The 288,358-nt window shown below is 39.5% G+C and overlaps 5 protein-coding genes, 1 non-coding gene and 1 pseudogene across 16 annotated transcripts; 5 read left to right on the top strand and 2 right to left on the bottom strand.

Moving 5' to 3' along the window:
- Positions 1–1,316: 1,316 nt before the first annotated feature.
- Positions 1,317–94,052, bottom strand: UPF2 (UPF2 regulator of nonsense mediated mRNA decay). Of its 2 annotated transcripts, XM_061179425.1 has the most exons (22): positions 93,993–94,052; positions 88,722–89,098; positions 85,472–86,251; positions 74,503–74,663; positions 71,420–71,617; positions 70,782–70,931; positions 69,414–69,517; positions 64,511–64,596; positions 52,911–53,019; positions 44,355–44,468; positions 42,129–42,245; positions 37,525–37,710; positions 35,206–35,409; positions 34,206–34,481; positions 31,688–31,871; positions 26,290–26,429; positions 20,478–20,582; positions 20,072–20,170; positions 14,223–14,390; positions 9,710–9,851; positions 8,261–8,381; positions 1,317–2,595 (listed from the first exon to the last, which is right to left on the bottom strand). In XM_061179425.1, the coding sequence occupies exons 2-22, from the start codon at positions 89,078–89,080 to the stop codon at positions 2,586–2,588; spliced, it is 3,813 nt and encodes a 1,270-aa protein (XP_061035408.1). In that variant the 5' UTR covers positions 89,081–89,098; positions 93,993–94,052; the 3' UTR covers positions 1,317–2,585. The 2 variants fall into 2 exon arrangements, with proteins under 2 accessions (XP_061035408.1, XP_061035416.1); XM_061179433.1 differs by lacking the exon at positions 1,317–2,595 and having other exon boundaries at positions 8,257–8,381.
- A 25,337-nt stretch (positions 94,053–119,389) lies between these two features.
- DHTKD1 (dehydrogenase E1 and transketolase domain containing 1) lies at positions 119,390–170,649 on the top strand. 3 transcript variants are annotated; one of them, XM_061179404.1, is made up of 17 exons: positions 119,390–119,641; positions 134,410–134,565; positions 135,948–136,159; positions 136,925–137,119; positions 141,094–141,348; positions 145,734–145,905; positions 147,105–147,303; positions 149,725–150,037; positions 150,949–151,033; positions 151,515–151,654; positions 157,148–157,298; positions 157,678–157,784; positions 162,704–162,868; positions 165,963–166,045; positions 166,391–166,560; positions 168,217–168,302; positions 169,137–170,649. In XM_061179404.1, the coding sequence occupies exons 1-17, from the start codon at positions 119,485–119,487 to the stop codon at positions 169,239–169,241; spliced, it is 2,751 nt and encodes a 916-aa protein (XP_061035387.1). In that variant the 5' UTR covers positions 119,390–119,484; the 3' UTR covers positions 169,242–170,649. The 3 variants fall into 3 exon arrangements, with proteins under 3 accessions (XP_061035387.1, XP_061035377.1, XP_061035395.1); XM_061179394.1 differs by having other exon boundaries at positions 141,094–141,363; XM_061179412.1 differs by lacking the exon at positions 134,410–134,565 and having other exon boundaries at positions 141,094–141,363.
- A 1,916-nt stretch (positions 170,650–172,565) lies between these two features.
- LOC133084854 (large ribosomal subunit protein uL22-like) lies at positions 172,566–173,119 on the top strand (annotated as a pseudogene).
- Positions 173,120–175,562: 2,443 nt separating this feature from the next.
- SEC61A2 (SEC61 translocon subunit alpha 2) lies at positions 175,563–202,368 on the top strand. Of its 5 annotated transcripts, none has more exons than XM_061179380.1 (12): positions 175,563–175,686; positions 177,828–177,895; positions 178,986–179,051; positions 185,545–185,623; positions 189,529–189,660; positions 189,786–189,895; positions 194,061–194,214; positions 195,204–195,364; positions 195,684–195,881; positions 198,306–198,497; positions 198,998–199,074; positions 201,568–202,363. In XM_061179380.1, exons 1-12 carry the CDS (start codon positions 175,680–175,682, stop codon positions 201,890–201,892), a joined length of 1,569 nt encoding a protein of 522 aa, XP_061035363.1. In that variant the 5' UTR covers positions 175,563–175,679; the 3' UTR covers positions 201,893–202,363. The 5 variants fall into 5 exon arrangements, with proteins under 5 accessions (XP_061035363.1, XP_061035334.1, XP_061035348.1 ...); XM_061179351.1 differs by having other exon boundaries at positions 201,285–201,655; XM_061179373.1 differs by lacking the exon at positions 175,563–175,686 and adding an exon at positions 175,830–175,922 and having other exon boundaries at positions 201,568–202,362.
- A 2,349-nt stretch (positions 202,369–204,717) lies between these two features.
- NUDT5 (nudix hydrolase 5) lies at positions 204,718–228,376 on the bottom strand. Of its 4 annotated transcripts, XM_061181634.1 has the most exons (10): positions 227,477–227,917; positions 218,071–218,154; positions 216,564–216,631; positions 212,315–212,364; positions 210,931–211,038; positions 209,404–209,499; positions 208,703–208,804; positions 207,244–207,252; positions 207,060–207,113; positions 204,718–204,947 (listed from the first exon to the last, which is right to left on the bottom strand). In XM_061181634.1, exons 1-10 carry the CDS (start codon positions 227,498–227,500, stop codon positions 204,838–204,840), a joined length of 705 nt encoding a protein of 234 aa, XP_061037617.1. In that variant the 5' UTR covers positions 227,501–227,917; the 3' UTR covers positions 204,718–204,837. The 4 variants fall into 4 exon arrangements, with proteins under 4 accessions (XP_061037617.1, XP_061037616.1, XP_061037615.1 ...); XM_061181633.1 differs by lacking the exon at positions 227,477–227,917 and adding an exon at positions 228,184–228,376 and having other exon boundaries at positions 204,858–204,947; positions 207,060–207,252; XM_061181632.1 differs by lacking the exon at positions 227,477–227,917 and adding an exon at positions 227,976–228,131 and having other exon boundaries at positions 204,858–204,947; positions 207,060–207,252.
- Positions 228,377–228,465: 89 nt separating this feature from the next.
- CDC123 (cell division cycle 123) lies at positions 228,466–284,435 on the top strand. The gene is made up of 13 exons (XM_061181630.1): positions 228,466–228,586; positions 233,239–233,310; positions 240,213–240,270; positions 240,526–240,558; positions 246,798–246,893; positions 249,837–249,943; positions 263,384–263,432; positions 266,415–266,490; positions 267,914–268,036; positions 268,923–268,951; positions 279,845–279,970; positions 283,196–283,333; positions 284,129–284,435. The coding sequence occupies exons 1-13, from the start codon at positions 228,513–228,515 to the stop codon at positions 284,153–284,155; spliced, it is 1,008 nt and encodes a 335-aa protein (XP_061037613.1). The 5' UTR covers positions 228,466–228,512; the 3' UTR covers positions 284,156–284,435.
- Positions 284,436–287,764: 3,329 nt separating this feature from the next.
- TRNAR-UCU (transfer RNA arginine (anticodon UCU)) lies at positions 287,765–287,837 on the top strand. The gene has a single exon. It is a non-coding gene; the product is annotated as a tRNA-Arg (tRNA).
- Positions 287,838–288,358: the final 521 nt, after the last annotated feature.

The raw sequence follows: 288,358 nt of genomic DNA, 5'->3' as shown, positions 1-288,358 counted from the left end.
GTCCTGTGCCATGCTCTCCCCTTTGGTATTGCCGTGTGGTTTGCCTTTTCTAGTCTGGCTCCTTGTTGGGCTCTTCCAGCTGCTGTGTGCTATCTGTCCAGCCCCCGGGTCTCACACGGGTCAGGTACTGTATAGGGTATGAGCTCACAGGGCCTGGGCGGCTCTCATAGGCAAGTGCAGAGACTCACCGGGAGAGTGACCCTTGGGCTGCCCAGAGGCCTTCTCAGCTTATTTGTTCCCCAAAAGGCATCAAAGGATCAAAGGGAGAAGTCTGACAGCAAACATCAGGTTTGTTCACATCTTTGCTTACCTTTGGTGGATCACAAGGTAGGGGAAAGAGGCCAAAAGACTGACCACGTATGAGAATCAGTCTTCTCCAAAATCCAGCAGGCTTTCCCCCTTATTTATGTTTTTAAATATAAGCAAGCTCCTTGGTGGTTAAAACAGAACCCATCTTACGTGTCACTAATCTTTTGGTCACCAGTAACCTCTCTCTGCTACAGAAATCTAATGGAATAAAGCACAGTGCTGCACACCATCTTATTTGGTCTACTTTCTTTATGGTTACACCTGCTAGTGACCTTGTTTCTTCTAGATGAAAGATGAAAAGTGAATGAAGGTGAATTATCACAGCTGATTTTCAGATATTCTCTGCCTTGTGCATGATACACAACAGAATTACCCCTGGTTCCCTCTAACAATTTAAACTTGGAAACAATATAAACATGACAAAACTTGTAAACCATTCTCCTCAACACCGAATAGCAAGGAATAGTACACAGGTCAGCAAGGAAGATGGCGATGAGGGTTGGAAAATAGGGTTAAGAGAATTAAGTCGAGTTTTGAAACTTCCTTCACGCCTTCTGGATTGTCTCAGCCAGCCTTGGAATAAACACCTGGAAAGAAGTTGAAAACGATGGTTCTCGCAATTCCCTTCTGAACCGCCTGCCTTACAGAGGGGTTTATCAGCCCTGCGGCACACACGTGGGTAAGATCATAAACACCACCCCAGGCTAGACTGTGCTGTGCCAGCATTTTCCATCATAACCAGCTTCAAGCCTGCTCTAAAAATGTTTATTCTATTGGACTCCACTGGCTACTTTTTTTACTGACCCCAAAGGTAAGCTAACTCAGGAACCCAGGAAAACAATGCAAATAACAGATGCTAAAGGGAGAGCAACAATACCAGTGAAATGCTAAAGAAATCGTCTCTGAGACTATTTTATAAAGAACAGTGATGACCGTGGAAGATACTGATTTACCCATTTAATAGGTTTCCAAAACCCAAACCAAATAAAACACAACCACACCAAATCTAAATTACAACACTTTATTGCAGCATCGGCAAAGGTCAGATTTCTGAAGCTGGTGAAGATCGGGCAGCATTTCCATGTGAAATGTTACAACTTTACAAGTTTTGTTTCTTATTTAATTCTACATGCAGAAACTGAAACATTGTAAAAGAAAAAATGCAAAATAGCTAGAAAAAAAGATGTAATCAAGTTGTAGCATACAGATGTGCTCTTCAACTAAATTTACTATGCCTATTGGAAAGCAAACGAAAGACAACTATCCTAATAAATTAACAGATTGCCAGAAACAGACTAAGAATGCTCATTTCTACTTAGTGGGGGGAAAACAAAACAAAATAAAAGAAAAACAAAAGCAAAATAAAAGCTCTACTGTTTCCATACTTTGTTTAGAGACAGAGGCTGTAAACCCATGAAGGTCAACAAAATCTCCGGATCCCCTTCTCGCTGTCCTTCGTCCATCTTCTGTGACATCTGCCTGGCACGCTGTCTGTTTTCAATGATACTTACAATGGGCTCAACTATCCCTGTTCTTAGGCTGGTGTCAGACTCCCCTAAGCCATCTGGGTACATGCTTTGTACACTAATCGTCTTCACATTTTCTTTTTACCCTAATAGGCAATGTTACATTACTGACTCTGATGGATAAAACTGATTTTTCTCCCTCATCCCTTGTTCCTCTTGAAACAAATTCCTAAACAAAAGCCTTCCTGGTGGATTATCTGGTATTTGGATATCTTTCATCATTTTGTTGTCCTGCATGTAAGTTTTCACTAGAAGATTTTACTGCTTGCTCTATACTTTGCTACTATAGTCCTGGAGCCCCCAAATGTATCTTCTTCCAACTTGGGATGTTCAATTCAGAGACACTGTAACTCAAATCAAGTTTAAACTCAAGTTCATTTCCCCCATACCATTACCATTACAACCGTTTCTTCTTTGGCTCAGTCATCTCACTGACGCTCTTCTTGGTGTAACTGCTCAGGAATCAAGTCAACCATCTCATTTCTTGACTGCATTCTCAAGAGAAGATGAACCCTCACGTGATTTCCATTACAAAAGGCCTTTTCTGCCTTATCTGGAAGCGTCGGCTTGTTCCGGTGTTGGCAGAGGCTGCTGTTTCTGCCTCATGGCCCCAGCCTGTCCCAGGTTTAGATTCGCAACTCTCTAGACCGACATGCTGAGATGTGTCCACTGCTCTCATTCAATTGCTGGAGGACTCCACTATCCACAACATCAGATACAGGACCTAATGAAATGACACGTGCTGCTGGATCAACGTCTCCTAGAGGCACAAACAGGGCAATGTTAAAGAACCAGGACTGAGGACGACCCTCCAGCAAGAAAAGGCCCCTAAAAAAGGCCCCAGCCACTATTCATTGACATCTGCAGACAAGTCAGTGCTTTCTAAAGAGCACACAAATTCCTACTGGACTAAGATACAACAGGGGGCGGAGGGGCACTAAAAAGAGCAATTCTGATGCTGATCAGAAGGGGGTGGTCCCAGTAGCTCTCCTGTAACTACTTTCTAAGATGCTGAAAATTCATGGTTTGTGTCATGGTTGAACGGTGTACCCTCCAAATTCACATGTTGAAGTCTAACCGCAGTACCTCAGAATGTGACCATATTTGAAGATAGGGTCACTGCAGGTGTAATTTGTTAAGACGAGGCCAGACTGGAGTAGGATGGGCCCCTGATCCAGTGTGGCTGTGTCCTCGTAACAGGAGGAAACCTGGACACAGACACACACCCTGGGAGAACGCCATGTAAAGATGAAGGCACGGGTCAGATGGTGCTGTGGAAGCCAGGGGAGGCCAAAGATTGCTGGCAAAGCACCAGAAGCCAGGAGGGAGCCTGGAGCGGATTCTCCTCTCAGCCTCAGAAGGAACCAACCCGGCCCTGACCTTGGATTTCGGCCTCCAGAAGTGTGAGGCAAACCATTCTGTTGTTTAAGTCACAAAGTTTATCATGCTTTCTTTTGGCAGCTCTAGCAAACTCATACAGGTTGTCTCTCACAAGGCAAGTTGCATTAGCAAGAAACTTTCAAAGAATAAAATGCAAATACGGAGAAGTCTATTTTCAGCTAGATACATCCGCAAGTCGTGCAGAACTGAACTGAATGGGAAAAGGTCAGTAAAAGAAGTATTCTCTGAGAGAAAGAAACAGTTTCTCCCCTGATGTCAAGACAAAGCAACGGTCTAAAACAGAATACTTTAGATAAACGCAATGAATGACAGGAAAAGCATTCACAGTCTTTGATAAATAAGACACACTTATTATAACCCCTTGCTACTCAGAGTGTGGTCCACACTCCAGCAGCTTTGACATCACCTGGGAGCTTGTTAGAAACTAATCAGAACCAGCAGTTTAACAAGAGTCAGGATGGTTAAAATAGGTATTTTAAAGTTTGAGGAGCGCTGGTATAATCCACACAAATTTATAGCATATAAACCGTATTAGTATTAACACTTGCCAAAGATGCTGAGTTTCACAGTTTATTCAACACTCAGAGGGTAGAAAGCAACCCTGTCCTGCACTACAGAACACCTTGGTAATTGTGTTACTTAAGAGTGCTACTGCCATTTTAACTTATTATAAGCAAATGCTTATTCCTTGTTAGAGCATTCCTGCCCAGGGAGAAGGACTGAAATTTTAACTTACAGCCCTATTTCAATCCTGATTAGAAAATATAAAAATCATTATAATTAATGTCTGGGAGCCTTATCAAAATCTACAGGTAATAAAAACTTAAAACTGCTTTAATAACAGTTTCCAAGTAAATTTCCCTTTATCTGACATATAATGTCAACAATTTAATAACTTTTAAAAAAAAGTACTAGCCAAGTTAAGAGTCAAACTGAAAACAGTTTCTCAGACCTCACTCACAGAACCTCCGTCTGCCTCTTTCTACAGGACTTCAGCACGCAGACACCCGAGGACCACGGCTCTAGATGCACAGGTTCCTACGGAGTCTGGCCCAGCGTTAAAAATAGAAGAAAATAAAGAGGAGCCAAACTACCAAAAGACACCACCCCATCATCTAACATTCTTCCACATGACTACATTTCTTCACTTAAGTTTAAAAAATAGCAAAGAACATTTGGTGCTTGAAAGGCTCAAAAACTCACTTTTACATATTTGCTTTTTCCTCTACAATGTTCATCCGAACCTGCATTTTAAGAGCACTGGCTTTGAGAAGACTATAAAACCATAAGACTTTACAGAGGGCCATTTTCAAGAGTGTTGGACAAGTTAGGATTTTTTTTTGCCAAGTCATTATTTTAGGAAGAGATTTAAAATAGGTAAAGCAAGTAGCTCAAGAGTTCAGAGTCTCACAAAATCAGGAAAACAAAAGGGAATGAGGGTGCTAGGGAGCATAACACAGGAAGAAAGTTTATTAAATGACTAAGCATAGATTCTTTTGAAGTCCCTCTGTCCATTCAACAAATATTTACTGGGCATCTACTATGTAACAGGCACCAAGACCTATGGAGGAGATAAAACGGAAAGCAAGATAAGGCTTCATGTCTGCCCTGAGTCTTCAATCTCCTGGGGGATGGAGACAAGCTAGCAGGTGACGAAGCACAACAAGGTCTGGGGCAACACAGTGAGCCAGGGCAGCAAGGTCAGGCTCCCGAGTTTCAAGGGGAGACCTGACGGAGGAGCAGGAGTTATCCGGGGAAGAGCCCGAAAGGGTTCCAAACAGAGGGAGGCAAAAAAGGGCATAACTAGAAGAGCTAAAAGGCCAGCTGGGTGGAAGTAGGGGAAAAAACAGCAAGAGGTAAAGCCAGTAAGGGGAGTGCACCCCCATCACGCAGGGTCGTGTTAACCAAGTGAGGAGTTGGGACTTGATCCCACAAGCCATGAGGAGCCACTGAAGGGTTTAAGCACAAGAGCTCACTGCTGGTCAAACGGCAGGTTTGCACTTGAGAAAGAACACTGTGGGGAGAGCAGAGAAGATGCATTGGAAGGGGTTGAAATTGGAGACTGAGAAGCATATCTGGAGGCTGCAGGCAGTAATCCAGATGAGAGGTGACAGTAGCTTGATCTAGGACCTCCGTGGCGGAGGTGGAATAAACAGGGCCAGTGTGAGAAAGCCATTTACCAGTAGAATCAGAGTATTTGTTAATTAACTACACAGAGAGACTGATGCAGAGGGAAGAGTCAAAAACAAAACCTCCTTTTCTAGTTTGGACAACTGCGAGGGCAGAGCTTCCGTTCACTGGGCTAGAGAACAGAGGAGGGGAGAGGATGGGGAGGGGACACGCTGAAGTCGAAGTTTCCGGGAGACGTCTAGGTGGTTGTTCAGAAGACAGCAGGTGCACGGTCAGAAACCAGAGTGGAGGCTTGGGCTGGAGACCCGGCTGGTAACGGAGCCACGGGAGGGGACACCTCCTGCGAGAGTGCTCGGCGTAAGCGAGGAGGGCCAAGGACCAGCCTGAGGGGCACGGGTATTTCCAAGAGGAGGCAAGGCCACCCTGGAGTCAGGAGACAAGCAGAGGAGGCAGGGAGGGAAGAAAAAGACCAGAAAGGACAGCAGAGCCGCAGAGGTCACGGGAAGACAGTGTGCCGACAGAAGAGGGGGGCCCACGTGCAGAGCGCTCCGAGACAGCCACCCAGATGGCTGAACGGAGCACTGAGGCGGCCCGGGCCAAGGCCAAGGTGTCAGGGAAGGGGCGGGGAGGCAGATGCGCAGTGAGTGCGAGGTGAGAGACAGCCAGCGTGGCCAGTTCCAAGTCTGGCTGACCGCAGGGCTGGACGGAGGGAAGGAAATCAGAAAGGTAACAAAGAACTTTGAAAAACGACCGAGTAACTGGTAGCAAACTAAGAAAGGCACATCTCTGTGTTCATATACACAACTATAGCAGCATGTTTAAGTTGATATATCTGCTTTCCCATATTTTGATTCCATACTCCTTGAGAAATGCTTGGTGCTTAGACTCTCCATCAATGATTTTTAAAATAAATACATGACTAGGGCAAAATTAGCTGTCAAGTACCTGGACCTGGTTTCTCAACTGGACTATAAGTCTGAGAGTAAAGTCTCTGTCTTCTACTTCTGAATTTTCCACAGTGCAGCACTGAACCCATGGAAGGTGCTGGATGAAATGTAAGCTGAGGGGAGCAAATCCTACTGCAAATAGTAATTATGTAGCAAATGTCATATTTATTGATTCTGTAAAGTCACCCAAACATTGAAAAATTAGGAAACAATGCTACAGTTACAATATCTAAACTGAGAAAGGATTAGGGATTAATAGAAACAATGCTGCTCAGAGATGTTAGGCTGCAATACGGCCAGTGAAGTTGATGAAAAATGTCAAGATAAGAAAGAGGGGGCTTCCCTGGTGGCGCAGTGGTTGAGAATCTGCCTGCTAATGCAGGGGACACGGGTTCGAGCCCTGGTCTGGGAGGATCCCACATGGCGCGGAGCAACTAGGCCCGTGAGCCACAATTACTGAGCCTGCGCATCTGGACCCTGTGCTCCGCAACAAGAGAGGCCGCGACAGTGAGAGGCCCGCGCACCGCGATGAAGAGTGGCCCCCGCTTGCCGCAACTAGAGAAAGCCCTCGCACAGAAATGAAGACCCAACACAGCGAAAAATAAAATATAAATAAATAAATAAATAAGACCCGGCACAACCAAATAAATAAATAAATATTAAAACTCCTGAAAAAAAAAAAAAAAAAAAAAGAAAGAGGGAGCAGACATTACCAAGAACACAATGGTATATATTTAAAGCTACTCTAAGAAAATGTAAAAGGAGAAAACTAAAATTTCCATGGCCTCTTTCTTAACCTAGCCAGTTCCACATCTTAGCACAATAAAAGGTATTATTAAAGGACTTTAATGAAGGTCGGGTAATTTAAAATAACCTAGTATCTTATGCCTATTGTACATCATTTGTAACGTGGATTTCTAAAAAAAAAAAATTACACTCAATAGCTGTTAAAAAACAGATCCCTAAACTGTCAATGACAAACCAATTTCCTAAATTGCAATTTGATTAGAGTTGTCTGAGCATATAGTTCAAAGAAAAATGTTACCGGGAACACAAATATACTCAGTGAGTAAAGACACAGGCTGGAACATCTGCGTTTTCTCCAATGCTACTACTCTCCGCAGTGGACCATTTCTCTACCCCAGCACCTCTTTTCTACACCTACTCGCCTGTCTCCAACAACAAGGTGACAACATTTGAGGGCTGCTGTAGAGCCTCAGTCTAAATACTAATACCCCAAGGAAGACCAGTAAGAGCACAAAGCCTATGTCACTTTTGATAATAACCCAAACACAAGACAGAAAACAAAGTTGATAGGTACGGGTCTTTAGATCAGATCCCAGCAAAACTTTCAACAACTTTAAAAAAAAGATGAGTGAGGTCTTAGGCAATATCTAAGAAGATATTAGGCAATATCTTCTATATGAAATACCTTACAGAGTTTTAATTATTTCACATTAAGCAACTCAGTTTAAGAAGAACTGGCATAGATCCCAGTAGGATATTTTATAATTTAAAAACAAACAAACAAAATACCTCAAAACAAACTCAATCTGCATGACTGAAAGTCTAGTAACAGGTTTTGAGTTTTTGTAAACATTATGATTACATAACACTGGCTTGAGAGATTCTAACAAAAAGCCTGTGACTTCTCTCAAACTAATCTATAACTAGTCCTCAAAAGAGAAAACTAAAAAATCCAAAGAAGTCCACTCAGAAAAAGTGAAAGCCAAGATTGGTGTGGCTGAAATTAAGATTTAAAACACAAATAAACAAACAAACTATTTCATAAATAGGTTTTCTTTACTCAAATATCTACAACTCAAAGACTTTTCTATTTTGCTCATCATTGGGCTTTGATCATTAGGTATAATCCAGAACTATCTAATTTGCTCACATGGACACCATGAAAAATAGCTAAGGCAGAAATAAGAGAGACCGTCCTACCTCCCACCAGTCTTAAAGATTAGATCTGCATTAGGCGCTCCCTTTGGATGTTGGTAACGAGGCCGCCGCTCCCGATTGGTGTTTGCTGGAGCCGGGCGCTGGGCAAGAGACTGCAGCATTTCTGGAATTAGGAGCAAAACAGAAAAGGCATTTAACGTTGGTAAATGTACTCCCAAGAAGCAAATTAAAACCCTGTGGAGATCAAGTTTATTAGTCCTGTCAGGTAGCTGACTAAAGAAAAATAACCATTATATGGACTAAAATGATTAAGAAGTACAAGAAGAGCAATCAAGAGAGGAGACATGCTCTTGAGTATCATTTAACATCCAACGGTCCCTTTACAGTCAATGTGGCCACAACGTTAAGTGTCGTGAGGCAGTGAAACAGCGTAAGCAGTTTAGTACAACAGCTATCGGCACGGCGTTTGGAGCCAGATAATATTAGCTCAAATCCCAGCTCTGCCACATACTAGCTATGCGACTTTTGGTTCAGTTTCCCTAAATGTAAAATGGGAATAATAATAAGTACTTATCTCATAGAATTGTTGTGAGGATTAAGTGATTTGATAAAGTACATAAGTGTCCGGCCATAGTAAGCACTTACACTGAGTGTTACCTACCATTATTTATTATTAAGAACATTGGGTATCAACTGAACTGGAAGAGAAGATTCTAGAAGTGGGATTTAAAGATAGAAACCTGGGACTTCCCTGGCAGTCCAGTGGTTAAGACTCCACGCTTCCACTGTAGGAGGCACGGGTTCGATCCCTGGTTGGGGAACTAAGACCCCACATGCCACAAAGCGTGGTCAAAAAAAAAAAAAAAAATTAATTAACAAAAAAAAGATAGAAAACCAACTATTTATTTATACAACAATCTCTTGCACAAAAAGCAGTCTGTGAGTATAGCACTATACAGACAGCCATGTTATGGCTCTAAAATCTGGATGCCAGGGGAATGACAAAAGGCTGACTTATGAAGTGTCAGTGGACTCTATATGTAAAGTTCCAGTTAATCCAAGTGTGCTGGGTATGTCTGCATAAAACTGGAATCCTAACTTGATGCCCGCAAATCTGAAGGAACAGAGGGTCCTCGAGACCAGGATTCTCAAGTAGACAAAAGAAATGACATTTGTTGAATAATAATTTGCTCACAGTTGACTGGCAGCATGAGGCAATTAAAACTTGGTATTATATCACTTGCAAACATAGCTCTAACAGTATAGAACCTAACTGAATTATGGGGGAAGCAAAATATGACAAAAATTACATTAGTGTTACTTTACAAAATAAGTGAGAGAAAAATGAAGACAGAATGGAATATAAAAAATAATCAACTTCTCAGGCTAAATATATACAAACATGACATGAAAAGGTGCAGAATAAAAGCTTTGATGTTCTGTACTTTAAAAGCCCGAATTTCCACTTCCATCCTGAAAAAGATTTGATACCTTGATAATCTTCTTGTTCTTGCCGTTCATTGATATCTAGTGTGAGCTTTTTCATTCTCATCCTCTCTTCCTGTTCTGCCTGTTGCTGGTTCCAATGATTTGCAGCAAGTTGGGAAGACATGGGTACATTAAGGATCTTAAACTGAGAAAAAAAAATAATAAAGAAATCACAAATGGCTTGACAAAATCAGAGAAAAAAAAGATTTCAAATAAATCAGTAAGTAGAATGAGTTTAGAAAAATAATAATCTTTCCTTCCCTAATAAGTCAATAAAGACAGCATCATCTAAGAATGTAAACAGACAACAGTGTTACTCTACTAGAGACAAACCCATTAGGGCTGGATGGGAAGTGGAAGGCCATCAAGTTCAACCTCCAGGAAAAGCAGACGTTCCTCTTTTCTGCACCCTGTTTGGGAGCACACATCTAAGCAACAGGAGATCATTTTCCACTGTACAGACCCTATTACATATGGCTAACTATCAGAAAGGGTTTTATACAGCAAGCTGTAATCTGCAGCCTTTTCATTTCTACCCTCTGGAATCAGTTCTGCCGTCCTGAACTATACAGTCTAGTCCGCCTTCAGGCTTCACAGACCTTCATACTCCAAAGATAGCTGTGACACTGGAAAAGAGAAAGAGTTAAGCAACTGACTGATGAGATCTATTTCTCTATTATGGGGGAGAGTTCTTATCTATAGAATGGTTTGTTTTTAGCAGGATGTCCCTGTTTCAGGACTGTTAACAAGTATTAAACTATAATAAATATATTGTGCTTTTGTTTAAAACAATCAAAAAGTTCTTTAAAACATTACATAATGGCTCTATTACATGAAAACTTTTGCTGTAATGATCAAAACATTTTATTTCAATTCATTATTCTAATTCACAGACATTTAAAAATAGAAAGAAACTATCAACAATATTATCCTTTCTTTTCAACTACTTACTTCATTGGTGCAAATTTTTCTTTTCCTACTGACTACAGAAGAAAGTTATTTCTGGGCACAAATCTGGTGCACAAAGAGATCTTTCATTTAAAATCTAAAGATTCCTATAAGGCTACACATTTCATATTTCTAAAAAAACCATTGCACCAGAAGGGCCAACGCCCAAAAGTCAAATAAAAATCAGAACAAAATATACTTTCTTCTTCAGACCACAAAATAACAGTGATGTTTCTTCAAATAATGTTCCTAAAATTGAACATTTTCCAAAATTCCAAATAATGTTTATGAGTTGAAAATTTACTTAATAACCAAGTACTCTGAGCTCTCATTTCATGTTTGCTAACATTTTAAAAATAAAGTTCAATAAAAATGTTTCCTTAAACAAAATTTCACATTTTAAGAAATAAGGACTCACTCCTCATTCTCAAGCTATATAGGTTACACACTATATAATCTATCCACTTTGAACCAAAAATATTTCTCCTAAAACACAGACATATGGTCCTATGTTGACCCATACAATTTAGAATTCAGGACAGCTGAAATGAATTTACTTTTCAAAGCATCAAAGTTTCTGAAGGTAGGTTTTAATTTTATGCCTATACGTTCTGAAAAGATCAAATGGGGTGTGCAAATTCACAGGTATAGTGAATTTTCATGTGTGCCTCAGAAAAGGGAGGGATGAATGAAGAAAACTGATTATTTACTGTTGTGTAATTTGATCTTCACAGAAAGATATTCCTAAGGCTCCTTTTAAATAAGAAAAATCAAGGCTCAAGAAGTGTGCCAATGTAGTACAAATGTTCAGGAGCTGTACGGGAATAGGAACCAAGGCCTACTGAACTGACGTTGCCACGTACTGCCCTTCACAATTTAAAAAAAAACAACCTTCCTTTTTGTGCCAAGAAATCTGGTGATGAGGGGAGAGCGAGGGAGTGGAAAGGGGAAGCTGAGAGCTTTTAAAGAAAAAGAAAATGAATCAGACCTACAACGTGATGACTGAAATAGAAAAGTCTACTCAGAGTACTAAGTCATCCCTAGAAAAGAAAAGAAAAGCAAAAACTCTGGGCTTTGAGAATCCTGGTAACCATGGTGAACTAGCAGTTCCAAGTGCTGAGAAGAGCAGTTTTACAAAGATCTCACTCCAACACCAAGTTTAGGGTCTTGATCAAAAACAAACCCTTATTTTTCTAGGGACTGGGTGGAGGATGAGGGAGAGGGGAAATGTGAGGGCTCATCTCTGGCCTGAGGGTGAGAAAGGGGGGGAACTTTCCTAAAAACCTGATAACCCTAGAACCTGCGACAGAGGAAAGTCCTATTGACTAGAAAGGAATTAGGAAGACAGTGTCTGAAAAAGATACAGCAGTGCTCAGAGTCGAAGTCAAAGTTAACTATTTAAACATGACTCATGATGGAAACCCTGTTCCCAGCCCTCCATTCCGTGATCCTAACTGGTATTCAGTTTTCATATCTCAAGATTTATTTGCACTACAGCAAAATAATGGTATACTGTACAACTTTGATCTTTTGAGTAACAAGAAATTACCTGACCAAAGCAGAGATAAAAAATTAAGGTAGGCATCATCTCCTGGAGGCTGTGCTGGGAGGGAGGAAACAGAGCATCCCTGCCCTCACAGAGAACACCTCATTCCCGGTCTTCTCCGGTCACCCCCGCAGCAGCTGTCTCCCTCTCATCGCCTCCTCCCCACCCGGTCTCTTCTATCCTCTTATCTTGCTTTATTTTCCAACACAGCACTGTCTCCATCCTGACATTATTTTTTTATTGTTGCCTCTCAATACTAGAATGAAAGCTCCCAAGAAAGGAGGGACTTGGTTGACTCCTGCATTTCTGCACATGGAACAGTGCCTGGTATGTGGCAAGTCAACAATAAGTATCTGTTAAATGACTATTTAAATGAATGGGGGAGCCAGGTGCTGAACCTGTCTGTGATAAGCTGTGGTAGCCACTGTATTTCATTGACACTTCCATTAATTATAAGATGCAGCATTATTTTACATACCACTAAAACAGAAAAAAATGCTGTCAATTATCCCAAGAGTCCACCAACTCTAAGAGGCGGCTTAATTTCAGAAATATTAAAGTGTGGAATTTTTTTTACAGAACTGGTAATATATGATGTATCCTAGAGTTGTATCTGAGAGCCAGGCTCTATTTTCTTCAGGGCACTTTTCACTATCTGCAAATATATTATGCTGTCTCTCCCTCAGCTGGGTTGTGCATTCATGAGGCCGGGGGCTGCATCTTGTTCATCACTGTAGCCTCACGCTTAGGATGGTATTTGGCACATAGTAGACAATTAATATTTGATGAGTGAATGTATGAACCAAAGTGATAGCTTAGTAGTCGGGGAAATGATTTTGAGGGCCATCTGTGAGATAAGGGAAAGAAGGAAGAGGTAATTTAAGGAGAATGGAGGAGAAGGATCAGGGGTCAGAAAACAATGATTTTTGGTTTTTTCCCAAGAGAAATCTCGGCAAGTGAGCATTTTCTTGAGATTATCTGCCCTCACTCTCCTTTCCTTTCCCACCCTGAGCTTACACATGAAACCCTTCTACTGAAAGTCAAGGTATTTATATCTTCTAACAAATACATATGATTTAAATTTTATTTTAATTTATTTATTTATCTGGCTGCATCGGGTCTTCATTGCGGCACACAGGATCTTCGGTGAGGCATGAGGGATCTTTCGTTGTGGCACACGGGCTTCTCTCTAGTCGTGGCATGTGGATTTTTTCTCTTCTCTAGTTGTGGCACACAGGCTCCAGGGCTCGTGGGCTCTGTAGTTGTGGCGTGCGGGCTCCAGAGCACATGGGCTCTGTAGTTTGCGGCATGCAGGCTCTCTAGTTGAGGCGCTCGGGCTTAGTTGCTCCGCAGCATGTGGGATCTTAGTTTCCTGACCAGGGATTGAACCCGCATCCCCTGTACTGCAAGGCAGATTCTTTACCTCTGGACCACCAGGGAAGTCCCTGATTTAAATTTTAAATGTCCTTTCCATTAAAAAATATCCATTCCATAGAAGTCAGATATGTCATTTGTACACATAATAGATAAAATTATTTCTACCACTGAATATTTATTTATTTATTGGCTGTGTTGGGTCTTCGCTGTTGCACGCAGGCTTTCTCTAGTTGTGGCGAGCAGGGGCTACTCTTCGTTGCGGTGCGCGGGCTTCTCATTGAGGTGGCTTCTCTTGTTGCAGAGCATGGGCTCTAGGTATGTGGGCTTCAGTAGTTGTAGCACACAGGCTCAGTAGTTGTGGCTTGCGGGCTGTAGAGCGCAGGCTCAGTAGTTGTGGCACATGGGCTTAGTTGCTCTGCGGCATGTGGGATCTTCCTGGACCAGGGCTCGAACCCGTGTCCCCTGCATTGGCAGGCGGATTCTTAACCACTGGACCACCAGGGAAGTCCCTATCACTGAATACTTTAAATGTTTCCAGTCTTTCCCCTTGTAAGCAAAAGATAATTTAGAACCTATAAAACAAAGTTACTGCTTACACTTGATAACTAACAACCAACTGTGAATACACGGCAGACAGATTCTTACCTGCTGTTTATTGCCTTTTCTGGTTAACATGACAAACGGCATCGTATCTGCAGACTCTGCCTCTCCCTCCCCACCACCGAGTGGGGGCCCTTTCCTCAGCTGGCTTTTGAGATGCAAGGGAATGGCAACATCAAGTTGGTGCACTTTAACAGATTCGCCACTTCGTTGCTTAAAGACAGAAATGAAAAAATGTAAATAGCCCAATACATTGCAAACAATTCCTTCAGTGCTATATTTCTTAGAGCAAACGCTAGAAACAAGTCGTCCTTCTGAAACCACAGAGTCATCCCCCACCTCCAAACCCTTACACACGCCTTGGAAGAACCATATGATTTGGCTCCTATTGATGGCTCCAGCCTCTCCCAAGCTCAAACAAACAATGCTGTAGGTTCTACTGTTTCCCTGTTCCTTGAGTGCACTTGTCCTCTCATTCACATTCACAGCACACATCTTCCTTTGTAGTTATCATAGGCCATAACTGCCTGCTTATCCATGAGACGTCCCACCTGACTGATGGGGTTCATCACTGAACCCTTTCCCTGGCATTCTATGGTGGTGCTTTACACACAGCAGGTGCCCAATTAATATTTAAGAGTGAATGGAGGGCTTCCCTGGTGGCGCAGTGGTTGAGAATCTGCCTGCCAATGCAGGGGACACGGGTTTGAGCCCTGGTCTGGGAAGATCCCACATGCCGCGGAGCATGAGCCGTGAGCCACAATTACTGAGCCTGCGCGTCTGGAGCCCGTGCTCCGCAACAAGAGAGGCCGCGATAGTAAGAGGCCCGCACACCGCGATGAAGAGTGGCCCCCACTCCCCATAACTGGAAGAAAGCCCTCGCACAGAAACGAAGACCCAACACAGCCATAAATAAATAAATAAATAAATTTAATAATAAAAAAAAAAGAGTGAATGGAATCTATTAATGTTCAGATTAACTTCCTGCTTATTAATATCAATTATTTTTAGCATTCACACTGCATTTATCAACCAATTATTTAAACAAACCTTCACCAATGACTTACTACATGTTAGGCTTGGAGATACTAATATTAAAAAGACAGTCTCTACCCTCAAAGAGCTCATAAACTTGTTAAGTAAGAGAGAGAAATAAATTAATTACGATTCATCTGGGTTGTGTATAACGTGTGTTGGGGATGGAGTGACCACATAGGCCTAGCTGAGAGTGGGTGGGTGCTGAGATTTCACAAAAGGTTGAATGAAAATGGGACATTTGAGAACATTAAGACTTCACATGACTTCTTCCAAGCAGATGGTAAAAGAGCAGTTTGAGGGATATGGAGGGAATTTAGGCAGGGGAGGAATAGGTGCAAAAGCAAGGATGTGAAACAGCAGTTGCATTTAGGGAACTGCAAATAATTTTCTAAGTCTGATGAATGGAGCACGAATGAGAAAAGAGCGGAACATGACTCTTCAAAGCTAAGAAGGTAATGCTGAAAGGCCATGAAGGTGTTAAAACTGCTTAACGCTATTTAAATAGTCTTTTGATATAGGTGCCATATATGCAAGAGACTTGCAAATCAAGCAAAATGGTAATAAAGGTGTAAGGTTTTATTGTTTTGATTTCTAAGTTCCAATTTCTTAGAATTTGCTTAAAGTTCTCCCAGGTTCATAAGATCTATAAAGACTTTTTATCAATACTTAAAATTTGAAAGAATCATGTTAGATGAATCTTGATTTGTAAATTATCTTTCTTTTCTGATTACAAAATTAACATACTCTCTTCGTAAACTATTTCAATACAAAAATATATTACCGGGCTTCCCTGGTGGTGCAGTGGTTAAGAATCCGCCTGCCAGGCAGGGGAAAATGGGTTCGAGCCCTGGTCTGGGAAGATCGCACATGCCGCAGAGCAACTAAGCCTGTGCACCACAACTACTGAGCCTGCGCTCTAGAGCCCGCAAGCCACAGCTACTGAGCCCACGTGCCGAAACTACTGAAGCCCGTGCGCCTACAGCCAGTGCTCCACAACAAGAGAAGCCACCGCAATGAGAAGCCCACGCACTGCAAAGAAGAGTAGCCCCCGCTCGCTGCAACTAAAGAAAGCCTGCGCACAGCAAAGACCCAACGCAGCCAAAAATAAAATTAATTAATTTATATATATATATACACACACACACACACACACACACACACACACATATTACCAAGTGCGTCCATACCAATCCCTCCAGCTACCTCCCTCAGCCCGACTCCAAGATGCAACAACTATTAACAATGGGTCATGTCCTTCCAGATTTTTTTCTTGCATATATATACATATATAAACATATACTATATACACATATAAACAGGAGCAACCATGATGCATATTATTCTATACTAAACATACATGTTTTTCTTCTTTTTGATTCAATATCTTGGGCATCTAGTTGAATATATACAGAGCTAATTATAGGGGTGTGTATTTATTTTATTGGTCCTCTATTGATAGACAGCTTAGACTTTTTTTCTATTACAATGTCACATCTTTGACATTATATTTAACTTCATGCACTTGAGAGACTATTATTAAGGGTACTTTTTTAGATCAAATGGCATGCCCATCTGACAGGTTTACCAAATTTTCTCTAAAAAACACTGGACTCATTTACACTTACCAAATATAGATGTTTGCCCACACTTAACCACAATAGATACTATCACTTTTTAAATCTTAATATCTGATGATCTGATAAAAAGGTTCTTCTTAGTTTGCTTATCTTTTGATTGTCAGTGAGCTTTAGCACGATTTTGCATATTCTTTCCAACAACAACAAAATGAGTCATTCATCTTTTCTCATTAGTTTGTACGATCTCTTTGGTATAGTAGAGATACTGACTCGTGTTGTGTCCGCTATAGACTTTCCCCCCCCCTGGTTTGTTATTTCTTAAAGGTTTTTATGGCATTCTGTGCTGGAAAGTAATATAACAAATGGTTGATAAGAGACTACACCACTCACTACCCTTTCACCTTAAGCAAGTTTTTTTGTCTTTCCAAGCCTATTTCTTTAAGTGAAACATGGGAATATGAACAGCATCCAACAGCACTGTATGAAGAATAAATGTAAAGTCTTAATGCAGTGCTCAACAGTTTTCACAATTATTAAGATTTTTTGAGAGATTTGCAATTAATTCTGGTGTGGAAATAAAACAGAAATCCAGCTTTATTTTTATTGACCATTTGTTGAATACACCATTTTCCCTCAACTGATCTGAAATGTTAACTTCATCATGATTAAACTGCCATGTTCTGAGGTCTATTCTGGACTCTCCTCTGTTTGATTAATCTATCTATTCCTGCAACAACCTACTACTGTATGTTTAAAGTGTTTTAATATCTTGTATCTTGACTCACTCTTCATTTTCTACAAGTCTCCTAGCTATTCTGTTTGTTCTTACAGATGCTTTTAGGAATAATTTTGTTAAGTTCACTCTGCATTCATGTCCCTGTTCTTCTCTCCCCCCACCCCCACCCCATCCCTAAATGCCCCCCATGGGACAGAATTAGGACTGCATGAAATTTAAGGACCTGATTCATGAAGAGTCAATGTCTTCACGATACTGCATCTTCCTATGATTTTTAGCAAAAGGAAGACGTCTGTACAACTGTTCGTTTGGGGTATTTGATAATGATTTAAAATCAGTGCCTAACAGAGGATGAAGTTTTCTCCAGTACATAAAAACAAATGCAAAAATGTGAATTCAAAGTTTCCTCCTCTCTGATCACATCCTCCCATCCTTCCAGATCACTTCTTCAAGAGTGCTCAATAAGCAACGATCACTGGACCACATCAAAAGCTCCCATTCCTCTGACTTCCTCAGCTGTTCTACCTCATTTCTAAATGCTGGGTTCCTCAGGGCTCAACCCAGAACCTGCTCCTCTTCTGTCTCCACACTCTACATCTGGGTGAGTCAGTTATTGCCATGGCTTTAAATATGCTCTAACAACTGCTCCGTTTATGTTTCTCTTCTGATCTCCAGACATTTCCACTGACACCTCACAGGCTCCTCAAACTTAACAAGTGGAACTCGGGCTCACTCTCCTGTTCCCTGTCAGAGACCAGCCAGTGGCCCAAAAGCTAAAAGACTTGAGTGTCGTCTTTGACTCCTTGGGCCCCACACACCGCTATCTAATCAAGCACCAAATAAATCCAGTTCATTCTACCTCCTTAACAGCTTTCAAATCCAGACTTCTGTCCATGTGCTCTGCCACTCTCCTAGACAGATGACCATCATCTCTCACCTGGGTTACCACCACAGCCTTCTAACCACCCCCCTGGTTAGTCTCCCTGCTTTTAGTCCTATCCCAGTCTGAACCAGCTCCTTAAAGGACCGGGCCACTCCCAATTACCTGTTCTCATGCTGTGACCCACCCACAGACCGTGTTCTATTAATACTGGCCTTTTTTAAGTTTTTCAAACACAAGTTCTTTTCTGCTTCAGGACCTCTGACACACTGTTTTCACATTACCCTAATTTTTCACCCAGATGACTCCTCTGTACCTGTCTTGTCTAAAAGTCATGCTCTCAGAGATGCCTTCTCTGATTATCTTATCTAAAGGAGTCCCTTCCTTTACTCTACCAAAGCATTCTTTTAGTTCCTTAGCACTTATAATTTGAAATTACATATTTGTGGTTAAATATCTACCTCCCCCAAAAAGTACATTCTCTGAGAGCAGGAACCAGGTCTGTTTTTATTTACTACTTTATACTAAGCTGAACAGTGCTAGTCACACAGTAGGCCCAATAAATACTTGCTAGACAAATGAATGAATGAGTAAATCGCTACTGACTCATGTAAGATAGGAAAAACTTCTTTAAGGAGTAAACTGTTTATTACCTTGTCAAAGGGATTATAATGATTATGTTTTATTTGATGATGTGTGCTCCTAAATGACATGAATATAAGGTTTGTTTCATAAAGTAAGAGTTTTCTAGATGTATGAAGAAGCAAATTGGCCTGTACCGCTAATTTATACATTATCATAGCTTCTGACCTTATCAGCATCAATGAAAGTAAAATCCAGTGTTTCTTCTCTAAAGGATTATTCCATCGGCATCTACTCCATAACATCCTCTATCTTAAAAATAACCCTCCTCTTTTAACTCTGACCTTCTCTAGCTACATCCCCATTTCTCTTCCCTTTCTAGAAAACGTCTCAAGTCAGCTCTACCTGTATCCAGTATTTTCACTTCCTCCTTTTCCGTTTCCCACTGAGCCCACACTCCATCAGGCTTTCACCTACCATTCCAACAAAAGCCCTCTTCTCAAGTCACCAAAGGTTAAAACAATAGCTATATATAGGGCTGAAGTAAACAGTCCATGGGATTTTCCCTCTAACTACAGAAAAACATAATTACCTAAATCACTGGGAAGATGGAGCTTTTTATAAAATCTAGTATCTTAATATCATGAATACATTAAACAATTAACATTTCTTTAAATATCAAATGACCAATTTCCTCTAGATATTTATATACAAGTTATTCAAATTACAAATCAAACTTAAGAATTTACTAAATTAAATTTCCCCAAATATTTATCTTCTGCAGTTTGACTCCTCAACAAACTGCAAGTGAGGGGTTTTAGAAATAGAGATATGACTTCAGAGAGAAAAGGCAGAGGGTGATACAATGAAGTCACTCTGTTCCAAGTCTTATTACATTTTTTCCATTCTATTTTCAAAGAAATGTGGCAAATCAGGATGTGGGATGCCTGAAGTATTGGCAGCTTCAAACTGTCTAACTTAGAAAAAGCTGCTGCAGAGGTAAATGTTTAGGTAGGAAACACAATCAAATGTGCTGCAGTATTTTGTATTGAATACTTTGGATTAGAGCAACAGTTAATACCTGAAGATTTTCTAGCATCATTTTATCCAGAGCTTGAATGAAGTCTTCATCTTCTACACAAGGTACATGTTTGAGTCCACCTCCTTTAATCATTACCTCCTTATAAAAACAGAAGAGAAACAAGAATTCAGACCAGAAATTCTAACTGTAATGTTTTGTATGGCAGAACCTTTTGTACTGATAACTTTTCAACATAACTCAAGGAATGAGTGAGCAATGTAACATTATTATATATTCAAAGAACTTGTTAATAAAGAAAAGTATTTAGATAGGAAAACAAATTAAAAATGAATCTCCAAAGAAACATTATTTCAATTATCACAAAAACTAAAACTTCAGTGGCTAAAATTGAAATACTATGAAAATAATGCACAATTTCAAAAAGCGAATTTTCAGCCATACGTACAGTATTTTCTTCATCAGTTTCATTCTCCTTATTTGAATCCGTGAGGTAATCTGTATTCTCTTCCTCTTCTTCCTCCCCTTCATCGTCATCATTATCAGAACCCTCCTGAAATTGTTTAACATTTGTAGAAGATTAAAACATTTTGAAAAACATTACTAATTTTACATGCCTTAAAATGATGTTAAAATTTCTGTATAATTGTTTATTATTCTCCGATTTCAGCCTTTTATGCAGTCTGCCTAGAATGGTAGGGCGAAGTCAGCTGGCAACATGTACTACATACCAGTAGCTGAAAACCCATTTCACATTTTCCACTGATCTAGTAATACAAAGATCCTTTGTAGAAACTCTTCCTTGCATTCCACGAGGAAAGAGTTTCCTGAACCTTTTGTTATTTTTCTCCTCCCTAACTTGAGACTGATTTTCTCATAGTAGTTCTTTAATACCCATCTAACTCTGCAATGAAAACTGACAATTCAAATTTAACATCGTTACCATTTGAAAGCAATGACACTACATTTTATAAAGCACCTCACTGTATAAAGCACCTCAGTTTAGAAAGTGCTCTCACAGCATTTTGTTTGCTCTACCTAATTCTGAAGAAGGGTGGATAAGCCTTATGGTCCTCATTTTTATATGTGAAAAAACTAAGGCTCAGAAAAGTTAAGTGACTTGCCCAAGGACACGTGCTTTATTAAGCAGAAGAGATAGACATTCTGACTCCCCTTGCTGGTGGCTTTCAAGTACTACATCTCTCCATCCTCTCCTGTCAGTACCCCCAGCCTCCTCTTCTCTCAGCCAAAATTCCTTTTCAAACAGAAGATTGGGCAGAACTCCAGTGAATTTTCAAAGAGGCACAAAAAACCCAAAACTATAACCATAACCAAAACCAAAAAAAAACAACCACACAGGGGCAGCATTCCATCTGAGTATCCTTCCAACACAATTCACTCCCACTCTGTTCCATAAAAGTTTTTTTTAAAAAGACTACACTAAACCCAGCTGCTTCTCATTGTGCCAAGAGAAATAAAGTGAATGAGAAATAATTCCTAAGAGAAAACAAATGATTTAAATTTGTTATAACACTTCTAGTATACACAGCAATTGATTTTAAAAATCCAAACAGTGCATTATTACTTACTATAGAAACATTTGAAAACTTTTAGAATTTCTGAAGTGGAAATAGTTGAGGAAAATACAGAAAGGCATTAACTTTTTTTTTCAAATGCATTAACCTTTTCTGACATAATTCTATAATTCAAATTTAAATTTGCAATAGAAATGCTCTTAAATTGGCCCTTGGAAAAAATTAGTCATTTCTTAACACTTGAAAGATGCTTCCTATTCAAAAACTAAGCTAAAACGCATTAACTCTTTTCTTTCACCGTTTTTTATATTGCTCAGGCAAAATAAAACGGATTAACTTTTGAAATTAAGACGCTGAACAAGAATCTCCCTGTCCTAATCCCATGGTCATAATAACCTGTGAGGTGAGGAAGTCAACAGACCACATGAGCTGGTAAGGAAAGCAGGTGGTCAGCACAGCAGAAGTCAAACTGTCCAAGTTCAAATGCTGGCTTGCTAGGACCTGGGCCAAATTATTAACGTATCTGTGCCTTATTTATCACCTAACTCATAGGGTGCCAAGAGAAATGGTAATATGAACACAGTGACCATGCTCAATAAATATTATTGCTATTACAATAATAAATCCTGTACTTTCTCTAAAATGCTGCAGAAAATTAGAATTTTAGCAGAAGAACATTTACTTCATCTTTAAAGTTACTTTTAATTTACCCAGCTGATACTGAGAAGAAAATATTCTAGTTGTTATGTGCTAAGAATAATTTCAAAAGGCCATATGGAGCTTGGAAGAGTTGTGGACCAAGATGGAAAAGAAGAGTACAACTTTTCTGAAGAGTTCCACTCCAGCCCTGTTCTTTCTCAGTCAAGGCAAATATTTATAGAATATCCTACATTGTTCTTACTACTTTATAATCGACCCATCTTCTCTCTTTAAAAATGTTCTCCTCCCTATGTTCGGAGGGTACTGGTGGGAAAGGATGGTCTCGGGTGGGAGAGCAAACAATTCCAACTCCATTTCCTTAAAGTAAACCAACCATTCCTTTCAATTCTCCTCCCAGACAAGGCTCATGAGTCATCCTATTGAACATTTTGTTTTTCCACTTAGCAAACACACATATTTTATGTTTAATATCCACTTCTCAACCGGAAAAGAAATAGTTAAAAATGATACAATTTTAAAAATTATAAAGTTCACTTTTGAAAAGGAGAAAATGCGTTTAGAGGAGAAAATATAATACATTACAACTATTCAAATGAGAAATTTATAGGAAAATGAGTCACTCTTTAATGTCACATTTACTGAGGATGTTTAATTTATTAGATTCTTTACCTAATTAGTGTGGTAGCAAAATCCAAAGACAGCCATAAGATTACTCTAAAAATACAAAATGGAAATACTCTCTCATTTCCTTTTGTTGTTATAAAGTACTTAATAAGCCAATTTAAATTATGCAATTGAATGTTTCTATGACAAACTCATTTTTTAAAAAAGCAATATAGGGACTTCCCTGGTGGCACAGTGGTTAAGAATCTGCCTGCCAGTGCAGGGACACGGGTTCGAGCCCTGGTCCGGGAAGATCCCGCGTGCCGCAGAGCAACTAAGCCCATGTGCCACAACTACTGAGCCCGTGTGCCACAACTACTGAAGCCCACGCGCCTACAGCCCATGCTCTGCAACAAGAGAAGCCACTGTAATGAGAAGCCCACACACCGCAACAAAGAGTAGCCCCCGCTCGCCACAACTAGAGAAAGGCCGCGTGCAGCAACGAAGACGCAACAAGGCCAAGAATTAATTAATTAATTTTCTTTTTTTAAAAAAGCAATATAGCAATGTCCATCTCTTACATAGAAATCAATTATAGAAACATATTCCAGTTCTAAATTTTTATCAATTTATTTATATCTACTTTAGGGGAGTGGTCAGGTTGGAAAGAGAAAGTGCTGGCAATACTGTATTGTATATTTGAAATTTGCTAAGAGCAAATCTTAAAAGTTCTCATCACACACAAAAAAACACATTTATAACTATGTGAGGTGATGCATGTTAACTAAACTTATTATGGTAATCATTTCTCTCTCTCTCTCTCTCTCTCTCTTTATATATATATATATATATATCAAATCATTATGTTATATGTACACCTTAAACTAATACAATGTTATATCAATTATATCTCAATAAAACTGGGGGAAAAAAGTGGTAGCAAAATAACAACACAAAGGTGCATTTCTACTGCCTATAAATGCTAACCAATTATAAAAACCATACATTATTTATGCTGCCCTTTTATACAATAATTCATTTTTAACTAACAGCAAAGCTATTTGCTATGTAGTCAAATCATACGAAATGTTCATTAATAGCTACAGACCTTCAGGGCTAAAAAAAAAAGACTTAGGGATTTCTACTTCTAACTGTAGAAAATCTTAATTACCTTAAATTATTGGTCATTTTTAAAAATTAATTAATTAATTAATATTTATTTTTGGCTGTGTTGGGTCTTCGTTGCTGCGCGTGGGCTTTCTCTAGTTGCAGTGAGCGTTGTGGTGCACAGGCTTCTCATTGCAGTGGCATCTCTTGTTGCAGAGCACGGGCTCTAGGCACATGGGCTTCAGTTGTTGTGGCACGCAGGCTCAGCAGTTCTGGCTCGCGGGCTCTAGAGCACAGGCTCAGTAGTTGGGGCACATGGGCTTAGTTGCTCCGCGGCATGTGGGATCTTCCCGGACCAGGGCTCGAACCCATGTGCCCTGCACTGGCAGGCAGATTCTTAACCACTGCGCCACTAGGGAAGTCCCTATGGGTCATTTTTCTTTTGTGCTAAATGAAGCTTTTTAAAAATCCAGTTTATGAATCTCTCTTATGAATGCCTTAAATAATTTACATTCCTTTATACATTAAACAACCCATATCCTCTAAACATTTGTATTCTATTTACTCAAGTAAATCAAAACTTAAAAATTTAATAAATTCAATTTCCACAAAACATTTAAATATTGATTATAAATTTAAACTTTTTCAATATTTAATTAAAATCACACTTCTAAATTATCACACTCTCCTAAATGCTTTTAGCACCCAAGGGACACAAAGAAACCATACACATGATATAATTATAAGCTTACAAAGTGAAAAAGTGCTAATTCCACGGTTTAAATTTTATATTCATCAGTATTTTATTGTTATTCTTATTCATCCTGCTTTTCATTTTCTTAACTTTCTAACTTAAATATATATTAATGTAGACAGCATAGCATAAGGAACCCTTACCCATTACACAACAATTATTAGCTAATGGTCAGGTTATAGTTTCTTGTATATCCCTAACTCAATGCCCAGTCTACTTCCAGGTTATGAAGCAATCCCCAGATACTCTATTGTTTTAGGTAGAATTTTTAAAACTTAAGCAGCTTTAGAAGAAAAAAGGAACGAATTAAAACTATTAGGTTGAATCATATGTGAAAATGACATTTTGGTAGGTCCGAAACGGTAGAACAGTCATTTCACATGGTTTGGCCTAACAGAGTCGTAAAAACAAAAGGGCACGCTGATGATTATGGTACATGATGATTTTCAGATTTCCTATACTATCAGATCTGGGAAAAAGCAAAGTTATTAACATCTAGTCCGTAATTTTCTCATAAAATCTACAGGTTAAAAAGTCCACACTCAAAAGTGAGATTAAGGGGACTTCCTGGTGACCCAGTGGTTAAGACTCTGTGCTCCCACCGCAGGGGGCACAGGTTCAATCCCTGGTTGGGGAACTTAGATCTCACATGCCACACGGTATGGCCAAAAAAACAAAAGTGAGATTAAGATGCATAGCAGATCGGGACTTTCCCAGTGGCGCAGTGGTTAAGAATCTGCCTGCCAATGCAGGGGACACGGGTTCGAGCCCTGGTCCAGGAAGATCCCACATGCCGCGGAGCAACTAAGCCCGTGCGCCACAACTACTGGGCCTGTGCCCTAGAGTCCGCAAGCCACAACTACTGAAGCCCGCGTGCCTAGAGCCCGTGCTCCACAACAAGAGAAGCCACTGCAATGAGAAGCCCGCGCACCGCAACAAAGAGTAGCCCCCGCTCGCTGCAACTAGAGAAAGCCTGCGCGCAGCAACGAAGACCCAATGCAGCCATAATTAAATAAACAAAATTTAAAAAAAAGAAAAAAGATACATAGCAGATCAAACAATTTTTTGTCTTCAAATTGCTTATTAAATAAAAATCCTAACCATAATGATGGATACATGTCATTATACTTTTACCTAAACCCATACAAAGTACAACACCAAGAGTCAACTGTAATGTAAATGATGGACTTAGGGTGATTATGATGTGTTGCTATAGGTTCATCAGTTGTAACAAATGTACCACTTTGGTGGGGGATGTTGATAATGGGGGGAGGTTGTGTGAGTAGGTACGAGCAGGTGACATATGGGAAATCTCTGTATCTTCCCCTTAATTTTGCTGTGAACCTAAAACTGCTCTAAAAAAATGGTCTTCATAACAGTAATTTTAAAAAATCCTATGATCAGTATTTTCTTACTTGTAAAAAAAAAAAAACCTCTTAATTAATCCAGCAGTTTTATAATAGATATATACTACTAGTTACATGTACTCTAATAAAACTAAAGAGGAAATCTTATTTTATACATTAAAGAAAGTCTTGGCTCATATAATCAAAATACTCTTTTACAAATGTACCTATTTTGCTATAAATAAAAGTCATCACCTCTTCCTCTGGCTCATTCACTTCACTTTCATTTCCAGATTGTTCCTCTGTTTCAGCTCCTCCTTCTTCTTCTTCTTCATCCTCTTCAAGATTTTCTCCTTCTGTCATAGACTCTTTTGAGTCTTTGTCATTTACTAGGCCTTGAAGTGAGGAGAAAGTAGAAAAAGACATTAAAAAAAAGATAAAGGCAAGTTTTCGACAGTGAGTATTACACCACTTAAAGTATGTATTAAGATAATTCAACAGCCATTTGCTCAGAATAAAATATGAACAGAATTTAAAACTATTTTGAGAACCATTTAAAAAACTTAACTAGATCTTTATTTCAACAAAGGAGCACTGATACATTTCTTGACCACTAGCCAAAAAAAGAAAAAATTTTTTTCCCTTTCTCAGAGCTTCAAACTGTTTATCTCAGTCTCAGATGAACAAAGGCAAACAGTAGCAGCACATAAGGTGCAGCTTCAGCCACATACAATGCAACCTTGGTCACACTTTTTATCAAACGATATTTCAAGAATCTCTAAAAATTCAAGGATATAATAAAATTATATCGCTTTAATGGAGAAGTCACATTTGACTATCAATTTGAATGTCTGCAAATTAAGACTGAGGGAATGAGGCAAAGCTATATGGTGACAGATCTAACAGCTGTGTCACCAAAGAGCTTGTTTTTTTCTTCAGTAACAGCGTGTTCCTCCAAAGGGAATTCCCTGGCTTGAATCTCTTTCCTCCTCCTCATGTTCATCCACATTTTGCTGCCTAGTCAACTCTTCTTTATTATCATTTGAGTTCCAAACTACTCTCTACTTTCAAGATGCACATACTATGGCCTCATCTGATCCGACTTTTCCCCACGCTCCCTAGTCCTAATCAAGCCTTTTCCTGTAGTTGGGGTAGACTCTTCTGTGTCACAAAGTACACTACCTTGCGTTCGTGATCATCAAATTGCTTCTCCATATAGAATATCGTTCAATATGCACTTTCAAATCCTATACATTCTTCAAATTCAGTCTAAGTTTCACTTCCTGCATAAACTCACTGAGTACTACTTTTCCTCCTACTTACTCTAAAGCACTTGGAGAATTGATCACAGCACTTTACATTTAAAGATACACCATGTAATGGTTTTTCTAATGATTTCAATACATGTTACATCAGATTATAAGATCCTTGAGAACAAAAAACTTTTTTTATATATTCAAAACTCATTAGAGGCCATATATTGATAAATACACAGTAGGTGTTTAGTAAATACTTGTTTATTCACAGAATCTTAGACAATTAGAGCAGACAGAAACTTTAGTGACAATGTGATTTAACCCTTTCATTTTATGAGGTATACTGAAGCCCAGAAAGTTTGAATAACTAACACAACCAACAAAAACAAAAAATTACTCCAGTGTCTTAAGTCTAACCAATTAAGAACTGACAAAACCACAGATGTACAGAGTGATGAAAGTAGGTACATTCAAGTTTGGAAATTAAAAAAAAAAAAAAAAAAATTGAGAAAAGATGGATAAAGCTCAGAGAGGTCTGTTTTAAAAGAAAAATAATACTGAGGGAAAAAATTGCTATCTCAGATTGAGATACCATTAACTTACTATTTTATTTATTTATTTATTTGGAATTTCAGAAGCAATATATTGGGCTTTTATGTTATCAAAGGCAAAAAATTAAAAGTCAGGACTATGTAAATCTAAGCACTCTCAATAAAAATATCACAGTGCTGATAAACTCACATGGCCTAATATACCATTATACCTTTTTTATTGCCACTTTAAAAAAAGTGTCATGGGAAGAACTCTAATGGATAAGTAGCTTTGTTTTGATAGCCGTACATCTAATTTGTAAGGAAAATACTACTATTTCTAACACATTTTCATTTGCATTGCAAGTTAGTTTCAAAAGCAGTTTATAAATATATTTTGCATTTGCTAAGCTGTAAAATAAACTGTTCAGTTGCTGACCTCTAGGACACTGTCAATCTAAAATAAACAATGCAGATAAAAATGTACAAAGGACATATGGTTAATAAAACGTAAAATCTAGACAGTAAAATATTTAAAATGTGGGTCAGAATTAAGTGTACTTGGGGACCAAAATCAAATACTGTTCTCTTGAATTTGAGCTGCTTGGTGCCTCAGTTTTCCTGCTCATAACAGACAGAGTAATAATTGTAATACTCCCTTTCAAATTATTTCTCTGCTCACTAGACATGCTGAGCATTTTCCCCACATACTTAATATGTCAGAAAGAGCACAGTCTTTGAATTCTGGCTCGATTGTTAACCTAGTATTTTGATTTGGGCTTTACGTAACTCACTTGTCAAATATGAACAACATTACCTTCCACTTTAATTTTGGCAAACTGGAAGTACTCAATAAAAATACCAACTCTTCCCTGCCCTCCCTCATTTGATTATGTTATGTTCATCTAACTATTGTGTATCAATTTGCCTGTGCTCTTTATGTAAGTGATAATAACCTGACACAGAAATTATCTTCACTTCAATCTTAGTTCTTTCTTTCATCGTACAAAAGTTTTAAACACCCAAATCTGCCAACACATGTGTGCTTTCTTGCATCATTTTAAAATTTAGAAAAATTACCACCTCTCCGAATATCTGATGATCAGATCTATTTTTAACTTTTAAAAAATAAATATTTAACTCCTCAACCCATCTGCAGTTTGATGACATAAGATGTGGCTCTATATCAATTTTCCCCCCAAATGCTCACCTGTTGTTCTTATCCTATTTTTAAGATTCCTATTTCGTCATACACTAAATTGTTTTGTATTTAATTGGGGCAACTTCTGGGCTTTTATTTTATTCTACTGATTTTATTTTTAATTTATGAAATACACTCTTCTGTTTTATAAGTAATTTATTCACATGACTTTTCTTTTTTCACTTTTATTCTTCCCATTTCTGTTCCTTTTATAATATTTTAATATAATCTAGAACTTCCAAACCAGAATTAAATTACATTGCCTATTACCATTTTGGTTTTGTTCTTAAAGTGTGTCTTACTAGAGAATGGACTTGAGGACACGGGGAGGGGGAAGGGTAAGCTCTGACAAGGTGAGAGAGTGGCATGGACATATATACACTACCAAACGTAAAATAGATAGCTAGTGGGAAGCAGCCGCATAGCACAGGGAGATGAACTCGGTGCTTTGTGACCACCTAGAGGGGTGGGATAGGGAGGGTGTGAGGGAGGGAGATGCAAGAGGGAAGAGATATGGGAACATATATATATGTATAACTGATTCACTTTGTTATAAAGCAGAAACTAACACACCATTGTAAAGCAATTATACTCCAATAAAGATGTTATTAAAAAAAAAATAGTGTGTCTTAGAGCCAATAATTCTCTCTATCCTGAGAAAACCAAGATACACACAAAAGTAACATAATAATGTTATTTATAGGGGTGCAAAATTAGAAATAACGTGTCAAACAACAGAATTAACACATTCATACAAAGGAAAACAGCCAGTTTTGTAAAAAATTAAATATTTAGAAAAGTATTTCATGTCAGGAAGAAATTTCATAATATATTAGGTAGAAGAAAAAATCCAGTTACAAAACTGCAAACACGTGAAGAAATTTTTTTTAAATAGAAGAACATATATCAAAATGTTAACACATGACTCTCCGTGCATATGAAATATCAGTGATTTCTGTCTTCTTGGCATTTTTCAAAATTTCTGCCATGAACACTTCATTACTTTTAATAATATTAAAATGGTTTTAAAAATATAAGAAAACGCTAACTATTAAGTTAGCATTGGGTAGCTATAAGATTGAAATGATAATGAATTTGCAAGTGCTTGAAAACAAAAAACTACCAAAAGCAAGATGCTATATTACCTTATGGTTTATCAACAGGAAACAGATTTAATATAGATTTATTCATGTATATCTTCTCTATGATATTTAGACTCTAAAACAGAAGGAAAATGGGACGACTTGGGAGCATATTGATTCTAGCTGCCACCATCCTTAGAGTGGCATTGGCAAATGGTGACCTATTTTTTTCCTTTCCATATTCTAAACAAGGACAGACTCCTCAAAAGAAGCCCTAAGTCCTTTAATTTAACTCGTTGCTAGATAAAGGACAAAGCATACTGCTCTCTTTACTGCTACCAAACTGGGTATCCAACTAGTATTTCCTCATGCCCACTATACAGAGAGAGCCATTCATAAAAGTCTTTGGGAAACAAGGCTAACACTATTTCAAAGCATATAAAGTAAATGAAATAAGTACGTAGATAAATAAACACTCTACTTGAAACGATCATTTTATACAATTCGAAATCTGAAAAGGAAAAGAAAGTAGAAAACTTGGGACAAAGTTCAAAGAACAAAAAGAATCACATATGCCTTTATGGGTTGAGAATTAGGAAAAGTGAATAGTTGCATAATCAGTAGCACCTTTCAAATAATGCTCAAATAGATAACAGCAATCGAATTCTCCAAAAGAGGATTTACCTTGGAGAAAGAAACCCTATTAATATGCTGGATGTAATATGAAAAAATAGTTTTAGAGGAAAAGGATCACCAATGCCTTTGCCATGAAAAGTGGTTTTTCAGATATGCAACATAGTAAATTTATACAATCAGTATAACTGGTCAAGGTAAGGGTCTCCTAATAAATAATCTCCTAATAAAATACTAGCTTCATAGGCTAAAACCATATGTCACTTTGAAATGACTATAATACAACATGCTAAGAACTATCAGCAAGCAAACCAGACTGGTAAGGCCCCACCCTGTTCCAGTTATTTCCACTGGCAAGGCTAGTCGGCTCCTACAGTCCTTTAGGGGAGCCATTCAAATGCTACCTCTTCTTCCAGAACAATCTCAGAAGGATACTGAGAAAGTAAAGTGACCAATCCTCCTGTAGCACGTTTCTCACATGTTCTCTAGTCTTTAGAAACAGACACAACTCCCCCAGTGACTAGGATCTAAAATTTGGTGGGATAGTTTCAAACTTCTAACTGGCATTGCCCTTATATAGTGTCAAGCCTGCACTGTCTTAGGAAATAGTGTTATTGAAAATATATACTGTATATGAGATGCTTTAATCAAAAGTAGGTCTTAAATTAGCAACCAAAAATTCTAAAATTAAGAGAGGCTGACAGGATTATATTTTTTCCATCATTATCATTTGCTTCAAGTTTTACATGACTGTTTTCCTCCAATTTGGGATTATTTAATGAAATCAAGAAGTAAGTCACCCAGGTCTTACCTAACACTATTATGTAACACTCAACATCGAAAAACAGAAAGTATACAAAAGTAAATGCTAACTGAAAACATTATAAAGCAAATTCTAGAAACGATCTGCCAAATACCATCTTTATTTTCTCTCTGTAATTAATTGCTTACCTAGTTTTATTAAGAATTCTCGTTCCAAGTCGTGTACCTGCCTGATGGATTCTTCCAGAGAATTACAGAGTTTGATCTTTGGTCTTAGCAGTTCTAGTGTGTCACTGATCATGTAATCTATGTCAATAGGAAATGGATGGTCTTTTGTCCAAACCTCCAAACTTTTCTTCCACCAAACATAACGCTGATAACAAATGAAAAATAAATTTAGCTATAAGAAATTAATAACAAAATATTTAAAATAATCTGTATCGTGACATCACCTAGTTATAACAACTAAGCTAAAGAGTTGTACAAGACACCTACCATTTTTATTAATGGTCAACAGCAATGATCCTAGCACATTTATTTCCCTCCATCTATATAGTTCCTAAGCCATCTGGTGACTTTAATTTAAATATATTTTTTATTGTAACTGTCATAATCTTTTTTTAAAGGCAAGGAAAAATTATAAATAAATAAAACAGCAAATAAATTTTCAGGTACTGAAACCAGGCAGAAACTCCACTCCCAAATCCCAAATAGGGCTTAAATATTTAATTTTACAAAAACAACCAAATTCAAGGCAACGGTTTTGATAAATTATAATTATTTTCTCTATACTACCTGCTCTGATTTTTTTAAAGAGTCAAAAGTATCTGAAGATGGGGTTTTTGAATATATAAAAATCAGTAATCAACAAGCATTTATTGAACATCTACTGTGTATATGGCACCATTGAGATATTTTCCCTCGTCTCCTAGCTTGGCTCCTTCATTCTATTTTGTACTTGTAATTCTCAAGTTTAACTAAAAAGCACAACCCATGAATTTACTTGTATATAAACAGGTGTTCCTCTGGGTGTTTAATCTTCCTGTCCAGTTTCTTCTAGGTCTTTGCTACTCAAAGTGTGGGAACTCAGAGCTTATTAGACATACAGAATCTGAGACGTCCCCTACCCTAGGCCAACTGAATCACAGTGTGCATCTTAACAATATAGCCAGGTGATGTGTGTACACACTGAAGTTTAGAAGCACTGCTGCAGGTGAGCCTTTCTATCTGCCTTCCAATATGTAACTGGACACTGTGTTACAGGCAGCACACACTGACTGCATCTCCCAGGCCTCACTCACTTCTTACTCCCGTGCCCTAAGTATATCCCTGCTACACATTCCTGCTATTAATCAATGTGGAAAATACTTTTGTCTCTTTCTACTCCTGAATATTTCTGAGTGGCTCTTTTCTCTCTGCCAGTGATGTCAGAGTGAGTGCAAATAAGAACACTCTTCTGAAAGGGATCCTGCTTTAGACGCTGATAGTGATAACTGATATTCTGCAGCAAAACTTTGGTTTTAAATACAGGCAGTCTCCAACTTAAGGCATTTCTTACATGCAACAGAGAATCCGAGTCTCAAATCTTCAACACCCCTTCCCCATTTTTGGCTCATCAATTCAGAAAACAAGAGAGTAACAAGTTACCCTCTAATGCAAAGATGAAGTAATAGGAGAAGGTTACAAACAGCTCTTCCCCAAGAGTAGTTACCCCCACTTAACACCAGCTACTATGTGGATGTATTTTTGACACCTCAAAGTTGTAGTTTTAAATTTATTTTCTTTGTCAATGGGTAAATGAAAACAACATAACAGATTAGCTAGAAAGGAATGATCAAATAGAACTGAATGGTACCATTGGTACTTTCAGTAACATCTGGAGAATTTGATAGTGAGCTATTCCCCCTAATCAGTACTTGTAACATTGTATTTGATGGGAAATAATGATTAGGTTCCAGACAACCAAGCTACAGCTAACTTTTGGAACATGAACTGTAGAGAAGTTGTAGAACTGTCTCTGTATTTGTATCTGAATTTAATTTATACTGTATTTGCTCTAAACCACCAGTTTACAAAAGGAACTTAAGATTTGGAAAGCACAACCCAAGAGTTTAGCAATGAATGAACAAATACTTCTTTCAGTGTTAATGATGGGTTTTTTTTTTAATGTAGAAACAAGAATTTTAGATATAAAACCAGAACACAGATGAGTGCGAATATTATCAAATGTATAAATACTACAAGTAATTTGATTCATGAATTACTGTACCAAATACAAAATAATCCATACTATACCAAATTTATAAACTGCACCAAAATAATTCCCAAAATTAATGATCAATTATAAAACTTAAAATGTAATCAGAATGTTTATGATAGAATTCATCAAACATATATTTTTTAAATTTTTCTTTCATTTTTTTGGCCATGCCGTGTGGCATGCAGGATCTTAGTTCCCTGACCAGGGATTGAACCTGTGCCCCCTGCAGGAAGCACAGAGTCTTAACCACTGGACCGCCAGGGAAGTCCCCATATCATATATTTTAAAACCTCTAAAGCTAAGCATACTTGCAAGAAGAATAAATCTCACCTAACTATGAATATATCTTATACATAATATATGAATGCTACAGGGTTTCTTCTCTAATATTTTTGTAACACAAGCAATGCATTAAATGATGCCAACTGCTTATTTCAATTTGTATACCTGAAAATACACAAGGAAGCAATCGAGTTTTCGTTTACTAGAACCTCTGTCAAAGTACTGGCCACAGGTATCCAAAATAGTGCACACTAGTCTAATCCTGAAAAGGTGCTCGGGAGGGTCCAGTGAACTTGGAGAGCCATCAGGGTTAACACCAAATGAAGTAAAAGAATAAAGAGTTCTAAAAATAACAGCCGATTCCACCATTCGGTAATTATAAAGTTCCCCTAAGAACTTGGCACTGCTGATACGTCTCTGATTAAATTTAGGTTGATTAACCTAAAGGGGGAAGAAAAAAAAAAAGCAGATTTCCATTAAAGAATAGCAATGAGTTTGAGAAGAGGTAAAATTCCCCTATGTCACTTGACAACATCACTCACTGAACAGAGAAAAAATAATGGGTTCTTTTCTTCCTTTCTAATAGGTACTCACTTCTGGGTGTCCTTTTTCTCTCTCTAAGAAATGTCTACCATTAAAATGTTTTAATAAAAAGAACATGTTAAGTATTAAATTTAATATTAAGCTATTGTTAAATGAATTAATAGTTTATGAAACAGTTAAAATGTAATTCTCCCTATCAGCCCTCTGTAACTTATTTTCTCTGAAATCCATGAATTAAGGAAACAACAAGCATATAGAAAGAGGGAAATTCTTACAGAAATTCTTGTCGAATGATTACCAATTCTCCTAATTAATAAATTTATGAATTCCTGTAACGCGAATGACAATAGTAACCAGGAAATAATAAAAATTTACTATACTCTTCTAAAATAAGCTTAACTGGACTTGAAGAGAAGGCAAAAAATACTTCAGCATTAGCCTGAGAGAAGACTAGGAAATCTGACACAACAGGGTTTATTAAGAAATCACTATCTTCAAAAAAGTAATAGTAAATGACACCATATGGGGAAAAGAGGGTTTTCAAGTCCTTATTTTTCAATAATAGGATTTTAAGGCTGTCTAAATTGTCCACAGATTCCAATTTGCTGCAGGTCTTTGTTACCTCCATTCCTAATCGAATATCTTCTAAAACTCCATCCACAACATGGATTCCAACATCCTCCTGGTAGAGCACTAGTCCTGCTAAGAGGTTGGCTACACAATGAATGCTGTTATATTTCACATTCCAGATGTTTATCATACAACAAATCACATAGTCTTTCACTTCTTGGTCCTGCCAAGGCAACTTTCGCATCTGTCTCAAAACCTAAATGAAGAGAATTTTGTTTAAATTACTAAGATAAGCACTAAGTAGTCCAAAATACCCTATAATACAAATATTTTATTATGATTGTACAGTCACAGAACTTTTGAAATGGAAAATACTTTAGAGATTCTCTACCAGCCTCTTCACTTTAGAGATAGGAAAAATAAGATTTTTCTAATTATTGGTAAAATTTATTCACATTTTCCCTTTATCTTTCCATAACGCCCTTAAATTTCCTAGAGTTTCCAGGACTTCAATCAAGCTAACAGTATACACTCATACTCAGGTCACTGAAAGAAATACCCAAGATTTAACAAAAATAATGTTTTCTTTTGTGCATCATTTGATGTAAATAACCTCAGACACTTCCTTTTATAAATGAAAAATTTCCAATAAGGAAATAAACCCAAGGTCAACTGGTTAAAAGATCCCTTAAGATGGAGGACACAGGACTTCCCTGGTGGTCCAGTGGTTAAGACTTTGCCTTCCAGTGCATGGGGTACAGGTTCGATCGCTGGACGGGGAGCTAAGATCCCACATGCCTCGAGGCCAAAAAACCAAAACATAAAACAGAAGCAATATTGTAACAAATTCAATAAAGACTTAAAAAAAAAGGTCCACATCAAAAAAATCTTAAAAAAAAAAAGATGGAGGACACAACATCAAGACTGACATCACACAGTTTCCTTGGATGTAAAGGGGGGATGATAGGCACTTACTCCATAAGTCTGGTCTAAGGGTTAGACAAGTTAAAGTGCGTGAAGTACGTAGGAATGTGTCTGGCGCATTACAAGCACCCCATAAAAGTTAGCTATTACTTTCAAAATCTCTACTGGTAATGAGATAATCAGCAGAGATCTAGTCATCATCAAGTTCTTTCCATTTTTATTCTGAAAGAAAATGGATACTGCTGGCAGAATGTAAAGTAGTCCTTTCATCTCTACTCTATACCCACAATCCACCTTTCAAGCACTAAATATGTTCTCATATCAGCTTCAATGGAAATGTTAATGTCATCTCAAATGCATAAGCATTCCATACTTTTCAAACTTTTAGCCAATTCTAAAACAGCTTTCAAATCCTGTTGTTTTAAACAACTACTGTCTCTGGATCCCTGAAGGTGGCTTCAATTTTCAAAGTTGCGCTCATTCGTCATCACCTTCTACCCCGCCCACCCATGACACATGTATTATTCCATGCCTCTTATCCTCCCCATAGGTTTCCTCTGTCCAGAAGTTAATTTGCTTCAATTTTTTTTCCTGAAAAGAAAGAAGTTCCATACCATGTTGCTTCAACTTGTAGAGTTGACCAAGAAATGTTTACTCAACATGTCTTACTTAAAAGTGAAGATTCTAACAAGGTAACTACAATAATTAAGGTAACAGGTCGGTGGTTCTTAACCTTTTCTGGAAATTGATCCCTGCTGAGAATCTAAAGAAAGCTACAGACCCTCTTCCGGAAAAATACAGACAGGCCCAGAGATTCAAAATCATTAAGTTCCAGAGGATCACGGGCCTCTTAAAGCCTACTTAAGGTTAAGAACCCCTGTACTGAAAGCAAAATATTTAAAGGCAAATTCATTACAGAATATCAGAGACAAAGTAATAGTTTCAAATGTACACACAGCATCAACATCAAATTTAGAAGAATTACCATTTTAATTAGAATAAGAAGTTACTATCATAAAAGGAAAATAAAACATATGTCCCATACATTATGTATCATCGTATGAATTCCTTCTTGTGATGACTTGTATGGAATCAATCATAATGGAACTTGGGATCTAATCCTACCTCTCCTAAACTCCACTGCTGGGACTTTAACAACTCTGCTTCAATTTCTCCATTTACAAAATGTGAATAATGCAAACTACTTACATTTCCTATCTATACTTTGTGGGGCACTGAAGCAATTGATAAACAAGCTGATCTAGGAAAACTGAAATATATGTCCCTGACCTAAAACAATTTGGTGTAGGGCTAGAAGGAAAGTGCACTGCAATCAGTACTATTATCATTAGGACGAAAAAGAATTAATTTGGTTGAATGTTATATAAGCTTAGCACTACCACAAATCTCAAGTTGACTGCTGTTCTATGATTTCATTAAGATTTACCTTCTCAGTGGTAACCTTGGAGAGATCCTTGTACAAAAGTTTCCGGACATATTCCTGGAGAGGAGGACGTTTCTTTTTCACTGTTTTTTCAGCTGGAGGTGGGTTGCAGTAGTAATATGCATTCTCCACCATTGTGACATATCTTGCATCGAGATGCATCGCTTGTTTCTTTCTCATCATTTGTTCCTAAAATAAAAAGTCTAGTCAAAATACTTTCATTCTAAGGTTTCTTTCTTCCTAACTAAAGTGCTACTCTCAGTGATAAGATTTCAAGATAAAGGGCTAGAAAAGGGAAAAAACAATTACTAGGTATTTCTAAGAGTATGCAAGCATACTAATTGTTATATCACTAATCATGTTTTTAGAACAAATTAGTCCATAACTGCTTGGTCTTAGGCCTTGTCCAATAAAATACTCATAGAACTCTGCTACAAATATAACTTGACTTATAACTCTGCCAAACTATATGAACTCTATGTAAAACAAGGCTTATATACGAGTGACTGAAATTAAGGACCAACAATATAAATAAAGGGGTGAATGCCTCTGGCTGTTCCACACACAACAGCTGAGAATAACTTTACTCTGAGAGCCTGCGCCATCCAATGTTGTACCCGGTAAATCTGACGTATCTCTACAGACAAGAAAACTAAAAGCCCCCAGTGTCACAACTTGTCCACAGCCCTCAGCATCAGCTCCAGGAGGTGATTAAAAACAGTCAATCATCATCTACTTCAGGATCCTCAACCTCAGCACTACTGCCGTTTTGGACGGGATAGTTCTTTGTCGGGGTGTGTGGGGGCAGGGTGCTCTGTGCACTGCAGGATGCTTTGCAGCAACGTTCACCTCTACCCACCAGATGCCAGTTGAGAACCACAGACTGACCAGTTGAAGATCTTCAAACAGTACTCCTAGTTCTTAAAACAGCACCACACTAAGTATTAAGATTACTGAATTTATTCAGCCATTCAACATTTTACTTGGCACTTACTATGTGCCAGGCACTACGCTAGGTGCTGGAAGTCACCAGTGAACAAGACGGACATGGCTCCTACCTTCATGAAGCCTAAGAGTCTGGCATAGGAAGACAGAATAAACAAGCCAACAAATAAACTAACAACCTTTTAAATACTAATTGTGAATAGTGTTATGAAGGAAAATAACAAGGCCCTAAGATGGAGAGTAATGAGAGCCCACTTTAGTCAGGGTGGGTTAGGGAGAGCCTCTCTGCAAAAGTGACATTTGAGTTGTGCTCTGAAGGATGACAAAAGGTTGAGAAGAGACACAGAGAGAGCACCTGAGGCAGAAGCAACAGCAAGACGAGAGGCAATGAGGACAGAAGGATCTGTTACAGGAACTACATGAAGGCCAGTGTGGCGCCAGCATGGAATGGCGTGAGATCAGTTCTAAGGAGTGAGGAGAGGCTCGGTGAGACCAGATTCTGCAGACCGTGGTAACAATGCTGGATTTGAAGCCTCTAGAAAAGCACTGAAGAGCTTCAAGCAGGTGTCTGGACTGGGGTGGCAGGTGGTGGTGGGTGGAGGCAAGACTTCAAGCTTTGGAAAGAAGGCTGTGTCTGCAAGCTCAGGGAGGGCAGGGGCTGCAGCATGTTCACTGCTGTAAACCCAGCACGTAAAACAGTGCCTGGCCTAGCACATGGGAGGCTTGCAATTAATGTTTATTAATATACAAAGTAATGAATGAATTTTTTAAAACACATTCAAATCTTTCCCATGGTCTGCCTTTCCATACACGTAAAACCATCATATACTGGGGGGAAATTCTGCTCTTTCATAAGTTCAATTATGGGTATACCAAGTTTCACAATTGTTTCTCTTGTCTATGAATCTGCTAAAGTATACAGGTTGTAGCCTAGCTCCTCTCCTGACATCTATTTTATAATTTGTGAATGCTTATTAAATGTTGACTCTTCCAGACAGAGAGAACAGTTCCATGTTTAACAGGGCTAGAGATAATGACCTCACCCTGTAAGTTCTTTGGACAAAACATAATGCAACACTTAACTTTTCATTTGTACATACATAACAGTTTTAAACCAAGACTAGTTTCAACCTGTTATGTAGACCACTTTAGAATCTTTTCCCCCAACACACACACCAAACAACTTTCTTTTTTTCTTTTTTGATGTAGACCAATTTTAAAGTCTTTATTGAATTTGTTACAATATTGCTTCTGTTTTATATTTTGGTTGTTTTTGGCCTGGAGGCACGTGGGATCTTAGCTCCCACACCAGGGATGGAACCCACACCCCCCTGCACTGGAAGGCGAAGTCTTAACCACTGGACCGCCCAGGAAGTCCCCACACCAAACTACTTTTAACATCAGCCAAGAATAATTTTAAATGCAAACCAGTTAAAAGGTTATACGTGTTCCCAAACAAATATGGATATATTTTAGATCATTCCATAAGCGTTCGTATGCTTCAAACCAAACTCTCCATCTCTTCCCTCCTCCTACTCCCTCATCTCTGTGACTGGCACCATCATCCTCTCAGATGCTGATGCTGGAATCCAGGGTCTTATCTTAGGGCCCTTTCTCTTCCTCACCCCTAGTATCTCACCGTCACATCTCATCAGTTCTGCTTCCTAAAATTCTTCATACAGCCAGTTATTATTCCCCATCCCCCCATCCTTACCATTTCTTCATTGTTTTCCCCGTAGGTTTTGAAAACAGCCGTTTCACTGTTCTGTCTACCTCTGGCCTCAGCCACCTCAGTCATCTCCTCCACAGCGATCTTTCTAAAACCATAAATCTGATCATACCTATCCTACCTGCTTAACATCCTTCAATAGCTACTCTCTACCACTGGGGGAAAACCCTCGTTCCTTAGCACAGTGCTCACACTCGGGGCTGTGCCTACGTCTCCAGTCTTACCTGCAGCCTCTTGACTCAGTGTATCTCTCTTCTCTGCCTTTGAGACTCAGGTTAGTCTCTAAAATAAACACCATTTTTTCCAGGAAACCTTTCCTGACATACCAAGACTAGATTAAGCGCCTCTTCCATCTATACACATAATACCCTATGCTGACCCACAGTATTATATTGCATCCCCCTCCCTGTGTTCCAATTGTCCATCTGTCTGAGTTATTAGACTGCAAATTCCATGAGGGCAGGAACTATCTTTTTCACTTTTACATCCCAAGGGTCTGACAGAAGAGTCAGACTCAATAAACACTCAATAAACACTGGGAAGCTGTTAGGGAAGATCTCTCCTGACTCATTCAGTCTGGCTTAAGTACTCCCTCCATGAGCCCATAAAATCCTCGGCATACCTCTCTCTGTTAAAGCACTTAAAACACTACACTGGAATTAGCACTAGATATGGACCACTTTGAGGATGGCAACTATGTTTCGTTTCTTTGTACTAACCACCCCCAACCAGCCATAACATCCCTGCAGAACTGAGTTCAGTGCCTAACACATAGGAGGAGCCCCAAAAGCATTATATGATAAACAAGGCTCCTATCCAGAAAGCAAGACAATCAATGATAAAGGCTAGCTGCTTTTGCTACAAGAGGGGGAAAGATCCGCTGAGCGAAGAAAACCAGTCGGGCAGGAAGAACTTTGGTTTCCAGCAATGGGATAAGCATCCACACCACCACAACTAGTAAACTTTCCCTAGCAAAAAGTAAACATAGAGGGTTCAATATTACAAATAAAATATAGACATTTTTAAAACCTAAGCTTTCTTGGCATCTCTATTACATTTTCATATGCAGTGTCTCATTTAACCTTACCAGCTTGAGCCAAAGAGGAGGAAGAATTTTTTCTGTGTTACAATAAAAATTTGAACTTGGAATGACTATTATATGAATAAGCCTAGAGAGAATGTGGAAATAAAGTCCATGTGATGGCCTTCACATTAATATTTTTGTTTACTAGAAATAAATTCCCATGTTTTTTCCATTTTAAATATTGCCAGAGAAGTATTCAAGCTTACAACTAGATTCTAAAAAAATAACACACCTAGAGAAAACGACACAATCAACACGTCCGTAAAAGCAACACTGATGTAATGACAGTCTATTCCCTGGGAGTCCTAAACCAGGGCTAACACTGACACCCTCCCCCACCACACTCTCTCCCCTGCAAAGGCTGCAGTCGAATGCATGGGTATTACCAATAAGCGTATTAACTTAATTGCTTAATAAACTTGATGGCCATGCTGACATCCTAATTAGCTTAAGAAATATCTTCTCCCCCAAGTTAATTTTTCAAGCTTATGTTTTATGTTTTCCAATTTAAAAAATTTAAGCTTTATAATTTATGTGCTTATGGCACAGTAACGATGTACCAAGAACACCCACAAAGAGGGCTCTAACACAATAGTATTTAGAGTACCTGCTCCTCTGCATCATTTGTAAAAAGTTATCTGGTGCTGAATTTAATCCCCCTTTACAATAGTGTGAACTCACTGGCAGTCAAATGAGAAAAATTCCTACAGCTCTCCAGGAACGGCTGGAGTTCTAGTTTAGGTAGAAGTGTTTAAATGGCAGAGCAAGATAAAAGGCGCTCGTCAAAATTTTTAACCCCTGGAGTAAATCAAGAACCTCAACCTCTTGCTAGGATCCTCAAGCCCTTACCAAAAGTACACTGGTCCTCAGGTGAGATTCTGGAGATCTGAAAAGAAATCTTCCACATGTTTCTAGTAGGGTACATGCCATTTCAATATGGTGATGGGAAAAGTCTGATAGAAGCATCTGTAAAAATAATAATGATGAAAAACCACAAAGACAACATTTCAATCCTATTAGAGAAAGAAAACATTATGCACCTAATGTGTGCAACAAGTTTTAAAATGTCACTGTAAAAAGAAGAAAAGCTAAACACAACATTGTAAATCAACTATAATTCAATTAAAAAAAAAAAACCTAGTCTACTTTAGATGCCAAGCTTCATCACTGGGTATCTTTGTGTTAGGCCATAAAATTTTATCTAAAAACTTCAGGATATTTAATGTCGTTCCTTTTAGATAGATATATGAAAACTAATTTATCAAAGCCCATTTTATATTTATCAGGAGATGCTATGTATTTAAGCAAATGCCACAGACATAGCTAACATTTTCTAAATAGCTTTTTGGCTTTGGTTTATATGACATTTACCTTTAAACTTCTGACAACAAAAGCCTTACTGTATGAAATTTACAAACACATTACCACATTTTACTATTTATCCCCCCAATATTCTTCTGTGCACATTTTCTAAGCCAAAAAAGATTTACACATATCATTTAATAATTTGGTTTTTTTGGGCTAACATGAGTATTTTTCCACGTCCTTATTATCCTTCTATGGCATGATTTAAAGGGTGCATAGTACTTATAATACGAACTATACTAAAACTTAACTGATTCTTATTTATGGGACATCCAAATTGTTTACAATTTTTTGCTACTATAAACAATGGTGTGACAAACATTCTTGCAGATAAATTTGTGCACGTTTATGATTATTTCCTTAAAACAAATGTAAAGAAATGAACCTGTGTCAAATAAATGTATATTCTTCTTATATATATCAGTAATTAATATAAAGAAATATACTAATATGTCTAAGTTGTTCATGGCATGATTCCTTTCAATGACAGCGTTGAAAAAACTTTCACAACCTCTCTTAAAATGCTGTCCAAAGTTCCCCTAATGTACTTTGTAGTCTCCTGAGATGCTCCAAGTAGGTTTAGGAGACTTAACCCCTTGAATATTTATGACGATTATTAATATTTTAAATACGCTTAAGAAATCATGCAGTAAAGAAAGTTGTTTAACTCAGGGTTTTCCAAATGTATTTGAACCCATGAGACCCATTTTGTGTGACATACCTAGTGATATCTCAAAGAAATCAACTTGATAAAAAATTTGTTATTGTTAGTAATGACCAATTCCAAATGTAGAAGAATTATTTCATCTATGCTGCATCAGCTTTACCACACGTAACTAGTTAGTTACTAATGAATTTCTACCTTAATTCTATTGTGGACAAAAAAAACATAATCTGAATAATTTCAATTTTTTTGAACTTGCTGAGACTTTCTTTTTGGTTGATTTTGGTAAATCATCCATGTGCATTTGAAGAGGTTATAAATTCTTATCCTGTTGGGTATAGTGTTAATTAGATTAAGGTTGTTAACTGTGTTGTTCAATCCTGAATACACTTACTAATGTTGTCTGCCTATGCTTTCAGCTACTAAAAGGTGTTTTCAAGTCTCTCACTGTAATTGTGGATTTACTTCTCTTTCCTTGTCGATTTTTTGCTTTATGTATTCTAAAAATACAGTACTGGATGCATACTGATTCAGGAAGGTAACACACTTTCCTATTAAAAGGACCTCATCATCATTATGAACTATGTTTCTCTATTTCTAATAATGCTTTGTGCCTTAAAGCCTACTTTGTCTGATAATAGTAAAACCAGGTGCTTTTATTTATTTATTTATTTTTAGTGCTTCCATGGTATATTTCCCCCCATCTTTTTATTTTAGGCTTCCTGGTGTTAATATTTAAGGGCATCTTCCTTGTAGTCAGCATATAATGTTGTTTTTTTAATCAAGTCTTACATTTGTAAGGCTTTTACTTAATGTATTTTGTCCTTCTACATTTCATGCAATTACTGTTATACTTGTATTTGTATCTACCATCTTATTATTTGTTCTCTATTTTGTTCATCTGTTTATTGTTCCTTTTTACTCCTTGTCTTCCTGTAGATTAATCAAATATTTCTTAATTACATCATTTCCCAGCATTTATACACTGAAGCGTTAAAACTTTAGATGTGTCTATTAAAAAATATTTCAAATGATTCACCACTAACCTTCAAACAATGCAGTGTATCATTTTTTGTGAACATCTTAAACTTAGTGAGTTCTCCAATAAAACGAACAGTTTTGTTCTTTGTTTCAATATTGATCTGGTCCTTTTTTCGTACCTACAAATTAAGAGAAGAGACATTGCTTAAATAATTAACACTTTGAAATCTGTGATAAGAATTGTTATTTTAATAAGACTGAATTCACTCTAGATATTTTAAATAAATTTGGGCATAATTTCTTGCTATATTCAAATTATCTTAAGTTAAAGCAAAATAAGCTCTGTGGAACACCAGTGCCAGGACATGCTTTGCAAAACTGTTTCATGGTCAAATAATTTGGGGAAACAATGCATTTCATCAGCCTTAAGAGGCTCCAAATAAAGAAACCTGTTTAACTTAATTTAATTCAATGTTTCTCAAATTTATTTGGCAACATAAACCCCTCTTTTGAAATGGTAACGACGACTAGTTTGTTAAATTAATATTATAAGGAATACACTTTAGGAAATGCTGCTTTAAAAATAATAAACACCAAGAGCTCACTTAAGCAAAAATATTAAGGTTCAGTTAGTGTATTATAATTATGAACTATAACATTTTTTATTGTAAATTCATTAGTGCAATGAAATTTCCAATACAATCACTATTTTTTATCAACAGTCACAGTCGTATATCAAAGTTCAAATCCTTTGCAAATATAAACCCTCTACTTAGGCACACATTTCAAGCAATATTGAACATAACGAAATCCTATTACAACAGTACCATGTGAACAGACAAGTCACGATAAATGTAATTGGATTTAACCTCAGAATTACATTTTCACCAGAAAACCAAACCTGTAGTCTAGAAGCCTTCTCTGTGAAAAACAATAACAATAATACGGTAGTGCTTTGAACTAGTTTAGTGTTCCTTATTTTTTCAGAGTACTATCCTATCTTATTTGTTCCACATAACAACACTCTGAGAAAGGAGCAAAAGCTGTATAATTCTGATTTAATAGTTAAAACAACAACAGTAGAAGAACACAAAGCTGTCAAATGACCTGACCAAGGATCAGTACCAAAACCCCAGACTCCAAACTTGTACTTGAGAATGCCACTGCTCTATCATGTGCTGGGATTCAAAATAAGTCCAAACCTCACCCGCACCTGGACAATTAGTAACAATCTTTTACATAAGTATTAAACTTCTACATAGACAGCTTACAATTAATGGAATTTATCATCTTCCTTTTTAAGGACCTACTTTCTATAGCAAACAGAGGTAGGTGTTTAGACTTTTTAGATCTTCAGTGATAATTTTTGAACAAAACCATGTTTACTCACTTAAAAAAATCAGAGGAAGTTAGAAACTCACTATAACTATATTTAATCTAAAGCATCAATAAAACTGCAACTAAAAATAAAATCACAAAAACTCAACTTACAGAACTTTAATCACGTCATTCAAGCATACAAAATAGCTTTGAGATTAGAGACAAATAGAAAAAACTAGAACTAGACTCTAATTAGTCTATTAAACAAAGTAATATTGAATAAATTTGACTATTTATTCTAGCCTTGCAATTTAGCCTTCATAAAGGTGTTTTCACAAATAGGTGTTTGATAAGTACTGCATACAAAAAGCTCCTCTTGGGACTTCCCTGGTGGCACAGTGGTTAAGAATCTGCCTGCCAATGCAGGGGACACGGGTTCAAGCCCTGGTCCGGGAAGATCCCACATGCCGAGGAGCAACTAAGACCGTGCGCCACAACTACTGAGCCTGCACTCTAGAGCCCACGAGCCACAACTACTGAAGCCTGCACGCCTAAAGCCCATGCTCCACAACAAGAGAAGCCACCGCAATGAGAAGCCCGTGCACCACAACGAAGAGTAGACCCCGCTCGCCGCAACTAGAGAAAGCCCGTGTGCAACAACGAAGATCCAAGGCAGCCAAAAATAAATAAATAAATTTATATATTAAAAAAAAAGCTCCTCTTTTAATTTATCTTATTTTGTGAACTCCGAGGCAAGTTTCACCTACACTCTAGATTAAGAGGGTAGACTCTGGACCAGATCTGCTAGGTTTAATTCCCAGCTTTATCACTTACTGTTACTTAAACTCTGTGCCTCAATTTCCTCATCTGTAAAATGGAACTCATGAAAGTAATCTTTTTCATACAGTTGTGAGTCTTAATTAAGTGAACTGATACATACAAAGCACAATCAATAGTGACTGGGACCACGAAGAGTTCACTAAGTACTAGCCATTATTAATATTATCCACATTTGTACATTGTATCACTAATACACTGACACAAAATCAATGTTCACTGAGTGAACAAATTAATGAAAATGCTTAATGTTTATATACATATTGCAGTGACGTGAAAGAGTAGAAGATCTACAGTCACAACACCTGAGGTCCTGTGGTCATTTCATGCCATTTGGGGTGGGGGTAGGGGTATATAATCTTGAACAATTCATATAAAACTCCCTGAACCTACTGGCTCACTTGGTAAAATAAGGATAAAAACAAGGATGATGATGATGGGGCAGTAATGATGATAACTATACTTCACTTCATACTAAGCAATTAACGTCTAGGACAAAAGAGTATACAAACTTTAAAATGATGCTTGAGAAGTGTTTTAAATGATGCTGTAAAATACTTCTGAGTGAGAAATAAAAGTGGGAAATTGTACATAAAATACAAAAGCATCCATAAAAAACTACAGAAGAAAAAAAGTAAAGAAAACATACTAAAATATTAACAAGGTTTGCTTTAAGTAATGATATTATGAGGTTCCCCCTCCTTTCTTTCTTCTTTATATATTTTCTAAATCACCCACACTGAGCATGTGTTTCTTTTACAGTTAAAGAAATGTAGAAATAGAAAAAGTATAAAGAAGCGTTTGAAAAATGATATACTGAAGCTGAATCTTTAGAGGGAGTAGGGCTGGGAAATACATATACATGCTTTTAAAAATCTCCCTGGGTGATTCTGGATGCACAAGCTCTTAACAACTGTGCTGTGGAGATCATACAATTTAAGTATTACTGAGCATCACAGTTTACAAAACACATAACATAGTGTATCATTCACAATTATTCCTAAATATTATTGAGGTTAAGGAGGTACAATCTAACTAACATGACAAGATTGTAGAATTTTTAAATGAAGTATTAGAAATCAATTATCTCACTCCCTCATTTTCAGACGAAAAAAACTGAAGGCTTTTCAAAAGACTGTGATGTAAAAATCAGACTTATTCTGACTCCTTATTTAATATTTTCCAATTTCATTTGTTGACTCTTTATGATCAAATGGTATGTCAAACACTTCTGCAAAAGTAAATACAGATGAATTAACAATGTAAAATTTTCTATATATTTTTAGTTCAATAATGTCTCAGATTTTACTTACATAATCAAATTTAGCAAAAATGCTGCTTACAACTCATTTATTAATAACAGCTGGAATTGAGATTACTCAAATAACTAAATTCATATACATTAGTAAAAACTCTTCAGATATGTCAAGATACAAAAGTAAGAATTTCCAAGGCCTATCATTCATTATTCCCCTGGAGGAAGAACCCTTTGCCCCAAACTGGCCCCTCTATAACTTCACCCAAATATTATATTTTCTGTCCTCCATAATTTGCTCATTTTGTTTTACATAAACATTCAATCATTCAACTAATTTTTTGGAAAATCCACTACACTCTAAACACTAAGTAGGCACTGGGTTTATAAATAAGTAAATTTGCCTTCAAAGAAACTTATTTATTTTATTCTAGGGACCACTGATCTCCAAATAGGGAGGGCAAGACTCTTGATCTACTGGGGTGTGGGGAAAAAGAAATGTTGAAACATCTATTTATGTTTTTTTTTTAAATTAATTAATTAATTTATTTATTTATCCATTTATTCATGGCTGTGTTGGGTCTTCGTTTCTGTGAGGGGGCTTTCTCTAGTTACGGCAAGCGGGGGCCACTCTTCATCGCGGTGCGTGGGCCTCTCATTATTGCGGCCTCTCTTGTTGCGGAGCACAGGCTCCAGACGCGCAGGCTCAGTGATTGTGGCTCACGGGCCCAGTTGCTCCGCGGCATGTGGGATCTTCCCAGACCAGGGCTCGAACCCGTGTCCCCTGCATTGGCAGGCAGACTCTCAACCACTGCGCCACCAGGGAAGCCCCTATGTTTTTGTTTTTTATCTCACACTTTTAAAGTTATTTTTGTATGTTTTATGATATACATAAAATATCTGGTAGAATTACAAATGCATATAATTTATAAATAAATATGCCTATACTGGGATATGTGGTCAACTTATTTTACCAACAGAGAGGCTTGATCAAAAAAGTTAGAAGATCACTGATTTCAAAAATGTCCATCAGTGAGGGTGATATGGCTATATTTAACTAAAAGTTGTCTTCTCCATTATTAAAGAAGTAGGCCTTGCTAAAAATGTGGAGGACACAGAAAACTAGAAAGGAAAAAAATTTCGCATAACCCCACTATCCAAAGACAGCCACTGGTAGCATACTGATATACAATTTTTTCTAGTCTTTACTTGCCAAGAATTTTAACATAACTATAAATTTATTATGTGTAAGATTTTAGAGCTTGCTTTTTTTCCCCTTAAAAAAAGCACTTTCGTAGAGAATGGACTTGAGGACACGGGGAGGGGGAAGGGTAAGCTGGGATGAAGTGAGAGAGTGGCATGGACATATATACACTACCAAATGTAAAATAGCTAGCTAGTGGGAAGCAGCTGCATAGCACAGGGAGATCAGCTCAGTGCTTTCTGACCACCTAGAGGGGTGGGATAGGAAGGATGGGGGGAGACGCAAGAGGGAGGAGATATGGGGATATATGTATATGTGTAGCTGATTCTCTTTGTTATAAATCAGAAACTAACATACCACTGTAAAGCAATTATACTCCAATAAAAATGTTTAAAAAAAAAAAGCACTTTCTCTATGATTTGAAAACTTTTTGGTAAACAAGACTTTCAATGGTTCTATATCATTTCAGCATTATGATTATATGACCATTTTCTTAATCCATTGTTGGACTTCTAGATTAGTTTCCTTTTTTTCCCTATTACAATTCATGATGTGAATAAAGCTTTCTGGGGTACTAAGGATTGTTTACTTGGGACAGATTCCCAGAGTTGTCCACTGTATGAATGCCTCTAAGGATCTTGAAACATGCTGCCAAATTCCTTCTCCAAATTCCAATCTCAAGTATATGTGATGGTTTCTCATTGTTATTACCTTCACTAACCTGTTAGTCAAATTAGCAAATCCGTTGCTTTAACTAGAATTTCTCTACCAGGTGAGATTTCATACTGTTTTGCTAACCAGCGTTATTTCTCAGGTGAGGTTCTTAAGCACGGGACAAATAGGATCAATTGTGACAATATGTTGGAGCTGGATAGAAGCCAGAGATGGGAAACCTGGTGAAACAGCTATTCTCCTAATTCAAGCTACAGAGAGTGAAAGACAGCGGCAATGGGAATGAAGGAGAGACGCTAGCCTTGAGGAGGTGTTTTAGCAGATATATCAATAGAATTTGGCAAATTTGGCTCCCGAATGTCAGAGGGGTGAAAGTAGATGTACTTCCCTCGGTGATTAGATAAAATATATTGCAAATTTATAGGGAGAATATAGAAGCTGGTATAAGAAAGTGAAGGATAAAGACATTTTTGAGAAGAAAATGAGTTTTATGGATGTATTTAGCTAAAAGTACATGAGAACTTATTAAGCACCAGGAGAGAGGTTCTGGCAAGAGATATATACGTGAGGCTGCTGGGAAATAGATGCCAGCTGAACCCCAGGTAAACTGTGTTCCATCATAAAGGAGGGTGAAGGAAGAAAGTCTGGGGAAGGAACACCAACATATAAACTCAGCTGGAAAAAAGAGCAAAGGATATTGAGGAGAGTAGTCATAAGTGAGAAGCAGGAGAGAGTGGTGGTAGAGAAGAGGTAATTATTATTATAATGACATCTGTGTGATGAGCTTTATATGAATTATCTCGTTTAATCAGTAAGAACAATCACATTTAAAAAGATACAAATTGGGACTTCCCTGGTGGCACAGTGAAGAAGAAGAATCCGCCTGCCAATGCAGGGGATACAAGTTCGAGCCCTGGTCCGGGAAGATCCCACATGCCACAGAGCAACTAAGCCCATGCGCCACAACTACTGAGCCTGCACTCTAGAGCCCGCGAGCCACAACTACTGAGCCCACGTGCCACAACTACCGAAGCCCTCGCGCCTAGAGCCTGTGCTCCACAACAAGAGAAGCCACCGCAATGAGAAGCCCGCGCACCGCAACGAAGAGCAGCCCCCGCTCGCCGCAACTAGAGAAAGCCCACGCGCAGCAACGAAGACCCAACACAGCCAAAAATAAATAAATAAATAAATTTATTAAAATACAAATTATCCCACTTAACAAGCCAGGAAATCGAGGTATGGAGCACTTAAGTAACTTGGCCAAAGTTACAATGCTAGTATGTGGTAGAGTCAGAATGAGTTTCCTAAAAGGCAGGGGAGCCCAGCAATTCAGAATCTGCAGGGACATCAACTAGGATGAGGCGATTAGGAGGACACTGGTGGTTTCTGCCAGAGCGCTATGACGGTAAAACAAAGGGTAAACGTCAGAAGTGCAAGAGACACGTATACTCTACAACATCAAACAAGAAGGAAATGAAAGAGGATGGGAGGAGAGGTGCAGTTGAGGAAAGTTTTCCTGTTTTTATTTTAAGGATGGGAGAGTGTTGAGCACATTTATTGCCTGATAAAAAGTCAATGGCAAAGTCTGCAGATTTGAGGGTGGGAAAGGCTAGACCCTGGAGGAAGCAGAGGTGATCGATGACATCAAGTGCCCTCTCTTCTCTCCCCTGAGAACAGCAGTTCCCAAATATACTCTGGAATCCTGACACTCTTCTAGTTGTAATGAAACCTTACAACAATAACAAAAATGCCAATTCCCTCAACTCTCACCCCAATTTTCAAAGATGGGATGGGAAGTACACATGAACAGAATTTTCTTAATTTTAGGTTTCTCACCAAAAGCACTAATTATGCTTGGTCCAGCAACTCATGTTTTGTTTGACTGTGGCTTTGGTGGAGGGGTGTACACATGTAACTCATACAATGCAGTCATACTGCCTGCTAGTAAAACAGTGTCTTGTCTGTATCTGTATGATGGGATTAAAATACCAACAATATGACTTCAGATGCATCTGCCCCCGAACTAGCAGCATGTAAACGGTGTGTCTTTTGAGTGACTGTATATTCAGCCCCTTCCAGAAGGCTCACAGTGCTCATTACCCTATTAAAGCTTTGAGAATTCTTACCATAAAACAAAAGCAAAACGGTTTAACTTTCTGGATCTCAGTGTTTCCAAACTTCTCTAGACATAGAAACCTGTCCTTGATTAATATTATCTATGAAAGTCTGAAACACAAAAAAGCTGGCCCAGAAAAATCTTACCCACAAATCTCATACTAACAAATTAACACCCATGGCAAGAAGCCTTTAGAGGCCATTCCACCCCTCACACAGACTTTTGCTTCCTCTGGACTCAAGGCACTGACTCTCCAACAATTCATTTGGCAATTAAGCATGCACTTCCTTATAATATCAAATTTATTTAGGGTTTAAATTTTTATTTCACTCTTGCTTTTATGAGTATTTATGCCTTATCTTCCCAATTACATCATGAGATTCCTGACCTCAGGAATTATGTCTGTTCTGGTGCTCAGCCATACTACCGATTTGTGTATAGCTAGTGCAATGAAATGCATATTGAGCAGAGCAAACATTTATTTGCATTCCAAGCAACTGGCTATATAAAGCTAAATTTTACAAACACAATTTTTCCATGGGCATACAGGAACACTTGCATTTCATGTCTTTTCAAATTCTACCAATGTTCACTTTCAGTCACCGCTAAGGTATCCTTTTACTCCTTTCAAGCCTGTATCCACAAGATGGTGGGATAACATGGGTTTGGGAGAACCACTCATGGGCACTCTATTAAGAATCTTTCTTCAAGCTAAAGATTCTTAAGGCAAGAATCAATAAAAACATGGTCTATGACAGCACTCACTGAGATCAGAGCATTTACGCAACTTCGTGTGCCCCAAACGTTGGACCCCCAACACCTAAATAGGCATCCTACAGGCACTGTGTGCCCTGACTTGTCATGGCCAATCCTACGTTTCTTCTGGGAACACCAATGAGGCCTGCTGGCTCTCTTGACCTTGGAGAATGTTTTTACTTTACAAAAGCAAGAAGTGCAGAACCTACAATGGGAAAACAAGGTAGCAGCAAGAGCTCATCTCCAAATTGGAATAGCATTTATCAATTTCAAGCTTTGTTGAGTAGATTTACATTTTAAAAATTTAGAAGCCCATACATTCTGAACTGTTATACCACTATCAAGTTTCAAAATGTGCTTACCAATAAAATAATAATATTTTTAAACTAAAGAATCCTCACTCATAAGTGTGTATATATATATATATATATATATTACAAAATAAATGCTTAAATACATACATGAAATCTGAAATCCCCCCTCAGCATGGAACAAAGATCCTCTGCTACATCAGACATGCAGGGATGCAATGTAGCAACCAATCTTGCATAAAATGGTAGCAAATCCAACCTGCAAAAGTTATATGTGATATGTGTAAAAGGAAAGGCACACCAGAAATAACTCATTTTAAAATTTAAACTTTCTCAGATATATTCACACATTAAATGATTATAAAAACTAATAATAATCATACAGACATGCCTATGTATTGCCATCATAATGAAGTATTTGGAAATTCAATTTGCCTTGTGAAAGTTTATTAATAATCTGGTATTTTCCATTCAGTACATTTACTGCACATCTGCAATTTTCATCAAGTACTCAATTTTGATAAAATATGAAATACCAAGCAAAGAAAACATGGCTTAAAGTTTTAATCACATAATTACTGAGTAAATAAACAAAGATAACTTAAACAGTATAAAACAATCCTTTTAAATCATTTCCTTCATTTATCCATGGATAAGTTATTTCAAAACCTCAATGTAAAGTAAAAGGGTAACCAACCAATAACCAAAAGGGTATCTAAGAAGTCAAAAAAAAAAAAAAAATCACAAAGCCCACACACTAACTTATTCTACCCATTATAGAACCCACTCAGATTCTCACACGGGGCTTCTCGATTCTTACTCAGGACAATAAACGCAAATCTGCATTTCCTCATGCTGCTGTCCCCTTTCATCATCAGAGCACTTTCTCATCAAATTTGGATGCAACTCCAGATTCCAGCACTCCAGGCAGCCACTACTAATCAGAATCAACACACAAGCTAAAAATTTATTTTCCATTCCTGCCACAGACATTATTTTATAAAACTTGATTATCCAATGATTCAACACTCAGCAGACCAGACTCTGAAGATGAGAAGCCGTGAGGAACTAATAAAAGCAGCTGCACTGACAGCAGTAAGTAATGAGAGCTGACAGGGAGGAAGTAAGCAAAAAACTAGAAAAATTCAAAGCAAGAGCTCAAAAACTACGACAACCCGAAGCCACTTAGAACAGACAAATAATTCTACAAGTCTTACATATCCCTGAATATATCACTATACTACAGAACATGAAAATGGTGTGATCAGAGAAAACTCTGCCTACCATGAAAGGCTGAGAATTAGACCTGGAAAACTCAGAAGGGACATAGTGAAGGAAGGAAGAATGGACATAAATTTGAAAGGTGGAGTCAAGGAGAGGAAAGTGCTCAAATTCATGCCTAAGGAGCCTCAAAAACTTTGTATTCCTCTTTGACCATTATAATTTCCTTTAAAACTTATCACGTATTTCTTCTTACCAATGTGCCAGGCCCTGTCCTAAGCATCCAATATCCATTATTTATCTTGTTAATCCTAATAACCATCCCATCAGGTAGACATTATAAGCACCATTTCAGAAATAAGACTACAGAGGTTGAGAGAAGTCAAGAATATGGTGGCTCTGTAAAAGTACCTCAAAAAATTTTAAATGCATTATACCCTTCTTTAAAGAAATGAGACGTACAGTCCGTTATGTAAAGAGCTGAATCAAAACATTTAGTGTTAAGCTTTATTTTACATGTTTCTTTAAATTATTTTAAAAGTTTTATCAATTGAAGGTTAAGTTCCTGTCACACAGAAAATGCACACATGTGGGTCACATTACTCCTTGTTGATGTTACAAAAAAGAGGTATCCTGTAAGACACTCTCACAAATATGTAATAATTTTCCTAACGTCTGCTAGTGCAAGAAAAAAAAAAGCCTAGGGCAATTGCACACGTAATTTTCATGCATAATAGATGGATTCATACTAATACCAAATTTACTTTCTAAATTTTCAAACTTTAGTTAGAATATTATATTTTAATATATTATTATATTTTAGTTGGAACATTAGCTTTTCCATATCCACTTTAGCAACAAATACTTTTTTTCTCAGTTCATGATCAATTACAAATATAGGACTTTAAACCTATGCCCCAGGTTCTACCCCTCCCAACTGCCACAACTACAGGTCAGAAAAATAAGACTCAAGAGTTGAGGTCATGGGATAACAAAGAGTAATGCATTGGGAGTCGGGAGGCTCAGGTTCTAATTCTCTCAAACAGCACTCTGTGACCTCATGAATTGACCTGACCTCATCTCCTACTATTCTGTCCAGTCTCACCAGACCCCCAGTAATCCTCAGAGCCTCAGCACTGGCTCTTCTCAGTAGCTGGAGTCCGCTTTCCCCAAATATCTCCGCCACTTACTCCCTCACAAAGGTCAAGTCTTAGTTCCAATGACACCCCCTCCATGAGACCCATTCTGAATACACCATTGAAACTGCAAATCCATCCCACCCCCAGCCCCTTACCCTGCACTATTATTTTTTTAAATAGAGTTTATCACCTTCTAACGTATATAATTTACTTACTTGTTCATAGGTGCTTGATAGATATTTCTTAGATACTGTCAGCTTTTATTCTAAAATATTCTTCATATTAATGAAGTATCATCCAATTTTTATAAGAATAATATTAAATTTGATCAAGTTTTATATTTTATCAAACAAGCACTAGTTTATCAAATATCTTTTTTTAAAATTAATTAATTAATTTATTTATTTTTGGCTGAGTTGGGTCTTTGTTTCTGCGCGCGGGCTTCCCCTAGTTGCAGTGAGCGGGGGCTACTCTTTGTTGTGGTGCACGGGCTCTAGGCACGCAGGCTTCAGTAGCTGTGGCTGGCGGGCTCTAGAGCGCAGGCTCAGTAGTTGTGGCACACGGGCTTAGCTGCTGCTCAGCATGTGGGATCTTCCAGGACCAGGGCTCGAATCCGTGTCCCCTGCATTGGCAGGCGGATTCTTAACCACTGCGCCACCAGGGAAGTCCTATCAAATATCTTTTATGCAGTCAATGGGATAATCATATAGTTTATTTTCCCTACTGCTGTTACATATATTAATAAGTTTCCTGTTTAAAGTAGCTTTTCATTCCTAAGATCAATCCTCTTTGATCATGCTGGATGTTTGTTTTTAATATACTATTAAATATAATTTGTTAGTGTCTTACTTAGAATTTTTATATTGACATTAAAAAGTGAGACTGGTCCACACTTTTAACATCCTCGCTCTTTTTTTTGTTAGAATTTTGCCTATTTCTTCATATTATGAAATGGGAAGTTCTCCTTCCTATGCTCTGGAAAAAACGATACAGCAAAGAAATTACTCTGATAACTTTTTACATTTTCTTCCATAATCACTGGTCTATTTAATTTTGTCTTGATTGAATCAATTTTGAAAATGTGTATTTTTTCCAAAAAAATTACTTGTTTCACTGAGGTTTTCAAGTGGTTTTTTTAAACTTCTAGTATATCATCTGGCTTATTCTTAAACTTAATGTTTTCTTTATATTTTCTAAATGGTTCTCTACCTGGATTTTTTTTTAAGAATTAGCTCCTGAGTTTACAAAACTAATATTAATCTTGATTATCTTTTTCAATGTATTTTTCAATAAAATTTGAGATTATAACATGTAGAAGCAAAAAATTTTAACCGAACTATGTCATTTCCTTTTTTCTTCTTTTCCTGGGCAAGTCACCTATACTTCGCTTCATTTTTTTTATTCTTCCAATTGGCTCAATCTATTGATACTTCAAAGCTTTTTCCCAGCCCCAAAAGAAAGGTGGATAGAGCCACCCATTTTAAAGTAAAGCAGCCTGTGCTATCCATGCAGAGTAACATCAGTAAACTAAGAACACAGGTCAACACTTTCAGCTTCAACAGGAATTTAAAAATTAGTTTAAGGATCCCCTAGAAGATCTTAACTCCTTTAATTAAGCCTTTCCAGGGCTTCCCTGGTGGCACAGTGGTTAGGAATCCGCCCGCCAATGCAGGGGACACAGGTTCGTGCCCCGGTCTGGGAAGATCCCACATGCCGCGGAGCGGCTAGGCCCGTGAGCCATAACTACTGAGCTTGCGCGTCTGGAGCCTGTGCTCCGCAACGGGAGAGGCCCGCGCACCGCGATGAAGAGTGGACCCTGCTCGCCGCAACTGGAGAAAGCCCTTGCACAGAAACGAAGACCCAACACAGCCAAAAATAAATAAATTAATTTAAAAAAAAAATCCTTTCCACGTAGTCAGTAATCCTAGTTTTTGTTTCTTTCATAATTGGTCATATGGAAGTAAAGCCAGATATTCCATTTTCTCAGAATCCTCTACTAATAAACTCACCAAATCCTTCTCAAACTAAGAAATCCCTAAAATTCCTTTTTCCACTATACTTTTTACAATTAAATGGATAGTTGATACTAAATGTCATCCTGCCCCACTTAAATCTTCCAAGTTCTGTGAATGTTCATTCCTTACTTCACAAAATAAGATCCCCTATGATGCAAATAATACAAGAAATTACATATTTTTTCAATGTTAGTCCTATTTAAGTATGTTTTTCTGTCTTTTCCACCTTCCTACAAATGCAAGCCCAAAGGGAATGGAGTGCTAAATGCTATATCAATCACATGAAAGTTATAAAACACTTTAATCAACATAAAAAGCAAATTTCTGTTAAATTTTAAGCTAGATATATAATTTATTTCATTTGACTTTTCTAAAAGTGAACTATAAAATAAACTTAGATCCTTCCTTTGAAAACTGAATTTTATAATCTTCTGAGAGTGATAATTATTTTTACCAACAATTAATGAGTGAACCATTTAAAAAGAATGTTTTTGTCTTAAATAATAATAAAACCTTGCTTATACTTTCAAGGTCTCCTAAATCACACATTTAAGTATCCTACAAGCAGTTAATGATCATCAAGTAAGTAAACATCCAGTTACTAACTACAAGTAAGAACAGGAAAGCAGGATAACATACTTTTGTTCCTGAGGGGGAAAAAAAAGGAATCTTAAAGGCTTTTATTTTGTAATCAATCAGCTTTCAAAAAAAAAAGTCCAGCTTTTTTCTGTCTCTTTAAAATCTAAAGAATTTAACTGTTGAAAGCTATTAATTATATCTGTGTTCAAAAATGTCTAGAAAAAAATTAATGTGAAAGAACACTGTTACTGTTCAATTAAAGAATACAAAGGTTTTTCTTCATAGGAAACACCAAAGCAGATGATGATTCAAAAAAGAGAAAATATAATAAAAGATTGGGATCATTTACTCTGAAATAGACAACCAAATGCTCTGATGACTTTTTCCACAACATTCACGTTCCCAATTCAACAGTGCCATCAAGTGGTACAACATGCTAACAGATTTCCCAAAACTCAGTTTCTCATTTTTTAGCAAGGGGAGGTCCAATTATAAAGTCTCTCACAAAAACTCCAGCAAATGCTTCTAAAAGCTGGATCAGGAAAAGCTGTCCAAGACTTAAGTGAAGCACTTCACCTCTGAAGAATATTCTGTTTATATTAATGTAAAGAGATTCTGAACATACATCCATCTGCTAAAACATGGCAAAATCCATATGGCTTCAAAGTCACTAAAACCAATACCAGGTCCATCTATATTCAAAACAAGGAACTAAGAGATGCTTAAGTACGTTCCCTGATTCTGGCTGACTTTACACCTGAAAGTTTGCTTAGGTGAGGGAACCTCTGGAGGGGCTAGGAGTGTTCTCTATCTTGATCTAGGTGTGGATATACACATATACTTAAGATGTAAGCACTTTATGTCATATGATCCAGCAATCCCACTGCTGGGCATACACCCAGACAAAACTATAATTTGAAAAGATACATGCATCCCTATGTTCATAGCAGCTTATACAATAGCCAAGACATGGAAACAACCTAAATGTCTATGGACAGATGAATGGATAAAGAAGATGTGGTACATATATACAGTGGAATACTACTCGGCCATTTGCAGCAACATGGATGGACCTAGAGATTATCATACTAAGCGAAGTAAGTCAGACAGAGAAAGACAAATACCATATGATATCATATGTGGAATCTAAAATACAACACAAATGAATACATCTATGAAACAAAACACAAACAGGTTCACAGACATAGAGGACAGACCTGTGGTTGCCAAAGGTGAGGTCAGGTGGGGGAGGGAAGGGTTGGGAACTTGGGATTAGCAGATGCAAACTAGTATATATGGGATGGATAAACAACAAGGCCCTACTGTATAGCACAGGGAAATATCAATATCCTGTGATAAACCAGAATGGAAAATATGAAAAAGAATATATACATGTATAACTGAGTCACTTTGCTGTACAGCAGAAATTAACATTGTAAATCAACCATACTTCAATAAAATTTTTTTAAAAAGATGTAAGCACTTTATGTGAAATTTCAATTATATGTGTGGACAGTTATACTACAAATTAACTGTAGGATGATATATAAATATATAATTAAGGAGGTTTCTAGTAGATTTCTTTTCTGTGGATTCCTTCAAATTAACAGGCTAAGAGATATAATGCCAGCCTTTTGAGATTTTTTTTTAACTATATATTTAATGAAGGAAGAACACAACTGAAAGTTAAAACAGTGATTCACATCAGATATTTAAGAACTGTAAAGATGGAATAAATCAATTTTTAAAACTTTTGTGCTGCAAATGATACCAAGAAAGTGAAAGACAACTCACAGAATGAAAGAAACCATCTGCAAATTATATCTGATAAGAGACGTGTACAAAGTATATATAAAGAACTCATACAACAATAATAAAAAGACAAATAAAACAACTTAAAAGGAGGTAAAGGATTTGAACAGTTTTCCAAAGAAGACATACAAATGGCCAATGAGCACATGAAAAAATGCTCAAAATAATTAGCCATTAGAGAAATGCAAATCAAAACCACAATGAGGTAAGATTCCACTACACACTAAGATGGCTATAATCAAAATGGGGACAATAACAAGTGTTGGTAAGGATATGGAGAAACTGGAACCTTCATACACTGCTGTTGGGAACGTAAAATGCAGCCACTGTGAAAAACAGTTTAGTGGCTACTAAAAATGTTAAACATAGTTACCCTAAAACACAGCAGTTCCACTCATAGGTATATACCCAAGAGAACTGAAAACACAGACCACACAAAAACTTGTACACAAAGAGTCACAATAGCATATTCATAATAGCTAAAAAGTGGAAACAACTCAAATGTCCGTCAACTGACAAATGGGTAAACAAAATGTGGTATATATCTATACAATGAAATATTATTCAGCCTTAAAAAAGAAGGAAATTTTAATACATGCTATGATATGGATCAATCTTGAAAACCTACTAAGCAAAAGAAGTCAGGCACAAAAGGCCACATATTTTATGATTTCATTTATAGGAAATACCAGAATAGGTAAATCCATAGAGACTGAAAGTAGATTAGCGGTTTCTTAGGATAGGGGAGAGAGTGGGCAGGGAGGGAATGGAACTGCCTGCTAATAGATATAAGGTTTCTTTTAGGGGGACAAAAATGTTTTAAAATTTTATTGTTGTGATAGTTGAATATATTTAGAACACTGAACTGTATACTTCAAATGGGTGAACTGTATGGTTATGTGAAGTATATTCCAATAAAGCTTGTTTTTTTTGTTTTCTGCTTTTCTTAAAGAAAAGAACTATAAAAACCTTAAGAGTTATCGAGTTTAGTGCTTCCTAAACCAAACTATACAAACTAGGTAAGACAGCTTAAATTCTCTACCACATACACACACATATAAAACCTTCAGGTCCTCACAGTCATAGGCACTCAAGTAACTATTAAATGATTCATTCTGGTTTTTATAGTCGGCTCAGGCTGGAGGGGGCTAAACGGATAAAGGAGGGAATCCTGGCCATAGAGAAGAATAAAGACATTCACTAGGATCCATGTCCTTTGGGGAGAGGGGAGGGAGATGCCACACAAAGAGAGAGGCGCCCCTTTTTCCAAAAATGTTTGTGGAATGTTCATGAAAACTGACTATATAATAGGCCACAAGAAAATTTCAAAAAATTCCATAAAGCAAAAGTAACACAGTATTCTCTAATCACAGTGCAATAAAAATATGAATTAGTAACCAAGCCAGAAAACAAAACAAAAAAGTCCCACTACCTGGAAATTTCAAAACTCTCTCAAATATCTCCTTAGGTAACAATGGAATAACAAACTGAAATTGGAGAACTTCCAGAAAACATAAAAATAGAAATCACCACATGTCAGAACTAAGAGATACAGCTAAAACCAGGGTCAGAGGACAGCAATGTATAATATTAAATGCCAAAAAAAGGAACAAAATGAATGAAAGGAACCAAAAAAAAGAAAATAAAGATAAAATCCAAAAATAATGAGTAAGAAAACAGTAAAACAGTAGAATAAATACATAGATAATCTAGAGGCTGGGTTTTGTGTGTGTGTGTGTGTGTGTGTGTGTGTGTGTGTGAAAAAAACTAAAATGAATAAACCACTAGCTAACATAATGCAGAGGAGGAAGAAGAAAGGAAAGGTATTATACAACTACAGGGTTGTTTGTAATGGCAAAGACTGGAAGTCCAAAGTGGTTAAATACAGTACATTCATAAAAAGAAACACTGCAGCTTTAAAAAGAACAAGAGAAATCTTTATGTATTGACATGAAAAGATTTCCAAGATATACTGTTAAGTGAAAACAGTAAAGTTCAGAATAGGTATAATAAGTTGCCCTTGTGTAAAAAAGCAGGAAATATAAGAATGTTTGCATGTTCTTGCACATGCAAAAGCAACTTTGGAAGGATGCAAGAATCAAGACAGTGGTTTCCTACTGGGAGGAGTAGGAATTGGGTAGATGGGGAGACAAGGATAGGAAAGATATTTTTCAGCACAATGTTTTATACTTCAGTGTTTTGAGTCCTGTGAGTGCATTACTTTTTTTTTAAATAAAATTTTAAATTTGCATATGACCAATATTAATTCATCAAATATTTTCAAGCCCTTACTGTGTATCAAACACTACACTTGATGTTGTAGATGTTCAAAATGAAAAGATCTAGTCCTCTTTTAAAGGGCCCATATTTTTACAGTTTCATAGGGATACAGGCACAAACCAACACTGATCCAATATGCCTAATGTAATGTGCTGAATTCTTTGTATGTATGAAGACATTAAGTCAAAAGTCTATTAAAGAGCACCTATATATACGTAAGGGAAATAAAGATGGTTGTTCAGAGAAGATAACTCTTATGCTAAGAGTTCAAGACTGGAGATTTTCCAGTGGAAAAATACAGGATATCCCAAATAGAGTAGAAAGCAGAGGCTTGGAAGCAGAGAACAAAGGGTATTCAAGAAATCATTACAGATCATGATTTTCCAAGAAGAGTGGCTAGCATGATGACTGAAGAAGCTGAAAAGGGGCTAGATGAGAAAGGGCATTGTAAATACCAGGTTACATAATTTTATCACCTTCTGTCTGTGAGGCATTGTGCTCAGTGCTGAGGATAAAGAAGTAAACGTGGCCTCCCTCCTGCAGCTTAATCTAGACAACAATGTCCAGGGAAACCAAGAAACAGGTTTTTTCAGTAGTCTGATGCGTGACCTTTCCTGTCTCTGGTTCTGTTGCCTCTATCAGAAATGCTTTCTACGTTCCCTCTCCTCATCCATCCCTCACCTAGCTCATTCCTTTCTCAGGTCTCGGATTAAATGACCCTCGTTCCAGGCAGCATTCTCTTACTGCCGAGACTAAGTCAATCAGTTCCCCGTGTTATATACTTCAAAGCATGCTGGGATTCTTCCTGTCAACTGCACTTAGAATTCTCTTTCTTCCTCTCGAAACTGTAAGCTGCATGAATACGAGTTGAATCTGTCTTGTTCACCACTGTATCTCCAGCACTAATCACAGTATAGAGTAGACCCTTAGTTAACGAATAAATTTTAGAACATAGTTTAACCTTTCCTGATCACTCAGGCTGAATGTAAGAAACCTAAATTATTATATTTATATATTTCAGGTATATAAGACTATGTGGTCTCTTCCTCATAGCTCCAAAAGGATATACATTTTACGTACTTGTATCTTTATTTTTTTCTCTCCTCTCAAACTATAAATTGTCACTTCCTACTACTTTCAAGTCTGTTTCTAGAAGATTCCAACTACTTCTAATTTGCAGCTAACTGCTGAGCTAAGCACATAAATCCAGTTATAAAGAATGTAACTGGCATAAAACCAAGTAATAGTATATAGTTTTTCAGGAGTTTTCTCCGGGGTTGGGGAGTGGGAAGGAATGGGGATAAAGGGAGACAAGATGCTCTCTTATAAGTAAACTATTTAATATTACTGCATAATTTCTTTTGTTAACAAAGCCTTTTATTTTTGCTAAATTTGGTTCATTCTATCCTAGAAGTCCAGATAATTGTTACTATGTTTCTTCATTCAAATAAACAGTTGAAAAGAAAACTATGAAAGTAAACACTCCACTATATAGGTAAAGAAAAGAATCACTTTAAAAAACTGGTCCAAAATATTAAGGAAAAAAATATGAGTTTGAAATTTTGAGTTTGAAAGTAGAATGTGTCTCACAATCAAAGGCTTAAAAGTAACTGGCAATATTCTTTTCTTTCTTAGTTGTACATGAAATAATGATGCACCTCATAACTGATGGCACCTCAGATTTGATGAAATGCAGTACATAATTTTACATAATAAAAATAATTCATCTATGATTTTCTCAATTAGATAATTCTGAATTATCTACTCACTATATTAGCACATTCCATCTCCCTTGTCCCACTAAAATGAAAAAACAAATGCTCATTAATGCTGCTGCTGACAGGAGATAAAAACCAATATAAAGGAAAAAAGTAGTGATTTGGTTTCACTGCGAAATGTTACCATTTAAGAGACCAATGAATGAACCAAATTGAAATTCTGCTTAAGAAATCTTTAGTGAAGTCCCTCAGAATCCGTATCTTCTGGGAAAAGTATCTATCTTAGCTATGATGTATGTAATCATGATAATAGTTAACAAAATCCTTTAATTATTCACTGTTGAATAAACAGAAATGGATCTCCTCCAGGTTCCTAAGGTCAACAATCTATGACCTGTTGTGGTCCTAAAATATGCGGGTGAAGTAGGGGTTTTAATTTAGCGTAAGTTAGAGCATAAGAATTCTCTACCAGCATTATGAAACGGAATATGTTTCTTGAATTACCAGCAACATAATCACTAATGTGACTTCCAAGTCCAAACTAGCATAATTACAAAAAAAATAACTTGAAATTTTTCATTTAAACACAACTCTTAAAAATTAGATACAATCAATTTAGTCTGATCTTTCCACAAAATAAAAACTCTCCAAAAAAAAGATATACCATTTATTATTTTTTCTCCTCAGAGGCAAAAGTGTAAACAAGTTGCTTCTAGCAATGATTAAGTTATTTAAGTTCCTATAATTCTTAAATTTTTTCTCTCAAAATAACAGGAAAGCATCAGAAGAAATATTCCCACTAGAGCTCATGAACAAAAATCAATGAGAAATAAGTTCTAGAAAATATGCTAACAACAATGATAATAAGTTCTGTTGACAAGGGATATTTTCTAAGAGATAATTAAACAAGAACTTAGACCTTACAATCATCATTGCAGGGTAAAAACACTAAGAAATTACTCTTTTTTTTTTTTTTTTTTACCTACCTTTGTCTGGGAACTATAAAGAGCGCCCGGACCAGCTTCTTCCTATTTGCTTTTGTGTTCATGTTCATGCAAAAATCCATTGCTGCCTGTAGGAGAAAAAGCAAACTTTTTTCTTAAAAAAATATCCATTTAGCTACTGAAAGCAGAAACCCTGCATGCTACAATGGATTTCTAATAGTTCCTAAACAGTTCACAATGGTTTTAAGACACTAGTATTATAAGCATATCCCAAACTTTAAAGATCACTAAGCTTAAACTCCTCTCTCTTTTTATATCTCAAAATATATGTTTCATAAACTTTTTAATTGCAACCTAGTGTTAGAAACAGAACTTCAAGTGAGTAGATTGAAGACCCACCATGACATGTTTGGCAAATAACTATATGAAATGTGCAATCCATGCTTTTGATCTCATAAATCAATGTTAATATCAGGAAAGTTTTCTGGTAAAATGTACAAAGTAACAAGAAGCCAGGAACCAAGAAAATTACTAATGCTAATAAGGATAACCAAAAAAGAATAAAGACCAACTACGTATGAGACACAGACACAGATTATCCCCAGAAACATGTAAGAGTAAGTGCTTCAACACTGAGTAAAAATGTTTACTGTCAACAATCAGATCTGGTAACAAACTAAAGAAACCACATCATAGGACTACAATAAATATCCATAATTATTATTTAGTATAGCAATCCACTATTCTATATTTTAATAACAAAAATGTGTTCAATATTTCATCAATATGTCTAACATCTAATATAAGTGTAGAAGAAAAGCTACGAGAAGTGTATGTTCTGGGAAGCCATTAGAAAACAGAACTATGAGTAGTTGGTATTTTTTAAATACAGGTATATATATTTTTTAAACATTAAAGATTTTCAATATACATGGTTTAAGAAAATAACAAGTTTAAGTTATACTTTAAAAAGACACAAACTATTATCAAATATCATTTTGGGTATCTCAAGTATTTTCCTTCCATAGGTTCACATGATTATTTTATCATTAATCCCAATCTTTAGGTAGATTTGAGGATCAGGTAACAAAGATCCTCAGATTTCCCTACAAAGGGTTTCAACTCTTCAACAATACACTCACTGAAACACCTCCCATTGGATTAAAACTTTTGCTGAAAAAATGACACAACTAATGGTGATTAGATTCAAACCCAGGAAACTAACTCACATTGAAAGTATTCACCAAGATTGAAACTGTCACTATTAGTCAAAAGTAAAACCAATGTAAATTTTTTCTTCTGCTTGTAAAGGGAGTATAATAAATTTTATTAAAGTTTATATTTTATAACATTAAAGCTTCTTACAGCTAATTAGAATAACAAAGAGAAAAGGTGAAAATATACTAAAGTTCCTTCAAGTAATTCACCCATATGAAACACTGAAAAATTCTGGACTAGTATAATAAAAATCCCAAAGGTCATGTACTCAGAAAAGAAAATTGGTTAACACTGGAAAACTTCACACACACACACACACCCCCCTCAAATCAACATTTTTTGAAAAATATAAAGAAAAAATTTTAATGGCTAATAATGGCCTATGTTTCAACATAAATTAGGAAACAAAAAATAAGATGTACTTCAATAACTATTTTAGAACATTATCCTTTAAAAGGCAATAAACACTTTTCCTACCACAATAATCAAAGGCCAGTTAGATGGAAAAAAACTACAATGCTCAAAACTCTGCAAAGATTAGGAGTTCGTAAAACATGTAAATGCCTGATACACATAGTGGTGGCTCAATAAATATGTAGAATAAATGAATAAAAGACTACATGAAAACTGCCAGAATAAATAAATTTGAGGAAATTAAAAAGAAAAAAAAAAGCTTCACATGTATATTAATTCTTAGATTTAACCATCCCTGCCCTTTGGGGAGAAATGAAAGCAAAGGAATCATTGGGGTGGTGTCTGTCTGCCTGCTTTACAAGTGCTGCCTGACAACTCAACAAGCAGTTTTTGAAAACCTGTTTCAAAACGTTGTAAGTAAACGAAAGACAGTTCAACAATCATTTTTTATTTTTTTAAGTAAAAATAAACTCTTCTGATCATCAAATGCATGCAGAAATAAGCATCACCATGAATGACATTACCTGCAGAAGTCACCTAAAAGAAATCTTCACTTCAGGTTATATATTGTTACATAAGTATTGAATTCAAAAGAATTCTTAGATTTTTCTATTTCCCAACTACTTTTCCCTCTTAAGCCATTTGGACCTCTGCCAATATAGATGGAAAAAATTCCTTTCATGAGGAAGCTGACTCCCAGGAGGAACCCACTGGGGTCCAACAGGGCAGGGTAACCTCCTATTTTCCATCTGAACCTCCAAGAGCTAACCCAGAATTTAACATGGTCATTACTGAGCTGGGCACTGCAGGATACTTTCCAATACAGATTCACATGAGATCTTCCCACTCAACTTTCAGGATAGCACTCAAAATGGCTGCAAGGGTGTGGCAGGCATGTCAAGGTATCTCTCATCCTGCTGATAGCCAGTGAATATATGAAAATTTAGCAGGGGAAAAATTCAATCATATCCCAACCTTAGGAAAATAAGCAGTTGTTTAAAAGGTAGTCTCTGCTATATTCTACAGATGAAAGAAAAAAAGACACTATCTCTTCAGAAAACAGAAATAAATGCTGTAATTACTAAGTTTTTGAAAACTGTACATTGACCTAATTACTCCAAGAGGTGATTAGCCAATTTGGAATTTTTTTCAAGCCTATTTGATTATATGAATAGTTACTGAAACACATCTAAATTATTTGTAGAAGAGCTAAACAAGCTGAAAGTCAAAAAACAACTTGATGTCTGTAGTACTCTATAGGGAACCCTCAATACATTATGGGGAGAAAAAAGGATAAAAGATTACATTACACCTTGACTTAAAAATGATTTAAAGCAATGATTTTCAAACTTTGGGTTTCAAGAGTCTTCTACCCTCTTAAAAATTATTAAGGACCTGAAAGAACTTTGTTTTTGTGGGTTAATATGTTTATCAGCAGTTACTGTTTTAGAAGTTAAAACTGAGAAATTTTCAAAATATTAATTCACATAAAAATACCAATAAATCTATTAGTTGTTAACATTCTTTGGAAATTTTTTTTTAATGAAAAAAGAATTTAGTGACAGAAGAGTGGTACTCTTCTAGAAGATACCTTAGATTCTCATATCTATAGTTTCTCGTATCTATTTATGCACTCAATCTGTTGTGACATGTTGTTTTGGATGAAGTATATGAAGAAACTCCAGGGACTTCTCTGGTGGTGCAGTGGTTAAGAATCCGCCTACCAATGCAGGGGACACGGGTTCGAGCCCTGGTCCGGGAGGATCCCACATGCGGTGGAGCAGCTAAGCCCGTGCACCGCAACTACTGAGCCCGCATGCTGCAACTACTGAAGCCCGAGCACCTGGAGCCCATGCTCCGCAACAAGCCCACGCGCAGCAACTAGAGAAAGCCTGCACGCAGCAACAGAGACCCAATGCAGCCAAAAATAAATAAATAAATTTATTTTTAAAAAAAAAAGAAAAAGAAAAAGAAACTCCAGTTTCTCACACGTATGTAGCTGGAAAGGGAGGCATATTTTAATATCATTTTCAGTAATTATAGATATTCTTTGATACTTCACCAAAACTTGACAAGTGGTAGTTTCTTAACCATTAGTTGCAATGTGAAATCTAAAACTGTATCAATCAACTTCTCATGCTCTGCTAGATTAAAATCCATTGGTCTATCTTGCACTGAGTGAATTTTTATATTCCAATCAAGATTTTGTTGACCTTATGTACTGGTAATTCAGAACAATGGTTCACTGAGCTATGCAGAGCTTCCAAACACTTACATAGTATTTTTAAATTACATTATTTAACATCACCACTCATCTTGTCAGAAAAGTTTCACCAATAAAGCCTCTTCAGAAAAGAACTGGGAAGATGTCAAGCTTATGGTGGTGGACATAAGTTTTCCAAAATTCTAATTTTTGCTGGAAACTCATATTTGTCCACTGGCAATAAATACTTTTACTTTTAGTTGTTTCCCTTGAAGTGAGAGGCTCACCTGTGCATGTTAGAAAAATGTCTGCTAAACACCCACGTCTGAATAACCACAGTTTGTCCACCAGTTCTTTCAAGTAAAAACGGTATTCTATGTAAAAAGCAACTAGTTCAGCTTGCAACTCAATCACACAAGTGATTGAGGCAACCTTTTCTTGAGGCAACCTTGAGATAGTATATTGAGATAGTATATGTGCTTTACACATCCTTCTTATTTTATCAAGTTAAAAGGAAGTGTACTCAAAGACTGAAATGAAACAAAATTACTCCAATTTTTATGGATTCATCAAAGAGATTCCTAAGTGAAAGGAGCATTGTTCTTTTAATTGCAAATGCACAGCAATGGCTACTAGTACAGTCTGCTACCCATGCAGCTTGATTCGTGTTAAAATGCCAGCAGCTTTACCCATCATCACTTTTGCAAACGTCAAAAACAGTGAAAAAGTGGGGAAAAAAAATCCTAGTATTAGTATGGAAAGAGTTTTGACCTTACAGACCCCCTGAAAGTGCCTCAGAAGACACCAGGAATCTACAGAGCATACTTTAAGAACTTCTGGTCTAACACAGTATTTCCCACACTGAGGAATCCCTATGTGAAGGGGAGAGGTGTCAAGCTAACAGGATTCTAGAGACAGTTCCACCCCCAAACACAACATCTACAAACTGGCTCCCACTGTATGTGTTTATTTTGAATTCCCATATTAGATTCCATTTGAAGAAATGGTTCATTCTACAGCCAAAACAGTCCAAAAACCATAGACGTTCCTAATTCGAGCTATCCTACAAGGTCTATGTGCTTGAGTAAAGTCACACAGAGGCAATCGTACCTTGTCTATCAGATCACGGTTGACACAGTTGGGCAATTGCTGGAGAAAAGCATCTACTATGAGCTTGAGATGAGATCCAGTGCTGGCTTCTTCATCCTCTTGTTCTAATATGAAATTGGTTTTTAAACAGGTTTAAAAATATATATACATAGACAATATAAGAATAAAAACATCCAGTAAGAAGTTATCTGGGGCATAGATAATCTAGAGCACTTTTCTTACTCATGAAAAAATGAAGCATTTTTTGAGATATTACCCTAGAAAGTGTGGGTATCTTTAGAATCATAACCCTAAATCACTACTGTCTTTCAGATATCAACTATAAAAAGGCAAACTTTTACATGAGAAGTCATAAGTTGCATGTAGTTTTATAGTAGATCTGCTATTTTTATCTGTCACGCATCCCTTCTCCCATGTCTTCAATTAACAGTACGATCATCGCTTGCCCTCAAAGGCAATCCATGGGATTCTGATGCGGAAGGGTGCTGCCCAAGCACAGACACCACCACTCCTCTCGGCCACAGGCAAGCATGACACAGGACTAGCCAAGTCCTTCCATGAGGCTTATACACAGACAGTGGGAGACAAGCCCTCTTTTCTTCTGATGTCACTAACTGGTTTGAGCCAAGGGTAGCCTCCAGCCATGCCTCCCTCCCTTCATGACATGGATAAACAGAATCTGCAGTAGGAAACAATGAAGCCCATAGAGAGAAAGGCAATACTGACAGAAGGTATCTTTCTAATAAAGAATCCTAACTAATAAAGAAACTCGATGGGAAGTATTCAGGAAATAATTAACAATGTGATATTTTTATTACTAAATATAAAACATTACTCAATTATAAAGACAGATAAAATTACCACAGATGAACTGATATACTAATTGTCTTTTTATCTCTCAACTTTCAAATACACTTATGTTAAGACTGTAAAGATTATATCAGAATTAAAATACATTAAGGACAATGCTAGCAAGTAGAGAAGTGTAAGAAGTATCTATTAAGATTTAGATTATCACTAAAGTTTGTAGTCACATAATATAGGACATGTAGTATTTCTGTTCCAAATCAAATTCCAAAAAAGTGATGGCCTAGAAACAACAGGAAAACAAGGAATAAAAGAGTAAAGACCCATATTCTCAGGCAAGGGCTTTGTGTAGAAACACTAATCCAAACTTGGGAATTCCCCGGCGGTCCCGTGGTTAGGACTCCGTGCTCTCACTGCCGAGGGCCCGAGTTCAATCGCTGGTCAGGGAACTAACATCCCACAAGTTGCAGAGCGTGGCCAAAAATAAATAAAATAAAACAGACGTTTAAAAAAAAAACAAACAACTAGTCAAAAATTAAAATTTTTGGCAAAAGTGTTTACCTTGCTCATCAAGAAGTTTCTTTGTAAGATCTTCAGCTTCGTCTCCACCCTCTAGCTCCAAAGTGTCATCATTAATCTCTAGGTTCTCCAACTCAAGCTCCAAATCATCAGGACTTGATACCTCCTTATTATCCTTAGGTTCCTTTGCCTCTGTTTGAAATCAAAGAATCAGTACCTCTCAATTAAAAGTCATATTGAAATCCTGCTGCAAAAAATACAAAGACTCACAAGATCTGCATCGTTTGTCTTAGAATCTACATTTATACCTGGCAAGAAATTTGATATATTCAGATTTTTTTAAATACATTATGCTCATTGAGAACAAAGACCATAACTTCTTTGATTCTGTATGCCATCTGTTCACTGAAGAAATGAACAGATGGATGGATTGATGAATTGATGAATGGAGACATACATGGCATGAGGATCTGTGGTAAAGATGAGGGGAAGATAAAGCTGATTAGATAAAGTGGACTCTAATTAATTAAGATGTCCATATTATTCTGTCATTCATTTAATCTAGTGACTCAACGTTCGTATTACAAAACTAGTAAATAAAAAAAAATTTTTACAAATATTATTTTGAAACTAATCTTTATAGCACTTTAATATAAAAAAATTTGTCCTCCAGCATTTACCTTTGTAATCATCCTTGTTGGACTCTTTATTCTGACAACTTTTTTCATTATCTTTAAACAAGATGGCTGGAACAAAAGCTTTCAAATCAATGAGGTTCTCATAAAAATTCCGAGCATCTTCATCTTCCCATATACCACCTTCCAAGTCATATTCTCCAGGTTTACCAGGTGTAAATATATCAATTCCAGGCCCATGTTCTACAATAAAATAAATCACAAGGAATTAAAACCAATGAACCTTGAATGTTTTGATTAACAGACGCTTCCTCAATCCACAAGCACTCTGGACTGTTCATGTAACCATCTTTACCAGAAAATCGCAAACTGTGTTTTAAGTAAAGCTCTAAACCAGGACAGACAAGAGGAAAGCGTAGGATAAAGATGCATTTCTCTTAAATGTTTTAAGCAACTGATATGAGATTAAGTAGCCATTTGATATATTAGGCCCACCTTCATAAAACTTAAAACCAGTATAAGAAATATATAAGCCTGGTCATTCCTAAACATCCAGCTTAAAGTCCCACCTCCCCTATGAAGCATTTTTTTAAGACTCGCAACCCTCTGTACAATTTATATCATAATTATCATCACAAGTTTATGGTTTATCTTACCATAAACCCTTAAGAAGCAACCCTCCTTTTGGTATTAACTTGGTATAAGACAGATTGCCATAAATGGTCAATTGATAAATAACTGGAAAGGAAGGGAAGGAATGATGAGGAAATATACAGATATTTCAGTAGAGAGTGGAAAACCATGTATGTATGTAACCACACACACACACACACACACACACACACACACACACACAGTCTACCTTACATACAACTACACTTTCTTAAACTCAGAACATTAAAAGTAACTAATTTCCTACTTCATGATCATGAGACCATTCATGATTTTATCTATCCTCACTGTACATCTCTCCAAACTAGAGAATGATCCTGCAGATTAAAATTCACCCTGAGGGGTTCCTTGTTGGTGCAGGGGTTAAGAATCCTCCTGCCAATGCAGGAGACAAGGGTTCGAGCCCTGGTCCGGGAAGATCTCACATGCCGAGGAGCAACTAAGTCCGTGCGCCACAACTACTGAGCCTGCGCTCTAAAGCCCGCATGCCACAACTACTGAAGCCCGTGCACCTAGAGACCATGCTCCGCAACAAGAGAAGCCACCGCAATGAGAAGCCCGTGCACCGCAAGGAAGAGTAGCCCCCGCTCGTCGCAACTAGAGAAAAGCCCACGAGCAGCAACGAAGACCCAATGCAGCCAAAAATTAATCAATTAATTAATTAATTAAAAAAAAAAAGAATCTAACAGACCAGAAACCAGAATTAAAAACAAAACAAAACAAAAAAATCCTGAGAGGGACTTCCCTGGTGGCGCAGTGGTTAAGAATCCACCTGCCAATGCAGGAGACACGGGTTCAAGCCCTGGTCCGGGAAGATCCCACATGCTGCGGAGCAACTAAGCCTGTGCGCCACAACTACTAAGCCTGCGCTCTGGAGTCTGCAAGCCACAACTACTGAGCCCACGTGCCACAACTACTGAAGTCCGCGTGCCTAGAGCCCGTGCTCCGCAACAAGAGAAGCCACCGCAACGAGAAGCCCGCGCACCGCAACAAAGAGTAGCTCCCACTCCCCGCAACCAGAAAGCCCGCGTGTAGCAACAAAGACCCAACGCAGCCAAAAATAAATAAATAAATAAATTTATTTATTTTAAATAAAAAATAAAAATGATGGCAGAACTTTGTCAACTTTGTTACACAGCATTTACATTTACATTGTATTAGGTATTATAAGTAATCTACATGATGATTTAAAGTATATGAGAGGATGTGTGCAGGTTATATGCAAATACTAAGCCATTTTATATGAGGGACTTGAGCATCATTGGAGGTCCTGGAACCAATCCCCTGCAGATACCAAGGAAGGACCATAAATGTATTCACAGTATACAATGCGTATTTTCTTATTGAGGATGTAAAATACAAAATACCTTCTTGTATTATAAAAGGACACTTTACAAATATTTCACTTTTAAGATTTTTAAGTAAATAGGATTTTCAGATAGTTTTAAGATTACTAATGTATTAACATTTATCTACCGAAAGTAATTTTTCAAGTAGTTGGTGTGATATGTTAGAATAGTTTATTAGGAGCCTTACCAAAAAGGAAGTTTAAAACACCTTCGAAATAATATGGAAAGTAACTCATCTTACAAAATGATAAACAATTTATCTTATAAAACTGCAAAGTAGGCTTTAGTTCTAAGTAACAATTTAAGATAATATACCATTCAAAACAACTAAATTATAAATAAAAATAAGCACAGAAATATTAGTATCCCAAATGTCCAATTCACCTTATTACCTATCCAAGATATAAATCTTTCTGTAGCTCCAAGTATGGTTTAAGACAGGCCCCTGTTAGACACAATCTAAGAATATCTATTACAAAAGAACCTGAAGGGACTTCCCTGATGGGGCAGTGGTTAAGAATCCGCCTGCCAACGCAGGGGACACAGGTTCGAGCCCTGGTCCAGGAAGATCCCACATGCCGCGGAGCAACTAAGCCCGTGTACCACAACTACTGAGCCTGTGCTCTAGAGCCTGTGAGCCACAACTACTGAGCCCATGCGCTGCAACCTCTGAAGGCTGCGCACCTAGAGCCCATGCTCCACAACAAAAGAAGCCACCGCAATGAGAAGCCTACGCACCACAATGAAGAGTAGTCCCTGCTCACTGCAACTAGAGAAAGCCCACGCACAGCAACGAAGACCCAACGCAGCCAAAAATTAAATAAATAAGTAAATTTATTATTAAAAAAGAAAAGAACCTGAAGAAATTCATCATATCATATGAGTTAATTATTATTCTCTAAGTGCAAAGCCTTTTCCATTCAGAGAAGCATTTCAAGTAGATTTTCAATGTTCTTATTAGGTCTTAATACTACTTCTTCATTTAAAAAATTTTAAAGACATTTCAAAACATCCATTTTCAATATTACACATCTGAGAAGACTAAAGATATAAGTGATTAGTGCTTACTAAAAAAAATCACAATGTTTGTTTTTAAGGATATCTTACCTTCTGGTGTTGGTTTGTCTTGAGGAAGATCTGGCATATTTTCATCCAAAAGGTCTGCTAAGGATTGAGAATTTGCCAGCAGCTTCTGATAAGACATAGCAAATTCCTCATACTGTTTATGTCTATCTTCGCTTAGCTCCCCTTTAGAATGTAGAATACGCCTATAAACAAATGATGAAATAATCTGATAATCTTTTCAAAATAGATGGGATCATGTATTATTACATTGGGAATGTTCTATAAAATTTGACTTTATCACACAAGCTTATTAACACAATCTTATTTAACAACTTATTTTTAATACTTAACTTTTAAGACGTATCTGAAATTAAAACTTGTACATCAAATTCACCTGAACAATTAAAATTTTTTAAACAATTAAATTTTCACATTGGTTCTTCAGAAAATATGAAGTGTGATTAACAATTATGCTTGCAGAAATATAAAATTCAACAGTATGGGGGCTTCCCTGGTGGCGCAGTGGTTGAGAATCTGCCTGCCAATGCAGGGGACACGGGTTCGAGCCCTGGTCTGGGAAGATCCCACATGCCGTGGAGCAACTGGGCCCGTGAGCCACAACTACTGAGCCTGCACGTCTGGAGCCTGTGCTCCGCAACGAGAGGCCATGACAGTGAGAGGCCCACGCACCGCAATGAAGAGTGGCCCCCGCTCGCCGCAACTAGAGAAAGCCCTCGCACAGAAACGAAGACCCAACACAGCCAAAAATAAAATAAATAAAATAAATAAATTAATTAAAAAAAAAACAGTATGCCACTAATTTTTAGTATTTTGTTACAGCCATATTCCCAGACATACAAGTTGGTTTTCAAAAACCGCACGTTATAGAAAGAATCAGTATCTTTAAACTTTCACAATGATTTGATTCGAGATTATCTTGAAAAAGCCTACATCTTCTGTGTAGTCAATTCTCAAGCTACTGTGCAAGCACTCGTTATTTATCCATTTAACAAATATTAACTGAGCAAACCCACTTAATCAAGGCCAGGCCGCCCTGAGGAGCAGAGGACACAAGTACTCCTGCACTCTGCAAACAGTTCACTAATAAGCCACCCATAATTAGAAATGTAAAACTAATGAAAATTTTCAAACTGTATAAAGTAAAAATTTTACTGTAGTAGTTTAGATGGTTGAAATGTCTATAGCTGGACCCAATTTTTCTACAACTAAATATTTATGTAGTAGTGTAACATCTGAAATTTATCAACCTTAATACAAATACAATATGGATTTCAAAAAGTCAATTATAAATTGTAAATTAAGTCATTTTCAAAAGTAATATTTAAAAGTATTTTTTATTCCTTGTTTTGAGTTTTCTTATGAACAGTGAAGAAAATGAGTTAGAGAGTTTTTGGTGTTATCTCCTTAAAAGTTATAGAAAATGAAGTAGAAAATCCATGCCTACACTTATTTATCCCTGCTTATTTGGAACAATTTCCAAAGTTTCCCATCTTATCCCATTCTTATCCACAGAAACTTTTGTTTAAATGCTACAATATTCCAAATATCAACATTTTCTATTTTTAGGAATAGCAGTTCCCATTTACAAGCACAAGATAGATCAATAAAAAGATCAATGATTATTCATTAAATCCAATTCTTTTCTTCCCCAAATCTGGCCTATTAGGATCTAAAGTGAGAATTTTTCACTCATTTTCTTGTGATTTAAATACACATTAGACAATATCGTTCTACAAATAGATAAGTAAAATGCCAAGATAGTTTAACCATAATAATCCAGGCTAAAAAGTATTCCTCTAACAACACTGTCACTAAAGAACAGTTTCTTTCTCTCTTCAAACATATATTTCAGACTAACTTTACAGGCAAAAACAAAGTTTCTTTCAGTAAGTTTTATGAAAGAATTTTTTTAATTAAAGCAAAAACCCAAGCATTTAAAAATATTCAAGCCATGAAAGAAATGACTGACATTACTTTAAATGAGCTTGTTAGAACTTTTAATTAGAAGTCATGTCATTTTTGAAGTTAAAAAAGCCATTAAAATTAAATAATTTGAATAAATAATACTCAAAGGCAGGCTAGTCTAAAATGTTCTACAATTATTAGGAAAAATGTTAATTAATAAAAACTTGAGTTTATTCAGAAACAAATTATGTTAAAAGGGATAATAATAGTTCCAAGGGATTTCAAAACCTCTAATGACAACTAAGATGCAAAATTATTTCAGCTTGAAACGAAACTGGAAAATATCTCAAAATACCATGAACCTGGAACTTTATTTCTCTAACAAGTTGACATTCTGGTCATCTGAAGAACATACACCCAGTTTAGGTCATATAATATTCACTAAGGATTTATGAAATACAAGTTGTATAGCAAGGTGGTGACTATTTTATCAGAACAGAAAATGAACTCTTTTTTCCAGTATCAACTTCACTTTCAAACTTTTGCCTGGGACTTTGCATGGGTAAATTAAAAGTGACTGAATTCTATGAGGGGTCCCTTTGTATGCATTCAGTTCCTTTCCATTTCTCCTGGAACCAGTCAAAACTTTGAAGCTTCAGAGATATTCCTCGTCCTCCCAAAACCTCAATTCCACGATTAAACTTTTAACAGTACTAATTTACCTACTTAATTTATACGTGTTTAGGTTATTGTTTAATGAGAATAGTGGGGGGGGGAGGGTTAGATTTTGGTTGACTGGTTTTCTAATCGAATCTTATACTACGCACTCAGAAAGCAGTACAGGATACCAATGAAATGGCATTAGAAGAGTTCTGTTATACACAAAACTTACATAGTCATATGTATTTTTTTCCTTACCATTTATTTAATATACATTTCCTAAACATCTGACTAATCCTATAGCATGTAATAAGACTACAGACTTCAAGCAAAGAAAGAACCCATCACAGGTACCTGAAAATTCAAAATCCCTAGTCATTTAGAGGTTCTAATGAAATTTAAATGAAACAGTTTCTAGTTAATGTACTATATAAGTCAGTTTTTATAAGTTTATGAAGTCCATATGGAAGTTTTTCAGTTTGATTAAATTTTAGACCTGTATGAGGGAACTAAATATACACAGCACCTTTGACCAGAGTACCTTTTCTGTACATCAGTGTAAATCTCACCAAAATTTCTTATGAAAATTCCATGGGAATATATCACTAAGCAAAATCAAGCTGAAGATATGATTCATCACATACCACTTTAATTACAATCTCTTCAGAAACACATCTATTACACAAAGCTGCTTTGAAGCCATTATTCTGAGACTGTCATAAACCAGAGGTCAGCAAACTTTTTCTGCAAAGCGCCAGATAATAATTATTTTAAGCTTTGCAGACCATATGGTCTTTGTTGCGACTACTCAGCTCTGCTGATATAGCACAAAAGTAGCCACAGACAATATGTAAACAAATGAGTGTGACTATGTTCCAATAAAACTTTATTTATGGACACTGAAGTCTGAACGTCATATAGTTTTACTATTTCACAAAATGTTCTTCGATTTTTTTGAACCACGTAAAAAGGTAAAGACCATTCTTAGCTCACCGGCTGTACAAAAACGAGTGGTGGGCCTAATCTGGCCTGCAGGCCATAGTTTGCCAATCCCTGTCATAACTGGAGATAACGGAGTATCACTGTTAAATATATTATAAACAAGTTCATTCTCTCTCCTGGTATCACTGAACAATAGGGAGGAAATAGTACCATAAAGATATGAAAAGTAAGCAATGAAAACAAAACTAATTCCAAGTCTTATTCACTGTAATAAAAAAATAAGAAAGTAGACCTCCTTCACCCAAAATATGAGATATCACTATCTGGGAGGACCCCCTAAGGTACATCAATCTTTGATTTCTGGAGTGTTTTTTATATTACATTTAATATTAATTTAACTTAATATTGTAAAACTGACAGAAAATTTCAAATAGTCCATTCTGGAATCAAGCATTATATCTCATAAATAAGAAAAGCCACAGATGCCTCAAAAAATTCTAGTATTGAGACATTCGGTTTTCTTTTTTTCCATTTTTTTCATTTTTATTGTTATTGCCTGACTTTCTTGCTATTTCTTTAATTTTGTACAGTGTTTATTCTGTTGTTTTGTATTGTTTTTAAAAATGAATTTTTAAAATAACCCATGAAAGTTTAAGAAGTTTAACATACAAATTTTCAAAATCATAAAAAGGCACAGAGAAATTCTCATTCAAAAACCTTTCTGAAGGATTGAGCAGGCAATATACTGTTAATGGTGAACTAACATTTATTGAATACTTACAATGTGCCAGATACTGTTATTAAATGCTTTTACACATATGAGTTCACTGCATTGTTCACATGTACCTCAGAGGTAGAGTGCTACTGTTATCCCATTTTACAGAAGAGAAAACCAAAGCACAGAGATGTGAGGTAACTTGCCCAAAGCTACAGAATGAGTAAATGACATCTAAAACTTGAACCCAAGCAGTCTGGCTCCAAAGTCCATTCTCATAACTACTGGATTATACTGCCTCTCAAATGAAATTAAAATTATCCACTTGGTACCTTATTTTGAATTAGGATGTCTCTCAAATGCATGTATCAAAGGCAAGCCTTCCCACATTGACGTTCTTGTTTTATATTCTCTTTTGGGTCCTTCTTTTGTTTGGATTTGACTTTGTAAGTCCTCAGTAGCTAATGAGTTTACTAGACACCTTAAAAATAAGTACTAGGACTTCCCTGGTGGCACAGTGGTTAAGAATCTGCCTGCCAATGCAAGGGACACAGGTTCGAGCCCTGGTCTGGGAAGATCCCACATGCCACAGAGCAACTAAGCCCATGTGCCACAACTACTGAGCCTGAGCTCTAGAGCCCACAAGCTACAACTACTGAGCCACGGGCCACAACTACTGAAGCCTGCGCACCTAGAGCTCGTGCTCTGCAACAAGAGAAGCCACCACAATGAGAAGCCCACGCACCACAACCAAGAGTAGCCCCCGCTCACCGCAACTAAAGAAAGCCCGCGCACAGCAACGAAGACCCAACACAGCCAAAAAAAACAAAAAAAAAACAAAAAAGAGTAGCCCCCGCTCGCCACAACTAGAGAAAGCCCACGCACAGCAACAAAGACCCAACGCAGACAAAAATAAATAATTAATTTTAAAAATATATAACATTAAAAATAATAATAATAAAAAAATAAGTACTAAATGCAGATGAAAATGAGTACTATGGAAGATGTGAAAAATACAGAATGAAAAGGTAGGAAAGAACCTGGTTCTATCATTTGCTATCCAAGTCACTTTGGGCAAGCTCTTTAATCCCTAAATCGGATCTATCGCGTTCAAAATACAGGTATTTCTTTCAAGGGTACTGTGAGGATCAATTGGAATCATACATCTGATGCACTATATCAATGTAAAACAGTATTTTCGTGGGAAAAAAAAAAAATGCCAGAGCTCACTGTAGAAAATGCAAGAACTTCAATGCCAAGTATTATTTTGATCTTCTATTAGCCAAGTTAAAAAAGAAAATAATCTTGAAAAGACCACAGAAAATCCATTTTAGCTTTGTTCTTATGCAGTCATGCAAAACAACATAGAACACATGGCCAAATCTTGAAAAAATAACCATGAAGCAGACCCATGAAAAACTACTAGGTTTCACTTTTCATCTCCTTTAGCGCTCTGTCAAATTCTCATGAGAACTTAAATTTTCTTGTGGTTTCATTTTAGAATTTGGTTACAGATGTTGTACAGTCTTATATGAAAAGAGACTAGAGCAATAGTTAAGCATAACTGTACCCAAAGATTTATTAACCAACTATGTCAAAGTCATTGACTCAGAATTAGAAAATATCTGGAAGGAGGTAACAATTTTGAAGCACTTATAAAATTGTTAAAGCCTCTGTAAGTCTAAAGCACAGTGATATAACATTTTAATAGTGCTTAAATATTACTACACAATTTATTAAACAATCTCCCTGTAAAGGCAAGGTACAACTTATCTGGAAAGAATGTGAAGGTAAAAGCAACACTATTTAATTTCAGGTTGATGTGTTTTCAGGTTTCAACACTGTTAAAGTAATGCCTCATGAATTTACAATAATAAAAGAAACCTCTGGTGGGGGAGGGGAGGGCGGTGATGAATTGGGAGATTGGGATTGACATATATACATTAATATGTATAAAATGGATAACTAATAAGAACCTGCTGTATAAAAAAATAAAATAAAATTCAAAAATTCAAAAAAAAAAAAGGAACCTCCCTGGTTTTATTAACAAGGGAAAAGCCTACATTCTACCTCCATTTTTCTTCCTTACTAAACTTTAAATCATTTACTGCTGTTGGACTGAGCATGCAATCATGAAGGTCATAATTCACCAGTACTGAAAAGAGAAACATACCCCCACTCCCACCAATTAAGGAGAAAAAAAAAAAAAATTAAGACACTTCAGAATTATTCAAGCAAGAATTCTGACTTAATATCTGAATTCATGATTTCACTATACTGCTAGAAATGAACTGTTACATAATTAACATCAAGTTACATCTAATAAAATTAAATCATTTATTCACCCAATTTTTATTAAATGCAAAAAAAAAACTAGGTTATGTTACCTTAATGAGAATAATATCTCAAAGTACAAAGCATTTCAAGTATAAAGAGCACTGAACATAAAAAACAAAACTTAGCAAGAAGTAAAGCTATTAATTCTAAATTGGCAAATATTACTAAATGATCTTTTAAATGTGTAAATATTAATTTTCATTCCCCAGATCAAACACTTAACCAAATGCATTTTAAAAATAAGATTTTGTACTTAAAGTATGAAAAGCTTATAAATTCAAATTTATTAGAATTCACCCAACGCTAGGGTCAATTGTATTGCTGGCTGACAACTGTAAATCCCTCATGGGGCTAGAAACAGAAGTAGCTATCTAAAATCTATCAGCCGAGATAACAGCTGAGATTCGATAGGTCTTATTCAGTCACCGTCTTCATTCATTCATTACAGTGTTTTTAAGAAAACACCAGAGATTTTATTACTCTATTTTTTTAAATTGGTTAAATAAATTTTTAAGTAAAGACTTTAATGAGTACAGACTAACACTTCACAACCCCTAAGCACAGTGCCATCTCCCAAGTTAATTAAAATGACCAAGAGCATTTATAATCCATAGACTGAAAATACAATCACTTTTTAAAAACCATCATTACTGAGATATTGAATAAAGGCTTAAAGTATTTCAACTATGTACGAGCATTAAATACTCACTAGCTTGGCACTTAGATTTCTAGCATTATCATGCGTAAGAGAAACCTTACTGGGAAAAACGATTGCCTATGATTTATTCCTATGATACAGAAAAACTTCAAAACACCTACTGGATAATGATTGGGAGGGAGAAACTTTTGGAAACTGGTCATTTTAACTGTAACGTACCCTCTTAGAAGTAAGGAGACTAACATTAGGCCAAGTAGGGACTCTGCACTAACCAATTCCTCATGTCTTCTTTGCTCAGTCAGGCATTTAAATCCTCACTACAGAGGCTGCTCAAGCTGAAGCTATCCTAAGGCATGAGTGACTTATTAAGCTATATGCCAATTATTTTCTACATTGTGATTAAGATTCTCACATTCCCCCAAATTATTACATCTAATTGGACAGTCCCTGTGATAAAATAACTGCTACCATGCTAAGGTCAATTTACACTTAGTAAATAACCTCCTCTAATAACCAACCATAGTTAATAGTTCTGTATTAAAATGAGTAAGTTTCTAGGAAAAGGCCACAAAGCTGTGCTCTCAACACGAGATCCTGTTCAAAATTTTCTTGCGTGATTTTAATAACAACAAAAAAAAGGTCTGCTTATCTAATCTAAATGTGACCAATGCATAAGTACACTTAATAATATACACATCATTGGGACTTCCCTGGCAATCCAGTGGTTAGAACACAGTGCTTTCACTGACATGGCCTGGGTTCGATTCCTTGTCGGGGAACTAAGATCCCACAAGCCGCGCAGTGCAGCAAACACACACACACACACATCGATTATCATTAGGCTAACATAATATGCCAGAAGTATCTAAATAAAGTTTCGAAGAGGTAAGTCTGTATTAGGTATAAAAAAATTATTTCACTAGTTCAAGGTGAAGAACTGGCTGGGCAGCAGTTCCTCTGAGAAATTAGTCTTTAGGTGTAACAAAGAGTCAAGACTGACAAGGCAGCTATAAAAACTAATGAAATTGTAGGTCATAAGCAGATAAGAAGGCATCCAAAACAGACGTCCTAAGAACAGTGAAGTGTCTGGAAATCATGTAGCATACTGAGGGAACCAGAGGTATTTAACCTGGAGAAGATGAAAGGGAAACATCTTGGCAGTCTGCAAATATTTGAGATATCCTGGTGTAAAAGAAGAGACATGTCACATGCCAGTGTTTCTCAAACTATCTGCCATAAAGGAATAATTTTCTTTCCAATCACAGCACAGCTATAAAATACAGTGACAATATCATGGCAATGGAGAATTGCTATCAAAACATCTAAATGCTTAGTCTCAGTTTCTCAGCTTAATTCATTGTGAACAGGTAAATAGTTCATGGACCCCCACTTTGAGTAGCTTTATTCCGTCTGTATCAGAAAAAAGAAGTAAATCAAAGGGAACCATTATATGGGGCGTTAAACATCAGCTTGAATTCCTAGCAAATAGGTGTGTCCAACAGTGGAATGGCTCAGAGCACTAAGCTCGAGAAGTTTTCAGAAGGATAATTTGTCAGATAATCTATAAAATGGATTCCATTTTGCATTGGAAGGATGACCGGATTAAATCATTACAGACTCTCTACCCCATAAGCTTCTGTGAGGCTAATCAAAAACACACACACAAAACCCTTAAAGTAGCCAATAAAAAGTAATCAAAACATACTTTCAAAATCAGCTGTGATGTATTAGGTAGGACACATGGGAAATGGAAAAAGAGTAGAAAACTTGGGGAAAAAGAGAAAAAAAAAAAAAACAAAACCTTGGGGCTCCCCTGGTGGCGCAGTGGTTAAAATCCGCCTGCCAATGCAGGGGACAAAGGTTCGATCCCGGGTCCAAGAAGATCCCATATGCCACAGCGCAACTAAGCCCATGCTCCACAACTACTGAACCTGCACTCTAGAGCCCGCATGCCACAACTACTGAGCCCATGTGTGCCACAACTACTGAGCCCATGTGTGCCACAACTACTGAAGCCCACGCTCCTAGAGCCTGTGCTCCACAACAAGAGAAGCCACCGCAATGAGAAGCCCGCGTACTGCAACGAAGAGTAGCCCCCACTCGCTGCAACTAGAAAAAGCCCGCGAGCAGCAACAAATACCCAACACAGCCAAAAATAAAATAAATAAATTTTTAAAAAGAAATGTTAAATATGTGAGAATTATTAATAGAGGACCCTACTTTCCTTTTTAACCCATTACTGGCTATAGAAGTATATTCTGAAGTAGCCTCTTCAAAGTTTAAAACAGTCCTTGCTAGGGCTTCCCTGCTGGCACACTGGTTGAGAATCCGCCTGCCAATGCAGCGGACACGGGTTCAAGTCCTGGTCCGGGAAGATCCCACATGTCGTGGAGCAACTAAGCCTGTGAGCCACAACTACACAGCCTGTGCTCTAGAGCCCGCGAGCCACGACTACTGAGCCCGTGAGCCACAAATACTGAGCCTGCGTGCTGCAACTACTGAGGCCCGTGTGCCTGGAGCCCGTGCTCCGCAACAAGAGAAGCCTCCACAATGAGAAGCCCATGCACCGCAACAAAGAGTGGCCCCCGCTCGCTGCAATTAGAGAAAGCCCGTGCGCAGCAACGAAGACCCAACACAACCATAAATTAATTAATTAATTAATTTTTAAAAAAAACAGTCCTTGCTATTCAAAAGCAAAAAATGAGGATGCTTTTTTTTTAAGAACATTAAGGAGCACCACTGCCATCTTAAATTCTCACCTCTTAGTGATCTTCAGCCACCAAGGATTTATCCATATAGTCTCTGCACCTATCTTACCCCTGACCTAACTGAACTACTGGCATACACTATAGCAGTCTTTTCTGGTTGAGTCAATCACCTTCTAGTGGTAACTACTTAAACCACTCAGTCCTCCCCAACTACAGGCTTATAGGAATAAGTGTTCTGACCCCTACATGCACTTTAAATAGCTGCAGAGTATCCAACCAAAGGCTACTGCTGTTGCCTCCTTTCTGTACCCCTTCAGCCCTCCTCCAAATCCAACCCTCCATAAAGTTGACCTAATACCCACCAACTGCATCAACTTTTGGCTTGTTGATGCCTTCTAGGTGCAGATGCTACACAGTAGTCTACAGTATCTTGTAACCGTCAAAGGTGGCCTAAATCAGGGACACACATTCCTTTAGAATTTTGAATGGATGTCCCCAGGAGAAAGACTCCCATAAATGCAGAGTTGCACTTGAAGAATTTTTTCACAGCTACTTTGGTACATTATTTTCCAAATTTCTTATCTAAAATATCACTGATAATGAATGACTTGTTCTCTTAAAAAGCGAGTATCAACAGTGACATCAATAAACTAAAATACAAAACAATGAAAGCAAACCTGTTATAGAGAGGGAACAGCGAAACACACAGAAAAATAGCAGATAAGTTAAAGTGACAGAAAAAGAAAACTTATCCCTCAACATTAAGAAAACTTATCCCTCAACATTAAGGAGTTTTTTAAATGACAGGAAGAAAACAGATCCACAAAGTAAAAATCACCACATACTTGCCGGATTTCTTTTAAAATCAGAAACAAAATCTATCGAAGACTCACATTTAAACATGAGTACTTAGATTGTTACACTGTGAAATTTTCCTGGAATCTTAAGAAATCACCTGCAATGAGCCCTTTTCCAAAAGTTCTTTCAGTGGCATGAAGACTTTAAAATTTTTTAAGTATGAGCTCCAAAATAAATTCTCATTTCTGAGAAACATTTGAAAATCACCTGTTTTGTCTCTCAGTATTCTGTAGCTCCCTGTGGTCCCTTTTCAGGTGTTTGGTCAAAGACGTAAAGTATTCTTTTAAAAGATTCTGGAAAGGTTGCTGTTTCTCTGGACTAATTATCTCACTAGGAGGAAAACTCAAATTAAACTTCTCTGCAGCACTCTTTACTTTCCTTGGTACAAGTCCAGCAATATCATCTCCACAATGTCGACAAAAACTAATCACCACAGAAACATGGGTATGGGATTCCCGATCAGCATTAATAATATTTTTTAGCTGTTCATAGATTACGGAAAGACCTTCCTTGTCAGTGAAAATCCCAACTATTGTCAATTCTGCAATGAAACGCAAATCAGTTCTTAACTTGGTAATGTTAGGTGTTTTCTCTTCTTTCCTTGCTTCAAAATGTTTTTTCCAAACCTGAAGAAGTGATGGGGCAAAGTCGGCGTAACGCTGGTGAAAGAGAGAGCATAAGTGCACAGCACAATTCACATCAGATATTTTTAGCTTTGCTTCCACAATAGAAGCTACAGCCTCTGCAATGTACTTGCTTAAATTTAGGCCATTAAAATCATGGGACAAGGAGTCTCTCTGTTGTTCCGTAATAGTTTTTAGTTTCTTGACAAAAGCGGTATTTTTCTTCAAACTTGAGTCTAGTCGGCTAAAGAAATTTTCCTCTGGTCGGTTGTCTGGAGCATTTTGGTTTTTGCTACGAAGTTCCTTCCTTAACTGATGTCGTTCCCAAGCCTCCTGATGAAGCTGAAGGGATTCCTCCTTCTCTCTATATAAAAAACAAACAAACACGTAAGTACAATACCCTGTATATTTTGAAGCATCACTGATGAATCCTGTAAGAGTGAAAGCCAATGAAAAGGTGATCAGAAAAGCAACAGAATCCAAGAGGAACAAAAGATGCAAGAGGCCCTTTCACTACTTTAAAGACATCTGATTAATGACTTAAGATAATGAGAACCCATTCTACTGATAACACCAAAAGTGGCAGATCGGAGGATTCTGAATAACTAGATTAAAAATCATTCTGCCAACTAGCAAGCTAAATGGATAAAACACTTTTATTTGTCAACTGTAACTCAATAAAGCTGAAAAAAATAAATAAATGGATAAAACACATGATGCTTAATATGAAAAAACATAAAGTAATACGTTTGAGAAAGATATAAAACCTAAAACAAATAAAAGCATTGGGAAAACTGAAAAACAAAAAATGTCCACAAAGAATATTTTAATTAAAGAATAAACATTATAAAAGAATGCATTAAAATGTTTTGAGATGTTAACTACCATTTCTCCATACTTCAGCATTAAACAAACCTTTATTAATAAAAGTACTTGCTAGGTTTAGGTCTTAAAATTCAAGTGTAATTAAGAAAGCTTGTATAGGAACCAGAAGAACTATAGGATAAAAGCACTTTAATAAAAGGTTGACAGACTCAGTGTATCCTGAAAAGAATAATTAAAAACAAATCTACCTATGTTTCCACTAAAAAGATGGGACATGTTTAAACTGTAGAAGTAGTAAAATAACTTGGGCAGGAGTGGGAGAGTGGAGACAATCTGACTTTGAGGTTTCTGAGATACCAAAATATGTAACTTTAAAATATGAATTTCTAATAAAATAGATTTTCATCTTTCTGAGATAACCATCCCTGAGCTACCCTATAATTCTATGATTTTTCCACTAACAGCCACAATATGTTAACAGAGAGTTGCATCTACCACTGGGAACAGGGACATGTGAGTATCTCTTGGAAGCCTCCAGCCACAGAGAAACACAAGATTAGCAGTGAGAGTACACGTTAAAAAAGCATAACTCATTACGTATATGCACTCAAGAACTCCATTATCATCTTTATTAGAAACACTTTGATATATAATGAATATACACACACACACACACACACACACACTTAAGGTATTTATTTATTTATATTTATACATTTACAGGTGAAATAATGTGATGCTTTAAAATACTCCAAAGGAAAAAAATGCAAATTGTTGATGCTGGGTAGATGGGGAGGGGTGGTAGATCATTTCATTCTACTTTTTGCATCCTTGAATTTTTCCCAGTAAGAAGTTGGGGTTTTGGTTGCTGTTGTTTTTTTAAGCTCTTTGTATAGGAGGGGTGAGAGAACAAAACTTACAGTGAAATTAAATATCCTTGTGAATTGTTTTTTTAAAACTAAAATAGAAAATAAGCAAGAAACTCTCAAGAATCACGGTTCTGAATATTCCAAAACAGGTCACTACTACTGCTTTTCAGACCCAAGGCTCCAGTTCCTCATTAAAAATAGAGGTACAAAAGAACTTTGGTAAGAAAGTAGGTAGCTGAGCTGTTCTAGAGATTCATGAAAATTCATGTTTGCAAACAGCTTTTTAAATTATATATATGAAGGGAAGAGCTCCTGCACTATTCAACAACTGTCATTTCTGCTACATCCTGGTAGTCTTCCCATGAGGACTACCTCATTTTTCACCAGTTCATTATATCACTTGCACAGATTTACATGGTTAAAAATAGATTTAGATAAAGGGAAGAATGGGAGGCATTATGGAATTGTACTTAAGGACAAAGGTTTTAAAGTCAGCCCAGCATAGGTTCAAATCCCAGCTGCTCTACTGCTTACTGTTACCTTAGGCAAGTCATTTAACCTCTCGAAGCTTCATTTTATTAATCCGTAAAACGAGGATCACAAAGCTTACTTCATTAGACTGCCTTGAAGACATGTACTGATACAATCGTAGTGCCTGGCATATAATAAGAACTCAACAAATAGCAGCCATTTAGAACTAAAGATTTTCGGGAATTCCCTGGCATCCCAGTGGTTAGGGCTTGGCACTTTCACTGCCAGGGGCCGGGCTGGATCCTTGGTCAGGGAACTAAGATCCTGCAAGCCCCATGACGCGGCCAAAAAGAAAAAAACAAACTAAAGATTTTCAACTTAGAAAGATGGCATAAGGTACCATGAAAAAAAGCTTTTTTAAAAAACAAAAACAGCCCAGATTGCCCCACACCTCAAAAAATACTCGTTAAAGATTACTATTATTTAACTTAAAGAATGAAAGCACTGTAAGCATGCCGCTCAGTAAAACTAACAGAACAAGTAAATTAAGATACTCCCAACTCTCAAGAAACTGCACCCTGGACGTTTTATTTCAAATAATCACTGTTTTTCCAAAACATTCCAATCTTCCCATTCCTGCATATCAATAGTTAGAATAAACGTTCTTACTTCAACTGGGCAGCCTCTTCTTCCTGCTGACGTTTCGCCTGCTCTTCTTGCTTCTTTCTCTCTTCTTCATGCTTCTTTTTTTCTTCTTCCTCTTTTTTCTTTAATTCCTCCTCTGCCTTCACCTTTTCTTCTTCTTTTTTCTTGCGTTCCTTGTCTTCTTTTTTTCTCTTATCTTCTTCCAGTTTCTTCTTCTTATCTTCAGGGACCTTAATAACCTCCTTCTTGGCGGTAAGCTTGATCTCCTCTTTTGGTTTCTCCCTGCTGCTCACTGGCCGCCTTTCACTGCAGTCTTTTTCCTTGCTGTTTAGTAAAGATTCTTTTTCTTCCATACTTGCTGGCTTTTTACGCTCAGCTGGCATTATGTTACCCAGGACAATCTGTAAGAGTAAAAGAATGTCAGCATTGTAGACGCAGTGACGTTTTTTAGTGACGTGACACTATTTTGTTAAGCAGAACATATTAATGCAACTTGGCAATTGTGAGAGATTAAATAAAATGCATGCAAAACGAATACTATTTCAGTGATAAAATTCCATATTCTATCATTATTAGTCATGCCTATGTCTAAGTATTTTTTTTCTTTTTACTTTTTATTAAGGAAATAATCAAACACAAACAGAAGTGGAGAGCACAACATAAGGAACTCCATGTAACCATTCCCTAGATTCAACCACTGTCAACTTCAAAACAACATATTTAATCATAAATACTTCGGTATGTATCTGAGAACATTCTGAATCAGTTCTACCCCCCACACTTCACAACCATTAAGAAATGCCGGTGACACTACTTCATACAATATTCAATACAAGTATCTAAGTGGGAGCATAAACGAGCTCTTGACTCCTATGAAGACTCATAAATTTCACCTCATTGCTCTAACCTTATCAAACTTTCAAATACAAAAACTGTTAACTATCCCAAACTGGACTAGACCTTTCATCTCTTTATTAGTATTAGTCAAAATTAGTTTATAAATAAACATAATAATGATTATAAAAAACTGTATATTCTCTTCTATATCGGCCAATACAAGGGCCACCAGCCCAGGGTTTCTCAGCCTCAGGACATCTTCAGCAAGACAATTCTCTGGATGGGAGGAGGGGGACGCTATCCTGTGCACTGCACAAAGTTTAAACGCAGCATCCCTGCCTTCTATCCAGCAGATGCCAGTAGTATCTCCCCAGTTTTAAAAACCAAAAATTACTCTGGACATCACCAAACGTCCCCTGGGGGGAAAATCACCACCAGTTGAAAACCACTGCACTAGCCACATGTGGCTACTCACATTGTAAATTAATTAAAATTAAACAGAATTTGAAATTCAGTTCTCCAGTCACTATCCATATTTCAAGTGCTCAACTCCACATGTGGCTAGTGGGTACGGACAGTGCAGATATAGAACATTTTCATCATCACAGAAAATTCTTTTGGATAGCACTGGTCTATAGTACAGGCTCCATACAGTTAACTGGAAATAAACTCTGCAACAAAAAATGTATTCCCCAGCAAAATTCATGATTTTCTTTTCTAAAAATACATCTCTACTTAGAACTTAATGTCCTCATATAATTTCTTTTATGGACAGTACTTCATGTTTTAATTCCTAAATCATCTGAAAGTTGTACCCAAGAAAATCAAAATACTTTCCATTTAAGAAGTATAGAATTACTTAACTATCTAGTTGTTTTTTTTTTTTTACAAGCTAAAAACAAACACAGTACTCTTTAAGTATTTTCAAATATAGGTTTTAAATTACGTCAATAAAAACTAGGTTAGCAAAGAAAACATTTGCAATAATATTTTATAAACACAAAGCATTTATTTTAGCCCTCTAATAAAATATTACCACAGAAAGACAAACTAAGCCAACAGAAGCACTTTCAGTAATTTTTGGAGGCACATGTCATAGTCTGTACCTTCTCTCAGCCACCTCTTCCTTTCCCTTTTTCTGTTTTTACTCTTACTCTCCTCCACTTCCATGTTCTATGCATTTTTTTGGACAATGACACCCAAAGGCTTTAGTTAACACCACTGGTGGAACTTGAACAAAAAAAGGCTGTTAATCCTGTTTAAACAATCATTAAAATATATAAGAGCATAACTACGTATTTATGTGGTAAGATACTGTTAATCTTTATATTATCTGGGAAGTGTAGTTATCAATTTCTCATGCAGCTTCAATTAAATAACCACCTTTGCCCCAAAGCAAGCAAACTATCAAGAGAGAATACTAAAGGCTACTACTCACTGGTACCAGAGTAAACATCTTACATACATTATCTCATTTGATACTAAAATCTTTATGAGGTGGGTATTACTTTCCCTATTTTATAAATGAGTAAATGGAGACCTGACCAAGTAACTTGACCAAGGCCTCCACAGCTAGTGACAGACTGGAATCTGAACTCATATTCTTAAAGTTATGAAGAACCTTTAGAATATGAAACTGTCAGCTGGAAAACTTGACAACAGATACTGACTACAACAAATCAGAATTACATATCTCAAAGAAGAAAGAGTCCCTGATAATGGCTATGCAGTTTTCACATGATGTTTTAACTTCTGGCATACTCTATGCTAAAATATATGGGGACAGATAATTCCTAGGTAACAAGATAATCTTACTTAGGAATATTTGTAATTCTATGCAAAAAATAATAATAATGTTTATACAGAATTTGTATTTTCTGTTGTGAAGCAGCAACAAGCAACATTTCAGCTGATACAAGGAAGTGTAGTTCTCAGGATATAAAAAAGAATGGCATCAAATTTTATAATTAATATCTCATCTATGAAGATGAAATTAGATATTAAGTTCTGTTAAAACATTAAGAAATTCACTTGGAATCTGACAAATTCATAAAGGATCATCATTTATTAGCACAAGAGTCTCCCAAACTTTTGTGACTCTCCACAGTACTTATTCAATAGATTTTTAAGTGCCTTCTATATCAAACTGTAGTAGTCATTCATGAATAAAATTCTGCTCTAAAGCATGGCAAAACAGATTCTCAGTAAGACCCTTAAGTCTTGGGAGTGGTATCTCCTTTGAATCATTTCATCCTTGTATTACAAACATATACCCAAAGTACACTTGGAACTAAATTTCAGTGAACAAAAAATACGATGGAAATCTAAAGATTCATGTAAAGGGATCAATGCAATATGTGAAAGTAATATGAGCTTTAAAGTCAGTCAGACTTTTAAGTTTGCATCCCAACTCTGCAAACTGCTAGCTATGGAAACTGGGCAATGTAACTTCTCTGAGTCTATTCATCAATAAAATGGAACTGTTGCTACCTCTCTGGAATTACAGACTTCTTAAATTTCTAAACCAGTAGCAGCATGAGGGAGGCATTCAACAAATGTTTATTCTCTTCCACAGAGAACACTGAAAAGTTCATCCTAAAATGAGAGATTTTTCGAGTTAGGAGTACTAGACTTTACCTACTCCAATTCTCAATCTTTACGTTGAGTGACCTGCCCTGGATTACACAACTAGTTTAGTGGCTGGGTTCAAACTCTGTGTCCAGGGCTTTTTTCCACTATACACCCTGACTCTAAGATTTGGAAAGACAAATAAAAGATACGAACAACATGATTCAGATCAGTATGCATTTGTACCACATCAAGTTTCAAAAATTGAACTGTGTTAAATTGTATTTAATGAAACGCTCGAATTTCTTTAAATTATTTTAATAAACTCATGCTTTAATAAACATCTATTTTACCTAAAATGTTTCACAAGTTTTTCAAATAAAAACTAAAACTTTTAAATAGATTCTATCTCAAAATAAGGTAAAAATTAGTGACCTTTTAATTAGATATGATTAGCTCTTACAATGACTATAATTACATTCACACAGTCCTTAAAAGGAAGCCATGCTTTAAAACCACCTTCCTAGCTCCCAAAATAGTGTCTTGGCCCTTGGGCTGTATATTTTGTTTGGTTTTCTAAATATACTCTGAACTTCCAGAAAAAAGTAAAAACTACTTTACTGGCAAAACAGGTACTAGCAATGGCATGTACGGGGAGAGTGCAGAGGAAGGGGTGTTTCCCTTTCAGAGATATTCCTTTGCAAACTACCATATGGACGATGTATGAAATCACAAAGAGACTGCTCTGAAAATGCTCCAGAGTAAAAGAGTGCTGTTTTTTCTTTTCATTCTGGGTTATTCATTCAAAATGTTCTAAAGGCAGAACCGCACAGGGGCATTACCTCCCAGTCTTCGACTTTAAAGAACGTCCTCAGTATAAAGGACTCTTTCAAAGCTTTTACAAATTTCACCAGAGTTCAAAAACGATTTTCTCGAGGAGTTGTACAGTTCTCATCAACACGCATCAACTCTGCTAAAAAGGAGCAAAGTGAGTGATAGTTTTCCTCAGGTCTGAGGCATCACTGCGTACAAGTCCCAAGGGAGCAAGAGAACTGACGGTTCGGTCCAGAGTGTCCCCTCAAGCCTGAAAGCTGGCTCTGCTTGGCCAACCTGGAGACCAAATACCCGCGATCGTCCGGTTACTTCAACAGGGCCAACAAGAGAAGACCAGGAGGCCCGGCATGAAGGCAAAGTGAGGAATCACCAGCCCACGGGACTAAACAACAAAGTACACCCACTAATGCCTGCCCCAATACACCCAAACCCCTTCCCCTACACCCTCGTCTCCCACAACCCCCTGCTCTTGCTCCACACGCCTCTACCTGACACGCTTCCCCGCCACAGCTCCCCTTCCCACGCGGGTCCACGGTCACCTTCGCGCACCATCCCTGCCCCAACCCGAACTTCGCACCCCACACTCCCTCACCGACGGAGCCCGACACGCTCCGGCCGGTCTCCCCGCTCCACATCCTCCCACACACGCACCCTCCCCACTTCCTCGCCCTCGCTTCCCTCCCGGCTCCCCGAGAGCTTTCCCCAACCTCCCCTCGCTCTCCTCCACACCCCCAAACCGCTGCAGCCCGTCACGGCGGGCTCCCCGCCTCCGGCCCCGAGGCCCGGCCCGGGCATGTGGGGCAGGCACCCCCTCGACCGCCCCTCCTGCCTGCCCCAGGCCAGGAGCTCCCGCGTTGATGGGAGCCTCCGGAGGAAAGGGGTGTGAGGAGGACGACGCCGGACCCGCGGTCCGGCTCCTGCTCGCCACCCCCGGAGCGCTGGGGTGCGGAGGCGCCTCTTGGGTCCCCCAGGGAGTAGGAGTCCAGGCCGGTACCCCCCAGCCCCGCTTCCTCCCGGTCGTTGGAGCGGAGGGGAAGGAGGTTCCCCGGGACTCACCTCGAGCCTGTTGTCAACATTAGCCCCGGGTTTCCCAGCACCAACTCCAGCGCTCTGGCTCTCCCCTCCCCTCCCCCCACCTAGCTCGCAGCCGAGGGCCCGCCTTCCCTCAGCTCCCCCTCCTCCCTCCGCCCGCCGGCCCTCCCGCCCGCCACTCACCAGCGCGGCCGGGCTGCGAGTGGGGGCGGGGCGGAGGGAGGTGGAAAGGAAGCAGCTATCCGTGCGATTGCCAGATCGAAAACAGCCCGGGGCTTCCTTCCGCCGGGATCCCCACGCGCTTAGCTTAGCTCCGGGGTGGAGAATCGCGAGTAAATACTCAGATAGGTGCCACACACATAGCGACTGCTTCAAATTGCCCGCTCAATGACAGGAGCGAATTTTTCAGACAGGCAGTCCTCAGGGCAGCCACAACCAGCACCTCTAGCCAGGACCTTAAGGGAGGGGAGGACTGTTCCGAGGACCGGAGGCAGGAAGTGGATTGGTCGCCAGGAAAGGGAAAGCGCCTGAATTGGAGGTGCGCAAGCGCAGGCACTGAGGTGGGGGGGAAGGGGAGGAAAGCGAGAATGGGGCGGGGCGGAGCTAACAGGAGGTGAGGAAGGGTGGTGGCACAGTAGGCGAGTTACGGAGCGCCATTAGGGACGAATGTAGCCACGTGATTCTCATGGGAGTTTCCTGGAGCTAACGTAAGGAAGAGGTCTAAGAAGGGAAAGTTTGATTGGACTAATTTCTGGGGTGAGGTTAAAGATTTAGGAAGTTGAAAAGTGGAGAGGCTAAAGAATATGGCTGGTGAGGAAGGTACAAAGTGGTAAGGAACGGGTCTAGATTTAAGAAAGTCCCGTGGGGGAATTTCCAGAAGCAGTTTTAGGTGTTCGACCTAAAAGTACCCCAGGGTGAAGAAGAATCAGGGCTTTATTCATACAGATCTTAGAAAGTACCCTGTTCTAGCAAGCAACTTTTTAAAATTACAGTGGAATGACCTCCTGGAATTATTGAATGAAATAACCAGGTTAAAAAATTGGCCAGTCTTGCCATTTCTTCTGAAATGTGAGACCAAGTCAACTTTAAAAAATGGCTCAGCTTATCTAAACAACTTATTTTTTTTTAAATTGATGAACTCGTGCATCTGGCCTCCGATTTTTATCAAAACGGTGCTAGGGTTTGCCAACAGAATCTGACTGGGTGTTAAGTACAGGCCGGCTTTGACTGGTCAGGAGCCAAAGGAACAAAAGTGCAGAACTGGTCTTGATTCTTGCTTGATGTGCGGCGCCCTGCCCACAAAATAAGCTACTAGCAACCTCAAATCCTTGACGCAGGTCTAGGTTCACTTGTGTTGCTTTTGCCCTTTGCCTCTATTTACTGTTTTTTACTTACCATTTATTCTTTTTTTTTTTAATTGTTGAGGTATAGTTGATTTACAGTGTTATATAAGATTCGGGTGTACAACATAGTGATTCACAATTTTTAAAGATTGTGTTCCATTAATAATTATTACAAAATGTTGGCCGTATTCCCTGTGCTGTACAATATATCCTTGTAACTTATTTATTGTACATAGAATTTATACCTCTTAATCCCTTACCCCTACCTTGCCCCTCCCCCTGGCCCCCCTTGCCCTACTGGTAACCACTAGTTTGTTCTCTGTGAGTCTGTTTCTCTTTTGTTAAATTCACCAGTTTGTTTTCTTTTTTAGATTCCACATACAAGTGATAACCTACAGTATTTGTCCTTCTCTGTCTGACTTATTTCACTAAGCATAAAACCCTCCAAGTCGGGCTTCCCTGGTGGCGCAGTGGTTGAGAATCTGCCTGCCAATGCAGGGGACACGGGTTTGAGCCCTGGTCTGGGAAAAATCCCACATGCCGTGGAGCAACTAGGCCTGTGAGCCACAACTACTGAGCCTGCGCATCTGGAGCCTGTGCTCCGCAACAAGAGAGGCCGCGATAGTGAGAGGCCCGCGCACCGCGATGAAGAGTGGCCCCTGCTTCCCGCAACTAGAGAAAGCCCTCACACAGAAACAAAGACCCAACACAGCCAAAAATAAAATACATAAAATAAATAAATAAAAAGTGATAATAAAAATAAAGGAATTCCTTTAAAAAAAAAAACAACCCTCCAAGTCCATTGTGTTTTTGCAAATGGCAAAATTTCGTTCTTTTTTTATGGCTGAGTAGTATTCCATTGTATGTATATACCACATCTTTCTCCATTCATCTGTTGGTGGCAACCAATTAGGTTGCTTCCACTTACCATTTATTCTTAGCACACAAGTTGTGCTTCCAAACTGAGTGTTGATGCCTCCTGTACTTAGAAAAAAAAAACTACCAATAGGCCCATCATTTAAAGGGTAGTGAAAGAGAAAGAAAGACAAATACTGCTATTTTGTACCATTGATGAACAACTATGAGAGAAGTGTCCTAAAACACCATACTAGCAATAGCCACCAAGTTCTCATCAAAATTTTTCTCATTTTGTCTGATTACCTTAAGAAGATTCACCTATGCTGCTGATAAATAAATCCTTCTCCTCAATCCTTTGCCTTTCATTAGGTGTTAAAAAGAAATCAGGTGTTAAAAAGAAATCATGTGAATACAGGGATCAAAAAAGGAGAGCATTTTATCAAGCATTTGCTATTTTACATTTGTTATTTTAATAATCACAATAATCCTGTAGGTAAGTATAGAAACTGAGTCACAGAAATATTAAGTAATTTATTCAAGATCACTAAACTAGTAAATATATTACCTACTATCATACTGAACACTAACTCCAAAACTCAAGCTCTTTTTGCTATATCCCACTGCCTTAATGCACATTTTTACATAGACTGAAAATGCTGCCAATCATTTTCTTTCCAAAGGAAGATGTCAAGCAAGCCACCGAAAACCTTCTGATGTGGGGATATCATTGAATCTCTGACTGGAAAGAATACATAGCCCTGAAGAAGCCATCATTTTTGCATTCTGATAATAATTCAAACTTCACTATTTCCTGAAACTACATTATATTAAGCATTTAAGTGTTTATCTAGATATTTCATTATTTGAGAAAATTCTCAGAAATGTCCATTCTTCTCCTTTTTGCCTGCTTCACTTGACAGATTATACTATGTGAAAAAAGAGGGGAATTCCCTGATGGTCCAGTGGTTAGGACTCCACACTTTTCACTGCTGAGGGCCCAGGTTCAATCCCTAGGTGGGAACTAAGATTCCCACAAGCCGCGGGTGCAGAAAGAAGAAAGAAAGAAAAAACTGATATATACATATGTATATATATGTACTTATACATAAGTGTATATATATATACTTATTTATTTACATACTTTTTTTCTACTTAAAACCTAGTTATAACGCTGCTTCACAGAAGAAAGTTAAGGCAAAGGAAAGAGATTATAATTTATAGGGCAGGACAAACCCTGAGTTTAAAAAAAACAGACATCATGCATGTGAGAGAGACAGCATGGTGCTCTGCTGGGGGTGTGCTGTACCTTGAACAAATCCAGCTCTGTCTTTTATATGCCAATGTCTAGTTTGACTAATTTAAGCTAGTTTAATGTACCTGTTTTTTTTTTTCCTCACATTTTACACCTTTTTTTTTTTCTTTTCCATTATGGTTTATTACAGGAGATTGGATATAGTTCCCTGTGCTATACAGTAGGACCTTGTTTATTCATCCTATATATAATAGTTTGCATCTGCTAATCCCAAACTCCCAATCCATCCCTCCCCAACTCCCTTTCCCCCTTGGCAACCACAAGTCTGTTCTCTGTGAGCCTGTTTCTGTTTCATAGATAAGTTCACTTGTGTCATATTTTAGATTCCACATATAAGTGATATCATATGGTATTTGTATTTCTCTTCTGACCTACTTCACTTAGTATGATAATCTCTAGGTCCATCCATGTAAGCTACCTGTTCCTTTAGGCACCCACCTCTTCATGGTATATTTCTGGCAGAAATTTTTCAAACTTTATTTGTCTCTCTACTTAGTCTCTAAAATGAATGTGTCGAAATATATCCATTCAGTAAGAAACCTAGGGGCTTCCCTGGTGACACAGTGGTTAAGAATCTGCCTGCCAATGCAGGGGACACCGGTTTGAGCCCTGGTCCGGGAAAATCCCACATGCCACAGAGCAACTAAGCCCATGCACCACAACTACTGAGCCTGCACTCTAGAGCCTGCGAGCCACAACTACTGAGCCCACGTGCCACAACTACTGAAGGCCGCACACCTAGAGCCCGTGCTCCGCAACAAGAGAAGCCACTGCAATGAGAAGCCCGTGCACCGCAACGAAGAGTAGCCCCTGCACCCCACCACTAGAGAAAGCCCGCACGCAGCAATGAGGACCCAACGCAGCCAAAAGTAAATAAAATAAATAAATTTATAAAAAAGAAAAGAAACCTAAGTGTGTTTAAGCAAATGTAAGTATAAAGTATATGGAACATGATACTAGTCAGCAAACCATATTGAAATTTCTCATGAAACTGTAAGGTTGAAAATCAGTTTACTAACACTGGCTTCTATTAATTTCACCAAAATAAAAGTGAAGCAATGTGAGGTTACTCTTTTTTTTTTTTAGTTTTTGATAAACATGGTTAGTCAAAAAAGCAAATTAGATCATAAGACTTATAAAGTGCTTAAAATACTGCATAGCAAATAGTGAAAGTCAAATAAATGAAGTTATAATCCAACGCACAAGATAGATAGTAAACAAAAAAGTTAAATAGAATAAATGTTACAAAGGAAATAACAGGGAAAGGACTTCCCTGGTGGTCCAGTGCGTAAGACTCCGTGCTCCCAGTGCAGGGCGCCTGGGTTCAATCCCTGGTCAGGGAACTAGATCACGCATGCAGGCCGCAACTAAGAGTTCGCATGCCGCAACTAAGAAGCCCATATGCTGCAACTAAAGATCCCGTGTGCTTCAACTAAGACCTGGCATGGCCAAAATAAATAAATAATAAATCAATAAATATTAAAAAAAAAAAAAGAAATAATAGAAATATAATGGTGAGGAACTGGAGAGAGAGAATAAGGTGGCTTCTGTTACAGTGGTCAGGAAAGGCTTCTTTAATGATGCAAAGTTCAGGCTAAAACCTGAAGAATTAGATGATCTGAGTTATCCAAATACAGATATCAAATGGGCAGTTGGAGCTCAGAGAAGTGTACTGGCACAAAGATGATAATTTGAGCACCATCAACATAGCTAATATTTAAAGTCATAAGAAAGGGGGAATCCCCTGGTGGTCCAATGGTTAGGACTCTGTGCCTCCACTGCAGGGGGCACAGGTTTTATCCCTGGTCAGGGAACTAAGATCCCGCATGCCATGCGGTGTGGCCAGTAAATAAATAAAGTCGTAAGAAAGAACGAGATCAAAGAAAATGTAATAAGAGAAGAAGGTCCAGGACAAAGCCCTGAAAAACTTCCAAATGTAGAGGTTAGGTCCCTAAAAAGGTGACTGGGTGAGGAGAGGGGAAAGCTGGAGGGTATAGTGTTGTAAAAGCCAAAAAGAGATGCTCCAGGAAAGGAAAAGTGGTTAACTGTCTCAAGTGTTACTGAGAGAACAGGTAACATCAAGACAGAAAAGAGCTCACTGGATTGACACCATGGGGCTCAATATTGACTTTGTCGGAGGCAGTTCAGTGAAGTAGGGGGGACAGATTGGAATAGTTCAAGACTAAGCTGGAGATGGAAAAAGTGAAGACAGGTATTTGAGACATTTTATTGTGAAGAGCGATAGAAAACTATAACTGTGGGAGAATATGAAGTCAGGGAGGATTTTGTTTTTGTATCTTTTATATTGTTTTTGTATTTCTTAACGAAAGATATAGAGAATGTATACTAATGGGAATGATCCAATAGGGAGGAAAATATTGGGGATGCAAGAGAGAGAAAAAAAAGACAACAAAGGAGCAAAATCTTTGTGATGGAAAGGAATGGTATCCAAAGTACAAGTGGAGGGACTTCCCTGGTGGTCCAGTGGTAAAGATTCCACACTTCCACTGCAGGGGACACAGGTTTGATCCCTGGTCAGGGGAACTAAGGTGTCACGTGGTGAGGCCAGAAAATTTTTTAAAAATAAAGTACAAGTGGAAAGAGTGCCTTTGATAGAAGCAGGGGCATTTCTGCATGATACTAAGAGAAGACAAAGACGATGGATACGTGTACAGATAGGCTTGTAGATTTAGGGGGTGGTCCATGAAGGACTTCCTCCTTGATCATCCCATTTTCTCAATGAAATTTGAGGCAAGCTCGTCAGCTAAGAGTAGGTTGAGGGAGACATTGTGGGAGGTTTAAAAAGAGGAGAAAATAGTGTTTCAGAGCCAAGTTCATGTGCCTGACACACAGTGAGACCAAACAGAAACGTCAAGTTTGGAGCAGAGAAAGTTTTATTGCAAGGGCTGAGCAAGGAGAACAGGATGCTCCTGCTAAAAAAGTTCAAACTCCCCAGTGGTCTTTGGCATAGAGTTTTTTTGTTTGTTTGTTTTCTTTTTTTGGCTGCACTGAGCAGCTTGCGGGATTTTAGTTCCCTGACCAGCGATGGAAGCCGGGCCCTGAGCAGTGGAAACACGGAGTCCTAACCACTGGACCATGAGGGAATTCCCTCAGGGAAGAGTTTTTATAGGCAAAATTTGGGGGGAGGGCTGCAGGGTGTGTGACGATCCTCTGACTGGTTGGTGGTGAGGTAACAGGGTGGTATTCCAGGAATCTGCCTTCTGGTTCCAACCATCCTGGTATCCAAGTGTTTACACTCAGCCTGAAGTTACCATCCTCCAGCTGGGTGGGGGCCTTAGTTCCTGTAGAAGAACTCAGATATTTATATCAGGTTGTTGTGTATATTCCTTGAGGAGAAACCAGGCCCCTGCCCCTGTGGCTGCGCTATCGTTTCTTTTTTTTTTTTTTTTTAACGTTTACCGCCTCTCTGTTTATTTTATTTTATTTTTTTGTTAGTTTCTGCTTTATAGCAAAGTGAATCAGTTATATACATACATATGTTCCCATATCTCTTCCCTCTTGCATCTCCCTCCCTCACACCCTCCCTATCCCACCCCTCTAGGTGGTCACAAAGCACTGAGCTGATCTCCCTGTGCTATGCGGCTGCTTCCCACTAGCTGTCTATTTTACGTTTGGTAGTGTATATATGTCCATGCCAAGCTCTCACTTTGTCACAGCTTACCCTTCCCCCTCCCCATATCCTCAAGTCCATTCTCTAGTAGATCTGTGTCTTTATTCCCGTCTCACCACTAGGTTCTTCATGACCTTTTCTTTTTTTTTTTCCCCCTTAGATTCCATATATATGTGTTAGCATATTGTATTTGTTTTTCTCTTTCTGACTGAGTGAAGTAAGTCAGAAAGTGCACTATCGTTTCTTGACTGCCTTTCCTTTGTTTCTGCATTCCCTTACTCCCCTAATTAGTAACTGTTTAAATTTGCCCTTTGGGACTCGGGGGAAGGTCTAAAAGGCTTTTGTACCTGGGAGGGCCCTACAAGGTGTGAAAGCAATGGAGATTGCCTGCAGAGCCAGTTGAGGTTTGTGGTCGTGAATTTAAAGTAAAACCATCCAGCCTACATATGCCAATTTCTCCAGAAGAGATGGACAATTAGATTTAATCAGAGTTATAGCTTTTTTTTTTTTTTTTCCGTGAGAGTAATGAAAGAGAAAGAGACAACTACTGGAATTTGGGTGTTTGCAAAAGAATGATTATAAAGAGGGATCTTGGGATCTAAGCTGGGTGCGGAAGGAGGTTAAGGGAGAGGAGGTATGTGCCTGACGGTGGATGGGGTTAACGGATTGACAGGAGTACAGGTTGTAAAGAAAACAGTAACAAAAGAGCTTGACTTCGGTGAATTAATGGGGACAGACAAGGACATAAGAAAGTGGTTCTGAAGAATTGCGGTAGCAGGAGACATAGGCAGAAGAAGCAAGCCCAAAGGGGCCAAGGCTCTTGAAAGCACGGAAGAGAACTGGTGTGGAAGCCACAAGGGAAGCAAGAAACATGCATCTCTGAAGCCAGACTACATGAGTCCAAATTCTAGGCCCAACATTTACTAGCTATTCGAAATTCACATCTTTTTATTCTTGGAAATTGTGATAACTACTTTTTTCTAGAGTTTTGTGAACAGTAATTGAGGTGATTTAAATAAAAGCACTTAACACAGTGTTCATAGTTTATGCTCTGTAAGTGTTAGCTATTACTAAATCATTTTGGAAACAATAAACACTATCAACTAAACGGCTTTGCAATTTGAGTAAATAGTGCTTCAATGGCCCTTTCTTTGCCCTCCCACTGGTGTGAAACCAGTGCACCTGGGAGTTTTTACGCCCGCATTACTTATCCTGCTAAGACAGTGAACTCTAAAATGAAGATTTAAAAGAAAGGGGAAAAGTCAAATCACCACGCTGCACATTTTACTTTTCTTGCAATTTTGTCAATTATACCTCAGTAAAACTGAGAAAAAACAAAAAGGAAAAAAAAGGAATTGTGTTCTCAGCTATCATAAACAATAATGACAGAGGTTTGTAAGTATCACCTCTAATTCTGGTTTCACTTCTATTTGTCCAGCAGAATAACCATTTTCAGTATTCTTTAGGAGAACTAATGGGTAAGTGGTGAGAAAGCTAACCCTATGTCACCTACTTGATCTCAGTTCTTTAATTCCTTATATTTCTAAGTCTTTGCAGTGGGATAACTGTGATGAAATATACCACATATACTTCAAAACTAAAATGTCCAAAACTGAACTTAATATTGGCCTCCAATCCCATCTACTTTTTTTTCTATTTTTATTCTTTCAGTTAATGGTGCTAAAGAGGATCAGACTGGCCACCCCCAAAATGTGTCTTCATCATAAGGATTATTTTCAGCAGAAGGCAATTGAGAATCAACAGATGCAGGAAGAGTTCTCTAGGACTCTCCTTACCTGCCTAAATGCAAGACATGGATTTCTCTTTGTGAAAGTGTCTACCCCCAACCTCAACCCCAGCATGAAGAAGAAGAAAATGACTCATCACCAGAAATGTAGAGACAACACCCAGATGGGTTTGCATAAACAGATCTTACTGAAATAATCCTTATCTTCCATTAGTTCCCCCATACATTTCCTGGTGACGTCCCACAATTTGTCATCCCTTGAAACCCAAGCCCCCTTTCCTTTGTTAGGTTGGTACCTAAGCCCCGAGTCTAACTGCTTCTTTGTGTTTCACTTCTTTTCTGCGAACTCTTATGCACATAAATATAAGTGAAAATTGTATGCCTTTTCTCCTGTTAATCTGTCTTTCGTTAGTTTAATCTGCACACTCCCAGTCAAAGAACATAAGAGGATAGAGGAAAAGTTATTCCTCCCCAATCGTTTCTTTTTTTTTTTTTTAATTTTTTTGATGTGGATCATTTTTTTAGTCTTTATTGAATTTGTTACAATATTGCTTCTGTTTTATGTTTTGTTTTTTTGGCTGCAAGGCATGTGGGATCTTAGCTCCTCGACCAGGGATCAAACCTGCACCCCCTGCACTGGAAGGCAAAGTCTTAACAACTGGACCGCCAGGGAAGTCCCCGCAATAGTTTCTTAGTCCCAACTCACCGTCTCTTATCCAAATGCAATCAGTATGTCTTAAAAAGATCTTGCCTCGGTCCTCTCCCATTGCCATAGCCTTAGTTCAGGCCCATAGCAACTCAAACCCACACCATTGGCAACCATCTCTTCTTCTCCCTAATTGCTTCCAATCTTGCCCCCTCCTGACCTTAGAGAGCATTGTTTCAAACACAAATCTAATTGTTTAACTCCTGTGCAAAACACCCTTTAATGGCAATAGTCTCCAAACTTCTTTGGTCATACAACCCTATGGGGAGGGGAGGAGGGCAGATACTCCCAACCCATGTTTATTTACTTAGATATAAACTGTGTATATATATAATACTACACAAATTTATACATTACACTACATACCCCAAAGTAGAAGAAATTTAAAAAAACAAGTTCTAATATTTTGGCCTAAATGGATCATCTTGCACACCCCCTAGTGCCAAGCCACTTTAGAAGCCACTCACTTACAAGGTAAAATTCAGTCTTAAGCAGGAGCCTTTAATACAATAGCTCTTGCCTGTATATCTAGTCTCATTTCCTGCTGATTCCCCACAGGTCTGAGTTCTAGCCATAGTTAATAACCTGCATGTACTGGACCCCCCTCTTCCCTTGGTGCACATATTATGACTTTGCCTAGAATGCTATTTCTCCCATGACTGTTTTCACACTTGTCGCTCAAGCATTATTTCCTTGGGGAAGCCATTTCTTATCACCACCACCCCACATATATCAGATTATGTCTCTCTCCCTACCTGGGTTCCCATAGCAGCCTCTGAACAACTCAATTGCAACACTCACGATATTATATTGAAGTAATTTGTTTATATTTGTTTTCCCATTAAGACTGTGAGCTCCTTGAGGCTATGATTGGTAGCTTATTAGTCTTTGCGTCCTGGGACCACAACCACATTTTTTTTTTTTCACAATCACATTTTGATAGAAGAATTAAAAGTGATGAATATGAAAGGGATTAGAATATACCACCTCAAAATATGCCACTTTGGCATATGGATTATTTTGAGCTGAAGGCAATTGAGAATCAACAGACGCAGAAAGAAAACTTCTTGGAGCTCTCTTTATCCAACTAAAAGCAGAAACTTCTGAGAAATAAGGACTGCCATAAATACCCTCCCTGGGAGATTTATGGATCTGAAGAAGATGGAAAGCCAACACCAAGATGAGTCTGCACAAACAAACTTTATTCAAATAACCCTTACATAGGTTATTTATATAGGTAATATGTCTTAAAGGGTTTCCATTTGTTATCCCATATATTTGCCTTCCTACAACTTTCTGCCCCCAGAAGTCCACACCCCCCCCCCTTTTTTTATGTCTAGTCACCCTTTGTTAAAATGGTATATAAGCTTCTGAGTCTGTTTCAATAGGTTTTCACTTCTTTTCTGTGTAGCCCCATGCATGCAAAATTAAAAACATCAATTAAATTTATATACCTTTTCCCCCTGTTAATCTGTCTGTTGTCAGTTTAATTCACACACCCCAGGTGTTAAATCTAAAAGGGCAGAGGGAAAAAATTTTCCTTTCTTACAAACACTTTCTTGGAAGAGAGAGAAAAACCTGTGTACTTATTCAGGAATGTGTAGGGTTAAACTAGAGTGAAAAGAACAGACTATTTTAAAGACTGGAATTTCATTTTTATTTACCAAGCAATATACCAACTCTTAACAGTCCAAATATAGGATTACATGTCCCTTTTTGTGATTTCCATTAAAGGTAAATCAAGTTTTTAACACTGGGTGATTAAATGGATGAATGGAGAGAAATAAACAGACACTTCTTTCTTAATGTGTATCAGGCATTAATCCATCCAATGATTCTTTTTGAGAGACACTGTTTTTCTTGTTTTTATAAATGGGGAAACTAGGGCTTAACATAGTTTAATAATGTGCCCAGAATGACACAGCTACTAAATAGAACCTCAATTCTGGACTATCTGATCCCAAAGTTCACAGTCTTATGTAATATTTCCTCTTATTCTAGGGTGGTTTCTCCACCTTATAGAACTGAATACCATACACATGTTAATACAAATGTCCCTTTTTACACAATCAGAATATAGAATAAGAAAAGACATAATTTTATAATCTAGTCCTAACAAGACCAACCAATACATATAATGATAATAAAAAAAAAAAAAATCTCTGCCTGTGTCAGACATACCAATGAAAGTGCAAAGGGAAGAGAACTGGGTCTGGTCTTACAACCCCACTAATGTCCATGGAATGCAGTGAACTAGGGCAAGTGGTTTGTAACCTGTCTGTGACTCAGATGCTTCATTTAAAAAATGAGTACATTAGACGTTATGATCCCTAACTTCATTATTTTAATTTAATTTTGGCATCACACTTCGTGATGGCTTCCAAGTGTTTAAGTATTCAAAAGAAAAGTGATTGCCTTCATAACCCAGGACAATATTGTCACATTGAGAAATATAGCTGGAGAGAATAAAGGTATTACTCAGAGAGTCCTCTGGCATCACCTCACTTCTTGTGTCAGTTGCTAAGGGAAAGGTAAAGCAGTGAGTGTCATTTCTAGCTTATTTGTCTTCTGGAATGTTCTACACTGCAGACGTGATACTATATACATTATACTTCCCTACCTTTTCCCCATGGAAGCTGTAGAAACATCCATTCCGTTGTGTTTTACCCTCTTTCATCCAACTTAAGGAAAGACTCATTTAAAAAGGGATGTTGGGGGTGGGGGGGGGATAAATTGGGAGATTGGGATTGACATATCCACACTACTGTATATAGAAATAGATACCTAATAAGAACCTACTGTAGAGCACAGGGAACTCTACTCAATATTCTGTAATGACCTATATGGGAATAGAATATAAAAAAGAGTGGATTTATGTGTATGTATAAACTGACTCACTTTGCTGTACAGCAGAAACTAACACATCATTGTAAATCAGCTATACTCCGATAAAAAATTAATTAAAAAATAAAATAAACAGAGATGTCATGGGAATTCCCTGGCAGTCCAGTGGTTAGGACTCTGTGCTTCCACTGCAGGGGGCACAGGTTCGATCCCTGGTCAGAGAACTAAGATCCCGCAAGCCGTGCGTGGAACGGCCAAAAAAAAAGAAAAAACTTAAAAAAAAATAAAATAAAATAAACAGGATGTCACTTTGTATTAATGGTCTCATACCCAACATTTAATATCAATTTAAGAAGAATAATAAGCTAATAACCATAGTTGTAATCCTTTGGGCAGAGTGTCATAGCATCCCATGGAAGAGTTACATGAGAGAGTTCATGATTGATAGGCCAAGAGGATGAACACTGCATATACTTCAGTCAAACATTTCTAGAAATGGTCATGTGGGTATGGTAGGTGGCCTCCAAAATGGTCCTCAAGGGCTTCCCTGGTGGCGCAGTGGTTAAAAATCCGCCTGCTAACTCAGGGGACACGGGTTCGAGCCCTGGTCCGGGAAGATCCCACATGCCGTGGAGCAACTAAGCCTGCACGCCACAAGTACTGAGCCTGTGCTCTAGAGCCCGTGAGCCACAACTACTGAGCCTGCGTGCTGCAACTACTGAAGCCCGCTTGCCTAGAGCCCATGCTCCACAAGAGAAGCCACTGCAATGAGAAGCCCGTGCACTGCAACAAAGAGTAGGCCCCACTCTCCACAACTAGAGAAAAGCCCGTGCACAGCAATGAAGACCCAACGCAGCCAAAAATAAAATAAATAAAAATTTGAAAAAAAAAAGAATTTCCTTCCTTAAAATAATTAATTAATTAATTAATTAATTAAATAAAAAGGTCCTCAAGGATCCCTTCCTCCTGGTATTTATGCCCTTGTGTAAAGCTCTCCCCTTGAGTGTAGGCTGGATTTAGTGACTAACTTCTAGTGAATATAATACAGTGGAGGTGATGGGGTGTTAATACCAATATTAGTTTACAGAAATACTGTGGTTCATCTCCCCATACCTCTCCCTGAGGACAATTGACTGCCATGTTGTAAGCTACCCTTGGAGAGGCCCACAGGGCAGAGAATTGAGGGAGGCTTCTGGCCAATGGCCAGTGAGGAACTCAGTCCTGCCAACAAACAAATGAATGGAATGAAAGTTGATTCACCCGTGCTTGAGCTTTCAGATGAGATCATAATCTCAGCCTGCAGCCTGACTGCAACCTTGTGAGATGCCTTGAGCCTGAGGCCCTGAGCTAAGCTGTGTCTGGATTACTGACCTACAAAAACTGTGAGGTAATATATGTTTGTCATTTCAAGCCATTAAGTTGTGAGGTAATGTGTTATACAACAATAGATAACTAGTAGATGATAATCATTATTATAACATTACGTGTTTTTTTTGTTTTTTGTTTTTGGCTGCACGGCATGCGGGATCTTTGTTCCCTGACCAGGGACCAAACCCATGCCCCCTGCAGCGGAAGCGCAGAGTCCTAACCACTACACGGCCAGGGAATTCCCTACATTACATGTTTTATACATATAGTTAAACAAATATATTTTATAAGTATGACATATTTCAGACTTTAAATCTGGCCTATAGTCTTCTTCTTCATAAACACTTTTTTTTTAACCCCACTTGACTTCAACAGATTCCTGAATTAACCACACAGTTTGTTTTCATTCATGCATTCATTCATCCATGCATACATCGATTTTTTAAAAAATATTTATATATTTATATATTTATTTGGCTGCACCTGGTCTTAGTTGTGGCACGCGGGATCTTTTAGCTGTGGCAAGTGGGATCTAGTTCCCTGACCAAGGATCGAACCTGGGCCCCCTGCACTGGGAGCGTGGAGGCTTACCACTGGACCACTAGGCAAGTCCCACATCTAACTTTTTTGAGACTTTATTTTTTAGAGCAGTTTTAACTTCACAGCAAACTGAGAAGAAGATAAAAACTTTTCTCATATACTGCCTTCTTCCCACATATGCACGACCTCCCCCATTATCAACATCCCCACCAGGGTGGTGCATTTGTTATAGATGATGAACCTATGTTGATACGCCATCATCACCCAAAGTCCATGGTTTACATTAGGGTTCACTCTTGTTTCTGTATTCTTACACATAATCATCTTTGTAGTATATCATACAGAGTACTTTCCCTGCCTTAAAAATTCTCTGGCTCTGCCTATTCATCCCTCCCTCCCCTCAACCCCTGGCAACCACTGATCTTTTTATTGTCTCCAGTTTGCCTTTTCCAGAATGCCATATAGTTGGAATCATACATTATGTGACCCTTTCAGACTGGCTTCTTCCACTTTTTAATATGCATTTATGTTTCCTCCATGGCTTTTCATGGCTTGATAACTCACTCTTTTTAGTGCTGAATAATATTCCATTGTCTGGATGTACCACAGTTTATTTATCCATTCATCTACTGAAGGACATCCGGATTGTGTACAAGTTTAGCAGTTATGAACAAAGCTGCTATAAACATCCATGTGCTGGTGTTTGAGTAGGCCTAAAGTTTCAACTCATTTGGGAAAATACCAATGTGTGTGATTTCTGGATCATATGTAAGAGTATCTTTAGTTTTGTAAGAAACTGCCAGACTGACTTTCAAAGTGGTTGTACCATCTTGCATCCCCACCAACAATGTATGAGAGTTCCTGATGCTCCAAATCCTTTCCAGCATTTGGTATTGTCAGTATTTTACGTTTTGGCCATTCTTTATGTGTGTAGTGGTGTCTCATTTTTTTTTTCTTACTATATCACTGGTTTGTTATAAAAGGATATAACTCAGGAACAGCTAGATGGAAGAGATGCCTAGGGCAGGGTACTGGTAAAGGACCAGGAGCTTCCGTGACCTCCATCCTCCCCACATCTCCATATGGTCACCAACCTCTCATTGTTGTTTTAATTTGTATTTCCCAAATGACATATGATATGGAGTATTTTTTCATATGCTTATTTGCCATCTGTATATCTTCTTTGGTGAGGTATCTGTTAGGGTCTTTGGCCCATTTTACAAATCAGGTTGTTTGTTTTCTTATTGTTATGTTTAAGAGTTCTTTGTATATTTTGGATACCAATCCTTTATCAGATATGTCTCTTTTTTTGAAAGACAAATACCATATGATATCACTTATATGTGGAATCTAAAATATGACACAAATGAATTTATCTACAAAACAGAAAGAGACTCACAGACAAAGAGAACAGACTTGTGGTTGCCAAGGGGGAGGGGTGGGGGAGGGATGGATTGGGAGTTTGAGATTAGCAGATGCAAACTATTATATATAGAATGGGTAAACAACAAGGTCCTACTGTCCAGCACAGGGAACTATATTCAATATCTTGTGATAAACTATAATGGAAAAGAATATGAAAAAGAATATATATATGTATAACTGAATCACTTTGCTGTACAGTAGAAATTAACACAATGTTGTAAATCAACTATACTTCAATAAAATAAATTTTTAAAAAGATATGTCTCTTTTATAAGACTTTATATTTTCAGAGCAGTTTAAGGTTCACAGCAAAATTGAGGGGAAGGTACAGGATCTCCTAATGTACTCCGTGGCCCGACACATGCACAGCAGCCTCCCCCATTATCAACATCCCTCACCTGAGTTAGACATTTGCTGTGGCTTATGAACCTACACTGACACATCATAATCACACAAAGTCCATAGTTTACATTAAAGTTAACCTGTGGTGCTGTACATTCTGTGGGTATGAACAGATGTATAATGACATTTATCCATCATTATGGTCAGATACGTCTTTTGCAAATATTTCCTTCCATCTGTGTCTTGTCTTCTCATTCTCTGGACAGTGTCATACATCCAATTTTGAAAGTGTTACTATGTATCAATCACTGTTTTGGAAATAAAGTAGAAAAATGAATAAAGCACTATTTCTGGCCTCAAGAAAGACAGGCAGAAACTGATAATGACAAAATTGCATGAAAGCCCCACTATTATTCTAGGCCATTTCATTGTCCATGTAGAAGACTCTATCCTGTATCCTAACCTCATTGGACCTTAACTTTAGCTCTGACAATTTTAACTTCCACCTCACTTCAGCATCATATATAACTCTATCTTCTCAATCACTTTCTTACTCTAATAATAATAATAATAATAATAATAGTGATAGCTACCACTTATTGAGCATCTACTATGTTCTAGTCATGGACTTTATGTATTTTACACAAATACTTAAATACTTTACAGGTAAGTATATGGATTAAGAGTTAAAGGAATCTGCCTAAGGCTTATGTAGTAAAGGGGATCAGGGCATGCCACCCCAAATATGCCACTTTGGCATATTAATTATTTTAAGCTGAAGGCAATTGAGAAACAAATTTCCCTTCGTAAAGATGACATAGAGTCCCATTTGTAAAGATGACATAAACTTCCCGACTCCCACACCAGTAAGAGGAGAATGATTCTTACTACCAGAGAGGAATTGAATCTGCATAACAAACCATACCAAATAACCCTTATCTACCACACTTTTCATAGTCACCTTTCACAATGTACCATTCCTAGGAGCACAGATCCCTTTTCCTTTGCCTAGTCACTTCTCCATAATATATCACTCTTTGTTAAAACGGTATATGAGGCCCCAAGTCTAGTCACTCCTCTGGGTTTTCATTCTTTTCTGTGAAGCCCCCATGTACAAAACGTATTAACACCAATAAAGAAATATATGCCTTTTCTCATGTTATTATATCTTTTCTCAGTTTAATTCACAGTCCCCCAGAAGCAGATGGTGAGTAGATAGAGAATAAGTTTTCTCCTCTCCTACAGTAGTAAGTGGCAGGGCCTGGATTCAAATCCAGATCTCTCTGGCCCAGAGCTCGTATTTTTTTCTGCTAGGCCACACTGTTCTTTATCCTTTGAAAACACATTCTGGCAGAAAAGCATTATACAATTTTATACTGGCACCCAAGTCTAAGGGTGAGTTATTTTCCTCAGCTTAAGAACCGGTGAGTAGAAATTGAAGATTGTAATTTAAAATATGTTATTTTATTATAAGCTCTGTTAAGAATGAATATTTTAGAAGGACAGATCTCTAAAATGAATAGTGTTCTTTATAATACAACAAGTGTCATAGCAATAAGAAAGAGAATGGATAGTATTAAACCTTAGGCCTGAAAAATTGGTTAGTATTAATCTCAGGCCTAACAAACAGGATTTAGGTCCTATCGCTGCTGCTTATTAGTTGTGTGTGCCTGGGGTCTGTCTGACCTCAACTCTGCAAAATAAAGATACTATCCACTTTAAAGAGTTTTCTGAGTTCTAGACACATATGTTTAATTATGTGCCAGATACCTGTACTCAGGAGTCTCATAAACATTCAATATTGGTACATCCAAAATGGAATTAATCCTGCCTCACAGCCTTCTGCTTGTCCAGTGCACTTTTATCCATTAATGGCACCACCAACCATACAGTGGCTCAACTCAGAAGCCAGGAGGGCTTCATCTCCCCACCTCCCCTTAGTTTTCATATCCAATCCCTTTATCCTATATTCTTCCTCTTTCATTAATTCACATACTCAACATTTTTTACTCATTACCTACTGTTAAATTACTGGGTGTTCAACAGTAAATTAGGTGCTGGGGATAGAACAATGCCGTAGACAGACATAATCCCACACTCTTGTTGTTTACAATTTAGTGGGAGGACCACCCACAAAGGAGTCATATCATACTCACATTTAAGTTACACAAATTTAATCAATTATTTAGTTATGCTTGGGAGGGTAGAGAAAGAGTCATTGAAATCCTCTAAGTGGGCAAAAATTTAGATAACTATAATTATGACATATCTGGTACTCAGGAAACACTTAACAAAATTGTACTAATATAATAAGGAAATTTGTGGAGTACTATGAGGGCATAAAGTAGAACTAAATTAGCCAAGGAGGCCAGGAACACTTTCTTTTTTTTTTCAGGAAGTAATTCCAAGTCCAGTGGAGAAGGAGGGTAGGAATCATCCAGGTATATGTGTTGTTGTGGGTGGGGAGGAAGAAGAGCCTTCCTGGAAGAAAGCATAGCTTGTGTGAAAATCCTGAAGTAGGAAAAGTATGAATGTTTGAGGAACTGAAAATAGTATCGCTGGTGCACATCAAGAACCACAGGAAGTGTGGTTCTAATTAAGGGTGGAAGAAGAGGCAGGCAGACAAACCACAGCAGACTAGGGGTTGCAAACACAAGTGGCTATAGGTCCCAGCAAGCAGACCACATAAAGGTAAGAGTGATGGTGTCTGAAAACTGGCACCTATACGCCCCATCTAGAGAGGCCAGCCACCACTCAGCTCATGCTGATTCCTGCCATGGAGGACAGTGGGTCCAGTGTGGCCAGATCTTTCAGTTTTCTAAGAAAAACCACAAATCTGGACTTGAATATGCAATCTTCCACATTTTTAATAAAAGCATCCAATTAAAAAAAAATTAAGACACTCTGATGGCAAACAAAGCATATATCGGCCGTTTATTTTTTTTATTTTTGGCAGTGCCACACAGCTTGTGTGATCTTATTTCCCCAACCAGGGACTGAACCCGCGCCCTCGGCAGTGAAAGCACCGAGTCCTGACCACTGCACCAACAGGGAATTCCCCATATCAGCAGTTTAGATGGGACTTGTGGGTCACCAGTTTGCAAAATGATCATATTTTAATATATCATGGAGTTTAGTATATCATGGGTTCATAATGACACACAAGAGTGAAAATGTCGGGTAAGCAGTATTCCACATATGTGGATCCTGGGTCCAGAAGAGAGATTATGCTGGTGATTTGTATTTGGTGTCATTTCTTTTTTATTGCTAATTAAAGTCCTGAGTGTGAATGAGATTACAAAGGAAAATGGGTTTGTGTGTGAAAGTCTGGCACATTGAAGTTTCTGGCTGGAAAATGGAAAGATGAGAGTTTTAAAAAATGAGTCTAGGGACTTCTCTGGTGGTCCAGTGGGTAAGACTCCGTGCTCCCAATGCAGAGGGCCCAGGTTCGATCCCTGGTCTGGGGAACTAGATCCCACATGCCGTTATAACTAAAAGATCCTGCAGGCCGCAACTGAGACCCAGCGCAGCCAAAATACGTAAATAAATATTTTTAAAATAAATAAATGAATAAAAAATGAGTCAAGGTTGGTGATCTATAAAGAACTTTTTAGCCGTAATGAGACATTCAGACTTTATCCAAAGAAGAACAGAGGACTTCCCTGGTGGCACAGTGGTTAAGAATCCACCTGCCAATGCAGGGAACAAGGGTTCAATCCCTGGTCCGGGAAGATCCCACATGCCGTGGAGCAACTAAGCCCCTGAGCCACAACTACTGAGCCTGTGCTCTAGAGACTGTGAGCCACAATTACTGAGCCCATGCTCCACAACAAGAGAAGCCACTGCAAGGAGAAGCCCACGCACAACAACAAAGAGTAGCCCCTGCTCACGGCAAGTAGAGAAAAGCCCACGCACAGCAACGAAGACCCAACGCGCCAAAAATAAATAAATAAATTTATTTAAAAAAAAAATAGAAACAGAGAAGAACAGAGAGTCATGAAAAGGCTTCAGGCAATAGTGATGTGAATCTGTTATTAATTTATAAAAATAACTCTGACGCAGTGTGAGAGGAGCACAGCAAAGCAAGGAAAGACCCAAGACAAGAAGACAATTTAGGAAGCTACTGTGGAACTCCTGGAGAGGGGTGCTGATGGCCCAGACAGACAATAGATGGAGAGTGAACATATTTGAGAATGATTTTGGATGTATTTAAGATCCAAAGATGGGATCTGTATCATCTTTATTCCCAGTTCCTTCCTCCTTTTTTGCAAATTTCCCTGCTGATTTGAATCCATGCATTAGGGATGTGCCATACTTTCTGCCCCTTCTCAGCATCATCTGTCAACTTCCTAGTCACTTCTCTTAATTCACTGAAAACTTTAACCTACGACTAGGAGTCTTCCTCTACTCCGAGTCCTGCCATTTCCAAGGAGATATTAATGTCCTTATGGCAACTCGTCTAAAAACCTGTTGTCTCAGTTCCTTGACCTTCTCACCTCTGATGACACTCTTCCCCACTCCACTTTAGCCAACGAGCTGGTCATTATCAAAATTTGCATCACTGCTACAATGATCACTTCAAACATTCTGTTTTCTGTCTACAACCTTCTGTTCCAGATGTGATTCTCAAGCACCCCCAGTTTACCTAGTCTTCAACCTCATTGGAACTGCCAACCCCCTTTCTTTTGTCAACAGCCCATTCTTACATTTGATAGCATTTAAAAAATGGTAGCCTAGAGCCCATGTTTTATTATTTCAATAGTCCACTAACCAATATCTTAAATGTCTTTACCTCTTTTTTTTTTTTTTTTAAAGATTTATTGATTGATTGATTGATTGCTATGTTGGGTCTTCGTTTCTGTGCTAGGGCTTTCTCTAGTTGCGGCAAGCGGGGGCCACTCTTCATCGCAGTGCGCGGGCCTCTATCGTGGCCTCTCTTGTTGCGGAGCACAGGCTCCAGATGCGCAGGCTCAGTAGTTGTGGCTCACGGGCCTAGTTGCTCCACGGCATGTGGGATCTTCCCAGACCAGGGCTCGAACCCGTGTCCCCTGCATTGGCAGGCAGATTCTCAAGCACTGCGCCACCAGGGAAGCCCCTGTCTTTGCCTCTTGACCTTTCTATCACATCTGCCTGGAAAAACTTCAGCCCTGAATGAATCCAGTTATCATCCTGAATTTCTCAGTACCAAGGCAGGAGAAAAATCACAAAACAGCAGAAATTGGTATCTCTCTATATTCATGGCCACCAACCTCAACCGGGTGAACTTCAAAACTTTAAAGACAATCTTCTACCTTCTGCTACTCTCCTTGGTAACAGTTTCATACTGTCTCCACCTTTCTCAACTCTGACTCGTCTTCCCACTGCCCAGCACCTTCTCAGGTAATTCTTTTGGGAAAATTATCCAGACTCGTAGTTCACATAGAAGAAACTCCATCACCGGTCCACAAATCTGACTACTTTTGCCCCATCTTCTCTTCCTTCCATCTGAATTGATGGAGAATGACTTTTCTCCTTTCTAGCACCACCTGCGCTCTGGATTCTGTCCCCTCCCCCCTCTGCATGGACTTCATTCCGTGGGCTTATCCCTCTCTCCTGTATTTTCAACTTAATATTTTGTAACATCTTTCAAACATATTCTGGACTCTCTCTTGTTAAGAATGTAAAGAGGGAATTCCCTGGCGGTCCAGTGGTTAGGACCCTCTGCTTCCACTGCCAGGGGCCTGGGTTCAATCCCTGGTCCCCTGGTTGGGGAACTAAGATCCAGCAAGCCACATGGTGCGGTTAAATAAATAAATAAATAAATAATGTAAAGAAACAAAAATACCTCACTCATCACATCAGCTATATAATTCACTCTCCTCCCTTTCAGAGTGAAGTTTCTCAAAACAATTGTCTGCCCACACCATCTCCACTTCCTCACCTTCTATTCCCTTCTCCTCTCACTCTGGTCTGGTTTCTGCACCTACTACACAGTGAAAACTGCTTTTGGTAAAGTCACTTATGCTCGCGTATTGCAAAATTCAGTGGGCACTTTCATTCCTCCTCACACTTGTCCTGTGATCAGGTTTGATATGGTATCAGCCATTTCTCATTTTAGTGTAAAAAATGATATCTAGAGACCACAATCTGGTTATTAGGAGAGCTTATTACCACTGGACTGGCCACTGCTTGTAGACTTTACGGGGGCAGAGCGAGAAAATATTTTCTTCTTTCATTTTTTTTTCTTCCTTTCCTCTTTTTTTCCTTCTTTCAGCAATATTTATTGAGTGCCTTCTGGATGGAAGGACTTCATTGAAAGTGTTGATATCCACAATTTTATTTATCTATTTCAATGTTGATACTTAAAAATTGTTTTATTATATTGTAAATAAACAATATAATAAATATTTATTTATTTATAATAAAGCTGTTATGAACATTCTTGTGCATGTCTTTTGATGCCCATTTCTCATGGGTGCTGCAGCTCAAAACCTCAAGACCTCTTTAAAAAGAGATTGCAATAGCTTCCCTTCCAAAGGGAAGTATTGAAAATATTAAATCCTGGGTAGGAGATACAAAGTTTTGAAAAAAAATTAAATAGTGATTTTTAACTTATGTTTTGAAAAACACAAATGTCGCAAAGTTCAAAAATTACAAAAGTGAGAAGTAAAACTTCTTCCCTCCCCTGTCCCCAGCCTAACAATTCCCCTCCTCAGAGGCAATAATTTCCAGCATCTTCTTCAAGAGATGCTCTATGCATAAAGAAATAATATTTATACACACACATATACGTGTGTATAGTTACCTTTACAAATTTTTTTAAAATTAATTAATTAATTAATTTTTGGCTGCATTGGGTCTTCATTGCTGCACATGGGCTTTCTCTAGTTGCGGTGAGTGGGGCTACTCTTTGTTGTGGTGCACGGGCTTCTCATTGCGGTGGCTTCTCTTGTTGCAGAGCACGGGCTCTAGGCGTGCGGGCTTCAGTAGTTGTGGCACTGAAGTTGTGGCTCAGTAGTTGTGGCTCGTGGGCTCTAGAGTGCAGGCTCACTAGTTGTGGCACACGGGCTTAGTTGCTCCATGGCATGTGGGATCTTCCTGGACCAGGGCCCGAACCCGTGTCCCCTGCACTGGCAGGCGGATTCTTAACCACTGCGCCACCAGGGAAGTCCCACAAATTTTTAAAGTCTATATATTTTAATGCTCTAATGTAAGCATTCTATGCATACTGCTCTCTGCTCTTGCTTTTTTCACTTAAAAATATATCTTAGGAATTGTTCCAATTCAAGGCATAATGAGCTGCTTCATTTTTTTTTATGACTCTATAGTAGTCTGTTGTAAGGAAGTAATATAACTTATTTAATCTCTTATTTTTTGATATTTAGGATACTCACAATCTTTTAAAATTTAAGTTATAGGCAATACAATAGTGAATATTCTTGTACACACATAATTGTGTTCGAGTGTGTGTATGAAAGTCTATCCTAGACTTTCAAATTCCTAGAAGCGGAATCACTGGGTTAAATGAAATGTGCATTTCTAATTTTATAAGATATTGACAGTTTTCCCTCTATAGAGTTTGTATCATTTTACATTTCCACTAGCAATGTATAAGAGTGCCTATTTCTCATATATTTACCAAAACAGTGGGCCAGCAAACTTTTTGAAACATTATGAACTTTGCCAATCCACATCAAGAATTCTTATCCAAGGTCCACAGGCCTCAAGAAATTTATTCCAGGGACTTCCCTGGCAGTCCAGTGATTAGGACTCTGTGCTTCCACTGCAGGGGGCACGGGTTGGATCCCTGGTAGGGGAACTAAGATCCTGCATGCCACGCGGCCAAAAAAAAAAAGAAAAGAAAAGAAAAGAAATTGATTCCAATTTTTGCCTTCCACCCAAAGTCCCAACTTCAAATGTCAGTCAGTGAGACCACTAGTTCACCTACATGAGAATCCCCACTCCAACTATGCACTCTTTTACCCCTGGTACATTCAGTCCCCTGATCCAATCAACATTTCAATTGCTATGTATTGCAAGTGCTATGAATTCTCCCTTGCCCCATCACTCCATCATACCTGCCAGGCAAAAATCCATCCTTAGTTAAATACAACTCCTGCCTACCCTGCACCTGCAAAAGGAGCTGAACATATCTGGAGAAAAACTCACAATCACTCTGTCTTGTCTGAGTCAGGTCCATAACCATAAGCCTCAGTGGGCTCTTGGCATCCCCCAAATCATGACATTTCTGGGTCTGTTCACTTTCCCATCCCACTGCTTCATACCTTTTTATCCCTTTCAGACGTCCTCCCATGTCTTTTCACTCCCACTTTCTGCTGTTCATCTTGCTTAATATTTCACCAAAAAAAATAGAAGCAGAAAAAAACTTCATCATCGTTCCATGATCAAATCTATCAGCCTACCGAAATAGATACGCTTATGCTCTGCCTTTCCTACTTTTATATTCTATGAAGTGCCCTTGCTCCAGTCCAAGGCTAACCTTGTCACTGTGGGAGATTGGAGATCCCCTTCTCTGGGATATAAAGGGACATTGATCTCGTAATTACTTCCTTCTTTTTTACTGAAAGCTCTTTTAATCACCCAGTTATCCTGTATCTACCTTTCCACTCCCATCTCTCAATACACACCCAATTCGCCGGCCTCTTGGAATCACTTGCAATGCCTTGCAGCCTCTCCCAGGCTTCTGTGCTCATGCTTGCCCCTCTCCTTGGTGTGCCCCTCACCTTGCACATTTACCTCACTCCGCATGAAATCTTCCACGTCCACTTTCTCTTCACTCCTATTCTATCGCTTTCGTACAGGCTCCTTCTCCCCTATTTTATTCTTTCTCCCTCAATGTTTCTTACAAAAATGCAAATGGAGGGGGGATGTTGATTTTCTGGTTACTTCCTATGACCTTTCCTTCAAACCAAGTCCCTTGGTTTGAGTCCCAGCCACTTTTCATGCACTCTGTCGCTAATTTTTCCTTTCTGTAGGAGACTGCATCGTGTGTGTGAGGATGTGCTCTGGGGCTTCCAGGAGAGGGGTGGTGGGTGATCACTCCTGGTGGGAGACCGCAGCATATACAGGTACATCAAGGTTTATACCAGAAAGCCGGTAACGCTGTGCTCAACACTCCCCGTTTTCCCAAATCCAGGGCTACCCTCAGCCTCTAGGACCGCGCGAGTCCCAGCGGATCCCGGGGCGTGGCTTCGCTTTGAGTGCCGCTGATCTAGATTGGCTCCGAAGGCCGGCCCTGGCCAATCAGGACTGGGGGCGTTGTCTCGAAGGCGGGGCTTCCCCTCGCCTACCCACTCCCTCCTCTCGCCTCCCACGCGGTGGGTTCCAGGAGCTACCTCCCTGTGGACGCGACCCCTAGATCTCCCGCAGAAGTCTCTGGGCCCGGGGGGCCTGGCGGGACATGGCCTTGGCCACTGTGGCAGCAGCAAGACTGGGCCTCGGCCGGGCCTCTCCGCTCCTCCTCCGGCGCGGCTACCAGACAGAGAGGGGTGTCTACGGCTACCCGCCGAGGAAGCCCGAGAGCCGGGAGCCCCAGGGCGGCCTGGCGCGCCCCCCAGGTCAGGGATTGGGACCGGGCGGTGGGCGTGGGGCCTGGGGAGGCAGGGGGCCTTCCTGCCTGGCCTGGGGTGGGGTGCTTTTGATAGTTGGGTCTTCTAGGGGCCTCAGTGTGTGAGTAGGAGGGTGGAGAGGAAGGTGAGGCGAGGGAGCAGAGGCGGACAGGCGTGCATATTGTCAGGGTCGGGGTCACAGAATGGTTTTGTGAGCTCTTGTCTTTTCCATTCCTTGGTCGTAAAATGTGTGAGAACTTAGCTCTTTGCAGAGTCGGGGCTGCAGGAAAAGAAAAGTTCTAAGATATCCCAGCTCCTGGAGTTCACCCAAGGATACATTTCCAGGGCCGTCTCCGAAGCTGGTGTGAGCCGGGAAGTGTGGGGATCGCGACTGTGACTAGGGTGAAGAGGGCAGTTAGTAGATGGTCTTGGACCACAGCATGGTATTTATTATCCATTTGTCTCCTCTGTGTAGCCTCTTTAATTTCAGAGTTTAGAACTCTTTGCTGAATTTAGAAACATGTTACTCGGGTTTTAATGTATTAGGAGACACGAATATCAGTTTTTGGAAGCTCTGTTGCATCCTCGTGTGCAAGAGACTAATTTTGAGTATTTGGTTTATGCTCCAAAGTTATTGTATCTTTATTCATCCTCACAGAATAGAAGATGAACACAGATCGATTATTAGAGGAAGGTCATTTGGCATCTTTGATCCAGTTATTGGATTGACAATTAGGAGCCCCTTCATCATCTTAGCACCTGACCTTTGAGCAGTACATTACACACTGGAACCTCAGTATTTTGCTTTTGATCTCAGGGGACATTTAGAATAAAACTGATTCTCCTTCTTGAGTCCAGCGGGTTTCTTTAGGGACAGGATTTTGGCCAGCTAGGTTGCTAATCCCTTGAGAGTAAGACTATAGGTATCTTATTTCACTTGGCAAATTGAGTCCCCAGAATTTTACATGCCAATTGTCCTCAAACTGAAGTGTGCATGCAGACCACTCTGCATGATGTTAAAATGCTAGCTCCCAGGCCAGCCTCCCTCTCCCCTCCCCCAAACCCCACCCTAGTTCTTATTCAGTGGCCTGCGATGAGGTTCAGGAATTTGTATTTTTATGTCACTCTAGGTGATTCTCTCGCAGGACGTCCGTGGCCACCGTGGCCAAACACTGTTGTTATAGTGATAAGGGATATATGTGTAAGATGTATTTGACAATCTCTTCTTTAATTAAGAACTTACTAGTGTGTGCTCAGTGTGCAATTATTGTGATCTTATTTGAGGTTTTCCCTCACTGTTGGGTCTCTGTTTGATTCCTGTTAACAGCCTGGCAGTCGAGAATTAATCTTTGCCTGGGAAAAGTCTGGGCTGGTGGTTCTCAATGGCAAGACTGTATCCAAATCATTCAGGGAGCTTTGGGCTGGTGTGGTTTGAAAAAATATCTCTGGAGTTGATTTTATCTGTATATAATCTTCTCTCTTCCCTCATCACCAACTTGTGCCTCCCCACCCCTCCTAGCAATGAACTTGCTGTATTGTGGGATCCTTGGTGAAGTTTGAAAGTTCAGTATTGAGTTAGAACTGCAGGCTAAGGGTACAATATTGTGTTGTACTGAGAGGATAGAGTAAAATCAATACTGAGAAATAGTTGTTTGTTGCAGTTATGGGATCTGACTTAAGGAATTTTTTCCTTATATCTTTTTTTAATACTCCGAATAAAACTTAAAGGCAAGTGGGCCGTTTTGTAACTTTCTTGAAAATTATCATTCCATGTAGATCTGTGACAGTTCTTTCTGTTTTCTGTTTCAGAACTTATCACATCATTTTGTAAAAACTCTTTTTATAGATACTACTCCTACTAGGCTGTGTGGGAGAATGGGGAAGGAGATTGCATATAGCTCACGTCCAAAGAGCTTGGTCACACGTCTATACATACCTGCAAGGGAGACTGGAAAGCATAGTCTTTATTCAGGGTGGCTACCTTCCAGCTAAAAATTATTTTGAGAGAGAAGAGGAAAATAGATGTTGGAAAATAATTAGTAATCACTGCACTCGGCCCCTTTGGCCATTCAAATATCCTAAGCTTTTCTTCCCACACATAGAATGTACTCACTTCCTCCCTCCTCCATTCAATTCCTGAATCCAGCTCAAAGTCCATTATCTTTGGAGAATGTGCAGTCCTCTCCAGCAGGTCTGGCTGTGGCTCCTTGGAGTCTGGAATTTTATGAACTGCCATCCATCCTGAATATATACACATTCGATGTACAAAGGAAACTCCCATCCACAAAAGGAAAGAATGAGGAATCTATAGCAGCCACTGGTTCAGACCAGTTATCAAGTCCTATTGGGTAGGAATGATAAAGCCCCTTGATGTGGCTGAGTGGTAAGTTCACTAGATTATCTGGCCCCTCAACTCTGCCCCATCCCTTCCCCTGGTCTTGCCTTATGGGTTCTTCTTTAACCTGTATCTTCTGAGGGCATTGGGGAGTGTGCCCTCCTTGGGGGCTGCACACCTTTCATGGTCCACTTTATTTTGATAAAGTTAGGAACCTGAGAGTTACTTTAGGTAGTCATCAATTACAGATTTTTTTTTTTTCTGGCGAGAGTTGGGATTTCTTTGGCAGTTCAGTTTTTTATTTTATTTATTTTTATTTTTTATTTTTAAAATTAATTTTTAGTGGAGTATAGTTGATTTGCAATGTTGTGTTACTTTCTGCTGTACAGCAAAGTGAATCAGTTATACATATACATATATCCACTCTTTTTTAGATTCTTTTCCCATATAGGTCACTACAGAGTATTGAGTAGAGTTCCCTGTGCTGTACAGCAGGTTCTTATTAGTTATCTATTTTATATATAGTAGTGTATAGATGTCAGTCCCAATCTCCCAATTTATCCTCCCCCCCGCCATTTCCCCCTTGTTAACCCTAGGTTTGTTTTCTACATCTGTGACTCTATTTCTGTTTTGTAAATAAGTTCAGTTGTACCATTTTTTAAGATTTGGAGTTGGGATTTCTTTGGCAGTTCAGGTTTTTTTTAAATTTATTTATTCTATTTATTTATTTTTGGCTACATTGGGTCTTCATTGCTGCGCGTGGACTTTCTCTAGTTCCGGTGAGCGGGAGCTACTCTTCGTTGTGGTACGTGGTCTTCTCATTGCGGTGCCTTCTCTTGTTGTGGAGCACAGGCTCTCGGCACACGGGCTTCGGTAGTTGTGGCTCACGGGCTCTAGAGCGCAGGCTCAGTAGTTGTGGCGCACGGGCTTAGTTGCTCCACGGCATGTGGGATCTTCCCGGACCAGGGCTCGAACCCGTGTCCCCTGCATTGGCAGGCGGATTCTTAACCACTGTGCCACCAGGGAAGCCCAGCAGTTCAGTTTCTTAAATAAACTTCCTAGGACTGCAGTCTTTTGGCTTTTTGCTTTTTGGCTTTTTGCTTCTAGTCATTCCATGAGGAAGTTGACCACAGTCAAAGAGCTCATCCGGGCCTAGTTTTTAAGCCTGAAAACCCTGGTCTTTTATTTACTGCTTCTACCCATTCGACTCCCTAAATTTAATGGTGTTTATTTTGAGACCATCTCAACTAATATGCTGTAGTGAGAAGGCAAAACCCTTTGTGTGATATTAAAGGCTCAGCTGGCTTTCATCGTCTAACAGATAATGCTTACTAGATGGTACTTAAAAAGGGGTTTCATCTTTTCTCCTATCTCCGGCTAAGACAGCCTCTTCAGAACTACCTTTACTAATTGCTTCTACCTTTCAAACCTTGGCTGGGTCTGCCCTCTAGGTACTGAGGCCACAGATGGAGAAAACCTCCCAGTAGTGGAGTGAATTTCCCTCCATCTCTTCTTGCTGATGAACTAGCTCCTTGACCTCACCTTTCTTCTGGGGCTTTCCTGAAAGTGACAAAAAACAATGAACACAGACTACTGAGCTACAGGCTCCATGGGCATGCAGCCTGCCTTTCAAGATATCGCAAGTGACAGTTTTACCAAATGTTTTGTCAGATAACATAACACTGCTTCAGCTTTCTAGTCTGAAATACCTGGGTCCTTGGTACCCACCACCTGACTGCTAAGCCAGTGTCATATACATTTTAGGTTCTGTTATGGCAGCAACCCACCTCCGGTAGCAAATTCAATATTGGATAGGATGTGTTCAGGGGCTGTGCCAGAGACCTGGAATAACAGTGGGTTGAATAAAGTAAGTAGAAGTCTGAGCTGGTATGACAGCTCTGCTCTGCAAAGCTGTAGGGGTTCAAGTTTCTTCTACGTTGTTTCTTCGCCACCCTGCGGGTGTTGCTTTCAACGCTGGTCCAGGATAGCTCACCACTATAGCCACATACTGGCCAGCAAGAGGGAGGAAAAGGGGGAGGGGAAGAGAACACCATCCCTTTAAGGGTAAGACCCAGAAGTTGCAACATCACTTCTACTGTCCTCTCATTGGCCAGAACATAGTCATATGGCCACCCTGGCTGCAGGGAAGGCTGGAAAGGGTATCCTTATTCTGGGTGGTCATATACTCAATTATCTGTTACCATAAAAGAGAAGGGAAAATGGATGTTGGGAGTTATAATAGTCTCTGCTACAGATGTACTTTAAAAATCTGGGGCAAGCAACTTTTTCACCTTGTACTTCCTGTCACATTTTGAGCACTCTATTTCTCAAAGCCTTGCTTTCTTCATATTTTCACTAACTAGGATCCTAGTCTAGGTGTTTAATTCTGGCCTGCTACCAAAAAAAAATGTTGAATTCAAGGGTTCTTAACCTGGGTCCATGGATCCCTATGAGAAGGTTTCAGGGGGTCTGTGTACTTTGCACAACTCTGTGTGTGTGTCTGTTTCTACGCCGAGGGCCCATAGCTTTCATCACATTCTCAAAGAGATCCATGACTTCAAAGAGGTAAAACTGCTAGCCTAGCTGGTATTATAATTTACAGCCTAGTTCCCTTCCAGCTTAGTCCAGTCTTTCTAAAACATTGGTTTAACTGAGTCACTTTCTTACTCAGGTCTCCAGAGGCTCTACTTTGCCTCTCAAAATAAAATCCAGGTTCTTTAGGTTGCTACTCAATGCCTTTCATGTTTCTTGACCTGTTCTGCCTTCTTTCTTACCTCTTTCCAACATAAATTCCCCCACTTTCCAAATCTCTTCTTCACTCTGTGCCTTTCCACTTCTTACTCACTCTCCACAGTCCAGATCCATTCCCAAGTCCTCCGTGACATCTTTCCAGACAACTCCAGGCTATCCTAATCTGAATTCCCTTAACTCTCAGTATGGGGCCCACCCCTTGGACTGTATTAAACTTTTTCTAATTGTGTGCAGTTTTGTGCAGAGATCATCTTCTCATTTACGTTGTAAGATCCTGCCTAGTAAAGACCTTGTCTTATATTCCTTTCAGCTCTACACTTAACTAAATACTTATTAAATGAATGATTCCTACTAAGAAGTGGAAATAGCATTCTGTATATGCAATTTCTTTGTGACATTTAGTACATTTGAATTTTGCACGTACAACCATAACACTGAGAACTAAGAAAAGAAGCACTTTATATATAGGGTAATATACTGTATTACCATGTTCTAGAAGAAGGAATAACTTTTTTTTTGCTGATGAAGACAATTAAGATTCATTGGGTTTTTCCTTAAATTCTGTTTAACTGTGTGCTTATGGTCTGTTCTATTAATTATAGGAGGCTGATGAGGCCAAGGACACAGTTTAATTGGCTTTAGTCTTTTTTTTTTTTGGCCTCACTGTGCAGCATGCAGGATCTTAGTTCCCTGACCAAGGATCAAACCCATGTCCCCTGCACTGGGAGGTGCCCACTGCATTGGGAGCACAGAGTCTGAAGCACTGGACTGCCAGCTAAGTCCCGGCTTTAGTCTTTTTCATAATGCCTACCAGTTGTCCTAAAAGGTACCATCTTTGTTGAGAGGAATGACTGAGTTAGTGGGATGGATCATGTACATTAACTTTTGGTATTGGCAAAATGAATCAAAGGACAAACCCTACTGAAAATGGACACAAGGCATCCTCCCGCATCCAAGGTGACATAGAGAAATGGGAGGACGTATGGTCAAAGTTATGGTGCCTCCCTCCTCCTCTTTGACCTTCATCAGCCTTCTTTCTTAATATGTTTATCTTGGCCAAATATCAATGCCTGCATAGGATGACTACCTCATTTACTAAGATTTTCACTGTAGTAAGGCTTTGAAGAGATATTGGATTTGCTTGTAGTAACCTTTTTGGATGGCAGCGGTTTCACTAGTTAAAATTTGACCTGTGATGAGTGTCCTTTGTAGCTGGCTATTAGTAAAACAGCTTGTACTTTAACCTCTGTATACCTCAACTTCCAAGTAAACTTGAATTTATTTATCAATAATCCTAATTTAAAATGGAGGTGGGTTTCCATATACATTTTAGAATTATTTGTTCTAGTTCTGTGAAAAAAGCCATTGGTATTTTGATAGGAATTGCACTGAATCTGTAGATTGTCTTGGGAAGTATGGTCATTTTAACAATATTAATTCTTCCAGTCCAAGGCCATGGTATATCTTTCCATCTGTTTGTGTCATCTTCCATTTCTTTCATCAGTGTCTTATACTTTTCTGAGTATATGTCTTTTACCTCCTTAGGTAGATTTATTCCTAGGTATTTTATTCTTTTTGGTATGACACTAAATGGGGTTGTTTCCTTAATTGCTCTTTCTGATAGTTCGTTGTTAGTATATAGAAATGCAACAGCTTAGGACCAGTGATTCATAGGCATAAATTTCATTATGAAGGATTTGGGTTATTAAAAAATGGCAGAATTTAGAGACCATTAGGAGATGGGAGCTGTAAGATTCCAAACAGTGTTTAGTGGTTACTGATCTTGGCGATCAGCTTTAGTAGTTGAAGTGAGGTTGCAGGTATGTTGCATATTAGAAATAATAGGAGCCTTGGGAATTCCCTAGCAGTCCAGTTGTTAGGACTCGGCACTTTCACTGCTGGGGCCTGGGTTCGGTCCTGGGTCCGGGAACTAAGATCTCACAAGCAGCGTGGCGTGGACAAAAAAAAAAAAAAAAAGAAGAGAAAAGAAATAATAGGAGCCTTTACTGGAGGTATAGGAAAAACAGTTGGGGAAAATCTTATTGCATTAGAGATTTTCAAAAAAATTTAGATGATTTATTTTTTATTTTTTATTTTTATGGCTGTGTTGGGTCTTCGTTTCTGTGCGAGGGCTTTCTCTAGTTGCGGCAAGTGGGGGCCACTCTTCATCGCGGTGTGCGGGCCTCTCACTATCGCGGCCTCTCTTGTTGAGGAGCACAGGCTCCAGGTGCAGGCTCAGCAACTGTGGCTCACGGGCCTAGTCGCTCCGCGGCATGTGGGATCTTCCCAGACCAGGGCTCCAACCCATGTCCCCTGCATTGGCAGGCAGATTCTCAACCACTGCGCCACCAGGGAAGCCCTAGATGATTTTTTAAATGTTTCAATGACTTCTAGTTATCTCATCCTGTTTGCTGTAGGCCCTGGACTTTCCTTTTCAATTTTTGTTATGGTATAGTGGATAAAACACTGGATTAAAATCAAGCACACTTGAGTACAAATAGTTCAAATTCCAGCTTCTTCATTGCCAGTGTCACCTTCTGCAAGTCACTTAACGTGTTTGGGCCTCAGTTAACTCTTCTGCAGATAAGGGCACCTATTTCAGAGCTGTTACAAGGATTAGATAAGATGACGTATGTGAAAAATCCAACAATGTGTAGCACAAGTTAGTAATCAATAAATGGTCACTATCATTTATTATCAATCTGTGACTGTTGCTTACCTATCTCGGCAATGATTTAAGAAAGGAATCTCAAAAAAAAAGGAAAGGACCAGAGCAAGGTTTCTATTTAAAGTTTGGTTTTTTGCAAGAAAGAACTATCTGGCAAAATAAATTTAGCTTATAAAGATATCATGTTTGAGATGGGAAGAGAAGATAGGATGTAAAATGAACTCAGCTGCATGGCCTAGGTATGAGTTTGTTGTACAGAATTAATAATAATAGTATTCTGGTACCAAGTCTTGCCTTTTGATATGGTTATCTATGAAGTTCCTAAGTTGAAGCCGGTGGCAGCTGTCTCATTTTTTTTTTCTATAAATTTCTGTTGTTTATTTATTTATTTATGTATTTGGCTGCGTTGGGTCTTCGTTGCTGTGCGTGGGCTTTCTCTAGTTGCAGCGTGAGGGCTTCTCATTGCAGTGGTTTCTCTTGTTGCGGAGCACGAGCTCTAGGGCGCGCGGGCTTCAGTAGCTGTGGTGTGCAGGCTCAGTAGTTGTGGCTCGCGGGCTCTAGAGCGCAGGCTCAGTAATTGGGGAGCACGGGCTTAGTTGTTCCTCGGCATGTGGGATCTTCCAGGACCAGGGATCGAACCCATGTCCCCTGCATTGGCAGTTGGATTCTTAACCACTGTGCCACCAGGGAAGTCCCCGCTTCATTTTAATAGGGCTTAAGAGGGGACTTCCCTGGCGGTCCAGTGGTTAAGACTCCACGCTTCCATTGCAAGGGACGTGGTTTCGATCCCTGGTCAGGGAACTAAGATCCCACATGCCGCACGGTGCGGCCAAAAAAAAAAAAAAAAAAATAGGGCTTATGGGACTCCAATTATGGAGCTCTCTTTCTTGGAGTCTTCAGTGTTTTTATAGATAGCCAATGTTCCCACTTGCTCTAAGCATATGCTGACTGGAATGCAAAGAGACTGTGGATTGGATCTACATATTTTGGGGGGAGGCTGTTTATGACCAGATGTTGAAAGAGAACTGTATTGACTTCCAGTTGAAGTACCAAGTTTAGTTCAGGTTATCTGTCAGTGTACTTTATGCTGGTTAATATGAACACATTTCTTTCTGAAAATAAAATACTATTCAACACGATCCAGTGCCCCCACCGTGTTTGCTTACAGCAGAGAATAAAGTGATGTAGATATCCCTATCATAATGTTTTTTATTTGTTTGTTTGTTTTGGCTGCACAGCACGTGGGATCTTAGTTCCCTGACCAGGGATTGAACCCGCACCCCCTGCATTGTAAGCACAGAGTCTTAACCACTGGACTGCCAGGGAAGTCCCTCATAATGTTTTTTTACTCTTGTTTTAGCTAAGGTTCTTTTGGTCACAAGCAGCAGAAACCAACTCTGGCTATCTTAAGCAAAGAGGGGACTTTATTTGAAGGGTACAAGGGTATCTTCTAGAGCTGAAAAACGTTTCAAGTAATCAAGAAGGGAGTGAACCAAAGCCAACTCTGGGAATATTGGCAGAGGCTGTGTGTGACCCCATAAGGCACAGCTGTTAAGGTACTTAGCTCCTGTGTCACCCATAATGTGTGTTGGGGGTTCTCAAGACCACCCCACATTTAGAGATTCTCCAGAAGGGACTCATGGCACTCAGTCTATAGTTGTACTCATGGCTAAGGTTTATTGCAGTGATGTGGTAAGGACGCACAGCTGGACCATAATGGAAAAGGCACAGGAAGAGTCTGGAGGGCCCTTTGTGCAGGCTTCCTTCTGCTTTCTCCCATGAGGGATCACACGGAATGCACTCCTCTTCAAGAAACACAGCAACATATGTGCAATGTTCCTGCGCAGGGAATCCTATTAGAGACTCGGCACCCAGGGTTTTTATTGGGAGAGGTTCATATAAGCGCCCTCTGCATGTGCCAAAATCCCAGACTCCCAGAAGGGAAACAGGTGTTCAGCCTAAACTACCTTGTTCTCCCAAACAGTCGAGGCACAGTGAATCACCCTTATCAGTTAGGGACAGGTGAGGCCATTCCTGAAATTCACGTTCCCAGGCAGCAACCAAGAGCATAAACCTTGCAAGCAGGCTTTTCTAAGGATAGCAGTCTCACGCTCACTCTTCTCATATCTCTTAATTCCAAGCCTCAAATTCTGGGAAGATTGAATCTGACCCACCTTGACTCAGGTGTCTTTGGAATCCATTGACTCTTTGGGAGGCAAAGTGGAGCAATAGCGACATGGCCCTGGAACCCACCCTCTGGGATGGGAGGGTGCAGTTCTCAGAAGAGAAGGACCCAAAGTGATCAGGAGGGGTCCACTGCAGCCCTCATACGGCATGTTTGAGGGCTCTGGAAACCTTTGATCAGGAGGGTTCTGTGATGCCATTACAATACAGTGAATTTCAGGACTTCATTCATTCAAGTAATAACAAATATCTCTTGAGCATCTACTATGTGCCATTCTCCTGAGCCAGAAGCACGCCTCCAGTATTTTCCATTTTATTTGAAAGAAGAGCGTATATATCTGCTACTGTCGTTTGCCCTATTCTCTCTGGCTTCTTAGGAATTTAAACATCCAATTAAATCCCTCTGAACTTTCATAGATATCGTGAGCACTGAGTCATTTGGTCAGTGTTATGCCTCAGGTGAAGGGATTCATTTTTCTCTTACAGTAATCCTTTGATTTATACAGTAACAGGGAGGTTTTTTGTGAAGAAGATATGTATTCTATTGCTGTGATCTCATCCATTTAAATCTTTTAATTTCATTATTTGCTACCAAAGTAATCCAGCTGAAGCAATTTTATCCAACGCATTTGACACTGAAACTTGGTCAGTTAATTTAACAAAAAGTCATTAAATCAAGGATTATCATAACGAAATGAGAGATGCTTTACGTATTTTAACTCAAGTATGTTTATTTTTGGTTTTGTATATGCACATCTTTAAAGTGAAGAGCACTTATGAAAGCAATCTGAATGCGGAATCTCCTAGATTTTTATAATGTCTCCCCTAATGTTTACTTTTCCCCATAGCAACAGCCTTAGGAACAAATATAATTTACTCTTACAAGCATATAGTCAACTGGTGAGGGCAGTGGAGAGAATCTGATCATCAAAAGCTTTCAGGGTGTATTTAAGTCAGTTAAATGGATACAATTTAAAGAGCTCTGGGAATTTCCTGGAGGTCCAGAGATTAGGACTCGGTGCTTTCACTGCCTTGGGCCTGGGTTTGATTCCTGGTCGGGAACTAGGATCCCATAAGCCTCATGGCGTGGCCAAAAAAATAAATAAATAAAGAGCTCTACTGGACATGTTCATTACAGAAAACTTAGAAACTATGGTAAGCAAGAAAAAAATCGGGAAGTTTTTTTTTTTTTTTTGGCTGCGTTGGGTCTGCATTGCTGTGCCTGGGCTTTCTCTCTAGCTGCAGCGAGCCGGGGCTACTCTTTGTTGTGGTGCACGGGCTTCTCATTGCGGTGGCTTCTCTTGCTGCGGAATATGGGCTCTAGGCTCAAGGGCTTCAGTAGTTGTGGCTTGAGGGCTCTAGAGCACAGGCTCAGTAGTTGTGGCGCACGGGCTTAGTTGCTCTGCGGCATGTGGGATCTTCCGAGACCAGGGCTCGAACCCGTGTCCCCTGCATTGGCAGGTGGATTTTTAACCACTGCGCCACCAGGGAAGTCCCAAAATTAGGAATTTTGACATAGGATCATCACTAAGTTTTTGGTCTATTTCCTTTATATATGTGGAATATATACATGCAAATGCAGAGACATATATGAAGTATATAGATACTAATATGCTAGATATACTATATAATGAAATATATATTATACACACATTTTAACAAAAATCAGCCTTATGCTATATATAGTGTCTTTAGTCTTTTTTCATCTAAACAAACTGACGCTTTTCCAGTAAGCATTCTCCTACAGCATTATCTTGTGATGACTTTTGGCCAGTGGGGATTAGTTATCAACACCGTGGCATGTCTCTCAGAGGACTGGGGGTTTGTAGAGAGTTAGAGGACTAGCTACAGGGAAACGTCAGTGAGGAATGAGGAGGCATTGACTCCACCTTCAGTACTGGAGGGATGTGTGTGTGGGTGATGAGTAACTTCACCTTCCACTGGTGTCCTCAGGGGAAAGCAGATTCCCGTGACAACAGGAGTATAAGCAATGTTTAGGGAAGAGGTGAAGAAGGTAGGGAGATCTGTTAAGCATGGAACAGAATTCCAGAGGTCATAATGGAAGGATCTGGGAGACAGAGAGGGAAGAGATATGGGACTGGGTCTGGTAGAAGAAACCAGAGCAGTGAAATGAGGGTCTGAGAGAAAATAGATGGTCAGGACGGATGGAGGATGTGCCCCAAGATGGGAGGGGAATAGTCCTCTCTCTCTGGCTCTTCCAGAATAGTAGGTGCCACATGTTCTTTGGGGTGAGCAGCATCCTTTTGTGCCAACTCCCCCGTCAGTGTTCTAGAGTATCATTAAAACCTTGGCTTTTCAGTTAGAAATTTCAGTTAGAAATTGAAGCAGTGATCCCTGAGCTGATGTGGTTCACTAAAGAGAATGTTTTCAAAAGAGGGCTAGTAGAGGACTTCCCTGATGGTCCAGTGGTTAAGACTCTGTGTTTCTAATGCAGGGGGCGTAGGTTCAATCCCCGGTCAGGGAACTAAGATCCCACGTGCTGCGTGGCATGGCCAAAACTTTAAAAAAATAAAGATAAAGCATTAAAAAAAAGAGGGCTAGTAGATTGTGGTGAGAATGGTGATGATAACCCTATATATTTACCATTGGACTTACCCCACTAAGGATGTAGTTTTGCAGATGATATTGGAAGTCATGGATGAGATCACCTAGAGAGAAAGTAGATTGAGAAGAAGACCCTGGGCAGACCTGGGGAGAACCAATAGTTTAGAGGTGGACAAAGAGGAGGATCCCCTAACCCGCTTCTCGCCCAGGAAAAGTGGTGGAGGTTGAGTAGCCAGCGAGTTAGGAGGAAACCCAGGATCTTGCAATGCCAGAGAGCCCAGGGAAGCAACTGTTTTTAAAGAGGAGTGGCCAACAGGGACAATGCTTTAGACAGATATATCTGTGTGTATTTTAGCCAGAAATATGAAGGTGTCCTACTTCATAACCAGAATAGAGACTATAGCAAAATTATATATGACTCCTCCAGCTTGAAATCAGTTCATTTACTGGGATTGTTTGATGAGTTTATTAGACATAGTGTGGATCCTCTTAACTGCTGGATTTGTGCCAACACATCCTACATATTCGTGTGAATATTGAATGCATGTTCAACACACCTCCGTTCTTTCCTCTAAGCCTGTGACAAGAGGTACACTGTGCAGTACCCTGAATACAAACCCCAGCACATAAACATGTAGCTCTGAAATCATTGTATGGCAACACATGTTCATAAAATGGTCATTAAGTATTTCAAAATATGCTAACAATTTTCTTTGGGTTCTGAAAATAAAAATGCAAATTTCTGTAATGTTCAGAAAATGTGTGCCCTTCATAGTGGATTTGCTCATCTTCAGAGATTCGTGCTTGATTTGTATAAGACCACCTTGATGAACTGAAGGTTAATCGATTGTGGGCTTGAAGGATTTTCTTCCAAATTTTAGAAGGACTTTCATGTGGGAAAGGGAAGAAAAGCAGCTTCTGGCTCAATATAAAATCATCTAAGATAGAATTGGATTCATTAAAAGATAATGATTCCCCCTTGAGTAGAGACTGGGGAATTACTCATTTAAGGCTGTACAACGGGGATTAAAAAATTTTTTTCATTATATGAGTAACAAGATAATTTCTAAGGTCTTTTCCTAGCGTACGATTTCATGAGTGTATGTACCTGGGGTCTTTAAGAAATAAGGAAGGGGCTTCCCTGGTGGCGCAGTGGTTGAGAGTCTGCCTGCCAATGCAGGGCACACGGGTTCGAGCCCTGGTCTGGGAAGATCCCACATGCCGCGGAGCAGCTGGGCCCGTGAGCCATAATTACTGAGCCTGCGCGTCTGGAGCCTGGGCTCCTCAACAAGAGAGGCCGCGATAGTGAGAGGCCCGCGCACCGCGATGAAGAGTGGCCCCCGCTTGCCGCAACTAGAGAAAGCCCTCGCACAGAAACGAAGACTCAACACAACCATAAATAAATTAATTAAAAAAAAAAAACAAAAAAACCCAGCAAACCTTAAAAAAAAAAAAAAGAAATAAGGAAGGATGGGACTTCCCTGGTAGCGCAGTGGTTAAGAATCCGCCTGCCAATGTAGGGGACACGGGTTCCATCCCTGTTCCGGGAAGTTCCCACATGCCGCAGAGCAACTAAGCCCGTGCGCCACAACTACTGAGCCTGCGCTTTAGAACCCGCGAGCCACAACTACTGAGCCCGCCTAACACAACTACTGAAGCCCACGCGCCTAGAGCCCGTGCTCCGCAACAAGAGAAGCCACCGCAATGAGAAGCCCGCGCACCGCAACGAAGAGTAGCCCCCGCTCACCGCAGCTAGAGAAAGCCCGTGTGCAGCAACAAAGACCCAACACAGCCAAAAATAAAATAAATAAATTTATTAAAAAAAGAAATAAAATAAGGAAGGAAATGTAACATTGATTTTGTAGTTCAAATTGTCTGTATTTCTAATGTACGATATAAAAAATCTCAAATAATAATTAAGAGGACTATAATTATCCATAATCTCAGCATTTTAACAGTTATTTTCAATTTGGGGTGTTTCCTTTTAATATCTATCCTCGTGCATAATTAGTTTCACAAATGTGCACTTATAGTTCTGTTTCCTTTCTGTATTTTTCAGTGACTTTCGTTCTCAGGAGATAAATTTAAGGAAATAAGTGTGTTTTCCTGGAGTCTGTTAGTCTTTAATCCTGAAAACCACTGGCAGCTGTGGTGGGTAGGAGCCATGTGTTGAAAACTGTCCAAGGCCACAGAGGCTTCTTTGAAAAACTGATTTTGCAGCTTGTGGGCATTTCCTAAACTATATTGTTCTATTGTTTTTTCCCCCTGAATTAGTGGACCATGGCCTTGCCAGGTTGGTGACGGTGTATTGTGAGCATGGCCATAAAGCTGCCAAAATCAACCCCCTCTTCACTGGCCAAGCCCTGCAGGAGAACGTGCCTGAAATCCAAGCCCTCGTGCAGACCCTGCAGGGACCCTTTAATACCGCAGGTAAAGCCCATCAACAATGGACTATCCACGTGACAGTTAACTGCCAGTGAGGTGGGGCTCCTTTCTCTGTTCTTGAAGGACCCACATGCCTGCTGGAGCTGAGGCTTCCACGGGTGTGAGGAGACAGTGAGGGGCACATTCGAACACTGTCTGGGAGGAGCAGTGTTGGGGTTCTAGAATGGCCTTCTGATAGGGCCCGTTTCCTCTGTATTCAAATCATATATACAACGGCCAAAGGGTACATGAAAAGGTGCTCAGCATCACTAAGCATCAGGGAAATGCAAATCAAAACCACAATGAGCTATCACCTCACACCTGTTACAATGGCTATTGTCAAAAAAAACCCCAAAGATGGATAAACAACACGGTCCTACTGTCAAGCACAGGGAACTATATTCAATATCCTGTGATAAACCATAATGGAAAAGAAAATGAAAAAGAATGTATATATATGTATAACTGAATCACTTTGCTGTACAGCAGAAATTAACACAGCATTGTAAATCAACTATACTTCAATTAAAAAAAAAACAAACCCAAAGATACAAGTGTCGGCGAGGATGTAGAGAAAAGGGAACTCTTGTGCACTGTTGGTAGGAATGCAAGTTGGTGCAGCCACTATGGAAAACAGTATGGAGGATCCTCAAAAAATTAAAAGTAGAACTACCATATGATCCAGCAATTCCATGTCTGGGTATAAATCTAAAGGAATTGAAATCACTATCTTAAAGAGATATCTGCACTCCCATGTTCATCACAGCTTTGCTCAATCAATGTCAAAGATTAACGTTTATTGTAAGAAACCATACACGATATAAAGAAAATGTTGGTTTGTTAAAGTCATATTGTAGGCTTAGGCAAATGACTGATAATTGATTTGGTGCTGGGCCAATCACATACTACAAACCTTTCTTTTCTCTGGCTAAGATTCAGGGAGATTTCCTTTTACCTCAGAATGTTGCATTGCTATCAATATTAATTCACATTAAGACCAACTGTGCAATAATAGGCATTGCTTTATAGATATTAATAAGACTTGAACGTTTTGGTAGATAGATATTTCAGATAAAGGTAGTACATGTGACTTGTAGCTATAAAGCAGATGAAAGGTAGGTTCACAATTTAGTTAGAAATGACTATAGAATCAAAATTTGGCATAATGCATCATGGTTCTGTTCGAGAGAAGAAAGATTTTTATTCCCTCTCCTTTTAGTACCTTATGGCCTTTGATCATATTTTTAGTTTTGCCTTTAGAAAAATCTAGATAACCCAAGTTACTTGGAATGAAATGCTCTGAATTCAAATAAGGATCTTGGTATGTTCTATAATTAGTTACATGGTTGATTATTCTTTAAAACGATCCCTTTGATTCCATTTCGTAGGATTACTGAACATGGGGAAGGAGGAGGCCTCTCTCGAGGAAGTTGTAGCCTATCTCAACCAGATCTACTGTGGGCAGATTTCTATTGAAACCTCCCAACTTCAGAGCCAGGAGGAGAAAGAATGGTTTGCCAAGCGGTTTGAGGAACTGAAAAAGGAGGCATTTACCACAGAAGAGCGAAAACATCTGTCAAAACTAATGCTAGAATCTCAGGTATAAAAGTAGCAGCTAATATCAAAGAAATAGGTCAACTCATTTTCTACAAAGACATATAAATATTGAAGAGAGGGAGTTAAGACATGAACTCTCTGAATGTAGCCCCACTTACCCCATGGCCTCAACACAAGGGGCAGTGTAACACATACCACTTTATTCTACGTAGAAAAAAGTAGATCGCCAAACAACAGAACTATTGGTTCTTCTCAGAGTCAGTATGTTTTATGCATTTGTCTATTCCCTCTATAGAAGCCTGCAAAACCCTTAAGATCTTATTTCTCTTTTTATTACCTGAAGTGATAGAAAAAAAAGGAACTGTATGTGGAAGAGGCTCTCAATACAGATTAATGGGATTGACTGTCTGTCAGGGCTGTGATCAGGACTTGGGCCTATCAAGATGACAAGAAACCTGTTCCCAATAATGTGGGTGGTTGGCTAGTTTGCAGCCCAGATGAAATGCTACTGTAGAGCTCTGTACTAAAACTCAAGTCATGGGAAAGGCCCGGCATTCTGAGGGGATTCCCGTTGGGGTGAGTTCTTCTACCACTCAGGTTGTTTTCTCTGCGTCCCTGCTGCTGTCTGGTGTCCTCGGCAGGGCTTTCCTGCCTGGCTCCGGGTGACTTCTGTGCATCTCTGCGGTCTGTAGTGAAGGAACCCTGTTGCAGCTGCTTGAAGTAGTGTGGGGTCTTCTTAAACGTGTTTGACTTTGACCCAAGTAGTTGGCTGTCCTGTAACTAATGCATCTGACGTGGTGTTCCATAGGAACTTGACCACTTTTTGGCCACCAAGTTTGCCACGGTGAAGCGATACGGAGGCGAAGGAGCTGAAAGCATGATGGGCTTTTTCTACGAGCTGCTGAAAATGGCGGCCTACAGCGGGGTAACGGATGTCATTATTGGGATGCCACATAGAGGGAGGCTGAACTTATTGACAGGCCTTCTGCAGTTCCCTCCAGAGGTAAAAGACTTTCTATGTTTTCCACTATTCATGTACAATTGACTGTAAAAGAATAAAACCAACGGTAATATCTGCTTTTAGAAAACCGACTAAGCATATGAGCCATTTGTCCAGGAGACAGCTTAGTTAATTTTTTTTTTTGATTTGAATTTTATTTTATTTGTTTATTTTTATACAGCAGGTTCTTATCAGTTATCTATTTTATACATAGTAGTGTATATATGTCAATCCCAGTCTCTCAATTCATTCCCCCCTGCCCCCCGCCACTTTCCCCCCTTGGTGTCCATATGTTTGTTCTCTACATCTGTGTCTCTATTTCTGCCTTGCAAACTGGTTCATCTGTACTGTTTTTCTAGATTCCACATATATGTGTTAATACACGATATTTGTTTTTCTCTTTCTGACTTACTTCAGCTTAGTTAATTGATGAAACCTGTTGCTGTTGGATGGCCCTGTTCTTTTTCCTTTTGTTTGTTTATTCTTTTGGCTGTGCCACGTGGAATGTGGGATCTTAGTTCCCCAACCAGGGATCGAACCCGCGGCCCCTGCTGTGGAAGCACGGAGTCTCAACCACTGGACCACCAGTGAAGTCCCTGGACCTGGCATTTAGGTTGATTTTCTGTATCAACTTACAGAGGTTCTTCACTCAGGGAAGTTAAAAATTAGTTTGTTTCCTACGGATGATGCAAACAGATAAATTCTGTTTTTCGAAGCATGCTTTCCCTATTTCATAAAAATCATTCAAACAAACACAAAGATCTGTGCAATTTGATACAATTTTACCTTACAAAAAAGTCATTTTTACCATCCACTTGTTTGCAGTTTATAGTTAATAGATTGTATGAAACTAATAACACATTGTTATCTCAAGAGACCCCTCTAAGTGAGTGGTTTTATAGGTTATTGGATCTTGGTGTTCCTGTTCTGTCCAACTCAGCTGCTCTGTAAGTCTCGAAAGACTTGAGGGTCAGGACGGAAGATTCGATGTCAGGGAGCATCAGAGAGACTCAATGTCTGATAAGGTTGTAACCATTACACGTGGATAAACCTCATTACTGTTCTTGGCCAGGAGATTAAAAATAATTATAAACGTTAAAGGACCTTTCAAAGTTAGATGGAGTTAACGGAGCCTATGGAAGGATGTGTTATCCTTGAGAATATTAGAAAAAACACATGGGGACCCTAGTATGCTGTTGGTGGGAATGTAAATTTGTGCAGCCACTGTGGAAAACAGTATGGAGGTTCCTCAAAAAACTAGAAATAGAACCACCATATGACCCAGAAATTCCATTCCTGGGTATATATCTGAAGAAAATGAAAACACTAATTTGAAAAGATATATGCACCCCAATGTTCATAGCAGTATTATTTACAATAGCCAAGATACAGAAGCAGCCTAAGTGTCCATCAACAGATGAATGGATAAAGAAGATGTGGTACACACACACACACCCCCCTACACTCACACACACACACACACACACAATGGAATACTACTCAGCCATAAAAAGAATGAAAATTTGCCATTTGAAACAACATGGATGGACTTGCAGGGTATTGTGCTCAGTGAAATAAGCCACACAAAGATAAATACTGTATGTTGTCACTTATACGTGGAATCTAAAAAATAAAACAAACTAATGACTATAACAAAAAAGAAACAGACTCACTAAGAGAACAAACTAGTGGTTACCAGTGGGGAGAGGGAAGGGGGGAAGGCAGTATAGGGGTAGGGGATTGAGAGATACAAACTACTTTGTAAAAAATAAATAAGCTACAAGGATATATTGTACAACACAGAGAATATAGCCAATATTTTATAATAACTATAAACAGAGTATAATCTCTAAAAATTTTGAATCGCTATGTTGTACACCTGAAATTTATATAATATTGTAAATCAACTATACCTGAATTCTAAAAATATTTTTTAATGAAAAAAATATATGTGATGTCATGTCTAGGGGCCAAGCTTTACCTTTATTATTCATACCTCAGTGTTTTTGATGCTAAGAGACTGATAACCAGCTTTGAAAAGACACCTTAGAAAAGGTAGAATACGACAGAATAAAGTAATGGACAGATGGAGACATGTGCTTAGATACCTGCAGAAATTCTCTCTTTTTTTTTTTGGCCCGCTCCATGCGGCTTGCGGGATCTTAGTTCCCTGACCAGGGGTGGAATCTGCGCCCTCGGCAGTGAAAGCGCAGAGTCCTAACCACTGGGCCGCCAGGGAATTCCCCTGCAGAAGTTCTTAAACCAAAAATTGCATTCCTAAAATATCCCAGACAAAACAATTACTGAAAGACACAGAAATGATTATCAATGATCATATTTGTGAGAAACACATCCATCCCTATACTGTGTGAGTTTGTATGCTCTTATTTGCAGATAGGGCAATAAGAAGCTTTTGTGAACTGGAGAAGCTTTTGGGTCATTCAAACCATTTGGCCAGTAGAGAATAACATGCTGTTTTTGGTAAATACCTTGGTTTGAGACCCAGATTTGTAGCCGAGGACCTTTAAACCATCTAGTTAATTTCTCTTGCTCATTCATTTTTTTTTTTTTTAAATCTCAACCTCCTAATTTATCCCTCCCCTTCCCCTTTGGTAACCATAAGATTGTTTTCTACCTCTCTGAGTCTGTTTCTGTTTTGTAAGTAAGTTCATTTGTATCATTTTTTTTCCTTTTCTTTTTTTTTTTTGGCGGCGCTGCGTGGCTTGCAGGATCTTAGTTCACAGGGACTGAACCTGGGCCCTTGGCAGTGAAAGAGCAGAGTCCTAATGACTGGACTGCCAGGGAATTCCTGTATCATTTTTTTAGATTCCACACATGTGATATCATATGATATTTGTCTTTTTCTGTCTGACATTTCACTTAGTATGGTAATCTCTAGGTCCATCCATGTTGCTGCAAATGGCATTATTTTGTTCTTTTTTATGGCTGAGTAATATTCCAGTGTGTGTGTGTGCACACACACCATATGTTCTTTATCCATTCATCTGTCAATGGACGCTTAGGTTGCTTCTGTATACTGGCTATCGTAAATAGGGCTGCAATGAACGTTGGGGTGCGTGTACCTTTTTGAATTAGAGTTTTCTCTGGATGTATGGATCATATGGCAACTCTAGCAACTCTGTTTTTTAGTTTTTTAGCTTGTTCATTTTTAAAATGGGTAGTAACATCCATGTCATAGAAGACTGTGAAGATAAGGTGATAGAATGTATGCAGAGAAGTCCTTTGAGAATTGGACAATATAGTTTTTAAGATGCCACTTACGCTAAGCAGTGTATGTCATCCCCTGACTAAATGGGATTAAATTCGTATTTTCCTCTCTACCTTTAACAAGAATAATACAAATTCTTTTGGAAAATACATACTAACAGGTGCATTTAAGAAAAAATATTTTGCTTATTGCAAGGCAGAGGTATCTTACCATCTGCATCAGGCTAGACTCTTCTGAAAGTGTTGGAACTTCATATGACTGAACATCTCCAGATAGTTCTGTGCATTCGAGCAGTTACAAGTGTGTGCTTATCTTTATTTATTTATTTATTTATTTAATTTTTGGCTGCGTTGGGTCTTCGTTGCTGCCTGTGGGCTTCCTCTAGTTGCGGCGAGGGGGGGCTACTCTTCACTGCGGTGCGTGGGCTTCTCACTGCAGTGGCTTCTCTTGTTGCGGAGCACGGGTTCTAGGTGAATGGGCTTCAGTAGTTGTGGCACACGGGCTCAGTAATTGTGGCACACGGGCTTACTAATTGTGGCTCACGGGCTCTAGAGCGCAGGCTCAGTAGTTGTGACGCCCGGGCTTAGTTGCTCTGCGGCATGTGGGATCTTCCCAGACCAGGGCTCGAACCCGTGTCCCCTGCATTGGCAGGCGGATTCTTAACCACTGTGCCACCAGGGAAGTCCCTATTGTGTGATTTAAACGAACCACCTCTTCCCATTTTTTCTTGTACGTTTATTCGGCATAGCTGATGTTCCGTAAAATGCGAGGCTTAAGTGAATTTCCGGAAAATGTCTCAGCCACTGGCGATGTCCTGTCTCACCTGACGTCCTCGGTTGACCTGGACTTCGGCGCGCACCATCCCCTCCACGTGACAATGCTGCCCAACCCCTCACACCTGGAAGCCGTTAACCCCGTGGCTGTTGGGAAGACTCGCGGGAGACAGCAGTCCAGGCGGGATGGGGACTACTCTCCAGACGGTTCGGCTCAGCCTGGGGACAAGGTCATTTGCTTACAGGTACTGGTAGCTTCAGGAAGTGAGGCCTGAGGTTGGAAAGACCAGGAAGTAAGAATGTCCAGGTTGGTAGTTATGACAGGAGATGGCAGATGTTCCAGATGAAACTGAGATGAACTTTTGGGAAAAGAAGATTTTGGGGGTTCTTTAAAAAATTAATAGCAGATGTGAGGTGTAGTCTCAAGGCAACTGACTTTTATTTTTGACTGATTTTTAAAAAAATTTTTAATTAATTTTTTTATTGGAGTATAGTTGATTTACAGTGTTGTGTTAGTTTCAGGTGTACAGCAAAGTGAGTCAGTTATACATATACATATATCCACTCTTTTTAGATTCTATTCCCATATAGGTCATTACAATACAGTAGGTTCTTATTAGTTAACTATTTTATGTATAGTAGTGTGTATATCTCAATCCCAATCTCCCAATTTATCCCTTCCCCCTCAAGGCAACTGATGGAGGTCTTCACTTTGTTTTTCCTTTCTTGAGTTATGAATTAATTAAGGGGATATAGACTGGCATACCTGCTACTGTTAAGAGGACAGATGTCATTACTTCTCTGAAATTATAACCCTCTTGGAAACGACGTGGTATACGTCTGTCTAACAAGGCTGCAAGAGTCTGGATTTATTTTATTTGCTTGCTTGTTTGTTTTCCAGTGAAGGTCTTTGGCATTAAGGCAAACAATACAAATTATATAATGTATTGCTTCCTCTGCCCACCACTTTTTGGTAGCCCAACAGGTATATTTTAGAGGTTTAGATTGTGGGTCACATTCTTCTTCTGCAAGTATTCATTTAAATATGAACGTTTAGGGACTTCCCTGGTGGTCCAGTGGTTAAGACTCTGCGCTTCCACTGCAGGCCGAGAGGGTTCGGTCCCTGGTCGGGGAACTAAGATCCCACATACCATGCCAAAAAAGTAAAAAAATAAATATGAACCTTTAACTACTGGATAACTACTAATTAATCCTGGATATCAGTAACTGAGTCTTCAAACCCAACGGAAATAAGTAAATCTACAAGGCAGTAGAATATTTGGCTACATATACAAATAACCACATTATCTTACTGTTAATTTTCCATGGGCCAGAAACTTGTAGTAAATAAATTGAGAGTAAGCAGAATTGGATTTGATTATGTTATAGTATTTCTAAATAGAAATCTTCAAATCATTAGCCAGACATTCTCTTCACCTTTCACTTGAATTCATGAGACTCTAAAATATTTCAGTCATTCACATTTTCCCAGTACATTAAGCTGATCTTAAGACTGATTTCTGAAGTAAGAGGTGAAAGTAGCATTTTCTTTAAAGTGATAAGAAACTGCCCTCTTTTCTCTACTTTGTGTTCCCAAAACATTTTGTACTGCTGTGTCTGCCTGGGTCTTGCCTCACTCAAGTTCAAAATTCTAATTTATTGTGGGAACTTGAAATTTGGAGTCTATAAAATCATGGTGGGTGAGATTCTGGATACTACTTTTGCTGTCTGTCTACTGTTCATCTTGGTCCTGAATGTGGTGGAAGTGGATTGTCATATGTGATCCTCTGTGTGTGTCCAAGCCCCCTGCTGTGTTTGGCTGAGCAGTTTCCACTGCCCCCAGCATTCCCTGGGGCTTATGGACCCGACTCCTGCAAAGCTTTATGGGCATCATGGAGTGTTTTCTCTTTTAAGACAGGAAATAAAATTAGCAGATGACACATGGCTTTAGTGCCAAGAACCCTAAGACTATGATAAAACAACGCAAGTTATGAACAGATGTTATGTTCTCAGCAGTGCCTCTCCTGTAAACACTTTTGTAAAGGAGTGGAAGAGACACCCAGCTCTCTTCCTTGCTTTACTGGTCTCCTTTTACATCATTACCCCACAAGAAGTCCCATCAGCAAGGAGGCCAAAGGGTGTGGAGTGTTCAGATGCTAGGAACCCCTTGACCCTGTGTGGACCACCGTGCGGCTGAGGGTTGGACTTGACAGTGTAGCCCGGTGTCGAAAAGACAAGGATTCTGGAACCAAGAAGCACTGAGTTCAGATCCTGGCTTTGCTGCCTTCTAGCTTGGCGTGCTTGGTTCTGTTCCTCAGGTTCTCTGAATCTCAGAGGTCAATGGGAGTATGTTACATTCCTTATAGTGTTCTGAGGATGAAATGAGAACATAGTAAGTTCCTTAACCCAGGCGAAGAGCTTGGAGGGGTGGGGAAATAAGTCAAAAAAATGGAGGCATCAGGACTTCCCTTGAAGTCCAGTGGTTAAGACTCCGCCCTTCCAATGCAGGGTGCACAGGTTCCATCCCTGGTTTGGGAAGTAAGATCCCGTGTGCCACGCAGCATGGCCAAAAAAAAATGGAGGCATCACAGAAGGTCTAGTTCTAGGCACGTGAAATACGTACTCTTTCTGAACCTTGGTTTTCTCATCTGTGAAAAGAACAGTGGCGATTCCCTTACCTGGCCCCTACACCTGATTGTTGAATGGATCAATGGAGATAATGTACATAGCGTTGTGGAGGTGATGTAAGGGTATGTTATCACTACGTTTAGATACTCCAAAACATCAGTCATACCTGTAGGCCCTAGCAATGGGAAGGTGTGGGCTGGAGATTTCGCTAAGCAAAGCAGTGCTTCCTTTCTTAGCCAAAATGTTCTACCTATATACAAATTACTCTTTTAGGATGTCTTCACTGTCATTAAAAAAATCTGCTTCCAAGGATTCTTTCTTTTATTTATTTATTTTATTTATTTATTTTTGGCTGTGTTGCGTCTTCGTTGCTGCGTGCGGGCTTTCTCTAGTTGCGGCGAGCGGGGGCTACTCTTCGTTGCGGTGCACGGGCTTCTCATTGCGGTGGCTTCTCTTGTTGCGGAGCACGGGCTCTAGGCACTCGGGCTTCAGTAGTTGTGGCTCGAGGGCTCTAGAGCGCAGGCTCAGTAGCTGTGGTGCACGGGCTTAGTTGCTCTGCGGCATGTGGGATCTTCCCGGACCAGGGCTCGAACCCGTGTCCCCCGCTGCATTGGCAGGCGGATTCTTAACCACTGTGCCACCAGGGAAGCCCAAGTATTCTTTCTTCATTCGTATTTAGGTCTTTTATTTCTGCTATTATTAGAGCCACAATGGTTACCATGTCAGGTCATTTTATTTAATTAATTAATTTATTTATTTATTTGGCCGCGCTGTGCAGCTTTCAGGATCTTAGTTCCCCCGTCAGGGATTGAACCTGGGCCATAGCAGTGAAAGCGCCGAGTCCTAACCACTGGACCACCAGGGAATTCCACATATCAGATCCTTCTGTTCTTTAGCTGAGCATTTTGGCTGTTTATGATAGTGGCCTTTTATTTAATAACTTTTTAATTAAAATACATTTGTCATATAACATCTTGTAAATTTAAGGTGTACAACATATACCTTATTGATATAACAGCCTTTTATAGAGCGTGAAGTCAGTGGAGCTCATACTTTCTCCTAAGGTCTGCAATTCCCTCATTATTCGCTTTCAGCTTTTCTAAAAAAAATTTACCCCCTTTTCTACCACCTTCCATTTACCAGTTTTTTTTAACTAATTTATTTTTTATTGAAGTATAGTTGATTTACAATGTTGTGTTAATTTCTGCTGTAAGCAAAGTGATTCACTTATACACACATGTATACATTCTTTTCCATTATGGTTTATCACAGGATATTGAATATAGTTCCCTGTGCTATACGGTAGGACCTTGTTGTCAGGTTTTGTGCTATTATGATCTAGCAGACTTCACAAGTTCTGGAAGAATAGCACATTTCAGAGATTCTCTTATAATAGTATTTTGCTCTTTCCCCAAAGCCTCCTTTCACTTGTGTATGATATACTTCCCCCCCCATGCTCCTGTCTTTGCTGTCACATCATTCTCTTTTATATTCACAGTGGTGGCTAATGCACTCAGTGGGAATGAGGTGACGTGAGCTACACGCGGTCTCGTTTTTGGGGGAAAATGATTGGGGAAGAGTGAGAGTTCGAAGCTGTGCATTGGTCTTAGTGTCTTGCAGGCTGTTTTCATGATTGCTTTACTAGAGTTGATTTTCCTTCTACACCTCCAATCGCCCTTCCTTCTGTGATGCTGCTGTGAACACTAGCGTGTTGATGGGGATGTGAGAAGTGATGGGTATAGGTGATGATGTGGGGCGGAAGGAATAGGTCAACTGGTGGTGGCTGCAGGAGGAAAAGGGCTGATTTAGCATCTTTGAAAGCTGCTTGAGATCAGCCTAACCATTCTAGGAAATCCTATAACTGGCAGATTTTTAGGAGGGTAGGGGAGCAGTGAGAGCATGGTTGTTTTTATTCCTGTTACTATTTGGAAACCTAAATTTCTCCATCGCTTACGTTCATTTTCTTTTTTTCTCCCCCGTGATCTAGGTTCACGGTGATGCTTCTTTCTGTGGTCAAGGGATTGTTCCTGAAACATTTACGCTCTCTAATATCCCGCATTTCAGAATTGGTGGGAGTGTCCACTTGATTGTCAATAACCAGCTGGGTTACACCACTCCTGCAGAAAGAGGAAGGTCTTCCTTATACTGTAGTGACATCGGTATGTAACACAGGGAGGAGTTGACGCTGTGGAGTCAGACAAGGAATTCCTGGAGAAACTTCTAGTTCACTCAGAACAGTGAGCCTCACTGCTGGTCCCATTTTAAATTTTGGATCAGATATGGTCAGTTGTCACCAACAGTGTTGTTAATATTCCTTTAAGAGTCTGAGTGTGATCTTAAAATCCAAGGAAATAAAACAAGAGTAGAATTTAGAGGGTGCAATCTCAAAATGCTTAAGTATCTAGTTTAATGATCTGCTGGAATCCAGAGATAACACAATTAGTACAGCTAGGGCAACTGTCTTTAGGATATTCAGATTTGGAGTACCCAAGATCACAGTCAAGAAGGGTATGTTCAACCAGTAAACTTGGCCAAGTGGTCTGGTTGGAAATCAGATGTGAAGAAGCAAAGTCAGCTTGTTTTAACCTGTGGAAACTAGTAGTATTAAAAGAAACACAGGGCTTTTTATTATTCATTCCCTATTTCACAGAATTTCCAGAACTGTTAGATGGTAAGAACTGCTCTGTTTTTACATCCAGAGCCTGGCCTGGATGCCTTTTAGGGCTACCTATATGAATTTTTTGTAATTAGTTAGGTAGAGATTTGAAAATTCATTCTCAATCTTCTCTTTGGAGAAAATCCATTTTTTTCTCGGATACATCCTTTAATGACCCTTTTATCTCAGGAAGAAAGATAATAGTCATGATGATAATAACAAATAAGTATCAGTTATGATGTACCAGGCTCTGTTAAGCACCTTATATGCATTAACTCATTGCCTCTTTAGGACATCACTAAGAGGTAAGAGCTATTATCCCAATGTTACAGACAAGGAGACTGAGATTCATAACTTTACCAGGATCACAAAGAGCTGGGACTTGAACTCATGCTTGTCACCTCGCCTCTAAAGTGCAGGTTCTTTTTTTTTTTTTCATAAAGTGCGGGTTGTTTTTATTTTGGCCGCACCATGTGGCTTACAGGAACTCAGTTCCCCGGCCTGGGATTGAACCCAGGCCATGGAAGTGAAAGCCCAGAGTCCTAACCACTAGGCCACCAGGGAACTCCCAAAGTGCAGGTTCTTAACACCCAAGCCAAACTACCCCTAAGGACAAGGGCTGTCTCCCCATGCGGGCAACAGGACTTGGGGGTAGGTTCATGGGTTGACTAGCCGGCCTCATCTCCAGCTTCTCTGCCTCAGGGAAGCTTGTGGGCTGCGCCATCATCCACGTCAATGGAGACAGCCCAGAGGAAGTGGTCCGGGCCACGCGACTGGCGTTTGAATACCAGCGCCAATTCCGGAAGGATGTGATTGTTGACTTGTTGTGCTACAGGCAGTGGGGCCACAACGAGCTGGACGAGCCCTTCTTCACCAACCCGGTCATGTACCAGATCATCAGGTACCAGGATGAACCGTCATGCAATGTGCCCCTTTCCCCACAGTGCTCACATTATTATTTGTGTTAGACACTCTCCGGTAGGGCAACCAGCTTTCCCAGTGTGCCTGGGACATGAAACTTTCAATGCTCAAACTGGGACAGACCTGGGCACACTGGGATGGTCATCCTTTGCGTCGCAGGAAAGCGCCCCATGTTCTTCCAACTCTACATATTTCCTCAATGAATAGACAAAGGGCGACTTCACCCCCTCACCTAGCAGAGGGAGGACTGAACAGAAGACGTAGGCAGAGCCTTGCCCGAAGCTGCTCAGTGCGACATTGACAGGAGCAGAAACAGAACCTCCATGATTCACTTCTGCAAACTATAGACGTGGACCTACTTTGTGCCTTGGCAAGAGGTTACATGATGGATTTTAACGAAGTTCAGAACTGCACTGTCCAGTGTGGAAGCCTCGAGCCATAAATGGCTGTTGGACACTTGAAATGTGCCAACTCCTGAAGGAGGTGTGCTGGGAGTGTAACATATACACCAGATTTCAAAGACTTAGTGTGAAAAAAAGTGTAAATGATCTCGATAATAATTTTTATAGTGATTAGGTATTGAAGGGACAATATTTTGGGTATATTGAGTTAAATCAATATGTGATTAAAATTAATTCCACCTCTTGCACCTTTTCTAATGTGACCACAGGGAAATTTGAAATTACACATTGGCTTGCGTTATATTTCCGTGGGACAGTGCCAAGTCAGAAGGTTCACGTGATGGAGAGAAGTGTGTTACTTTGGGATTTCCTATTTATTTATGTATTTATTTATTTGGCTGCACTGGGTCTTGGTTGCGGCACGCAGGATCTAGTTCCCGGACCAGGGATCGAACCCGGGCCCCCTGCATTGGGAACATGGAGTCTTAGCCACTGGACCACCAGGGAAGTCCCAGGATTTCCTTTTCAGATGCTAGAAAGTAAAGTAGATCCCTCTTCCCTGCTTTATTTCCTCATAGACATAAATTAAAGCAGAGGAATAAACTTGGTGACATTTTATGGGCCTTTCTGGTCGTAGGTAGCAGACTGCCCTTGGAAGAACAAATCTGGTTTCTCCATTTAGCTTTGAACTTAGCACCTGAATGACTTGATGTGACTCAGGACCCTGCTTTTAAAAATATATCCTGTCTACCTCTCACTTTTTTCAGGATTAAATATGATGATCAATGTGACCAGACTTGGAAGTTTAAAGTATTAAGCGAATGCAGAGTAGCATCATCGTTATTTCTATTGTTGTAAAACCCAGATGCTGAATAGTTACAGGCTTCTTCAAGCAACCTGAAACAGATGTCGGCAACTTTAGGTTCAATCCTTTTTGAAATAAAGGGATGCAGAATAGGTAGACAATATAAGTCAGCCTTGTAAATAACTGTCCAGAATTAACAGTTTGTAAGAAAACTCTACTACTCATTACTTCTGCCTGACTGTAGACAAAAGCTTATAAAGATAAATTTGTGGGCTTCCCTGGTGGCGCAGTGGTTAAGAATCCACCTGCCAATGCAGGGGACACGGGTTGGAGCCCTGGTCCAGGAAGATCCCACATGCTGTGGAGCAACTAAGCCCGTGCGCCACAACTACTGAGCCTGCGCTCTAGAGCCACAACTACTGAAGCCCGTGTGCCACAACTACTCAAGCCCATGCTCCTAGAGCCTGTGCTCCGCAACAAGAGAAGCCACTGGGATGAGAAGCCCGCGCACCGCAACGAAGAATAGCCCCCGCTCACTGCAACTAGAGAAAGCCCGCGCACAGCAACGCAACCCAACGCAGCCAAAAACAAATAAATTTTAAAAAAGAAAAAAAAAGATAAATTTCACTTGCTTGTTTTCACTTGCTTGCCTGAAAGAGGTGGTTACTCACCACTGCCTTTAAAAAATAAATTTATTGGAGTGAAAGTCACATGACATAAAATGGACCTTTTATTTTTTGGCTACACCACGGGGCGCGTGAGATCTTAGCTCCCCGACCAGGGATCGAACCCGTGCCCCCTGCAGTGGAAGTGTGGAGTCTTAACCACTGGACCGCCAGGGAATTCCCTAAAATGGACCATTTTAAAGTGAACGATTCAGTGTGAATTAGTGCATTCCCAATGTTGTACAAGCACCCCCTCTATCTAGTCCCAAAACATTTCCCGTGTGCATTTTTATAGCGATGACACTCCAGAATACCTTTGACAATAACTGTTTCTGTCTCTCCTTTTTCTTTTTTTTTTTTTGGCCGCATTGCATGGCTTGTGGGATCTTAGTTCCCCGACCAGGGATCGAATCCGGGTCCACGGCAGTGAAAGCCCGAGTCTTAACCACTGGACCGCCAGGGAATTCCTGTATCTGTCTCTTTGATTTTTACAAATCATATTGATTTTTGTTTCCCTTTTCCTTGGATAGAGCCCGGAAGAGCATCCCCGACACGTATGCAGAGTACCTTATGGCCAATGGACTCATGACCCAGGAGGAGGTGTCGGAAATCAAAGCCTCCTACTACGCGAAGTTAAATGGCCATTTAACTAACATGGCGCACTACAGCCCCCCTGCCACGAACCTGCAGGCCCACTGGCAGGGCCTGGTTCAGCCAGAAGCTTGCATCACCACCTGGAACACAGGTGTGCCCCTTGACCTCCTGCGGTTTATTGGCAGGAAGTCTGTGGAGGTGCCGGAGGAGCTCCAAATGCACAGTCACCTTCTGAAGATGCACGTGCAGGTAGGGAGCCCGGGAATCTCTGGGTATTGTTTGTCCATCTCTCACAGCAAGGAATTGGTGTTGGTCTGGTCTCGTTGGTTGGCTAATGCACTTGGCAAGTATTTATTGTGAACCAATCCTAGCAGTGTTTTGGTACTGATCGTCAATTAACTCAAATTTTGTCTACTTCTATTTTTCCTCCACTTATTCTTTCAGTCATTCATTAATACATTATATATACAGGTACTGCATGCACATTATTAATAACACAGCCATACAGGAATGCCCTTTTTGGTTTTTCTGAGCAGTGAGCAGAAGACACTTTCATTTTGAGGAAGGTGGTTGGGGTTTGGCTTAAATAAAATAAATAAAAATCAGCACACGTACTCCCGAAAGGCAACCATTTACACCCTTATGCATGTTGAGGTTTTACATGTTGTCTCATGTTAAGGATGGATTGACAAACTGTCATGGTTTGCCTGTGGTTTCCTGGAACGTGGGACTTTCAGCGCTAAAAGCAGGAGGAGAGCAAGGAGATATAGGTCTTCATCTTTCTTGAACTTGGATGAAGACACGATGAACTCTGGATTATTTTTAAAACACTAACTTCGTTTGTAAGTTTCTGTTATAGGTATAGAGAGTATTAAAACAATCTGTGTACTCACCATCAGGCTGAAGACATAGAATATTACCAATGCTGTTCCTCTCTCCCCCTCCCTGATGTCTCCTCCTCCCATCCATCTGCCGCGTTAACTACTCACCAGAGTGCCTGTTTGTTTTGCCTGCTTTCAAATGTCATGTACTTGCTGTCATACTCCGATGTTTCCTTCTGCAATATCTGTTGTACTTAATGCCTTACATTTTTTGAACTCAATGTGAAAAAGGAGGGGAACTCTTAAAAGTTTCTTTTCCCCTCCCGTTCAATTTTACAGTCCAGAGTGGAGAAAGTGATGGATGGAACAAAGTTAGACTGGGCCACAGCAGAAGCTCTTGCCCTAGGCTCATTACTTGCTGAAGGTAAGACATTTCTGTGTAGCTGCACAACGGGTAGGGGGTGCTTTATATGACATTTCTTATATGTGACGCCTGCAGTTTTGAGTTACAACTACCTTGTATTGTTTTTATTGACTAGAGAGGTTCTCAAACGTGTTAACTTTTCTTACCTGAAAACATTATTTAATCTTGGTATAAGTCATGTTGACAATCTTCATCAGCGAACAGACTATGGAAACAAAGGACTCAGTGCTGGATGTATTGGAAAGATATTTTTCTTTAAAAATTGTAGGACAAATGATGACTCTTCACTCTTAATTAGACTACGGAGTTTTGAATATAGGACAGGTATATTTTAAGAAGGATAATCTATTGTCCTAAGGACAGTTCTCAGGATGAGCTGATGTATAAGAATTCAGGGTCACCAGGCCTTACAGGCCTTATTATTACTTAGGTTATTCATGGGAATCTGGATTTTTTTCTTTTCCTTCTTGCTTGCTTTAAGGTTTTAATGTCCGTCTGAGTGGCCAAGATGTTGGCCGTGGAACTTTTAGCCAGAGGCACGCAATGGTTGTTTGCCAGAAGACCGATGACACCTATATCCCCCTGAACCATATGGACCCTAATCAAAAGGGGTTTCTAGAGGTAGGCTGTTTTATTATCTAGTATAAACCTCAGGTGTTGGTGATTATAGCTACAGGCTTCTTAGACCAACTAGAAACAGATGTCGGAAACTTTGGGTTCAGTCCTTTTTGAAATAAAGGGATGCTGACTGGGTAGACAATGCCAGTGTATGCACTTGGAGTGGAAGTAACAGACTAGCGAGTAGACTAGAGCTGTTTTACTCTGGCTACTTATCTGTAATCATGTAAATGTCAAATGGGTGTTCATTTTGTCAATCCAAAAAATTGATTATATAACCTGCTCGTTGCTGAATTCATTAAAGTGAGTCGAAGATGTGGATAATAAGCCAACATTTCTTGCCAACTTAAAAAAAAAACCCACTGACTTAAGGTTACTTTATTCCCTAGGGTTTAGCGGGCTTGATGAATGTATCCATTGCCGTGTATTTCTCTGTGCCAGTTGCTGAGTTAGATTCATTAGAGTCAAGAGCAGGGCCTGGGTCTTTTCGTTTTTGTTTCTCCAACAACTAGCATAGTGCCTGACACATGGAGTTTATGAAATTATCCTTTAAGGTACAATTAGTGGTGTGTCATCTTTTTTCCTACTCTAGCCATTTGTTTGAGAGTATTGGGTTCACTGATACTCTTTTTTTTTTTTCAATAAATTTATTTATTTTATTTATTTATTTTTGGCTGTGTTGGGTCTTTGTTGCTGCGTGCGGGCTTTCTCTAGTTGTGGCGAGCGGGGGCTACTCTTTGTGGTGGTACGCGGGCTTCTCATTGCGGTGGCTTCTCTTGTTGTGGAGCACGGGCTCTAGGCGTGCAGGCTTCAGTAGTTGTGGCTCACGGGCTCTAGAGCGCAGGCTCAGTAGTTGTGACCCACAGGCTTAGTTGCTCCGCTGCAATGTGGGATCTTCCCAGACCAGGGCTCGAACCCATATCCCCTGCACTGGCAGGTGGATTCTTAACTGCTGCGCCACCAGGGAAGCCCAATACTCATATTTTTTTAAAAAATTCACTTTGTCAAAAGCAAGCTTCCAGGACAGTTACTTAAAGGACATGCAGCTCATCTTTTCTTTAAGTTAGTCTAAAATCCCCTCCTTGATCAGTATCTAGACTGGTGACCTAGATACTGAAACATTTCGTATTTTCCCCACCCAATGTCTTTTATTGATTTGTGATTTGATATATAGTATCAATTAATTTTGAATATTGCTATTTAGAAAGCCCCAAGTAAACGTCTCACATCTGTTATGGGGATACTGTCAAAGATTTCATTTATTATCTAACGCTTTGTCCTTTATATGAAGACCCTGGGGGGGACTCCTGCTTGATCTTGGTATTGAGAGTAGTTGTAGTTCCCTGAGCAGTGGCTCGTCTTTATTGTGTGTATGTCGAAAATTCTGCAACTGATCAACCTTCCCTTATCAATAATGGCTTCTGGGAAGGGGTAGAGGCCATGGCAGCCTCAAGAAAGCAGGTTACCAGGTTGTATGTTTTCCCCAACCCTGTTGGGTGTGTCAATCTATTTATTTTCTTTCTGTCCACCTACTTTTTTTTTTGGCTGCACAGCGCGGCATGTGGGATCTTAGTTCCCCGACCAGGGATTGAACCCATGCCCCCTGCAAAAGAAGCATTGTGTCCTAACCACAGGACCACCCGGGACTTCCCTGTCCACTTACATTTAAACTATCATTTTGTGTATTATCTATATTTACAGGCCATCTTAAATAATTTTTGGAATAAATGAAAGCATTAATAGGTTCAACAAATTAATGTAGATAAGGGTATACAAGTATATGAAGTACAATAGATGCATAGGAAAAGGGGCAGCTAGGTTACTTGGGGATTAAAAGGAAGAGCTTTAGAGAGGAGGCCAGATTTGAGCTGGGACTTGAGGGACATTTGGAATTGCCTAGTCTAGTAAATGTAGGTGGACACAGTAGTGCATACATAAGCTGTGAAGTAAGAGGCCCTGACCTCATGCTCAGGGAACTACATATAGCTTCATGTGACTGGAGTTTAAGCTGCAAAGTGGATACAGAAGTAAAAGAAGAGACGGGCCAGTCAGGACTACCCACGTTGTGAAAGACTTTGAGTGTTATGTAAAGAGAAACCATGGAGGAATTTTGAACAGGTGATCAGTTTTCCATGTTAGAAAGAGCACTCCTGATGATACTTTGGAAGCCTGAGCTGAAGAAGGGTGAGACTTAGGACAATTTCTAAGGAGGCTTCTCAGTCATCTAGGCAGGAAATCCTGGAGCTGTGAATTAGGGCAATAGCAGTGCAGAGGGGAGATGGGGCCAAGATTTGAGAACTAGTCAGAAAACAACAGCTATCGGACTCAGTGGTAGGTGTAGGGAGTGAAGAAGACCAGTCCTGGTTATCTCCTAGCTCCCTGACTAGGACAGCTGGCATATGATGATGGCATTTACCCAAATAAAGAGTAAGGGAGAGGAACAGTTGTGGTAAGGAAAGATGATGGACTAAGTTTTAGACATTAAACTTTGACATAGATATTTCAGGTAATTAGATATGTATGTCTGGAGTTAATGAAGGAATCTGGTCTTGGATGTCTATTTGGAAGTCATCAGGGTGCAGGAGTGTTTGAAACCACAGGGGTGGGAGAATCTCTCTGGGAGAGAGCAGACTGAGAACAGATAGGTCCTGGGAAAAACAACTTTTAAAGGGCTGGCAGAGGAAGCATTTTCCCAAAAGAGCATCCGGAAAGGCAGGAGGAGAACTTAGAGTCCCTGTGTCATCGAACTTAAGGAGGGAGGAATCTGAAAAGAGGAAGAATAACATGGCCATTGGATTTAGCAACTGGAAGGTCAAGGTTGACCTCCTCTAGAGCTATTTCTGTGGAGTGGGGAGAGCAGAAGCTAGATTGTACTAGTTGAAGGGTAGACAGGGGTTCAGGAGGTAGAGACAACTAGATTAGATAATTCTTTCTAGAAGCCTAACTGTTAAAGGAAGCAGGAGCTAGAGAGCACTGGCCAGGGGAATATTCCTTGTTTTTTGGGTTTTTTTTTTAATTTATTTTTTTGGCCGCACCGTGTGGCATGCGGTATCTTAGTTCCCCGACCAGGGATCGAACCCGTGCCCCCTGCATTGGGAGCACAGAGTATTAACCACTGGACCCCCAGGGAGGTCCTTTCTTGTTTTATTTTTAAGCTTTTGATTGTTCATTTGCAGAGAGGAGAAAGCCAGTGAGGAGAGGTTCAGAAAAAAGGAGTTTGGTGATGAGCCGAGTGAAGAAGCAGAGAAAAGGTTTGGATTAGAATATGAGTGGGTGTGTCAGCCTTGGGTAGGAAGAGAGATGGGGAATGAGGTGAAGACGCAGAGGTGCAAGTAAAGCACTCAGTTCAAATCCCGTTGACAACAGACTCATGGATCTGAGAAATATAGTGTCTCTTTTCAAGTTAATGTCTTATAAAGATCATAATTAAAATCAAATAGAAATCAGGAAAGGTAAACTATGCATAATCCCGCCATACATTATCTGTTTTCATTTTTTGTTGTTGTCATTGAGTGCTTATCCGTATAAATTATGCATTTTTATAGTTGTAATCATAGTGGAGATGAAATTTTTTTCCAGAGTTTTTTTTTATTAAAAGCTTTATTGAGATAAAACTCATAGAATTCAACATTTCAATGTGTGCAATAAAGTGGTTTTCAGTGTATGCAGTGGTGCAACCATCACCACTATCTAATTTTAGAACATTTTCATCACCCCTAAAAGAAACCCATACTTATTAGCAGTCACACCCCATTCCTTCCTTCCCTCAGCCCCTGAAACCCACTAATCTACTTTCTGTTTATATTGATTTATCTATTTTGGTCTTTTTATATAAATAGACTCATAAATATGTGGCTTCTTGTGACTGGCTTCTTTCACTTAGCATTGTATTTTCAAGGTCCATCCATGTTGTAGCATGTGTCAGTAGTTTATCCCTTTTTGTTGCCAAGTACTGTTCTATAAATATGTAACTTAAGGACTTCCTTGGTGGTCCAGTGGTTAGGACTCTGTGCTTCCACTGCAGGGGATGTGGGTTTGATCCCTGGTTGGGGGAAGATCTCATATGCCTCGCAGCATGGCCAAAAAAAAAAAAAAAAAGTAACTTAAAAAAATTTTTTTAGAAAAATGTTGAAACAAACACAAAATTACAAAAAAGTTGGATGTATAATGCAAAAGGAACTTTTTCTCATTCTGAGACATTTGAGCCATCCAGATGGAAACATCAGGTTGCCAGCCTGATGCCCTACGTGTGTATTTCCTACAAACTAGGTCATTCTCCTACATTACCCCAATGCAACCATCCAAGTCAGGAAGTTAACACTGAGACATGAAGACATCTGGTCCACAAACCCAGTTCAGAGTTGTGCTGCCTTGAACTGTCACATCTCTTTAGCCTCTTCAGAGATGTAATTTTATGTTCTGCTGTTTTAATCTTAACATATGGTGATGATTCTTTTGCTTTATCATGCAAACAGGATATTAGAAAAATGGATTCCGAAAGGTAGGCCTTTTTCAAGTAACTTTCCCCCCCTTTGTTTGTTTGTTTGTTTTTAATTAATTTGTATTGGAGTATGGTTGCTTTACAATGTTGTGTTAGCCTCCACTGCACAAGAAAATGAATCAGCCATACACATACAGACATCCCCTCCCTTTTGGACTTCCCTCCCATTTAGGTTGCCACAGTGCATTAGGTAGAGTTCCCTGTGCTATGCAGTATGTTCTCATTAGTTGTCTATTTTATACATAGTACCAATAATGTATATGTGTCAATCCCAGTCTCCCAATTCCTCCCTCTCCACCTCTTTCCCCCTTGGTATCCATACATTTGTTCTCTACGTCTGTCTCTATTTCTACTTTGCAAATAAGATCATCTATACCATTTTTCTAGATTTTTAAAAATATTTATTTATTTATTTTTGACTGCGTCAGGTCTTAGTTGCAGCACATGGGCTCTTCGTTACAGCGCGGGCTTCTCTCTAGTTGTGGAGCGTGGGCTCTAGAGCGCAGGCTCAGTAGTTGCGGCACGAGGGCTTAGTTGCCCCATGGCATGTGGGATCTTAGTTCTCCGACTAGGGATCGAACCCACGTCCCCTGCATTGGAAGGCAGATTTTTAACCACTGGACCACCAGGGAAGTCCCTCCCCCCACTTTGTTTTGTGACATTTTTTAAAAAGCTCTTATGACACCAGTTTACTCTCAGCTCCAAAGGTGGGGCATCTGAGAAGTTAATTTTGCTTCTCCTTCAAGAAAATCTTTAATGCCCATATTCCAACCTTTTGTATGTCTTCCTCTGTTTGCCCCAACTTTTCCCACACACATCACTCATGGAGAGCAGGAGATGTCCTCTCTCAAAGGGATGTGGGGATGAATGAAAGCACAGTTGCCCTCACGGCCCTCCTCCCTTTTGAGCAGTTGGTACCGATGTGATGCTTTACCTTTACTGATTCACATCCCATCTTCCCTGCATGACGGTTCTGTTCTCCTCCTTTGCCCTAGGTCAGCAACAGCCCACTGTCGGAAGAGGCCGTCTTGGGATTTGAGTATGGGATGAGCATCGAAAGCCCTAACCTACTGCCCCTCTGGGAGGCTCAGTTTGGCGATTTCTTCAACGGTGCCCAGATCATCTTTGACACGTTCATCTCTGGAGGTTGGTGTTGGCCTATGGGTGTGTAGTGGACGTGTGGCACCAGCCTCACGGGGACAAATGACAGAAAAGGGGCCATAACTGCTTATGAGACTCCTGTGTACCACGGCATCCCCCCACTCCGAGAGTTGGGAGCCTGTTCTGTCATCCACTGGGGCATGGCAGCTATCAGGCAGTTAAATAAGCTGCCAGGAAGAGCATGTAAGTCCTCTGTCAGCAGGAGGGCTGTGTCTCCTGGGGAATGTGCTTGGCTGTAGTGAATGGTGCAATGAAAATGGTTTTGGGGGTCCAGCAACAAACTAACATGTGTCTCACAGCCCAGTCGCCCCGGGCTGTCCTGCACCTGCGTTGTAGCGTTCTTACTCCCACTGCTGCTTTGCAGGTGAGGCCAAGTGGCTCCTCCAAAGCGGCATCGTGGTCCTCCTTCCTCACGGGTACGACGGGGCTGGACCAGAGCACTCATCTTGCCGAATAGAGCGTTTCTTGCAGGTATGTCCACTGCCTTCTGGATTCCACGAAATGTTTCCCTGCGCTCTAGGTGCTTTGAAATAGAACTGCCTCCTGCAAATACCTAATGTGAACCTTGGACTATAAGACATTGTAGTATTCGAATGAAACAGATTTAATGCAATGTCAATCAATATTCCTTGGAAATGTGATGCCTCAAGCATGTTAGTGTCACGGTTTTACGGCAATGAAAGTGCTTCTTTTTTTTTTTTTTAATATTTATTTATTTAGGCTGTGCCGGGAGTTAGTTGCAGCATGCGGGATTTTTAGTTGCAGCATGCAGGATCTTTAGTTGCGGCATGCGGGCTCAGTTGCGGCATGCATGCGGGATCTAGTTCCCCGACCAGGGATGGAACCTGGGCCCCCTGAATTGGGAGTGTGGAGTCTTACCCACTGGACCACTCAGGGAAGTCCCTGAAAGTGCTTCTTATGTGGCAAATATCAGTAGTTTCTGAGTCAAGCTGATCATCGGAGTCATCTAGGGGCTTTTTATAAACAGAGATACAGGGACCAACCCCAGATCTAAGTAGTGATAGTATTTTTATAAAATGATTCGTGACCATTAAAAAATGTTAAACAACAACCCAGAAATTACCATTGTTATCTTTTGGTAAGAATCATTACCAATGCCTCTTTATGCATATTTCTAATATCTTACTATGAAAAATTTCAAACATACAGAAAAGTTGAAAAAACTTTACAGAGAGTATTCATATGCCCACTTGCTACATTCCACCATTAATATTTTATTATATTTGTTTTATCATGTTTCTATTCATCTGCCATCCCTCTGTCTATCCATAAATCCATATAATTTTTGGATGCATTTGAAAGTAAATGGAGACATCAGTACACATCACCCTAAGTACATGAATATCATTAATTATCTTAGCATACAGACAGATAAAATATATAGAAAGGTGATAGATTAGTGGATAGGTAGACAGAACAGTAGCTGGATAAATGGATATAACTGGTTGGTTGGTAGATAATGACAGAGAAATCATTTCATAAAAATTAGATTACAGAAATAAATTGGAGGTAAATTAAAGAACTAGCTGTGAAATACAAAACTACAGTTTTTCAAAGAAATATAGGAAACGAGCATGCAAGAGATACAGTTTGGGAGTCATCAGTTTCTAGATGACATTTAAAGTCATGAGACTAGATGAAATTATCAAAAGAATGAGTACAGTTAGAGAAGAGAAGTTGCCCCCAAACTGAGCCCTGGGATAGACCAGCAGTTAGAGGCTGCAGGGAAGGAGAACACAGGAGGCTGAGAAGGAGCAACCAGTGAGGCTGGAGGAAGGTCCTAGAAAGCAAGTGAAGGATACATGTTAAGGAGGACATATCAAGGCCAATCAGGATAGGACTGAGAATTAGCCGTTGGATTTAGCAATAAAGGGTTCATTTGGTGGTTGGTAACTGCGGTTTGTTTAGGTGGAGTGGTATTAGGAGTATATGGAAGGAGGAAAGTTTAACTCTTTTGAAAAGTTTTGCTGCAAATAGAACAAGGAAGTGGGAAATTTGCACCAAGAGAGGTTCTTTTTGCTTTTGTTTTAAAGATAGGAGAAATAACAGCATGTTTGTATGCTGATAGGGATGATCCAGTAGAGAAGAAAATATTGACATAGGAGAGAGAGTAGAATGACTGGAGTGATTGCCTTGAGAGAGCAGGATGGGCTGGTGTCCACTGCACAAGGGATTGGATCAGCTCTAGACAGCAGCATGGCAGGTTCATCTATGGTAATAACCAGAAGGTAGAGAATACAGTGCAGATGATAGAACATGGTAGATGTTGTGGTGAAGGTCTGAGGAGATACTCTTGGGTCATTAGCTGAGAATGATGATGGAGGAGGAGATCCTGGGTTAAAGCTGTGAAATAGTCATCTGGAAGAGGAGGAGAATGAGTGAATTAGGGAAATAGAAGATAATAGTCTAAGAGCATTGAGGGTCCACTTAAGATTCTTGGTCAAGATTTTAAAGTGAGATCCATCAGTGTGATTGTGTGTTTTCTCCAGCTTCATTCCCTGCATAGGTGCAGAAATGAGACAGATGGAAAGTTGAGATTAACTCGGCTTGTGGTTTGGAGTGAAAAAATGTCAAGGGAGTTAAGGGTGTATGCCAAAGAATGATTGTAATGATTGACTATGGAATTTAGCTTAAGTAAGGAGGAGGGAGGAGATGTGAAGGGTGAAGGCCAGTGAAAAGGTGATAGGATCAATATGTTGGTGGTATTGATGAGGCTGAAGGATTGATGGAGTCAAAGTGTTAAAGGGAATTGAGCTAGAAAGGTAGGAAGTGGTGGTCAGAGTGGAATGGATAAAGTAGAGCTTATGGAGAGATCCCTGTCATTGAAACCAGGATGTAGCCATGGAAATGGGTTGTTGAGGTAGGATGGAGGACAGAGTGATTGGAGGACAGGAGTTCAAGGAACCAAGTTGCCAGGGTTTTGAAAGGATCATCTACATATGCATTAAAATTACCAAGTCCATGTTAATAATTTTCTCAAACCTACTTCATAGGATTACTGTGAGGCATAAAGAGTCAATATATGTAAATGCTTAGAACAGTAATCGACATTTATATGTTTGCTGTTTATTATTTTTATTATTATCGTTTCCTGTGCTTGCACTGGGATTACCTCAAGCTCTTTGTTTACACTACTAATTTTATTTTTAGCCCTGCAAAAGAATTAATATCGATATGTAAAGTGAAGAGTGTTTGCTGTTTATATAAGCACTTGCTTACTTCATCTTCTTTCATTGTGATTATCTCAAGCTCTTTGTTCATGCCATTCCTTTTTTGTCCTGTCTGTTCTGCTTCTTGATGTTTCTTATTTATTTATTAGATTTGTAATGGTAGAGTTTGGTTCTCACTTGGTTTTCTTGGCATTGCACTCACCTTTCTTATCTAATTCTATTGTGTTATCTTTAAGACTATCTGCCCTTTAAAACATTGTTGTTTTTTAAAATTGTGGTAAGAGCACTTAACATGAGACCTACCCTCTTAACAGATTTTTAAGTGTGCATTGCAATACTGTTGACTGTAGCTACTATGTTGTACAGCAGATCTCTAGAACTTATTCATCTTACATAACTGAAACCTTATACCCCTTGACTAGCAACTCTCCATTTCCCCTTCCCCGCCCCTGGCAGCCACTGCTCTGCTTTCTGCTTCTATGAGTTTGACTATTTTAGATCGTTCATATAACTGGAATTGTGCAGTATCTGTATTTCACTTAGCATAATGTCCTCAAAGCTCATCTGTGTTACTGCAAATTGCAGGATTTCCTTCCTTGAATAGGCTGAGTAATATTACATATATAGATAAATATACCTATATACCACATACCACATTTCCTTTATCCATTCATCCGTAGATGAACATTTAGGTTGTTTCCACATCTTGGCTATCATGAGTAGTGTTGCAATGAACATAGGAGTGCTAATACCTCTTTGAGATCCTGATTTCAGTTATTTTGGTTAAATACTCAGAAGTGGGATTTCTGGCTCATACAGTAATTCCATTATTGACTTTTTAAGGAGCCCCCATGCTGTTTTCCATAGTGACTATACCAATTTACTTTCCTACCAACAGTGTACAAGGACTCCCTTTTCTCCACATCCTTGCCAATACTTATGTCTTTTGTTAAAATTGGCTGCCTTTTGCCTGCTATGTTCCTTTCTTTTTGTGCCCCCCACCCCTTATAAAAAGTTATAAGGGGCTGTATAATATTTACATTGTTGCTATATCATTTTATTTCATCTTGTCTTTGATTATTTAGGGCAATCCTTCAAAAACCTTATAGTTTCCCTGAGAGGGTGTGGGTGAATTCCCCTTAATTTTCCTTCCCGTTTGGTACCAATTTACCTTCTTAGAACAACAGTTGAGAATAATCTCCAGTACATGAAGCCTGAGGACATGGCGCAGGAGGACATAGCTCTGCTGGACAGAGGGTTTTTCTGCTAAATTCCGGTGTCCCTTCTGAGATTCAATAGCTAAGCCCATACAAGGGTCCACTCCCTGGCCAGGGCTGTGTATCCCTTCCATGGGCCTCTCTTTCCTTGGCATGTCCTGGCCCTGGAAGCGGCAAGCCTGGCAGCCCCATCTGCCTCCACTGAATTCTGCAGGGGCTTCAGCCCTAGATTTTGCCTTTATTTCCCCACAGTGCCACTCACACCCTGTCACCAAATTGGAGGAGCCCAGTAAAAATCTCGGGATTTTGTCAACTCACTCACTTTCCTCTGTACTGCTTCTTGATCAGGTTAGGAGCCATGCCTCAAGTTTCTGTCCCAGCAGGATCTTCTGAGATTTCATTCCTTGCCCTCAATTTTTCAACCTCGTTAGCTGTTCTTGTTCTTGTCTCTAAAACAAACTATACTTACATTTATTCCATCAGGAGAGTGAGATTCGGATAGTGCATCCTTCCAACATCTTCACTCCACGGTCATCAGCATCTGTATTTTTCAAAAAGTCTCCTCCAGATGCTTCTTTTTTTTTAATTTTTAATTTTAATTTTTTTTGGTCATGCCACACGGCTTGTGGGATCTTAGTTCCCTGACCAGGGATAGAACTCGGGCCCTTGGCAGTGAAAGCTCCAAGTCCCAACCACTGGACCACCAGGGAAGTCCCCACCTCCACATGCTTCCTGCAGTCAGCTGTGTTTGGAAAGAACCACGTTAAAACACACAGACTTGGCCGATGGGGAGCCATCAGGCTTCTCCTCTGGTGAATTCTTCACAGGTCATAAATTTACCTTCTGGTCTTTTTCTATAATGAAGAGCCACATCTCTTCTCCTGCTCATCGAGAGCCCCGTGTCCCCCGTAGGATAGCCTGTGCCCTTAGGATGGAGTGAGATGACCTTACTGTCTGCTCCTTCCTCTCACTTCCTTCCCAGATGTGTGACAGCGTGGAGGAGGGCGTGGACGGGGATACCGTGAACATGTGCATGGCTCACCCCTCCACGCCCGCCCAGTACTTTCACCTGCTGCGGAGACAGATGGTCCGGAACTTCAGGAAGCCCCTCATCCTTGCTTCTCCGAAGATGTTGCTCAGACTCCCTGTAAGTAGAAAAAGCTGGTTATTAGTCTTTTTCCTCCTGTCATTTTTTTTTTCCCCTGCATTTTCATCTCTTTTCTGTATCTGATTGTAGATGCAAATGACAGAAGCATCTCTTTGGTTTTAGTTGGCCATGCTGCTTTGTCTCTCTCTTTCTCTCTTTTTTTTAACCTTTCAAGAATAACTAGAAATCTAAGTCGCTCTCAGTTTCATTGTCATGAAGGACAGGCATAGCAAATATTATAACCCTGGCATCCCAGTCTGAGCAGAAATAATCTTTTAGGAAAAGTTTCAAAGTCCAAATGGTCTCAGCACTGCTGTGTTGATAGTTGCAAGTTGGGAATTGAAAGTACTTTGATGAAAATGAGTGGTTTTATTCATTGACTTTTATTTAGACTTTTTCTGTTAAATGATTTATCACCGGTAGACTCCATTTCAAACATTGTAACAATATAGCTTATCAATACCTGGCTTTACAAGAGTATATTTTCTCTTGGTTTACCGGAACTAAGTGTTAAGCGCACATGTTTTTTTAAATCACACAAATATGCTAGTTTTCAAGTGGCAGAGTTCAAGATAAGAAACACTGCTAAGCATATATTTATCCCACCTGCTATAATTTTTTTCAGTTTTGTATGAGAGTCTGAATTAGGATTAACATTCGAAAAACCTTTGCATTTATTTGGATGCCACTGCTGAGGTGAACTAAGTCGTTTAGGACTTGGCTGTTTGAGATGATCTTGTGCTTCTCACAAAGGTTAGAGAACGTGTATTTGGAAGTGAGGGGTGTTGAGGGAAGCTGCCAGTGATTTGCCTTCACTGGTTGCCTTTTTTGGAGTTTCTAGCATTTGGAGGGGAGTAAGGTGACCCTTGTTCTCACAGTCGGTCAAGGGTACTTGAGTGATCCCAGAGTGAGCGCCCCCTTAAATTTTGCTCTCCAGGCCCCTCACCTATCTCACCCCAGCCTCAGGGGTCAATAATGAGGAAATGCACTTCAAGTTCTTTCACCAATGGCTGAAAGTTCATTTGTTTGGTCTGCTTATTCTCTCTGTGAACAACCTTGTGAATTTTGAGATGGTTTCATGAGCATCATGGGACATTCAAGACAAACAAATTCAGTCCCTTTATACCATCTTTCTGATGGGGCTGTCTTGACACCGATATTTTGAAACAGCAATTTGAAAGGAGCCAAGTCAAAATGTAAAGTTACTATAATTTTGCTCTGGGTCTTAGTTGCGGCATGTGGGATCTAGTTCCCTGACCAGGGATCGAACCCGCTCCCCCTGCATTGGAAGGCAGAGTCGTAACCACTGGAACACCAGGGAAGTCCTGATCTGGGATTCTTGAACCCAGCTTTCATTGTATCCCTAACGTTGTCACCTGCTCTCTCAATCATAACTAAAAGGACTACAATGATATTAAATATAATGCATGTATATTATTAGGTATTGAGTGAACTATTAGAAGTTTTGTTGAGAATTTCTTTTGCTGTTTGAAACTGAAAATGAGTTCATTTTCTGGCCCTAATGCTCCACCCCTCTCCCCAAGTCTAATATACAACTTATTAAATAAGTGAAGCCTTCCTTGGGGAGCTTAAAAAATATCAACAGCTATCTTATAGACTTTCAAGTGAAAAACTACTCTTATTAAGTAGTCAAATATTTTCATTAAACATGTAAGTCCTTTTGTTAATGGAAAATCAGTACAACCAGTATTGAATTCTGATTTCTTCCTGAAAATTGGATTATTGGTACAAGTGATCTAGCAGAATATAAATAGCCAGCCTTCTCTATCCATGGCCCACTCAGAGATGACTTGCCATGTAGCAAACATGACTCAGGGGTACAGGGAGTTTGTCTGTCAAGTGGTACCAAAATCCTACCCCAGTTTCCCACCTAACTCTGAACTCTGAACTCTGAACCTTTTGATTCCTGCTGTAGGAAGTGGGGACTGACAAAAGGCTCTGGTTCAGAAGGGAGAAAGATTGCCTCTATCACACATTATTTACTAATAAGCATAGCTGAATAGCTAATATTAATTTTTTAGGTTATATACAGTATCCCAGCATCAGTATAGCTGCCCTCAATGGCCTAGTCTAAATGTCATATACCCATTTGGGACTAGACTATAGGGAAACTAGATGATAGCAAAAGGGATCAAATCCCTCACCTTGGCTTCATCAGTTTTCTACTTTAAGTTCTTTGCAACAAGTATTTATTTGCCGCACCACGCAGCTTGTAGGATCTTTGTTCCCCGATCAGGGATTGAACCTGGGCCCTTGGCAGTGAAGGCACTGAGTCCTCACCACTGGACTACCAGGGAATTCCCAAGTATTTTTTTAATTTGGGCACAGTAATAAAATTTCTTTTCATCGTGGAAATATTCATATGTTGTTCCTACTTGTTCTGTTTCGTTTATAAATTATAGTCAAAATCCTAAAAACAGAAATAATTGCCCTAACTCAGCTATTCCGGTTCACAATATAAATTCTATAAAATGTTGTTTCTGATTCCAAAAAGTTAAGGTGTAGTTTTTATTGATAATAAAGTTGAGTCATCACACTGCAATTTTTTTTTTGGCTGCGTTGGGTCTTCATTGCGGTGCACGGGCTTCTAATTGCGGTGGCTTCTCTTGTTGCGGAGCACGGGCTCTAGGCGCGTGGGGTCAGTAGTTGTGGCTCTTGGGCTCTAGAGCACAGGCTCAGTAGTTGTGGTTCATGGGCTTAGTTGCTCCGCAGCATGTGGGATCTTCCTGGACCAGGGCTCGAACCCGTGTCCCTTGCACTGGCAGGCAGATTCTCAACCACTGTGCCACCAGGGAAGTCCCACACACTGAAATTTTGACTGTTAAAATTTATTGTGGCACCAGACAAAAGGCAATGTTACGTAACCTCAGAAAAATAATTTTATTCTGAAGTATACAGAACAGATACTTTTGGGAAAGATATTTTGTTTGTTAGTACATATGTTTACTTATAGTCCCAGGAGAGAATTTTGATACTAGTTCTTGGGAAAGATCCCTGATAAGTAGAAGCATCTTCAGGTCCTTTCCCTTGGTTGATAGATTTGTGGCTTTTTTCTCCCCCTCTCCCTCCTTAGGCAGCTGTGTCAACTCTTCAAGAAATGGCACCAGGAACAGCATTCAAACCAGTCATTGGTGATTCATCTGTGGATCCAAAAAAGTAATCTGTTGTGGAGCTCTGTTTTCATACTCTGCAGTAGATTTGTAGTGAGTGGGAAAACTAGTTCATGTTAAGTGAACCAAGCGACCCAAATCTTCTCTATCCTTATATAAGTCCTTTAAGTTCATGGGGTAGGAGTTAGAATATGCACAGAAGAGTGAATTTTGGAGGCATATGTTGCTCAAGAAGGTTGGCCAGGGCACAGCATGACTGAACCCCACTACAACGCCCCCGCTGCTTCAGTGGTGAAGCATTTAAATCTCTGTGGTCTCCCCCTTTCTTCTGCCACAGTTCTTACTTGAAGATATTCCTCCCCCACCTAACTGTCCCTTTTCTATCCAACAGGGTTAAGAGTTTAGTGTTCTGCTGCGGCAAACATTTCTATGCCCTGCTGAAGCAAAGAGAATCTTTGGAGGCCAGGAAGCATGACTTTGCTATCATCCGAATGGAAGAACTCTGCCCTTTCCCACTGGATTCGTTGCAGGAAGAGATGAGCAAATACAAACATGTTAGAGGTAAAGGGTCCTTCTTATTACCTGAAGTTACCTGAAACCTATTTGAACTATCTCAAATAAAAAGATGGTATGGGAGCAGTGAGAGTTATTAGAAAGTTGAATCTCATGGAATCTGGAGATATGAAAGTAATACAACTGAAGCCAATGTCTCCATGTCTTTTTTGGTGTCCCTTTGGGTGTCCCTTTCGCTCACCCCCGCTTTCGTATAAGACAGCGAATTTCTTGAGTTTGGAGGGAATCAGTGCTATACAGTTGTTTATGATACATCCGGTATAATTGTAAAAGATAAGCCTTTTCAACAGATGGGGCTGGCATGATTAGATATCTATGTGCACCTTATACAGAAATTAACTCAAAGTTGATCATAGACCTCAATATAAAACTATAAAACTTCTAGAAGGAAGTGGATGAAAATCTTCCTGACCTTGGGTTAGGCAAGAAGTTCTTAGACATAACACCAAAAGCACATTCCAGAAAAGAAAAAGTAGATTTTACCAAAGTGAAAAACTTTTGCACTGCGAAAGGCACTGCAAAGAATATAAAAAAGAGAAGCCACAAACTGGGAGAAGATATCTGTAAAACCATATCTGACAAAGGACTCTCCAGAATGTTTAAAGAGCTCTGAAAACTCAACAGTGAGAAAACGTATAATCCAGTTTTTCAAAAGGTGCAAAAGAATTGAACAGTCATTTTACCAAAGAACCAGATGGCAAATACCCATATGAGAAGATCATCAACATGATTAGTGATAGGGAAATGCAAATTAAGCCAAAATGAGATATGGCTACATACCTATTAGAATGGCTAAAACGAAAACAGAACAATATCAAGGACTGATCAGGATGCAGAGCAACCGGGACCCTCATTCACTGCTGGTGGAAATGCAAACTCGTACAGCCACTCTGGAAAACAGTTTTGTCAGTTTCTCTTGCAGTTACACACAGAGTTTCCTTACCACCCAGCAGTCCCACTCCTAGGTATTTACTCAAGAGAAAGGAAAAATCCATATGTGAATATTTATAGTGGCTTTATTCATAATTGCCCCAAGCTGGAAGCAACCAAAACATCCTTCAACTGGTGAATGAAGAAACAATCTCATTGTGCATCCCTACAATATCATGCTCCTTAACAATAAAAGAGAGTGAACTATTGCTATCGGCAAAATCACCGATGGATTTTGCTAATTCACAGAAGCCAAAACCAAAAGGCTGTATACTGTGTGATTCCACTTACCTGATGCTCTGGAAAAGGCAAAACTTCGGGGATAGAGAAAAGATCAGTGGTTGCCAGAGGTTGGGGGTGGGAGGAAGAGCTGAGCACAAAGGGGCAGGATGAGGCAATATTTGGGGTTTAGAGAATTGTTCTGTATCATGATTGTGGTGATAGATACATGACTGTGCATTTCTCAAAAAAAGAAAAAGACAACACTGTGCCGTATTGGAAAGGTAATAATATATTTACTTGAGGATATATGTGTGTGTGTGTATGTATGTATATATGTAACTATGTATGTATATGTGTATATATACATATATAACATGTATAGTATATGTATGTGTATGTATGTGCACACACATACATATATAGTGTGTCTGTGTGTGTAGTATGCTGTATATATTTACTTGAGGTACTGAGATGAACTTTCTTCTTTCATAGATTTTATTTGGAGTCAGGAGGAGCCTCAGAACATGGGTCCTTGGTTTTTTGTTTCTCCAAGGTTTGAAAAGCAACTGGCCTGCAAGGTGACAGCTCTTTCTCTTTTGCAGTGTTTTGTGTGTGTCCCTTTTCTCCTATTGGAGTGCCAACAAATAGGTTTATCCCCTATTATCAGTCCAAAGCTTCTAAAGATAAACTAAAATATAAAACCTAGTTTTAGGCTCCTGTTTCAGACTAAACTGCTGAGTGTTTAGCAAGCTGTATATGTGTACCTACTAGTATCATGTTAAAAAAAAAACAAAAACAATGATTATACTCGAAAAGGTAGAAGACCTACCTGTCGTCTACCTTTCCATTAGCCTACTCAGCATTCTTGTCCCAAAGGCCAGTATCCACGCCCTGGGGGAGGAGAGCGATGAGCCGGCTGGTTTTACAATAACACTTATTCCAGGCCCACCTGCAAAGCTGGCAGACATCGGAGGCCAAATTCTTTGTTATGTCTTAGGAAGAGGAAAACAAGGAGAAGAACAGTTGTGCTTCTGTTTATCTTTCTATTCTGCTTTGATTAAAACTCAGGTCACTTAATACCTGTTTACAGCACTCAAATCATTTTCACCTGTAAATAGTTCTAATTTAGGAAACTCTACAGCTAAAACCAACTCTACAGCTAAAACCAACCAATCTGTCCTAAGAATAGGACAGATTACAGAATATGTCTCACCTTATCATGCGTGGAATTTAGTTTTCAGTTGTGACATAGATCTCCCTGCAATCTATTTTATGTAACACATTATTTTCCAAAAAGGTGATTTCTAGTTAAACAACTTTAACAGAGAAATACATGCACGTCCCTGGGCGAGCTAAGCAGAGCTCTGATCTAGTCCAAATGTCATTGTATTTCTTTTCTGCTCCAACGCTAGCTCCGTCTGGTGAGCCGACCCGCGTTGCCGGTACCTGCTGTAGGAATCGGCAGCGTTCATCTACAGCAGCATGAAGAAGTCCTCGCCAAGACCTTCACCCAATGATGCCCTTCGAAGAAACACTACTTCCTTGTAAGAAAACTGCCATAAAAAGAAAGGCTCGCCTCCTCCACTCTCTCCTCCTTCCATTAGGTGCCACAAAAAGAATGTATTCCTCGAAGATGTTGGGATTGATGAGGACAGAGGAGAGGTTAATCTAGAATACATGGAACAGCCAAAGGAATTGTTCATCAAGACGTGAATCCCACAAGTCACTTTCGTCCTTAAAAGTACCATAGTGTTATATTTTGTTAGACCTGTGTGGGTTGTAGAGCTAGGTCCTTATCCGGATGTTTCCAGACTCGACTCTTTCTAATTAACTGGATATACCCAGGAAAATTTCTTGAGTCTGAACTTATAGCTGCATAGGGATTACCTCAACATTACCTCCCTATTTTCTTGACGCATGTGACTTTCATGAATTTTCCCTTTTTTATTCGAAGTCCTTGACTACCTATATTTTCAATTTATGTCATCTCTGGTACTGCTTTCCAGCCACTGTGAAAAGTGTTTCACCAAACACTATAGCAAAACTGTATTATTCCTGATTTGTGTTCTTCAAGATCACTATTTTACCCGTTATCCTTAAATATAGGTCTTATTAAATATAAACCTCCGGGTGTATGATCCTTTAGCACAGTATTATTAAGCTGAGATATAGTTACGATGAAATTGATTTGTGGTCTACTTTGCCATAGTATCTTTTTTTTTTCCTTAAATTGTTCTTGCCGCGATACCTTAATATTTTTAATTAACTCTGGGTGTCTGATATGGGGATTTCAGCCCCTGGTTGATCATCAGCCTTGCCTCTAAAAATCCCTGCTGTCATATGATGTTAATTTGTGATACTTAAGGATCACTTTAACTTTGATAGCGGGAACTTCCCAACATCAGGCACTTTCTGGATTTCTAGAGGTCACCAACCCACTCCCTTATTCTGAAATTAAGCTTATAACTGGAAGTATAACTAAATATCAGCAAACTGTGTACATTTACATGGCTTGGTGCTGCAGAGCACTACCATGTACCATTCTCATGCTGGGACACTGTTTTTCTCAGAAATGGGGGAAGTACTGGGGCCCTGTAAGACCCTCTCCATTTTTACTGGCAACTTTTAATGTCTTTCAGAATCAATGTATAGGTTGTTCTGGCCACAGCAGTAGATTTGTGATTCATATCTTAAACTTGTACATTAGTGTACTGATTTACCGTTTCTGTAATATTCACATCCCTTTTATTCCTATACACGTGAATGCTTTCTTCCTTCGCCAAGCCTTATAAATCATGTAACTTAGTGCAAGCCTTATAAATCATGTAACTTAGTGCCACGCATGTCAACCAGTAAAATTACAAAGGTCTGTTTAATGAGAAGGGTTATCAATGTTGTATGTTGAACTAGAAAGAAAATAAAAGCACAGTGTCATTTGTTTTTCAGATCTCTCTGTTTCTTGAGTTAAAACATTTCAAAAGTCTGAGCACAAAATGAGATGGAAAACCAGATTTTTTTTTTAGTTGAGATCTCTCCAGATTTCTAACTTTACACCTCACGAGTCTGTTTCCTGTTACATCTCCAACTTGAGCCGTGAAATGTCTTCTGTATCTTAACCTTACTCTCAATCGCCACTGCAGCGTGGATCAGCATTTTGAATTACCTTGCAGGAAGAGGCCATTTGAAGAATTCCAAATCAAATACTCACATAATAAAGAACGGGATAAATATATTATATCAGTAATAAAGTAAAATATTTTAAAAATTGATAATGTGGTATTAATATCCCATTAATATAAATCTATGCTAGAAGCACAGAGTCTGAACCACTGGACCGCCGGGGAAGTCCCCCAAGTTTTCTTTTTTATAAGAACAATTTTGCTCAGTTTTCCTATATTTTCCATACACATACTGTAAGCAAAAATATTCTAAAGTATAGCCGTTTTCGGGCTGACTGTATTACCTTTGAAGTTTTATTATTTAAAAAAATTCCTTGGCTGGCAATAGAAACAGTATCACTTTTGCAAAATTGAAGAAATATGGTTTTAGCAATTAAGGGTTACAAAGGAAGGAAGTCATAGATTAAGAATCAAGACTTTTGGTCAGAGAAAGACAAATACCATATGATATCACTTATATGTGGAATTAAAATATGATACAAATGAACTTATTTACAAAACAGAAACAGACTCACAGACCTGGAAAACAAATTTATGGTTACCAAAGGGGAAAGGGGGTGGGGGAGAGATAAATTAGGAGCTTGGGATTAATGGATATACACTACTATATATAAAATAGATAAACAACAAGGTCCTGCTCTATAGCACAGGGAACTGTATTCAATATCCTATAATAAACCATAATGGAAACGAATCTGAAAAAGAATATATATATGTATGTATATATGATATTGAATCACTTTGCTGTACACCTGAAACATTGTAAATCAACTATACTTAGATTTAAAGAAAGAAGGAAAGAAAGAAAGAATCAAGACTTGGGTCTTGAGGTTCCAAAAGCTTTACCTAATTTCTCTTAGATGTACTTGGATATTTGGTTTACATTTTTCAGCTTCTCAGAGGATTCAGGCTAAAACTTAAATTTTTGGGAAATTTGGACAAAATGTTTAAATCCTCAATATTTGTAACACACTATTACACAAGTAGACAATTCCTAAATTATTCTATGGAAGTAGTAATTCACTGTCATGTTTGTATTTAAATCTGATAAAGCACAATCTAAAGCAGACTGTTAGTTCCACACGGCCAGTTGCAAAATCAGTTAATTTTAGCAAACTTTTAATAAAGGTATACTACTTTAGTGTTGTTTCCCTGTGTCTTCTCTGACTCATATGAAGAACCAGCTATAATGGAACAAAGATAAGAAATGATCCTGTAGGAGTAGAATGGTATTTCCTCAATAAATAGTTTATTGAACACGTGTTGCATATATGGCATTGTTCTGGACATTAGAAACACATGAAATTTAGAGAAAATGGGTTGCCCACTGTCCTCAATGGACTAATAATCTGAGAAGACAAAGTATTTTACATGTAGAGAGAGAGTCTTGCTGAATGTGCTTAAAACAAGGTGGAAGGTCATGATAGAGTGATATTCCTGATAGATGTAGATTAGGTGGCGTCTTGTGGTTATGCAAGGAAAAGTCCTGAGTGGCAAGTAGTAGCAGAAAGACTGAAGAATCTTGGAAAGGGAATTCACAAAAGTTATCTAGGGTATATTCCCAGCTTGTTCCCAGGGTTTATCTTGAACCAGAGAGCTGTCCCAGAGACAGGTAGTAAAGAGAGAACTTTTCTGGTAAGGGGCCTGAGGTGACCTCTAAAAATGGTTCACTATTCACTTGACCCAGAAAACCCCACAAAATCATGCAAGTCAAGAGGTTCAAATCTTCATGTTCACTTTAAGAACACTCGTGAAACTGCCCAGGCCATTAAGGGCATGCATATCCAAAAAGCCACCAAGTATCTGAAGGATGCCACTTTAAAGAAGCAATGTGTGCCATTCTGTTGTTACAATGGTGGAGCTGGTAGGTGTGCCCAGGCCAAAGAGTGGGGCTGGACCCAGGGTCGGTGGCCCAAAAAGAGTGCTGAATTTTTACTGCACATGCTCAAAAATGCAGAGAGTAATGCTGAACTTAAGGGCTTAGATGTAGATTCTCTGGTCATTGAGCAAATCCAGGCGAACAAAGCCCCAACGATGTGGTACAGGACTTACAGAGCTCATGGTCGGATCAACCATACATGAGCTCTCCCTGCCACATTGAGATGATCCTTACTGAAAAAGAACAGATTGTTCCTAAACCAGAAGAGGAGGTTGCCCAGAAGAAAAATATATCCCAGAAGAAACTGAAGAAACAAAAACTTATGGCCCGGGAATAAATGCCGCAAATAATAAATGCAAATAAAAGTTAAAGAAAAAAAAAAAAGAGAGAGAGGTACAGGCCACTCTTCTCCTTCTGTCAATTAGATTTTCAATTTAGTTCATCTTCATTGAAAGGATTCACAAAATTAGTTCACAATCTAGCATCAAAACTGTATTTAAGTCAAACACTTGCAGGTAACTGAAAATGATACAAAAATTAAATAAGACCCTCCCTGCTATCCAGAAGTTTATGGTGTACTAGGGGAGATTAGGCAAGTATGAAAATGACTAAAACAAAGTAGAATGAGAGAAGAATGAAGTCACAGGATGTGCAGTGATGATTATGGCAGATTGCATTTTCCAAAAGGCCAGAGCCATATTTTGTGTCCCACCAGCTCTTCCAGAATCTTACCACATCCCCACCTGGAGGTGGAGTCTATTTCCCTTCCCTCTTGAAGTTGAGCAAGACTTTGTGTCTGCCTCTATAAATGCAATGCACTGAAAGTGATGCTGGGTCACTTCCAAGGACATGCCTTGGTAACCAGCTGCCATGTTGTGGGGAAGCCCAGGCCACATGGAGAAGCCACATGGAGATGTTGGAGCTGACAGCTTCTGCTGAGGTCTTAGCTGACAGCCAGCATCAAATGCCGGACTTGTGAGTGAGAGCACCTTCTGATAATTCAAGTCCCCAGCCTTGGACCTGTTGCAGATGACTCCAAGTGGAGCAGAGACTCATGCAAGCCCAGCCTAAATTGCCATATATATATGCCATATATATATATGTATGTGCGTGTATGTGTATGTACATAACTTTGTTTAAAGACAAACACAGCTGGACACTAAAGTGCTAAGGACAGATTTTATTCAGTAATATACTATGTATTGTATTAGGGAAAGAATCCAGTGTGAATTAAACCCAACTTTGATTTGGACAAAAGTGACTGGCCTTTTAAGAGGAGAGTGAGAGGATAGGAAGAGGGCGGTGAGTGGAGGCTCAGTAGAGTCAGGAAAGTGAAAACTTAAGTGAAAAAAGCTGGAAGGTTTGGTCCATGTGAAACCCATCCAGGTTTGTTAACTGGTGCTAATGGAAGTTAAGCTCCTATCCTTCCACAGAGGCTGGGAGCCAGAGATCCTGCCTTCAAGTGTTGGCTGGAAGAAACGGTAAATTCTTTTGGCGGCCTTGAGCTTTCCCAGGCAGATATTTTAAGGGGGCTATGGACAGCCTAGGGTGGAACTGTGTGGTGCTTGTTCCACCTCTTTATAGGCCAAGGTAAGGCCTAGTGGAAAAAGGGCTCAGAGGAACCTGGCTAGAGTGTGGTCAAGGGGAGGCTGTGTGTGTGTGTGTGTGTGTGTGTGTGTGTGTGTGTGTGTGTACTTTGCTTCTTTTTTAGACATACATCTAAGCATTAGAACAGATCATTGGATTTGGTGATTATAAGTCATTAAGTGTCCTTTGAAATAGCTTGTTTCAGCAGTTGTTAGAGCAGAAGTTATATTGCAGGGGTTTAAAATTTGAGTAAGGAAAATAAATTTGAGGGCCTTCCATGTGTCAATCTCTTCGTTCATTTAGTTTTCACACCTGTAGGCGGTGGCTATCATTATCCTTATTTTACTGATGTAGCTCAGAAAAATGAATTGCCCACAGCCATTAAGAAGTAGGAGGGACTAAAATGTACGGCCTAATACATTAGGAATTAGGAATCTAATGTACGGCCATTAGATTCCTAAGACTGCATGCGTTCCCTTACACTACGCCGTCCAAGAGGAGACAAAAGAGACTAGTCCAGAGGGACAAAATCCTGATGTATTTCGGAGAAGCTAAAGGAGCGTGAGCGGTAGACAGTGGAGGGAACTCCCCCGCGGTCCAGTGGTTAGGACTCCCCGCTTTCACTCCCGAGGGCGCGGGTTCAATCCCTGGTGGGGGAACTAAGATGCCGCAAGCTGCTCCGCGAGGCCAAAAAAAAAAAAAAAAGTACTAGATAGTGGAGAGTTCAGAAGCTATTAACTATAGACAAAGAGTCACAAATTTCTGAAAACTTCCTAGTGGTTCCAATAAGATGGAAGCAAAATAAAAAGGTTGTTTGGGTCACGCCGGCTCTGGGGGCGTTCTCAGCCCCAGTCCTGGAGATCGAACCCCGGACCGCGCTCCTGGGGCGGCCGCTCTGGCTGGGTCCTGACCTGCCCCGCGGGGCGCCCGGGAGCCGCGGTCGAGGAGACGGCCCTTGCTGGACACTGAGCTCGGAGAGGTACTCAGAGCGGAAAGGCCCTGGCGGCCCTGGCCTCACAGAGGCTCCCAGCTCCCGGCACCCACGGGAGGACGCCCACGGGAGAGCCGGCGGTGGCCATGGCAACGCGGCGGACGTCAGCTGCGCCGGCGGCCAACGGCCAGGCTGTTGTCGGGGGGCGGGGCCTGGCAGGGCCTGGCGGGGTGGGCGCGCGGGTCACGTGGACCGGGGCGGAGCCTGCGCGGGGCGGGCCGGAGCGCGTCGGGAACGAGCGCTGAGGCCCGAGCCGCGGGACCCGAGCGAAGGCCGCGCCGAGGTCGCAGGGCCCCGCTGGGCCGCTGTAGCCGCCGCCATGGGCAGTGAGTAGCGGCGGCGAGGCCCTCGCCGGGGGCGCGGGCGCCGACGGGCCGCGGGCGGTGGGGCAGGCGACCGCCCGGGGTCGCTTAGCCCGCGGGCCGGGGAGGCGCGGGCTGCGCCGGGCCGCTGAGGAGGGCGCGAGCCGGGGGCCTCCGCGGAGGCTCCTCCAGCCGTGCGAGGCCTCGCCCGGGCCGGTTGCGGGGCCGGGACCCGGCGGTCCGGGGGTCTGCGCATCTCGGTGGGTGGCGAGGAGCGGCGCACGGCGCGGAGAGGCCATTGGTTTAGGGGGCGGGGAGTTAGGGAACCAGGGGAAACCTGGTCCACTTTTAATTTTTCAGGAGCTTAGGAAACTCATATTTTTAGTCCCAAATCACCGTTCCTTAGCATGTTAGTTGTGATGAATGAAGGTCCCTGACTTGTTTCATTTTTTTAAAAAGTGATGCATGGCGTGTAGTTTCGGGGAGGAAAGGAGGCGATTGGTGGCATAAAGTTTTCCTTAAAATTTTCATTTCAGTCATTCTGTAGCGTGTAGTGAAAACTCAGCGTGTCTCAGGTTGTATAAGCCTTAGGGACAAGGCCTTGCATAATGGGGATCTTTTGAGGGCCCTCTCCCAAACCCTCAACACCAGGAACTTTCACAGGTATACTTACATAGCTGTTGGGGTGACTGTTGTATGAATGGATTCCCACAAACCCAAGCTGTGCACCCACTGGCCAGCTAGCTAACTAGTGGACATTTGGGGGAAGCTGGAAAGGAAGTAGAGGAGACCCTTGGTCTTGAATTAGCAGTATAATGGGTTAAATTCTGCAGCACAAGAATAGACAAGTGGCAGACAAAAAAGTATTGCTTTTTACATGAATACTCCAACACAGATGATCGTAAGCCAAGAGATCAGGGAGGGTAGCTTGGGTGGAAGTGGGAAGGAGAAGGGGTAAAGGGATTCTAGGAAGTTTCCCGATGTGATTGACATTGGTTTTACATTAGAGATGAACACTTTCATAATTCAGATTTGCTTTCCAGATCGTCTGAAATGGTACTTGGGTAACAAACATCTGCCCATGAGAATTTCTGAATTCTGTCAAACATCAGTGGCTGCCATCATTTTGAGAGGTTTTATAAAAAGATAGTATAGTCAGATCAACTATACTTCAATAAAATAAATTAAAAAAAAAAGAAAAAAAATATAGTGTGGTCAACTTTTGGCTAACTGCTGAAGTGTAATTACCCATGTCAGTTTAAAAATAATATCCTGATGTTCATATATACAGAATCCAGTGTTTGTAAGAAAAGATGATCATAACTAACACCTAGTTGTGGCTTTTTGTGTTTCTGTACATTATAGACGCTGGCAGAGACTGAGAGATTATCATCTTCATCCTTCAGTTCTTTGGCAGGACTTTGACTTAAGCCGTGCCAGAAGAGAGTGCCTATCCTTAAAGAACCTTGGTTTATCTTTTCAATATTACGAGTTGTCTGGGAAAACAGTACTTTCTAATGAAATGTAGTTGTCATTCTCTGGGCTGATGATTGTACATACACAAGTACTTTGAGATCCTTTTGTGGGAGAGCGACCAAGCAATGAATAGCGGCTTAGTGAAATGAAGTAGAGATTGTATACAGTACTTTGAAAACCTACCTATAGAAGGTTGTTCCGTGATCTTTCTCATTTATGCATTTCAGCATTTTTCAGTCCCAAATTAAGTCAGTCCTGCAGTTACAGCCCACTTCCTGTTGTACTTTCCTTCTCTGATATGTCCTATTTCCTTCTGTAATGCATGGTCTTGTGAGTAGACTGCATTTGCTCTTTTTGATGTAGTGGTGCTCACTGAATTATTCCTTTTCTGTGTATGTAGAAGGGGTGGGATTCAAGCATGAGGAAGCAAAATTGTGGTACAAGGATACTTGTATTACTTTGCTTCTGCTGACCAGCCCTTAAACCTTTTGGGCTCCTTTGTCCCGTGAATTATTTCTCTTCCCTTATGTATTTGAAATGGAGAGCATTATGATTAATTCATTTTGGGGGGTGTGGGTGGGATGGATTGCCATTAAAAGAAAACATTTGTATTTGATTCTGTGAAAAGATACACCTCTTTTTAAAAACTTTGTAATAGGGACATTTATTCTTTTTTTATTTTTTAACAGTCAAATTTTTAGAAGTTATCAAACCTTTCTGTGCAGTTCTACCAGAAATTCAGAAACCTGAAAGGAAAGTAAGTATAATATTTTAGTAATATAGAGGGTAGCTAAATGACTTATTCTGTTAAACTATCTAGATTGATTTATTTTCCCCAACCTTTTTCTGGTTGTAATTGGAAAAATATTACCTGTTCCTTCTCCTTGCAAGAGGCACAAAGTGAATAAAACTAGTGTAGACCTTTTAAATCTAGTTTATCTCATGGTTTAAAAAATGACTGTTCTTTAAGTTGTAACGTTTCCAAACCAAGTGTTTCTTTGGTCTGTGTGTTATAAGATATAGTATTCTCCTGTCCATTGTGGTCTACCGCACTAGGAATGACCCAGTCTGTTGGGTCAGTTTTGATGAGTACAACTGTTTCACATAAATGGATTGCAGCTGTGCAGGTATATACCTCCCATTTCTTGATTCGTTCAATGCAAAGAAAAAAATCACAGAAACGCATTCGGAAGATATTGACCACATCTAATTGTTCTTCCATCATTGTACCCTTTTGGAACTGAGGCATTTCAATTCCAGAAATATTGTTAATCCCAAACTGGTCAGTTCCCAGACATTCCTCTTTTACTGTATGTTCAATTTTGCATGGAACTAACCAGAATAGGGACTAAAAATAGCTAAGTAAGACTTCTGTTAAACTCACTGTTTTATTTAGAAGTATATTTCTTTTTTTATTGCTTTGAGGTTATAAAAATAGTTGTTCCAGTTACATGTAAGGCATCCCAAGAAACTTTAGCTTTTCATATTCTATGAAACATTCACAGAATAATATTACAGGCAGTCCTAGCTTTGCACAATACAGTGTTAACTGAAATGTGTGCATATTAGATCTGTGTCTTTTCGTCCTTTTCAGTCTCAATTAATGTGGTACAATGCCTTGAGGCCAGCCTGTATTTAAGTTGTACTTAATTCTCGAAAAAGTAAAGAAAGATGTTTGAGAAGTTTAGCTGTTTGCTTTAGCTGCTACTAACTAGGGCGAGAGTATTTTAAGAGTAAATAATAGGAGCATGTCATGATGGGGAATGCTGGTTAAGCTTTAATACGGAGTTTTCTTTATGTTTGCTATTTCTTGGTTTTGACTGATCATTCTTTGTTTTCTTGCACAGATCCAGTTTAGAGAGAAGGTACTATGGACTGCTATAACTCTCTTCATCTTCTTAGTATGTTGTCAGGTATGTAACCAAACATTAAACAAATGTCTGTACTGTTATTCTAAGGTCTTGGTTGGTTAGAATTTGAGAAACTTATTTTAGTTCAAATAGTAAATATACTGAATTATTTTGAGCATCATCATTTTTTAAAAATTATTTTTTATTGAAGTGTAGTTGATTTACAATGTTATCTTAGTTTCTGGTGTACGGCAAAGTGATTAATTATACATATACATATTTTTTTTCATATTCTTTTCCAGTATGGTTTATTACAGGATACTGAATATAGTTCCCTGTGCTATACAGTAGGACCTTGTTGTTTATCCATTATGTATATAATAGTTTGTATCTGCTAACCCCAACCTCCCAATCCATCCTCTCCCCCCGCCCTTGGCAACCACAGGTCTGTTCTCTATATCTGTGAGTCTGTTTCTGTTTCATAAATAAGTTCATTTGTGTTATATTTTAGATTCCACATATAAGCGATATCATATGGTATTTGTCTTTCTCTTTCTGACTTACTTCACTTAGTATGATAATCTCTGTGTCCATCCATGTCACTGCAGATGGCATCATTTCATTCTTTTTTATGGCTGGGTAATATTCCATAGTATATATGTGTGTGTATATGTTCATATATGTGTGTGTGTGTATATAATATATACACACACACACACACCCCACATCTTCTTTATCCATTCATCTGTCAATGGACATTTAGATTGCTTTTGTAAATAGGAGCATCATCATTTTAATCTGAGTTGATAGTGAAAATGGTTATCTTCTTCTACTGTGTATTTCTTTTGGTTTACTAGTGGGTTTGAACATATTTTCTTCTTTCCCCTTTTCAGTTAATGATCTTTACCTATTTTTTTCTTGAGATTTTTTTTTTTTTTTTGGAAATTGATTTATGACAGGTTTTTATATATAAAAGTGTTAAATCTTTGACACGTATAGGGCAAATTTTTTCCACTTTGTTTGCTTTTAATCATGTTGTAAATAGTATGTATTAATTAAAAAATCCCCAAAAGCCAAATTTTAGAATCCTAGGGATATTCTGTGTTTATAAATTAATAAAGTTCAATGATGCTTTTTAGTAAAATTTTACAGAGATTAAGTTCATAAAATGAGGATAAAATGTGACCTGCCCATGTCACAGGGTTATTGTATTGTGAGGATTAAATTAGATAATTTACGTAAAGTTCTTTGAGGGTTTGAAAAGTACCAATATACATATAAGAAAGTTTAAAAAAATTACATGAGGAAGGAGTAGAACAAATAAAGTCCATAATCTGGGGAAAAGCCAAATATATTTTTTTGAAAAGTGAAACTATTTGATCATTAAAATAGTTTACTATTATACTTTGTTGAAAATTCTTTTGCGTGGTCAGGGAGAGTGAACTTTTGAAAAATACAGACAAGTAGAAAAAAAGAAGAATCATCCATATTCCTACCGTCTTGTTTTAACATCTTGGAAATTCCCCTCCCCTCCATCAAAAAAAAAAAATCAACTTTTTAAAGGTATAATTTATGTACAGCAAAATATATTTATTTTTAAGTGTACATTTTAAAGAATTTTGACAAATGTATACATCTACATACCTACTACCTCAGTGGGTATAGAACATTTCTGTTACTCCAGAATGTTTCTTGTACTCTTTCTTAGTCAATTCCCACCTCACCCCATTCTCAGGCAACCACTGATCTGCGATTTCTATAATTTGATTTGTCTTTTCTAGAATTTCATGTAAATGGAGTGATACAGTGTCTAACTTCTTCATCAGCTTTTTGAGATTCATCCATGGTGTTGATTGTATCCATGTTGATTGTATCACAGTTTGTTCATCTTGTCACCTGTTGTTGGACATTCGGGTTGTTTCCAGATTTTGGCTATAACAAAGTTGCTATGAACATTCCCGTACAAGACTTTCTGTGGATATTTGTTTTCATTTCTCTTGGGTGAATACCTATGAGTAGAATTGCTAAGGTTTATAGTAAATGTATGTTCAACTTTGTGACAAACTAACTCTTTTCCAAGTGGTCCCATCAGCCGTGCCGTATAGGAGTTCTGGTTGCTCTGCATCGTTGTTTATTCTTGGTATTGTTCAGCATTTTAATATTAGCCATTCTAATGGATGAGGGTTTTTTTGTTTTTATTTTAATTGAAGTATAGTTGATTTATAATATTGTGTTAGTTTCAGGTGTACAGCAAAGTGATTCAGTTATATACATATATATATATTTTCAGATTATTTTCTATTATAGGTTATTATAAGATATTGAATATAGCTTCCTGTGCTATACAGTAAATCCTTGTTGCTTATCTATTTTATGTATAGCAGTTTGTATCTGTTAATCCCGTACTTCTAATTTATCCCTCCCCCGTCTCTCTTTGGTAACCATAAAGTTTATTTTCTATGTCTGTTAGTCTGTTTCTGTTTTGTTTATAGATTCATTTATGTTATTTTTTAGATTCCACATATAAATGATATTTGCCTTTCTCTGACTTAATTCTCTAAGTATAATATTGTCTAGGTCCATTCATGTTGCTGCAAATGGCAATATTCCATTCTTTTTTATGGCTGAGTAATATTCCATTGCGCGCACGCGCGCACGTACACACACACACACACACACACACACACACACACACCTTAAACCAGTCACCTGCTGATGGACACTTAGGTTGCTTCCATGTCTTGGCTGTTGTAAATCATGCTGCTGTCAACATTGGGGTGCATGTATCTTTTTGAATTAGAGTTTTCTCTGGTCATATACCTAGGAGTGAGATTTTATGGTAGCTGGATTTTATGGTAGCTCTATTTTTAGTTTTTTAAGGACCCTCCTGTTTTCCATTTCCATCAAAGTGTAGGAAGGTTCTCTTTTCTCCATGGTGAGGTTTTAACTTGTATTTCCCTGGTAAATGATATTGAGCAGCTTTCTCATATGCTTATTGGGTATTTATCTTTTGTAAAGTGTTTTTTCCCCAAATATTTTGCCCATTAAAAAAAATTGCATTTTTGTCTGATTGGTGAATTATATGCATTTAAAAATATTTTCTGGATACAAGTCCTTCATGAGGTATATGTATTGTGAATATTTTCTCGTAGTCTATGGCTTGCCTTTTCATTTTCTTAACAATATCTTTTGAAGAGCAGAAGTTTTTAACTTCGATGAAGTTCATTTTATCTTTCTCTTTGATTGCTCATGGTTTTTGTTTCCTATCTAAGAAATGTTTGCCTATTTTAAGGTTGTGAAGATTTTCTCCTGTATTCTTCTAAATATTTTACAGTTTTAGCTTGTATGTTTTGGTCTATGATCTATTCCAAGTTAATTTTTGTGTATGGCGTGAGGTAAGGTTAGGGTTCATTTTTTTCTATATGCATAACCAGTTGTTGAAAAGGCTCTCGTTTCTCCATTGAATTACTTTGGCATCTTTGTTGAAAATCAGTTAGCCATATAAGCATGGATCTATTTTTGTACTCTCAGTTCTGTTCCATTGATGATATTCCATCGTTATGGTAAACCATAACTCTTTTGATTAATGTAGCTTTAAACTGAGTCCTGTAATTAGGTTGTAAAAGTCATCCAACTTTGTTCTTTTCAAAATGATTTTGTCTATTCTAGGTCACTCATATTTCCATCTGAATTTTAGAATCAGCTTGTCATTTTCTTTAAGAAAGCCTCCTGGCATTATGATTTTTATTGCTTTGAATATATAGGTCAATTTAGAGAGCATTACCATCTTAACAATATTGAATCTTCTAATCCAAGGGTCTGCAAACATTTTTTCTGTAAAGGGCCAGATAGTAAATATTTGCAGCTTTGCAGCTGGAACCCAAGAAAACTCAAGAAGAAGAAAACATAACTTGAGTTACATTTCTTAAAGTGTGACATTTCTCATGACTGTTTCATGCCATAAATTAATTTATGCATTTTATGTTACTTCATTTTTTTTTTTTCTGTAATGTGTTTACATGGTTGTCAAGCTGTACCTTTTTGTCTTTCTCACGCTTAGGCAGTTTGGCCCAGGGCTGGTGATTTCTTGATTCTGTTTCCACTGAATCTCAAACAGAGAGAGCCACAGTTTTCCCCTCCCAGCCACAGTTGAAGGGTTTGGGGTCTCGTGTTCTCCATAGTGTTTTTTTAGCTTGAGGGAATGGTGGGAGGTGAGACCAGCTGAGAGAAGTGCCATAAATGCCACCTGGGCTCTGCTCTCTTGCTAGACTTTTGTTACGTGTCTTGTGAGGGTCCTCACCAACTGACTGAGGAGGGCTTTATTCCATTGCTGGCCTCAGATCGCTCCCCAGTTCCTGATTCAGTGTAGCCCTGTAATTGTCAATTGCACCAGAGAGAGCCCCGTTCCTGGCTTCTCTCATCCATTTCCTCTCAGCTGCCAAAGGAGGCAGGAAAGATTAGGATATCTGTGCAGCCCGCTCTTCTCCAGATTTGGAGTGTTGTGGGGATTCTGGGGATTCTGTGGCCTTCCCTTTGTGATGGTTGGAGCAGTTTCATGCTGAGTCCCTATTCCTCAATTGTCTGTTGTTTTCTCCCCGCCCATGACCATCAAGTTTATGATTCTTTTTCTTGTTTGGCTGCTTTATAGATTTTTTTCCTTTAGATTTTTAAATTCTTTTACTATTTTACATGTTTTGCAAAATGTGTTTTCTTATGTATTGGGGAGGGAAATTCTGTAACTTGATCATGGCTTGCCATTTTAGCCCAGAAATATCTTGCTTGGTTTCAGTGCCCACTGCCTTTGGAGATCCCTACTACTAATTTTCTATTTGTCCATCTGATTGGTTCAGGGTTTCCATTCAAGCATGAAATGCTTGTTTCTCTGAAGTGTATACTGTATTTTGTGAAGTTGAAACTGATTATTTTATGTAATATAGGGCAAAGCCTGAACCTCTGCAACTTTGAGAGTCATAGAAAATAGCTCCTGTTGCTGCGCTTGTTGGACGTGGTCCTGTAACTATGGAATTTACTAAGAGGAGTAAAGTTAGACACTGAGTTTAATCCTGTTGACTACGGGAACGGAGGGAATACCATTACTTAGGGATGGTTGGCTGACTTTCTTGTTTGTTACCCTGCAAAGCATCTAATCATGGAGGTAATGGCTATCTCTACAAGACTCAATTAAGGAAAGTAATTTGATTGATTGGTCTCTCCCCCACTTAGGGAATATTGTGATATGGACTATCCTGTAGTGTTAATTGGTTTTTATTCAATAACTTCCTTTCTCCCCATCTCGCACATTAGCTGAAGAGTGTTTGCATCTATAGGGTGCACACAAAATATTGTGCTTCTTGCTTTTGCTAACCCAGCTAATATATTCAGATGTCCAAAGAGGTTTAGGTTGACCAGATGACCTGTTTAAGATTGCTGGCAGCATCTTTTGGAACTTTTTTTTTTTTTTAAATCAACTTCATATAGGGAAGGTTTTTGAAATTGGAAGTGTATTTTTCTCCCACGTGGTGAGGGAGGGGTTATGGCCAAGTGCTGTGTTCTAAACATGGGTCGTATAATAGGAAGCATTCTGAAGTTAAGGTTTTTTTTTTTTTCTGATTAAAAAGTAATATGTGTTCATTATAGAAAATATGATAAATGCTGAAAAGAATAAAGAAGAAAAAAATCAACAATAATCCCACCACCTGTGAATAATCACTGTTCAAGATTTTAAAAAATATTTACACCTAGTTTTTTCTTCTATGCATATTTTTACAATGTTGATCTTTTACTTTATTTATACAATTTCATACCATTCTTTTTATACTAGGTTTTCTCAACAATGGCACTGAAGTTTAGGCTGGATAATTCTTTGCGGTGGGGGACTGTCCCATACATTGTAGGATGTTCAGCATCTCTGACCTCTACCCACTAATGCCAGTAGCAGCCCCCTCAAGTTGGGACAACCAAAAGTGTCTTCCTATATTGCCAGATGTCCCCTGGGGGGGCAAAGTTGCCCCAGTTTGAGAACCATTGTTTTATACTTAATATTACAACATAAGCACATCCTCATACTGTTACAAGCTTCATAGTGTAATTTTTAATGGCTGCATAGTATTCTACTGTATATCTCATCTTCAGTCTTACATTTGGAGTATGGCCGTGGCTGTCACTAGTACCCATAGCTTTCCAAGATTATTCTGTGATGTGGTAGATATATCCTGTACTGATAGGAGCATTTTCTTTCATTGCAAAAACATAAAATTTATCAACTTAACCATTTTTAAGTGTGCAGTTCAGTAGTGTTACATATATTCACATTGTTGTGCAACAAATCTCCATACTGATAGGAATATTTACTAGTGAAATGTTGTAGGTAATGATTCCCATTGTTTTTATTTTCATTAAAGAACTTTACTTTTAAGGTATGCTTGTTTTGTTATTGAACATGAGAAGTAGTGGTTTTTTTTTAACTATTGCAAATATTAAGTGAATGCATTATAAATTAAGTTCAAACTTAATTTATATAATACATTTTTATAAAATATTTTATGTAATCTTATAGATACCACTATTTGGAATCATGTCATCAGATTCTGCAGATCCTTTCTACTGGATGAGAGTTATTCTTGCATCCAACAGAGGTATATGCTGCTTTTCTTTTGCCTCCATGTTAGTACTGACATCAAATAGATGTGAAAATGTAGAAACAACGATTTTTTGATGTCTATGGGGAGGGGCAGTATATGGTAAAAGAAACTCATTGCCTAGGAGAAGAGACAAACATGAAGATAATTACAAAACTGTGTATTTATTGTAATAATAGAAGTATGTACAGAGTATAGAGTTACGACAGAATGGAGTGATTAGTATTGTCTAGAGCTTTGGTTCTCCATCCTTTTGTGGGTCGTGTTTCCTTTGAGAATCTAATTAAATTTATCTGTACTCTCCCTAGAAAAATGCACGTACATTCACACGTGCAGATTTTTCATAAAATCTCAGGAGATTTCCTGGACTCTCTGAAGTGTATTCTTGAGTTTCTCATGGGACTGAAAGACTGATCTGCAGTGCCAGGGAGGAGATGATGCTGGGAGAGCATTTGGGTTGGAATTCAGCCTGTGGACTGTCGGGAGAGGGAAGCCTGAGTCACAGCACACATGCATGAGGACACGGGGTGCAGGCCGGGGATTCGGGTGGGGGATGCTGGTCAGTGAGGCTGAGAGATAGGGAGGGCCTGGATCAGGAGGGGCTTTTGGGGTGGGTTTTTTCCTACATCAAAAAATAACATTTGTTTGTTATAAAAAAATGCACCAACATTTCAGATTTGTATAAAGCTGAAAATGAAGGTCTCGCTTCTCAGGGGTAACTCCTAGGAAGAAAACAGATTGGTGAATAACCATCTAGACCTTTTATCTGAATATATATTCATATATATGAATTTATATACTTTTTTTAAAAACTGAAAAATAAGATCTACTGTATAACTATTCTGCTACTTGGTGTGTTTACTTAATATCTTGGATGACCTATTTCATTGAATGGCCATATACTATTCCATTATATGGATGTGCCATGATTTCTTTAATCATTCATTCAGGTATTTATTGAGTTCTTCCTATGAGTGGAGCTTTGTGCTAAGTGCTGAGATTAGAGCAGTGATCAAGACAGTGATGCTGTTGTTGTGGAGTTTATGTTACTCTATTTGGGGAGGTAGACTCTACATGAACTGTATCTTGGGAGGGGGAAGGGACATTTGAGCAGAGACCTGCAGGACATGAGAGAAGGCCGTGTGAAGATCTGGGGGAGGAACCTTCTAGGGAATAGCAAGTGCAAAGGCCCTGAGGTGCGAGTATGCTTAATGTGTTCCAAGAACAATGAGGAGGATGGTGTGATTGGAAGAAAAAAGGGAAGGGGAAATGTGGTAGGACATGATGCTGCAGATGAATCCAAGAGCCAGATTATGAGGCTTGTAGACAGTGAGGAGTGTGTTTTAGGTATGACTGTAAGGCCTGTAGGATCTGCTGTCATACATGTAGTTTTTTTCCCAATTTTATATCATTATAATCAATGCTACCATGACTATTATCACATTCTTCTGTAAGTTTTTAATAGAATGAATTTCTAGAAGTTTGTTTGTTTACAAGGAATGTACACTTAAATTTTTGATAGATACTGTTAAATTGTCTTCCAAAAGCTTTGAATTATTTTACACACTCTGCTATGGTGTATGAGAATGACTATTTCTCTTCCAACAGTGGATAATATTTGTCCTTTAGTCTTTGTGTTAGACAGGTAAAAATTGGTATCTGTTGTTTAATTTGTTTTTCTTTATGTGTTGGTGAGCTTGAACATCATCTTATATTTTTATTGAATATTTGTATTTCTTCTATGAGTGGACTTGTTATAAGTCATAGGAAATTACTGACTGGTTTAAACACAAAAATGGAATTTACTGGAAGGATACTAGTCATTTTTTGGAACCCAAAGAGGAGGTAGAACAACTAAGCCTTGTGGAGAGAGAACCAGCTTTCAGACCTCAGCAGCAGGGACAGGGAACCTTGTCTTTGTGATCTAGCTTCAGCAACTCCTGGGTTCTTCAGTTCTCAGTTCAGAATTACAAATTACCAGGATTTCCACCAGACCCAGCCAGCTTTGGTTACAGTTTCAGGGTTACATAGTACAGATTTGGGTGCTGGGGTTTCCTCCTATGTTGTTGGTATTTTCCTGAGAAAAGAGCATTATTGGGAGTGGCCATGCCATTTATCTTTTTTATTTTTCTATTTTTTTGGGGGGGGGGCCTATATTCCCTGTGTTGTACAACACACCCTTGAGGCTGTCTTATACCCATTAGTTTTAACCTCCCACTCCCCACCCTGTATTGCCCCCGCCCACCCCCACTGGTAACCTCTAGTTTATTCTCTGTATCCGTGAGCCCGCTTCTTTTCTTGTTATATTCACTAGTTTGTTGTATTTTTTAGATTGCACTTATAAGTGATATCATATAGTATTTGTCTTTCTCTGACTTATTTCCCTGCTGTTTGTTCATTTTAAAATTCATTTGTAAGAATTCTTTGCCCTTTAGACATACGAGCTCTTTGTTACTTGTGTTCGAACATTTTTCTTTTAACTATTACCCTGTCTTTTGCCACGTGGAGGTTTCATAGTTGTATCTAATCATATCGTCCATCTTTTTGCTTGTGGCCTTTATGTATTTTGTTATAGAAAGGCCTAGAAAGGCTTTTTTTCCCCCAAGATTATAAGCATACTCACTTCTGGTACTTTTGTATTTTGTCTTTTATGGTTATATTTTCTAAATCTGTGGCCTTTATTTTAATGTAAGTCATGAGATAAGGAATCTAGGCTTAATTTTCTATAAATGGCCAGTTATTTGCCAAGGTCCATTTATCCTTCTTTTCCCTACTGTGTGGAAGTGCCATATTTCCTAAATGAAATGTTCATTAAAGCTTGACTGGATTAATTTTTGGACTAGATCCATTTGACAGTTTTACATTTTGGTGATTTGATATAAAAAGAAATCTACCTACCTGCCTACTAGCTTTAACGATAAGACATATTTTTATCTTTTACCATTGAGGAAGTATCTGAGAAAACATGAAGAATCCATTTAAGATGCCATCTTTTTTTAAAATTTATTTTATTCAAGTATAGTTGATTTACAATGTTGTGTTAATTTCCGCTGTACAGCAAAGTGATTCAGTTATACATATATACATTCTTTTTCATATTCGTTTCCATTATGGTTTATCACAGGATATTGAATATAGTTCCCTGTGCTATACAGTAGGACCTTGTTGTTTATCCATTCTCTATATAATAGTTTGCATCTGCTAATCCCAAACTCCCAATCCGTCCCTCTCCCAACCCCCTCCCCCTTGGCAACCACAAGTCTGTTCTCTATGTCTGTGAGTCTGCTTCGTAGATAAGTTCATTAACAATAGAAACATCTTGATAACCAGACTAAAATAACAGGAAATGATTTTCCACTTAAATATTAAATGAAATCAAACTGTACATGCTATTTTTGAATATTTTTCCTATCCACTATGTCATTAACATTTTTCATGCCACTCAATATTCTACAACATTGATTTTGATGACTTTCTATATAATTTTATATTTTGAATTAGGAGAGTCACAGATATTCTTAAATATCATCTTTTTATTAACTTGTTATTTAATTTTTGGGCTTTTAAAATCCTGCGTTAAAATGTTTAGTGTAAATTTTAAAAATAGTGATTTGGACAGAAATCTTGGACAATTTCTTTCAAAGGATTTCTTTAACAATTTAAGTTTAGAATTCACAGAAATTTACATTTTGGTAGTATTTATAGTAATTTTGATTCAATGCATTGTTGTGAGGTTGTGTTAATAAATGAGAGGGTTTTTTTAGCAGTTAATGTTTAGGAAATGAAAATTTGCTTGTTAACTTAACATGTATTTCATAGACATAATTAAGGACTGGGACTCTTCTAAATTAATCTGCATTGGATATCGTAAAGATTATTTACTTTTTCCCCTTCCTTTACAGGAACGTTAATGGAATTGGGTATCTCCCCAATTGTAACATCTGGTTTGATTATGCAGTTGTTAGCTGGAGCCAAAATCATTGAAGTTGGAGATACACCCAAAGATAGAGCCCTATTCAATGGAGCCCAGAAATGTGAGCATCAATACAATTAATAAAGAGCCTTTTCCAAATTTGAGAATTTTGTGGCAAAGATGTTTTTCTAGTCTTTTTTGTGTTTGGTTATAAGCATGTACTCCTTTTCCCCCAATTTTTGTCAGTATTTGGTATGATCATTACCATTGGGCAAGCCATTGTGTATGTCATGACGGGCATGTATGGGGATCCCGCTGAAATGGGTGCTGGAATCTGTCTCCTTATCATCATTCAGGTAAGAAATCCAATTTTTCATATGGATAACAAAAAAGTTTGTTCCTTTTTTTCTTTTGAAACAATTCTTTAGGTGATTGACATACTCATTTTCTTACTTTATTGAAGTGACATGTATAAGTTGTGTTGATGTTAAAAATTAAAATTTATTGTAATAGCCCTGTAGATGTCTAATAAAGAATTATGGATCAATCAACTGTATTTCACTGATTCTAAGATGCGCATTTTTCACATTTTGATGTCTCTGAAATCAGGATGTTTTCTTAGAGTTGATGCGGTCACACGTGCGGTCAGCCAGGTGGCGGTCGTGATGGTAGGCATTGCCTGCATGTGTACGTCAACTTGGTCAAAGCTGTTTATATCGTCCTTATATCACTTGGTTATATGCATTGTTGATATAACATGTTGTTGAGTTTAACTGCTGTTTAAAATGTCTTCCAACAGTCTGCTGTGATTTGTTATTGAAATGAAGAGTTATTGTATATAAACAGAGGCACAGAAAGAGCAAGTTAGATGATAAACATCTATGTCTAAGTCTAAACTTTTTTATAAGCAGAAAATAAAAAATTCTTTGTAATAGGTTATTGTGTCATAGTTTAATTGAAGTATTTTTTTCTTTCTTAATGGCACACATAATAGCGTTACAAATAATAGTATCTTACAGTAAGTGAAATACCATATAAACACACATATATATATCCTATGGATTTTTTAAATGGATATTTTGGAATGGAATTTTTAAAGGCCAACATGATTTTCCCTCTACTAAGTATCTTAAAATGTGTAAAGTTTGGAAGCTATTTCTCTAATGTAGTCCTTAAAAATCCTTTAGAGAAGTTACCCAGGAATGGACTGTACTTAAGTTATATAATAGTTATTTACTGGATTTTGAAAAGAAGCTTGCTTAAGTTAAACACTGAACGTCTAGAGTCCTGGTTATCTTGAGATGCCTCTTGTTCACTCTATGAAATTAGGATTAATTTAGGAAAAAAATTTTTTTAATGGTCAAAAGGATCAAAGTCAGAAAAATAGTTTAAAATAAAACTAAAACACCAGTTTATTAGTATATGTATACATTGAGAAATACGACCATTTCGGATTGGCATGCTTGACCATCTTTTTTTTTTTATAGGAAACAAATCATAGTAAGAAGATTGTTTAGTGAGTATGATTCAGAACAAGGAGAATGGGATTGTTGAGGTATTTACTGGGCATCACTAACACATATCACATATCACAGGGCTTTTCTAATGAAATGGAAATATTTCATCTTTTAACCAGGGGAGGAATCTTTAATGGACTATTAGGTAGTTTTCTGAGCCCCAGTGAGTTCCCATTTGGTATAAGGTACACTTCTTTAAAGGATAACTTTGTCATTATTTCTCCATTTAAAAAACACCTTGGGACTTCCCTGGTGGTCCAGTGGTTAAGACTCCGTGCTTCCACTGCAGGGGACACGGGTTTGATCCCTGGTCAGGGAAGTTTCACAGGCCGCGTAGTGTGGCCAAAAAGAAAAAGTAAGAAAATTAAAAAAAAAAATAAAAAACAAAAATTTGACTGGCAAATTTATAACCCCGAGGAATTAGAGGAAGAAGAGTTGCAGTGGATGGGAAAGAAGATCCTCTGAAAACTGGTTTTAGTATCTTTCAGTTCTTTGGCGTGAGGATACTGATACACCAACTTTTGCCTTATTTTGTTTCTTTACAGCATTTGCTTTATGACCCATAGTTAGAATAACCCTGCTTTCTAAAAGACACTCAAAATTGGCATCTAGCTCTTAGAACATTATGCATCAGTAAAATTTTTCTAGTATTTTAGTAAGGGCGTATTTATATTCTTAAGGAACCTCAGCTGACCAGTTCTGGGTTAGTTAGTGAAAGTATTGACTTCTTATGAAGTCAGTTATGGATTTGAATTGATAAAAAATGGAGTTAAGCTATTTTAATTTTTTTCAGTACCAGAAATCAAGGAATAGTTAAATTCCTGGAACGAAACAAGTGAAGTGGGTATATACTAAGTTGTTTACATAAATTCTGGTGCACAAATATTTGTCTTGTGGTTAATCCTTCTAGTGTTAATGTGTAGAGAAATTTTTCACGTTTGATCATAGGTGGGTAGTGACCCATTGCGTCTTTTTAAGGCTTTGCTAACATTGAAAATGTGTAGATTTGCTAAAGAGATGTGATTAGATCAGTGTGTTTCCACCTAGAGATTTTGAAAACTGTTTGCATGCTGTTATGTAAGGTATTTCTCACCTTAATTATTCTTGTTTCATTCACATGGTCAGTGTTTTTCCACTAGTGAGTTTTGGAATCTAAATAGTGGGTCTTGATTAAAATTTTAAAAAAGAGTAGAGAGTATCAGTGTGCATGGCACATAGTAGAGGTAAGTATTATTTTGTCAAACTGAGTTGTGTGTGTGTGCGTGCACGCATGAGCAAGGTTGAAATGTTAAAGTGCTATTTTTATACATACTTTAGAGATTCATATGTATTGAACATTCTAGAAGAGCATGCAATTAGTATTCAGTTTTTTTATCAACTGTTCTAGTCAATGAGATGCTGTCAGTTTCTGATTTCTCATTCTCCGCATAGGCATGCATGCTTTTTACCATCTTTTATTCCTTTAGTTATAGAAACCATTTCTCATTTAGGTTTCTGTGTAATTCCTTTGTCCAGTTAGAGAAGCACGAGTTTGATTTTCACCAGATATAAATGAATCACCCTCTAGTCTGATGGAAATTGGTGTGAACAGGGGTTTGGAGAATTATCGTTGTTTCAGAGCTGCCTGTGTGACCTTGGACAGGTCATTTAATTAGAAGTCCATGATAACACTGTCTGGTTGGCTGATGGTTTGTGGACAGCTGTCATGCCCTGTAGAGGGTGGGCTTCTGTATTTCTGATGGGGAGTATGTACTTATTACATAACTGTGGTCAAAATAAAATCTCAGTAGCTAAGTCCTAACTTGTCTTTTATCTTGTCAAATCGGTAAACTTGGTTTTCAAACAGTAAAGAATTTGTGAGCTCTCTCAGAAGTTTTGAGAATTTTACCTTTTTTACAGTCCATTGAAATTCAAACTTAAAGATTGTAAACAGACAAGTTAGGCTCTGTACAGCCATTGAAATGACAGTTAAGGAAAAGAAAAAACACTGTAAGGTAAGCATGCTTCAAACGGTGTACTGTAGTTTTCTCTTTCTTAACAGGGATATTGGGTGAACTGAGTAAGGAACGAGGGTGGGAGGCTTCAGAGCTGGGAGGAGTGGAGGGGCATCTCCTCACGTCTATAGGAGGGTGTCTTTGAAGTGGGGACAGGTGTGAGATTGGGGGCCTAGAAGCACATTTTCTTCCCCCCTTGGTTAGGTTACTGAAGTGTGGGGAAGGAGTCACATGACCAGAGAGGTCACTTGCAAAGCTATGGATTATTTCTAATTGATACATACTTTTACTGATGTTTTCTCCAACAGGAAAATTAAGAATTTTCAATTTCACATAAAGTTAGTATGCTTTCTTTTTTTAAAAAAAAAATCATGAACTTAAGAACCCGGTGAACCCTTAATTGTTTTCAGATTTACATTAAGTTTTTGTCACTGTATGTATTGAATGCATTTTTACATTGTTATAATCTGTTTACATATTTGTGCTCTACTTTTTGACTTATTCTATTGTATATTTTATATTATATATAATACACATATATAAAATCTATAATACTTAAAAATGTATCAGCATAGTTCACATGCTTTTCCTTTAATGGCCTATAAAATTGCATCTTGTTACTGTATCATAATTCATTTGGTCTTTTACTTACTTGAAGCTATTTGGAATGCTTTTCAGTTTCTTGCTGTCATAAATGCTACAACTGTGAACATTTTTGTTTTAGGGTGCTTTTCAATAGGCCTTATTTAAACATTATAAGAGAAATATAAATATACTTTAAAAGTCAAAATGTCTGCTTTATAATGTAACAACATTTCCAATCCTCTCATTTGCAGAATTGGCTTCTGATGAAACTAAATCGGGTTAGATGCAGGGTGTCATAATAGTGATACTGCATCGGCTAGGTTTTAGTGTTGAAAATGCCTGTACTTTGAAAGTAGTCAGTGGTGTTCACTGCCCCTTTCTGAGTTTATTCTTGCTTCAGCTTACTTGCATTTCTTTCCCCACAGTTGTTTGTTGCTGGTTTGATTGTGCTGCTGTTAGATGAGCTGCTACAGAAGGGTTACGGCTTGGGGTCTGGGATTTCCCTCTTTATTGCCACCAACATCTGTGAAACCATTGTCTGGAAGGCCTTTAGTCCCACTACCATTAACACTGGCAGAGGTACAACGCACAGGGACGCAACTGCACGGGTTTGGCTGGGTGTGTGCGGAGAGGAGCACGAGGTGGTGGAGCAGGACGTGCCGACAGACGCCCTGGTTTGCTGTCCCAGGCGACAGCGGGTGTCAGGTGTTCCAAAGCTAATAAGCAGAGATTGGTGGAGTATGAACTGTTGCTTCAGAACGAATAGTATCTAAAATTTAGCCTCTGCTCATTTAAAATTTCAGTGGTTGCAAACATTTAAAAAAATTTATTTGCCTAAGCCATTGTTGCAGAAGTCATTGATTTTGACTGATTTCAGCATTCCTAGAGGGATAAAAAGGTAGTGGATTTCAGATTAAAAAAACATTATTTATTGCATCATCAGGGAGTACTACTACTTTCGCTGCTGTTCTCCTTGGCTTTGTAATAGCACCTAAATTATGAAATATTTCATTGTGTTTCCCCTTACCCATCTCCACTTCTCTCAAATGCCATCCAAGATTTGTAATGGTTAACATCTAACCTGGTCCCAGCCTTAAGAAAATAGCGGTGATGGTTTATTAATATACTTAGTAAAATGAATTAAAGGCAAGCTTGGTAGAGTAATGTCTGTCTTTCAACTCTGACATCTTTATTCTGCTTTGCTGCTTCTTTTCCCCATCTCCCCCCACCCCACCTCCGAATGTTCTTTTCCCTTCCCTAAAGTAAAAGTGAGGCAAATCATTATGAACTAAATATTTGCTTTGGTTTATTCTACTTTGTCTGTTTTCATCAAGAATAGTCTCTTGAGAAAACTTCAGATTTATGAAAAAAAAAAAAAGACATATTTGCCTCAATGATGTAAATATTTTTTAGAAGCTCCACACATGGCTGTATCATAAAGTAAACATAGATGAATTATTTTGACTCATATTTTCTGCCTTGTACTGGAGCTTCAAGGTTATTTGTTTTGACTTTTGGGACAACTTTGGGTAATGAAGCTACAGCCGATTTCTATCTTGATTTATCAGGTACCGAGTTTGAGGGTGCAGTCATAGCTCTCTTTCATTTACTGGCCACCAGGACAGACAAAGTTCGAGCTCTAAGGGAGGCTTTCTATCGTCAGAATTTACCCAATCTCATGAACCTCATTGCTACAGTTTTCGTGTTTGCTGTTGTTATATATTTTCAGGTAAGTATACTTTCTTCGCTGAAGTTAAGTGGAGTGTGGATTTTTATTTTGCTCTTAAAGAGGAGAATACCATTTGAAATGTTAGCAGCTAAGTCAGTGTTTCAAAATCTAGTTAGGCAAATAATTCCATCGTTTAGACTCTGAGGTGCAAAATATTAGCGATTATGAAATAGAAAAGGATTTCTATTTCTGTGTGTCTCTGTGGAAGGGAAAGTTTGTTAGCATTGTCTTTTGCATAGTCCCTCCTGTGACTGTTTGCCTCGTCTGGAGTCGTGGTACGTGCAGCCCCTCCGCCTTACTCCTAAGCTTCCTTTTTCAGGGATTTCGTGTGGACCTGCCCATTAAGTCGGCCCGGTACCGAGGGCAGTACAGCAGCTACCCCATCAAGCTCTTCTACACCTCCAACATCCCCATCATCCTGCAGTCGGCCCTGGTGTCCAACCTGTATGTTATTTCCCAGATGCTGTCAGTTCGATTTAGTGGCAACTTTTTAGTAAATTTACTAGGACAGTGGGCTGTGAGTATTTCATTATTTATTCTAAGTATTCAAATTTATTGTAATTTGCATTTCATGCTTATATTTTTAACTGAAAGAGATGAGCCATAATTGAAGCAGTTGCTATATATAACATTTCCAGATTCATTTACCTGTAGCACAGTTTATCATTTATTTGGAAGAGTTGTAAAACTGTAAGCATTGTAAAACAGATTGGCCGAGTACTTTGTACTATTTTACGTCTAGGAAGCATTTTCACATCTCGTTTGAGTGATCTTTTAGGTTAAAATCACAGTTGCTCTTATGAAAGTGATTCCCTGTTTTGTAATCTTATTCCACTATTGTCTGGAATAATGTTTTTTTCAAAGAAGCTATTTACTGATTATATAGGATACTGAAATCATCCTCTCCTGCCTCCCCTGCCGTTTTTCATGGCCCAAATGGCAGTAAATAAGAAAGGCACGTAATTATATTGAAGAGAGAACAGTTGCTAGAAATGGAATCCAGTAAATTCTGCCTTCCTCTTTTAGATTTTCATCATAGCTCCTTCTAAAGCAATCCAGCCACATTGTGATTGAGGTGTGAGTTATTGTAGGATTGAATTTTTTTTTTTTTGGCTGCGTTGGGTCTTCGTTGCTGCGCGCGGGATGGGCTTTCTCTAGTTGCGGTGCGCGGGCTTCTCATTGCAGTGACTTCTTTTGTTGCGGAGCCCGGGCTCTAGACGCACCGGCTTCAGTAGTTGCAGCACGCGGCTCAGTAGTTGTGGCACGTGGGCCCTAGAGCGTGCGGGCTTCAGTAGTTGCGGCGCGTGAGCTCTAGAGTGTAGGCTCAGTAGTTGTGGCGCACGGGCTTAGTTGCTCCGCGGCATGTGGGATCTTCCTGGACCAGGGATCAAACTCGTGTCCCATGCATTGGCAGGCAGATTCTTAACCACTGGGCCACCAGGGAAGTCCAGGATTGAATTTTGACTGGTTTAAATTTTCACCTGACCAAGGAGTATTTTTTCCCCCTTAAAACTACAGAATTAGAGAAGAGTAAGAGCCTTTATTGTTTTCAGAATATGTAATTCTAGAATTTGTATTCCCCCAAAGAATTATTTTTTTTACAGTCATTCCTGAAATACGGTGCTTATTCTATGCATTTGTCTTAACGTGCTACCTTTTGTATTGTAAGTTGTAGTGACGTATCTTTCTGCTTTTACTGAAGGCCATTTTTTAAAATGTAAAGTTTAATAGGATGAGACAGTAATTCTTGAAAGGCAGTTGAAGGAAGTATGATTCCCTTTATCCGGAATAGTTGATCCTTGAACATGGGTTTGAGCTGTACGGGTTCATTTAGACGCAGGTTTTTTTCAGTAGTAAACACTTCAGTACTGCACGGTCTGCAGCGGGTTGAATCCTGCGATGCAGAACCGCGGATACGGAGGAGCCGTATACGCAGAAGGGCAACAATAACTTATATGTGGATTTCGACTTCATGGAGGGTCGGTGCCCTAACCCCCTCGTTGTTCAAGGGTCAGCTGGACTCCTTTTCCATTCATTTAACAGAAATTGGATTGCCTGTGGTGAGGGGAGGTACTGTCCCTCCCCTCATGAGCTAATAGTCTGGCAGTCATTATTACTATGATAATTTCACAGTAATAAATGCACTGAGTGGTTGTATAGATTGTGTTGTGATCTTAATGAGATTTTTTTTTTAAAGTGAGAGAGCTATTGGGAAGTTTAATTTGTCAGGGCTTTTGATTTGGAATCAGTGATTCTAGGGGCACAGTAAATGAATCATTTGGAAATTGTAAATTCAGGAACCAGACATTTTAATCATTGCATCCAGAAATTGCTTTCCCACCCTCTATGCCCAGAACTTTTATTTAATATGAGCAAATACATGCTATTCCCATTTCTTTTACTATAAAAATTCTTAAATGTTTGTGTGGGTAAAAAAATCCCTTTATACTTATTAAAAGACTACTCTTTACAATATACAAATCATATAAAGTTTAGGCAGTGAGTCGTTAGTCTTCTGTTAATATTTCAGTTGATTGCATTCTTAATAGCATACCTTGAAGTGAAAGAATATGTATGTACTCTTACATAGTTCAGAAAATTTCTGACTATAAATGTTATCAGAGATCGATGTGATCTATTCCTGTCTTCAGGAAGAGAAGGAAGATTCTTCTTATAGAAGTATTATAATTTTTTTAAAAAATTGCTCTTGTTAATATATTCACAATGTCTTTTATGTAATAGACACTCACTATATAAATTTTTTTTTTACTCACTATATAATTTTGTAAGAGTGAAGAGATCAGACACAAAAGTAAATCCTTTAAGTTACATAGAATCATTAGCTGTTGGTGCTTTGAACTTAAAACATCGTCATAATTTTTGAGGAGTTTGAAAAGTCACAGAAATGTGACCATTTGTGCTTTTTATTCCTGTTCTATAGGACGTCAGTGGGGGAGGACCTGCTCGTTCTTACCCAGTGGGGGGCCTTTGTTACTACCTTTCTCCTCCTGAGTCCATGGGCGCCATATTTGAGGATCCTGTCCATGTGGTTGTTTATATCATCTTCATGTTGGGATCATGTGCATTCTTTTCTAAGACGTGGATAGAGGTGTCTGGTTCCTCAGCCAAAGATGTAAGTATTTGGTTTATTTGAAAATGAAAAAAAAAATTCATAATTTTTAGGTGTCAAATGGTAATTGATACAATTACTTTTGTAATTTAAACTCAAATTCATACATTCTTAATGAGAATGAGGTAATGAGAATGAGCATGAGGTAATGTCATCCCCAGGGAGTTAAAAACTACAGGTAGTTCCTGGAAAGTGAAAAATTCTTAGATTTTACAATGGTTTGTGACCATCCAAAGCTCAACCCTACCCGACAAAGTCTTATTCCTTAGTATTTAATTTCTCTTTAGGGAGGTGATAATTAAGGAAAGATTGAGAAACCCTGGCTTAAGGTATGGCTAATGTGGTTGTGCAGCATTGTAGCCTCAGGGAATATTATGATATGACAGTGTCTACTTCAGTCTTCCCGTATTTTACTTGTTAGTGTGTGGAGAGCACTTCACACAGAACCTAGTAGTAAACAGTGAAATAGAGTTTGATTTTAAAAGTTGTTTTTCTCTTCGCAGGTAGCTAAACAGCTTAAAGAACAGCAAATGGTAATGAGGGGCCACAGGGATACCTCTATGGTTCATGAGCTTAATAGGTAAGGAAGGCCATTAGACTCAGTCTTTGATAGGAGAGAGAGAATGTGTGTTACATACACACACGTGTTCTTGGTTTTTCAATCTATCATTTGTTCTCAGATGTTATTTAAATTCATATTTGAAGCATTTTTCTTCTACTTAACACAAAAGAACCAAAATTTAACACAAAAGTGAATTGTTCTCCACATCAGAATTGACACCTAAATTATTATTTTAATTGAAATTATGTTCCCTTCACTGCTCAGCCCAGTGTTAAAATGCTGTAGGTCAGAGGTCCTCGTCTGGCTGCACTTAAAATCACCTGGGAGCTTTTAAAAAATACTGATATCCCGCCTCTAGGAATTGTGATTTATTTGGTCTGCGGTGGGTCCCAGGCATCAGTTTTTTGTTTTTTGATAAGTTTATTGAGATATAATTCACATATCATGTAATTTACTCATTTGAAATATACAGTTTAGTGGGGTTTTGTTTTTCAGTTTGTTTTTAGTATATTCTGAGTGTGTAATCATTACAATATAATTTTTAAAACATTTTCATCACCTGGAAAGAAGCCTTGTACCTATTAGTTATTCTCCATTCCTACCTACCCTCCCACCTCCCAGCCCCAGGCTTTTTATCTAGTGTCTGTAGATTTGCCTGTTCTGGACATTTCATATAAATGGAGTTATATGAGATCCTTTGTGAATATCTTTTTCACGTAGCGTAATGTTTTGGGGGTTCATTCATTATTTGTGAATAATATTCCCTTGTTTGGATGTACCATGTTTTGTCTGTCCATTCATCAGTTGATGGAAATTTTGGTTGTTTCCACTTTTTGGCTGTCATGAATAATGCTGTTGTGAACGTACTTGTTCAGGTCTTGTGTGGACGTATGTTTTCACTTCTCTCAGATTGGAACTATTGGGTTGGGTAGTAACTGTGTTGAACGTGTTGAGGAACTGCCGACCCTTCTCGGGAGCAGCCGCCCCGTTCTGCATCCAGGTGCAGTGTCTGGAGCTGCTGCACGTCCTCACCAGCACTAGTTCTTGTTTTGATTTTAGCCACCTAGTTGCTATGAAGTGGTATCTCATTGTGGTTTTTCCCTCTTCATTGTGGTTTTGATTTGCTTCTCCCTGATGAGTAATGATGTTAAGCATCTTTTCATGTGTTAATTAGCCATTTGAATATGTTCTTTGGAGAAATGTCTCTTTTGCTCATTTAAAATTTCTAATTGGGTTGTCTTTTTGTTACTGTTTATAAGGTTAAAAAAAATATTTTCGATGTATCTTGTCAGGTAAATGATTTGCAAATATTTTGTCCCATTCTGTGGGTTGTCTTTTCACTTTGTTGATGGTGTCCTTTGATGCACAAGTTTTTAATTTTGATGTTCAGTTTTTCTATTTCTCCTTTGGTTTCTTTGTGCTGCTTTTGGTGTTGTATCTAAGAAGCCAGGGTCACAAAGATTAATCCTCTTATGTTTAGGTCTGTGACCACTCTGAGCTCATTTTTGTTTCATGTGAGATAGGGGTCCAGATTCCTTCTTTTCCATGTGGATAGCCAAGTGTTCCAGAACGATTTGTTGAAAAGGCATTGGTATTTTAAAGTTTTTATTTACAACATGGAATAGATTGCAGAGTGGTATAATGAACCTCTGCGTCCAACTGTACCCAGCTTTAGTCGTTACCCTTCTCCCATTCTTGTTTCATCTACTGTCTTCCCCATCCATGGTCCCTCGCCCCCATCTTTTTTCCCCCTCTGGAGTATTTTAAATACAATCCCATTATTTTTAACAGTTCTCCAGGTGATACTAACATGTGGCCAAGGTTGAATTACTGTTGAATAGGGTCATCCAAATCTTGTCACATAAATTTGATACTTAGAAAGCATTTTGATATTTACTCTTCATCTACAAGAGGGAGCTAAAGGTTACCCACTTACAAACAATATTAAACATTCCAATACTTAAATCACAGTTGAGGATTCTCCTCTTCTGCTGTAAAAATCATGTATTGCCTTTCTTGGCTATTAACTGGTTTCTTGAAATCAGGGAGTTAGACCATTCCTTTCATCATTTTCATCAACACATACCTGTGCACAGCCCTGGATGAACCGTCAGTACTGCGGACAGTTCCCTGGCACGTTAGTTTAATTTTCTTCTGCCCGTTACTGCTGCCCCCTGCTGCCCCTTCCCGTGGGCCTCCCCTGCCTGACTCGGGGTTTTGTCTTCCAGGTACATCCCCACGGCGGCTGCGTTTGGGGGCTTGTGCATTGGCGCCCTGTCGGTGTTGGCCGACTTCCTCGGGGCCATTGGCTCGGGCACTGGAATTCTGCTTGCAGTCACCATTATTTATCAGTATTTTGAAATATTTGTTAAGGAACAGGCTGAAGTTGGCGGGATGGGTGCTTTGTTTTTCTAAATGTTCCAGAATTTCTTTTTGTGTGTGTGAAAGGGAAAATATTTTGACTCATTGTTTTTGTCAGATAATGCTGGCTCCCCTTTTCTTCTCTCACAGTTTGTTTTCAAGTGTTGACCATCTCATTCCTGAAATGGGCACGGAGCTAAGCCTGTGTGCAGCATTAGTACCAGCTGCCTTAACACTAAAGTTTACATTATTCATTAAAAAACCTACATGCAGTGTTGCCTGTGATGCTGGAAACCAATGTACCCGCCTTGCCATGTTCGGTTGTGACGGTGAGATGGTGACATGGATCAGTTTTGCACACAACATTCAAGACACTCAGTATTCCCCCTACTTGTTTAAAAATAAATGTAGTTCAAATTGCCACTTTCCAGTATTTCTGAGCTTATTTAATGAGTTCTGGATCATTTATATCTAATCTATATTTTAGATATAATTACTTTTTATACTTTTTTATCTCATAGTATCCACATTCCCACCCTCCCCCGTTTTATTTGTTCCTCCTCAAAGCAGCCACTTAGCCCAGATGAGCAGAATCAAGCTTTCAGAGTCAAATCTGTCACCAGAAACAACTGCTTATAATTACTCTGCCTGTTTTCCATTCCCCTTTCCTCCCAGGGACAGCACAGTCGGTGCTGTTTTACCGTATTGGCTATGCCTTCGAATTCCAACACGTCACTTGAGAATACTCTTCAAGATACTATGCCCCAATTTTTTTTTGTTTTAATCCCTAAAGCAAAGATCTAATTCTCAAGCAATGTCTGTAGTTCAGTGGGGGTGAACAATGAGTAATTCATGCTAGGAATCTGTGTATGTTGTTGTACTTTATAGCAGCAACATGAGTGTAAACAGTAGACAATAAAATTTTATTTAATAAAACTTTTGGTTGTGTTGGAAAAATAAAATCTGGTATTAAATGATTTCTAAGATTATATAGGTTTATTATATTCATACAAAATTCATCCTGAGATACCTATTGCAAATGTATTAGTTTAATCCTAAAAATATTGAGGGACAGTGGCCAACAAAAGGGTACTCAATTTTGTGACTAACATTTGGAAAGACCAGAAAAAAAAAAAATGGTCACAAACAATATCCCAGCCTCCTTTTGAAATAGCACAGTTCTTTATAAATAATTCTTTTTTTTGGGGGGGGGGGGCTGTGCTGCGTGGCTTATGGGATCTTAGCTCCCCGACCAGGAATCCTTTGTAGTGAAAGCACAGAGCCCTAACCACTGGACCGCCAGGGAATTCCCTAATTCATTTTTCAAAGTATGTGCTTTATTGCCCAAAAAGATCAAACTTAATTTTTCAAAGAAGTCCTTCTCATTCATATGGTTTTCTATTATTGTTTACTTTCTTACTGCAGGAAGTATATCTTATTTAGCTTAGGATCACAAAGCCAACTAATTTCAGGAGGAAGGCAGAGAGAATACAGGCAGGCAGGAGGGTAGCCATGTCCACTGGAGAGCATCTCCTGAGGGCCTCAGACCACTGTTACCATGGAAATACAACCCAGTGTTACAGCTATTTTTCCCCAAAGAAGGTGGAAATACAGCTTTTAATAATAAACCTTCAAAAAAATACTAATAAACCTTCAACGTTTAAATACTGATACACTAATAGGGCCAGCCAGTGAAAATATCCAGACTGCCAGTTCTCAAACTGACAGAATTTCCAAAGCATAGCCTTTGATATTTACAGAGAACATAAACTGCATTAGGGGATGTTCTAGGATTTAGGTGTCACTTCTGAACTGCACTCTTAGGAAAGAAGAAGGCAGAAAGGACAGGCAGGGGTTACAAACCTCTGTCCTCCATCAGCATTTGAGTAGCTTTATCAGTTGGCATGGGGAGTGGTTTTGCAAGAGTTGGAGGCTGTTTGGAGACCAGTCTGTCTGTGTGCTTGAGCCTGTGCATTCTCTGTATGCCTTGGCATCTCTTGATTTTGATGAAGAGCAGTACCGAGGGCCTTGAGTGCTCAGGGAAGAGGATTACAGTCCCTGGAGAATCATGATGCCCATAATTAAAAATAAGGATTTAAGAGGCACAGGGGAAGGCTACTATTAGAGCAACTAGTTGGGGCTGAATTTTCATAGTATTCACAGGGAGAGTAGACTTCATCTATACAGTTCTCTAGTTGCATGATTCTCTCCATTCTTTTTAGGAAGTACAATATAAAGATCTATTTTTGCTCATAAAAATATCTCTAGGTAAGACAGTGAACCTGCAGACAAGCAAACTGTACTGCAGCCCTTTTGGCATTAGTCCCCTGATCTTATCTGGTTCTGAGGGGCCTGGCTAACCCCTGGTCCAGGGCTGGAAACATGACTTAGGGGTAGCCAATGAGAACCATCCAGAGACTTCTACACCAAAGAAAGAGGCAGTAATCCTGGAGCCTCTGAGGCTACAGAAGTCCACACAACAGCCAAGCTCAAGAGGTAAGAAAATGGCCAATGACACCGGTGGACCTTGAGGATTGGGGGCAGGGGAGGTTTGGGCATGGCATGAGCCAGAAACAATCCATATTTTCCTTTAAAGAAGCTTGTATTGGGTTTCTGGTACTTGCTAACTGTGCTGGCTACACTCACAGTTTAACACCAAGACAATGCCCCAAACCATGTAAATCTTATTACTATGGGTTTGGTTTTTAGAAACTTCAAGTACTTTTTGAGGTAAGGATAGGAAATGAGATTCTGAAGTATATACACGTGCTTGTGGGAAGGGCCCTGTATTTTCATTAGCCTCTGAACCTTGGTACGTGAATGAATCGACCGTTTTTCATTACATAAGAGCTGGTCACCCTCCAGTAGTTAGATGGCTATAAGGACACTAGCTAACTGGAAACATTAGCTTATTACGAATGTTATTCTCTTTTATATCCTCTGCTATGCAGATTAATTCCATATAGCAGATAATTAGGAGAGGCCAAGAAAGTCCCTATATAGGTCTGTCTTTTAAAAAAACTCTAATGCCGTAAACAGTTGTTTGCATACCTCGCCACATATTTTTTAGTGGGGGTTGGGAAGAGTTGACCTAATTGGAATTCAGGGCTATTTTCCTATGAAAATACCATATCTCCTGGATTAGAGTAGAAAAGTTAACAGCTGAGCTTTCTTTTTTGAAAGCTGTATTAAACATTACCTGCATTTATGTTGTTGTTCTTTAATATTAGCTGGAGTCTAGCATTTAAATGAAGGCTATAATCTACATGTAATTACAATTCCATACCACCACATGCATTCTGTGCTTTTATTTTATGAAAAAACTAATTTCAAATTTCCATTGCAACTAAGCTGAATACAAAGTCTTAATGATGGAGGCCTGTGTCCTGGTTACAGAAACACGGCGACTGTCCTTTGGCCTTAAAACTTCAGGAAGGGCACTTCAAACGGCTTCGTGTTTGCATGTTTCAGCGCCAGAGCGTAGGAATAGACTCTGGCGTCCACTGTCAGATGTTCATCAGCTACCAGAGCTAGAGGAGGTGAAGAATACAAGTCAGATAATGAAGTTGATAACAGATAATACCCCTTATCAGCCAATCAGTGTTTACTGAGTGGCTACTATGTGCCAGTTCCTGTGCTAGATGCTGGTGGTATAGTGATGAACAAGACGTTTCCTGCCTTCAAGGATCTTACTCTAGCAGAAGAATAAAGGATGTAAAAGCAGGACTACGTTTCCAGCATGAGATAAGAACAAGAAAAAGTTAAAGACAGAAGAGCACATATACCAGGTGATGAGTCTGTGTTTTAAACAGCAAAGCTTTAAGTTTATAGATCCAACTGTTACTTCATAGATCGCTCACTACAGGGCTTTGTTGCGCTGAAACTAAACAGTGATGATGATTCATGCATCCTCTCCACTGTCAGGGACACACACGTTCCATGTGCAAGTTAAGCTGTGTGCTCGGAGGGACTGGAATGAGGTCTCTGAGTCTGACCACAAGGGCCTTTCATGAGAACTTCTGTTTTACTCAGGTGGAAGCCCCCAATTTCCAATCCGCCCCTTGTTTCCCAGCCACTTGTTCAGGAACAAGCTCAGAGTCGGTTTGACCCTCAAAGGCAGGGTTCTGTCCTGCTCATCTGTGCCAGCAGGTGCTGGGCGAGTGCTGAAAGCTATTCTTCCTAGCAAACTGAACTCCACGTGCCTTCCTACTCACTTCTCAAATGGTACATGTGGAATAAATAATTTGATTACTATATTGTGATGCTAGTAAAGCCAGGAACACTGGTTCTTTGCCCCTCCCTCTTCCTATATATACAGATCCTTCTACCTCCCTCACTATTTTCCCCCTCTTTTAAGGCTGGAAGGGAAGTTACTGGAAAGGAGAAGGAAGGAATTATTTTTAAAAGGACATTTTTCTAATACAAAAAATAAAAACAATAGCACATAACCTTCAAGCATTTGTGTGTCACCATTATCCCATTTAATTTTACTCCTGCCTCCTCAGAGGTAGGGGCTGTCCTACTGTTCCCGTTTAATGAGAAGAGCTAGGAACCTGTTCTGAGCTGTAACTAACACACAGTTGGCTGAGCCTCAATCCAGCCAGGCCTGTCGGCCTCAGAGTTGTGCTGTGACGGGTGGCCACGGCTCTCCCCGAGTAAACACCTCATAAATCACTGCATCTCCTCACGACGAGCACTTCTAACTCTGACTCTGGGATCCTAAGGTGGTTTCTACCTTAGGTCTGGTCTATAAAAAGGTAACGTAGGGATGGAGGCTGTCTGGGAACCTGAAATCCCAGCAGTTTTTGAAAGAGCCCCTTGACTTTTCAAACACAGACGTCAGAAATAAAACTGTACGCCACTGGTACTCACGGGAGGAAGGAAGAGACTGCTCCCAAAGCTTCAGGTCAAACAATGCTTCAAGTTAATTTTTGAAATAAAAACTTAACAGTATTCAAATTAGGAGATCACCCACTTCGTCGTGAGTGACTGGAGACGAACCCAGCTGGCAGAGGAGCCCCCGAAGGCCCTGCCACGTCTTTTGCAGTATCTCCTCGTGTAGGGTTACCGGAGGACATCGGTCCATGGAACCTTACTAATTTTTACAAAGTCCTATGAGACGGGCTGACCAGGAACCACATGTAGCTACATGACAAGTAGTTTACTAAGGGGCACGCTGCTAGTTAGTTTATTATATCAGCTTATCACACTGCGTATATATTAGATGCCTAAATGTTTGTTAAAATCTCCTTTAACTTAGACCCCACACAAAGAACCGTCCAACATACTGGCATATTTGAGGATCAGTTAAGAGATTATTTACTATACCTTTGCATGGCAGGGGTTAAAGATTTAAGGTATAGAATAGTTTTGGCTAATCAGCAGGCCTATATCTTGACTGTTCTGTAGGATTAAAAAAGCCCCTAATGAAAGCTTTCACTTGACATGGAATGTTTTGCTCTTATTTTCAAACTCTATGCCACCTGGAAAGGAAACTTATTATGTAGGTCAACTGCAGTCTTATAACAGTTTCTAGGTATTTGAGTTTAATGAGGAAGAAGAGAAAGAAATAGAATTATATTTAGTACCCCGTTGGTGGGGATGGGGAAAACAGAGAAAGTGGGGTAATCAAGAATGCTTACCATCAAGTCTCTTCAGCAGGTCATTCTTTGGTAAGGAAATCACTTCCACAAATTCTAAACAAACAAAGTGCAAGTGAAAATAAAGCCGGACACCAGGCGAGCCCACCTGAGCAATTCACAGTGCCACGGCCGCTCCCGCTGCACCACACGGCACTCAAGGCCAGCCCCCGAGCGGGACACATACCTCCATCTCCTGAAAACAAACAGAAGGGGGACATCTCAGCAAGGCCCGGAATGGTCAAACACTGCAAGGCTTTTGTGCAAGACGTTATCAAAAAGGCTATAAGAGTTTAACAGAAACCTGGGTCTCTACTAATTTAATTTATACACGTGGTAAAATAATTCCAACAGTACAAAGTTATTGTTCTCCAAATCAAATGTTTTAATGGCCAAGTTTAAAGCATATTCTGTGATATGCATATATGTATTTTTAAACTTTGTTAAAATATACATAACATAAAATTTACCAATTCAACCATTTTTGAAGGTACAAATTCAGTGGCATTAAATACAGTCACATTGTTGTGCAATCATCAGCACTACGCATCTCCGGAACTTTTTCATCATCCAAAACAGAAAGGTGGTACCCGCTGAACAAGAATTCCCTATCCTCGGTGACCTCTATTCTACCTTCTGTCTCTATGAATGTAGCGATTTTAGGTATCTCACATTTGTGGAATCACACAATATTTGCCCTCCTGTGTCTGGCTTAATTTCACTGAGCAAGATGTTTTCAAGCTTCATGTATCAGCATGCCTCGTTGCTTTATGGCTGAGTAATATTCCATTGTAAGAATAGGCCACATTTTGTTTATCCATCTGTTAATGGACGCTTGGGTTGTTCCACCTTTTGGGTATTGTGAATGATGCTGAATGAACACTGGCGTCCAAGTATTTATTTGAGGCCCTGCTTTCAATTCTGGGTATTTACCTAGGAGTGGAATTGCTGGGTCACCTGCTAATTCCATGTTTAGCTCTCTGAGGAACTGCCAAACTCTTCCTCAGCATGTTATATTCGCTAGTTTGAAAACTGGGCATTTAAAATTAGCTGCAGTGGGAAACTGAAACACTCAGAAACAACTAAAAGGGATGGGAAATGGAAGAGCTCCACTCTAACACATGATTTACGGTGCTGTCTGTGTCACCACCACCTTCTAGTGGGGCTGCGAGAGCACATGGAACCGACAGGCATTAAAGCCTCTGAATCCAAACTTGCTAAGAAATGTGGAGCAAAGAATTTCCCCAAAGCTTCACTAAATATGGAACTCAACAAAAACAGTTAATATGGCACTGTGCTGTAGCACTTCTGCCATTCTTACAATATTGATGGAGACAGAAATCAGAGTGATTTTGAAGATTTTCACTGTTTACGATTTAAGGCCTGTAGCTTATTACTAAGTGGGAATAAACTCCATATAGAAAGTATGGAAATTTGTAATTGCACATTTTTTATAAAGAAAGCATAAAAATCAATGAAGTGCTAAGAGAAAAATGCTGAAATACATAAGATTAGGAAAATAGCCAAGAGTACCAAGGAAGCATCTCTGAAAGACCATTATTCTTTTAACAAAAATCAAACTAGTAGCAAGTTAAAAGAAATTTAATGCAATGCAACCACTGTAAATGTAGCCAACACATGCTTACCTGGCTTTGGCTTAGGCCTTACATTTTCAGCATCGTCTCCATTGATAGTTACGGTTACGATATGTGTGGTACAGTTTGACAAGCCTGGATCCATACAGACAGCTGGGGAGAGAAGCAGCAGATCACCTTTCCAGACACTAGTCAGGTGTCATTCGTTTCATCACTTAAATGTCTTTGGAGGAAGAGTGGGCTTGTAACTCATAGTTTATGTAGAAGTTATGCAGGGGAACTGGTTTCTCCTATTCCCTTAGTATATACGCTGTAGGCCTGCAGAGCACATGTGTAGTTAGTACTCATATTTTCCCCAGAGTTCCTGAGGAAAGTTTGGTAAATCTGAGGGGTTAGATGCGATAAAATCCTTTCACCACATCAAGAAAGTCTTCTAGTGAGGAGCACAGCATACGGACGAGATGAGTAAGTAATAAAGCTTAGAATGTGGGAACCCTGAAAGGCACCCTGATTTCATAATTCTTCTCCAACTTCAGTCCTTTATGCTCAGCCGTGCTCTCATGGGGCAGGGAGGTTCACTCGCAGGTGACCAGCCCTCATCGAGGATTTCTCTTCAGTGAATTAGCTAATAAATAAATCCCTGACCATAAAGAACACCCAAAGAATCAGTCCTTTCACATCCAGAACAATCAACTGCTTGGCTAATTTTCAAGAGTTTGTCCCCAAGCACACACATGGGAAGCAGCACGAACCTGGGGAACATTCAGCAACGTCGCCCTTGTAGCCAGTTTCTTCCTCGAGCTCCCGAAGAGCAGCTGCTTCTGGGCTTTCGTTCTCATCGATGAGACCTGCAAGTCCCAGTCATGTGAGAGGTGGGACAGGGAGCCCCCTTCTTCTAACACACAAGCTGCCGAGCTACGTGTGAATAATCAAGCAAGCGGTTTGGGAAAAGCGGGAGTGCAGATAAAACTGATTCAGGTTTTGATCTTTTATAGAAAAATTAAAGGCAGATTACACCCCTGGGCAGAACACCCCTGGGCAGATTTAGTAGGTTGTGTTCCTCGTGTTTAGACCTAGATGTTTTTGTGAGCATCTCAGCATCAAGGTTGTTGTACAGCACGGATCTCCTGGGCGGGTAAGTGGCTTGGTGGTGGCCAACTGGCCCCAGTTTTGGACTAGTCATGTGACTACAGCACAGGAAGCCTGTGCTTTTTTTTGTTTCCTCACATGCGAGTTGGGGACAGTGTTTCCCATCTTGCCTTCCTCCCTCAGGGCCATATGGAGGGCCCTGTAATGCAATGCTAGGATAAATGTCACCTGGGAGGGAGAAGATCGGAAAGGAGGGAAGTAGGGGGGAGGGGACTGTGGGTAACACTAGTTCACTGTGAGGAAGGAGTAAATGGGCCGAGTGGGAGGAGGCCAGCAGCACCGCAGATCCTTTCTCCTGAAAGGAATTTACAGGATGCAAAGAAAAAGTGAAAAGTGGGCTACTCAGTCACTTTTGTTTTTTTGGGCCACACCACGCCGCCTGTGGGATCTTAGTTTCCCGACCAGGGACTGAACCTGCGCCCCCTGCAGTGGAAGCTCAGAGTCTTAACCACTGGACCACCAGGGAAGCCCTCAATTACTTTTAAAGTTATTAATTTCTTCAGTGAAATGGCAAGGAAATGAGAAAGAAAATAAAGCTGTTACTTATGTGTTACTATGGGATGGACTTTGAAAATACAGAACTTAAACCACTAATGATAACTGAGATCTAACCTCGTCAGATGGGAACAAGCCAATTAAGTCCTATAAGGATGCACTGCATTCAATTCTAGATACTTCCTGTACAACTGAAAAAAATATTCTAGTTGAAATTAAGATGATTTCCTTGGCCTGTATACATACAGGAGGATCATGGTTCTTTCACAGTTTCTGGAGTTAAGAGCCGGGCCTAGTTATTACCGTAAATTCACCAGAGGCAGATCATTAGTGATGGAAAACGAATTACCTTGACAAATTAGGAAAAAGCAATGACTCAAAAGAGGCTAGAAAGAACGCTGCAAAGAGGAGGGCAGGTGGCCTGGAAAGGTGAGCTGTGATACCGCTACGGGTTAGCGGATCACTGGAGTGTGGCCTGGAGTGCCTCACTGCAGAAGTGGTTTTGTTTTACTTAAAACCGCATGGACAGATGAACAGGTGTTCAATGTCTAAGCTCTGCCGTTCTCAGGCTCTGCCCTGGCTCAGTCCAACAGTCCCTGAGGGGCCATTCTACTCCCCAGTGTTCAGTTACTCACCGGCGGGGAATTCTAGGCAGTAGCCCCCCATCGGGGGTCGGAACTGCTTCACCAGAATGATGCATTCATAGTGAAGGGTTCTTTGCAGCAAGGGGATGACCGCCACACCTGCCAGCAGGAAATAAAACCAGGAAACCCCAATGAAAGGTCAGGAACGCCAGGAATTTGTTTACAGCAATCTAACTATTGATAAAAGCCCACATTTTAAGAAATGCTGCAGCTGAAATCTGTCTTGTATTTGCCATTAGCAATAGGAAGTTAATTTAAGCTACAATACTGGCAGTTAACTTTGGAAGTTATTCTCATTAAAAAAAAAGCAAGGAAAAAATAATCACACTTCCATGTTACTTAATTTTTCTTTTTATAAAAAGCTTGTTTTTATTGCCACAATTTCTTTAAAATAAAATTGAAACTAGAAGTAAACATTTAGCCCAGGGTCCAGGACAAATTTTGGTCTACACGAACCTCTACAGGCATCATTTCTCGCCCTGCTGCAGCCAGGCCGCTGCTGAAGCTACATTGATCTCTGTGCTCTTGGATTTCCTTTAAGCAATAAATCAAATAAGTTCCAACGTTTGTCGTATATGCTAACTAGACTGAACTTCATTGTTTTAGGATAAAAGACCCTTTCTCCCAAGTTTACTTGGCCTTCAAACCAAACCAAAACCAAAAACCACTGGATTCTGGAAAACACAACTGCTCAGGAGGACCACTCGGCTCCTCTCGCTTTCCCGGTAGGAAAACACAGCAGCTGCGGCAGCTGCTCTACTTCCAGGAAAAACAGAACACAGAACAAAATGGAAAAATACAAGGGAAAAACAAGAAAGACCTATTGCCCAACTTCCCCTAGACCAGAGGTGGTTTTCAGGACCGTTTCTGGGATATTTGCAGTCAAAGCATTCATGCCTGGAAGGGAAAGTGAACTGAATGAACAGTCTTTTCCTAAGTCGTTTCCTCATCAACTTACAAAAGCAAGCGGTCGGAAAGCGCCAAGTCATGCCAAATACGTTTTCCAAACGAAAGGCTCTCACCCAGATCCTCTGACCAGAACGCAAAAGATTTCTAGAAGTCATAACACATCTAGATACAGTATGTGGCTTCAAATTACACTGACTTATGTTTGGCCTTAAGTATGATGACATCTTCCCCTCAAAAACACTGTTCTGAGCTTAGGTAACAGGAACCGGAAGTTATTTATAAAGAAAGCTTGATTTAGTTAACATAGTGTTGCAAAATAGAACGCCAGAGTTAAAGATAAAAGATCATACTTGAAGATAACCCTGCTCTGAGGTCTTGGTTACAGTAAAAAACCCTCCTACCCCCAGTCTCCTAGTCCTGTGTGGGACTTCCTTTCGGGAGAGTTCTAACAGGTTTGCACTCATACCATCAGCCGACTGGCCTTTCCTCGTTGTCCGCTTCACAGTTTCCCAAGTTCTGTTCAGGCAGACAAGAAAAAACAAAAGCATTAGTGCTGAAGAGGAGACTTCTTAGGTTTTGTGTGTATAACCAGCACCTTACAGGTGCAAAGCACGCAAATGTGCTAGATAGCGGCCAGGAGCACCACGCAATAAAGATCTGTATCAAAAAAAGAGCCAACTGTGCTCTCCCACAGCTTCTAAAAATTATCAGAGAAAACCACTGCCTCCTACATCTAACTCTCTACATCTAAATAGAGGGCCTGCTCATCACCGGAGCTGCCTTTCAAATCAGCTTTCGAACCATTTACTCAAAACACTTCAGTTTGGATCATAAATTTGCGAGAGCAGCACAGCTGGCAATCACAGCTTTAAAGGCGATTAATCAGTCAGTGCAAATCCAGCCCCTGTGCAAATTCCAAAGGATATCCTGCATAATGTAAACCATTGAGACGGTTATTTATAGTTTAGATTTTAAAAGCTGTCACCTCAACTACACAATTTATGAAAGTAGGACCTTCCTGTTTATTAATTGAGGAATTAATAAATTTAGGTAAGTACTCTGCTTTGCATGTGTGAGATCCTGTCTAAAGGGAAAATGGTCCCTAGAAGAACAAGTGGGGTGAGCGGCTCCTGATCCCCCCTTACAGCTTTATTCCTGACGAGCTATTTGTTTCAGGGAACCCGGTACTGACGATCCAGTTACTGGAACACCATGTTGTTTTTAAATTTTTTAAATTTTATTTATTTATTTATGGCTGTGTTGGGTCTTCGCCTCTGTGCTAGGGCTTTCTCCAGCTGTGGCAAGTGGGGGCCACTCTTCATCGCAGTGCGCGGGCCTCCCACCATCGCGGCCTCTCTCGTTGCGGAGCACAGGCTCCAGACGCGCAGGCTCAGTAATTGTGGCTCACGGGCCAAGCCGCTCCGCGGCACGTGGGATCCTCCGGGACCAGGGCTCGAACCCGTGTCCCCTGCATTGGCAGGCGGACTCTCAACCACTGCGCCACCAGGGAAGCCCACCATGTTGTTTAAAGGGGGAAGGGCGTATGAGGGAATTTCCTCCTCACTCTCTTAGCCCTTCAACAGAAAAAAGCAGTGGTTAGAGATGGGGGTAAAGAAGCAAACAATTTTGATTTAAAAGAAGGAAGACATCTGGGTGGCTCCGGAGAAAGAAAGAAAGGCATCCACATCCGACATCTGTCTCCCTACGGTAAGACTGAGTGTAAGAGGTACTCCTTGGAGGAAACCTCGTACTTTTTATCTGGTTGTCCTTGAGGCTTGGACCTTGCCACATTTCTATTAAAAAGTGTCAGAATTTAATCAAGTTAAAAAAAAAAAAAACTTTCTGTAAACTGTAGATCTTGTAGTATTGCACCCAAATTCTAAAGGGCAAATATGTCAAAAATGAACCTATGAAAATCAACCAGACTACCAGGACGACTCACAGCTGCCCACATTCCTGTTAGTAGCAAGAAGCCAACCAACAAGCCATTCTGATCAGTCAATAACTCGCAAGTGACAAAACACCTTCTGGCCCAGTTCTCTCTGCTGCCTCCTACGGTTAGAGTCCTAAAGACTGAAGAAGACAGTGCTGGGAAAAGCACTGAAGGTCCCATCCCCAACACACTAGGAATAAAGGAAGCAAAAAGAGGAGCATCATTATAGTGGTTACGATGAAGTAAATAAGCAGTATGAAGCCATAAAATAGGTACGTATTTATAAGAAACAAAACAAGAGCACCCCCCGAGAGCTCCAGTCATCTCAGAGGGACTCAGAGAGGAGAGACGTCCATCTGATTGTTGTCTTAAAAGCCTCTTGTAGCTTTAGAATTCTGATTCTGGTTGAGTTACTCCATTTTTAGTCTTTGTTATAAGGAAAGCCTGTTTTACCTTCTTCCCTCTGGTCAACCAACTCCAAGAGGTAGGCAGGGCGACAGAGGGTGAGTTCAGCTCTCTCCTGAATGTCGATACAGGGGCACATAGCCAGCACATCTTTACTCTCCCCAAATCAATTCCATACCCTCTTCCATGAATGAGACAATGGAACAAAGGATTTTCTAGCTGCAATTTAACTGTTCTGTACGTGCAATAGTTTATACATTTATAAGTCATAGCCTACTGTAAAGTACTGAGATTCATTCTTCGAAGCTTGACATTCGGGTATGCAATGTTAATGTTTCACACAGGCGCTCTCCGGAGGCTGCAGGGCAGCCCTACGTATGGACGGATGCAGAAGACAGTGCTGTAAACAGGCCACACAGTGTGGAGTCTGGGAGACCTGAGGCCACTCCCGACTACTGAAGCAGACTCTCCGGAGGTGAGACCGAATCCTGAGTATTTGGAAACAAATCCCCAAGTGATTCCGAGGCACATCCCTGATGAAGTGCTGGAAGGAAGAGAGGACAAGGGCAGGTGCACAGCCACATGGGCCCCAACCAACACGTACTCTTCACACTAACCAGTGTTAAGGGCTCTATTTTGTGTTATAAACTTAACTCGACAGGAAGGAGAACCAAGCTGTATCATGGTAGGTTGGGCTCTAAGCTCTGGCTACGTTTTCACAAGTGTAAGTACGTGTGCACCTGTCGTGTTCCCCAAGTCTCGGGCCTCACCACACCCAGCTCACTGCACGTAACAGGTACCCCTCCCACTCTATGGATGGGGCGTAGTGTGCTTAGCTTTCTTACTTTGGGTTTACCAGTGCTATGAATATCTTAGTGTTCCTGATGGCTCTCCAACATTGAACCTTATTACTGTTTTTTGCTACTTTAGTAGATATAGTCAAAAGTTGTTTAAATCACTGGCAAGTCCATGTACTTTCACACTGACGATAGATGTATTTATTTCCTTACGAAGAAACTTTATTCTTATTTGATCACTTAGCAAATAGAGTTTTTATGTTAATGAATTTATATCACATAACCTGGATACTAAATTTAGTTATATTTTCCTATTTTCTCATTCTGTTTTGCTCCTTTTTGTATTTCATAAGTAAACGTTTAGCACATTTTTTTCTGTTATTTATAATATACAAAATTACTAAACAGAAAAGTTGGAAAATAGAAGAAAAAGGCTAGTCACATAGCTGCCATTAATATTTTGCTACAGTTTTCCTTCTAGCCTTTTCTTACACATTATTTGGCAGAGTTTAAAAACCATATATCCGGGGGCTTCCCTGGTGGCGCAGTGGTTGAGAATCTGCCTGCCGATGCAGGGGACACGGGTTCGAGCCCTGGTCTGGGAAGATCCCACGTGCCGTGGAGCAACTAGGCCCGTGAGCCACAACTACTGAGCCTGCGCGTCTGGAGCCTGTGCTCTGCAACAAGAGAGGCCACGATAGTGAGAGGCCCGCGCACCGCGATGAAGAGTGGCCCCCGCTTGCCGCAACTGGAGAAAGCCCTCTCACAGAAACGAAGACCCAACACAGCCAAAAATAAATAAATAAATAAATAAATAAATAAGAAAGCAACTTAAAAAAAAAAAATCTCTGGTACTGTTTTAAAAAAAAAGAAAAACAAAAAAACCCCATATATCCAATATCCTATTTTGTTATCAGCTTATTAACTTTTCTGATACCACTAGGTTGTCTTCATGATCTGCTGTGGAGATGGCTGCGTAGATTTTGCCAAATGAATACACTGTAACAATTATTTCTCTATTTTTAAGATGCTTAGGTTAATTTCAATTTATTTGTCTTTTAAATTTATTATGAACATTTTTCATGCATAAATCTGATTCCAAATAGTTTTCTTAGCATAGTCTTAGACACCGCAGGCGCCAGGCCCCAGGAACTCCCTCCCGGCCCTCACCCACATATGTCTTTACGGCGACTGGTACACAGTGTGAAATGCTTTACAAAACTTCTTTCCCCCCAATTTTCATTTCCATGAGCAAGGTGTAAGCCTGTAAGTTTTACCTCAAACCCAGTAGCATTGTCTCTTAAATTCTAATTCAGAGATAAAAACTGGTTTAATAGAAGGAAGTCACCTGTACTGTTAATTATTCTGCTGCTTTATCAGCTTAAATTAGGCATGGCCCAAAAGTTGTAGGTTCACCCTAATCTACTTGGGAGAATGGTGTTAAAACAGCTTAACTAGATTCTTTACTTAAGACAGAGTTTACAGTGAGGAAAATATCAAAGTTTATGCCAAACACTAAATAGAGACCCTGAGAACCCAAATCCTCAGCATTTTACAAAAAGAAGAAAAAAATACTTTACCTTGTTTTACCAGTAGGATCTCTGTAAGTTGTTTTTTCAAGCTTGACCCATTTTCCTTCTGAAATTAACTAAAAGATCAGATAGTAAGTCGGGAAACTTTCAAGGTGAGCTGTTTTTTATTTAGTTCTTTTTCCTTTCAAACTTTTTGTGGCTCTCAATGATCATGCTTCCCTCCCCAAAATTTGTGTCCAAGTTTTCTTTGTGTCTAAAGAATTGAAAGTTGTTTTTCTGATGGTGGGCCTGCTGCTCTGTGGAGTTTTGGAGGTAGGACTGAAGAGGTGAAAAGAAATGAGAGTTGACAAATTCTTGGGAGAGGGGAGGACGGGGGCACCTAGAAGGGAGCATGAGGGAGGGAGGGAGGGGTTTATTGGGATGCTCCTAACCTTCTCTCCTCTGATCTGGGTGCCAGTCACATGCGTGTGTTTAGGATGTGAAAACTCAGTGGCATCTGTCAATGACTACACAGCAAAGGTGAATACAGGGATACCACGGCCAATGACTACATTTCCCATAATGACACATGGGTTTACCACCCAGTCTGAGGGGCACCCAGCATCGTTTTGCCTGGATGCCGAGGTTAGGTTACCAGGACTAACTTACCTACAGACTATACTGACTGAGCGCAAAGGTGCACTGTGTACATAAAGCAGCAAGTAGCCTTTTTCTCACTATTCTATCTGTCACTTGTCACCAGCAGCAACCTAATAATTATCAGCAGATCTGTTCACAGATAACACAGAAAGATTTTTAAATCAAAAAGAATTCCAGAAAGGTGTCAAGCTCAGAGTTCCAAAGATGAAGGATTTAAAGTTTATCCACTGCAATGGTTCCTGTAGGAAGAGACTTTTTAAAAGGTAAACTGGATAACACACAAGACATACATTAGTTCTGGAATTTAGACCCCAACTAACAACTTAGGTTTTTATTCTTCTTAAACACACATATTGAGACCACAAATAGCTAACCAAGATGTGATACCTAGGGATGAAATGTCTAAGCCCTAAAACTCACATATGATTTATTTTCTTCTAACCAGAGAAACTTTTAATAAAAATTGAAACAATAAGGTCCTACTGTATAGCACAGGGAACTATATTCAATGTCCTGGGATAAACCATACTGGAAGAGAACATAAAAGAGAATATATATATGTGTATAACTGAGTCACTTTGCTGTACAGCAGAAATTAACACAACACTGTAAATCAACTCTACTTCAATAAAAAATAAATTAAAAAAATAAATAAAAATTGAGAATTTTTAAAATCAACAGTCAAAACTCACTTCAAAAACAGCCTCAATTTCACTAATACATATAATTAAGAATGATACACCACTGCTCCCACACAAGAGCAAAATGCCCGAGTCCTAAAAAGGGAGCGGGAACAGTGTTTAAAACCTGTCTTAAAGAATGAAAAACAATCATTTGAAACAGCAAATAGTCTATACATTTCTTTCAAACTCAGCTTAACATGGCGAAGGAGAAGGGAAGTAAAAACAATGTATACCTCCTCTGAAATAATGTACTGCTTGGTATTTTGAGAAGAATCTGCTGGTTCTTGTTGCGCCATTTTCACTTTATAGTCCCCAGGCTGTAAGAGAATGAGACGTGTTTAGGCTACATTAATTTTTCTGAATTACACATTTGTCCATAGGTCACTGGTCAAAGTACTTAAATGGCGGAAAAACTTGTATCATCAAAGCTTGAGTTTCTCATGTGAAGATTGGGGAGAGCTGCCCCAGGTGGAACAGGAAATGCAAGGCCTCGGGAACAGCCAGGAAAGAACGGAAAGCGTCCCGGTGAGACCGACCCACGTCCTGACGCGCACAGACCTGGCCCTTAGACACAGCCTGAGATGTTCTGACTCCATCTTTAAAACGCTTTCCAAGGGGAAACAGTACAAAGATTGTACACCATTCCCAACGCCCGCCCCTCAACTGCTGTCCCTTATCAACCCTTTCCAGCGAAACTTTGAGTTGTTGGCTGGCTGCTTCTCCCTCCCATTTATCTTTGTGTGTGTGTGTGTATTAAATGGATATACCATCCTAATAATTTAAAACTGAACAGTTCAGTGGCCCATTCAAAGTTTTAACATGTGTCAACGTCACAGCTGCACATAATGAGTTAACTAGAAGCAAGATCCGTTAGGAAAGGGCAGGCCCCATCCCGGGGGCCATAGGCTACTACTTTCTCCTGGCATATTCCCTCAATTCTGTACCCTGAATGTCTGAAAATCTTTCTTCTACCCTCAAAGTTGATTGATAATCTGGCTGTATATACAATTATGAGTTGAAAATCATTTTCTGTCAGCAGTTTGGAGACACTGTTCAGTGTCTTGCTTCTAAGAAGCAAACTGGGGCTTCCCTGGTGGTGCAGTGGTTAAGAATCCGCCTGCCAGTGCATGGGACACGGGTTCGAGCCGTGGTCCAGGAGGATCCCACATGCCGCGGAGCAACTAAGCCCGTGCGCCACAACTACTGAGCCTGCACTCTAGAGCCCGCGAGCCACAACTACTGAAGCCCGCACACCTAGAGCCCATGCTCTGCAACAAGAGAAGCCACCTCAATGAGAGGCCCACACACCGCAGTGAAGAGTAGCCCCTGTTCACCGCAACTAGAGAAAGCCCGCGCGCAGCAACGAAGACCCAACGCAGCCAAAAATAAATAATAAACAAAATAAATAAATTTATATAAATATATATTAAAAAAGAAGCAAACTGGCTGCTGCTAAGAAATTTGGAGTCCCTCTGAGTCTAGATCCTTTCCAAGTGACCGGTGTTCTTTCTCCGGAAACCTGCAGTTATTTACGTCTTCACGGTGATGTTGGTGTTATTTTAGGGGATTCAAGTGGGTCCTTTCAATCTGGAAACTTCATTCTGTGCTTCCTCAACTATTTCACTGATAATTTCCTCCCCTCTGTTTTCTCTCTTCTCTCTTTCAGGAAATAATACTTAGCTGTTGGACTTCCTGAATCGATCCTCTGTCTTGTCTTTTTCATTCCTATTTTCTGTTTCCTTGTTATTTTATCTACATTTCTCAGTGGCTATTCCAACCCTTCACTACCCTGAAGTTCCACAGTTCCTAACCTACCCCACCTCCTAACTTTAGCTCCAGGGAAAATAGAAACCATCAAACATCAACTCTCTTACCAACCATCTTAGAAGGAAAAGTGTCTGCTCTGTTTCTTCTGGGACCTAAAGTGATAATTAAACAGCAAGTTTCCCTAAAACACAACCAACAAAACAAAACTTAAATAAACCTTCTCATAATCCTGTTCTCTGCTCCAACCTTGCAGGACTTCTTGAAACACCAGATGACACTACTGTGTATCTTTATTCAGGCCATCACTATCTACTCCCACACATCATCCGCAAGCTGGAAATACAAGTATCTCCGATTCCTAAACTCCTTTACCAACCATAACTCATCAATGACAAGTCCTCGAAATTCTACCTCTAACACTTCCTGAAAGTGTCCTACCCCTATTATCCCTGCTCTGGTTAAAAACCTTAATGTCTCCCACTTGGGATGAAATGATGTCCAAAACTATCTCCCAGACACTAGATTTTTCTTTACCTTGTCCAACTTTCAACATTGCTCACAGTTATGTTACTATAAAAACTCCCTAAAATCACTGATGAATAAATGAATGAAGGAAAAGAGTGCAACTGGCTGGCTAAGTCTAGAGAGCCAACCTGTTCCTAAGAATCAGGTCGGTGTGGGGCCTGCTTAGGCTTGTTCTGAAGAAGAGTTCCTCGTCTACTGGTCTTTACCTAATTAAGTTAAACTCAATTTCAAAATTATCTTGGCACAAAGTTAAAAGATTCACACTTTCTGATTTCAAAACTTACTATAAAAGCCACAGTAATCAAGATGGTGTGGGTACTGGCACAAGCATAGGCTATATATAGATGGATAGAATTGAGAGTCCAGAATTAAACCCATAGATATACGGTGAATTGATTTTCAACAAGAGGGCCAAGAGAATTCAATGGAGGAAAAGAACAGTCTTTAACAAATTGTTCTGGGACTAGATATACACATAGATAAGAATAAAAATGAACCTCTACCTAATACCATCTACAAAAATTAACTCAAAATGGATCAAAGCCCTAATTGTAAGAGCGAAAACTATAAAACTCTGAGAAGAAAACATAACTTTAAATCTTCATGATCTTGGATTAGTCAATTGTCTCTTAGATACGACACCTAAAGCTCAAGTAACCAAAGAAAAAAACAGATAAACTGTATTTCATCAAAGTGTAAAACTTTTGTGCTTCAAAGGATACCATCAAGATAGTAGAAAGACAACCCACAGAATGGGAAAAAAGTTTGCAAATCTGATAGAAGACTTGTATGTGAAATACGTAAAAAACTCTTACAATAATTAAAAGACAAATAGCCTAATTAAAAATAGGCAAAGGATCTGAACACACATTTCTCCAAAGAAGTGTATACAAATGGCCAATAAACACGTGAAAATATGCTCAACATCATTAGCCATCAGGGAAATGTAAATCAACACCACAATGAGATACCACTTCACTCCCGCTATGATGATTATAATAAAAGAGATAATAACAAGTGTTGGTGAGGATGTGAAGAAACTAGGACCCTCATACATTGCTGGTAGGAATGTAAAACAGTGTAGCTGCTTTGGAAAACAGTTCCTTAGAAGGTTAACCACAGAGTTCCCATATGACCCAATAATTTCACTCATAGATATATAACCAAGAGAAGTGACACATAGGCTCACACAAAAACTTGTACACAAATGTTCACAGCAGTATTATTCATAATAGCTCCAAAGTGGAAACAACCTAAATATCTATCAATTGATGAATAAATAAAATGTAGTCTTTCCATACAACAGAATATTATTCAGCCATAAAAAGGAATGAGGTACTGATACATGCTACAACATGGATGAACCTTGGAAACATGCTAAATGAAAGAAGCCAGCTACAAAAGGCCAAATATTGTATGATTCCATTTATATGCAATATCCAGAAGAGAGAAATCCATAACACAGCAAGCAGATTAGTGGTTGCCAGGTGACTGGGGGAAGGAGGGACTAGGGTATGGGATTCCTTTTGATGAAAATGTTCTGGAACTAAATAGTGATGGTGGCACATCTTGTGAATATACAAAACCTTCTGAATTTTATAATCATGAAGGTGAATTTTATGGTCTGTGAATTACATCTCAATTAACAACCACCACCTTTGCAGTCTTAAAATCCCCAACAGGTAAGTGTGTAGGATAGTTGGGTTGTTGACTGGCACCCTGGGTCCAAAGGCTGACAAAGCCCAGAAGACTAGTTTGCAGAGTTCTGCTCTGGACTCAACAACACTGCACTGCTACACCACGCAACCATTTTACTGTCTGCTGGGTGCACATTTTGTCTGATGCTCAGTACGTATTTATGCTATATTATTAAAACATTATGAACATTGTTGCTTGCACAGTATTTTGTGGGCCAACCTAGGAATTACTCTGGCAAAGAAGCGAAATTTGAGGCCTTAGTAAGGAAAGATGACTATATGCTAAAGAAATAAAAATAACCACTTAATGAGGACGAGAGAAAGAAATGCCTATACATCTTCACACTCATTGAAGAAGAGTGAAGGGGGGGAAGGGTGCTAATCTATACAGAGTGATCAGGAAAGGCCTCTTTAATTTGGTGACAGTTGAACAGAGGCATGACAATAATAAAGTAGTAAGCTACATGTATGTTTAGATATTTAGAGACAGTCAGCATACGAATTATATGCATACAGCATAAGAAAACAGGCAGCTATTCCTCTGAAAGTACCCCAGATGGTAAGTTATTAGGTAAACTTTTAACTGGCATTGGTTTACATCAGACAAACAGTTTACATTATTACAAGCGATCACAGTAGCGTGCTGCCCTGGATGAAAACGAACCATAGGTTAGTTACATCAACGGCTGGCTACCCGTCTCCACATGAGTGTTCTACGCCCAGAGAAAAGAACTTTATCCACCTAGATTTTTATCTTCTAGATTTCCATTCCCTTCTATTAACAACATATACGTCAGAGAAGGAAAGTTTCCTCCACTTTTAGTTCTGACATTTAAGAGAAAGTAACTCTCAGGCAACCAAGCAACCCCATTTAGTGCACAACATAGACTCTGTCTAGAATGGTACAAAACAGTTGGATTAAGTAAAAATTTCTACCTCCTTTAAAGTGACGTTCTGACCCAAACTTCTTTTTTTTTTAAACATCTTTACTGGAGTATAATTGCTCTACAATGGTGTGTTAGCCTCTGCTCTACAACGAAGTGAATCAGCCATACATATACATATATCCCCATATCCCCTCCCTCTTGCGTCTCCCTCCCACTCTCCCTATCCCACCCCTCTAGGTAGACACTAAGCATTGAGCTGATCTCCCTGTCTGACCCAAACTTCTTAAAAGCAGAGAACTGCAGTCCTTAAAAGTACACGTGCCACCAGAACGGCAGATAGGCGGAGCTAAATAACCTCTATTTTCCTCTATGAAAAAATTCATAATCTGGATTCCCAGGAGACAAAATGTCAGTAACACCTAATTTAGAAGAAGAGGTCCTCCCCCGACCCCCACGTGAGTATCTTTAGGGGCAAAGGGGCATCTAGTTCCTTCAGATTTACATGACACTTTAAGGCATTTATGTTATCTGCTGGGTCCCCTAATGTTTCTCTTTACAGCTGCCCTCAGATTTTCAAAGGGATTGTTGATGGGCTAAAAAAGGTGAAAAAGCCCTATTCTGAAGGATGGTTCCTCATCCACCCCTCTTCATCTAACTAAGCTAAACTCAAGTACAAAACAGTCCCAGTAATCAAAAATCGACCCTCAGTTGGCAAATGCTAAACTATTTATAAGCAGTTGTTTCAAACAGACTGTATTTTAAAATGTTTAAGCTAAAATGTTAGAGGTCTAGAAAAACAAAAAACAAGCTCCAGACATAAATTACAAAAAAAGAAAGAAAAAAGTGGCTAACAGGGCTGGGCCTCTCGAGGGTAATTACTTGGAATGCAATCAGCCCCAAGGGGAACAGTATTCTCTGGCAATCTATTGACTGTGTTAAAAACAAAACTGGGATTAAAGAGTGATTTCAGAAGTCTATTCTTTACCACGCAATTCCCAAAATGTTCAGGATTGTGAAAGCAGGTCAAAGATATTACTGAAACAGAAAAATATTATTCTTAGCGCCATTTCAGAAACAGAAGCTAAATAGTGCGGTGCGGGGCTGGTCACCAGCACAGCTCTTCAGAGACCAGAGCTCTCCACACCCAGCTGCGTGCTTGCCTCCAACACCACTGTGATAGAGCTTTCCTAAGCCGATCCCATGCTATTTCGAGATTTAAAAGTAAAGTTTAATTTGAATTTTATCCACTTCATTAGCTAGAACTTAAGGTCATCTACATTTTGCTGCTAATAGGTGTATGTTATACGTAAAAAAACCCACAAAAACCCCCATGTACATAACGCTGAGTGTTCTAATTCACATAATCTGTTTTAACCTACTTTGGTTTGAGCAGAGAAGGTCTATGATGTGTCAGATGTGTGATTTTTCCAGGGCACAAAAAACTCCAGTGAAGGAAAATGTCACAGGATTCTTTGAATTCCTGTACAGTGGTGGGCAGCGGTGTCCAACTAGCTTTGTGAGCGTGGGCAGTTCAAAAGTTCAAGTATACAGCAAGTGCAAAGTGACCACTATTCCTGCCCTGGGGACCTTATACGCAAATAACCAGAAGGGCAAATGCCTGCTAGAAAGATAATGCAATACCAAGGTGTTTTAAATGAGGCACAAATCACATCCACTTGGGAGGCAGGGAAAATAGAAAAGACTTTTAAAAAGCTACTATTAAAAGGCAGTTTGATACTAAGATATGATTTAGAGACCAAGAAGGCAGGGCAAGCATTCTGAGTAGAAGGAACCACATGAACAAAAGCAGAGATACTAACTGGGGGAAGGGTTGAGAAATTACAGGAGAGTTTGGCAAGCCCTGGGGCTCTCAACCTTTCCCTCCCTACGCCCTCCAAAAAAAAAAAAAAAAAAAAACAACCCCAAACAAACCCCACATATAATGGACGATGTTAACAATTAACAAACACATTTCCAAAGGCTTACACAGATTCGGCTGGATGCCCGCCCCTTTCCCCCAAATTTGCTGGCAAACAAAGCACTCAACAACCTTAACCAGCAGGCCACAAACTCCTGCTGCTAGGCACGTTCCTCCTGGGTACAATTCTCCACTGAAGGGAGGAAGATAAACGATCACCTTTTCACAAACTTGTGTATTTGAGTATTAGGAACAACAGCTGGATTCAAGTTAAGTGGGAGTAAGATTCAAGAAGTTAAACTGAGAATCGCAAAAGTCAGGCTGCAGAGTTTGCGCCCAGGCTCCTCATCATTCACTTATTACCATACCCGAGTCCCGCAGCTTGCTGAGCTTGCAAAGTGAAGCAAAAATCAGAGCAAGAAATCACACACTGGTTAATCTCTCCCAGCTAATAGCTGTAAACACCATCTATACTCAACCAAAGATGTCGGAGCTCAAATCGTAAGCAAAAACTTCTGATTGACAAATGAAGGTCAGGCAGTTGGAACAGTTTAATAATTGAATAGAGAAATCAACAAGGCAACTTGAAAGAAATTAAGTGGGAGATCAATATTTGCAAAAAATAACGACTGTGTTGTTAATAGGCATGTCTAAAATGCTATTCTACATTCTTTCAGAAAAATTACACAGAAAAGCCACTTGATTTATAATGAACAAAGTATCAATTAGTTTTGTTACATTTAATAATCTTGGTTAAAATCATAAAGCTTCAAAAATTTTAGTTTTTTTAAAGATAATATTTTGATCAGTCTTCTTTTGTACCATCTATGGTAAAATTTTGGTATCCACATCAAATGGATTCACTTTAAGTGAGCTTTTCTTTGCTGACAATTATCCTCACATAACTTCCTGAAGTTACTTTGTTAATGATGCAAAGCCACTGAAAGCTTTCTTTTTTCTTTTCTTTTCTTGTAGGTGTAGGGGTTGGATGGGCAGGGAGGGACTGACATTTTACTGAAATTATACTTGGTAATTTATGATCATTAACCAAGTGATTTACATTAATTAAATCATTACCTTTAGTTCTGGTTGAGCAAGAGTGAACTGATTGTAATTACCCCTTGGAAAAGTTAATTGGTTACAGCCACAGAGTAATAAGACCAGTAAAGAACCTCTTGTAATTGCCCAGGAAAGAGATAACATAGGTTTGGAGGAGGGTGGACCAGGAGCAAGCAGATTTAATTCCTTGCAGATGAGACTTTTTTACTTTTCCTAAAACAGTTTCTGGGGAAGGGGTTTCCAAAGCTAATTCCAAGAAGGAGATGATCTTAAAGGGAACTGGGAGAAAGGGGTGGTGCAGTGTTCAAACTTGGAAACACTGAGTTTGAAATGTTGGTAAGATATCCCAAGTGGAGAAAACCAACAGGCAGTTGGAAACACTGATCTACAGTATTAATTATATTATGGATTCAGAGAAGGAAATGTTTTTTCATTATTTAATTTGGAATTGCTCAATTACCCCCCTATCACTTTGGCTACAGATATTTTTTTCGGCCCTCAGGAGAAAAAGCAACTACTTCCACTGTTGTAAAGGTTTCACTGAAGAAACTTGATGAATATAAACAGTTGATGGCTAAATGAAGAAAAGGTAAACATGGTGGCTAATAAATAATGAAAGCGAATTTAGCTGTACCCATTCAAAATACTGGAGTGTCTGTTTGTAATGTCAATTTATTCGATGCTGCTTAAATGTGTAACAAGTTACTTAAAATCAGCTGTAATACTAAAATGTCAGCACTTCTAAAGTATATAGCCTGAATAAAAGACATCTGCATCAAATCCCTTCCCTGTAGTGTCTATATTTAAGTTTACAAACTTAGCTGCTTCTTTACAAATAACTGCAATTCTCACCTCAACCTCTACACGCAAGTTTCCTGGGCTTCCTCCCAGACTGACTACATTCCCAGTTTCTACTTTCTCCTATACATCTATTAATTCCTATCTTCAACAGAAAATACCTTACCCAAATTAACCCCATCAGTGCTAACATTGCCTTCAGCTGCAACTTGTTTATTTCTAGGTCACATCAAAAACAAACATTTGAGTGACCACTCCATCCGGTATCAAGTCTCTCTTAGATCTGGCAGCCTGGCACCATTCTCCCAGCATCCATGGAATATTGCTTCTTTTCCCCCTCAAAACAGAAAGGATTGCGTAATCGTGGATCTCAGAAGTGCTACCGACCCACTACCGCCGCCCCTGCCCCAACATACTCTGCAACGGCACACTCCATTTACCTCCGCTTTGAAAATGTATGTTTAAAAGTACTGCTCCTAATTAAACCACTTAGGAACACTTTTTGAGCAAAACAAAACAGGAAACAACGCATATTCCCGGGGGGGGGGGGCGGGGCGGGGTTCAAACGCCTAATGGGCAGAGAATCCTGTAATTATACGAATGAATACCTTTCTAAAAAGGCTTGTAATCGGTGGGGTTCTCACCTCTTTCTAATTTAAAACGACTTAAGATCAGCCAGTAAGAATGTGCAATTTTAAGGAGCTATCCGAAATGTGCGCCCTTAGGCAAAGGTGCCTGGGACAAGCCCAAAGCACGTAACTGTAAGAAGCAAGTCTAGGTTTAAAAGGCGTTTCTCAGCACCTAGTCACTTCTCTTTTCATTCATTTAAAGAAATAAATAAAAGTGAACTTTTTCGTTACTCTACTTTCTGACCGCCATCTGATACGCCCTCACGAAAGGAGTAGGGAAAACAGACGATAGGGTGATAGGGGACGGACGAAGAAAAGGGGAAAAGAATGGTATAACAAATTCGACTAGCATTCCTTACAGTCTTGTGAATCCAGCATGGCATGGGTACGGACACGATCTGGCTGTGTTTTTGCAAGCTGCTACTTTTGAGAGGCTAGAATAAATGAACTTGACGCTCAAAGGCGACACCTCTCCTTTCCTCTGTTCTCCCAAATCTACCTCCTCTACCACCTCCAAAGTCCAACTCCCCAAGACCGTATAGACGGGCTCGTTCCCTCTCTCTCACAACCCTCCCCCACCAGAGAAGCGGGGCCATGCCTCCCTTTGCAGATGCCTCCACCACTGCACTCACGCTAACATTTCACTCTGATGTTTCCTACTTTCTGTACCCCGAGTAGCCCAGCTCTTCCACCCCAGTTCCTGGTTTGCCTCTGAACCTGCCCTCCTTTCCGCGCCTCGCGGGACGCGAGCTGGGTTCGCAGCCGGGGAGACGCGCTCCGCTGCCGGCATGCTCCAGGTGTGCTCCCTCCCTCCCCCGCCAAAGAGACCCTGCACGTGATTGGCTCGCGCCGAGTTACCTACTCCCAGGCGTGGGGCGAAGGGATGGGGTACTCCTTTAGGAAGGGGGAGGAAAGGAGAAAGCACGGGTCCAAGGTAGCAGTCTCAGGAGATGCGGGGCTACTGCGGGAGCCGCAGGCACGCCTCGCGGTGATGAGAGAGGGTGCGCGCTCGCCCCCTCGCGGCACCCGTAGCACCCCCGCTGGTGACCTAGCCACAGAGGATTACCTTCCGGGGCAGTGCGCGGCTAGGCGAGAAGAGGAGCCCTGCATTTACAATCCTCGTCTCAACAGTTCTGGAATTCCTCTCCCGTGGACAGAACTCTGTGTGTGTGCGTGTGTGTGTGTGTGTGTGTGAGTGTACAATAAAAAAGCACGCCCCAAGATTCTTTCTCTCCGCTCCTTCTTCGCTCCTTCCTCCTTGCTTAATAGACCGGAAGTGTCCTTTAACCAAACCAGCTCGGCGGGCACTTCCGGGACGGGAGACCAGAGTTCCGGGAGGGTGCTGGGAGGAGAGGGAGAGGCGGCGGCGGCGGCGGCGGCGGGGGTGGCTGGAGGATGAAGAAGGAGCATGTGCTGCACTGTCAGTTCTCCGCGTGGTATCCACTGTTCAGAAGCCTCACCATCAAGAGGTGAGACGAGAGGGGTTACGCCGGGGCAATGGGCAAAGGGGGATTGCGACATTTGGGGCGACTCCCAGCTCCATAAAAAAACTGTAGGCCTGGATGGGAGCGCCAGGGCCGAGATTTCGACTTCCTAGTGGTATTTCGGGTGGGGAGATGAATGAAGTCGATCCATGTTTGCTGTGCCCCCTGTTGTGCGTCAAGGAGGGCGCGGGGGAGGTAGAAGAGCAGTGTCGTGGCTCAGTGAAGGTCAGAGGCGGGCTGAGGAGCAGATGAAGCTAGTTTAGGCTTGGGAGTTCACCTTCACTGCCTTTAGAATTGCCAGTGAGGGGAGGTGATCAGCAGAACTGGGTAGTCTGGGCTTTGCCACTGACTAACCCGCTGGGGGACTTGATAGTTTTTGGTCACTATCAAATGAGAACAATGATACAGACCCAACCTCAAATTCCATTGTGAAGTTCCAACATGATAGTGTAGATAGAAAGCATTAGTAAAGTATACTTATGTGTTGTTAGGGATGGAAGCCATCTGGAAGAGAAGTGGAACAGGATTTGTTTTCTAGTTCTCTGGCCCACAACAAGGAATCTATGACCAGTTTGCAGGGCAAGCAGAGGATTAACTGTTTCATCCTTCACCCGGTCATTCGAGGTAATGTAGGCAAGGCAGCTAAGAGAATATCCCCAAATGTTCAAAAGCAGTCGTGACATCTGGAGCATGATGCAAGGGTAGGCTTTCCCACACTAAGGCGGATAGATCAAAGAGCTGCGTATCCACGGGTAGGATTTTCTGTCTTTTGGCGCTCCCCCTTTAGGCCTGGATTACCACTTTTTTAGATATGCATCTTCCCTTTTCATTCTCGGTGCAGAGAGTGTGAATACAGAGAAGGAAACTTTTGAGATCCTGAGTGTTTGGACGAGCCCAAGGAGATTATTCAAAAGACAGTTCTTTTCCATCCTGTTTTTCATACATAGAATCAGCTCCCAGTTATCCAGGGTGTAATGGAGGTTAGAGCAACTCGAAGGAGGATGAGCTTCGCATTTGAAGATGGTTGAAGTCACACCAAAACAGAAGGAAGAGCTTCAACAGCAGCAGTGGACTTTATCTTCTTGTATGATGTGCCAGTCCTTCATTATCTTGCATAATCGAAAGAGGCTTAGGGTCTGAGATGATGCTAGAATTATTTATTTTGTATTGGTGTGATAGAAGGTATATTTGTGAACCTGTCAGACATTTTCACACGGAGTTCACTCGAAACTGCCATGTGCTTTGTGTGCAGGCACCTTTCGTCACCTCTGGCGGAGTTTTTCTTTGCCTTCAGCAGTAAAGTATAATGGTTAAGAATTGGCCTCCAGAGTCAGGGCCATCTGTCTGGCTTGGAATTTTGGTTCCACCAGCATCTTGTGCAAATCGCTTAATCTCTCTAAGCCCCATCTGGAAAATTGAGAAAATAGTAGGATTGTCATGAGAATTAAATGAGATAAAGCATTAAAAATGCTTACCACTGTTTCTGGCATATAGCACAAAAAGCTGCTCATTGTTAATGTTTTTGATTTAATCACAGCTCCATTGAAGCAAAATAATTTTGGTTCACTTAAAATGTGTACCATTCATGTGAAGCTGGGAGTGAAAAATAAACCAAGGGGTGGGATTTTTTTTTTTACCAGTCCACAACTAAGCTGTGTTGCCTGAAAGTATTCTTTTCTCTGTCTTTGAACTGTAACTCTAGTTAGTTCTGTGGTGTCATCACTGGAACCCAACATATGGCAGGATGTCCCTCCACGACCCAGGTCATTCTGGTGGAGTTGTGTTAGGTTTGTCATTGTCATTGTCAGCTTTAATGCTGAGAAACCATATTCTGGTTATTGACTCAGCCTTATTATTTGGTGTTTATTAATCGAGGTTCAGAGATGATTATGCAGGAAAGAATATAGAATCATTTTTTGACATGTTCTAGAACTTTGACTAAGGCTTAAGAATAAGTAGCTAGATGACTTTGGGCCATCCACTCTCCTTTCTAAATGTTTCTTTCTTCAAATATAAAAGTTATAAGAATCTTTTAAAGGCCCCTTCAACCTCCATTCCATTAGATTAGCTTGTCTTTGTGTATAGAATTATATCGACTTGATGGGATAGGTACTTTGTCATTAAATCTTTTACATCTTTCGTTCGGGCCTCATGGAGTCTTGCCTGCATCGTGGATTTCAGTGTCTGATTTAAGCTCTTTTCCGATAGCCTCAGTAGCTTTGGGTCAAGTACGCCTGGCCATGACTTGTTTATGGCCTCAGTCTCTCAGGCATGGTTCCCGTTGCTTCAGAATTTTGGTGGCCTTTGGTACATCTGCACTTGGTACAGCACTTATCATATTGTACTGTGATTTTTTTTTTTCTTTTGTATCTTTTCCCACTCCTAGGCGTTCAGTTCTTAATGGAGTCATCTAGGATTCCTCCGTGACTTAGGTAACATAATGCAAGGTCACGTCATTAGGGCGACTTTAGAACTGTGACGACAGGACTCAGGGACTCATGAGAATTATGCAGAATCTAATTCGGTGAGGCTCATACATGTAAGAGTTGTAGACCCTCCAAATAGGAAAAATATGCAGAGAATTCACAATGGAATCAAACGGTAAATAGATGTTTCAAATCCAGTCAAGGGATGATGCAACCTGGAGGGAAAGTCAGGATTCACTTCAGACTTGAGAATTAGTGTAACTCAGAAACAAGGGACGTGGACTCGGAAATCATTGATTTGGGGACTCAGAGATGTTATTGACCTAGAAGAGGGCTCTCTCTGCTCTTATTGTGGTCAGGAAAATCACCCTAGATGTCTAGGAACCAGCATCCCTGCTGATATTTCTCAGTCTCAGGCCCATGAGAAGGTAAACTTGAAATTCTCTTAGGAAGGTCATGTCTAATTCTCTTGGGATGACATTGTTGGGTAAGTATCTTTAACCCCAGGAAGAGCTAGAATTATATATAGAGGTGATGAAATAATTCAAACTTGAGGGTTTTTTTTCCTGTTAAGTTTATTTAATATCCTTAAGAATTTGCCTTTTTGAGAACAATTGGCATATGTATAACAGGTTAGCCTTGTGTTTCCAATTTAAATTGTGTAATTGGTTTAGAATTGTGATACGTTAAAAGATATAAGAAAAATTTTTAAGTTTTTCAATTGGTTTAGAATTGTGATACGTTAAAATATATAAGAAAATTTTTTAAGTTTTTCAATTTCAATTGGAATGTTTGCAAGAACCTTAGATTCACTGTACTTACAGTTTAATTCACTGGTTTTGTAAGAGTTAAATACTTGGAAAGGCTTACCTGTAATTAGACAATTGACATATTTAAAAAGAAAGTTGAATAGATTATTTTTACAAGAGTTAAAAAATTTAAAGCAACTTTTAAGTTTCAAAGACTCACTTGAAATTTCGTTAAAATTTAGCGGATTTACAAATAGAAGAATAAGATTTGGTAGTTGAACTTAAAAGCCTGAAGAAGTAGGCTTTTGAATGTTGTAATTTTGATAAATCAGATATTAATTTCTAAAACTGAAGTAGCTCATGAATAATCTTTCCTGTGCACAAAATCCATCTGTAATGTGCCAAAAAACTTATTCAATAAATAAATGAAGCATACTATTATAAGTCAATGATGGTCTCTCTGAAAGCAGGCCATAATCGTTTTCAGTTTTTAAAAACTATATGCCTCAAGATCAAAGTAATGGCATTTTAGGTATCTGTGGCAGGATTTTTGATGATTATTACAGAATAAAAAACCAAATTATCCCATACGTTTTTTCAAGTGATATCAAGTATGGCTTTGCCATCCCTTTTTTTTTTTCCCCAAAGGAAAAAAACGTATTTAATAAACAGTAACACAAGTGAATGTTTATAACATGATCAGTGATTATTAAATAGACATCAAGATGATGGTAAATGAGGCTTGTATATCAAATATAAAGAGTAAAGGTTATTCATGTATTTATTTAGGCATTTGATGCCTTCCCATGCAGCTTTCTAGTTTTCTCACATAGGCTTTGCCATTCCTTAATTATGATTGTCTGAAACCAATTCAACTGACGCATGCCCAGGTAAGCAGCTGTGTACTCTGCTGATCAGGTGAATAGAATGCACATCCAAACATACCATGAATTCTTAGCCTTACACACTCATTGCCAACCAAAGAACGGTTTCCACATCTTAAGCCTGCTTCCTCCCCGTATCTTAGAAGGTGGTCAGATGCTGTTCATCTTCTGATTTGTTTGCTCATTTCCTGTGTTGCTGCAAATACCTGCAGGGCTCTAATTTCTTAAAGGCACATAACCCTTGTACTCAGAATTCTTCTGAGCTTGTTGCTTTCATACTGTGATTTCAGTCCAATTCTTTGGATTTGGCTGGTTTTTGTCTCTTTATCACCGAGACAGTGGGGGTAATTATGTGCACCTAATTTAGTTTACCACAGTATTTATTCATATTATCCTAATTTCCAGTCTGCTGCTACCAAATGTCCATCATTAACATTTCCCACTTCATATTAAAATAAAGGGAACAAGTAAATCAGAAATTGAGTTTTGAACTTTTTTCCTCTGCTTATGGTTGGTCTTTTAAATTGATGCCCTTTTTTTTGGTATGTGCATTTTATTTTTTGTTTTTTTTTTTTTAGTGTCATTCTTCCACTTCCTCAGAATGTGAAGGATTATTTACTTGATGATGGAACTCTGGTGGTGTCAGGAAGGTAAGGCATATCAGAAAAAAGTTCTTTAAATTTTAGCATAAAGAAATTTGTAATGATTAAATCTCAGCGATTACCATATAAAATAAGTACATTAGCTCTGGCCCCATTCTCTCCCATTTTTCCCTAGTTAAAATTATGTGCTGCTCTTTGTCCTGTATTCCTTGTCAATGCTCAATTGATAAGATTTTCAAAATTGAGTACTTCCTCTACTAATAATTACAAGTTGTGAAATTGAGTAATTCCTTTCATCTCTACTTTTAGAAAATGTGTATGATAACTATTCCTTTTGTTCAAGTAGTTCCTCTGTTTATAAAGGAAAGTACCATGCTTTGGTGTTTTTAGTGCAAACTGGAAAAAGTTTAAGAATCATATACTTTAATGTCATTCCTATTTTTTCATTCAGGTCTCTGCTCAGAAGTCATGTTATCTAAGTGTTCATCCTTCTCTTTCCTTTCTGAAGTAGCTTAATGGTAACCCTTGCTGATACGTCACTATTTTTTTAAATAGAATTCTAGGTTGGAAATAATTTTCCCTTAGAATTATTAAAAAATATTTTTTTTATTGAGATAAAATACACATAACATAAAATTTACTATATTAACTATTTTTTTTTTTTTTTTAAGTATACAATTCCCTTTCCTCTCTCAGGTGGTTTGTTTCGTTTTGTTTCAAGGAAATTTCTATATCCTCCTCCAGACCTGATACGTTGGACCTTCAGGGAATAGACTCTAGGAATCTGTATTTTTATTTATTTATTTATTTACTTATGGCTGTGTTGGGTCTTCGTTTCTGTGCGAGGGCTTTCTCTAGTTGCGGCAAGCGGGGGCCACTCTTCATCGCGGTGCACGGGCCTCTCATTATCGTGGCCTCTCTTGTTGCGGAGCACAGGCTCCAGACGCGCAGGCTCAGTAGTCGTGGCTCACGGGCCTAGTTGCTCCGCGGCATGTGGGATCCCCCCAGACCAGGGCTCTAACCCGTGTCCCCTGCATTGACAGGCAGACTCTCAACCACTGCGCCACCAGGGAAGCCCTATTAGCTATTTTTAAGTGTACAGTTTAGTGGTATTAAGTACAGTTATAATGTTGTGCAACCATCACCACCATTCATCTGCAGAACTCTTGCCATCTTGTAAAACTGAAACTCTGTACCAATTACACACTGACTCCCCATCGCCCCCTTCCACCAGCCCCTGGCAACCACCATTCTGTTTCCCGTGCCTGTGAATTTGACTTCTCTGAATACCTCATATAAGAGGAATCACACAACACCTGTCCTCCTGCGGCTGGCTTATTTCACTCAGCATAATGTCCTAAGGTTCATCCATGTTACAGTATGTGTGAGAATTACCTTCCTTTTCAAGGCTAAATACTGCTCCATTGTATGGATTACCGCATTTTGGTGCACCACTTTTTATCTCCTAACCTCACTTTATTTTTCGGCATAATACTTATTTCCATCTGACATCATTCCCTTAGTGGTTCTATTAGAATACAGTCTTCATGAGAACAGGGACTTGGACAGTTGTGTTCCCAGCTCTTGGAACAGTGCCTGATACACAAGAGGTGCTTGATGAACGTTTCTTCAGTAAATGAACTCAGAAATAGAATTGTGTATGTTTTCAGTAACACTAATTTTACCATAAATATGTATGTGTGTGTGTGTGTATGTATATGTATATATATATGTGTGTGTGTGTGTATATATATACACACACACACACACACATATATATACATATATATATATTTTTTGGTCTGATGGATCTTCTGTGTAGCTTTCTAGATTATAGTTCTGTTTTTGGTATTCTCAACCCCTTAATAACCTGAAAATTATTAATTTAGAGCCTCATTGACTTGGAATAATTGCAGGATAAGGAAACAGAATAGGTAGGTGAGTCTCAACCTTGGGATATTTACAGGCGTAACTTTATTATTTTTAAATATAGAACACTTAATAAGCTTATGTAAATGGGAGTGTAAAGAAAATGCCTCCCAATGTTAGAAAGTCCTGTAGATTTCAGTACTCTGAGCTTGTGGAAGAGCTCCTGTCATGTTTTTCGTTGGCCAGATGTGTGCATGAGCTTCTGGCAGAGGCAAGCCTGTTAAACACTGTTAAGCAGTGCAATACAGCACACAGCACTTCACTCTGCTCTCCAGTAACGCACAAATCAGGTAGGGACCCTGCCTTTTTGGAGTTGACAATTCAGCTTTGTATTTTATGGGAGTCAAATAGCACAGTGCTGGTCTGTCAGTCACATTGCCTAGGGCCAAATCCTATCTTTGCTCAGTTCTAGCTCTCTGTGCCTCAGTTTCCTCTTCTGTAAATAGGGTTGTTGCAGGGATAAAAGGAGATAATGCATAAAATGTTTAGCCATAAATATTTAATGTTTATGAATATAATAATGCCTAGTACATTGTATGCTCTTAAGAAATACTAACTGTTCTCACCATCATCATTAATCTCAGTCCGAACATTAAACAAACATACCAGTAAATACATAAGTGAAAATTGTGGTAAGGGCTGTGAAGGAAATGGGGTGGTCACTGACGTATTAAATTACTGGGAGTGGGCTGGGGCTGAGGATTTCAGGGAGGGTCAGGGAATACCCCGAAGAGGTAACTTACGAGCCTCTCAGATAGGAAGTTTGGGTGGAAAGCAGTCAGTTGAAGGGCAGAGGGAAGAATCTTCAAGGCTGAGGGAGCAGCATTAAGGAGGGCTCTGAGGCATGGAAGATCTTGACGTGCTTGGTTTGGTTATCATTGCCTGCAGTTGGTGTGGGAAAGGAGGCTGGTAACACGCATTTCTGGTGTAGACAGTGATTCGTTTTCATTGCACATTATTGGGTGCCTACTATGAGTTGGGTGCTGAGCGTGCTACTGGGATAACAAGATGGGTGTCTGGTGTACTGAGCAAATAAACTTTCCATTTAAAACAAACAAACAAACAAAGATGGGTGGGACATCCTGCCTTGGGGGTCCAGGCTTAGTTAGTCACCAAGTCAAAGATGTAAATAAATAAGTGTCCGTTTTTGGAATAAAAGCACCCAGTGTTCTGTTAAGCCATGTTTTTGGAGTTGAAATAATCACTGTAAGCTGGGGTGATGCAGGGAGTTTGTACAGAAGAGGTGGTGCCTGACCTGGGCTCACAGGTTGGGTCGGATTCAGGTGGTTTGACTCAGAGCTCCCAAGTAAGTGCCAATCCTCACTGTCCCCTTTTGGCCCGAGAGTTCTTTCTTTCCTGATCATCTCCCTTAAGGAGAATGACAATAGATGCCAATTATAAAACACATGTTAGATTCGTTCATGTTTTGAATCTTCACGACTCTGCAGAGTAGCTCCTGTCATCCTGGTTTTATAGATGGGATTCTGGTGCCACGCTCGCGACTAACAGTGGCAGAACTGACATATTCTGATAACGTCTGTCTGCCTCCAAAGCCAGTGCTCTCATGTTTCCCACAGCTTTTAGGTACCAGCTCAGTGCTAGCTGTGATACAGAAAACAGAGAATACTTCTAAATATTAACATCAACTCAGTCCTCAGTATTTAGAGGTTTACCTTGGAAAGCAAGTCTGGTGAACTTGCCAGTGTATACACTCCATCATCTTTTCCATTTCAGTGACACAGCTCATGGTAGGAATTGCAATAAGTTTTTCTGAAGAACTGTATGACTACACCGATTACAAATATGTTTTTTTAAAATGTACTTTGTTATACTAACAAAAATCAAAAGTGGTGTTTTAGAGTGATAAATGCATTTTCAAGTTCATTGAGTACCTTTTGTGTTGTTATTTCATGATAGTCATCTGTATTGCCTAAAGTTAGTGACTTAAAACGTGACCATTTTATGTGTCAATGTTTGCTCAGCTGGGTGTTGAGAGACACTTCTCCTTGGGTCTCTGCATGTCTTTTGAGCAGAGGCACTGACAGCTTTTGTTCCTGATTGTCTTTTCAAAGACGTTTATGCAGCAGATGGCCTTGGAGGATAGAGATAGTGTCTCTCCCTAGCAGAGAGCAGGCTTGTTACTGTCTAGTACAGATAAAGACAGTGTCTCCCCTTGGGTCAAAGACCGGCCAGGTTTACCTGCAGCTCATTGTAAAAGATGAGATTCTCTAAGTTCAGGGTTCCTCAATTGTAACACAAACCTGGGTCACTCCTTGACCTCCCACAGGGCTTGAGGGGCCCGAGGGAACTGATTCGAAGATGGAGCTCATGCTTTGTACTGTGAGTGAGAGTCCTTTGTTTCTGACCCAGGAGTCCCCTGTCTTCTGCCAGAGTCCATGAACTCTGGCAGGCTAACTTGTTAGCTTGCAAGTGGGGTAAAATCTCAGAGCCTCTGTAATGCTCGACACTGGGCAAGTCTTCTGTTGGTCTTGCTGAGGTCGCTCTTGCGGTTATAGTTGTCTGGTGGCTCGACCTAACTGGATGGTTTTAAGATGCCTCACTCATGTCTGGCAGCGGATGCTGACTGTCACCTGGGCTTCTCTTTCTGTGTGATTTCTCAGCCTCAGACTCACCTCCTTTACATGGTAGTGGCAACATTCCAAAAACGGGGGCACGGAAGCTGTAAAGACTTGACACCTAGGCTCAGCGTCACATGGTGTCCCTTGTGCTACATTTTGTTGGTCACAATGAGTCTTGAAGCCAGTTTGAATTAAAGGGGCGGGAAAACAGATGCCATTTCTTGATGGGAAGAGTGGCAAAGTCACCCTGCAAAGGGGCATGTCAAGATGGGAAGAATTGTTGTGGCCATCTTTGTAAATACATCATCAGAGTTTCTTGTTTTTGTTTTTCCCATTCATTGTGATGTGTACTTGGTCGGCTCTTTCGTTCTAGAGACTTATGATTTTTAGTTTTGGAACAGTTAAAAATATTATATCTTTGCTAATTTCCTCCTATTTTCTTGCTTCTCTTTCTGGAACTCCTATTATTTAGAGGCTGGGTCTACTGGATTAATTCTCTGAATTTTATCATTTCTTCCCTATTGTCTCTTTGTCTTCTTAGTTTTACTTTCTGGAAAATTTCCATGATTTTGCCATTCATTCTGTTGAATTTTAAAATTTCGGCTACCACGTTTTCAGTTTCTACAAGTTCAACCTTGTCCTCTGGCCTCCTCTCATGAATGCAGTATCTGTTATCTTTGAGGATATTTATGATTTAAAAAATTATTTTTCATCTGGTTTCTGTATTGTCTATTTCATCCATGTACCTTTTCTCTCTCTTTTTTTTTTTTAACATCTTTATTGGTGTATAATTGCTTTACAATGGTGTGTTAGTTTCTGCTTTATAACAAAGTGAATCAGTTATACATATACATATGTTCCCATATCTCTTCCCTCTTGCGTCTCCCTCCCTCCCACCCTCCCTATCCCACCCCTCTAGGTGGTCTCTCTCTCTTTTTAAAAACTCTTTTCTCATCTTGGAGCCTTTCTTTAGTTTTCTCATGATTCTAGGCCTTTATTCATATTTAAGAGTGAGGGATGGACACACACACACACACACGCAGAAACTTTGTGTACACGGGTGGGGCTTGTTGACTAAGAGTGCCAGCAATCCACAGGTATTGATGGAAGATTCCCAGATGACAATTATTTGTGAGTCTTTCCCCTGGGGTTTTCCAGTGGCTACAGAGACGAATCCTCTAATCTGTCTGTATTGGGGGAGCAGGGAGGGAGGAAGGGGACTAGAGGTTTCACTGTTAACACGACTTCCACTTACGACTTCGTCGTATTCTAGCATTTCACCCCATATTCCTGTGGGGCGTTAAGGACCGGAGCCCTTACCCTGTTTGGTCCATGGAGGAGGGTGAGCTGCTGGGGTGTGCCAGCTGAGGACAACTCGGCGTGCCTCCCTGCCCCCTTAACGGACTTTACTCAGGTCACCCCTTTTGAAGTCGGAGTTGTGGTCCCATCGTGTGTGATGGCTCCAGGGTCTGCCTGTTGCCCACTGGGTCCTCCCCCCCCACTGGCTTTCTGTTTTCCAGACTTTTGTTGTCTCTTCTCTGCAGTTGTCTCCTCTCTGGTGCTTTTTCCCTTGGGATCTTTTAAATCATTTTAGTAGCATTTCACGAGGGAGCATAGGGATGGATAAATGCCCATGGTCAACCAGGAACCTCCCTTTTCCTTTTTTCTTGTAGTTTCCTGGTATGGATCCTCTGCCGGTTCTTATTCTGATTAGTATTCGGTTTCAGTGACGTGAGTGAGTTCTTCATAGGCCAGTTGTTTGTCATTGAGTGTTGAGGAGGGGCCTGGGCAGTGTCGCTCCCTCTGCGGTCTTTAGCCCTTGCTTCACCCCAGGTGGTAAGGATTGGCTGTTAATGGCCCTTTTCAACACCCACTTTGCCCACTGGCTCCTTCTAAGACAGCGTGTCTGAGTCTTTCTTTCTCTTCCTCCCCCATGGCCTCCAGTGGTGCCAGTCCAGATCCAGGGTAACTCCTGCCACCAGCCCACACACGCTGTTTTCGCTGTGTAGACAAGAGATTTGGGGCTGTGCCCGCAGGGTGTCCAGCAGTTGCCTGGAACGGCTCCTCCAGCAATTCCTTCTGTGGCTCCTTCATCCCGTCTGATCTTCCTTGTCTTGGGCAGCACTTTCTCTTATATCGGGATTGAGACTGCATTCTTAGTGTCCTCACAGGTGGAGTTTGAGTTTTTCTTTTCCTTGTTTCTAGTGATTTCTGAGAAGAGGGCAGGAAGTTTTTATTCCGCCATCTCTTACAGGGCGTGTACTCTCGTTAATTTCATGTTGGTTTTTATTAGTTTCTGTCTCAAAAAGTGAACTTTTCCTAACATTATCCTCCAATTCTAAGGCTATCTGCTTTTTAATATATATACTCAGCACACCTGCAATTATGACTGCACAGCACCAAAGCTTTCTCTTGCTCAATTTTCATTTTATGTTCTTCCAGGGAAGATCCGCCAACATGTTCTCAGCCAGACAGTGATAATGAAGCAGAAGAAATACAGGTTGGTTCAAAATAAAATAAACTGTTCCGTAGCGTGTTCTAATCGAAATGATCTCTGAAATGGTTCTGGCTTTGAGATCTTAGCATAGATTCAATCAAGTGAGAAATTACATGAAAATTTCACTTGGACACATACTTTGTGTTCAGGAAAAGCTGTCTCCTGTGTATGGGTGATTTTTAGATGGAGCACTGCTTTTTGGAAGCCCAGTACACTATCCACATTTAACGTTCTGTTTCTGTCCTCCTCTCCATGCAGTGGTCGGACGACGAGAACACGGCCACGCTTACGGTAAGAGCCTTGAGGTGTGGGGACCACCTTGCGCTGTCCCCCTGGGGTGCTTCCGGGTTTCAACACAGATCACTCTAAATCCCCATTTACTCACCTTTTCAAGCTTTTATTTATTATTTTGAAAAGTAACTTAAATCACTGTTTACAGGCAAACATGTCGCGCCCTTTTTTCCCTTTTATTTTTATTTTCATTTTAAAAAAAAATACACCTTTATTTTATTTTTTGGCCATGCCATATGGCATGTGGGATCTTGGTTCCCCGACCAGGGATCGAACCCGTGCCCCCTGCATTGGAAGGACGGAGTCTTAACCACCGGACTGCGAGGGAAGCCCCTCCCTTTGATTTTTTTATTTTTAATTTTTAAAATTTATTTAATTTATTTATATTTGGCTGCATTGGGTCTTCGTTGCTGCACGTGGGCTTTCTCTAGTTGTGGTGAGCGGGGGCTACTCTTCGTTGCGGTGCGCGGGCTTCTCACTGTGGTGGCTTCTCTTGTTGCAGAGCACGGGCTCTAGGCACGTGGGCTTCAGTAATTGTGGCACGCGGGCTCAGTAGTTGTGGCTCGTGGGCTCTAGAGCTCAGTCTCAGTAGCTGTGGTGCACGAGCTTAGTTGCTCTGCGGCATGTGGGATCTTCCCGGACCAGGGCTCTAACCCCTGTCCCCTGCATTGGCAGGCGGATTCTTAACCACTGTGCCACCGGGGAAGTCCCTGTAGAAGTTGATTGAGCATGTTATAGTCTTTCAGGCTAAGAGTGTTGTCAAATTCAACTTAAAATATGTTTTAACAAAAATCTTTTTAAAGGAATGAGAGTATTTCTAAAAATATGGGAGGCAAATGAAGCTTCTCATACTTTGAGATAAAAGCGAAAGATTTCTGTAAAATTGCTTACAAATAAATGTAAAGGCACACTAAAGGAAACTAGTTTTAGAGGAGGGTATAATCTAATGCAGTTCTAAATAAGCAGATATTTCTGTTTATTTTAATGGAAGAGATATGATGTCCAGGGTACAAGGGAAAAAAAGTGCAGGTGCCTAAACATTTCCTTAGGTATAAAAAGTGTGCCCACACATGCAGAAAAGGCAAGTTTACATGTTTTATTTTTCTGGATATTGCTCAGGTCAGTTCCTCTCCTTTTATGAAAATTCTGTTCAGTTCAGCATACATCTTAGCTTTTGCCCATATTCAGCGCCCTGTAGTGGGTTCTATGAAGTAAACAAAGATGACTATGATTTGATTCCTGATGTTAGGGAGTATATAAACCAGTGGGGAAAGATGCCCCAATTTGGGGGTGATGACAAAGTGCTGTCAAACAGAGAGGACGGTCACCACCAAGGGCATCTAGAAATAATTCAAGGGAGAAGTGATATTTGGCCTGGACGCCAAGTGTAAGGATGATCAGTATCAACTCATGTTTTTTTAATATAGATAGATAGATACAGAAATTAATAATGTGTGTGTGTATTTACCAAACTCTGCTTAGCTTTAAAAGTGACATAATGACATCATGGTGGCAGTGAGCATACCTAGTGCCCTGATCTTGGTGTCTAAATAGCATTCTCCACTAAAAGGAGTTGAAGCTCCTTGGAGAAATTAAAGAATGGGGGTGGCATGGTAAAGATGAGCCTGCAACAACTTGTGTCAGAAAGTAAAAATGATGGGTCATGACACAAAGGACCCAGAAGTTAGCCTGAATGGGCTCCTACTGGCCACATACGTGAACATCGTAACAAAACCATAATAGTAATGGAGTATAACCATTGACTAAAATTAGAATCGATGGTCCCATACTGACATAAACAAATGATTAAATTAAATAAATGGAGCAGAAGAGAAAGCCCTTCTTTATAGTAGAAAAGACACCAACTAATAATTGTAGAAGGAATGATAGAATTGGAAATCACCATTTGCAACCATTATAGTAATAATTGATGGAATAGATGTTAAAACTCATGGGTGAATATTTGATGAGGATATTTGAGTAGTCTCAAAGTTATGTCCACCAAAATTACTTACTAGTTGTAAAGAGAAAAATAGTACCTTCACAGTGGAAAGAGCTGGCACCAGCGTGACCAAAGTTAACCTTCTCAGTGATGGGACAGACCTACCTCACCTGTCTCCTCGTACAAGGCACAGAAGGACACATCACCTGCCAACAATGCACAACCTGAATCCAGTCATGAGGAAACAGCCAGCAAACTCAACGTTTTGGAAATTACATAGAGTCGCTGCCCTGTACTCTCCAAAACGTCAGGGTCATGAAAGATAGCAACAGAGAGAGGAAGTGTTTCAGATGAAAGGAGATTAAGGAGACACGACAAGGAAAGGCAATGCTCGATTCTAGACTGGGTCCTGAGCCAGAAGAAAATGTTCCATTTTTCTTTTGCTATAAAAGACGTTATCAGGACAATGGGCACATTTTGAATAAGATCCGTAGAAGAGATAATGGTATTGTATCCACGTTACCTCCCTGATTTTGATAATTTGGCTGGGTTATGTAAAAAAAAGTTACTGCTTTATACACACACCACACACACCTGGGTTATGTAAAAAAAAGTTACTGCTTTATACACACACACACACACACACACACACACACCCCTGCCTACTTATATTTAGAAAGGGAGTTGAGGGGGAGAATGATAAAGCAATGTGGTAAAGTGCCTGAGTGAAGAGTGTGTGGAAATTCTTGTTACTCTTCTTTTAATGCTTCTGAAAGTCTGAAATTATTTCAAAATAAAAAATTAAAAAGTGATTGGGTTTCACTGGGGAGAGCTAGATGTTGGGCAGGGGAGCTTTCAAGGCAGAAGAGCACTCTCAGAAGAGGAATGTGAGCCAGGACCCAAGGTGGGAAAATTACCACTGCAAGTAATTAGTAATTAGTGTAGTGACAGAAATGCCAAATTAAAAACGGAACCAAGTAGTCAAGATGGGTAAATTCTAAAGGCACAATGGTGAATTTCAAAGAGCAAGTTGCCAAAAGTATACGTATCAAGTGACAACAGTTACTTTAAATTTTTTAAATGTTATGTTTTATGGACAGGCACACGTAGCATAACATCAGGACTGTAGAAGAATGTGCCCACTCTTGTAATGATGGTTGCCTGTGGGGAGAGGGAAGCATTAGGGAGGAGAGCAAGGAGATTAGGAACTTCATTAGTATCTGTGATGTTTTTTCCTTAAGAAACTTAAAGGTCTGGATCAAACATGTCAAATTGTTGAATGTATGGATCCAGGTATATAGTTTTTGTATATTTAAAACATTTATTTCACGATTAAAACATTTTTTTAAAGAAATGACCTTTCTGATGGGTGTGATACAGGGGGGCTGTGGTGGGTAAAGTTGGAAAGATAGGTGAGTTTGGATCATAGAAAGTCCATGGATATGATTTAAAATGTGGATTTTATCCGACTTAAAACAGGAACCTTTTCTCAGACAACTGAGGTGTTCCGCGAATTTAAAGTCAACTTGAACCGTGAGCTTAAAAGAACCCTATTACTAGTTAAATCTGTTAAAAGATAATTTTCAGGAAAAGGTAGAATAATGACTTAGCACACGTTGAAGGCTGTATTTAACTCATGAGGGAACTAGGCAGATGTTATAACTGTCTCAAAAGAGAACCCAAAGGACAGACACATTTATAGATTAGGAGTATTGAGATGAATACGTGGGAGGGAAGATAGCTGATTTCCACCAGACAGGATAGAATTTTCACGTCTGTAAGAAATACTTCTCATTGTTTTCACTTACCTATAATTCACCAAGTTGTAAACTAGCTTGCAGACCCAGCTAGAATCAGGTAACCCGGAAAGTGCTGTATGTATAGAATACATAGTCTTTCACTGAAAGCACAGATTTTTCTGTACAGTACATAAACTTTTTATTATTTAAATTTGTTTTAGTATCCTTATGGCAGGATTTCTTAAAGTTGAATAATTGGAGGATTTGAGGGAATCGATCGCCTCTTTTAAAATGTATCAATGATACAGAATAGCCAATACTTTACAATAACTATAAATGAAGTATAACCTTTAAAAATTGTGAATCACTATATTGTACACCTATAACTTATATGGTAAAGAAAAAATGTAATACAGAAATATAAAGCAATCCTTATATGTGAAGTTTTATGGGATAGGAAAATTAAATTGTTTTGTCTTTGAAGATCGAACCCCTCATATTGTACAATTTGTGTAACTGTGTCATTTATCAAAAATATTGCTAATGCAGATCTTAGATGACTTTTTATGGATAGAGCTCTAGGAGAGCCAAACCAGCAACTTTAGGGGATCCTAAGGAAATTACTGCCTTAACAGAAATGAGGGAGAGACGAATGGAAGATAAAGGACTCAAGGCTGTTATTCGTTTTGTAAACCTCTCTAAATGGCTGCAGTTTAGTTTCACGTATCTAAGCAGAAGAAGAATAACAGAGGATGGAGACGGTGGCAGGCTGTCAGATAACTAACTGAAAGATGCTGCTGACCAGTGCAGAGGTCACGTACACCTGCAGCAGAAAGAAAGGAAGTCCAACCTGCCCTTGATCTCTCCCTGCACTCACTAGCCTGTTGCTAAAGCTGGTATCTTGTCTGGGGAATATGTTACCTTTTTTTTTTTTTTTTAACTTTCATTTTTTGGTCTGTGTCTCTGTGACTTGAGTCATAGTTTTTTCTCTGTCGTAACTGGATTAGATCTTGGGGATCAGCATAAGCCATTTTTCTTTTTTGGTATTTGATTATTTATTGCTGAATAACAAGTCATCCTAAAACTTTGTGACTTGAAACAATAATAATCATTTCTTTTTTTATTTTAAAAAATTTTTATACAATTTTTAAAGGTTATACTCCATTTACAGTTTTACAAAATAATGCATCGTTCCCCGTGTTGTACAATAATATATCCTTGTAGCCTCTCTTACACCCAGTAGTTTGTACCTCCCACTCCCTTAGCTTATTCTAGACCTATTGTAACTTTTTTTCCCCTTGTGGAAGAACTTGTCATGACTGGACTTTTTCAGTATTTGCAGTTGCCCAGTAGGGGGCAGCAAATATAAAGGGAAAAAGTGACTTCAGAGCATCAGTGTTAGTGTCTTTGTATTCTAGTCTCTCCTGCAGGCCCCACTTCCATCTCTCTTACTCCCCTTTTCTCTCTTTTATGTCCATGTGCTCCTGATGGTGACAGAAGGCTCGAGGGAGAGCATAATTGTAATTACGTCTACGTTCTGTCACCACTGTATTTCTGCTTACTTCCTGGTTGAAACAACACTTAGAATGTTTTGGTTACTTACCAATATAAAATACACATTTTAGGGACTTCCCTGGTGGCACAGTGGTTAAGAATCCACCTGCCAATGAAGGGGACACAGGTTCGAGCCCTGGTCTGGGAAGATCCCACATGCCGCGGAGCAACTAAGCCCGTGTGCCACAACTACTGAGCCCCTGTGCCACAACTACTGAAGCCCGTGTGCCTAGAGCCTGTGCTCTGCAACAAGAGAAGCCACTGCAACGAGAAGCCCACGCACCGCAACGAAGAGTAGCCCCCGCTCGCTACAACTGGAGAAAGCCCGCGCGCAGTAACGAAGACCCAATGCAGCCAAAAATAAATAAGTAAATAAATAAATGTGTAAAAAATAAAAATAAAAAAAATACACATTTTAAAATCAACCAGAAAGGAAAGAACATTTTAACTTCACCAAGGTCCTATTTTTAAATTTTGTTTATATTAAAACTTACCCGGAAATAGCAGCGTTTAAATACAGTTAACCACATAATTTATTTCTTATTCTCATGAAGCCTTTTGGGGAAACGTCCAAGAATCTTTTCCTGCAAATGGAAAGGCTTCTGGCCCTTAAATGTGAGGTATTACTTCTGAGAATTAGAGTATATGCACAGGTGATATTCCATCCGTCTCTTTTCATTTAATAGATACTGGTTTTATGTAGGTGCTAAGTGAACCAGTCATTCCTTCCTCACATCCCCAGGTGCCTTGTAACATCTGTCTCTTCAGCTTTCTGGGTCTTGATTTGGAGTGCCATTGGCACTTGTTATTTTTTTTTCCTTTTCAGATAAATGCTATTTGATCATTGATTTTATTTAGCTGAGTTCAGAAATTCTGATAGTAATTTGTATTCTAAATTATTTTTTACGCCCTGAAGTGTTGAACTTTCAGATTTTGATCTTGTTTTTTATATTTGTTGTGATGATACTGAACTTGCCCAAATGATTTCTTCTTTCTCTCTGTAGGCACCAGAATTTCCTGAGTTCACCACTAAAGTCCAAGAAGCTATCAATTCCCTGGGGGGCAGTGTATTTCCGAAGCTTAACTGGAGTGCCCCAAGGGTAGGAACACATCAGTAAATCTCTCACTGTGTGAATATTCTTTGTTTTGCTATTCCATTTCGCTTTATATCCTCACAGAGGGTCTGATTATATTCCTAATTCGAGGGAAAATACCGTGGAATTTATTTTTATTTTCCCTCTGTTATTTTATTTTCCTGATGTTGCAATACACTTCCCTGGGTCTGTGAAATACTGTATATTTTGCCAATTGACAGTTTCAACCTCTTGTGTTGCTGATTGCGCTAGAAATCTGAGAAAAGCCTTTCTCTACCCTTTTCAAAACTTCACCTGTTCACTCTGACAGAGAAATTTTTCTCTATTGAAAGGTAATAAAAATTAAAATGTCGTAGGATCTAGAAACAGAGCGGTTTGACAGATCACCTGACGTTTTCTTAAATTGTGTTTTATCATTTCAACATTTCCTTGACAAGATTTTTTTTAAGTTAAGGTCTGGAGGAAAATTCGTTATTTTTTCTACTCCAGTAGAAAACAATTTTATGTCAGCAAGGCTCATTTAAGGAATCAAGACTTACCTGCATTTTCAAAAAATCATCTCATGTGCTTATCTTTTCTTATTCTAACATGAATGATAAATTATGCTTAATCTAATTTTTGTTTTTACTTATTAAAATTAGTGACACATATATATAGCTTTTTTTATTAATTTTTATTGGAGTATAGTTGCTTTACAATGTTGTGTTAGCTTCTACTGCACGGCAAAATGAATCAGCCATACATATACATATATCCCCTCCCTTTTGGATTCCCCTCCCATTCAGATCACCACAGTGCATTAAGTAGAGTTCCCTGTGCTATACAGTATGTTCCCATCAGTTGTCTATTTTATACATAGTATCAGTAGTGTATATGTGTCAATCCCAATCTCCCAATTCATCCCACCCCACCCGTTTCCCCCTTTCTCTACATCTGGGTCTCTATTTCTGCTTTGCAAATAAGGTCATCTATACCATTTTTCTAGATTCCACATATATGCATTAATATATGATATTTGTTTTTCTCTTTCTGACTTACTTCACTCTGTATGACACTCTCTAGGTCCATCCACGTCTCTACAAATGACCCTATTTCATTCCTTTTTATGGCTGAGTAATATTCCATTGTATTACATATACATAGTTTAAATTTTCAGAAGATCTGGAAGCTTGCTACAGAAATCAGCCAGTTCTGACACCCATTTTGCTTCACTATTTCCCACTGCTCAGAGGCAGCTGTTTTCAAATATTTTAGTACCTTCTTCTGTTATTTTCCTCTACTTCTCTGTTCTTCTGTCTTAGGTGTTTATTACTGACTTCCTGCTTTAGAACAGAAAGGTTCAGCTCTGTTTCATCTCCTGTCCCCACTACTTTATTTATTTATTTATTTATCTATCTATCTATCTACCTTATCTGTCTATCTGTCTATTTATTTATTTATTTTTGGCTGCACTGGGTCTTCGTTGCTGCTCGGGCTTTCTCTAGTTGCATTGAGCGGGGGCTACTCTTCGTTGTGGTGCATGAGCTTCTTATTTCAGTGGCTTCTCGTTGTGGAGCACGGGCTCTAGGTGCGCAGGCTCAGTAGTTGTGGCTCGAGGGCTCTAGAGCGCAGGCTCAGTAGTTGTGGCGCATGGGCTTAGTTGCTCCACAGCATGTGGGATCTTCCCGGACCAGGGCTCGAACCCATGTCCCCTGCATTGGCAGGCGGATTCTTAACCACTGAGCCACCAGGGAAGCCCTGTCCCCACTGCTTTCTGTTCCACTGTCCTCATCATCAGAATGGCATACTTTGATTAGATCAGTATTCAGTGTTTCTCATATTATGTTTATGCAAACGCTACGTACACATCTGATATATACCATACATTGCTTGTGATTTCTTATTCAACATTTTGTTTTCCCTGGAGTTAATAACTGTCTTGTTTATTCAGTTGCATGGTTTTCTATGTATATACTGTTGTTTTAGTGAAGTTAAATTTGTGTGTTCAGTATACCATCTTTAACCAGAAGTTCATCATCCTTTTTCATTGGGAGATATTTTAAAGAAGTTATTATAAAGAAGTTATTGAAACTCATTTTTAGTTTATCTATGAGCAGTAATTTGAGTTGTTCTTGACTACTGATCTGGCTTGAGGCTTTCCAGTTAAAATGGATAGATTATTTGTGATTTTAAGTTATTCCTTTGTTCATTTATTTTTTATTTATTGAGTGCCGACTGTGTTCCAGTGCTTTCTTTCATACAGTGTGGATAACTGGACATTTTGTTTGCAATCATTAGTTTTCTCAATTACTGTCCTGTGTCTGATCTGTCTATGGGAGAAGTACGTTTTTTAAACTACTTAATTATTCTATCATTTTTAGGCATATTTCACTGAGGTTTGTGCCTCCTGTGTCTGCTCTTCTTACTTTTTTTGGGTGTATATATTTGAGGCTGTCACCATTTAAAATTGTGATGGTTCAGCATATGTCACCTTTTCCCTCCCAGATTTGATAGACATGGGTCTTAACTGTTGCAGTCATCCACCTTCAGGGTTCCAGCCGTCTCTCCCCAGAAACAGGAAGAAAGGAAGGTTCTCTATTTTCTTAGTAGCTGGTCAGGCTGTTTTTTTATGCCTGAATCTTCTAGCTGAAGTGTCAGCATTTCTGATATCTCTTTATCCCCTTCTTTCATCATCAGTGAGGAAGACTTAGGGCAGTGCTTGGGCCTGAGCTGAAAGGTGAGAACCTGAACATCTTGGTTCAAAACTAAGTGTCCGACATGCAGTGGTGATGCTGTTCCTTGTTTAGAAGTGTAACTTGACATTTGACAGTATAGCTAAAATTTCTTACCTGACTTTTTTTTTCAACCCCTTCAGGTTATATGCATTGTTGATTTTGGCTATAGGCTTGAACTTCATTCATAGCAACTAACTTGGAATATATACTAAGTAGCATGTGCTCTATTGTTTAGGATGCGTACTGGATAGCAATGAATAGTTCTCTGAAATGTAAAATGCTCAGCGACATCTTCCTACTGTTCAAGAGTTCTGATTTCATCACTCGTGACTTCACCCAACCGTAAGTATGTCTCTTGTTCTCTTATGTCAGTAGTTTCAGTACTTGTGAGTTTTTCTACAGATGAAATTCCAATAGTTCTAGTACTATTGTAAACAACAGATCCACATACCAAGGCTGTTTCATTTTCTCAAACGACCTATTAAAGCAAACCTTTCTTTTCCATTGACAGCTAATGCTATACAATGAATATCCCTAAATATCAAGGGCTTTCTGTGTATCTGCCCAGTAAATACGGTGGTAATTTTTTTCTTATTATAAAGCTAATATATGCTTATCATAGAAAAATAAAAGTGGGGACTATAGCTAAAGAAAAACAGGAAATGTAAAAGCATTCATGATCTCGCCACAGTTGGTTTTATATACTTCCAGGATTCTGTCTGTGCATAGGTATAGTATAAATACACCTGTCTCTAACTGTATTCCAGTTTTTTAAAGCAAAAATGGGATCATATAGTTCATATTGCTTATGAGGCTGCTTTTGCACTTAATCAGTATATATCAAACATCTTTATGTGTCATTAAATATTAAACACATCATTATTTTAAACTTGCTTCAGAGTATTCCACTGGACAGCTATAGCATCATTTATTTCACCAGTTCTCTCTTCTTATTCGTCTCTTTTCTCTTCTTCTTAGTCCTGCAGTGAATATCCTTGAGCTAAATCTTTGCGTGCTTTCCTGATTTTTTTCCTTAGGATAAATTCCTAGACGTGGACTTGCTGCTTTCTTCCCTCTGCTAGTTACTCTGTAACTAATCCTTCATCTTAGGCAGACAGCCCACCTGCCCTGCTGTGCTGTAGGCGATCTCTTTATGCTTCTTTTGTTCTGTCATCAAACAGCAGTTATTCTTCTAGATTTCTTATCCTACCCCATTTTAAATCCGAAATCTCAATTAAACTAACCTTTAATCTGATCTCTAAAATAAAGCATATCAAAACATCTAGAAACTAAGCAGGTACACAGGTGAATACATACATACATGGTGTATGCGTGCCCCTTCTTCCCCATCCGTCTAGTTCAGTTTGCCCTGCTCATTCATCCCCTTTCAGCCTCAAATCCTTTTTTGGAGAGGAGCCTGGCATAAAGAAAATACATTCCCTACAAGTCAGTTGTGCATCATCGCTTTTGCATCTGGTTCTGCAGCTTGGGCTTATGGTTTTAGTATTAAATTAATTTAAGAAAACGAAGTTAAGTAATAATAAATGAGTGTGATTGTATTGCCAGTTTATTATAAAAGGACTTTACCTGTATTGGTTTTTCTGGTTCACTTACAGAAAAAGCTTTATGTTGTTTATGTTTATGTCAGCCTTTATGGTTGTGTTGGCACAGGGGTTGTGAGGTGTTTGCTTTAGTAATAATGCAGCAGCATTTTCGTTCTGGGAGATACCCTCTGATTAGAGGAAGTCGTGGTTCTCTCTTTTTTTTGCCATTGTAGAGCTTTTTGATATTGAATGCTTTTGTAAAGAGGCCGTGGAATATATTACATTAAAATACTCTGTACCTGTTAATTCATTGGATATGGATTTTTATGCACCTTTGATATTAGTTGCAGTGAGTATATAAGGACATTTCCTCTCCAAAAATTATAAATCACTTCTAATTCTCTGTGGTTGATGGTTTTTAAATCATCTTTGCCGCCTAGCGACCTGCTGACTCCTCTTAGCCCACCTCTCCCTCTTTGTCTTACATGAATTTAGCCACGATTCCAGTGAAGGTTAGAAATACCAGTCAGTCATTTTGCGTTTTGTATTTTTTGACTTTTGCATGGGGAAGAAGTTAAATCAGCAAGTACATTTGAGGCCTTGGATTAGGAGTGTTTATCCACAGAATACCATCCTTCTCCTCATGTAAATAATTGGGAGTTGGCAGGATAAATGCCAAGCCCTGAGCTTGCAGCCTTTCAGACCGGTGGTACTCACAGTCACCTTTTGTGGAAATCTTTGTCGGTAGTCAGTTGCGTAACAATAAGTCTTGTCACTACAGAAAAATCCCTATTGATTGGGTCTTTAATGAAAGATGAACTTTTGTCACAGAGGCCTTTCTGGACCCCTTAAAGATTAAGAATACAATACTTTAAATTGGACAGGATCTTATCAGTGATTTAATTTGACTCTTCTGTCAGTTAGAAAATTGAGGCCTGAATCTGCTCAGTGATTTGTTCCCATCAACTAGTTAATAGAACCAAAACCAGAATATAATTTCAGTAACGTCATTCTAAATGTTCTCTGTATTTTCACTTAAAGTTATAAATTCCTTCTTTTCTAAATGCTTCAAAGTAAAATATTATAGAATGTAATAAAAGATAGAATATTATAGCATATAATTATGTACGTAAAATTATGTAATATTATGAAAATTATGTTATACTCTTTGGGAGCTTGCAAACAAAGATGTTATAGTTAGGATTACAGGTTAACAGAGGGCCAACCAAAAGGAGTTCACACACAGGGTTTTTAAAAATCCATTATTTAAGATAGCTAGTGGGAAGCAGCCGCATAGCACAGGGAGATCAGCTCAGTGCTTTGTGACCACCTAGAGGGGTGGGATAGGGAGGGTGGGAGGGAAGGAGATGCAAGAGGGAAGAGATATGGGAACATATGTATATGTATAACTGATTCACTTTGTTATAAAGCAGAAGCTAACACACCATTGTAAAGCAATTATACTTCAATAAAGATGTTAAAAAAAAAAAAATCCATTATTTAACAAGGAGCCTGGTGATGGGCTATTTCCATCTATCATGGTTAAGTGGCAGCTCCTCAGGGTCACCAGGGACCAGGTTCTTTTAGTCTTTCTCTCTGTCATCCTTGGCTTACTGGCTTGGTATTTGGGTTTATCACCTAATGGTTACAAGGTGGCTTGTATTTTGCAGGTATGGCATGAGGATGACTATATCTTAGTCAAAAATAGGAGGGGGTGCATCTAATTCCTCTCATTCTTCTCTGTCTGTGAGCAAGTAAATCATTCTGGAAGCTTCCCCGGAGACTTCCTGATAGGCTCACGGTCACGCAGTTACTCAGCCTCATCCAGTAGTTGGCAGAGGGAACAGAGACGCCATGATTGGTTTAGAGCAGAGGCTCTCCAACTTTAGCTCGGATTAAAGTCACCTGGAGAATTTGGTAAAACACGGCTTGCTGGTCCCCACCCCCAGAGTTTCTGATTCACTAGGCGGGGAGTGGGGCCCAAGAATATAATTTCCAACCTGTTCCCAGGTGACCCTGATGCTGCGGGTGCAGGCCCACGCCTTGTGGGCTGTGCGCTTAGATGTGCATGTGCATCCCTGGGATTCCACAGGTCCACTGGTCCTCCTCCGAACAGTCACAGTTTTGTTGGCAAGGATGAAGGTTGGGAATAGCTAGAGGGTAGACCACCAGTACTGTCTGCCACAGTTGTAATTTGACACGGGCTAGTAAGTACTCTTATTCTTTCTGTTCGTCAAATGGTTATTGTACACAAGAAGCTTCAAAACGTGGAAGTTGAAATATTGACGTTAGCATAATCTGTCTGCATTATATTTGCTGAGTGAATTATTTGCCCAGATAAACTTTCTATGTAATTAGACTTGTTGAGTCAGAAGGCTGCTTTCATTGATTATTTTATTGATTAGGTGTCAATTCAGTAGGCCAAGGCCAGAAAAAAAAAAATCTGGTATTCACTTGGCATTTAGAAGAAAGGGCTGAGTGAGAGAATTAATCCATTAATTGTTTCTCTGAGAGGCTCATGACTAAGGAAGTTAGAGTTACTAGAGGTCAGGAGAGTTTACTTGTCTTAGTAATTCAAGCACAGTTATGATCAGCACAATTTTTATACGTTCTGTTCTTAAGATTATCACAAAACTGGTTATTAATCCTAAAATTCAGCAGCAAACAGTTTCAGAAGTAAAATGTTCTACCTAAGTTGGACCTAACAGAACCTATTCCTTGTGATTTTTTTTTTTTAAATTAATAGCTACTTTATTTATTTATTTATTTATTTATTTTTAGCTGTGTTGGGTCTTCGTTTCGTGTGAGGGCTTTCTCTAGTTGCGGCAAGCAGGGGCCACTCTTCATCGTGGTGCGGGGGCCACTCTTCATCGCGGTGCGCGGGCCTCTGACTATCGCGGCCCCTCCTGTTGCGGGGCACAGGCTCCAGACGCGCAGGCTCAGCAGTTGTGGCTCACGGGCCCAGTTGCTCCGTGGCATGTGGGATCTTCCCAGACCAGGGCTCGAACCCGTGTCCCCTGCATTAACAGGCAGATTCTCAACCACTGTGCCACCAGGGAAGCCCCCTTGTGATTTTTAAGGCCCACTTATTTAGGTGACAGTTTTTCCACTTTAATTTTTTATTTATTTATTTATTTACTTATGGCTGTGTTGGGTCTTCGTTTCTGTGCGAGGGCTTTCCCTAGTTGCGGCAAGTGGGGGCCACTCTTCATCGCGGTGCGCGGGCCTCTCACTATCGTGGCCTCTCTTGTTGCGGAGCACAGGCTCCAGATGCGCAGGCTCAGTAATTGTGGCTCACACGCCTAGTTGCTCCACGGCATGTGGGATCTTCCCAGACCAGGGCTCAAACCCGTGTCCCCTGCATTGGCAGGCAGATTCTCAACCACTGCGCCACCAGGGAAGCCCTCCACTTTAGATTGTTATAATTTTATTGTATTTTTTTTTATTGAAGCGTAGCTGATTTACAATGTTTTGTTAGATTGTTATAATTTTAGATAGCATATTTTCTCTCTTTTTGAAGAATTCTATGAAAATTCGAATGAACTCACCCAATCACCCTTAATTCAGTATCATTTTTTATCTTTCCTTTTCCACCACCAGTGAGATCTAAAAAATGGAATCCGTGTGCCTGAACTCTCATTTTGGATCCTAATGAGCAGTAAAATCTTCAGCATCAGAACTTTGATGCTTAATATTCCCTGGGTGCCATGTTTTTCTTTTTTATTTCTGCCCTTGACATAATTTTTTTTCCTTATATGCTTAAGAGTTGTTTCTGTGAGGTATAATACGGTAACCTTCCAACGTTTTAGGAAAGCTTACGAATGAGGATGTGCCCTAGTAAATAGCTAGGCAGTAAAGAGTCTGCCACTTTAAGGCATTGTGATTTTGTGTACTGCCACCTTATAAAGGTTTAATGATGATGTTTTTTCTTATAGGAATGATCAAATTGTGATCTTAGTCAGTGGATTTAGGTGGTACCTAAGCTGTCTAGAGTCAGTTCACGTAGTTATTACTCTCCGAGTTTACTAATACTGTGATTTCTCTTTCCCCCATTCCTGCCACGTTGACTGGCCCGCACTAGAGAACTCACACCGTTTGAGTTGGTAGCATTGTAAGTCTGTTCCTCCAATGCCAGAATCTAGCACCTCACCCGTAACAAATAGGATTCATCTTTAACTTCAATGTTCTCCACTAGAGCAGTCTCTTGATTCTACTTCCATGGAGCTCTTTCTAGTTCAGTGTGTTTCTTAATTGTAGTACAGCTCATCAGATACACGTACCCTTCTTTCCTTGTAACAAAGCATATACTACATCCATAGTTTTCTCATTGTCTGCATTCCCCTAGTTCCACACACGGGCGTCCTTACCATTGAACGTATCGCATTTGTTCTCTTTCAACGTGTGAAATAGTTGGAACATCATGATAAAAGCTATGTGTTGATCACAGTTAAGAAGTTCACAGAAAAGAGTATGTCCATCTTAAGACATGTTTAGGGCATCATGAATGTGCCTATTTATAGTAAGACCATTTGGCTGGTAGGACATGCAACCTGAAGTTTAAGTTGAGGGAATGACTTGGAAAGGCGCTTGGGTAGAAATAAAAGACAAGAAAGATGACATTCCTGTCAGTCGTCAGTGGCAGTTAAGCACAGTTCTTACAGTTTTAGGCTAGGTTCTTTTTTTCCCCTTTCTTTCTTTTCTTCTTCTTTCTAAAACTTTGTATCTAACACATTGGTCTCCAAAATTCCTGTTAACTGGTTCACTGCAAAATATATTAAAGATGTACTGGCATAATTTCATAGTAGCTTTCAGCAGAGTAGACCTTTGGTTATTTGTTTTTTGCTTTTTTCGGTCTTTACTGTGATTGTACCTGAGAATACTTTTATTTTGTAATTCACATTGTAGATTATATGACATTAATTATTTAATAACACCTGTGGGTTTTGTTTTTGTTTTTTTCCACACCACTTGGCATGTGGGATCTTAGTTCCCCAAGTGCAGAGTCTTACCCAGTGGACCACCAGCGAAGTCCCAATAATGCCTGTGTTTATTTTGAAGTTTTTTTTTTTTTTTTTCTTATTTTTGGCTGCGTTGAGTCTTCTTTGCTGTACGTGGGCTTTCTCTAGTTGCGGCGAGCGGGGGCTACTCTTTGTTGCGGTGCGTGGGCTTCTCATTGCGGTGGCTTGTCTTGTTGCAGAGCACGGGCTCTAGGAGCGTGGGCTTCAGTAGTTGTGGCACACGGGCTCAGTAGTTGTGGCTCGCAGGCTCTAGAGCGCAGGCTCAGTAGTTGTGGCGCATGGGCTTAGTTGCTCCGCAGCATGTGGCATCTTCCCGGACCAGGGCTCGAACGGGTTCGCCTGCATTGGCAGGCAGATTCTCAACCACTGTGCCACCAGGGAAGCCCTGTTTTGAAGTTTTAATGGCTAGCTGGAGGAACTGTAATTATCTGCCAAGAATTAAGAGTTTATAATCCAACATATTCTACGTAGACTGTCAGTCAATGACTTTGATTTAATACTGCTTTCTCTTGGTACCTTGTTGAAAATTTCCAAGAAATCTTCCAATTTAGTATAAAATACTTACTAACCCAGGAGAAAATTTCAGAAGTGGGATTTAAAAAAAACCCCAATATGCTTATACGTGTACGTGAAAATGGCTATTAAGTACTAATTATAACTAGACTGTTCAAGGTGGCAGAGATCTTCAAATGAAATTCAAAATGTTCCTATTTGTAATTATAAAAGAACTAGAAGAAACTGATCATTAATATCTGGCTTTAACTAAGTGGCTGACTAAGAAAATTTGAAATACGTAGTTGAATTCAGAAGAAACAAAAGGCAAACCCAATGCAAGAAATGTAAAGAGAATTGAGAACCAGAGGGTTAGGTAGATAAGCCTTTAGGGGTGATTGTCAGAACTGATAAAGAACATAAGTTTTAATGCCTTTATAGGGTTAGGAGCCCAAGCCTTAAGCCAAAATAAAGTGAGGCTTTAGGAAAGAGACTTTTGCACCTTCAGTAAAAAAGAAAAAAGTCCATCCATTGGCACAGAGATAAGGAAACAGGACTTGAAACTGCTTGGGCTTTGGGTTTTTAATTTTAAAAAGTTAAAACCTCAGGCTGTATCGTGCAGTGAACTTGGAGTACAAAATTCAAATCACTGGCATGGTTTGAGAACTCCCAAACTAAGAAATTAACATAAATATCTCTCCTGGACTGGTTTTACCCTGAGGCACCTGAAAGATGCATATACAAAGTACTCTGGAAAGAATTCCACAACCCAGGCCTCATGGGAGCCCCATAGAAAAAATAGGCCCCACCAAATAAGCACTCACAAGAAAACTAACAGAACACGCAAGGAAGCAGCACATCTTGCTTGAAGATCAGACAGTGGGCAAGAGGAGTAGAACTGTATGCATTTGAAATAACAGAAATCTAAAAGATAATGAAATGGAAGACTTTTAATTGATTAAACTCTTGAAAAAGAATTGAAACTTGTAGAACAAGTTACTAGGAAAAAAGAAGCAAACAAAAGTTCTAGAAATGGAAAACGTGGTTATTAAAATTAAAAATGCATTTACCTATGTAAATAAGGCATAGTTGAAGAAGATAGTTATTTGAATGAGATAAAATTACCCAAAATGTGGCATAGAGAATTAATGAATTGCAATTATGGAATTAAGAGACATATTGGATAAAATGAGAATGTTTAACATGTAGAATAGAAGCTCTAGGAGGGAAGAATAGAGAAAATGAGGAGGGAGAGGCATATTTAAAGAAAAAGTAGTTGGGAATATTCAAGAATGAATAAAAAAACACAAATTCATATTCAATAAACACAAGTGTCCCAATAGAAAACATATCATAGTATAACTGCAGAACACCAGAGACAAAAGGAGTTCTTAAAAACAACCAGAGAGCAAAGGCAAATTTTGTGGAAAGAAACAGCAGTAAAACTGTCAGCAGGTTTCTCAACAGGAATATTGTTTCATCTAGTCCTGCCTCTGCTGGGAAGGGCCTGGGTCCTGGAGGGTGGAGGTGGATATAGAACAGTGCAGATGCCTGTATTGTTTCTCATCTGTATGGGACACTTATCAATCTGGACCTAGACTAATTTCGGGTTATAACTTGAGGAGTTCTCTAACAGTTGCCCAAATTCCAAGGTGATTGCAAATGATTTCATATTATTTCATAATTCAGGCAAATTTTCCAAGTGTTATTTAAATGTGTTCGTTAACACAGCAGAAGTGTTAGGTATTATGACGTATTTCTTGCTTTGCTCATAAGTTATAACATGTATTATAATTTTATATTATATGCTGATTGGGATTTGAGAATTTATACTAGTTCTTACCATGACTTTTAAATAATGTATTCATAGAAACAAAAGCTAAAGTAGACTTAACAATTCAGTATTCTTTCTCTGTAAATTGCTTTCCTTGATCAGTGACTTGCTGTAACCTCTCTGAGGTCCTGCTTTCTTTTAGCAATTAAGAAACTGTTATTTTTGGAAATGAGAGAATCAGCTTTTTTTTCTCCATTGCAGATGCAAGTGTTTGGATCATCTGTGTTCTTGGTTCAGTCAGCTAAGGGAATAATACAAACATTTTTAGATTTGATATGACTGAAGATATTTTATCGTTTCTGTTAGGATATTCATATTTTCTGCTGGTATTGTTTCTACTAGTATTTTCAATGTAGTAAGAAGTCTTGATTTAAGGATTTCTTTCTTTTTCCTTTTTTGATGTAACCTGGAATTTTTGAACCGTTAACTTATATAAGGATTTGTAAGCATTCAAGTGTTGTTAATACTCTAAATATCTTAACACATTTTTGCTTTTTAAACCTACTTCCTCCAGAATATAAATGGAATTTAAATATTCATACACAGTGTTTTTTGCGGTATTTCAGCTGAGCTCCTAAAAATGTTGTTGACCTTCACCTTCAGTCTTAATTAGATGGCTCTGCACTTTCCTCTCCTTTCAGAGACTGTACTTGGCCATCTGATTAATCATCTTAATAAGAAAAAGCCTTGTACAGTAATCTCATGTAGCACATATGTTCTCACATCTACCTTCTGAAACTAGTCAAGGTTTTTAACTAAGGTTAAATGTTAAACCAATCACCACTTAAAAAATAATGTTATGGGATGGTAGAATGCAAATGTGTATTAAAATGTATACCTATTTTAAAGTAGCAAATGAGGATTAACCAAGGGTTGAAATCAATATTTGTAGGAATATAGAAGCATTAAAAAATTTAGATAATGAAGACCTGTGTTTTGGAAGTGTTTGTTTATTCGAATTCCTTTGTCATTTCTCTCCTCACATCTCCCTTGTATATATATATATATATTTTTTTTTTAAATTTAATTTATTTGATTTGATTTATTTTATTTTTGGCTGCGTTGGGTCTTCATTGCTGGGCGTGTGCTTTTCTCTGGTTGTGGTTAGCTGGGGCTACTCTTTGTTGCGGTATGCAGGCTTCTCATTGCGGTGGCTTCTCTTCTTGCAGAGCACAGGCTCTAGGTGTGCGGGCTTCAGTAGTTGTGGCACAGGGGCTCAGTAGTTGTGGCTTGCGGGCTCTAGAGCACAGGCTCAGTAGCTCAGTAGTTGTGGCACACGGACTTAGTTGCTCCGCGGCATGTGGGATCTTCCCGGACCAGAGCTTGAACCGGAGTCCCCAGCATTGGCAGGCAGATTCTTAACCCCTGCGCCACCAGGGAAGCCCTCCCTTGTATATTTTAGATACATTTAAATTAAAAAAAAAAAGATAGGCAGTTCAGTTTTATCATGATAAGAATTACTGGTTAATTGAAAGCTAAAATATTAACTTTTTTTTTAAAATTTGTTTTTGGCTGCGTTGGGTCTTCGTTGCGGGCTTTCTCTCGTTGTGGTGAGCGGGGGCTACTCTTCGTTGTAGTGCGCGGGCTCCTCATTGGGGTGGCTTCTCGTTGTGGAGCACGGGCTCTAGGTGCACGGGCTTCAGTAGTTGTGCGCATGGGCTTAGTTGCTCTGCGGCATGTGGGATCTTCCCGGACCAGGGCTCGAACCTGTGTCCCCTGCATTGGTGGATTCTTAACCACTGTGCCACCAGAGAAGTCGCCACTTTGTACTTTTATGTGTTTTTTAATTCCTCAAAGTTAAAAGTTAAAGTAGTATATATTTAATGTGATAAACATAATGTTAGAAATACTACAGAAAAGCAGCAGAAGAAATGAACAGTCACTGCTGGGAAAGAATCATTGTTAACATTCCAATAATTAACATTGTATTATGTTTTCTCATGTATGTTTTAAAATATGAGCTTGTACTGTGTAGTTTTGTGACCTTTTTTATTATTTAAAAGTATACTGTATTGTGAACGTTTTTCTCGCTTGTGAAAAATTCTTTTACCACACAATTTTTTATTCCTCATAACACTGTCTGGATTTTTGACACACTTTTCGTCTTTCATTTAGAATTTAGAAAGGAGTTGAGGAAAAATGTTTTAAGGATAAAATGAATTTTTATAATAGAATTCATAAATGAATTAGTGTTTTTGCTACTTAAAATATTTAGGCTGTTAAACCAGAAAAAAAAAGGTGAGGGACTCTTTTACAATAAAGAACAGGACTTCCCTGGTGACGCAGTGGTTAAGAATCCGCCTGCCAATGCAGGGGACACAGGTTCGAGCCCTGGTCCAGGAAGATCCCACATGCCGCGGAGCAACTAAGCCTGTGCGCCACAACTACTGAGCCTGCTCTCTAGAGCCCATGAGCCACAACTACTGAGCCCGCGTGCCACAACTACTGAAGCCCGCACACCTAGAGCCCATGCTCCGCAACAAGAGAAGCCACCACAATGAGAAGCCCGCGCACCAACAAAGAGTAGCCCCTGCTCGCCGCAACTAGAGAAAAGCCCGCGCGCAGCAACGAAGACCCAACGCAGTCAAAAATAAATAAATAAATAAATAAATTGTTAAAAAATTGAAAAAAAATAAAATAAAAAAGAATATATTATGTAGAACTATTAAAAGAGATGATCCAGGACATATGTATTTCTCTGGATCCATTTGGTATTTGTGGTTTCTCTGAAATCTGAGAGCGATAACAGCTCTAGAACCTCCACCTCTGAGAGGAGCAGTTCCACACGTGGTTTAGTGCCCTCCCACCACTGACTTCATTTCTCACCTTTCGGAGCCTTGGCTTCCTTGTGTGATGAATGTGGATAATAAAAATAGCACTTTCTCATAGGGTTATTGCAAGGATGAAATGAGATAGCAGATGTACATGCTTCACTTGGTGCCTGTTCACTAATACGGAGAAAGTCCACTGCCTTTTAACAAAGCTCCCTGTGTGTATCTTTCTTTGTCATTCAGATTATATCCATTGGTGCCCAACTGTTAGTGGCAATAAAAGTTCTTATTTTCTGAGGATTTTAGCCAGCCACCTTATTTGTGTTGTTATTGTTTGTAGTATAAATCATAAATGATTGCAGAGAATTCCAACCTAATCAAACATTCAGGGAAATATAAAAGCTTTTCAAATTTAATTCTACTTGTAAATTGCTTAAGACCTCTTTAAAACTATTTTTTGTTTTGCTTGTGTATTTTTTTCATCAAAATGTCTCGACCACCTGTTTTGCTTCTTCTTGAATTGTTGGTATTCCCCAGGATTCTATGTGAATGAGCTGACTGATCGCTTCTGTCTCCATCCTTGACGTTAGCTCTTATACCAGTAGGACGATTACTTCCAGATAATTATTTTCACCTCCACCCACTCTTGAGTTTCCTTGTTCCAGTTGCTTACTAGACATTCTCTGTGGTTCTCCCAGGATTTCTCCAATGCTACACTCCCAAACATAGTTATCGCCCATGTTTTCCTCACCCACATCTCCTGCTCTTCCTTCTTAGTGAATGGTATTTGCATCACTATCCAGTGAGTCATCAAGCAGCCACCCCAGTCATCTGACCTCTTTCTCCCTCATCCTGCGCTTTCAATCAGGCACCAAGTAGCCCTGACTTTGTCTCCTAAATATCTTTATATAGAGCTTCTCCTCTCCCTCTCCTCTGCCTTCGCATTAGTTGGCCCGTCATCTCTCCCTGGGGCTGTTGCAATGAGCCTTCCGACTGGGCTCTCAGCCTCCCAACCTGCCACCCATTCCCCCAGGCTCTCCAGCACCGTTGTCACCCGTGATATTTCTAAAGCCTAAGTGCAATGATCTCCCTCACATGTTTAGAAACGTTTTTAGCCCCCCATTGTCTGTATGATAAATCACAACCTCTCTGCGTAGGCAAACAAGACCCTTCATGATCTGGATAGTCTTCCTTGTGCAAAATTTCTCTCCAACCACATCTTTTGGCAGTTCTTCCCTCCACACCCATCAGCACTGACCTCCAGTAGTCCTGTGCGTAGTTCTCACTTCTCTCCCTTTGCCTCAAACGCAGACCCTTCTCTTCATGTCAAATGAAGCCTTCTTGACTATCAGCTCCCCTCCCCCCAGACATGAAGAGCTAATCAGTGTTTCGTTTGTGCCATCACAGTATTTTTATTTTCAGTGTTTTGAAATTCTTTGGGTACTTGTTAGGCTTTCATAACCAGACTAAAGGACAAGGGACTCTTAGTCATTTTGGCATTCCAATGCCTCGCCAGCCCTTGGCATAGGTGGGTGTTTAATAAAGGATGTGAAAAACTGTCCATGAAACTGAGGATTTTTTAGAGGAGGAAGCAATATATTTAATGGAGGAATGAATAATTCTTCTATCAGCTATTTTTAAATGGGATGTGGGAGAAGGATTAGTTGAACTTTTTGTGGCTTTAGGTGGCAGAGTTAATGTCAGCAGAGAACTAGGCTTCTGGTTCAGCCATGAAGAGCACAGTGAGAATTATAAAACAACAGTGCCATCTCACCGTCATTTGGAATCTAGAGTTGGTTTGCGTTGTACTCCTGCTTGGTCACTAAATGTGCTCTTTTCTTAGTTTTAGCCCTTTTTTTTTAACAGAAAGATGGAGATTATAGTAGCTCATATGGTTGTTTTGAGGACAAATGAAATAACAAATAACATTTCAGGGTGCCTAGGCTAACGCCTGACACTGAACGGTGCTTAATAAATGTTCATTGAATTTGAATTAGTCTCCTGTTTCTGGATGCTTTTAGTAAAACCTTACTCCCACTTTAAATATAAGTAAATATAAGTAATGTGTATGCATAAACTGACACCATAAAATAAAGATTCAATTGCCTTTCTTTCCCTCAAAGGTTTATTCATTGTACTGATGATTCCCCAGATCCGTGTATGGAATATGAGGTAAGAATCTTTTTTTTTTTTTTAAATCTTGAATAAAATTGGTAGTTCTAGATGAAGATGTATTGAGAATTTCTATTCATTCTTAAGTGAAATGAATCAAATTTTTGGACTAATTTCTCTGGGAACCTAGAGCCATTGAAGTTTTAAATTTATGAAATATACACATAAAATACATATATTATGTACATATACATACACATACAGTATATACACAGTATGTACATACTATGGAATATTATACGTATTTTGAAATGAAGCAAACACCTTCATACTCACCATCCAGCTTAACCTGTTTAAGCTTTTTAACCTGATTTACAAGGAAAAGTAGTCACCACCATTTTACCATTTTTATTTATTTTTTATATGGTTCTCTCATTTTACAGATTACATATAGAAGTAAGAACAAAAGGACAGCGGAAAACTTTATTAGAAATAGTAATAAGAGTTTAAACATAGCAACTCCCTCCCCCGCCCCCCAATAGCAAACCCATATTTTCCTGGTTTGAAGGTATACACAACACACATACACACACACACACACACACACACACACACACACACACACACACACACCCCTGAAGTGGGCAGTGTTCTTGGATGTTGTCGTTAGTTTAATTTCTTCGTCATCTATTTGCTTCCAGTCACTTGTATATACACATGCTTTCAAAAGTTGTCCACTGACTCACTGTACCAAGTAATTCTTAGTGTGTTGAGTGTATATATTGGCATATCTTCTGTGAACGGGTAATTTACTCTTCACCAAGCCACCAAACAATTCCTCCATCTTTTAGCACTTGTAATTGAGATCTTTACATACCATTTGTGAGGGGTATGTAATATATTAGCATTTTCCCAGGTCATTAAACATTTTTTATAACATTATTCATGTGTATGTAATACATCCATATCTATTGTTTCACTGAACAAACATCTATCAAGCACCTGCTATATCTTATTTGTGCTAGAAACACAAAAATGAAAAAGATTGTTTTCCTAGTATTGCCCTGCGGCGTAATGTTTGTTGTAACGTCATCATCTATCCCTGAGATTGATTTCACCGGCAGTTTGCTCTTTTATTGCTTTTTGGGGAATATGCCATCATCGTGTTAGTGCATAGGGTTTAAAACCCAGTTTTAAAAGCCCAGGAAAGTGAGAGTAATTAAAATGAAAAAAGTGGCAAGCAAAATCCTATGTATTGTGTGCTTGCGTCTGTGTGTATTTAAAAAGATACCAACTATATGCTCATGTATTCATAGAATACTTCTGGAAAGATGTATGAGAAATTGTCAGCACTGGTTGCCTGTGAGGAGGAGGACAGAAAGACTGTTTGGGGGGAAGACTTACCTTTTACCTTTTTTAAAAAATCAAGTACAGTGTTTGTATTACCTGTCCAAAACGTTATTTCAATAGATAATGCAAATTTTCCGACAATGTCAGTTTGCAATAATTGCGGATTTATTTGTTGCTTACATAAAAATTACTGTAGCTGTCAGAAAATATATTTGCCAGTATCAGCTTTTAATAGGTAACAACAGTGTAATTTTTTAGTGTGGGATTCTTCTAATAATTAGGTTCTTTTTAAAAAGGTGGCACATACAGAGCTTGACCAAGAGCTCACAATAATGAAAATTGGAATCAGCACACTTCAAATTTCTAAGACATATTTTAACAGTACAGTTTTTTTTTTTAAGGAAAGCAACCTACTATCAAAAATTTTAAAATACGAGAAAATATGAGGATCCTACCACCCGGATATCCTCAGTATTATTAGCATTTTGACCTTTAACTTCCCTTTCTTGAGATATTTGTGTGTGTGTGTGTGCGCGCGTGTGTGTGTGCGCGTGCACACCTGTGCGCATATACACTCTCCATAAGATGCTTTATGTGCCACTTTTTTTTTCACTTATGACATAGTGTAAGCATTTTCACAGTTCATTAAATTTTTTTTATATCATGATTTTTAGTGGCTGCTTATCTTAAATATTTGCCGTTCCATGTTTCACTTGACAAACATTTCCTAGGCACCTGCTAGGTATTACATACCTGTGCTGGGAACGCAAAGATGAATAAGACCCAGCTCCTCACCCTTAGAAGAGAGACTTGTGTCAGATTATCCTAGTACAACATGGGGTATGGGCTTACTCTCGAATGTTATGTACAAGAAACTGGGTGGCATGGGAAGGTACAGAGCCCACTGGGGGGATTCCTGGAATTGGGCCTAGAGTAATTCAAGTCCCATCTCCTAGGTCTTGAGGGGCAAAGAGGTGTATGCTAGGATTCGGGAGGCTGGGGGCTCTAGCCGTTGATTACAATTAATACTTCAAAAGGACAGGACTAGTTTTTTCCAAAGAACATTTTAAAACCAGACTCAGAAGCATACATTTGTCAACTGTACTATTTATAAATTACAACAATATGAGAATTTGCACATATTAAATAATAAGTTATAGTAATAAGACCCATTTATGAATTGGGCCATTGGTAGAATTGTATTACTTTAAAATAATGGGAAAATCATGAAAGGGTTTTAGTGAGTCTTTGTGATAAGCCGTAATAATTTTATCAGAGTATTACAGAATGATGCTTAAGGTAGATAACTTGGAAATTATTTTACTTTTTGATGTTCTTAAAGGAGTGAGGAACATATGAATTATAGGGAAACTTATGGCCCAACGATGATAAGATGTGACTATATCATCCTTTGAGTTGTATGTTATGTCAGAACTCCCAAAATGGTAAATAAATGACAAAGGCGCGTTTTGTCATAAAGAGTTTTAATACAATTTCCCCTATTCTGTTAGACTAATAGATCACAGCTCTGTTTCCTACATATCATGTCAGGAATGTTTTATGATGCCTTTTTTTAAAAAAAACACTTGATAATGGCAATTGTTAAGACATAGTCTCAACGTAAAATTGTTTATTAGACTAGTAAATATTCTCTTGTTACATAGTTGTGTTCCTTTTTTCCTTTGTCTACAGCTTGTTCTTCGAAAATGGTGTGAATTAATTCCTGGTGCTGAGTTCCGATGTTTTGTCAAGGAAAATAAGCTTATTGGTAAGGTTTTTGTTTTTTTTGTTTTTTTAAACCTTTGAAAGTAATTGTTAAAAGAAGACAAGCTTTTGATGGAAATAAATTACTTAGTAATTAAGACAACGGTAACAATCAGTTTTTATCTCAGATGCTACCTCTAACCAATTGGTACTGACTCTCTGGAATGCTGTATTGACAAGGGTCCTGAGGCCAGATTCTGTTTCCACAGAAAATAGTCTTGTTGATGAATCACGTCAATCTGGATTCCACAGATGAAAGTGGTGGCCATTACTGTTCTCAGGATATGTGTAATACTACCTGCTTTCTCTCTGGGGCTTTCCTAGGTATTACTAACAATACACTGCTTATTTTAAGCAGCGTAAAAAGCCCAGTTTTTGAACATTTATTTCTATTATTGAAGCACTGTTTATTATTCTAGCAAGAGAAAATATGCAAAGAAGTACATTGCTTTAAAAGCCACCCATTTTCTTTCCTCTGAGGTTATTATTTTGTCTGCTATGATTTATTCAAGCTAAATATTGTAGATAATTTGCTCTTACTTTGTCTAAGCACATTTTCCATGAGGTAGAATTGATCTTCAACCAAGAAAAGTGTGATTTGAACAGAATCAGATCAACACTATTTATTTATTGAATGTGATGTCGACATTTAACTTACCTGAAATACACTGGGGTTGTTTGAATTTATTGTATAATATTGTTATATATCCCTGAAAGAAACACTGCAGTATTAAGTACAGTTAAAGAAGGGAGTCATATTGGCATGTGATTAAGAAATTGGTTGGAAGCCCTTCTTTCAGAGCAGAGAACTTTTTCTTAGGTCTAGAGCAGATTAAAGGAGTTCTTACAATACTCCCTTTAGTGTTTTTGGAATAATGTCAGCAAGTCACTCTGAAGAAAGGAATGTTTACTTTTCCATGGCTTGAAACATCAGGCTTGTGAAGGCAGGATAGCACGTATGAACAAGGAAAATAGACCGTGAAGTGCAGTATGATTATGGAAGACGTATGGTGAGGGGTATTTTACATTTTCCCAAAGAAAGTGGAAAAGAATGCCAATTTTTAGACAGTTCATTGGAAAAATCAAAGAAGAAGCAGTTGACTATGTGGGTAGGTTTAAAATTGCTTCTTTCATTTTTTACATAAGAAACATTTTTGTGACTTTGAATTCTTCCCATTGTACTAAATAAAAATAACTACTGTTTCTAAAGTAAGAATGCATGGCAATATGGAATTTTAGAGTTCACCTAGCCATTTGAACCTTTACAACTGATAAGCTTTATATCTATATAAAATGCTGACTAATGTATAATGCCGTATTCATCCGATCTACTTTAATGGTTTCCTCAAAAAGAGGTTTAAATCGCATTTTGGTGTTTTTGAAAAGAATATTGTGTAATAATGAAATATAAAATATTTTCTTGTCAGGTATTTCTCAAAGGGACTACACACAATATTATGATCATATTTCTAAACAAAAGGAAGAGATTTGCAGATGCATACAAGACTTTTTCAAGAAACACATACAGTATAAATTCTTAGATGAAGACTGTGAGTATTTTTTATTGACCCAGTGAAATGAAATGCGTAATGTTACCAAACCTTATTTCACAGTGGTACATATTTAAAAACTGGATTCAAAATACTGTATTTTAAGCATTTTATTATATGATGGTATTGCTGATGGGTTTGCATGTTAATTTTACCTTATTTAACCAGAGTCCCTTTTTAATACTGAGATGGTTCTCTCTCTTGTCATTTGAGATATTTTATTATACATTTCAAAGGGTCTATCTACAGAGAACCACATGCTTCTGTTATTAGGACTAAATTAGCTAGTTGACTGATCTACCTTTCTAGGTTTTTATTTGAATGATCAGGTAGCACCAGTTACAAAGTAAATATTTGTGAGTTGTTTTTAAGAGTTGAAAGTAAGAATTGAAAGTACTGTGTATGAGACAGTTTTCATGCATTGTCAAATTATATCTGCTATGGTTTCTGTTTTTCTACTTGCCAAGCCTGGGGTCTGTGGCAGGTTTTGACTTTTAAAAAAGATGAATCATGCCCTAAGCATGGCTAGATAGTGTGCTTTCCTACTGAAGATTTTACCCATTTTATTCCCCATCAAGCAGTTAGTGATTGATGTTCCTTTCTCTGATATAGATAACCTGTCTCTAATTGTGAACTGGTTGAGACGATGTTGGTGTTTGGTTTGAATTTTTAAACAGAAGGGATTACGGCTGAGGATAGAGAAAAGGAAAACAAAATTATATAAGTAAAACATTGCAGGATACCGTTTTATGTTTGAAGTTTTGAGATGTAGAAGCAGGAAGTCCTTTGAGTAACTAATAATAAAACGCATTTTAAGTTTCAAAAGGAGGCGTAGATCGTGAAAGTAGAAGTTTGTTACTAACTTCAAGTTTTTTCTCCTTTGCAGTTGTATTCGATATATATAGAGACAGTAGGGTAAGTAAAAATGACATTTGATATGCTTTAAATACATAGGCATTCTCTATGGAAGGGCTCACCTCTCAACACATATTTTCTCAAATCAGCTAAGGTGCTTGAAATTCACCATGGCCAAGAATCTCCCCTTAAAATATCCTTAACACTAGGAGACATGATATCTTCCGTTGTTATGTGTCACAAATTCAAGGATTATTAATTTAACAGATGGCTAAGGCCACCCTGTGTCCTCCTTTCCCCTTTTGTCGGGGGCCTGGGTCTACTTAAAATAGTTGAGTTTGTACTCTTCGGTGTGGCCAGGAATTTGTCATTGGATATTTAGACAGTTATTATTTTCAGTCGCCTGAAAGGCCTTTAGCATGATTCGAGTCACTTGCATCTTTAGACTGAAGATGAGGATTTGAGTAGTTTGTATTTATTCTGTAATCTTGAAGTGATGGAAACTTCTGTAATGAAAAAGAAAACAAAAACCTGACCTAGTAAATCCTGCAGCAGAGATTTCACTATCAAGACATGCAATCTTTTCAGAGAAATTTGGGTCATTAGGTGTGCTGTGACAGTGCTCACTGACTTAGCTGTTCAGAGGACAGCAGTTGTGTTTTCTAAACATGAGACCCCTGTGTTTCTTAAATGTCTCTCACATTTATCTTCTTCCCTCTCCACGCTCCTAATGCCTCATTGTAGTGATGCTTGTGATACCTTTGAATCATTTTTTGGACAAAAGGAGAGGCCCATATGGTCATATCCCAAAAATAACTGTTAACTGTTTACTCATCTCTATCAAGCCAAAGGCATCACTTACTCTGTTTTCATGTCTGTCTTTTTTTTTTAACATCTTTATTGGAATATAATTGCTTTACAATGGGTTTATCTCTGGGCTTTCTACCCTGTTCCATTGATCTATATCTCTGTTTTTGTGCCACTACCATACTGTCTTGATTACTGTAGCTTTGTAATATAGTCTGAAGTCAGGGCGCCTGATTCCTCCAGGTCCGTTTTTCTTTCTCAAGATTGCTTTGGCTATTCGGGGTCTTTTGTGTTTCCATACAAATTGTGAAATTTTTTGCTCTAGTTCTGTGAAAAATGCAGTGGTAGTTTGGTAGGGATTGCATTGAATCTGTAGATTGCTTTGGGTAGTATGGTCATTTTCACAATGTTGATTCTTCCAATCCAAGAACATGGTATATCTCTCCATCTATTTGTATCATCTTTAATTTCTTTCATCAGTGTCCTATAATTTTCTGCATACAGGTCTTTTGTCACCTTAGGTAGGTTTATTCCTAGATATTTTATTCTTTTTGTTGCAGTGGTAAATGGGAGTGTTTTCTTAATTTCATTTTCAGATTTTTCATCATTAGTGTATAGGAATGCAAGAGATTTCTGTGCATTAATTTTGTATCCTGCTACTTTACCAAATTCATTGATTAGCTCTAGTAGTTTTCTGGTAGCATCTTTAGGATTCTCTATGTATAGTATCATGTCATCTGCAAACAGTGACAGCTTTACTTCTACTTTTCCAATTTGTATTCCTTTTATTTCTTTTTCTTCTCTGATTGCTGTGGCTAAAACTTCCAAAACTATGTTGAATAATAGTGGTGAGAGTGGGCAACCTTGTCTTGTTCCTGATCTTAGTGGAAATGGTTTCAGTTTTTCACCATTGAGGACAATGTTGGCTGTGGGTTTGTCACATATGGCCTTTATTATGTTGAGGAAAGTTTCCTCTATGCCGACTTTCTGGAGGGTTTTTATCATAAATGGGTGTTGAATTTTGTCAAAAGCTTTCTCTGCATCTATTGAGATGATCATATGGTTTTTCTCCTTCAATTTGTTAATATGGTGTATCACGTTGATTGATTTGCGTATATTAAAGAATCCTTGCATTCCTGGGATAAACCCCACTTGATCATAGTGTATGATCCTTTTACTGTGCTGTTGGATGCTGTTTGCTAGTATTTTGTTGAGGATTTTTGCATCTGTGTTCCTCAATGATATTGGCCTAGTTTTCTTTCTTTGTGACATCTTTGTCTGGTTTTGGTATCAGAGTGATAGTGGCCTCATAGAATGAGTTTGGGAGTGTTCCTCCCTCTGCTATATTTTGGAAGAGTTTGAGAAGGATAGGTGTTAGCTCTTTTCTAAATGTTTGATAGAATTCGCCTATGAAGCCATCCAGTCCTGGGCTTTTGTTTGTTGGAAGATTTTTTTTTTTTTTTTTTTTTTATAGACAGTTTGACACTGTCAGGGTGTCTTAACCTCTAAGCACAGTGTTGACGTACACAGGTGTTTTTTGTTTTTTTTTATTAGCACCTTTAATTATTATTTATTTGGCTGTGTTGGGTCTTCGTTTCTGTGCGAGGGCTTCCTCTAGCTGCGGCAAGCGGGGGCCACTCTTCATCGCGGTGCGCGGGCCTCTCACTGTCGTGGCCTCTCTTGTTGCGGAGCACAGGCTCCAGAGGCGCAGGCTCAGTAGTTGTGGCTCACGGGCCCAGTTGCTCCATGGCATGTGGGATCTTCCCAGACCAGGGCTCGAACCCGTGTCCCCTGCATTGGCAGGCAGATTCTCAACCACTGCGCCACCAGGGAAGCCCTGTTGGAAGATTTTTAATCACAGTTTCAATTTCAGTGCTTGTGATTGGTCTGTTCATATTTTCTATTTCTTCCTGGTTCAGTCTTGGAAGGTTGTGCATTTCTAAGAATTTGTCCATTTCTTCCAGGTTGTCCATTTTATTGGCATAAGTTGCTTGTAGTAATCTCTCATGATCCTTTGTATTTCTTCAGTGTCAGTTGTTACTTCTCCTTTTTCATTTCTAATTCTATTGATTTGAGTCTTCTCCCTTTTTTTCTTGATAAGTCTGGCTAATGGTTTACCAATTTTGTTTATCTTCTCAAAAAACCAGCTTTTAGTTTTATTGATCTTTGCTATCGTTTCCTTCATTTCTTTTTCATTTATTTCTGATCTCATCTTTATGATTTCTTTCCTTTTGCTAACTTTGGGGTTTTTTTGTTCTTCTTTCTCTAATTGCTTTAGGTGTAAGGTTAGGTTGTTTATTTGAGATGTTTCTTGTTTCTTAAGGTAGGATTTATTGCTATAAACTTCCCTCTTAGAACTGCTTTTGCTGCATCCCATAGGTTTTGGGTCATCGTGTTTTCATTGTCATTTGTTTCTAGGTATTTTTTGATTTCCTCTTTGATTTCTTCAGTGAGCTCTTGATTATTAAGTAGTGTGTTGTTTAGCCTTCATGTGTTTGTATTTCTTACAGATTTTTTCCTGTAATTGATATCTAGTCTCATAGCGTTGTGCTCGGAAAAGATACTTGATACGATTTCAATTTTCTTAAATTTACCAAGGCTTGATTTGTGACCCAAGATATGATCTATCCTGGAGAATGTTCCATGAGCACTTGAGAAGAATGTGTATTCTGTTGTTTTTGGATAGAATGTCCTATAAATATCAATTAAGTCCATCTTGTTTAATGTATCATTTAAAGCTTGTGTTTCCTTATTTATTTTCATTTTAGATGATCTGTCCATTGGTGAAAGTGGGGTGTTAAAGTCCCCTACTATGATTGTGTTACTGTCGATTTCCCCTTTTATGGCTGTTAGTATTTGCCTTATGTATTGAGGTGCTCCTATGTTGGGTGCATAAATATTTACAGTTGTTATATCTTCTTCTTTGATTGATCCTTTGATCATTATGTAGTGTCCTCCTTTGTCTCTTGTAATAGTCTTTGTTTTAAAGTCTATTTTGTCTGACATGAGAATTGCTACTCCAGCTTTCTTTTGATTTCCATTTGCATGGAATATCTTTTCCCATCCCCTCACTTTCAGTCGGTATGTGTCCCTAGGTCTAAAGTGGGTCTCTTGTAGACAGCATATATACGGGTCTTGTTTTTGTATCCATTCAGCCAGTCTATGTCTTTTGGTTGGAGCATTTAACCCATTTACATTTAAGGTAATTATCGATATGTATGTTCCTATTACCATTTTCTTAATTGTTTTGGGTTTATTTTTGTAGGTCTTTTCCTTCTCTTGTGTTTCCTGCCTAGAGAAGTTCCTTTAGCATTTGTTGTAAAGCTGGTTTGGTGGTGCTGAATTCTCTTAGCTTTTGCTTGTCTGTAAAGGTTTTAATTTCTCTGTCAAATCTGAATGAGATCCTTGCTGGGTAGAGTAATCTTGGTTGTAGGTTTTTCTCCTTCATCACTTTAAATATGTCCTGCCACTCCCTTCTGGCTTGCAGAGTTTCTGCTGAAAGATCAGCTGTTAACCTTATGGGGATTTCCTTATGTGTTATTTGTCGTTTTTCCCTTGCTGCTTTTAATATTTGTTCTTTGTATTTAATTTTTGGTAGTTTGATTAATATGTGTCTTGGCATGTTTCTCCTTGGATTTATCTTGTATGGGACTCTCTGTGCTTCCTGGACTTGATTAACTATTTCCTTTCCCATATTAGGGAAGTTTTCAACTATAATCTCTTCAAATATTTTCTCAGTCCTTCTTTTTCTCTTCTTCTTCTGGGACCCGTATAATTCGAATGTTGGTGTGTTTAATGTTGTCCCAGAGGTCTCTGAGACTGTCCTCAATTCTTTTCATTCTTTTTTCTTTATTCTGCTCTGCAGTAGTTATTTCCACTATTTTATCTTCCAGGTCACTTATCCGTTCTTCTGCCTCAGTTATTCTGCTATTGATCCCTTCTAGAGAATTTTTAATTTCATTTATTGTGTTGTTCATCACTGTTTGCTCTTTAGTTCTTCTAGGTCCTTGTTAAATGTTTCTTGTATTTTCTCCATTCTATTTCCAGGATTTTGGATCATCTTTACTGTCATTACTCTGAATTCTTTTTCAGGTAGACTGCCTATTTCCTCTTTATTTGTTTGGTCTGGTGGGTTTTTACCTTGCTCCTTCATCTGCTGTGTATTTCTCTGTCTTCTCATTTTGCTTAACTTACTGTGTTTGGGGTCTCCTTTTCGCAGGCTGCAGGTTCGTAGTTCCCGTTGTTTTTGGTGTCTGTCCCCAGTGGGTAAGGTTGGCTCAGTGGGTTATGTAAGCTTCCTGGTGGAGGGGACTAGTGCCTGTGTTCTGGTGGATGAGGCTGGATCTTGTCTTTCTGTTGGGCAGGTCCACGTCTGGTGGTGTGTTTTGGGGTGTCTGTGGCCTTATTATGATTTTAGGCAGCCTCTGTGCTAATGGATGGGGTTGTGTTCCTGTCTTGCTAGTTGTTCGGCATAGGGTGTCCAGCACTGTAGCTTGCTGGTCGTTGAGTGGAGCTGGGTCTTGGCATTGAGATGGAGATCTCTGGGACAACTGTTGCCGTTTGATATTACGTGGAGCTGGGAGGTCTCTTGTGGACCAGTGTCCTGAACTTGACTCTCCCACCTCAGTGGCACAGCCCTGATGCCTGGCTGGAGCACCAAGAGCCTGTCCTCCACACAGATCAGAATAAAAGGGAGGAAAAAAAGAAAGAAAGAAAGAAGAAGATAAAATAAAATAAAATAAAATAATTAAAATAGAAAATAATTATTAAGAGAAAAATTTTTTAAAGTAAAAAAAAAAAAATGGACAGACAGAATCCTAGGACAAATGGTAAAAGCAGAGCTATACAGACAAAATCACACACAGAAGCACACACATACACACTCACAAAAAGAGAAAAAGGGAAAAAATACATATATATCGTTGCTCCCAAAGTCCACCTCCTCAATTTGGGATGGTTCGTTGTCTATTCAGGTATTCCACAGATGCAGGTACATCAAGTTGATTGTGGGGATTTAATCCGCTGCTTCTGAGGCTGCTGGGAGAAATTTCCCTTTCTCTTCTTTGTTCGCGCAGCTCCCAGGGTTCAGCTTTGGATCTGGCCCTGCCTCTGCGTGTAGGTCGCCTGAGGGCTTCTGTTCTTCGCACAGACAGGACGGGGTTAAAGGAGCCGCTGATTCGGGGGCTCTGGCTCACTCAGGCTGGGGGAGGGAGGGGTATGGACGCGGGGCGAGCCTGCGGCGGCAGAGGCCGGCGTGAAGTTGCACCAGCCCGAGGCGCGCCGTGCGTTCTCCCGGGGAAGTTGTCCCTGGATCACGGGACCCTGGCAGTGGCGGGCTGCACAGGCTCCCGGGATGGGAGGTGTGGAGAGTGACCTGTGCTTGCACACAGGCTTCTTGGTGGCGGCGGCAGCAGCCTTAGCATCTCATGCCCGTCTCTGGGGTCCGCGCTGATAGCCGCGGCTCGCGCCCATCTCTGGAGCTCCTTTAAGCGGCGCTCTTAATCCCCTCTCCTCGCGCACCACGAAACAAAGAATCAAGAAAAAATCTCTTGCCTCTTCGGCAGCTCCAGACCTTTTCCTGGACTCCCTCCCGGCTAGCTGTGGCACACTAGCCCCCTTCAGGCTGTGTTCACGCCGTCAACCCCAGTCCTCTCCCTGGGAGCTGACCTCAGGAGCCCTAGCCTCAGCTCCCAGCCCCCACCCGTCCCGGCGGGTGAGCAGACAAGCCTATCGGGCTGGTGAGTGCTGGTCGGCACCGATCCTCTGTGCGGGAATGTCTCCGCTTTGCCCTCCGCACCCCTGTGGCTGCGCTCTCCTCCGTGGCTCCGAAGCTTCCCCCCTCTGCCACCCGCAGTCCCTGCCCGCGAAGGGGCTTCCTAGTGTGTGGAAACCTTTCCTCCTTCACAGCTCCCTCCCAGTGGTGCAGGTCCCGTCCCTATTCTTTTGTCTCTGTTTTTTCTTTTTTCTTTTGCCCTACCCAGGTACTTGGGCAGTTTCTTGCCTTTTGGGAGGTCTGAGGTCTTTTGCCAGCGTTCAGTAGGTGTTTTGTAGGAGTTGTTCCACATGTAGATGTATTTCTGATGTATTTGTGGGGAGGAAGGTGATCTCCGCGTCTTACTCTTCCGCCATCTTGAAGGTCTCTCCCACGTGTCTGTCTTCACGGGTGATGGCATCTGTTAAGAGTTAGAAAGAGCCATGAACTGAGATGTGGTACAAAGGAGGGATGTCACCTGGCAGAGTTTCAGCTTAGTGGAAACAAATCTTAGAGAAAGGACGGGGAGCTGGCTCAGTAGAATGGGTAGGAACCTGAGCTGGTGGGCGCCTGTGGCTCTGTTCTAAAGCCGGACCCCGGCCACATCCAGTCAGTCACACACCACTGTTTATCGAGAGCCTGTCCTGTGTTATTAGATGCTGGGCTTCTGACAAGCAGCTTCCAACCAGATGATCTCTCGACCGTCAAGGAGCTTATCTTCGAGACTTAAGCGTTCCAGGATTGGCCTGGTAGCGAGCAGGTTGGAATCAGTGAGGGAGGGAGGGAACCTAGCCCATTGCCCTGAATGTGCGGCTCAGAAGAGCTTTATTCTCATTTAATTCAGCATCTCCCTTAGTCCATACCACCCTGTGAGTTGTGTGTTATTTGTTCCCATTGTTCAGATATTCAGTCTGAAGCAATTCTGTTCTAATGCAGTTATATTTAATGGCATTTGAAAATTTGGGGTTTGCCAGGGTGTCTCAGTATTTCCCTGGCACATGTCCAGGTCTGCTGTGGTTCAATAGGGCTGGCAGGTCCGTGCACATGTGTGACTTGGTGAAACAGCTATATAAATGTCTTAAGTGAAGTTGGACGTGGACGTCAGTAATTATGACTGTGATCTGACAGAACTGAAAGCAGTTTGCGTGCTTTTAAAGTGGGAAACACGCCAGTGTAAACATCCTGACGGTTTCTGAGAAGAGATGTCAGCCATGATGTAAAACTCATTTGCATTCATTCAGTGGCACTTGTATCACCGTTTCTTAGACATTGTCTTGGATATATAATTTTATGGCTACTCTTGTGAGAAAGCTAACTCTTTTTTTTTTTTTAATTTTTATTTATTTATTTATTAGTTTTGGCTGTGTTGGGTCTTCGTTGCTGCACGGGAGCTTTCTCTAGTTGTGGTGAGCAGGGGCTACTCTTCGTTGCAGTGCGCGGGCTTCTCATGGCGGTGGCTTCTCTTGTTGTGGAGCACGGGCTCTAGGCGCGTGGGCTTCAGTAGTTGTGGCACGCGGGCTCAGTGGTTGTGGCTCGCAGGCTCTAGAGTGCAGGCTCAGTAGTTGTGGCACACGGGCTTAGTTGCTCCGCGGCACTGCACGTGGGATCTTCCCGGGCCAGGGATCGAACCCGTGTCCTCTGCATTGACAGGCGGATTCTTAACCACAGCGCCACCAGGGAAGCCCTAACTCTTCTTTTATGTTGGTGTCTGATCTGAAGTATAACCAGAGTGTGTCTAGGCTTGGTGACACTCTGATGTGTCCACGTTCTGACAGCGACTGGGCAGGTGTACTCAGTGTTGAGAGCTTCTACCTGCCCGGTATGTCAGAACTACAGCACCCCCATCCAGTAGGTCTGGGACGAGGCCTTGGAATATGTATTTTAAGAAGCTTCTTAAGTGATGATTATGCACGACTAGAATTTAGAATAACTACTTTAGGTACTTGAAAAATGATTCGGGTCCCCCTATGTATTTTTTTTGCTATGGTTATTGTCTTGTTATTAATTTCATTGCTTTTGGGGATGAATATCATCTTGTATCTTTGATATTGTTGAGAATGGATCTGCAGCCTCGTCACTTTTTTATTTCTGTCTTACGAGTGATTGAGAAAGAAAGTACAATTTCTAATGTGCTAAGTATTCTTTAGATATTTGTTAGATTAAGCTTGTTAATGTCATTAGTGTGAAAATATACATAGAAGGTCTGATTCTTAACCTTGCTCCTCTGCACTCCTATGGTGTTAGTTTCTTATGTATCCTTCCAGTATTTCTTGATGCAAAAACAAGCAAGATACTTATTTTTTTCCATCTTTCTTACACAAGAGTTAGCATATGATATACACTTGCACCTTGCTTTTTATACTTATTAAAAACAGTGTATCTTGGAGAGCTTTCCATTTTCTTACAAGGCATAATATTTCATTATGTGGATGTACTATCTAGTTTGATGAGTCACTTTCCTATGGATGAATGCTTAGCTTGTTTCTAGTCTTTTACACACTGTGCTATGGTGAACAATCCGTATACTGGTGTGTGCACATGTGTGCATGCCCTGGTCTGGACTGAACTCTTTCAAGGAGTAGACTCTGTGTTACTGATCTTTATGCCCTCATGCCTGGCACGGTGTTTGGTGCATAGAGATTTAGTTGGGTGGATGGGGGGCGTGGACAGTTGGTTGATATTAGGAAGTTTAGTGTGACCACTCTTGTCTGATGGGTTGCCTAAAGCAGAATTTCTCAGGATGTCTTGTTCCTGAGGTGTGACATGAAAAACATGTTATAGGTTTGAAATCCTCATCTTGATAGTTTTATGCCTGATTACAGCTGGCTTATTTTTCTTTAAACTAGAGGATGGCTTCTGAACTACAGAACAAATTCTGCCAGCTATCAGTCCTAACAGTGGTGATTTTATTTGTTTTTTACAACGTGGCATATTTTTAGTTTATAAAGCTAAATGCTCTGATGCTAACAGGTACGAAAGTTTTTTTTTTTTCTTTCTTTTAATAAGGAGATAGTTTTACCGGTTATAAAATCTCAAGTCGAAAGGGTTCGAATTTTAGAAAATACTCTTTTTGTTAAAATAACATACAGTATATCAGAGACATCTGAGTAATTGCTGGAAAAGCAAAGCTGAAATCATACCAAGGAGTTGATTGATGGCTGACATTATTTCACATAGTCAGAGAAGGTATGAGTGGGCACCAAATTGAAGTGAGGATACAAGTCAAGTGGCAAGAAGGAATTGCAGGGTTTCTCCTGGGGATTGTAGAAACCAGGAAACTTAGCCAATGGTATATGGTAGAAACTTCCTGTAGTAGTTCTTTGCCTCTTATTAGAGGTTTCTAGTTTGCAGCCAGTCCTAGGAAGATGTTTCATCTTTCTTAAACTTTTCCTTTAACACAGATGAGAAACAGTGCTAGATATTAGTAATGCTGGCTCAGCAGTCCAGTTCCTTTGTAGTTTTATACATGCATGGCTGATCAAGACACGATTGCTACATATTTACAGAAAAAACTACCAACAACAAAACGGTACAATTAAATAAATGTCTCAGTGAGAAAAATCAAAAGGAGCAAAGATAAAAGTTTCAACGAAACATTTATCTAGTAAAATGTCACATAACGTCTCCGTGATCAGATGTGTTGGCTTTAATCTCCTGGCAGGATTTCACAGATTCTCCAGCTCCTTTACGTCAGTGCTCTGCCACTTTATACCAAGGTGCAGACTCTGTCTGACTGGGTCAGAGGTGTCCTTTCCCTGAGGCTGGAACCTATCACTTTGGCCATCGCTGCTCTCAGAGTGGGAGAAGATGGCTGTTTCTTTTAAAGGTTGATTTCTTTTTTCATCTCCCTTTCATGTGCCATCAAGCTCTATCATGCAGAGAAAACAGTTATTACACTGAAATGAAAGACAGCTGAGCATTTTCTTATGTCTTTTGTGTGTTTATAAAAAACAAGCCTTTGCAGAAGCCTCTCAGGGCTCAGGGATGGTGCTGAGAACTGCTGGCCTCTTCATGAAAGATCATTGAAGTCACCCTTGAGAGCATTGCAGTCATGCTACTTCAGTGGAACCATTTTGTGAGATTTTCCTTTCCCTGCTTGGGTTTTTGACATAAAATTCTCGTGTGATTGGAGGCGGAAGTCGACATATATGTCTTCGTCGGGCTTTCTTTTCAGGGTCTCTCCTCCGCCTTTACGGGCGGCCTCCCCTTTGGCACTGTGCCTGCACCACTTAGGCGGCCCCTTCTCAGATGGGGCCTGGAGGAAACTGTCTTTTGAAAGAAGTGATATGATTTTTACGATGACCTTTTGGGTAGAATAAGATGATCTTTCTGATAAGCCAGATTACAGACTTTGTTTTATTTTATGCTTATTGATCTTTCTTTCTGTACTGCAGGGGAAGGTGTGGCTGATTGATTTTAATCCATTTGGTGAAGTCACAGATGCGCTGCTGTTTACTTGGGACGAACTGTTATCTGGAAGAAACTTAAAGGGTGATTTTAGTGAAGAAGCCCTGGAGCAGGTAAGATGATCAGAAAGATCCCCAGGAAACCTGTCAGTCCACTGAGGAATTGCTCGCTGGTTCTCCAGGCGCTGACACAGATTTACTCATAGATACTTTGCTGAGTTCTTCGTTTCGTACTCTCTCGTGAATGTTTTCTGTCTTTCACAAAATAGTTGTATTAGAGAAAGGGTGTGCGCTTTGATTTCTTCACTTCCCTTTGTCTAAAGTGAAGATGATCATCTGATAGTTTCTTTTCTGGTTATTTTTCTTTTTCTTGGCTCCTCTGTCCTGCCCACCTGAGAATCCGGACCGTGGGTCAGGTCACGCATCTGTTTATGCGGGTCCCAGCCCCGGGCTGCCGCGCACGGTTAGAGGGATGTCGCCCAGATGCGCAGACAGGGTGGGGAGGGGGCTCGTCCCGGTCACCACCCCTGGCTTCCCGTGGGCTCTGACCGCAGGCTCTGTCGCCCTCGCCAACATCCCCTCCTGCTGTCCACAGTGGCCGTTCCACCCACTGCACGCTCCTCAGAGCTTCCGTCCATCACTCCTGTCCTCCTCAGCAGCTGCTTTCGTGTCTTCCCTCTTAGGAAAAGAGAATCCATTGGTGAGAACTCACTCCGTTTAACTGTCGTCAAACCTACAGACTTACCTGCATCCTTCCTCCCGAGTCTCGTCTCTGCCCCTGCGTCTCTCCAGGTTCCTGGGGCTACCATCTGCTTTCCTTTTTCCAGTCTCTTCCTTTCTCTGTAAGCAGGTAACCGTGTTCCGACGCCTCCTGTCTTAGAAAGCAAGACCTCCCTCAACTCTGTAATGCCTGTTCATTTTTAAAGGAAATTCTAAAGTCACCCATAATCCTACCTCCTCGAGAACCACTGTTAATATTCTGGTGTGTAACCTGCCTGCACACATACACACGAGGCTTTCTAAAGTAAATGAGAGTGCTCTGCGTCTACAGTTCTGTCCACGGAGCTCTTCGTTTCGTACTCTCTCCTGAGTGTTTTCTGTCTTTTACAAAATAGTTTTATTTTCACACGGTTGTTTAAAAACACACAGAGAGAATTAGAAAGAGGCGAGACTTGGAATCCTACTACCTAGAAATGGCCATTCTTACCAGCTCTGTTAAGGTTTTCTGGGCATTTTTTGTGTGTATACACATGCGCGTGCACACATTATTTTGGAAGCGGGGTCCTGCAAGTGCCTCTCCTGCTGTCGGGCCACTCGCTTGTCCTGTGGCCACCGCTCCCCACGCCCCTTGCCGCCTGGGTCTCCTCGGCTCACCCCCCCCCCCCACCCCCCACCCCCGGTTCCAAAGAAACTGCTTGTGGTGAGGGCTCCACCAACGTGTCAGGAATTCCAGCGAGCAGTGCACGGCCCTCCCTGCTCTTCCTTAACGCTGGGCCGCATCTGAGCTGTTACCTCTTGTTCCTGTCACACCCTTTCCCCTGGTTTCCGTGATGCCTGCTCGCCTCCCGGCTTTCTTCCTGCTTCTCCGGCTGCTGCCTTGCCCTCCATGTGAACATCTTTCCTTCTGTCTGTCTCTGAAATAGTCCTTTTCATCCTTACTCTGTCCCGGGCCGTCCTGGGCCCTGTTTTTCTAGATCTGACTGTGGTCCCTGTTTTACACATCAAGGCGCTTGCCCTGCTGTGTGGGCCTTGCCTGCGGACTTGCCTGCCTCCTGCCTCGGGCTGTAGGTTTCCGAGCCCATTGATGGGGTCCCTGTTCTCCATGTGTCTGTGGGGCTGTGCACAGTGCCAGGCACAGCTAAGGTTGATCAAATTAGTGAATGAAGGGATCTTATTCCTGCTGGCATCTTAAGAGTTGTGGGCCATTAAATCTGAGCGTCAAGGAAGAAGATTTGGCACAAGGTTATTTTTAAATATGAGGGACAGAGTTATTGGATAGAAACAGTTTGCACAAGATTCGCTGTATGATCCAAATTCATTCATTCTTCCTTCCCTCCCTCCCTCCCTTTCTTTCTTCTTAATGTAAACAGCCTCATATTGGAGGTTGGGGATGACAGAAGGGCAACAGGAACTGGCCCCTGCTTTTCCCCAGCATCACCTCCCGTCTGTCCTCCACCACACAGAGACCTGCCTTCTTTTCGTTCCTCGAAGCCACAAAGCCCTGCCTGGCCTTCAGGTCTTTGCACTGATCGTTTCCACTGCCTCCAAAGCCGTGTTCACTCCCAGGCCTCATGAGGCTGCTTTCATCCTACTTCTCAGTTCTCAGTCCAGACGTCCCCTCCTTAGCAAGGTCCCACCTGGCCCCCCTCTAAAGAGGAGCCTACATGGTTCTCCTCTTACCATAGTGCCCTGCTCTTTTGTTTTTATAACACTTTTTACTCTCTGGAACAAGCTTGTTAATTTATTATTTGCTTGCTTGGTGGCTGTCTACCATCTTGTTTTCCAGTTTTTCTCCCATCCCTAGAACAAGGTCCAACAGACAGTTGGTGTTTTCATGAGTACTTGTCAGATGGCTGGTCTGTCTGTCATAAGGTATGGCCTGCTTTCTAGGGCTCCACGGTCCTGTTCCATCCAAGTTCCCGGCCTGTCTCCACCTGCTGGACACCACCCATCCCTCACCTAGGTCTCTGCCACCCATGAAGCCCAAACACAAGGCCTCTGACTCTGAAATCCTTTTCAGCACCAGGCAGCATGTGAATATTCTATGCAAGACTCTAAGCATGTACAGTAAAGAATGTGAAGACCTGTTAAATATGATCCTTGAATTTGCAGTTTTACATAAGTGCTGAGAGGAATCTACAAATAAGTACGTAAAATGACGTGAGAAAAGCACAGCAGTGTTAGGGGTTCGGAGCACTCGCTTGCCCTTACTGTTAACTCTCTTCTCTAAGGCGGTATTTCCAGCAGTGCACCTGTGGAAAGCGACAGTGTTTATAAAGCGTGCTGGCCTGTGTGGGACCACTCGAGGCAGCCTCAGGCCTGGAGAGACCCGCAGCCCTTCATGGCCATGGTGCCTGCACACCCAGCACTCAGGGACCATCTAGCCCCCCGCGGGAACTCTGTCTTCAGATACCTTAGATGTGTATTTTCTTGTGAACATGTGGAAGTATTTTAAAAACCTTGGTGCTTTCTTTTACTTCAGAATCTGATTTTCTTCCCTACATAGTACAGAAGAGGACATGGAGTTGGAATTGCTATGCCAGTATCTTTTTCAATTTGAAGAATAGACTTAAAACAGGACTTTCTCACCGACTTTCCTTTTTCTTTTCCTTTGTAAAGGATGCTCCGGCCTTCCGTTGCACCAACAGCGAGGTCACAGTTCAGCCGAGTCCCTACCTGAGCTACCGGCTGCCCAAGGACTTTGTGGACCTCTCCACCGGGGAGGACGCTCACAAACTCATCGATTTTCTTAAACTGGTAAAGTTTATGTGTACTTAGTAGGCTGGCCAGCTCTGCTTTCAAGTTGACTCTTTAATATTTCATTTTAGTCATATACCATGTAGACTTTTATTTGATGATTGGGAATTAATGGGCCAGAATTACTGAGTGAGGTCATTTTATAATGACATAATGTCAAGTAAGCTGAAAGGTTAATTTATTGATTAAAATGACAGAAAATGTTTTTATATGTGTATGCTTTGAGTAATTTTCATAATACTTGTAATCTTGAAGAAAGTATGTATAGTTGACCCTTAAACAACCAGGGGAAAATCCACATATAATTTATAATGAGCCCTTCGTATCCACGGTTCTGCATCCACGGATTCAACCGGCGGTGGGTCCTCAGTACCGTAGTATTTACTACTGAAGAAAATCCACATGTAAGTGGCCTGTGGAGTTCAAACCCATGTTGTTCAAGGGTCAACTGTATACTGTTATAGGGCTGAGAGCAGATCAGCTCTCTCCGATGGGTACTCCGGGGGAAGGTGAGTATTTGTATTTGTGTGTGTTTCTGGGTGGGAATATTTGTACGTAAAGAAGAAAGAGAAGAAAATGTTCAAATATCTTGAGGATAATGTGCCCAGGAGCCAAAGTGATAAACTACTTTAATGAACTACATAAGGCATGTTTTTTTTCCATGATAATTTTCAACCACATCTTTTGCTAGGGGCCTCTAGAAAATTATACTTGCTGACAGAAAAAGCGATCTTGGCTGAACAAATATCCCAATTAGAATGTGCTGTTTTAATGCATCTTGGTTTCCTTTGACAGAAAAGGAATCAGCAAGAGGATGACTGATTAGCATGCTAGAGTTCAAGGCCAAGTCACACAGGAAACCACCGCTGCTTCTGGAGGCCGTACTTAGTCCACAACCTCCTATTAACCCAGTCAGTGGGGGAGGGGGAGGGGGGCAGCGTGGAAGTCAGTGGCTTTTTATATTCATGTATAAAACTGGGGGAAATGGAGGGACTTTGCTACTTGTAAAAATAACACAATAAATAGATCTTAAACATAGGAAACCGTACTGTTCTGATGATAAAATACTTTCTATGAAATACCTTGTTCTTTAGGCTCAGTCTATTTATATTTATCTCTGTTCCTTGTGCTATTTTTTTTTATACCTGGCAGGTAGCTGGGCAAGTTTATATTTGTTATACAGAAATGGGTTCTTTCTTTATCATTACTTTTCCCATTGAAAAAATAGAACCTTATATTACTATAGAAAATATTTTTCCTACTTTGAGGATTTTCATGTAATTTTTCTATCAGTTGAGCTTCGGTTTGGGTGTAGTTAAAATAATACAGACTTCTCAAACTGTCAACCAAGAATTTCAGTATAGTACCTTAATATGTATCCCTAAAACTATCACAGATATAATTCAGCCTTTTAAATGATTATTGGAATTTGGGGGGAGGTAGATTCACTTTTTTTAGGCCACCGTTTTAGTAATTATTCTTCAGTGTCCTGACTGATGATATATCAGTGATACCTGATTTACTCAGCACTTACTAAATGCTAAGACACTCTGCTAAGTGCTCTTTATGTAGTATTTTACATCACGGAGCAATTTAAGGAAACAGACGTTACAGTTTCCTAGGGTATCTATCTAATGTGGTATCAAAGAATATTTTACTAGTCGGAGGTATGTTTCTCAACATCAGAGAGCATGTGCTCCCATAGAAAGATAACAGAGAGAAGTGGGGCAAAATCTCCCCTTTCTGTGTAGTTAAGGCAGATTACGTGTAGTGATGAAAAGATATCATTTCTCGTTAGGTTATTTCGAATTCTAGCTTGCTGTGTGGTTTCTCCATTACAGTCACTTGATATTAGCGTTTAGAATACAAAATACAAAGATCAAGTGTATCAAATGCCATTTCTGAGGCCAACTGTTTGAGGTATAAGTGCTTCAAAAATTTTTGTTTTTTAAACTGCTCATGGGCTTCTGTTAACTCATAATGGAGGGATTTATCGTTGTGAGTTGATTTCATCTTAGCTCCGAAGCTGGTTCGCCAAGATGACACTTGACCAGTCAAAAAAAGGAAACGTATTTGATACCAATTGAAAAAGTTCAGACTATGTATAATAAAAAGACTCAAGCAAAATTTAGCAAACAGTTTATAAAAAGGACAATTCTTGGTGTAAAACTCATTAAATTTTTACTTTAATTTTCCTGAGGGTATGATTGAGTTGAACTCGCACTTCCCTTTTAAAAATGTGATTTTGGTACGTTGTTTCTGTAGTATATTTAATTCTAGTTGATTATCCTGGTGTTAATGTTAGATATAGGATAACATGCAGGAAATATTCTCCTAATTCAGATGTCATTTATGCCTGCCTAAAGATCAGTTTTCGAATTATCCTTTTATTATGTTGGCTTTATCTATTCTTTCTTTGAGGTACCTCAGGTTTGCGCTTGAATTTAGAGAGTGGATGCACATGTGATTCCTTAGTCTGGTTCTGAAATCCTGCCTTCGGAAGAGAAGACATTACAGACCTTGATTCTGACAGGTTGGGATAAACATGTTTACTTTGTCCTGCAGGCAATGGCATGTAGCACAGGCCTCCCAAACAGCAGACTTTGCCAAAAGTTCTGTTTAAAGAAGTGTCATTTTGATTTGCATTTTCTGTGTTCATAGATCTTTCCCATCTACTCAGCTTTTTTTTTTTTTTGGAAATTGAGGATCATGTCTGTTAAAAAGCAAACAAAGCTTGTGTGACTGAGTTCTTCGGCTTAAATTTGTTTTCTTACCTATAAATTGGGAGAATAATAATCATAAACTCATGCCTCTATTAAATGAGATGTAAAGCTTTTCATGTAGTGCATCGTACGCAAGCCCCCAAGAAATGGCAGCTATTATTACCATTCTGCTTTGCAGACCTCTGTAGATTAAAGGCAGATTCTTTCTTAACAGAACCAAGAAAATTTTGAGTGAAAAGGGACTTCAGAGATCATTCAGCCCAGTTTCTTTTCCTTTTTCCCTCCTTCCCTTTCCTCTTTTTCCCTTCCTTTTTTTTACAGAAAACTGCTCACAGAAGTTAAGACTTGTCCAAAATTGTAGCAGAATCAGAACCACAAAAGAACCTCTAGTCTAATGCTGCTCACTAAGGATTTTTAGCCTAATATTTTTTGTAGATAAGTTTCAACCAGGACAAATTATTATTTTAATAATAAAATTTTCAAAAAGAATTGTTTTTTAAATAAAAGTAAGTACAGATTCATTTCACACATCTCTGTGCAGAGGAATTAAGTAAAAAGATACTAAATATAGAGAAATTAAATGAAGAAATAACTGAAAGATTTAATTCAGTTTCATGTTTGTATTAACTAGGCTGATCTTGAGAGGAGGCTTAGCCATCTTTAAACATTTTAAAGACAGAATTCCTATTTAACTAAACGTTTTATTCATGTGTTGCCTTGGCTCATAGAAAACAGTTTCAGTAAGTGTACGAAGAAAAGAAATCGTGATAAGCTCACCCTCCACATGCACTGCAGGTCTATTATGTATACACATTAAGAAGAGGCTTGAGGAATGGCAATATAAGACCTAGTAACAAAAAAGTGGTTGAAGCAGCAGCTAAATGCCCCATGTCATGAGCTTAGGCAGTGAGTCTGGGATTAATTACCTGAAGAGAGAATGCATTCAAATGTGTCCTTTTTTTTTTTTTTAACCTGGGAAACCAAAATAAAATGGCACTTCTAAATACATATAGACAGAAAAATTAACAGAGGTGGAACATTAAGGGAAAGACGCTGAGGCAGTGACTTGTTCATCCAGCAGACATTTTTCGGGTCCAGGACAGTGTTAGATGCTGTGTGTACATCTTAAGCGTCCTGCCTTCAGGGACCTAACAGGATACAGGACACCACGATAGACTCGTACGTAAAGAAGGAGGGTTTGATGAGTTGCAGCAACTTGAAGACCTCTGTGGGTGCAGGAAGAGCGGTCAGGGCCTCGTCCAGGTGAGATGTTGGGATTTCATTCTCAGGTGAGGCGGGAGGCCATTGGGAGGTTTATGCAAAGGAGAGACGTAATCTAATTTAGGGCTTTGAGGCATTACTCTGGTTTCTGTGTAGGAAGCAGAGCGATCAGTTAGGAGACAGTGACTCGTGGTGGTCAGGGCGGCCCCCACTGCGGGGGAAGGCGTTGTGAGGACATGAGGTGCAAAGATTAGGGATACAGCCAAGGGGAAGGCCAGATGGGATGTAGGGCGTGAAGGAGAAGGAGGGTGTGAGCTGCCGGGTGGAGGTGAGGCAGTTTTCTAAGCATGAGAAGGAATAAAAGGGAACCAGGTTAGGGAGGGAAATCAAGACTTCCGTCTTGGACATGAAGAATTTGAGATTCCAGTGACTTAGCAAGTAAAGATGTCGAGAGACAGTTGGATTTAACAATTAGAACTTGGGGAATTCCCTGGTGGTCCAGTGGTTAGAACTCGGCACTTCTACTGCCGTGGGCCCAGGTTCAATCCCTGGTCGGGGAACTAAGATCCCACAAGCCACCCGGTGCGGCCAAAAAAAACCCCAAAAAACAATTAGAACTTCTGTGGAACAGTAGGAGCAGATCAAAAGGCCTGGCAAACTGGGAAAGAAAGCCAGGGGATGGCATTATGTCCAGCTACGTGGGACACTGCTAAGAAGTTAGATAAGGCGGGCTTCCCTGGTGGCGCAGTGGTTAAGAACCCGCCTGCCAATGCAACGGACACAGGTTCGAGCCCTGATCCTGGAAGATCCCGCATGCCGCGAAGCAACTAAGGCCGTGCGCCACAACTACTGAGCCCGCACTCTAGAGCCCACGAGCCACAACTACTGAAGCCTGCGTGCCACAGCTGCTGAAGCCAGTGCACCTAGAGCCCGTGCTCCGCAGCAAGAGAAGCCACTGCAATGAGAAGCCCGTGCACCGCAACAAAGAGTAGCCCCCGCTCGCCACAGCTAGAGAAAGCCCGCGCACAGCAACAAAGACCCAACACAGCCAAAAAAAAAATTAGATAAGGCAACAAAAAAA

Source organism: Eubalaena glacialis, chromosome 2, assembly GCF_028564815.1.
Source record: "Eubalaena glacialis isolate mEubGla1 chromosome 2, mEubGla1.1.hap2.+ XY, whole genome shotgun sequence".
NCBI lineage: Eukaryota > Metazoa > Chordata > Mammalia > Artiodactyla > Balaenidae > Eubalaena > Eubalaena glacialis.
This window is presented reverse-complemented; position numbering and strand designations above follow the sequence as displayed.

Excerpts from the sequence above, each read along its gene's own strand:
- SEC61A2 (XM_061179380.1), top strand. Across the intron at positions 194,215-195,203 it reads TACCATTAACACTGGCAGAG|GTACCGAGTTTGAGGGTGCA; the intron begins GTACAACGCACA and ends TTGATTTATCAG. Across the intron at positions 199,075-201,567 it reads ATGGTTCATGAGCTTAATAG|TTTGTTTTCAAGTGTTGACC; the intron begins GTAAGGAAGGCC and ends CTTCTCTCACAG.
- UPF2 (XM_061179425.1), bottom strand. The coding sequence starts at position 89,080 with ATGCCAGCTGAGCGTAAAAAGCCAGCAAGTATGGAAGAAAAAGAATCT. Across the intron at positions 31,872-34,205 it reads GCTTCCTTGTGTATTTTCAG|CGTTATGTTTGGTGGAAGAA; the intron begins GTATACAAATTG and ends ATTTGTTATCAG. Across the intron at positions 9,852-14,222 it reads GAAAAGGCAATAAACAGCAG|TTTAAGATCCTTAATGTACC; the intron begins GTAAGAATCTGT and ends TTTTTTTCTCAG.
- NUDT5 (XM_061181634.1), bottom strand. The coding sequence starts at position 227,500 with ATGCCATGCTGGATTCACAAGACT. Across the intron at positions 212,365-216,563 it reads GATCCTACTGGTAAAACAAG|AACTTGGGAAACTGTGAAGC; the intron begins GTAAAGTATTTT and ends CTGCCTGAACAG. Across the intron at positions 211,039-212,314 it reads GAAAGGCCAGTCGGCTGATG|GTGTGGCGGTCATCCCCTTG; the intron begins GTATGAGTGCAA and ends TCCTGCTGGCAG.
- CDC123 (XM_061181630.1), top strand. The coding sequence starts at position 228,513 with ATGAAGAAGGAGCATGTGCTGCACTGTCAGTTCTCCGCGTGGTATCCA. Across the intron at positions 249,944-263,383 it reads ACTCGTGACTTCACCCAACC|GTTTATTCATTGTACTGATG; the intron begins GTAAGTATGTCT and ends TTTCCCTCAAAG. Across the intron at positions 268,037-268,922 it reads TAAATTCTTAGATGAAGACT|TTGTATTCGATATATATAGA; the intron begins GTGAGTATTTTT and ends TCTCCTTTGCAG.
- DHTKD1 (XM_061179394.1), top strand. The coding sequence starts at position 119,485 with ATGGCCTTGGCCACTGTGGCAGCAGCAAGACTGGGCCTCGGCCGGGCC. Across the intron at positions 141,364-145,733 it reads ACAAGGTCATTTGCTTACAG|GTTCACGGTGATGCTTCTTT; the intron begins GTACTGGTAGCT and ends CCCGTGATCTAG. Across the intron at positions 145,906-147,104 it reads CTTATACTGTAGTGACATCG|GGAAGCTTGTGGGCTGCGCC; the intron begins GTATGTAACACA and ends TCTCTGCCTCAG.